This window comes from Scyliorhinus canicula, chromosome 17 (assembly GCF_902713615.1).
Source record: "Scyliorhinus canicula chromosome 17, sScyCan1.1, whole genome shotgun sequence".
Taxonomy (NCBI): Eukaryota; Metazoa; Chordata; class Chondrichthyes; order Carcharhiniformes; family Scyliorhinidae; genus Scyliorhinus; species Scyliorhinus canicula.
The window spans coordinates 131006458-131252778 of record NC_052162.1 but is presented as its reverse complement, the minus strand read 5'-3'; the positions used below and the strand labels follow the sequence as shown (position 1 = coordinate 131252778).

At 47.2% G+C, this 246321-nt stretch overlaps 8 protein-coding genes and 1 long non-coding RNA gene across 10 annotated transcripts; 5 read left to right on the top strand and 4 right to left on the bottom strand.

The window, feature by feature from the left end:
• Nucleotides 1-20320: 20320 nt before the first annotated feature.
• On the top strand, nt 20321-21966 carry LOC119951934 (zinc finger protein 132-like). Its single transcript, XM_038775329.1, has one exon. It carries the CDS (start codon nt 20873-20875, stop codon nt 21713-21715), a length of 843 nt encoding a protein of 280 aa, XP_038631257.1. The 5' UTR covers nt 20321-20872; the 3' UTR covers nt 21716-21966.
• Nucleotides 21967-31655: 9689 nt separating this feature from the next.
• On the bottom strand, nt 31656-33052 carry LOC119951636 (zinc finger protein 239-like; the record flags this gene model as incomplete). The annotated part of the gene is made up of 1 exon (XM_038774817.1): nt 31656-33052. A coding segment is annotated over one exon (1185 nt), but the record flags the coding sequence as incomplete, so codon positions are not given.
• A 3389-nt stretch (nt 33053-36441) lies between these two features.
• On the top strand, nt 36442-39527 carry LOC119951932 (zinc finger protein 239-like). Of its 2 annotated transcripts, none has more exons than XM_038775327.1 (2): nt 36442-36571; nt 37622-39527. In XM_038775327.1, exon 2 carries the CDS (start codon nt 37967-37969, stop codon nt 38891-38893), a length of 927 nt encoding a protein of 308 aa, XP_038631255.1. In that variant the 5' UTR covers nt 36442-36571; nt 37622-37966; the 3' UTR covers nt 38894-39527. The 2 variants fall into 2 exon arrangements, with proteins under 2 accessions (XP_038631255.1, XP_038631256.1); XM_038775328.1 differs by lacking the exon at nt 36442-36571 and adding an exon at nt 36995-37127.
• Nucleotides 39528-56784: 17257 nt separating this feature from the next.
• On the bottom strand, nt 56785-181130 carry LOC119951937 (zinc finger protein 721-like). The gene is made up of 4 exons (XM_038775333.1): nt 179371-181130; nt 146852-147517; nt 94751-96013; nt 56785-58576 (listed from the first exon to the last, which is right to left on the bottom strand). The coding sequence occupies exons 1-4, from the start codon at nt 180972-180974 to the stop codon at nt 57571-57573; spliced, it is 4539 nt and encodes a 1512-aa protein (XP_038631261.1). The 5' UTR covers nt 180975-181130; the 3' UTR covers nt 56785-57570.
• Nucleotides 61059-64019, top strand: LOC119951935 (zinc finger protein 239-like). The gene has a single exon (XM_038775330.1). The coding sequence runs from the start codon at nt 61692-61694 to the stop codon at nt 62364-62366; it is 675 nt and encodes a 224-aa protein (XP_038631258.1). The 5' UTR covers nt 61059-61691; the 3' UTR covers nt 62367-64019.
• Nucleotides 181131-184141: 3011 nt separating the features above from the next.
• Nucleotides 184142-193458, top strand: LOC119951635 (zinc finger protein 665-like). Its single transcript, XM_038774815.1, has 3 exons — nt 184142-184203; nt 191551-193108; nt 193435-193458. Exons 2-3 carry the CDS (start codon nt 191663-191665, stop codon nt 193456-193458), a joined length of 1470 nt encoding a protein of 489 aa, XP_038630743.1. The 5' UTR covers nt 184142-184203; nt 191551-191662.
• Nucleotides 193459-194696: 1238 nt separating this feature from the next.
• LOC119951939 lies at nt 194697-198694 on the top strand. The gene is made up of 2 exons (XR_005457719.1): nt 194697-194865; nt 197126-198694. It is a non-coding gene; the product is annotated as an uncharacterized LOC119951939 (long non-coding RNA).
• A 5371-nt stretch (nt 198695-204065) lies between these two features.
• LOC119952136 (zinc finger protein 235-like) lies at nt 204066-211382 on the bottom strand. Its single transcript, XM_038775716.1, has 2 exons — nt 211309-211382; nt 204066-206295 (listed from the first exon to the last, which is right to left on the bottom strand). The coding sequence occupies exon 2, from the start codon at nt 205952-205954 to the stop codon at nt 205196-205198; it is 759 nt and encodes a 252-aa protein (XP_038631644.1). The 5' UTR covers nt 205955-206295; nt 211309-211382; the 3' UTR covers nt 204066-205195.
• A 24514-nt stretch (nt 211383-235896) lies between these two features.
• LOC119952413 (gastrula zinc finger protein XlCGF49.1-like) lies at nt 235897-239630 on the bottom strand. The gene is made up of 2 exons (XM_038776148.1): nt 239565-239630; nt 235897-236685 (listed from the first exon to the last, which is right to left on the bottom strand). Exons 1-2 carry the CDS (start codon nt 239570-239572, stop codon nt 236043-236045), a joined length of 651 nt encoding a protein of 216 aa, XP_038632076.1. The 5' UTR covers nt 239573-239630; the 3' UTR covers nt 235897-236042.
• Between the last annotated feature and the right edge of the window lie 6691 nt (nt 239631-246321).

The following is a 246321-nucleotide window of genomic DNA, read 5'->3' as shown; positions in this document are numbered from 1 at the left end:
CTGTCACAGTAGTGAAATACAAGAGACAAACCGAATCTCACCCGGAGAGGAAGACAGACCATCCGGGAGCTTGGATCCAACACGGATATGTTCATAAGACTAGAAGCAAGGGTAGCAGCACAGTCATTATTGAGAGACAACAATACCTGCTGGAGACAGACAACTAAACAACATGAATCACAACACCAAGCTACCTAGACCCATATACCCGAGACAGGAAGGAGAATTGGAGACAGACTGGAAGAACTCAGATTTCAGACACGTTAACCAAAAACAGATGGAATATCTGAGGTACAACAGGTCGAACCAAGGAAATTCTGCCTGCTCCTTCAAATACCCAAACACATAAAGATTGTTATTATTGTCACAAGTAGGCTTACATAACCCGCTGCAATGACGTTACTGTGAAAAGTCCCTAGTCACTACACTCTGGCGTGTGTTCAGGTACACAGAGAGAATTCAGAATGTCCAAATCACCTAACAAGTACGTCTTTCGGGACTTGTGTGAGAAAGCCGGAGCACCTGGAGGAAACCAGCGCAGACACAGGAAGAATGTGCAAAATTCCCACACACGTGACCCAAGCTGGGAATTGAACTCGGAACCCTGGTGCTATGAAGCAACAGTGCTAACCACTGTGCTACCATCAGGGGAATACCACCAGACAGACCCATTGGATCAGACAGAGAGAAAATCAGACAGAATCATAGAATTTACAGTGCAGAAGGAAGCCATTCGGCCCATCGAGCCTGCACCGGCCCTTGGAAAGAGCACCTGACTTAAGCCCATGCCTCCACACTATCCCAGTAACTCCATCTAGCCTTTTTTTGGACACTAAGAGACTATTTAGCATGGCCAATCCACCTGACCTGCACATCTTTGGACGGTGGGAGAAAACTGGAACACCCGGAGGAAACCCACACGCACACGGGGAGAACGTGCAAACTCCACACAATCATCCAAGGCCGGAATACCTGAAACATCAACATGTAGGTGAAAATATTCACGAATAGACCTTTGAGTGAGTAAAAAAGCAATTTATTAATTTTCAGAGCTCTGCGAGAAAAGGCCTTTGACCCCCACAGTCTGTGCAGCACCTTTACTCGCCTGAGCTGAGGTTGCACTGGGTTAATATACAGAAGGAAAGGGGAATTAGTTTGCATTCACAAATACCCAATCAATTCTGTTCGCATCACAATTCATAACATGCATCTTCAATGCCATAAATCCCTGCAGGTTAGCTCCTATAGCCTCTAATTGGCAGTTTGCCGTACCCGATCAATTCATTACATAGATAAAGGTTACATAAAGCCATGGTGTCAATAGTCCAGCCACGTTGAAACATGTCCTTCCTCATTCCTTGCTAGTTCCTTAATTTGGGGCCCCTTTGTCAGTTACAAATAGCTAAGAATACAGACATTGGGCAAAGGTTGCCAACGGCCAATTGTCTCTCTGGATGCATCTGGTTGTGGATCACTTGATTAGCACAAAGCTTTACTACTTCAGCACAAGGAACTGATAATAACATCGGGTCAAGAACATTGACAGAGTCCATTTCGTATCAGGCGGCATCCATTTTGTATCTTCTGTAGTCCGTTCGGAATTCTACCTCTTCAACACACTGCTCTTAGTAATTGTATAATCAGTGGATTAAAAAGGTGTGTAATATAGAATAAAAACCGAAAATGCTAGATAACTCAACAGGTCAGGCAGTCACCCAAGGCCGGAATTGAACCCAGGTCGCTGATACTGTGGTGCAGCAGTGCTAACCACCGTGGCACATCTGTGGCAAGAGAAACAGAGTTAACGTTTGTTGTTTCTTGTTGTGACAGTTCTGCAGAAGGGTCAATAGACTCTTTTTTTTAAAAAGTCCATTGAAGTGGAAAGAAAGTGTTTTACTCAGAGGATTTCCTCGGGTGGATGTAGCTGTTACAAGGGGGCATAACTATAAGATTCCGGTTGGGAGATATAGGAGGGATGTCCGAGGTAGGTTCTTTACTCAGAGAGTGGTTCGCGTGTGGAATGGACTGCCTGCTGTGATAGTGGAGTCGGACACTTTAGGAACTTTCAAGCGGTTATTGGATAGGCACATGGAGCACACCAGAATGACGGAGTGGGATAGCTTGATCTTGGTTTTGGATAATGCTCGGCACAACATCTAGGGCCTGTTCTGTGCTGTACTGTTCTATGTTTGACACAGGAAGAATTTTCAGTCTATGTGATGCTCAATCTTCATCACACAGCGCCCGCAGTCTGATTGGCTGGAGGACCAAAGTCCATCTGGTCTCCAAATGCTCCCATTGGTTAGCACCTCAGGCAGGAAATGAGATTTTGGAACACACGCCCACTTGGCCAATGGGAAGAACTCAAAATGATGCAGAGTATCAGCCAATGAGAGAGATCTGGGATCAGCCCCGCCCCTCATTTACTTCAATTGGTTGGAGGACCAGCCACTCCTGCACGGTCGGCCAGGCCCACCCCCACTTCCCATTGGTCCGGAGCTGCCGTCAATCACTCCCCGGGCATTGTGATGTGGGACATGCGCAGTGTGGCTCATGTCCAGGGACAGACGCTTGTTTGTCTCATGTTCAGGCGGGAGGGAGGCGGATAAGCGGAGGCAGCGTTAGGGGCAGTGGGTGGGAGGGGAGGCTTCACAAACACCCAGTGGAGGCCTCAAAGCTAAAACAAGAAATTACCGGTCCCGAGTTTGCACCGAACGCGAAGGTTTTCCTGCAGAGCCTTTCCCAGTTAACCACCACCATCCTCCTAGGTAGCCATGATGTGGAGATGCCGGCGTTGGACTGGGGTGAGCACAGTAAGAAGCCTTACAACACCAGGTTAACGTCCAACAGGTTTGTTTCAATCACTAGCTTTCGGAGCACTGCTCCTTCCTCAGGTGAATGAAGAGGTGGGTTCCAGAAACATATATACAGACAAAGTCAAAGATGCAATACAATACGTTGAATGTGAGTCTTTGCAGGTAATTAAGTCTTTACAGGCCCAGGCGGAGCAACTGGAGAGAGGGATAATCACAGGTTAAAGAGGTGTGAATTGTCTCAAGGCAGGACAGTTGGTAGGATTTTGCAAGTCCAGGCCAGATGGTGGGGGGTGAATGTAATGCGACAAGATCCCTGTTGAGGCCGCACTCATGCGTGTGGAACTTGGCTATAAGTTTCCGCTCGGCGATTCTGCGTTGTCGTGCGTCCTGAAGGCCGCCTTGGAGAACGCTTACCCGGAGATCAGAGGCTGAATGCCCTTGACTGCTGAAGTGTTCCCCGACTAGAAGGGAACATTCCTGCCTGGTGATTGTCATGCGATGTCCATTCATCAGTTGTCGCAGCGTCTGCATGGTCTCGCCAATGTACCACGCTTCGGGACATCCTTTTCTGCAGCGTATCAGGTAGACAACATTGGTCGAGTCGCACGAGTATGTACCGCGTACCTGGTGGGTGGTGTTTCCACGTGTAATGGCGGTACCCATGTCAATGATCTAGCACGTCTTGCAGAGATTGCTGTGGTAGGGTTGTGTGGTGTCGTGGTCGCTGTTCTGAAGGCTGGGTAGTTTGCTGCAAACAATGGTCTGCTTGAGGTTGCGTGGTTGTTTGAAGGCAAGTAGTGGGGGTGACCTTGGCAAGATGTTCATCTTCATCGATGGCGTGTTGGAGGCGTCAAAATAAGATGTTGTAGTTTCTCCGCTCCGGGAAAGTCCTGGAGGACGAAGGTTACTCTGTCAGTTGTGTCCCGTGTTTGTCTTCTGAGGAGGTCGGTGCAGTTTTTTGCTGTGGCACGTTGGAACTGTCGATCGATGAGTCTAGTGCCATATCCTGTTTGTACGAGGGCATCTTTCAGAATCTGTAGGTGTCTGTTACACTCCTCCTCGTCTGAGCAGATCCTGTGTATACAGAGGGCTTGTCCATAGGGGATGGCTTCTTTAATGTGTTTAGGGTGGAAGTTGGAGAAGTGGAGCATCGTGAGGTTATCCGTGGGCTTGTGGTAAAGCGAAGTGCTGAGGTGACCGTCCTTGATGGAGATGAGTGTCCAAGAATGCAACCAATTCTGGAGAGTAGTCCATGGTGAGTCTGATGGTGGGATGGAACTTCTTGATGTTATCGCGTAGTTGTTTCAGTAATTCTTCGCTGTGGGTCCAAAGGAAAAAAATGTAATTGATATTATCGGATATTATTGGTCATTGAGTTCCAGGTCAGTACCACTCTCCATGGGGGTTCACTAAACCAGCACAGGTTAGTGTTCTGGGGACAGGTGTTCAAATCCCATCATAACAATTAGTGGAGTGTAAATTCATATAGTAATCTGAAATTCAAATTTCATCTCAGTATTGGTGACCGTGAGTTTGTGGGAAGGGGAGAGTGTGTGGGACTGAGATTTGCAGCTTTGGGAAACGAGAGCAATAATTATGCCCCAGGAACTAGAATGATCTGTTCTAAGTTTCTGTCCCGGACTAACCTGTGCAAATTGGTTTTATAGGATCACAAGGAGTGGATTGGCGGACAGGAAACTCAAGTCAAACATCACATCAAGATCTGACAGTCACTCAATTCATCAGGACCTGAATATCATTGGCTTTTGAATGTGGACGGAGAAACCTTTGTCTGTTCTGTCTGTGGGAAAGATTCCAGCATCAGCGTGTCCGGAACAGCACCGGGATGGACACACCTGAGTGAGATTGTTCCAGTGCAGGGACTGTGGCAAATAATTTAATTACACATTGTGTTGAAATTCACTGACGCACTCACACTCGCCTGCATCATGTGTGGGACGGGATTTTCTTGATTATTCATCCTGCAGCAGCACCAGCGTGTTCAGACTGATGTTCCAAATGTGGGAAGGGCTTTAAAGCAGCAATGATCTGTCGAATAAACAACACACTCATATTGGAGTGAAGCCATTCACCTGCTCCCGAGTGTTGGAAGGAATACACTCACTCATCTCATCTTCTGAGACACCAGGTAGATCACAAGTGTCTTCAGGTGTTTTACTGGGGATCGGAAGAGGATTTTCAGATGGAAAATTAACAGTCACTCAGTTCATCCGGACTTGAATTTGACTGCGGAAGGAGAGATGTTTGTCTGTTCTGTCTGTAGGAAAGGATTTCAAACATCAGTGTGACTGGGAAAGCACTGAGACACACACAACACACACCCCAGTGAGAGAGTTCCAGTGAACTGACTGTGGAAAGAGCTTTAACCAGTTACACAGCCTGAAAATTAATCACACCATTCACAGCGAGGAGAATTTGTAGACGTGCTCTGTGTGTGGACGAGGTTCGAGGTTTCAACTGTTTGTCCAACCTGGGGAGACACGAGGACACCGGCACCATGGACAAACCATGGAAATGTGGGGACTGTGAGAAGGGATTCATATCCCCGTCTGTGCTGGAAATTCATCGGCGCAGTCACACCGGGGAAAGGCCATTCACCTGCTCCGAGTTTGGGAAAAGGTTCACTCGACTAACCCACCTCACTACACACCAACTTGTTCACTCTAACACAAGACCTTTTAAATGTTCCGACTGTGAGAAGAGCTTTAAAAGGAAAGAAAATCTGCTGACACATCAGCGAGTTCACACCGGGGAGAGGCTGTACCCCTGCTCCGAGTGTGGGAAGGGATTCACTCAGTTATCCAGCTTTCTGTTACATCAGTGGATTCACACCGGGGAGAAACCATTTGCCTGCCCCAAGTGTGGGATAGCATTCATTCCTCTCCTTTCCTACTCCACTCCGAGGTCCCCACCTGCTTCAAGAAGACCACCATCATACCGGTGCCAAAGAAGAACCAGGCAACGTGCCTCAATGACTACGTCCCGTGGTCCTGACATCAGTCATAATGAAGTGCTTTGAGAGGAAGGTCATGAAGTGCAGGGCAGCACGGTAGCACAGTGGTTAGCACAATCGCTTCACAGCTCCAGCGTCCCAAGTTCGATTCCGGTTTGGGTCACTGTGCGGAGTCTGCACATCCTCCCCGTGTCTGCGTGGGTTTCCTCCGGGTGCTCCGGTTTCCTCCCACAGTCCAAAAGATGTGCAGGTTAGGTGGATTGGCTATGCTAAATTGCCCTTTTGTGGCCAAAAAAGGTTAGGTCGGGGGTTACGGTGAAACGGTGGAGGTAGGGTGCTCTTTCCAAGTGGATTGGCCATGATAAATTGACCTTCGTGTCCAAAATTGCCCTTAGTGTTGGGTGGGGTTACTGGGTTATGGGGATAGGGTGGAGGTGTTAACCTTGGGTAGGGTGCTCTTTCCAGGAGCCGGTGCAGACTCGATGGGCCAAATGGCCTCCTTCTTCACTGTGAATTCTATGAACTCTATAAGTGCATCAATTCCATACTCCACGAATGCCTAGACCCACTGCAATTCTCATGCCGCCGCAACAGGTCCACAGCAGATGCCATCTCCCTGGCTCTACACTCATCTCTCGAGCATCTCGACAACAAGGATTCCTACATTCGGCTCCTATTTATTGACTAAAAGCAAATTACTGCGGATGCTGGAATCTGAAACCAAAGAGAAAATGCTGGAAAATCTCAGCAGTTCTGGCAGCATCTGTAGGGAGAGGAAAGAGCTCATGTTTTGAGTCCAGATGACCCTTTGTCAAAGCTAAAAGTGCTGACACCCAACGAGTTTAAAAGTGCCTCCAGGACTCTGTTGTTATTGATGTTAATCGCAGGGCAGCACGGTGGCGCAGAGAGTAGCACTGCTGCCTCACGGCGCCGAGGTCCCAGGTTCGATCCCGGCTCTGGGTCACTGTCCGTGTGGAGTTTGCACATTCTCCCCGTGTTTGCGTGGGTTTCGCCCCCACAACCCAAAAAGGTGCAAGCTAGGTGGATTGGCCACTCTAAATTGCCCCTTAATTGGAAAAATGATTGGGTACACTAAAATTAAAAATAAAAAAAAAAATTGATGTTAATCGCATCCAGGACTGAACTGAAATCACATCCAGGACAGAACCATCTTCATTCTGACAGCTGGAGTTTGTTTGAGTTGATGTTAATAATCCCTGAAACTGAGATTAGAATAGATTGGCGCTTGATAGCCGGCACAGACACAATGGGACAAAGGGCCTTGTTTTGTGCTGTAAAACTCTATAACTCGAACCCATCTCACTTCACACCAACGTGTTCACTCTGACACAAGACATTTTATGTGTTCCGACTGTGAGAAGAGCTTTAGAGGCAAAATGGATCTGCTGACTCACCAATGCACTCACACTGGAGAGAGACCGTCCACTGCTCCGGGAGTGGAAAGGGATTCACTCATTCATCCACCCTGCAGAAACACCAGTGAATTCACACCAGGTAGAGGCCATTCACCTGCTCTCAGTGTGGGAAGGCATTCTCTCATTCATTCACCCTGCAGAAACACCAGCAAATTCACAAGTTAGGGGTTGGATTCTGCTGTTCTTGCTGCTGTGAATCACATCGAGGACTGAACCATGTTCATTCTGACAGTTGGAGTTTGTTTCAGTTGATTTTAATAATTCCTGTAACTGGAGTTTAATGTTCTGGATATAGATTAATTAAATCAGCTTTGTGTCAAACACAGTGTTGGAGCCCTTGATTTCTCTAAGATAAGAGGAGACTGATTGCTGTCCTGTTACTGACTGTTCCATTGTTGGTTCTTTTCTCCTTTGTTAATGGAAGACTTGTATTTATGTAGCGCCTCTCACAACTTCAGGATGTCCCAAAGTGCTTTACAGACAATGAGGTTCTTTTGAAGTGTAGTCACTGTTGTAATGTCGTAAATACAGTCACCAAATGTGCACAGAAAGATCCCGCAAACAGAAATATATCTGTGACCAGAGAATCTGTTCAGTGATGTTTGTTGAGGGATGAATATTAAGCAGTAAACCCGGGAGAACTCCCCTGCTCTTTGGAATAACATCATGGGAACCTTTACACCCAACTGAGGGCAGGCGGGGCCAGAGTTGAAGGTCTGATCTGGAAATCGGGACCTCTGACAGTGCAGTGCTCCCTCAGGACTGCATCAGAATGTCAACCTGGATTTGATGCTCATGTTTCTGGAGGTGGATTTGAACCCACAACCTCCTGTCTCAGAGGTAAGAATGTAACCAGTGTGAATTTGCTGGTGTGCAGTGAGGGTGGATGACTGCTTGAACCTCTTTTCACAGTGAGTGCAGCTGTACGGTCTCTCCTCAGTGTGAATTTGTTGGTGTGACACAAGGCTCACTGACTTCGTAAGTCCTTTCCCACACACACAGAACAGATGGTTTCTCCATGGTTCTGGTGTCCTTGTGACTCTCCAGGTTGTACATAGAATTTACAGTGCAGAAGGAGGCCATTCGGCCCATTGAGCCTGCACCGGCCCTTGGAAAGAGCACCCCACTTAAGCCCCACACCTCCACCCTATCCCCGTAACCCTACGCAACCTTATTGGACACTAAAGGCAATTTAGCATGGCCAATCCACCATACCTGCACATCTTTGGACTGTGGGAGGAAACCGGAGCACCCGGAGGAAACCCACGCAGACATGGGGAGAATGTGCAGATTCCGCACAGACAGTGACCCAAGCCGGGAATCGAACCTGGGACCCTGGAGCTGTGAAGCAACTGTGCTAACCACTGTGCTACCGTGCTGCCTTTACGATCTGTCGAAGCTGTACGATCTGTACAATCTGTTGAAGCTTCATTCACACACACAACATATATATCGTTTCCACCCGCTGTGACTTATGTGATGTTTTGTTCAGGCTGTGTAACTGGTTAAAGTTCTTTGCACAGTCAATTCACTGGAACACCCTCATTCGTGTGTCTGTGTGTGTGTGTGTGTGTCTCCGTGCTTTTCCAGTCTCACTAATGTTTGAAATCATTTCCCACAGACAGAACAGACAAACATTTCTTTCCGTTTTCAGAGGTCAATGATATTTAGCTCCTAAAATGAAAATGAAAATCGCTTATTGTCACAAATAGGCTTCAAATGAAGAAAAGCACCTAGTCGCCACATTCCGGCGCCTGTTCGGGAAGGCTGTTCCGGAATTGAACTGTGCTGCTGGCCTGCCTTGGTCTGCTTTAAAAGCCAGCGATTTAGCCCAGTGCTAAACAGCCCCTAGACAGCTCCTGGAGAATCTTTGTCAGATTTTGACGTGATGTTTGGTTTGATTTGGTTTTCTGTCTGTAAATTCTCCCTGTAAAATACCTTGAAGAGTGCTCATTGTGAGAAATTCAGAACAGACAATTCATGTTTCTCTGGAATAGTCGTTTCCTAAATCTGTCAATCCCAGTCTCTGTCTCTCATGGGAAAATCCTGAACCTTGTCCAAGATGGCGGCGGCTGGTTGCCTGGGTAACCCGGGCCTGTCACGGGGGAGGAAGCCCCGCCTCCCTGACTCCCACTCGCAAGATGGCGGCGGCCGGTTACCTGGGTAACCCGGGCCTGTCACCGGGGAGGAAGCCCCGCCTCCCTGACTCCCACTCGCAAGATGGCGACTAGTGAGACTGCTCTCCCCGGGCCTGTCACCGAGGGCAGCCTGGTGGGGTAACCACGGGGTCTGCGGCCTCTTATTCGGGGCTTCAGGCCTACCCCCGAAGTTGATAAAGTTTCCAGTGCAGTCACGGTTTCCATCCTGTGCCCACAACCTCCTCCCGGACCGTCCGCTCCTCCTCACTTACTCACCATGACTGACACTGAGCATGCTCAGAGCACACACCCACACTGCACCTGCGCACTGGCCTCCTACACTCATTGATAGGGACTTTCTACAGAGTGGGGGGAATCTGGGTAAACCAGCTGCCGTAGAGGGCAATTAGTAATCAGGAAGATTGTTTTTCCCAGTTAGCAAATCAGAAGAACCATGGATAAGGAAGATCCTGGGCACAAAGCCCAATGAGAATTTCAGACATTTCATTAAATACAGAAGCACACCGTTCTTTTTTAAAAAATATATTTTATTCCAAACATATTCAAAAGTTTAAAAACGTAAATAAATTTGTTACGAGAACATTCTCGGCATCTCACGGTTCACAGTTTGTACAGGTTTTCACCCCCCTCCCCTCCTTCCTGCGACGAACAATTCCTCCAACATGGTCATGAACAGTTCCCTACCATGTCACAAAGCCCTCCGCTGATTCCCTCAATTCGAACTTAATCTTCTCCAGCCGGGGAAAGTCATACTGGTCTCGCCAGGCCGCCATTCCCCGGCAGTGCCATCAATCGCCATTCCAGAAAAACCATTCACCAGACAACTAAAGAGGCAAAGGGCACTGTTATATTACCCTTTGTGGTAATATGTCATTATTCTTTGCCTTTTGATCCAGAATGGTCCGTTGAGTTGGTGATAACGGAACCACCAATCTTTAGATTGAATTAAAACTAATTTATTGAATACCGATCAATTAAATAAAGTTCGAACACACTACTGAGCTAGAACTAAAAATAAAGTAATGCTGAATCTGTCTAACAGTAATCTATAATCTAGTATTCACCAATGATGTCCTCATGTTAACTCTCTCTCTCTCTAATCTAAACTACTCCTCGTGCTGTGATCAGTCTTTCTCCTTTGCTAATTACCCAGCAGTCACTGATATTTATACTGGGAACTGGTAGTGCCCTCTAGTGTTTGAATTACACTGAGATGTAATAACCCTTCACTGGTGTACCTATATACATATCATTACAGGCACAATATCGGCCTTCCTTCCCTCCATGAACTCATTTTCGATACCCAAAAAATCTTCACCATACCCCCACGTTGTTTGATAGCATCCCAAACGCTCCCACAGCCCCAGAACATATGTGCGTGTTTGCTTGTCCTCGCCCCCACTTCTCACACTCGTCTGCCACCCCCTGGAAGAACCCGCTCATCCTTGCCCGAGTTATGTTCACCCTGTGTACCACCTTAAACTGAAACAAACTCATCCTCGCGCAAGAGGTTGAATTCAACCTGCGCATCGCTTCACCCCATAGTCCCCATCAGAAGTACATCATTCTGATAAGATGTCACTCAGCCATCAGCAGCCTGAGAGTCTACCTGTTTCTGTACAGTGTTCATAGGAGCTGGGACACAAAAATGAATCTGATGAAATCAAATGATATTTTTGTTTACTGTTCATAATTCTGACTGGGTCACACTTGCGGTTCATGCAAAAGGCGTCTCCCCAGGTTTATTAACGCACTCCCTCCAGAACTCTTTTACCACCAACCATCTTGACACCTGCTTTACTCTTTACCCAGACCTGTGTGTTCAGCTCACACTGCCCGATAATCAGCCTCTCCTGAACTGGGACACGGGGTTTCCACTGTATTGAAAGGGGGCAATCTGGTACACTACATTTTCCTTCGAATGTTTTTTCTTCATTAATGTTGACACAATGTGGGCTTCACTGGCAAGGCCAGCATTTCACAGTAACTTCATTGCAGTGTTAATGTAATCCTACTTGTGACACAAATAAAGATTATTTTTATTATTGGTTCCCTAATTGCCCTTGATAATGTCACATTGTCATAGAAAGTTTACAGAACAGCAGGAAGACATTCGACAAATTGTGCATCTGCTCACCTGCCCTGAACTATGCAGATATTTTCCTCCACAGATACAAACTTATGAACAAGGAGCTGGAGTAGGCCATTCAGCCCCTCGGGCCTGCGCCACCATTTAATAAGATTATAGCTCATCTGGCAGAAACAGATAATTGTCCAATTCTCTTTTCAAGGTATCAATTTAATCTGCCTCCATAACATTTTCGGGCAGTGTATTTAAGATTCCAAATGCGGCACAGAATTCTTTCCCTCATCCCTCATGTCACCATTGCTTCTTTTTATATTCATTCACCTTATATGAATGCATTCTGCTCTTGATCTTTCCCTAACTATGACTTGCTAGGACAAAGCGTTACATTTGAGAATTGTTTCATCAAGTTATTCAAATTATTTGTGGCTTCCCCACCTGGCTTCCCTCGGTCTGCACCCCACACTTCAGGGCTCAATATGTTCAACCCTTTTTGCTGTTTGAAAGCTTTTCTACAGCTCAGCGCAAACATTCCCATTGCATTCTTTCTCCTTGTAGCCTCTCTTAGAATTCTCTTCATCAACCCATCAAGGTAAGGGGAATTAGCATCATCCTGTAATACCAGGAGGAAAGTGCACGCTGCTGTCATCCAAAGGTGCTGTCCCATACTGTTTACAAACTCAACTCGGGGCTGATCACTCAGGCTGGTGATAAATCACCCAAAGTGTTGGCATGAACATCGCTGAATCCCCCACAATCAACATCCTGCTTCAGCCACGGGAGGATGGTTCACAACAGTGGATGGGGGGGAGGGGAGACAAGAAATAAGGGCTTACACTTTGCACTCTGATCTCTGGGAAGGAAGGAAACCCTGGGTAGTGGGCGGAGAGGATTCACAAACACCCACTGGAGCCCCCAACATCCATTGATCAGAAACTGAACTGGACTAGCCACATTATTACTGTGGCTATCGGGGCAGGTCAAAGACGAGGAATCCTACGGCAAGTAACCCCCCCCAAAGCCTGTCGACCATTTACAAGGCACAGGAGTGTAATGGAAGGGCAGCACGGTGGCCTAGTGGTTAGCACAACCGCCTCACGGCGCTGAGGTCCCAGGTTCGATCCCGGCTCTGGGTCACTGTCCGTGTGGAGTTTGCACATTCTCCCCGTGTCTGCGTGGGTTTCGCCCCCACAACCCAAAAATGTGCAGAGTAGGTAGATTGGCCATGCTAAAAAGCCCCTTAATTGGAAAAAATAATTGGGTAATCTAAATTTATAAAAAAAAAAGTGTAATGGAATACTCTCCACTTGCCTGGATGAGTGCAGCTCCAACAACACTCAAGAAGCTCAACACCATCCAGAACAAAGCAGCTTGCTTGATTGCTCCCCCTTCCACACACATTCAATTCCTCCATCACCGTCAAACAGTGGCAGCCGTTTGTACCATCTATAAGGTGCACTGCAGCAACTCACCAAGGTTCCTTAGACAACACCTTCCAATCCCACGACCATTACCATCTAGAAGGACAAGAGCAGCAGATTCCTGGAAACCCCACCACCTGAGGTTTCCCTCCAGGTCACTCACCACCCTGGAAAGGACGCTGCAGACCCCAACACACATACCCGGCCATCGCCTCATCCACAACTGTGATCCAAGAGACGTTATCCGCTTACCGGCCTTCACCCCATCCACGCCGGAGCGTGGTCTGGACATCCACCGACCTGTGAAGGCAAACCGCAGACCGACAGCACCCCGGAACGCTCGACCGCGCAGACCCACCTACTGACGCAGGAACCGCAAGCAAGGCAACAAATCCTCCATCCACACACTGACCAGAGTGAATAACCTCATTGGACACAACTATCCCCTTAACACTGCATACTCTCACCGTCTCCCAAGCTCGCAAAGGGGCAGTCACTCCAGGAAACACGGTAACATTGTGGATAGCAGAAATGCTTCACAGCTCCAGGGTCCCAGGTTCGATTCCCGGCTTGGATCACTGTCTGTGCGGAGTCTGCACATCCTCCCCGTGTCTGCGTGGGTTTCCTCCGGGTGCTCCGATTTCCTCCCACAGTCCAAAGATGTGCAGGTTAGGTGGATTGGCCATGATAAATTGCCCTTAGGGTCCAAATTGCCCTTAGTGTTAGGTGGGGTTACGGGGTTATGGGGATAGGGTGGAGGTATGGGCTTGGGTAGGGTGCTCTTTCCAAGAGCCGGTGCAGACTCGATGGGCCGAATGGCCTCCTTCTGCACTGTAAATTCTATCTATGAAACGTTGAAAACGTGCAGGCCTGCGGGTGAGAGTGAAACAACGCGGCCCCAAAGCCCCTCTGCCTAGCTTACTCCTAGCTAATGTCCAATCTCTAGAAAACAAGCTCGACTAACTTAAAGCCAAACTCACTTTTCAAAGAGAACGAAGGGACTGCTGTGTGCTGTGCTTCACGGAGACGTGGCTCACTCCTGCTTCACCGGACTGTGCCCTACCACCAGAGGGCTTCCCAATCCACCAAATGGACCGAACGGCGGCCTCAGGCAAGGCAAGGGGAGGTGGGGTCTGCCTCCTAATCAACACCTCCTGGTGCCTAGATGTAGCAACACTGGTGAGTTTCTGCTCCCTGGACCTGGAATACCTGACGCTAAAATGCCGCCCCTTCCATCTTCCGCGGGAGTTCAGCTCTGTTATCCTGACGGCAATTTACATCACACCCCATGCGAATGTCAAAATTTCACTGGAAGAAATATTCACCACCACAAATAGCCTTGAAACGAAACATCCCGAGGCCTTGTTCATTGTAGTTTGGGACTTCAATCAGGCCAAGCTCAAAGAAAGTTGTGCAATGTTGGTCTGAGGAATCGGATGATCTCCTACGGGACTGCTTAGAGTCAGTGGACTGGTCAGTATTTAAAAACTCTGTGACCAGCCTGAATGAGTACGCCACAACAGTAACTGACTTCATTAGTAAGTGTGTAGAAGACTGTGTGCCAAAGAAGCAAACCCGTGTGTTTCCCAACCGGAAACCCAGGATGAACAGGGATATCCACTGGTTGCTGAAGTCTAGGTCTGAGGCGTTCAAGTCAGGCGACCCTGACCTCTACAAGAAAGCCAGATATCATCTAAAGAAATCCATCAAAGATGCCACAAGACAGTACCGGACCAAGCTCGAGTCCCAGGCTAGCCACATGGATTCCCGCCCTCTATGGCAAGGTCTGCAAGACATAACAGGCTACAAGATGAAGGCATGTAAAATCGGCTCCAACGCACCCCTCCCTGATGAGCTCAACGCATTCTGTGCGCACTTTGAGCAAGAGGTCAGTGAGAGCGAGCACTCCACCCCAGAAGCCGCGGATGAACTTGTACCTGAGATCACCACTGCAGGCATCAGAGCAGCCTTCTCGAACGTCAACCCACGGAAACCACAGGCCCGGAAGGGGTACCCGGATGAACACTCAGGTTTTGCGCGGATCAGCTGGCGGGGGCACTTACAGACATCTTCAACCTCTTTACAACAATCTGAGGTCCCTATCTGCTTCAAGAAGATGACCATCATCCCTGTACCAAAAAAAAGTCAAGCAGCGTGCCTTAATAACTATCGTCCAGTGGCTCTGACATCCATCATCATGAAATGAAATGAAATGAAAATCGCTTATTGTCACGAGTAGGCTTCAATTAAGTTACTGTGAAAAGCCCCTAGTTGCCACATTCCGGCGCCTGTCCGGGGAAGCTGGTACGGGAATCGAACCGTGCTGCTGGCCTGCTTGGTCTGCTTTAAAAGCCAGCGATTTAGCCCAGTGAGCTAATCATGAAGTGCGTCAAAAGGTTAGTCATGGCACGAATCAACTCCAGCCTCTCAGATTGCCTTGATCCACTATAGGTCACCTACCGCTGCAACAGGTCCACAGCAGATGCCATCTCCATGGCCCTGCACTCTACCCTGGAACACCTTGATAACAAAGACACCTATGTCAGACTCCGATTTATCGACTACAGCTCAGCCTTCAACATCATCATTCCTACGAAACTCATCTCCAAATTCCGTGGCCTTGGCCTCGGCTCCTCCCTCTGTGACTGGATCCTGAACTTTCTAACCCACAGACCACAATCAGTAAAGATAGGCAACAACACCTGCTCCACAATCATCCTCAACACCGGTGCCCCACAAGGCTGTGTCCTCAGCCCCCTACTATACTCCTTATAGTAAGAAGTCTTACAACACCAGGTTAAAGTCCAACAGGTTTGTTTCAAACACGAGCTTTCGGAGCACAGCTGCTTCCTCAGGTGAATGAAGAGGTATGTTCCAGAAACATTTATATAGACAAAGTCAGAGATGGCAGACAATGCTTGGAATGCGAACATTTGCGGGTAATCAAATCATTACAGATCCAGAGAGAGGGGTAATCCCAAGTTAAAGAGGTGTGAATTGTCTCAAGCCAGGACAGTTGGTAGGATTTTGCAAGTCCAGGCCAGATGGTGGGGGGAGAATGTAATGCGCCACGAATCCAAGATCCCTGTTGAGGCTGCACTCATGCGTGCGGAACTTAGCTATAAGTTTTTGCTCGGCAATTTTGCGTTGTCGCGTGTCCTGAAGACCGCCTTGGAGAACGCTTACCCGGAGATCAGAGGCTGAATGCCCTTGACTGCTGAAGTGTTCCCCGACTAGAAGGGAACATTCCTGCCTGGTGATTGTCGCACAATGCCCGTTCATTCGTTGTCGCAGTGTCTGCATGGTCTTGCCAAATTACCATGCTTCAGGACATCCTTTCCTGCAGCGTATGAGGTAGACTGCATTGGTCGAGCCGCACGAGTATCAACCGAGGAAGGAGCAATGCTCTGAAAGCTCGTGTTTGAAACAAACCTGTTGGACTTTAACCTGGTGTTGTAAGACTTCTTACTGTGCTCATCCCAGTTCAACGCCGGCATCTCCACATCATACTCCTTATACACCTAGGACCGTGAGGCCAAATTCCCCTCCAACTCAATTTTCAAACTTGTTGATGACATCACCGTGGTGGGTCGGATCTCAAACAATAACGAGACAGAGTACAGGAATGAGATAGAGAATCTGGTGAACTGGTGCGACGACAATAATCTCTCCCTCAATGTCAACAAAACAAAGGAGATTATCATCGACCTCAGGAGGCATAGTGGAGAACATGCCCTTGTCTACATCAATGGGAACAAAGTAGAAAGGGTCGAGAGCTTCAAGCTTCTAGGTGTACAGATCACCAACAGCCTGTCTTGGTCCCCCCAATGCCGACACTATAGTTAAGAAAGCCCACCAACGACTCTACTTTCTCAGAAGACTGAGGAAATTTGGCATGTCAGCTACAACTCTCACCAACTTCTACAGATGCACCTTAGAAAGCATTCTTTCTGGTTGTATCACAGCTTGGTATGGAGCCTGCTCTCCCCAAGACCGCAGGAAACTACAAAAAGACGTGAATGTAGCCCAGTCCATCACGCAAACCATCCTCCTATCCATTGACTCTATCTATAATTCCTGCTGCCTCAGAAAGGCAGCCAACATAATTAAGGACCCCACGTACCCCAGGCATACTCTCTTCCACCTTCTTCCGTCAGGAAAAAGATACCAAAGTTTGAGGTCACGCACCAACCGACTCAAGAACAGCTTCTTCCCTACTGCCATCAGACTTTTTAATGGACAACCTCGTATTACGTTGATCTTTTCTCTACACCTTGCTATAACTGTAACATTATATTCTGCAGCCTCTCCTTCCTTCCCTATGTACGGTATGCATTGTTTGTACAGCATGCAAGAAACAATACTTTTCACTGTATACTAATACATGTGACAATAATAAATCAAATCAAATTCAAATCAAACTACCCTGACTTGCAAATATATTGCCGTTCCTTCATTGTTGCTGGGGCAACATCCTGGAACTCACTTCCTAACAGCACAGTGGGTGTACCTACACCTCAAGGACTGCAGCGGGTTCAAGAAGGCAACTCACCACGACCTTCTGAAGGGCAACTAGGGATGGGCAATAAATGCTGGCCTAACCAGTGACGCCCCACAAACCGTGAGTGAATTTTAAAAAGGTTAATGGTTTATTGTTTTCTTTTTTTGTTTAAAATTTTTTTTCGCTAAATTTAGATTACCCAATTATTTTTTCCAATTAAGGGGCAATTTAGCGTGGCCAATCCACCTATCCTGCACATCTTTTGGGTTGTGGGGGTGAAACCCACGCAAACACGGGGAGAATGTGCAAACTCCACAGACAGTGACCCAGGGCCGGGATTCGAACCTGGGTCCTCAGCGCCGTAGGCAGCAATGCTAACCACTGCGTCACCATGCTGCCCTATTGTTGTTTCTTTTTTTTAATAAATTTAGATTACCCAATTATTTTTTCCAATTAAGGGGCAATTTAGCGTGGCCAATCCACCTACACTGCACATTTTTGGGTTGTGGGGGCGAAACCCACGCAGACACGGGGAGAATGTGCAAACTCCACACGGACAGTGACCCAGAGCCGGGATCGAACCTGGGACCTCAGCGCCGTGAGGCGGTTGTGCTAACCACTAGGCCACCGTGCTGCCCTCTATTGTTGTTTCTTAACGTTCAGAAAAAGGGATGGAATTGGATGGCTCACAGTCTCGCCAAGGATATGTTTACTTGAATTTCTGGAAACATTGTGGACATTAACCATGGTATAAATCAGGCTGGTCGGTATGAGGAAAAATGTACATCCGTTCGGACTGGAAGTACCCCGTGTTTGTGAGAGTCTATATGTGTGTATGGGTGGCTATATGTATAAGTGTCATGGAAAACTACATAAATGACCCCACATCCTTTGTAACAACATGAATTGGCTGCTGCTTTGTAGATTCGTTCCTCTCCCCACACAAACATTCTCCAATTCTTTGTGCACATCATTCTCCAATCAATCTATGGTCTCCAATGACATGCTTCCAACAGTATAGCAAAACAATAGTAATGAGATTGCTGCTATTACAGGAACCAGTTCTGAAATACCTTTACCCTGATATTTAACAAATCCGGGAATAATTTGCTGATCCAGATCTCAGCACCTAACACCAATTCATATCTCAATCTTTATTCCAGATTTTCATATCATTGTGCAATGCACAAAATAGACATTATTTTTAGCATATATCATCCATACACAGAGCAAGAGATTTTATTTTAGATCTTTTGTTCCATTATGAATGGTCCCTAACCTGTCCTAGTTACCACGGTAGCACATGTGGATGGCACTGTGGATTCACAGCGCAGAGTGCAGCATGGTAGCACAAGTGGATAATACTGAGGCTTCACAGCGCCAGGTTCGATTCCCCGCTGAGTCACTGTCTGTGCGGAGTCTGCACATTCTCCCCATGTCTGCGTGGGTTTCCTCCGGGTGCTCCGGTTTCCTCCCACAGTCCAAAGACGTGCAGGTTAGGTGGATTGGCCATGATAAATTGCCCTTAGAACATAAGAACATAAGAACATAAGAACTAGGAGCAGGAGTAGGCCATCTGGCCCCTCGAGCCTGCTCCGCCATTCAATGAGATCATGGCTGATCTTTTGTGGACTCAGCTCCACTTTCCGGCCCGAACACCATAACCCTTAATCCCTTTATTCTTCAAAAAACTATCTATCTTTACCTTAAAAACATGTAATGAAGGAGCCTCAACTGCTTCACTGGGCAAGGAATTCCATAGATTCACAACCCTTTGGGTGAAGAAGTTCCTCCTAAACTCAGTTCTAAATCTACTTCCCCTTATTTTGAGGCTATGCCCCCTAGTTCTGCTGTCACCCGCCAGTGGAAACAACCTGCCCGCATCTATCCTATCTATTCCCTTCATAATTTTAAATGTTTCTATAAGATCCCAAAAGATGACCAAAAAGGTTAGGAGGGGTTATAGGGATAGGGTGGAAGTGGGTCGGTGCAGACTTGATGGGTCGAATGGCCTCCTTCTGCACTGTATGTTCTATGTTATTGGAATGAGGAACAATACTTGTTCTAATAGTAAGAAGTCTTACAACACCTGGTGTTGTAAGACTTCTTACTGTGCTCACCCCAGTCCAACACGGGCATCTCCACATCATGTTCTAATAGTGACATTCCCTGTCTGCCAGTTATTCCTTAAAGTCAGTCCTTGAATTATGTGTATACTGTTGCCTCATGTTGCCACATCTCAGTAACAAATGTTGAAATGTTTGCTCCACACCCACAGGGTTTCATTTGTTTAAAGCCACAAACAGAAAGGTCCAGTTTTCTCCTGGAGATTGAGACAAATCAGCTTCAAAATGATGCAGAGTCTCAGCCAATGAGGGAAATCCGGGCGCAGCCCCGCCCCTCATTCTCTCCGATTGGTTGGAGGACCAGCCGCTCCCGCTCGGTCCTCCAACGGTCTTCTTATTGGGCCAGAGCTGCCGTCAATCACTCCCTAGGTTTTGTCATCTGAGACTTCCGCAGTGCGGCGGTTTCGGTGCGCAGGCGCAGTATCAAAGATTCTGGAGCATGCGCATTGTGATTGGTGGCCTGGGCCCTTGTTTGTCCCGGAGAAGCAGAGTCAGCGTCAGGCGGTGGGTGGGAGGATTTGGAAACATTTTGTGGATCCGCAAACCCTTCACCATCATTGTCAGCTCCCTGGTTTGCAGCTGCGGAGCTTCTCCCTCCCTCCTGGGAATAGGCCCAGGTTAACGGGCACCATCCTGCTTCACACACTGGAGGGTGGTTCACATCACAGGATGGGGGAGGGGGGATAATAAATAAGAGCTGACACTTTGCACTGAAATCAATGAGGACTCTCATCTCTGGCAAGGAAGGAAACCCTGGCAGGTGGGCGGGGTGGATTCACAAACACCCGCTGGAGGCCCCAAACCTCCCAATAAGACCCATTGATTTTATTGTCAGTCTGCAGACAGGAGCTGGAGAACTGAACCCAGGCAGAGGAGAGGGAGGGAGAAAACTGGGAGTGGAGGAAAGAAATGGTGCAGATGGGTTTGCATTTCAGTCCAGAGAGAAGGGACAGTGTGTGGGACGGGGATTTACAGCTTTGGGGGAAATAGAGAGGAAATAATGTTCCAGATAAACTAGAATTGTCTAGATTTCTGTCCTGTGCTTTGTTATCAGTTTCCTAACCTTTTACAGAGGGTTCGAATGGAAGAATCTGCATCCGTAAAATCCAAACCAAATATCACATCAGATTTAACAGAATAACTCAATTGATCAGCACCTGAATATCATTGATCTTTGAATGTGGAAGGAGAGATGTTTGTCTGTTCTGAATGTGGTAAAGATTTCACACTTCCGAATGAGAGTGTTCCAGTGAACTAACTTAACACATTGAGGAGGAACTCTACACGTGTCCGTTGTATGAACGAGGCTTCAACTGATCATCCAACCTGGAGAGACACAAGGAGACCCGCACCATGGAGAAACTGTGGAAATGTGGGGACTGTGGGAAAGGTATTAGATCCCCATCCGAGCTGGAAATTCATCAACGCAGTCACACTGGGGAGAGACCGTTCACCTGCACAGAGTGTGGGAAGGGATTCTCTCAGTCATCCAGCCTGTTCCGACACCAGCGGGACCACACTGGGCTGAGGCCGTTCACCTGCTTCGAGTGCGGGAAGGGATTCACTCGTTCATCTCACCTCATTGAACATCAGCGAATTCACACTGGGGAAAAGCCGTTCACTTGTTCTGAATGTGGGAAGGGATTCACTTGTTTAGGTAACCTGACTTATCACCAATTTGTTCATACTGATAACAGACTTTTTAAATGTTCTGACTGCGATAAGAGTTTCAAAAACACAAGGGATCTACAGAGACACCAACACATACACTCTAGTCAGAGCCCATTCTCCTGTTCTGTGTGTGGGAAGGGATTTCCTCGGTCATCCAGCCTCCTGAGACACCAGCGAGTTCATAACGAGGAGAGACCGTTCCATTGCACTAAGTGCAGAAAGAAATTCACTCGGTCATGCGCCCTGCAGAGACATCAGAAAGTTCACACTGTGGAGACTCCATTTACCTGCTTGACCTGTGGGAAGGGATTCACTCAATCACCTGTTCTGCTGAGACATCAGCAGGTTCACACTGGAGAGAGGCCTTTCCTCTGCACCGAGTGTGGAAAGGGATTCACTCAGTCTTTCCAATTGCTGAGACACTGGCGAATTCACACTGCGGAGAGGCCATTCCCCTGTTCCGAGTGTGGGAAAGGATTTGCTCAGTCCCACCACCTGCTGAGACACCGGCAGGTGCATGAGTAACTGCATGAGGGCTAAATTCTGATATTCTTGCTCCTGTTAATTACATCCAGGACTGAACTATGTCCATTTTGGCAATGAGGGTTTGTTCTTCCTGTCGATAATATTTCCTGTGACTGGACTGGAGTTCAATATTTTGATATGTAAGGGCAGCATGGTGGCACAGTGGTTAGCATTGCTGCCTACGGCTCTGAGGACCCGGGTTCGAATCCCGGCCCTGGGTCACTGTGTCCGTGTGGAGTTTGCACATTCTCTCCGTGTCGGCGTGGGTTTCACCCCCACAACCCAAAAAGATGTGCAGGGTAGGTGGATTGGCCATGCTAAATTGCCCCTTAATTGGAAAACATGAATTGGGTACTCTAAAATTTTTTTTTTTTAAATATTTTGATATGTGTTAAGTACAATGGTGTTTAGGGCAGCACGGTGGCACAGTGGTTAGCACTGCTGCCTCACGGCGCCGAGGACCGGGGTTCAATCCCGGCCCCGGGTCACTGTCCGTGTGGAATTTGCACATTCTCCCCTTGACTGCGTGGGCCTCACCCCCACACCCAAAAAGATGTGCAGGGTAGGTGGATTGGCCATGCTAAATTGCCCCTTAATTGGAAAAAATGAATTGGGTACTCTAAATTTTTAAGAAAGTATAATGGTCTGTGTTGGGTATTTGATTTCCCTAAGAAGAGGGGAGACTGTATGATGTCCTCATTGTGATATCAATTTAAGGAGATATATGTATGAGCAAGTTACCAGGATGTAAAGCAGCATGTGACCAGCAGTGAGTAGTGTGTGTAGGAATTGCAGCTGTACTGTCCCTGTGAGTAATGGTCACTGATTTTCTGGTGTAGATTGGTTTGCTGAGCCATCCTGTCACCTATCTTCAAATAAACCAAACCTATGTTGAGTTCAGCAATCCTATGTGTGGCATTGGTTAATTGGTGCAAAGGAATGGTGGAGATGGTGAGATGGGTTTGAATTTCAGCCCAGGGAGGAGGGAGAGTGTGTGGGACGGGGATTTACAGCTTTGGGGGAACAAGAGAGGAAAATGGTCCATAGAAACACCTAACACAAATTCATATCATCACCTGAGTCCCAGATTTAAATGTGATTATCTAATCTAGAAAAGATATATAATCTAACCCCTGTAGGGTCGGGAAGGGGGGGGGGGGGGGGGGGGGGGGGGGGGGTGGAGGCAGGGAAATGTTAACAAACTTGGCATCCACAGGAACAGAGAAAAAGGAGAATACAGGCGGAAGACGGGTGGGGCCGGCTGAAGCGGAAGTGAGCACGAGACGACAACAGCAGCGAACACCGTCCGGGAGAAGCAAGGGACAACACCAGCACCAGGCCCATTCGAGTATTGTCCTCCGTAATTGTCTCTCTGGCACCTAAATGTATATCTACAACCCCCCCGCCCCCCCCCCCCCCCCCCACCCCCACACACACACACACACACACAAACAGATGCTTATGTGTGTAAATAATTTTGCCAAATGTATAGAGTTGCTACTGTTGAGCGGGTGCATAATACACGACTAGTTACTTTATTTGATTTTGTATTTCTCTCGTGTTGTTACATTCTTTTTTCTCCCTTTGTGTGTGTGTGCCCTTCTCTTATTTCTTTTATTTATATATATATATATCATATCCTGTGTACATAACGGCAAATATACTTTGTTCAAAACCCAATAAATAACATTTACTAAAAGAAAGGTAAGGGAAGGAGTGAACTGGTGGCCCTGTTATATGCACTGCAGAATTGGGAACATATCCGCATGCAACAGCCTGTGGGAAAAAAGCTAAAGATGGTGGGCGGAATTCTCCGCTCCCGGGAAAAATCGGGAGGGCCGTCATGAACTCGGCCGAGTTTCACGGCGGCCTCGGAGGCCGCTCCTCGCCCCCTATTCTCCCCTCCCGGCGGGGCTAGGAGTGGCGCTCCGTAACTCTCGGCCACGGGGGCGTCGTGCCAAGAATGACGCGGCTGGCGCGCCTAATAATGTCAGTCGCGCATGCGCAGGTTGGCCGGCTCCAACCTGCGCATGCGCGGTTGACATCATGACACTGACGGCATGCGCGATGGCCGTCTTTCCCCTCAGCCGCCCCGCAAGACGTGGCGGCTTGATCTTGCGGGGCGGCGGAGGGGAAATAGTGCGTCCAATTTGGACGTCGGCCCGACGATTGGTGGGCACCAATCGCGGGCCTGACCCCTCCCGAGCACAGTCGTGGTGCTCTTTCCTTGCTAGGCCACCTACAAGCCCCAAAAGGGCTTCTCACTCCCGTTTCACGACGACAGCGACCAGGTGTGTATGCCGCCGTCGTGCCGCTCGGCCCTTCCGGGTCGGAGAATCACCGTTCGCCATGAAAAACGGCGAGCGCCAATTCTTCTGAGCGGGGGGGGGGGGGTGAAATTTGTCGGGGTGCCCTCCCGCCCGGCGTGGGGAGCAGAGAATCGCGCCCGATGATTTTGGCAGCGACTTGAAAATCATGGCACCCTGGTCTTTCTGCAACCGTTAACCTGATAAATGCAGAATCCTCCTGTTTGGTCAGAAGAATTTAACCCCTGTAAATTTGATTCAACACCCCTCCACAAAAGCTACAACAGATTGTGTTTGGAACCAGTTGTTCCTTTATATTTTGTGTTGTTCTCAACGATGATAGTATCAACCTTCTCCCTCACCTGTCCCAACCCTTCTCACCAGGGAGACTCCCTGTTCTAATGGTGACAGCCCCTGTCTGCCCAGTTATTCCAACAAGCCAACCCTTGATTTGTTTGTGAATTAATTTTGGAATTGTTTTTTTTAATGTAAGGTTAAAGGAATTCACAATCACAAGGTGTGGCCCATATTGACTTAAGTCAAAGCTGGAAGTGTGGGAACTGCAAAACGGTAGCTGGGCTCTTTTACCTGGAGACATTGGGTCTGATAATTATTGTTCTGTCTTTGTTAGAGAGGTGAAACCTTCAGGCAGATCTCAGGGTTACATATTTGGTTTTGAAACTAAGTTAATTCATTTAAATATCAATTAGACATTCAAACTGGTCTCTGTTACAATCGAGATAAGTGATTCAGGCTGGAGCCTTGCTTGGAATTCTAGGTGTTTCTCACCAAACAGACAGTCCGCAGTTAGCTTGGAAGCAGCCAGCTGTGGGAGCAGGAGCTGTGAACCGGCTGTGGGAGCAGAAGCTGTGAACCAGCTGTGGGAGCAGGACCTGTGAACCAGCTGTGGGAGCAGGAGCTGTGAAACCAGCTGTGGGAGCAGGAGCTGTGAACCAGCTGTGGGAGCAGGAGCTGTGAACCAGCTGTGGGAGCAGGAGCTGTGAACCGGCTGTGGGAGCAGGAGCTGTGAACCGGCTGTGGGAGCAGGAGCTGTGAACCAGCTGTGGGAGCAGGAGCTGTGAACCAGCTGTGGGAGCAGGAACTGTGAACCAGCTGTGGGAGCAGGAGCAGTGAGCCAGCTGTGGGAGCAGGAGCAGTGAACCAGCTGTGGGAGCAGGAGCTGTGGGACCAGGAGCTGTGAACCAGCTATGGGACCAGGAGCTGTGGGACCAGGAACTGTGAACCAGCTGTGGGAGCAGGAGCAGTGAGCCAGCTGTGGGAGCAGGAGCTGTGAACCAGCTGTGAGAGCAGGAGCTGTGAACCAGCTGTGGGAGCAGGAGCTGTGAAACCAGCTGTGGGAGCAGGAGCAGTGAACCAGCTGTGGGAGCAGGAGCTGTGGGACCAGGATCTGTGAACCAGCTATGGGACCAGGAGCTGTGGGACCAGGAACTGTGAACCAGCTGTGGGACCAGAAACCCAGAGGGCTATTTGGAACCAGGAGTGTTCCTTATGTTTAAATTGCTCAATAAGAAGACAGTGAAGCCCACACTTGGACTGAGGAGTCTGCAATTTTGAGGTCTTGAAGATTGAGGTTTGTTTAGTGGAAAGATAATGGAAGGACCCACATAAAACATTGGAGCTTGGAGAATAGCTGGAATACTGAGGAGAATTAAAGTGAATTCTGGAGAGCTTTGGCATGCCTTTGGACCGATCCCAGGAACAGAAGTGAGTAAACCTTCAAAATAGTAAGTATAGGGGAACTCCTCGGGTGAGGTTAAAAAGTAGAACTCGGTTCAAAGCGTAAGTCTTAGTTGATAATAGTATTCAGTTTGTCATGCTGTTTTGCAATTTAAATGTGTTTTATCCACACAGTAAAGTTTTTTTTGTTTAAAAATGTGGAATCTTGTGGCATAATTCTTTCAGTTAATGACTGGATGTTCACATTTTCTCTTTAAATGTTAATAGTTCTGACCGGGATCACAATACACACAAACAATATTTCAAAACAAATTGAAGAAAGAAAAAAATGGGTTTCGTTATTCTGTCCAAAACATTACATTACAAGACACCCCTCTGTGAGGAACGTAAATAATTTCCCACCTCGAGCACTCATTTTTTGTGAAACAATCTGATAATTATTTTTTAGAAATGAAACTAATTCTAGTCACTTCTAAAGCAGGAGGGTTGTATCCCAGCTCAGAGGGTAATTTGGGATTTCTCCCACAGTCCAATAGACAGAGATTATACCCTCCAACCATCTGAAGTGAATTCTCTCCATGAATCGTCCCAGCCAGTGCAGTTGCCAACTTGCAGACTGGTACTATACTGAGAATAGTATTCCAGCTATTCTCCAAGCTCCAAGGTTTTATGTGGGTCCTTCCATTGTCTTTCCACTGTGCAAACCTCAAACTTGACTTCAAGACCTCAAAATTGCAGACTCCTCAGTCCAAGTGTGGACTTCACGGTCTTCTTACTGAGCGATTTGAACATTAGGAACACACCTGGTTCCAAATGGCCCTCTGGATTTCTGCTCCCACAGCTGGTTCACAGCTCCTGCTCCCACAGCTGGTTCACAGCTCCTGCTCCCACAGCTGGTTCCCAGCTCCTGCTCCCACAGCTGGTTCACAGCTCCTGCTCCCACAGCTGGTTCACAGCTCCTGCTCCCACAGCTGGTTCACAGCTCCTGCTCCCACAGCCGGTTCACAGCTCCTGTTCCCACAGCTGGTTCACAGCTCCGGGTCCCACAGCTGGTTCCCAGCTCCTGCTCCCACAGCTGGTTCACAGCTCCGGGTCCCACAGCCGGTTCACAGCTCCTGGTCCCACAGCTGGTTCACAGCTCCTGCTCCCACAGCTGATTCACAGCTCCGGGTCCCACAGCTCCTGCTCCCACAGCTGGTTCCCAGCTCCTGCTCCCACAGCTGGTTCACAGCTCCTGGGTCCCACAGCTGGTTCACAGCTCCGGGTCCCACAGCCGGTTCACAGCTCCGGGTCCCACAGCTCCTGCTCCTACAGCTGGTTCACAGCTCCCACAGCTGCTGCTCCCACAGCTGGCTCACAGCTCCTGCTCCCGCAGCTGGTTCCCAGCTCCTGCTCCCACAGCTGGTTCCCAGCTCCTGCTCCCACAGCTGGTTCACAGCTCCGGGGTCCCACCGCCGGTTCACAGCTCCTGCTCCCACAGCTGGTTCGCTGCTCCCACAGCCGGTTCACAGCTCCTGCTCCCACAGCTGGTTCACAGCTCCTGCTCCCACAGCTGGTTCCCAGCTCCTGCTCCCACAGCCGGTTCACAGCTCCTGCTCCCACAGCTGGTTCACAGCTCCTGCTCCCACCGCTGGTTCACAGCTCCTGCTCCCACAGCTGGCTCACTGCTCCCACAGCTGGTTCACAGCTCCTGGTCCCACAGCTCCTGCTCCCACTGCTAGTTTCACTGTGCAATTCCTTTCACAGAGTCCATTGCTGACAGGACTTTCAGCTGCGGTGTTCATGACAAGAATGTTCATGTTTTCACACACGTCTCAAACCTTGGCATCAGTATATTCCCCTCCATAATCAGTCAGAAACTTAGCTGGTGCCCCGGGTCCAGTCCCTGTCCATTTCTCCGTGACTTGCTCCAGAATCATCCTTTTGTCCTTGCCATGGATCATTGGAGAAAGACCAAACTGGCTTGCCATGTGACGGCATCCGCTGATACTTTTCACAAATTTCACACCTTGCATTCACCTCTTCTGTGAGCCTTGTGTACTCTTCATCAATCATGTCTTGAAGCAGGATTTTTGATCTTTGACAAGAAGGGTGAGCAAATCATATGTATGGCTTTGAGACAATTTCCTTTTTTCTGATTCTTTTTCTTTAATTTAGAGTAACCAATTCTTTTGTTCTAATAAAGGAGCAATTTAGCGTGTCCAATTCGCCTAATAATAATAATCGCTTATTGTCACAAGTAGGCTTCAGTGAAGTTACTGTGAAAAGCCCCTAGTCGACACATTCCGGCGCCTGTTCGGGGAGGCCGGTACGGGAATTGAACCCACGCTGCTGGCGTTGTTCTGCGATACAAGCCAGCTGTTTAGCCCACTGTGCTAAACAAACCCGGGTCATCGGTGCCATGAGGCAGCAGTGCTAACCATTGCGCCACCGCGCTGCCCCTGCTTTTTTCTGATTATTATCACCCCATGCCATTAATCCTTCTCAAACGCTCTGATCAGAAACATCAGGTATTGGTCAGGGGGAACGATAATGTCCTGATCTGCAGGTCCACTGACTTTCCAAAATCAGTTGTCGTTTCTTGCTCCACATCCAGCTGCATTTATGCCTTTTTTTTAAAAATAAATTTAGATTAGCCAATTATTTTATCCAATTAAGGGGCAATTTAGCGTGGCCAATCCACCTACTCTGCACATTTTTGGGTTGTGGGGGCGAAACCCACGCAGACACGGGGAGAATGTGCAAACTCCACACAGACAGTGACCCAGAGCCGGGATCGAACCTGGGACCTCAGCGCCGTGAGGCGGTTGTGCTAACCACTAGGCCACCGTGCTGCCCCTATTTATGCCTTTTTAATGGAAGGTTTACTCAACACTAAAGGTCTCCCACTAGAGACCACACCAGTTTTGATAAAGTTCCTTACTCCAGCTATTTTGCACGGAATCAACACTCTTTTTTGTGCTTTCAATGTATTGTTATCATCAAACTGAAACAGGAGAATTTTATACTCCTTGCCATTCTGTTTATCCCCACTATGAAGTGACTCTAACATTTCCTTCAACCAAACAGCATGCTGTTGATGTACAGTTGAATGGGTCCATGTCTAACACGCTGATCAGTGGATCAGGTCTGCTTCTGACAAGAACATTTCCTTCAGAGTGACCTTTGGAATGGTATGGTGGAACAGTAGTTGGCACTACTGCCTCACAGTGCCAGGGACCCGAGTTCGATTCAAACCTCAAGTGACTGTGCGGAGTCTGCACACCCTCCCCGTATGTGCGTGGGTTTCCTCCGGGTGCTCCGGTTTCCTCCCACAATCCAAAGATGTGCAGGTTAGGTGGATTGGCCGTGATAAATTACCCTTTGTGACCAAAACGGTTGGGTAGAGTTACAGGGATAGGGTAAGGGAGTGGGCCCAGGTCAGGTGCTTTTTCAGAGAGTGTCAGTGCAGACCGGATGGGCCGAAGGCCTCCTTCTGCACTGTAGTGATTCTATTTTTAAAAAAATAATTTTTATTCAAATTTTCAACAAGTTTTAACCAACAAAAACAGAGGAAAAATAAAAATAAGAGTAGCCCCCCCCCCCCCAATACAGAAACAATATATTAACAAAAATAATTAACATGGGAACAAATACACAAACCCAATACATGGAAACCCCCCCCCCCCCCCCCCCCCGGTTGCTGCTGTAACTGACCATCCTCTATAACGCTCTGCCAGAAAGTCTAGAAACGGTTGCCACCGCCAGAAGAACCCTTGCACCGACCCCCTTAAGGCAAATTTGACACTCTCCAATTTGATAAACCCGCCATATCGTTGACCCAGGATTCCACGCCCGGGGTCTCGCATCCTTCCACTGCAGAAGAATCCTGCGCCGGGCTACCAGGGACGCAAAGGCCAGAATACCGGCCTCTTTCACCTCCTGCACTCCCGGCTCCGCTGCTACCCCAAATATTGCGAGCCCCCAGCCCGGCTCAACCCTGGAGCCAACCACCCTTGACAGCGTCTCCATGACGCCCCTCCAAAAGCCCTCCAGCGTAGGGCACGCCCAGAATGTGTGGGTATAGTTTGCTGGGCTCCCTGAACACCTGCCCTCTCTCCCAAAGAACCGGTTCAGCCTAGCCCGTCATGTGCGCCCTATGCAGCACCTTAAATTGAATTAAACTGAGCCTCGCGTAGGAGGAGGAATTCACCCTCCCCAGGGCATCCGCCCACACCCCCTCGTTGATCTCCTCTCCTAGCTCCTCCTCCCACTTATCTTTCAGCTCCTCCACCGAGGCCTCCTCCCCCTCCTGCATCACTTGATAGATTGCCAAAATCCTCCCCTCACCAACCCATGTCCCCGAGAGCACCCTGTCCTGAACCCCCCTTGGCGGCAACAGTGGAAACTCCGCCACCTGACAAACGCCCTTACCTGCATATATCTGAAGGTGTTCCCTGGGGGAAGGCCAAACCTCCCCTCCAACTCCTCCAGGGTTGCAAACTTCCCATCGGGAAAAAGGTCCCCCATCCGCCTGATACCTGCCCTGTGCCAACTCAGAAACCCTCCGTCCATCCACCCTGGTACAAACCGGTGGTTCCCCCGTATCGGGGACCAGACTGAAGCCTTCACCTCCCCCCTATGCCACCTCCACTGCCCCCAAATTTTGAGGGTAGCCGCCACCACCGGACTCGTAGTATATCTTGTTGGGGGGAGCGGCAACGGCGCCGTCACCAGCGCCTCCAGGCTCGTGCCCACACAGGACGCCGCCTCCAGCCTCTTCCACGCTGCCCTCTCCCCCTCCATCACCCACCTACATATCATCGCCACATTGGCGGCCCAGTAGTACCCACATAGGTTGGGCAACGCCAAACCCCCCATATCCCTACCCCACTCCAGGAACACCCTCCTCACCCTTGGGGTCTTCTGCACCCACACAAACCCCATAATACCCCTATTGACCCATCTGAAGAAAGCCTTAAGAATCATGATAGGGAGGCACTGGAAGAGGAACAAAAACCTCGGGAGCACCATCATTTTGACAGACTGGACCCTGCCCGCTAGGGAGAGTGGCAACACATCCCACCTCCTAAACTCCCTCCTCCATCTGTTCCACCAGCTTCGTAAAGTTGAGCCTGTGTAGGGCCCAGCAGCTCCTGGCTACCTGGACCCCCAGGTACCTGAAACTCCTCTCCGCCCTTTTCAGCGGGAGTTCCCCAATCCCTCTCTCCTGGTCCCCTGGATGTACTACGAACAGCTCACTCTTCCCCGCGTACTGTAGTGATTCTATGATGATTCTATGATCATGTTTTTCACCTTCCGCCTCAGAATTCTCGTGTCATGTCTCACTTGTCATGTTTCACTTAGAAGTTCCTGATTTTCCGCTTTCGGAAGTTCACCACATGATGATATTTTGAGTCAGAACTGAAACACTTGTTAATTGTTCCCTCACCATTCATGGGATTCATTTGCCTATTAGTGATGTCCTGTCTCCAGGTCTCCTTTCACCCTCATTCAAAACCTGACAAAGTCCGACTCTGTTTCTTGGCATCCAATAGATCATTTTTCTTGTGAATTTCATCAATGAACCCGAATAAAAGATCCAAACCTTCACCAGTGTTCAACTGACGGACATCCAGCTCACAAAATACTTTGCTTCCAATTTTACTTTAGTTCGGAAATGACATTGCCAAGGCCAAACCTTGTTTCCTCCTTGATAGGAACGTCACCCGTGTATACATCTCCACTTCATTCTTCTACTAGTCGTATGGCTCAGACTGGGGGAACATTGGCGGGTAATCAGATCCTGACAATTCACACTTTCTTTCAGCCATTTCGCACAAAATCTACTCGCATTGTAAGCTTCATCCTGAAGTTTTATTTTCCAATCTCCATCATTAGACAAGCACGTTATTATCCTGACAGCCTTATAGTGAAGGAAGAAACTGGAGCCAATCTTTACTTTGTATATATTTATTCACAGAGTGAAACATTACAGGTATGTAACTCCTAACTCCATTCCATGCTCTGTCAATGTTTCTTTATATTCGCTCTTGTAAACATCCAATATTCACCACTTGTCTATATTTAACCCCAAATTATACAATTAACACCCACAGTTAGAACATCTATCTAAAATGTCTCTAATGGGTGTGACTGTCATGGTGTCTCAGCAGGTTGGATGATTCAGTGAATCAGTTCCCTCGCTCGGAGCAGATGAACTGCCTCTCCCCTCCGTGTGACCTCGCTGGTGCTTCCGCAGGCTGGAAGGATCAGCAAATCCCTTCCCACATTTAGAGCAGGTGAATGGCTTCTCTCCAGTGTGTACGCGTCGGTGTGTCCGCAGACTGGATGACTCAGTGAATCCTTTCCCACACACAGAGCAGGTGAACGGCCTCTCTCCGGTGTGAACTCTCCGGTGCTTCCACAGGCTGGATAAATCAGTGAATCCCTTCCCGCACGCAGAGCAGGTAAACGGCCTCTCTCCAGAGTGAATTCGCTGGTGTGTCAGCAGACTGGTGGACCTAGTAAATCCCTTCCCACACACAGAACAGGGAAATGGCCTCTCTCCAGTGTGAACTGCCTGGTGTCGGAGTAGGGTTGATAACTGAGTGAATCCCTTCCCACACACGGAGCAGGTAAATGACCTCTCCCCAGTGTGAACTGCTTGGTGGTTCTGCAGGGTGGATGATGCACTGAATCCCTTGCCACACACAGTGCAAGTGAACGGCCTCTCCCCGGTGTGAACCCGATGATGGATCAGTAGGTGGGATGACCGAGTGAATCCCTTCCCACAGTCAGAACAGGTGAATGGCCTCTGCCCGGTGTGAACTCTCTGGTGCTTTTGCAGGGCAGAGGAATCCCTGAATCCCTTCCCACATTCCGAGCAGCTGAACAGCTTCTCCCTGGCGTGTATTCGCTGATGTCTCCGCAGGTTGGATGAAAGAGTGAATCCCTTCCCACACACGGAGCAAGTGAATGACCTCTCCCCAGTGTGAATTCGCTTGTGTCTACGGAGGCTGGATGAATCCCCAAATCCCTTCCCACATTCAGAGCAGGTGAACGGCCTTTCCCCAGTGTGAATGCGACTGTGTGTCAGAAGACGGGATGAATCAGCAAATCCCTTCCCACATTCAGAGCATGTGAATGGCTTCTCTCCGGTGTGAACTCGCTGGTGTGTCAGCAGGTTGGATGACTGAGAGAATCCCTTCCCACAATCAGGGCAGGTGAACGGCTTCTCCCCAGTGTGACTGCGTCGATGAATCTCCAGCTCGCAAGGGGCTTTGAATCCCTTTCCACAGTCCACACATTTCCATGGTTTCTCTCTGGCCTTCTGTTCCTCCAGGTTTGACAATTAGTTAAAGCCTCGTCTTCACACAGAACATGTGTACAGTCCCTCCTGGTGTGATATTTTTTCAGGCTGTGTAAACTGTACACTCTTACTCGGGCGTATACTTCTTAATGCTTTTCCAGTCACGCGGATGTTTAATCCTTTATCCTCACAGACAGATTCTAGGTACAGAGGCCGATGATATTCACGCTTTGATTAATCAAGTGACTCTATTAGATCTGAATGTGATGTTTGTTTTGATCTGTAAAAGAAGTTTACAAAAGTCAACATCGTCCATATCGAAAAGAAATTGAGAACAGAAAATTCCAGCTTCAATGAAACATTTTTTTCTTCTCTTATTCCCAAAAGGTTGTAAATCTCCGTCCCACACACTCTCCCACTTTTCTCACTCTGCTGTACCTGATATCACCCTCCCAATTTTCCTGAATTTCTGATTCATGCTGATCAACAGATCCATGCTTACAGCTTACTATCCAGTACAGAAAATCTTCAGGCAGGTTCTTCACCTATATTCTATATATACATTATACATATGTATCCCATATATGTATATATAACTGGACTAAAAGTGTGGAAAATACAATATTACTTATTTTTTTTATAAATTTAGATTACCCAATTATTTTTTCCAATTAAGGGGCAATTTAGCGTGGCCAATCCTCTGCACATTTTTGGGTTGTGGGGGCGAAACCCACGCAGACACGGGGAGAATATGCAAACTCCACACAGACAGTGACCCAGAGCCGGGATCGAACCTGGGACCTCAGCGCCGTGAGGCGGATGTGCTAACCACTAGGCCACCAATATTACTTATTGAGAGATAACTGGAGAATGTGAGGACAAGCTTTATTTGGACAGCAAGTGGTCATAAACTCTCCGTATGTGGATGGTGGAAGCAGAGACAATTCATGATTTCAAAATTATACTGGATGGTCATTTCAATGAAATAAACTTGCAGGGCAGCGATACAGAAGGAGAATGGGACTGACTGGATTGCTCTACAGAGAGTTGGCTTGGATTTGAGTTGCAGAATACACTCCCTCTATGCTGCAATGTCCCTCTGACTGGAAATATATAACATAACTATCTGGACTCAAAACGTTAGCTATTTTCTCTCCTTACAGATGCTGCCAGACCTGCTGAAATTTTCCAGCATTTTCTCTTTTGGTTTCTGATTCCAGCACCCACAGTAATTTGCTTTTTCTTCTTTTTTTAAATTTAGAGTACCCAATTCATTTTTCCCAATTAAGGGGCAATTTAGCATGGCCAATCCACCTACCCTGCACATCTTTGGGTTTTGGGGGTGAAACCCACGCAGACACCGGGAGAATGTGCAAACTCCACACGGACAGTGACCCAGAGCCGGGATCGAACCTGGGACCCACTGCGCCACCGTGCTGCCCAATTTGCTTTTACTTAACATAACTACAGTATTGCAGGACAAGACTAGAAATAATACATGTTCTTTACAGCAGAACCAAAAATAATATACCTAATGTGTACCATTAAAACGCGAGAAATATCTCTGTTGTTACAATCCCCATAGAGACTGATAACCTTAAAATGAACAAATTCCCAGACAATCCCAATGGAAAAAAATCAACGACGAGGTTTCACTTTTAAAAACTTTTGCTGCAATAATCAAATTAAAAGCAACATAAGTGAATCATGCATTAACAAATGAACAGAATTTGAACAGACAGGATAAATTTGACTTTAAATAGCTCACACAATAAAGATTTCCCCCTTTAACATATTTGGCACTGATTCCAGTTATAGAATCCTCTGTATTTCCCAGGTACAGATTCAGTTATTTACCTCCTACAGGAGGTTGGACTGAAGTCCCTTCAGACAGATGTCTCCCCACAGCCTATTCCCACAGGCAGCCCCAGGAATCACAGCCTCTGGATCCCGCACTGCTGGATTACCCGCCCCTGGTCTCTCACTGCTACATTCCCTGCCTCTGTATCTCTCACTGCTGGATTTCCCACCTCTGGATCTCTCACTGCTGTATTCCCCGCCTCTGTATCTCTCACTGCTGGATTTCCCACCTCTGGATCTCTCACTGCTGGATTACCCGCCCCTGGTCTCTCACTGCTACATTCCCTGCCTCTGTATCTTTCACTGCTGGATTTCCCACCTCTGTATCTCTCACTGCTGGATTCCCCACCTCTGGATCTCTCACTGCTGGATTCCCCGCCTCTGGATCTCTAACTGCTGGATTCCCCGCCTCTGGATCTCTCACTGCTAGATTTCCCACCTCTGGATCTCTCACTGCTGGATTCCCCACCTCTGGATCTCTCACTGCTGGATTCCCCACCTCTGGATCTCTCACTGCTGGATTCCCCACCTCTGGATCTCTCACTGCTGGATTCCCCACCTCTGGATCTCTCACTGCTGGATTCCCCACCTCTGGATCTCTCACTGTTGGATTCCCCATCTCTGGATCTCTCACTGTTGGATTTCCCACCTCTGGATCTCTCACTGCTGGATTTCCCACCTCTGGATCTCTCACTGCTAGATTTCCCACCTCTGGATCTCTCTGCTGGATTTCCCACCTCTGAATCTCTCACTGCTGGATTTCCCACCTCTGGATCTCTCACTGCTGGATTCCCCACCTCTGGATCTCTCACTGCTGGATTGCCCTCATCAGCCTTTTTGTTCTTCTTTTCCCAGCTGCTCAGACTTCCTTCCTCTCCATCTCCCACTCACAGCCTCACTGTTCACTTACTAAACTCCCCTTTTCTATCTGAAAACCTCTCAAAACCTGTCTGTATCGCTTCTCCCACTTCTCAACGCAAACTGTTTCACTCACAGATATTGGACACAGGAGGTCTGTGCTGTGAAGCTCTGTGACCATGACTCTCAGACTCAGTCTGAGTAAAGCGCCATCTTCAACCCCACAAAGCTCACCCTCTGATTGGTTGGAGGACCAGAGTCCTCCCAGTCCTCCAGGGCGTCCGATTGGCTGGAGCTGTCAGCCGGTTGCCTGGAAACCTTGTGTCGAGGAGGTTCAGTGCAAGGGGGAAAACAATGAGTGGGGGGGCGGGGCCACCGTGTCCGCGCGCCGGGCCTGCGCACTGGAACCCCAGGACCTCACCGCGGAGCAGATTCAGGGTGGGTTCCGCTGTGACGTCACAATGCCACAGAGAGCCGTTCCCAGCACGCACTGTCCCATTGGGAGGAGATCACACGGGTTCCAAAAGGAAAATGATGCGGATTGGACAACAGCTCAGCCGCGCCTGGAGGTCAAAGTGTCTCCCACCCCCACGTGGGCTCAAGTTCCGATGGTGCAAGGAATTGACCAATGGGAGGAGGTAGTGGAACGGAAGCACTCTGATCACCCAGCCAATCAGAATACGGGCTTTGTGCCAATGGCTGCAGGGAGTTGCGTCCATTGTGTGAATGTGGAGCTTGTAAAGCTGCTCATTCCAGCCCAGCAAAGCTGCTGCTCCACCTCTGAATGTAGATTGAGATTCACACAGACTAACCCCCCCTCCCCCTCTCCCGTGTCCAATATCTGTGAGTAAAACACTTTGTTTTCTCATACTTTCCATTTATTTTCTCATTGGGGGCTTCGATTGCTGACTTGCAGGAACTGAAGGGAAAGGAAGTGAATCCAGGGAGGATGCAGACTCTGGCCCAGAACTCTCTCATACACAAAGGGATTGACATTCTTTTCTCCCTTACCTTGACACATTTAATTGTCTGGCTAAAAGGATGGTCCCTTTCCTCGTGTTCACAATTAAAGGTCTGGTTTCCCCACGAGATGGCTAACATTTATGAGGACAGTAAATTCTGAGATGAGAGATATGTCTCAAGGTGTTTTATGATGTTTTTCAGATACATTAATCAATTTTGTTTATTAGTTACAATCCTATGTTTTTCATGTATGGTACGATCTGACTGGACTGTACACAGAACAATACATTTCACTGTACCTCAGTACACGTGACAAATCTGAATCTTGTAATATAATACTCTAGTTACTTTACAGATTTTCAATTGTCGAATCATTGCAGCACAGAGAGTCAATTGAACAACTTGTGTCCATTTTGACAGTCTTTAGATCAGTTCAGTAAGTACCATTCCCCTTTTATATCTCTGTCCCCCTGCAAGATTATTTCTTCAAGTGCCTACTCAATTTCATTTTGAAATCATTGATCACATCCAGATTCACCATTCTCACAGACTGTAAGTTCCTGGCCATATGCATTCATTCATAAATAAAGTGCTTCCTTCCATTCTCTCTGATTCCTTAATCAAGTGATGCAGTGTATATTACATATTTTTAATTCAGTAATATGTACATATCCACGGCTAGCAGAGTACATGATGATTTTCAGGTCTCTGTGCCTTGGAAAGGAAGCAGTGAGCATGAATTGCCATTCAGGAAAATTATAAGGATATATATTCAGGACAGATGAGTAGAATGGAGGGAGAGTGTGTGGAACGGAGATTTACAGCTTTTGGGGAATGAGAGAGGAAGGGATATTCCATGGAAACTAGCATTGTAAGTTCTGAAATTCTATCATGTCCTTACAGCGGTATGTTTGTGAACCTCTTTTACAGGACATTAGAAGAGGATTTTAAATTGGGAAACTCAAACCAAATATTGCGTCAAGATCTAACAGAGTGACTGGATTCATCAGGACCTCAATATCATCAGCCTTTGAATGTGGAAGGATAAATGTTTGTCTGTGGGAAAACACTTCAAGCATAACTGTGACTGGAAAAGCACCGACACACACCCGAGTGAGAGTGTTCCAGTGAACTGACTGCAAAGAGCTTTAATTAGTTGCACAGCTTGAAACAAATCACACCATTTATAGTGAGGAGAGATTGTATAACTTTTCTGTGTGTGGACGAGACTTCAACTAACTGGCGAACCTGGAGAGACACAAGGGCACCAACACCATGGTGAAACCATGGAAATGTGGGGACTGTGGAAAGGGTTTCTGCACCCCATCTGCACTGGAAACCCATCAACGTGTTCACACTGGGGAAAGACCATTCACCTGCACTAAGTGTGGGAAGGGATTCACTCAGTCATCTACCTTGCTGAAGCACAGGCGAGTTCACACTGGGGAGAGGCCGTTCATCTGTTCAGAATGTGGGAAGGGATTCAGTAATTCATCTCAGCTGTTGACACACAAGCGAGTTCACACTGGGGAGAAGCCATTCATCTGTTCCCAATGTGGGAAAGGATTCACTCAGTCATGCAACCTGATGATGCATCAGCGCGTTCACACTGGGGAGAGACCGTTCACTTGCTCGGAGTGTGGAAAAGGATTCAGTGATTCATCTGCCCTCCTGACACACAAGCGAATTCACACAGGGGAGAGGCCATTCATCTGCTCTGTGTGTGGGAAGGGATTTCCACAGTCATCAAACCTACTGACGCACCGGCGGGTTCACACTGGGGAGAGGCCCTTCATCTGCTCGGAATGTGGGAAAGGATTCACTCAATTATCCCACTTGCAAACACACCAGCGAATTCACACTGGGAAAAGGCCATTCACCTGCCCGGAGTGTGGGAAAGGATTCATTCAGTCATGCAATCTGGTGATGCACCGGCGAGTCCACACTGGGGAGAGGCCATCCATCTGCTCTGAATGTGGTAAGGGATTCAGAGATTCATCCACCCTTCTGAGACACCAGCGAATTCACACTGGTGAGAGGCCATTCACGTGCTCAGTGTGTGGGAAGGGATTCTGTCAGTTGTGCAGTCTGCTGAGACACCGGCAGGTTCACACCGGGCAGAGGCTGTTCGCCTGCTCTGAGTGTGGGAAGAGATTCACTCAGTCATCCCGCCTGCTGGGACACCAGCGAGTTCACACGTGATGACAGGGGTTGGATTCTGTTGATATTGCTGCCGTTAATCACATCCAGGGCTGAACCATGTTCATTCTGACAGTTCCTGAAGTAAAGTCAGAGGGTTTCTTTCTGCTGGACTGGCCGGTCGTACAACATTGCTTCACTTTTCCTCGTGACCACACCTCAGAAAGGGATCTTTGGCCGTGAAACACTTTGAGATGCCCTGAGGTGGTGAAAGGTGCTATTTAAATGCAAGTTTCTTTGTAAATCGATACGCTCATATCCTTACAGGCAGATCATCGAGCAGGAGCATGAGCCAGCAAACGCCAGCTGACAGCGGGAGGGAAAGAACTCCCAGTGTGGACTGCAGTTGTTTCCCTTCACAGGCCACTGAATACATTGTGGAAACAGACCATTTGAAGAGGGTGCCTTGACTTTCTGGTCTGAACTGCATCCCTATTCCCGCTGTGTAATGCTGGCTGAGAATAGACATTGGGGCTGCTCAATGTCCTGAAAGTACCTCTGCCATTTGGCATGGGAGTATCCCTTTAAGAAATGTTTTTGTCTTATCACATGGCTTCAGTGATGTCATTTTGTGGGTGGAGCAGGGCTGTGGCTCTGAGTTTTACTTTTGCTTTGAGGTTTTGGACTGGTTTGAACTGCACAGGTTGAAAGAAGAGTCTCTCTATCTTCATTTTCAAAGCTGTTTCCAGACTGCTTGATAAAAGGGATAATTGCTTCCTGGAAGGAATTCAAACCTGCTGTTTGAAGAGGGGAACAGAGTATCACTAACACGTCTTATCCCAGTAAGAATGCCGTGTGCTGGGCCACACCTTTGAAAAGGGGTTTCTGGTTTACTTGGATTTTGTTATTGAATTGGAACAGTTAAGAGGGAGTTCACTAAGGCTTATACATAGATTACTGTAGCTGTGTGGGGTCTTTATGTTTGTAGTTGATAAAAATTCTTACTGTGTGTGTTTATACAAATATTAACTAAATTTGTAGGATCATAGAATTTACATGTGCAGAAGGAGGCTATTCAGTTCTTTGAAAAAGCACCCTACCCAAGCCCATACCCCCACCATATCCCCATAACCCAGTGACCCCACCCAACACGAAGGGCAGTTTTGGGTACTGAGGGCAATTTAGCATAGCCAACCCACCTAACCTGCACATCTTTGGACTGTGGGAGGAAACCGGAGCACCCGGAGGAAACCCAGACACGGGGAGAACGTGCAGACTCCGCACAGACAGTGACCCAGCCGGGAATCGAACCTGGGACCCTGGAGCTGTGAAGCAACTGTGCTAACCACCATGCTACCGTGCTGCCAAGAATAAAGCTTGTTTTTTGATTCAAAGCACCTAGGAACTAATGATACCTCAAAGGCAGGCTCTTGTGCGCATTGTAACCAAAATCAATAATTAATTGTAGGTCAGGTGAACTCCATAATACACTTTGGAGTTTTCTAAACCCTGGCCCATAACAAATTGGGGGCTCTTGGGATAAAAGTCTATCTTTCATGATTGGGTTGGCTTAGTGAACTTAAAGATAGTGAGGGGTGACCATATTTGTGTTTGCTTTTCAGGCGTTGTATTCAGGTTTTAGCAGAATGTGTCGTGGACAATGGCTTTCAGATGCTCAGAGTTTTTGGGATAGAGACGGTCACGCGTAGTACCTTAAAAAAGGCTTTTAGATTTGGAAAAACATTGCAGTTAACATTGCCTGACAAAATATGAAAAGAGGAGGCAATTGTGGCGGTAGCTGAGCGTTTAAAATGGCCTGAGACACAGTCAGAATCACTTGAAATGGGGGCAGCACGGTGGCGCAGTGGATAGCACTGCTGACTCATGGCGGCGAGGTCCCAGGTTCGATCCCGGCTCTGGGTCACTGTCCATGTGGAGTTTGCACATTCTCCCCGTGTTTGCATGGGTTTCTCCCCCACAACCCAAAGATGTGCAGGCTAGGTGGATTGAACACGCTAAATTGCCCCTTAATTGGAAAAATGAATTGGATACTCTAAATTTATATTAAAAAAGAATGCCCCTGCAGAAGGCTTTTAAGAGATATAATTAACTTAGAATTGAATTGGAGTTTTCACATTCTCCCAGTGTTTGTGTGGGTTCCGCCCCCACAACCCTCTGGTGAAATTTTTTTTTTCTTTAATGCCTCTTGCTATACAGTGGATTGCACACCCCCACAACCCAAAGATGTGCAGGGTAGGTGGATTGGCCACGCTAAATTGCCCCTAAATTGGAAAAAATGAATTGGGTACTCCAAATTTATTTTTAAAAAAGAATCACTTGAAATGGCAAGAATTCAATTACAGATCAAGCGGCTCAAACATGAAAAAGAATTAAAGCAGCTTTAATACGAAATGAGGGAAAAAGAAAGAATAGCCCTAGCAGAACAAAAAGGGAGGTTCAGATCAGGGAAAAAGAGAGAGGAAAAAGAAGAAGAGAGAGACTTTGAACTTCAGAAACTGGCCCTGAAACGTGAAAGTCAGTTAAAATTGGCAGAAGTAAAGAGACACATACAGTCTGAGGATAGTGATGAGGATAAAGAGCAAGAGTGTCACAGTCAAAGGTTTGGTGGGGATCTATTTAAATATGTCGAAGCATTGCCAAGGTTTGATGTGAAGGATGTAAAAGCCTTTTTCATTTCATTTGAGAAGGTACCTGAACAAATGAAATGGCCACAGGGCATGTTGGTATTACTGATTCAAACAACGTTGGTAGGTAGAGCTAGCGAAGTGTTTGCATCAGTATCAGAGGAGGTATTTGGGACGTATGAGTAAGTGAAAAAATCCATCTTAGGTGCATATGAACTAGTGCCTGAAGCCTACAGACAAAGGTTCAGAAATGTAAGGAAAGAACCTGGTCAAACAAACATGGAATTTGAAAGGATCAAACAGAGTAATTTTGATAAGGGCTTTGAAAATAGACCAATCGTTTGAAGCTCTTAGAGATAATGTTGGAAGAGTTTAAAAATTCAATTCCTGATGTAGTGAGAACTCATGTGGAAGAGCAGAGTGTTAAAACTGTGAGATTAGCAGCAGAAATGGCAGATGATTAGAATTAGTTCATAAATCAAAGTTTGGTTTCCAAAATCAGTTTCAGCCGGTGGGGGATAGAAACTGAGGAAAAGAGAAGTACTCAAGTGGTAAAGGGGATCTGATGGGAGACAATAAGGATAGTGTACCTCAGATTAAAAAGGAAATCCAGGAGGGTGGAAGAGAAATGAAAAGTTGTAGATATTTTTACTGTAATAAACTAGTCCATGTAAAGTCACAGTATTGGGGTTGAAGAAAAGCACAGGGAAGACTGATGTGGTAAAACAGGATACGCTAGTGGGGTTTGTTAAAGTGGTAAAAGAAAGCCCAATTGAAGCGAAGGAGGTGCAAAAGAATGTACAGCCTGATCAAGAGGTGATTGATAATGTACCAGATCACTTCAAAGAATTTACTTGTGTGGGTAATGTTTACTCATGTGTACCAGGAGGAGTAGGTAAAGAAGTCAGAATTTAAGGGCTAAGGAAGCTAGTCAATCTTTGATGGTAAGAGATGAAGAGTTATGTAGTTTGGGAGGAATATTGCCATAGAAGGTGGTAATATGTGGAATTCCGGGTGAGAAGACGGTATTCCATTATATCAGGTGAGGTTGGAAAGTCCAGTGAAGAGTGGTGAAGTGGAGGCACTGCAGCCTCACGGTGCCAAGATCCCAGGTTCGATCCTGGCTCTGGGTCACTGTCTGAGTGCAGTTTGCACATTCTCCCCGTGTTTGCGTGGGTTTCGCCCCCACAACCCAAAGATGTGCAGGGTAGGTGAATTGGCCACGCTAAATTGCCCCTTAATTGGAAAAATGAATTGGGTACTCTAAATGTATTTTAAAAAAGGTTACTCAAGGAGTTTATGGATAGCTTCAGAGTAAAACAATTTAAATCAACTGTGTACCATCCAGAATCGCAGGAAGCGTTGGAATGGTGGCATCAGATGTTAAAGACAATGTTGAGGGCTTATTGTCAAGATTATCCAGAGGATTGGGATAAAAGAATTCCATTCGTACTGTTTGCAATTAGGGATGCACCTAATGAGTTAACCAAATTCAGTCCTTTTGAACAAATTTTTGGTCATGAGGTAAGGGACCACTTAAATCGATTGAGGAAAAATTGGTGAATGAGCAGTCTGAAATTACATTATTGGATTATGTTTCAAATTTTAGGGAACAATTAAATAGAGGAGGTGAATTGGCTAGACAAAATGTAAAAGTTGCACAGCATGTGATGAAACAGGTAGTGGACAAGAAATCCAAAGTTCGTAGTTTTGCCAGTGGAGATAAAATTTTAGTATTGTTACCAGTGGTAGGTGGACCTTTAAAAGCTAGGTTTTGTGGACCTTATCAGATTGAAAGGAAATTGAATGAGGTGAATTATGGGGTTAGAAACACCAGATAGAAGGAAGACTCACTGAGTGTGTCATGTAAATATGTTTAAAAGGTACTTTGAAAGGGAAGGAGAGAAAAAGGAGGAGGTTTTCATGATTCTAACTCAAAATGAAGAACCAAATCCAGATGACTCTGAATTTGACATTCCTCAAATTAAATTGGATAATGAGGATGTTCTTAAAAATTGGGATAAATTATTGAGTTACCTTCCAGAGGAAACACAAACTGACCTGAAAGAGTTACTAGTATCACATGGGAAAGTTTGTGGAAATAAGTTGGTAAGTACTAAAATGGTTATATGTGATGTCAATGTGGGAAATTATGTTCCAATTAAAGATCCATACAGACTTAACCCGTTGAAATTGGCACAGGTTCAAAAAAAATTGCAAGTATGCATATGGATGGCATAATTGAAGTGGGTTGCAGCCAATGGATCTCACCCATAGTGATGGTACTGAAACCGGATGGTACCCAACAATTGTGTGTGGACTATAGAAAGGTTAATGCAGTTACAAGAACAGACTCTTATACTATCCCACGGTTGGAGGACTGCATTGAGAGGGTGGGACAATCAGCTTTTATCTCCAAACTGGATTTACTTAAAGGTTACTGGCAGGTGCCTTCATCCGAAAGGGCGAAGGAGATTTCAGCTTTTGTGACTCCAATTTGTACATACCAATTCAAAGTTCTGCCATTTGGCATTAAAAACACCCCAGCCACATTTCAATGGTTAACTAACAAAGTAATTTCAAGATTACCCAATTGGGCGGTATACATAGACGATCTGGTGATTTTTAGTCAGACATGGAAAGAACATTTAAAGCATTGGATGGAGTTATTCAATGGACTTCAGGAGGCAGGTTTGTTGGTAAACCTAGCCAAACATGAGTTTTGAAAAGCCCAAGTCATGTTCCTTGGCCATGCAATTGAACATGGACAAATGGTCCCACAGGATTTGAATCCAAAAGTTATTGGGGAGTGTCCAATGCCCTCGACACAAAGGGAAATAATGAGATTTCTTGGCATGAGATTTACCGTAAATTTGTGCCGGACTTTAGCAGCGTGGTTGCTCCACTGACGGACGTGCTGAAGAAGTGTAGCAAATTTCAGTGGACGGTGGAGTGTCAACAGGCATTTGATGGCCTGAAGGCTGTGTTAACCACGGCTCCTGTGTTGGCCACCCCAAATTACACAAAACCATTGAAGGTGGCTATTGATGCGAGTGATGTGGGCGTTGGTGCTATGCTCTTGCAAGAAGACGACGAAGGAATAGATCAGCATATTGGATATTTTTCCGAAAAATTAAATGATCACCAGAGGAAGTATTCAACAATTGCAAAGGAGACTTGAGCTTGCTGCTGGCTTTGCAACATTTTAACATTTATGTTATCAGCAATTTGGCTGAAACAATTATAAATACTGATCTTAATCCATTGACATTTTTAGAGCGATTCAGGAATACAAATGCCAGACTTTCGGTGGAGTTTATTATGACAGCCATTTATTTTTAAATTATACATGTGGCAGGATGAGAAAATGTGATAGCCGATGCTTTGTCACGAATGTGATGAAGAGAATGGTGGAAGAAGAACTAAAATGGACTATTATTATCAATTATTGCCTGTTTTGTTTTTCTTTAAAAAAAGTATGTTTATTGTCAATTGGTATTAATGGGCAAGTGAAAAGGTTTAAAATGAAACCATCTTTGAAGTTGATGGGTTTTTTTTCTTGGGGAGGTGTCATGGCAGTGTCCCTTTAAGAAATGTTTTTGTCTTATCACATGGTTTCAGTGATGTTATTGAGTGGGTGGAGCTCAACTGTGGCTCTGAGTTTTAATTTGTTTTGAGGTTTTGGACTGGCTTGAACTGCACAGATTGAAAGAAGTGTTTCTCTATCTTCATTTTAAAAGCTGTTTCCAGACTGCTTGATAAAAGAGATAATTGTTTTCTGGAAGGAATTCAAACCTGCTGTTTGAAAAGGGGAACAGAGTATCACTAACAAGTCTTTTCCCAGTAAGAATGCCATGTGCCAGGCCACACCTTTGAAAAGGGGTTTCTGGTTTTACTTGGATTTTGTTATTGAATTGGAAGTTAAGAGGGAGTTCATTAAGGATTATACATAGATTACTGTGTGCGGTCTTTATGTTTGTAGTTGATAAAAATTCTTACTGTGTGTGTTTATACAAGTGTTAACTAAATTTGTAGAATAAAGCTTGTTTTTTGATTAAAAGCGCCGAAGAACTCTGTTGAATAACATCTGAAAGACAGGCTCTTGAGCATTGTAACCAAAATCAATAAACAGTGGTAGGTCAGGTGAACTTCATTATATTCTTTGCAGTTTTCAAAACCCTGGCCCATAACACATTGAAGATGGCCAAATGTTATGTTTTCTCCCTGTTATTCTGTTCGTCACTAATTTATTTCACAAACTAATAGACATATTTCACTGGACCTTGCTGCACTGGTCAGATATGGCCCATGGAAGAACTGAATCACTTTGGCCAAGATTGAGATCCTGGAATTTGTTTGAAGGATCCATTCACATCGGGTGACCAGTTGAATTGACCTTTTTTTTTCGATAATTGTGGCTTGTTTTCTTTTGAATGTTGATTGTTTCGGAATGTTGTGGATTGTATCTGTTTATCACCCCCAGCTGCCGAAATGTGAGCAGTTTTCAGAGCAGGTTGTTGGCTGTGAATTGGCCTGACGTCTGCTCGGTGAGATGGATACTGTTAATAAACAGATTTACTTTATTAGCTTTGTGGTTACAGAGCATGTTTTCATCCCTATTTATTTGTCTGTAATACAATATCACAAAAATGTATTTATTTGAAGAAAATGTGATACACAAATAGCTTATGGCCTAAGGATGAAATGATTAGATTTAGTGAACATACGGATCTGATCCTGGATTTCTTTTATATTCATACACAGGACCTGGTCCTCTGCACACAAAAGAAATTTGTCCAGGCACTACATTTTTCAATTAAACAAAAGCTTGGAGGACAATTCTTCCCTAATGCATCCCCATGGAAATGACTTGAGCAATCAGAGTCCACTGCCATTTTTGTACTTAATCAAAGCTTTGGGGAACAGTTCCCTGGTTTTCCTATGGCGGTGCTTCAATGAATTGGGAGTCCACTTGTCAACCAATCTGCACCTTATTCCTCCGACAGTATGAATTATTGTTCCCTTTGAAATTTGGTATTCTCGCATCTATCCTGATCATTACAAAGTGAAAAGCTTCAACAATATGTCGATCTCTTTCAGCAATATTCAATTTTGTGAAAGAATTTGAGTGAAATGTGGTTCTCTCCTTCCCAACAAGTTATTGTGAACAATGATAACAAGTGTGTTTGAATCAGAAGATTAATATATATATTGTTAAAAATTCTGTGTTTAAATTTAAAAGATCAATCATTTCTGATCACTGTGCAATGATTAAGGAATGTGCAGTCATCAACTAATCCCACACTCCCAATATAGTCTGGTGTCAGATTATTAATGAATCACAAAAAGGCTGATGTCATCTTATGACATCATCACAACAGAATGTGATGACATCAGTGGATTACACAATCCCAATACATAAATGATCTGGACGAAGGTATAAGTGGTCTGATGAGCAAGTTTGCAGATGATACTAAGATTGGTGGAGTTGCAGAAAGCGAGGCGGACTGTCAGAGAATACAGCAAAATATAGATAGATTGGAGAGTTGGGCAGAGAAATGGCAGATGGAGTTCAATCCAGACAAATGCGAGGTGATGCACTTTGGGAGATCTAACACAAGAGCAGACTATATGGTCAATGGAAGAGTCCTGGGGAAAATTGATGTCCAGAGAGATCTGGGAGTTCAGGTCCATTGTACCCTGAAGGTGGCAACGCAGGTTGATAGAGTGGTCAAGAAGGCATACAGCATGCTTGCCTTCATCGGACGGGGTATTGAGTACAAGAGTCGGCAGGTCATGTTACAGTTGTATCGGACTTTGGTTAGGCCACATTTGTAATACTGCGTGCATTTGTAAATCTGGTCGCCACATTACCAGAAGGATGTGGATGCTTTAGAGAGGGTGCAGAGGAGGTTCACCAGATGTTACCTGGTATGGAGGGTGCTAGCTATGAAGAAAGGTTGAGTAGATTAGGATTGTTTTTGTTGGAAAGACGGAGGTTGAGGGGAGACCTGATTGAGGTCTACAAAGTTATGAGAGGTATGGACAGGGTGGATAGCAACAAGCTTTTTCCAAGAGTGGGGGTGTCAGTTACAAGGGGGTCACGATTTCAAGGTGAGAGGTGAAAAGTTTAAGGGAGATGTGCGTGGAAAGTTTTTTACGCAGAGGGTGGTGGGTGCCTGGAATGCTTTGCCAGCTGAGGTGGTAGAGGTGGGTACGATAGCATAATTTAAGATGCATCTGGACAGATAAATGAACAGGTGGGGAACAGAGAGAAGTAGACCTTGGTAAATAGGCAACAGGTTTAGATAAAGGATCTGGATCGGCGCAGGCTGGGAGGGCCAAAGGGCCTGTTCCTGTGCTGTAATTTTATTTGTTCTTTGTTCAGTGGAGTGCTGTGATGTCAGCTGGACTTCAGACATAAGCAGTGTGATGGGAAATGTACAGAATAGTCCCAGTTTTCTTCAATAGAGAAACTCTGCTGCCCCTGTCCCAACTCACGCTGAGTCCCGTTCACCTCTAACCCCCTGCACTCCCTGATCTACATTGACTGCCGTTCAATTAATGCCTCCATTTTAAACTTGTGCTTGAGCCTGATTTTACCTCTGGAAGAGTGACTAGGATGTTGAGTCAGTTAAAATCAGGTCCATTCTTTTCAAATCCTTTCACAGCCTCATCAAATCACCAGGTGGTCACAAATTCCAATCTCCCATCTCCAATCTTCTCCAGTTGAATAACCCTCTGAGATATCTGTGCTCCACTAATTCTGCCCTCTTCAATATCCCTGGTTTCAATTGTACAACCACTGGGATTTTGTCCTCAGCTGCTTACGCCCCAGGCTCTGGAATTCACTCCCTAAACCGCTCTGTCCCTCAATCTCTTTTGCTTCTTTAGGACATTCCTTGAAACCTACCTCTTTGACCAAGCGACTGGTCACCTGAACTAATATCTCTTTCTGTTGCTCAGTGTCAAATTCTGTTTGGTATTCACATCTGTGAAGCTCTCTGGGAAGTGTAACGGTGCTATACAAATGCAAGTTGTTTCTGTTGTGGTTAGATCATATTCAGTGGAACTTGCTATTGTTAAGCAGTCAAACACTTTCTTGCTGTGTCCAGAGAGAGCTACAGGAAGGTTGTTGACTATATTCGGCCATGCAAGACTTCAATGTTTAAAATACATAGGGGAATGAAGATATTGTTCTATCAGTCACTCAGAGCGAACGAGAAACCCTTCTCTTTAAATATATATATATATATAGGGAAGAGGCTACAATTAAATCTGTCCCTCTTAACCTGCACAAAAGCAGAAGAACCAGATTCACAGGCTGCAGAAGGAGTCCATTCGGCCCAACATTCCCCTGCTGTCTCTTTGAAAGGACTCTCTGATTCATCCAACTGCTCTTCCCCCACGGCCCTGCAAATTCTTCCATTTCAAGTATTTACCCTTTGGAAAGATACTATTGAATCTGCTTTCAGGCAGATCAGAACAACTCACTGTGAAAAATAAAATGAAATCTCATCTCCCCCTCTGGCTCCTTTGCCAATGATCTTAGAGGGACTGACTTTCTGCTGAAAGCCTGCCAATCCCTCTCATAAACCTTTTCTAAAGTGCATTAATCTGATGAAGAGTCCACCAAAACCAAATATATATTAATTTAATGTATTAATTTATTAATTATGAATCAATGGAGAAAGATTGTTCAGAGTGCGGCCAATCCTTGGAACGAGGTTGGATTAAAGACAGGACACCTGTAGTGGTGGAAAAATACTATTTACTGTGTTACAGATACCGGACCAGACCCCAATTTATGTTACGAAACCAGACCAGACCCCAACCATTTTTCAATTTGTAAAACTGTGAGGGAAGGATACTTCACCCCAGGAGTGATTCCACTGACTAATAGTGATCTTTTATATTAAAACAAACTTTATTATTAACACAGTACCAACTACACTAATATCACTGAAAATAGCTACAACTAACAGGTAATAATTCTTAACAATAATAGAAAACATTTAAACTACTAACTAACTACTAACTACTACTAACCTTCTCTATCTCCAGTTAAGCAAAGCCTATTACAGGTCAAAAGTCACTTGTAAAGCTGGGCAACATGGTAGCACAGGTGGATAGCACTGTGGCTTCACAGCGTCAGGGTCCCAGGTTTGATTCCCCACTGGGTCGCTGTCCGTGTGGAGTCTGCACGTTCTCCCCGTGTCTGCGTGGGTTTCTGCCGGGTGCTCCGGGTTCCTCCCACAGTCCAAAGACGTGCAGGTTAGGTGGATTGGCCATGATAAATTGCCCTTAGTGACCAAAAACGTATTGGGGTTACAGGGGTAGGGTGGAAGTGAGGGCTTAAGTGGGTCGGTGCAGACTCGATGGGCTGAATGGCCTGGCCTCCTTCTGCACTGTATGTTCCATGTAAATAAAGTTAGCAAACGCAGGGATACTTGCTGTCCTCTGTGTGGAGAGTTGCTTTCAGCACATGGTTGGAATCAATGATTAACTCACTTCTACAACATCTTAATTGCATCTTTTGCAGACACACCTGCCTGAATGCTGAACCAAGATTTAAAAAAGTAAAGTTACAAAAGATATATTACCTGAGCCACGGGCAAATTGGCATAGGGATGAGAAAAGTAGGGAAGGAAACACTTGGCTAAAAGAATGGTTTGGGAAAGAGGGTTTCCATTTCATGGGCTTTGGGATCAGTATTGGGACAAGAGGGAATTGTGCTGTTGGGATGGTCTCCACCTGAATTGATCTGCGACCAGTGTCCTAGCAGAAAGGATAAATAGGGTGATCATTTTTTAAAATAAATTGAGAGTACCCAATTCTTTTTTTCCCCAATTAAGGGGCAATTTAGCGTGGCCAATCCACCTACCCTGCACATCTTTTTGGGTCGTGGGGGTGAGACTCACGCAGACACTGGGAGAACAGTGACCCGGGCCGGGATCGAACCAGGGTCCTCGGCACCGTGAGGCCACAGTGCTAACTGTTGCGCCACTGTGCCACCCTAAATAGGGTGGTCATAAGGACTTTAAAGTAGTAAATTGGGGGTGTGGGGTGGTGAGTCAATACAGTTCCAAAAACAAGCAGCAGGGCAGAGGGTAAAGAAATAGTGAGGAAGGCAACTTCAGGAACTGCAGCTAATGGCAAAACTACAAGAAGTATCCTGGTTAAACAAGAAGAGAAGGGGCAGCATGGTGGCGCAGTGGGTTAGCCCTGCTGATTCACAGCGCCGAGATCCCAGGTTCGATCCCGGCTCTGGGTCACTGTCCATGTGGAGTTTGCACGTTCTCCCCGTGTTTGTGTGGGTCTCACCCCCACAATCCAAAACGATGTGCAGGGTAGGTGGATTGGCCACGCTAAATTGCTCCCCTTAATTGGAAAAATTAATTGGGTACTCTAAATTTATAAAATAAACAAGAGGAGAAAAATAATAAACAGGCGAATAAAGGGGCTGGTTTAGCACACTGGGCTAAATCGCTGGCTTTTAAAGCAGACCAAGGCAGGCCAGCAGTACGGTTCAATTCCCGTACCAGCCTCCCCGAACAGGCGCCAGAATGTGGCGACTAGGGGCTTTTCACAGTAACTTCATCGAAGTCTACTTGTGACAATAAGCGATTTTCATTTCATTTGTTTTTCATAAAGCATCAATGCTGAGGGACAGGTTGGGGGGTATAGCCCAAGTAAGAATTCTACAAAGTAATGCAGAGAGTGTAAGCAATAAACTAGATGAGCTGCAGGTGAAATTCAAATTGAAGGTTATGATGCATTAGGTATTACAAAGACATGGCTGTGGGACGGTCGGGACTGGAAATTAAATATTCTTAAAATAAATTTAGAGTACCCAATTATTTTCTTTTCCAATTAAGGGGCAATTTAGCCTGCACATCTTTGGGTTGTGGGGATGAGATCCACGCAGGCACGGGCTAGAATGTGCAAACTCCACTGGAACCAGGGCCGGGATTGAACCCGGGTCCTCGGCACCGTGAGGCAGCAGTGCTAACTACTGCGCCATCGTGCCATCCTCTGGGAACTAAATATACCTGGTTATAAAGTTTACAGGAGGGACAGGGAGGCTGGCCAAGGTATTGGCGTCGCATTACTGAGTAGACGTACTGTCACCTCCATGATGAGGGAGGATATAATGAGGGGAAAGCATCCAATGGAGACCATATGAGTGGAACTGAGGAACAGAAAAAGATCAAAATTGTAATGGGTGCTGTGGATCGACTCCCTGGTAGCAGTTCTGAGGTGTTAGATTGTATAAATGCAGAAATTAGGCATGTGTGTAACAAAGGCGGAGTAGTATTAATGGGGATTTTAACTTACACATAGATTGGGAGAGGCAGACAAGGAGCTGTCAGAAAGGGAGTGAATTTCTGGAATGTGTCCGGGATAGTTTCCTGCAGCAATATGTTCCGGATGTAAAAAGGGGTAGGCAATGTTAGATTTAGTTCTGAGTAATGAACCAAACTTAATTAGTAGCCTAACTGTGTGTGAGTATTTATCAAATAGTGATCACGGCATGATTGAATTCAATGTAGTGTTTGAAAGTGAAAAACAAGATTCAGATACTGGAGTTTTTGACTTGGGTAAGGCTGACGTTAATGGGATGAGACAGAGACTGTCCACGGTAAACTGGGAACACCTGTTAATGGGCCAAATGACTGAAGATCAGTAGAGAATATTTAAAGAAACACTTAATGAGTCACAGAACAAATATATACGTCTCAGAGGAAAAAGCTCCACTTCACTCGAAAAAACAGCCATGGACAACTCAAGAAGTTCGGGGCAGCATAAAACTAAAAGAGAGGGCTTACAAAAAATGCAAAACACAGCACCTATCTGGACCAATGGGATATCTGCAAAGACCAGCAAAGGATCACAAAGCAGCTTCTAAGAGCTAAAAGGGATTATGAAAGGAAACATGCAAGGCACATCAAAATCAATAAGAAATGTTAGTTATATAATGGGAAAGCGGGTGGACAAGAGTTGTGTTGGCCACTAAAAGCTGAAAATTGATTGTCAGTGGTAAGAAGGAAATGGCAGACATGTTGAACAATTACTTTGCCTCAATATGCACAGTTGAAAAGGAGGAAAACTTGCCGCAAGTCACGAAAAATGAAATGTCGATAGACAGAGACTTAATACACAATTAACGTAAATGTAGCATTGTAACTACAAAATTAATGGCACTGAGAGCAGCACGGTGGCACAGTGGTTAGCACTACTGCCTCATGGCGTTGAGGTCCCAGGTTCGATCCCGGCTCTGGGTCACTGTCCGTGTGGAGTTTGCACATTCTCCCCGTTTGCGTGGGTTTCGCCCCCACCATCCAAAGATGTGCAAGCTAGGCGGATTGGCCACGCTAAATTGCCCATTAATTGCAAAAAATGAATTGGGTATTCTAAATTTAAAATAAAAATTAAAGGTACTAAAGAGTGACAAATCCCGAGGACCAGACAGCTTCCACCCAAGGGTGTTGAAGGAAGTAGGGGAGCACATTGTAGATGCCCGAACTATAACCTTTCAGAGTTCCCTAGATTCAGGAGTAGTCTCCCTGGATTGGAAAATTGCACGTCACTCCACTTTTTAAGAAGGTTGAAAGGGGGAAAGCAGGGAATTACAGACCGGTTAGCCTAACATCTGTGGTGGGGAAATTGTCGGATTCTATACTCAGGGAGAGGGGTAACTAAACAGCTCGAAAGATTTTGATCGATCAGGGAGAGCCAGCATGGATTTGTGAAGGGAAGGTTATGCCTGACAAATCTCAGTGGATTTTTTGAAGAGGTGACTGTGGTAGTGGGCAGGAGAATGTCTGATAGATCTGTACTTTGGTCAATATATCTTATGTGTCGCCGCACGATATATTACCCGACAGAACTTAAAACTGAGCTTCATCCATGAAGTAAATTCAAGCTTTATTCGGTCAGTTTTCAGATGTCTCTTGATCAAGACAGTTTGCTTGCAAATACAGAGTTTTTAAAAGTTCGCTTTGTCCAAGCAAGTACAGATGACTGAGTCAAATTCAATACAAATTACAGCTCTTGATGATTTCTTCAAATTAATATACACGATACAGAGAAGTTGAAAATAGATAAAATGGCTGCTTCAGAGCAAAGTGCAGGAAATAGTTAAAGACAGGTAGCAAGATGATTCCGGAATAATTTGCTCAAAATCATCACCTATTTTTAAGGTAATTGCTATCGTTAATGTTCTGTCCCCTTTCTGTCTGTGATTGGGTCATAACAATTAAAGTTCATTTTATTCAATAGAAATGTCTGTCCATCCCATTTTTAGTATAGAACATAGAACATTACAGCGCAGTACAGGCCCTTCGGCCCTCGATGTTGCGCCAACCTGTGAAACCCCTCTGAAGCCCATCTACACTATTCCCTTATCGTCCATATGTCTATCCAATGACCATTTGAATGCCCTGAGTGTTGGCGAGTCCACTACTGTTGCAGGCAGGGCATTCCACACCCTTACTACTCTCTGAGTAAAGAACCTACCTCTGACATCTGTCCTGTATCTATCGCCCCTCATTTTAAAGCTATGTCCCCTCATGCCAGACATCACCATCCGAGGAAAAAGGCTCTCACTGTCCACCCTATCTAATCCTCTGATCATCTTGTATGCCTCAATTAAGTCACCTCTTAACCTTCTTCTAACGAAAACAGGCTCAAGTCCCTCAGCCTTCCCTCATAAGATCTTCCCTCCATACCAGGCAACATTCTGGTAAATCTCCTCTGCACCCTTTCCAATGCTTCCACATCCTTCCTATAATGCGGCGACCAGAATTGCACGCAATACTCCAAATGCGGCCGCACCAGAGTTTTGTACAGCTGCAACATGACCTCATGGCTCCGAAACTCAATCCCTCTACCAATAAAAGCTAACACACTGTACGCCTTCTTAACAATCCTCTCAACCTGGGTGGCTACTTTCAGGGATCTATGTACATGGACACCAAGATCTCTCTGCTCACCCACACAACCAAGAATCTTACCATTAGCCCAGTACTCTGTCTTCCTGTTATTCCTTCCAAAATGAATCACCTCACTCTTTTCTGCATTAAACTCCATTTGCACCTCTCAGCCCAGCTCTGCAGCTTATCAATGTCCCTCTGTAACTTGTAACATCCTTCCGCACTGTCCACAACTCCACCGACTTTAGTGTCATCTGCAAATTTACTCACCCATCCTTCTACGCCCTCCTCCAGGTCATTTATAAAAATGACAAACAGCAGTGGCCCCAAAACAGATCCTTGTGGTACACCACTAGTAACTGGACTCCAGTCTGAACATTTCCCATTAACCACCACCCTTTGTCTTCCAGCTAGCCAATTTCTGATCCAAACTGCTAAATCACCCTGAATCCCATGCCTCTGTATTTTCTGCAATAGCCTACCGTGGGGAACCTTATCAAACGCTTTACTGAAATCCATATACACCACATCAACTGCTTTACCCTCATCCACCTATTGGTCACCTTCTCAAAGAACTCAATAAGGTTTGTGAGGCACGACCTACCCTTCACAAAACCGTGTTGACTATCTCTATATCTCTTATAAACCTTTCCAAGACTTCGCCCACAACAGAAGTAAGGCTCACTGGTCTATAGTTACCGGGGTTGTCTCTACTCCCCTACTTGAACAAGGGGACAACATTTGCTATCCTCCAGTCTTCTGGCACTATTCCTGTCGACAAAGATGACTTAAAGATCAAGCCAAAGATCAAAGATCAAACTGTAACATCTCGTTCCCACCACACTTTATCAGTTCTCATGACCACTGAACTAGGAACCTTGCCCAGATTCACATACTAACGAATGTGTAACGAATGTGTGTCTGGAGTTTTAACCTGATCATTCTCATGGTATTCCGCTGTTTTCACTGTCTGTCTGTTTGAACTGTGTGACCTGAGTGAAGCCATTTTGATCCTGAACCACTTTAATAAGCCATTTTGATTCTGAACCATTTATTCCTTTTAAACCTATTATATATTAAAACTACATTCCTATCAGTGTCTATTGATGTCATTAACTTGATGACCAGAGGCATTTGACCAAGACCCACGTAAGTGTCTGTGAACTAAAGTGGAAGCCCACGGTGTTGAGGGAAAATTATTGACATGGTTAGGAATTGGTTGAGTAGCAGGTGACAGAGAGTGGGGCTAATGGCAGGATGTGACTAGTGGTGCATCACAGGGATTTATGTTGGGTCTTCAATTATTCACATCATTTTTTTAACGACTTGGATGATGGCATAAGAAGTCATATATCCAAATTTGCAGACGATACAAAGTTAGGTGGCATCGTAGGCAGCCTAGATGATAGCATAAAATTGCAAGGAGATATTGACAGACTAGGATGGGCAAAATTGTGGCAAATGGAATTCAAGGTTAGCAAGTGTGAGGTTGTCCATTTTGGACCAATAAAGGATAGAATCCCTACAGTGCAGAAGGAGGCCATTCAGTCCATCGAGTCTGCACCAACCCTTTGAAAAAGCACTACTTCCAAGCTCACGCCGTTGCCCTGTCCCAATAACTCCTTAACGTAACCTACACATCTTGGCCCATCGAGTCTGCACTGACCCTCCGAAAAGCAGCCCACTCCCCCCGCCCTATTTCTGTAACCCCAGCTAACATTTGGGCACTAAGGGACAATTAAAAAAAATAATTAGAGTACCCAATTATTTTTTCCAATTGAGGGGCAATTTAGCGTGGCCAATCTACCTACCCTGCACATCTTTGGGTTGTGGGGGTGAAACCCACGCAGACACGGGGAGAATGTGCAAACTCCACACGGACAGTGACCCAGGGCCGGGATTTGAACCCGGGTCCTCAGCGCCGTAGGCAGCAATGCTAACCACTGTGCCACCGTGCTGCCACTAAGGGGCAATTTAGTGTGGCAAATCCACTTAACCTGCACATCTTAGGCCTGCAGGAAACCAGACCGCCTGGAGGAAACTCGGGGAGAACGTACAAACTCCACACAATCAGCCACCCAAGGTTGGAATCGAACCTGGGTCCCTGGCGTTCTGAGGCAGCAGTGCTGACCACCTTGTCGCCCCGAGCAGGATACTTTCTAAATGGGAAGAGGTTAAGTACAGTGGATGTCCAAAGGCACTTTGAGGTTCAGGTGCACAGATGTCTAAAATACTATGGATAAGTGCAAAAAATAATCAAAAAGGCTAATGGAATGCTAGCATTTATATCTAGAGGATTATATCATAATGACACAGAGGTTATGCTGCAGCTATACAATACCCTGGTAAAAGCCCTGGTTAGACCCCACTTGGAGTCACTGGGAGCGGTTCTGGGCCTCACACTTTAGGAAGGATATATTGGCCTTGGAGGGATTTACAACAATGATACCTGGATTACAAGGGTTAAATACAAGGAGAGATTACACAATTTAGACCTGTTTTCACTAGAATCTAGAAGGTTAAGGAGTGACCTGATCAAAGTCTCGAAGATATTAATATGAAAAGACAAGGTTGATAAAGGTAAACTATTTTCATTGGTTGGAGACTCTTAAAATTAGGGGGCATAGTCTGAAAATTAGGGCCAGACCGTTCAGGAGAGATGTTCAGAAGCACTTCTTCATAAAAAGGGTGAGAGAGGTTTGGAACTCTCTCCCACACACTGCAGTTGAAGCGAGACCAGTTGTTCATTTTAAATCTGAGATAGATAGATGTTTTAAGCAAACATATTAAAGGACATGGGCTAAAGGCAGGTATATGGAGTTAGGCCACAGATCAGCAATGATCTCACTGAATGGTGGGAAAGGTTCGAGGGGCTGAATGGCCTACTCCAGTTCCTATGTTCCTACAATACAATATATTTAATATCATAAACATTCATCACAACTGTACAAGATAAAATTAATACATCTTCTTCTGTGAATCATTTCAGTGGAAATGTGCCCTCACTCAAGAACAGTCAGTCCATGGGAAGGAAAATTGAGACACCAGCCAGTGCAACAGAAACACTCTGACCCTCCCACTTCACCAACTGTCAGAATTAACATGGTTCAGTCATGAGTGTGATTAACAGCAGCACAATTAGCAGAATCCAACCCCGCCATCACTTGTGAACTCGCTGGTGTTTCTGCAGGTGGGCTGTACTTCTGAATCCTTTCCCACACACGGAGCAGATAAACGGCTTCTCATCAGTGTGAACTCGCTGGTGTGTTAGCAGGTTGGATGAATTAGTAAATCCCTTCCCGCACACGGAGCAGACGAATGGTCTCTCCCCAGTGTGAACTCGCTGATGTGTCTGCAGGTTGGATAACTGAGTGAATCCCTTCCCACACACTGAGCAGGTGAACGGCTTCTCCCCAGTGTGAACTCGATGGTGTCTCCGCAGGTGGATTGAGTCAATGAATCCATTACCACAAACAGAGCAAGTAAACGGCTTCTCCCCAGTGTGAATTCGCCGGTGTCTGCTCAAGCTGGATGGATCTGCAAATACCTTCCGACACACAGAACAGGTGAATGGTCTCTCCCCAGAGTGAATTCGCTGGTGTCTCTGCAGGCTGGATAACTGAGTGAATCCCTTCCCACAGTCAGAACAGGTGAATGGCCTCTCCCCAGTGTGAACACGCAAGTGTGTGAGCAGGTTGGATGAATCCCTGAATCCCTTCCCACACACGGAGCAGATAAACGGCATCTCATCAGTGTGAACCCGTTGGTGTGCAAGCAGGCTGGATGGGTCAACGAATCCCTTCCCACACACGGAGCAGATGAATGGTCTCTCCTCAGTGTGAACTCGCTGGTGCCTCTGCAGGTTGTATTGACATCCAAATCCCTTCAAACACACGGAGCAGGTAAACAGCTTCTCCCCAGTGTGAATGTGTTGGTGTTTGCGTAGGCTGGATGAAGTAGTAAATCCTTTCCCACAATCGGAGCAGATGAATGGTGTCACCCCGCTGTGAACTCGCTGGTGTGTCCGCAGGTTGGATGAAGTACTAAATCCTTTCTCGCACTGAGAGCAAGTGAATGGTCTCTCCCCGGTGTGAGTACGTCGATGAGTTTCCAGCTCAGATGGGGAAGTGAATCCCTTCCCACAATCCCCACATTTCCACGGTTTCCCCATGGTATGGATGTCCGTCTTTTGGTGTTTTTCCAGTCACACGGATGTTAAAATGGCCGTTGGTTTTCCCCGTCCTAACGAATCGAGTTACTCGGTCCGATCTTGGATGTGAAGTTTGGTTTGAGATTTCTTACTGCAATTCCTCCCCTTTGAATATCCTGTGAAAGTTCACAAATGTCATCACTGTCAGTACAGCTCAGAAATTCAGAACAGACAATTCTAGTTGCTGCGTCACCTTTCTCATTCCCCAAACGCTGTAAATGTCCAGCCTCTGCTCCCTACCTCCACACACACATACTCACTCCCCCACGCACACACACACTCTGCTGCAAGTAAAAGGCGCCCTACCTATTCTCCTGAAGGTGCTAATTCATGCTGATCAACAGACCTGCACAGCATTTCCCGTACTCGATCGAGAGATCATAAGATTCTCAGGGGGTAGGCCATTCGGCCCATCAATCCTGCTCTTCTATTTAATAAGATCGTGGCTGATCGGATTGTGACCCTGAACTTCATTTTTTTCCTGTCACCCCTTGACTCCCTTTTCCAGCCTTGAATATATTTAATGATGCAGCCTCCACTGCTGTCTGGGAATGTACTTCCTTGCCAGAGATCAGAGTCCTCATTGATTTGAGTGCAAAGTGCAAGTTCTTAATATTATCCCCCCTCCCCCATCCTGTGATGTGAACCACCCTCCAGTGTGTGAAGCAGGATGGTGCCCGTTAACCTGGGCCTGTTCCCGGGAGGGAGGGAGGGAGAAGCTCGGCAGCTGCAAACCAGGGAGGTGACAATGATGGTGACGGGTTTGCGGACCCACAAAGTGTTTCCAAATCCTCCCACCCACCGCCTGACGCTGACTCCGCTTCTCCGGGACAAAGGCCTCTCTGCCTCTCGCCAAAGGCCTCGACTCCGCGCATGCGCACCCATGTCAAGCACTACGCATGCTCCAGCTCGCAGGTTGCCCCCTAGGAATGATTGACGGCTGTTCCGGACCAATAGGTGGATGGGGCGGGACTGGAGGAGCAGCTGGTCCTCCAACCAATCGGAATGAATGAGGGGCGGGGCTGAGCGGTCACTGAGGCACGCGCAGTGAGGGTAATGGCGATGGAGAGATTTTTGTTTCGGGTCCACGATCGGTCGCAGTTAGATGGAGGTGCGCAGGCAATGGTAGATCTGACAGGTTGGTGGAGAGCCAGAAAAACGTGGTTCTCAAATCTGAACCACGAAACACAACTTCTCGGTACCCGGTTTTTGCACCAAAAACGTCTCGTGATCGGGCTTGGTTAACGCGCGCCATCTTTGTAGTGGACAATGTGCCGCAATGCGCATGTCCGCCCGCCATCTTTGTAGTGGGCAATGTGCCTCAATGAGCATGCCCGCCCGCCATCTTTGTAAAGGGCAGGATTTTGAATGACTGGGAGGTGGCTGTTACCCATACCTCAGAATGGAGACAACTTGTCCATTAAACTGCATTAATGATTTGGGTAATTTGAGCCACCCATTACCCTGGTTTGCAAGCAAAAAAGCAAATTCTGCTCTCTGGATCTCCCTCCTGGGACATCCTGCCCCACGCCTTCAAAGATCTGTGGGTGTGTTCTTTGCTCTGGGTCTCAATCCATTTCATCCCTGATCACCTCTCCGCCATTGTCCTCTGCTTCTGTCTCAACATGAATGCGTTTTAACCATATTTTAAACATATTTAGCATGTTACTGTTACTTCTACCGACCATGTCTAAATGAGGTTTCCATCACTACTCAACCCCAACCATCTCACTACCTCATTCAGAGTCAGGAATTGTTTTTCCTGTGGCCACTTCTGAGCTATATTCGCCATCGAATTGACCACATTTTCATTCCCTGGAGTTCATTCTGCACAAAGTGAAAATGTGAAATCTGTTTCCCTCTCCAAGTATTTCTAGCATTTCCTCTTTTATTTCCAGATTTCTGGCAGCTGCAGACAAACAACGGAAAGAGCCAATTTGTAACAAGGTGGATCTGGAGGCAGAATTTAGTCCGTGACCTCCAGTATAGGTCTTTTTTTATTGAATCATTGAGTGATTATAATACAGACAGAGGCCATTCAGCCTGTCTTGCCTGTGCGGGCTCTCTGCAAGAGCAAATTAGCTCCTTCCACACCCCTGCCCATTCACTAACACGAGAAAGACAACAGCAGGGAGGATTGGATTGGATTGCAGCTCAACAGATCATTCAGTACATGGGAAGAAAAGGGAATTAAACAAAATACAAGAAAATACATAATAGGGCAACACAAGATATACAATGTAACTACATAAGCATTGGCATCGGATGAAGCATACAGGGGTGTAGTGTTAATGAGGTCAGTCAATAAGAGGGTCATTTAGGAGTCTGGTGACAGTGGGGAAGAAGCTGTTTTTGAGTCTGTTCGTGCGTGTTCTCAGACTTCTGTATCTCCTGCCCGATGGAGGAAGTTGGAAAAGTGAGTAAGCCGGGTGGGAGGGATCCTTGATTATGCTGCCCGCTTTCCCCAGGCAGCTTCCCCAGGGAGATTACAGAGAGAGAGAGAGAAAATCACTGAGGTGGAATAAACGGTCTTGATTATGATGCAGATATGTGGTTGAAAACCCATATTTAGGTGAAAGGTGACACTGAAGTGAACCGTCTGATTCACACAGTTCCCAGGGAGAGAGATGGAGCCACTGGTGAGGGACTGGAGTTTATAGCTGGGACTGAAGACAAGGCTTCAGTCTTGTCAATATTTAAATTGCGAGAGGAAATTTCTGCTCATCCAGTACTGGATGTTAGACAAATTAGGACGATGTGTTCCTTGGAGGGGAACAGAAGATGAAGATGTTCACATATACCTACTATCCTAGTCCTTTTGGATGGTACAGGTTGAGGGTTGGCAGACTTCTGTCAAGTTGTAGATATATAAACTCCATCTCCTTCACCCCTGCTGCTCCACATCGCTCTCTCTGTTTTTGCGGTTTCTCTCTCCCCTTTTCAGTTTGAAATCAATTTCACAGGACATTGGAAAAGGAAGCTGTTCAGTCGGGAAACTGAAACCAAGCGTCTTATCAGGATCTGACAGAGTCGCCAATATATCATCAGTGGAATATCATCAGATTTTGAACATGGAAGAAAACAGCACCCTTTACAGTGAGGAGAAACCATTCACGTGTTCTCTGTGTGGACGAGGATTCAGACAATCATCTGACCTGTTAAAACATCGGCGCAGTCACACTGGGGAGAGACCGTTCACCTGTTCTCAGTGTGGGAAAGGATTCATTCAGTCATCCAACCTGCTGAGACACCAGCGGATTCACACTGATGAGAGACCTTTTAAATGTCCAGACTGTGGGAAGTGCTATAAAAGTTCTGGGGATCTGAAGTCCGATCAACGTGTTCACACCGACGAGAGACCGTTCAGATGCTCTCACTATGGGACTGGGTTCAGGCGATCATTTAACCTCACTCAAGACCAGCGAGTTCACACCGGGGAGAGACCATTCACCTGCTCTAACTGTATGAAAAGATTTATTACCCCATCCCAACTGCGGACACACCAACGCATTCACACTGGGGAGAGGCCATTCACTTGCTCCAAGTGTGGGAAGGGGTTCACTTGTGCATCAGCTATGCTGGTTCACCAGAGAATTCACACTGGAGAGAAGCCATTCATCTGCCCTCATTGTGGGAAAGGATTCACTCAGTCATCCAACCTGCTGAGACACCAGCGGATTCACATTGATGAGAGACCGTTAAATGCCTGGGCTGTGAGAAGTACTGTCGAAGCTCCTGGGAACTGAAGTCCCGTCAACATATTCACACTGATGAATTACCATTCAGCTGCTCTCCCATTGGCACTGGGTTCAAACGATCATCTGACCTCACTGTACATCAGGGCACTCACACTGAGAGAGGCCGTTCACCTGCTCCGAGTGCGGGAAGGGATTCACTTGTTGTTCACGCTTGCTGACACACCAATGTGTTCACACTGCTGAGAGATCTTTTAAATGTCCAGTTTGTGGGAATTGCTATAAAGGTTCTGGAGCCCCGATGTCCCACCAGCTTGTTCACACTGTTGAGAGACCATTTGAATGCTCTCACTGTGGCAGTAGGTTTAGATGGTCATCTGACCTCACTGTACGTCAGCGCAGTCACACGCCGGAGAGTCCATTCACCTGCTCTGAATGTGAGAAAGGATTCAGTATCTCATCCCACCTTCAGGCACACCAGAGAATTCAGGCTGCGGAGAGACCGTTCACCTGCTCTGAGAGTGGGAAGGGATTTATTCAGTCATCCCAACTGTGGATACACCAGTGAGTTCACACACTGGGAAGAAACCATTCAATTATTCTGTATGTGGGAAAGGATTCACTTGTTCGTCCTACCTGCAGGTGCACCAGCGAGTTCACACTGGGGAGAGGCCATTCACCTCTTCCAAGTGTGGGAAGGGATTTGCTAACTTGTCCAACCTGGTGACACACCAGCGAGTTCACACTGATGAGTGACCTATTCAGTGCCGAGGCTGCGGGAAGTGCTGTAAACTTTCCGAGGAACTTATCTCCCATTGATGTGTTCATCGATTTGAACAAGTTCAGGTGCTCTCACTGAGGGACTGGATTCAGGCAAACATCTCGCCTCACAGTTCACCATTGCACTCACTCTGGGAAGAGGCCATCTCATGCTCCGAATGTGGGAGGAGAGTCAATTAGACAGACACCCTTCTGAGACACCAGTGGGGGAGGCCAATCATCTGCTGTGTGTGTGTGTGCGTGCATGTGTAGGGATTCAGTCATTCACTTCCTGTGTGTGGAAATGTTTCAACTGACCTGATGAATCACCAACTTGTTCACACTGGGGAAAGGCTGGGCAGAGATATGACGTGAGATTGATTCATTAATCATCCAATCTGTGGACACACCAGCGAGTTCACACTGGGCACAAATTGTCACAGTGTTGCTCCCTAAAAGCTAAATGTACTTTGCGTTTTACAGAATTATCTGTGTCACTTACTACAAGTGAAACGAAGAAGCAATGAGAGATCAGTTTAATGTTTTTTATTTATTTTACTTAACCTATTACAGACATAGACAATGAGATTACTGCATACCAATGGGAGGACTCATCGGAAAGATGCATGAGCACGTTATTCTAATCTGATCAATCTGTTTGAAGTCAGACCTGGTCGGGAATCCCAAGCTTCTGTATTGATCCCTTTTGACTTTAGTAGTGTGTTCTTAACTTGTAAACACATTCTGGTTATTTGTTTATCAAAGTGGAACACATGAACCCATTAATTCATCTAGTAAATGATGTAATGCTCTTTAGTCAGTCTGTGTGATATTAGACCATAAGACATGGGAGCAGAATTAGGCCACTTGGTCCATCGAGTCTGCTCTGCCATTCAATCATGGCTGATATTTTCTCATCCCCATTCTCCTGCCTTCTCCCCATAATCCCTGATCCCCTTATTAATCATGAACCTATCTATCTCTGTCTTTTTTTTTTAATTGTAGAGTACCCAATTCATTTTTTCCAATTAAGGGGCAATTTAGCGTGGCCAATTCACCTAACCTGCACATCTTTCGGTTGTGGGAGCGAAACCCACGCGAACACGGGAAGAATGTGCAAACTCCACACGGACAGTGACCCAGAGCCAGTATCGAACCTGGGACCTCAGCGCCGTGTGGCAACAGGGCTAACCCACTGCGCCACCGTGCTGCCATTTCTATCTCTGTCTTAAAGATACTCAGTGAATTGGCCTCCACAGCCTTCTCCGGCAAAGAGTTCCACAGATTCACCACCCTCTGACTGAAGAAATTCCTCCTCATCTCTGTTTTAAAGTAAGAAGTCTTACAACACCAGGTTAAATTCCAACAGGATTGTTTCAAATACTAGCTTTCGGAGCGCTGCTCCTTCCTCGGGTGAAAGAGCAGTGCTCCGAAAGCTAGTGTTTGAAACAATCCTGTTGGACTTTAACCTGGTGTTGTAAGACTTACTGTGCTCACCCCAGTTCAACGCCGGCATCTCCACATCTGTTTTAAAGGATCATCCCTTTAGTCTGAGATGGTGTCCTCTGGTTCTAGTTTTTCCTACAAATGGAAACATCCTCTCCACGTCCACTCTACCCAGGCCTCGCAGTATCTTGTAAGTTTCAATAAGATCCCCTCTCATCCTTGTAAACTCCAACGAGTACAGACCCAGAGTCCTCAAATGTTCCGGATACGACAAGTTCTTCATTCCAGGGATCATTCTTGTGAACCTCTTCTGGACCCTTTCCAAGGCCAACACATCCTTCCTCAGATACAGTGCCCAAATCTGCTCACTATACTCCAAATGGGGTCTGACCAGAGTCTTATACAGCCTCCGAAGTACATCCCTGGTCTTGTATTCAAGCCCTCTTGACATGAATGCGAACATTGCATTTGCCTTCTTAACTGCCGACTGAACCTGCACATTCACCTTAAGAGAATCGTGATCAAGAAGTCCCAAGTCCCTTTGTGCTTCTGATTTCCTAAGCATTTCCCCATTTAGAAAACAGTCTATGCCTAAATTCCTCCTTCCAAAGTGCATAACCTCACACTTTTCCACATTGTATTTCATTTGCCACTTCATTACCCACTCTCCTAGCTTGTCCAAATCCTTCTGCAGCCCCCTTGCTTCCTCAATACTACCTGTCTCTCTACAGATCTTTGTATCATCTGCAAACCTAGCAACAGTGCCTTCAGTTCCTTCTTCCAGGTCATCATGTACATTGTGAAAAGTTGTGGTCCCAGCACAGACCCCTGAGGCACACCACTCGTCACCGGCTGCCATCCTGAAAAATATTATCACTACTTTTCCTATGGTTTCTAACGGAATATCTCATCTCTTTCATAAAGACTTAATAATGTCTTTGCATTCAGTCCATCTCCTGACCCTCTGGCTCAGTGTCGAGAACATACATTGTCTGTCCTTTCAGATTATTTATCTCTTCCTGTCTAATCTTATCCTCAGTCTGACCTCTGAGAACCTGCTTCTATTGCGGGTTCTTAATTTTAATGTGTGTAAGTCTCATTACTGTTGAATAATGTTTATTAAAGTTATTCAGATCTTCTCCGCATTGCCTCCCTCTGTCTACATTCCCCACCATGACAGTCAATAAGGTTCTTATTTTTGTAGCTTCAAAACTTTTCTCTTGCTCAGTGCAAACATTTCCATGATATTCTTTCTCCTTGTAACCTGTTTACCTCAATTTCTGTAACATTGTGGCCTTTACACACATTGGTGTTTGAACCCAGTATTAGTCAGGTTGATGATATTTACCTTATGGAAGTATTCCTATGTTAGTGTGTACGAGTGTGATTTCCTGTGTGTGAGAATGTGGGTGTGTGTTCATGGGTGTGTCTGTACAGGACTGTGTGTGTGAGTATCTGAGAGTGTGGTTCTCTGTGTATGAGTATGGTTGTGTGTACAGGTCTGTGTGTGTGAGTATCTGCGAGTGTGTGTGAATGTGGTTCCCTGTGTATGAGAATGTGGGTGTGTTCATGGGTGTGTGTGTACAGATGTGTGTGTGTGTGAGTATCTGTAAGTGAGTGGCTGCTTCTCATCAGCTGTAACACAAACCTTCCTCGCTCTGAGCAAATGATGTTGGTTCACTGAGAATTCATCCAGTGATTTGAAAAGTGCCACTCGGATTCTTCATCTGAGACTCTTCCTGAGATATTCCCTTCAATCTGTGTTGAATGAATCCAACTCAGTAAAAAGGGACAGAGTAACAGAGGGCAGCACGGTAGCATTGTGGATAGCACAATTGCTTCACAGCCCCAGGGTCCCAGGTTCGATTCCAGCTTGGGTCACTGTCTGTGCGGAGTCTGCACATCCTCCCCGTGTGTGCGTGGGTTTCCTCCAGGTGCTCCGGTTTCCTTCCACAGTCCAAAGATGTGCAGGTTGGGTGGATTGGCCGTGATAAATTGCCCTTAGTGTCCAAAATTGCCCTTAGTGTTGGGTGGGGTTACTGGGTTATGGGGATAGGGTGGAGGTGTTGACCTTGGGTAGGGTGCTCTTTCCAAGAGCTGGTGCAGACTCGATGGGCCGAATGGCCTCCTTCTGCACTGTAAATTCTATGATAATTGGAGGCTGTCCAAAGGGGATTCACCAGACTAATTCCTGGGATGAGAGGGTTGTCCTATCAAGAGAAACTACGTAGTCTGGGTCTGTATATTACTTGGAGTTTAGAGGAGTGAGGGGTGACCTTATTCAAATATATAAGATCCTGAGGGGACTGACAGGGTGATGTTTCCATTGGTGGGAGAGTCTCGGAGAAGGGACATAGCTACAAGATAAAGCGCCGGTCTTTAAAACTGAGGTGCACAGAAATTTCTTCTTGCAGATGGTGTGAATCTCTGGAATTCTCTGTCCTGGATCATTAGAAATTTTTAACGTGGTGGTGGATAAATATTTGATAGATCGAGGAATAGAGGGCTAAAGGGAAATGGCACAGAAAAGGAGTTGGGGACAGCAGAGATCAGCCATGATGGGATTGAATAGCGGGGCAGGCTTGAAGGGCCTGGCAGCCGACTCCTGCTTCTATTTCTTGTGTTCTTGTTAAACTTCATAATTTATTTATATGAGGAAGTTCCTTCTATTAAAAATGCATTTGACGGCTGGTTTAGCTCACTGGGCTAAATCGCTGGTTTTTCAAGCAGGCCAGCAGCACGGTTCGATTCCCGTACCAGCCTCCCCGGACAGGCGCCGGAATATGGCGACTAGGGGCTTTTCACAGTAACTTCATTGAAGCCTACTCGTGACGATAAGCCATTTTCATTTCAAAAATGCATTTGACTACCTTTTTATGGTCGCTAAGTTACCACAATATGGATTTCAGCAATGCGTTTGACTAGGTCCCACATGGGAGATTGATAAAGAGGGAAAAACAATATAGGTGAGAATGTGATGCCCAAGGTTTGGGGGGGGGGGGGGGGGTGGGGGGATTGTTAATTAGGTTTGTGGATGACAGTATGGTTGGCAGGGTGGTTAATGGTGAGGAGGAAGATTTTAGCTTGTGGGAAACTATATACAGGATGGTCAGATGGAATTTAACCCTGAAAAGAGAGAGGTGATGCACTTTGGAAAGAGTAACAAGACAAGGGAATACCCAGTGAATGGCAGGACACAAGGAAGCTCAAGAGGAACAGAAGGATGTTGGGGTGCTGGTCCACAGAACCCTGAAGGCGGCAGGACAGGTTAATAGGGTAGTTAAGGTATACGGGACACTTGCTTTGATAGGGAGGTTATTTTGGAGCTGTACAAATATTTAGTTAGCTAGAATACAGTGTGCAGCTCTGGTCACCAAACTATTTGAGGATGCATCCTTCCATCCAGAGGGTGGTGGGAATCTGGAATTCACTGCCTGGGAGGGTCGTAGAGGTGGGAAACCTCGCAACCTTTAAATACTTGGATGAGAACTTGGAATATGATATCGTTCAAAGCTATCGGCCAAGTGCTGGGAAGCGGGATTAGTATCGATTTAGTGTAGTTTTGTCACTGCAGACTCGATGGGCTGAAGGGCCCCTTCTCTACTGTATGACTATGGATGTGGGAGAAGCAGTTTGCTAATTTAGTTCCAGTGGAGGAATGGAGAGGGATAGGGGGTGAGGTAGAGCTGGGTGTTGTCAGTGTACATGTGAAAACTAACACGGTACTTTGGGATGATGTCACCAGGTGGCAGCGTGTAGATGGGAAATAGGAGGGGCTGGGGATCGATCCTTGGGAAACACCGAGTACACGGACTTTGGTGAGGAAAGGATGATGGGAGATGGAGCAGTAATTTGTGAATGCGGTGGGGGGTCAAAGGTTTTGTTGAAGGTGATTTAAAGGTGAGAGAGACGGTGCCAGGAGAAAGAGAGACCAAGAGAACTGTTGACAATATCAGCTAAAATGGGGACGTTAGATGGTCAGCAGTTCAGTGAGAAGAGAGTCAAAGGAGGAGAAGGTGGGTCTCGTGAGCACGATGAGCTTTGGCAGGAGAGAAACTGGAGCAAGATGCGAGTTCAGAAATTGGCCAAACGCAGACAGTTTGGCCCAGAAGGCTCGTGGGAGGGAGGGAAGCAGCAGAGGCAGCTGATCAGATTGTCTCAATCTTAGTGGCAAATAAGCTCCTCACACTTGTTGCAGGTGAGGATGGAGGGGAGAAGGAGAGCTCATCAAAATTAATTAACTTGTGTCTCAGATATTTTAAAAAACTAGACACTGTTTGATTAACATGAATGTTATTTATTTATTATCCAGAATATTATCTCTCATAACTGAGTTGGAGTTTATTTACATCAGCAGCAACAAACCCCAATGAACATGGTTCAGTCCTGGACATGAGTAACAGCAAAATCCAATGTCTGGAGTTAATCGTGAACGTGTTGGTGCGACAGTAGGTTGGGAAGCTTAGTGAATCTCCTCTCCACACTTAGAGCAGTTGAACACCCCCCCCACAAGATGAAGTTGCAGTGTGGATGACTGACTGAGTCTTTTCCCACACTCTGAGCAGGTGAAAGGTCTCTCCCCTTGCTGAACTCTCTGATGCCTCTGCAGGGTGGATGAGAAAATGAATCCCTGGGCAGCACGGTGGCACAGTGGTTAGCATTGCTGCCTACGGCGCTGAGGATCCGGGTTCGAATCCTGGCCCTGGGTCACTGTCTGTGTGGAGTTTGCACGTTCTCCCCGTGCCTGCGTGGGTTTCACCCCCACAACCCAAAGATGTGCAGGCTAGGTGGATTGGCCACGCTAAATTGCCCCTTAATTGGAAAAAAAATAATTGGATACGCTAAATTTATTTAAAAAACAGAAAATGAATCCCTTCCCATCATACACTGAGCAGGTTTCTCTCTGGTGTGAGTGCGCCGGTGTGTTGGCAGGGTGGATGATTTAGTAAATCCCTTTCCACAGTCAGTGCAGGTGGATGTCTTCTCCCCGGTGTGACTGCGATGATGAATTTCCAGCTGGGATGGGAAAACCGAATCCCTTCCCACACTCAAAGCAAAGCTTTGACAAAGAGTCATCGGACTCGAAACGTTAGCTCTTTTCTTTCTCTACAGATGCTTGCCAGACCTGCTGAGATTTTCCAGCGTTTTCTCTTTCCCTTCCCACACTCTCCATATTTCCATGCTTTCTCCTTGTTGTGACTGTATTTGTACCCCAACAGGTTAGATCAGGCTTTTTCAAAGAGGGGGGTCATGGCGCACCCAGAAATTAACATAGATATCCCAACTACTGGGTCAGATCAGGATGGCAAACAGAAAAGGTTCCACGGAAATGGATTTTGTGAGGGGAGATATGGGAGAATGCATGGCCCAGGAGTGAGAAGCAGAGTGGACTGGCCGGCTGACAGACATACCCAACAGCATGGCAGACGGTTAGCTGTAATTTGGAACCATCACACGGACAAGACTGAAGCCGAGTAACGGGCGATCGGGTCATCATCAATCAATCCGACTCTTCACTGAACTGAAATCTTGCATTCAACTAAATTCAGTCACCCACCAAGAGACTCCGTTCCCATTTCTGTGGGGAAGCAGATACAGACCCCCACCCTGCAAGTCCTGCGCTTACACACTCTCTCTCTCAGTCCTCTCGTTGGAAGGAGCTTTTGGGGAGCCAAACACCAGGTTGGAGATTTTCCGCATCCATTCAAAATCTGCGAGGGGCAATAGGGGTTGGAGAAAACTGCCTTCTTTCTTTCTGGGTCTGGGTGTCGATTCTCACCCACAGGAAAACTCACTGAAATTTGAATTCTGTATTGAAAGGTTTAAACTGAAACCTGTCACAGAACAATCACACTCGGACTCTTTCACAACAGCTACAAAGGAAAATCCTCAGAATTTTATGGAAACTCGCTGCCATTGTCTGCACCTCCCCCCCCCCCCCCCCCCCCCCCTCCCCAAACATCATCATGCACTGTAAATGAAAAAAATAGTGATTATCAATCCGAAATGTAGCTTTTCCAAGTTTAAACCGGCATGATTTTGTCTTATTCTCGCAGTTTAATTTACAGCAATATTCTGGATTCACCTTCCCCAACCATTTATTAGCAAACTGCATCTTCTGCAAAATTGTCTTTCAGATTAAGAGCTGTTAACCCTAAATATCTGTAGTCTTTCCTCTGTGTTAGTCGTGCCTCAGTGAATGACGCTCTTGTCTCTACATCAGACGGTTGTGGGTTGACTTCCACATCTAGGCTGAGTGAAGTACTGCAGAGATGGTGTCCTAGAAATGCCATTTTCCACTTACCATGCCACATGGAGGTTCTGTCTCTCATGTGGATGTAAACGATTCAATTGGACTACATTAAATAGAGCAGGGAATTATCCCTGATGTCCAAACTCTCTATTTTTCAAACTTTTTTTCCCTGCGACCCATTTTTATAAAATGGCCGCCTCACGCGAGGGAATTTTCCCTGATGTCCTAACTCTGTTTTTCAAACTTTTTCTCCTGCGTCCCATTTTTACAAAATGGCCGCCTCACACGACCCACGTCACTTTCACAATAGATTCTCTATAGTTACTTCTTCAAACATCACATTCATTATTCTGTATTATCACTTCTGTATTATTAAATGTAAAATAATGTAAATAAAAACATTTTTTCTATTACTTTTTGTTGCCATTTGGAGATTTAAATAACTTGTAATAAATATCTCTGCACAGATCAGTGTGCACGTCTTTTCATCACAGAGTCCTGAGGTGTTTGATGGGGAAATGAGGAATTTCTTTGAAACATGCCTGGATTTTGGGCTGATGGGGAAGAAAGGAGACTCACCATTGATCGCAAAGTCTGTCTCACTGAGAGAGCGACTGATCTTAGAAAGTGAGCTGAAAGCAGCTCCCCATTTAAAATGAAATGAAATGAAAATCGATTTTTGTCACAAGTCGGCTTCAAATGAAGTTACTGTGAAAAGCCCCTAGTCGCCACATTCCGGCGCCTGTTCGGGGAAGATGGTACAGGAATTGAACCGGTGCTGCTTGGCCTGCTTTAGATGCCAACTATTTAGCCCTGTGCTAAACCAGCCCCTACTATACATCAAATCCCTTATGCACACACACCACAACTTTAAACATGAAATGAAATGAAAATCGCTTATTGTCACGAGTAGGCTTCAATGAAGTTACTGTGAAAAGCCCCTAGTCGCCACATTCCGGCGCCTGTCCGGGGAGGCTGGTACGGGAATCGAACCGTGCTGCTGGCCTGCTTTAAAAGCCAGCAATTTAGCCCAATGAGCTAAACCAGCCCCTACATAGATCTGATTTTTTTTTTTTAAATTTAGATTAGCCAATTATTTTTTCCAATTAAGGGGCAATTTAGCGTGGCCAATCCACCTACTCTGCACATTTTTGGGTTGTGGGGGCGAAACCCACGCAGACACGGGGAGAACGTGCAAACTCCACACGGACAGTGACCCAGAGCCGGGATCGAACCTGGGACCTCGCCGCCATGAGGCGGTTGTGCTAACCACTAGGCCACCGTGCTGCCCTTACATAGATCTGATTAACAAGATTAAGAGTAACTGAAACCTAAAGGCAGCATGTGGTGCACTGGGATAGCACTGGGACTGTGGCGCTGAGATCCCCAGCCCTGGGTCACTGTCTGTGGAGTTTGCATATTCTCCCCATGTCTGCGTGGGTTTCAGCCCCACAACCCAAAGATATGCCGGTTAGGTGGATTGGCCACTCTAAATTGCCCCTTAATTGGAAAAAAAATAATTGGGTACTCTAAATTTATAAAGAAAAGAGTAACTGAAACTCAACAGACATCAACGAGATTAACCGTCGCAGAAATTGAACCAGCACTGACGACGTTAATGTAACAGATATTCAAGATTAATTGACAGTGGTAACAATGGCAGACATTCAACATGCATCCGATTCAGAACGTTAACCCTGAAGACGGTCTCTTTGTGTGAGCTGTACTTGAATATTTCCCCCCTAACTGGGATGGATGGAGTCCCCAAACCCACATCCGTCGCCCAGAGCCGAGTTCAGAATGGGACAAACATAAGTCAGCTTTGTGACAACAGACCAATTGAAAGGTGGGGAGATCCCCACAGGCTACACAAAAATTATCTGTGAAATCCTGAATATGGCAGTGCTCCAGCTACGAGCTACTGACTGGGGTACTTGTGGAAATATATTCCAGTCAGCAGTCGCTCGGTTTTGAGTGGGAGATGCAGGCCTGGGGAAAAAAAAGCGTGAAGCGCTGCTGGAAACTAACATTGTGCAGGCAGGAGGAGTATCTGCAGGGAATAAATCAAAAGATAATTGATTTTTTTTCTTTTAAACTCTTTGGTTGGAGGTGCTGACTAACCTGGCTGATCATCCAGGTGAAGCATAAATGCTTCACAGTTCCAGGGTCCCAGGTTCGATTCCCGGCTGGGTCACTGTCTGTGTGGAGTCTGCACGTCCTCCCCCTGTGTGCGTGGGTTTCCTCCGGGTGCTCCGGTTTCCTCCCACAGTCCAAAGATGTGCGGGTTAGGTGGATTGGCCATGATAAATTGCCCGTAGTGTCCTAATAAAAGTAAGGTTAAGGGGGGGTTGTTGGGTTACGGGTATAGGGTGGATACGTGGGTTTGAGTAGGGTGATCATGGCTCGGCACAGCATTGAGGGCCGAAGGGCCTGTTCTGTGCTGTACTGTTCTATGTTCTATCTGCTTCAGAAACGGGAGTGGCTGCTGGAGGCTCTGTCCGTGGCGGTGAATGTAAGAGTGACCCAGGGTGGCAGAAAGTCCACGGCACTGGCCTCTACATCAGCATCATGTGGCCACACACTGCTGCAGCCAAAATGGAAAACAAGGTCAGGCGATCCTCGGGGATCATTTTTGCAGACGTTTTGGCGACCCATTTTACATCATCCTGCGACCCGCGACCCCCACTTTGCAAAGCACTGTCCGAACTAACATTTATCCCTCAATCAACATCACAAAATCAGATTATCTGGGCTTTTTCACATTGCTGTTTGAGGGATCTTGCTATGCATAATTTTTTTTTAAAAATTTAGAGTACCCAATAAATTTTTTCCAATTAAGGGGGCAATTTAGCGTGGCCAATCCACCTGGCATGCACATCTTTGGGTTGTGGGGGCGAAACCCGCGCAAACACAGGGAGAATGTACAAACTTCACACGGACAGTGACCCAGAGCCGGGATCGAACCTGGGACCTCGTCGCTGTGAGGCAACAGGGCTAACCCACTGTGCCACCGTGCTGCCTGGTTCTGTGCCTAAATTGGCATTACAGCAGTGACTACTTCATTGGTTGCAAACTACTCTGTACTCATGTAGCTGTGAAGATTTAGCGCACTGGGCTAAATCACTGCTTTTAAAGCAGACCAAGGCAGGCCAGCAGCACGGTTCGATTCCCGTACCAGCCTCCCTGAACAGGCACCGGAAAGTGGCGATGAGGGGCTTTTCACAGTAACTTCATTGGAGCCTACTCATGACAATAAGCAATTTTCATTTCATTTCAGATGGTAGAAAATACAAATCTTGATTTTTTTTTTCCATAATTCAAACATTGACATCAACCTCGTGGCTCTCGTCTGCAATTTGAAAGTATTTCTACTTTCGCTGGCAGGGGTGAAAGAGTTTTACAATACAGAACACAGGAAGAGGCTCTTCGGCCCATCAGATCTATGCCAGAGGGCAGCACGGTGGCTCAGTGGTTAGCATTGCTGCCTCACGGCTCCGAGGTTCGATCCCGGCTCTGGGTCACTGTCCATGTGGAGTTTGCACATTCTCCCCGTGTGTGCGTGGGTTTCCTCCGGGTGTTCCGGTTTCCTCCCACAGTCCAAAGATGTGCGGGTTAGGTGGATTGGCCATGCTAAATTGCCCGTAGTGTCCTAAAAAATAAGGTTAAGGGGGGGGGGGGGTTGTTGGGTTACGGGTATAGGGTGGATACGTGAGTTTGAGTAGGGTGATCATTGCTCGGCATAACATCGAGGGCCGAAGGGCCTGTTCTGTACTGTTCTATGTTCTAAACCCAAAAGATGTGCAGGCTAGGTGGATTGGCCACGCTAAATTGCCCTTTAATTGGAAAAAAATGAATCGGGTACTCTAAATTTATGTTAAAACAAAGATCTAGGCCGGCCATCAAGTGGATCAGGAAGATCAGCCAGCTGGCAAAAGTGGGTTCCAACAAAAAAAGTTTGAAAAACACTGGGTTAGATAACTGAGTAAATCCCTGTCCACACACACAACACAGTTTCTCTCCACTGGGAATGGGGCTTTTTCCTTCCATCTTCAAAATATGGTGATAGGTTACGAGAAAATAATTGACTCAGATTTTGATGTGGTGTTTGGCTTCCTGCTTCATGATTGCAAATCCTCCCTTTCTAATACCCTGTGAAACGGGTTTAAAACAGAAAAATGGAAGGGCACAACGGTGGCCCAGTGGTTAGCCCTGCTGCCTCACGGCGCCGAGGTCCCAGGTTCGATCCCGGGTCACTGTTTAGCGTGGCCAATCCACCTACCCTGCACATCTTTGGGTTGTGGGGGTGAAACCCACGCAAACACAGGGAGAACATACAAACTCGAACCTGAGACCTCAGCGCCGTGAGGCAGCAATGTGAACCACGTGTCACAAGTCAGCCTACATTAACACTATACAGTAGTCCCCCGTTATACCGCGCTCCGCAATACCGCGGTTCGCGATATATGGCGGGGGGGCTTATGGACCCCAACTGTCAGCTTCCCTCTCCTGATCAAAGTGAGCCGGCCACTGAAGTTGACACTGCCGGCTGATTGGAGGGAGATTCAGTGAGAGAGGAGCAGCTCACACAGCGTCCGAAAGTGGATAGTGCAGAGCTACAGCTGCCTCAACCCTGCACAGCAGACATGTTCTTTAAACCGGTGGCAGTCAGAACATATTTTTGAAAGGCAATCCTTTCCTCCAGTTTGGTGAAACCCACCAGAGTTCCTGGTAAGTTTCTGTGGGTTTCCCTCTGGAATAACTCCCAGCCTCATTCTGTGGCAATCAGAGAGCTTGTTTTAATTAGATCCACGATGGGGGTTTTAAATTTATTTAAAAATCTATGTATGCGCTTCCCATTGTGAGTCTACGGGGGTCTGACCTCTCCCCCCGCCCCCCGTAGACTCACAATGGGAAGCGCATGCATAGATTTTAAAATAAATTAAAAACCCCCATTGTGGATATCCGCGGCTCAGATGCAACGCGGGTGGCTGTCTTGGACCCCAACACCCGCGTTATAACGGGGGACTACTGTAATGAAGTTACTGTGAAAATCCCCTCGTCGCCACCTTCCGATGCCTGTTCGGGTACACAGAGAAAATTCAGAATGTTCAGTTCACCTAATAAGCACATCTTTCAGGTCTTGTGGGAGGAAACCGGAGCACCCAGAGGAAACTCACGCAGACATGGGGAGAATGTGCAGACTCCGCACAGTCACCCAAGCCGGCAATTGAACCTGGGTCCCTGGTGCTGTGAAGCAACAGTGCTAACCACTGTGCTACCGTGCCGTCCATTCTTCCTACCAAAGTGCATAATTTAAGGAGGAGTTAGATGTTTAATTGGTAATGGGTTGAAGGGTTATGGAGAGCAGGCAGGAGGGTGGAGTTGAGGCTAGGATGGGATCAGCCATGAACACATTGAGGGCGTTTAGGCTCGGGAGGCTACCCCTAGGTCATGTGTTCTCGGGAGGAGATGTTCTGGCTGATTTCACAATCCAGCTCTTGGTCGGTAGCATTGTATGCAGCAGATGAGGAATATATCAGCTGTGATAAAATAGCAGAGCACAATCGATGGGCCGAATGGCCTAATTCTGCTCCTGTGTCTTATGAACTTATAAGAACTAGGAGTAGGAGGAGGCAATCCAGCCCCTCAAGCCTACCGTGCCATTCAATACCATCATGGCCGATCTCATGGCCTCAACTCCACTTTCCTGCCTTTCTCCTTCACCATTCAACCCATTACTCATTAAAAATCTCCTCCTTAAAGCTACTCAATGTCCCAGCATTGAGGTAGTGAATTCCACAGATTTACATCCCTTAGGATAAGAGTTAGCAAATTTAAAACAGAGAGTTGAGGAGAAACTACTTCTCCCAAAGGGTTGTGAATCTGTGGAATTCACTACCCCAGACTGCGGTGGATACACAGGGACAGTGAGTGAATTTAAGGAGGAGTTAGACAGATGTTTAATTGATAATGGGTTGAAGGCTTATGGAGAGCAGGCAGGAGGGTGGAATTAAGGCCAAGAGGAGATCAGCCGTGATCGAATGGCAGAGCATACTCGATGGGTCAAATGGCCTGATTCTGCTCCTATATCTTAGAAACTTTGAGAAGAAATTTCCCCTTGTCTCTGTTTAAATTTGCTCCCTGTTATTCTAAAATTACGACCCGTTCTAGATTTCCCCACAATTCCCGAAAGACGTGCTGTTGGGTGAATTGGACATTCTGGATTCTCCCTCTGTGACCCGGACAGGCGCCGGAATGTGGCGACTGGGGGATTCTCACAGTAACTTCATTGCAGTGTTAATGTCAGCCTACTTGTGACAATAAAGATTATTTAAAAAATGAGGCATTTCCCCTACATCTACTTTGTCGACCACCTTCAGTATCTTATATACGTCAATTAGATCTCTCGTTCTTCTAAACTCCATCGAGTAGAGGCCTAAACTGCTCAATCGCTCTACAGAAGACACCTCTGGAATTAACCTGTTGAATAAATAGGTGTTTGAGGGCCGGCACAGACACAATGGGCCGAAGGGTCTTTATTTGCTGTGAAACTCTTTGACTCTCTGACGAGTTTCTCTCCTCCAGGGGCTGGTTTAGTTCACTGTGCTAAATCGCTGGCTTTTCAAGCAGGCCAAGGCAGGCCAGCAGCACGGTTCAATTCCCGTACCAGCCTCCCCGAACACGCGCCGGAATGTGGCGACTAGGGGCTTTTCACAGTAACTTCATTGAAGCCTACTTGTGACAATAAGCGATTTTCATTTTTTTTCATTTCATTTCCTGCTGACAGGGATGGCTGCGCATGCGCGACGCTGCTCGTTGCCGCTTTAAGATGGCGGCCCTGAACCCGGGCTTGTCACCGCAGAAAGCAGAGGCGACTTGGGACGAACGCGGAACCGGCTTAGAGTTTCTCTTCCGGGGTTTCAGGCTTTCACTGGGTAGGAAGCCTTTCCGCCCACCCACTGCGCCCATCTCTCTGTCGAACACGCCGCAAACTTACCCTCTGCAGATATTATAAAAAATTCAAGCTGGCACTCCTGATGGTGGGGATGTTTGAAGAGGCGATAGGGAAGGGGGTGTTGCCACAAACCTTGGGGCAGGCATCGATTTCCCTGTTGGTAAAAAACGAAAAGGATCCGACGGAGTGTGGGTCGTATCGGCCCATTTCACTTCTGAATATGGACGCAAAAGTATTGGCGAAGGTACTGGTGGGTAGGCTGGAGGAGTGCCTCCCGAAGGTGATGATCAGACAGTGTCTGTGAGAGGGAGGCAGCTCTTTTCAAACATTTCAAACATTAGTTATGGCACCCCCGGCGGAGGGGAAGGAAACAGAGGTGGTTGTGGCATTGGACACTGAGAAGGCGTTTGACTGGGTAGAATGGGGGCACCTGATGGCAGTTCTGGTTTGGGATTGGACCAAGGTTTGTGGACTGGGTAAAGCTACTATATAAAGAGCCGAGGGCAAGTGTCCACACAAACAACATCAGCTTGAGATACTTTTCTCTCCATCGTAGGACGAGGCAGGGATGTCCTATGTCCCCCCTGCTGTTTGCACTCGCGATTGAGCCATTGGCCATCGCGTTAAGATGTTCGGGGGTATGGAAAGGGATAGTGTGGGGGGGGGGGGGGGGGGGGGGAATAGAGCACAGGGTGCCCTTATATGCCGATGACTTGTTATTATACGTGTCGGAACCGAGTGTGACGATAGGGGGAATATTGGAGCTGCTTCGAGTGTTTGGGTCTTTCTCGGGGTACAAATAAAATCTTGATAAGAGTGAGTATTTTGTGGTGTCTCAGCTGGGGGTGGGGGCAGGGGTGGGGGGGATTCCATTCCGTAGGGCAGGGGTTCACTTTAGGTATCTGGGGGTGCAGGTTTCCCAGAAGGGGGGCTCCGCAGGTACAACATTTCTAGTTTGGTGGGGAGAGTGAAAGCTGATCTGGCAAGGTGGGATGGTCTCCCTCTGTCACTGGCGGGTCGGGTACAGGCGGTTAAAATGAATGTGTTGCCGCGATTTCTGTTTATTTTTCAATGCCTACCAATTTTCCTGCCAAAGGCTTTTTTCAGAGAGATTGAATGAATGATTACTTCATTCATATGGGGAGGGAAGGGGGCTAGAGTGAGAAAGGTGCTGCTGCAGAGGGGAAGGCAGGCAGGGGGTTTGGGTCTCCCGAACCTGATGTATTATTACTGGGCGGCGAATGTGGAGAAGGTGCGGAGCTGGGTCAGAGCGGTTGATTCCCAGTGGGTCAGAATGGAGGAGAGTTTGTGCAGGGGGTCGAGGCTGAAGGCACTAGCAACAGCGCCGCTCCCGATAGCTCCGGGGAAATACTCAAGGAGTCTGATCGTAATAGCTTCATTGAGAATTTGGAGGCAGTTTCGCCAACACTTTGGGTTGGGGGCAGGGTCAAGGGAAATGCCGATTCAGGGGAACTATATTTGAGCCAGGTAGGTGGGATGGAAATTTTCGGAAATGGGAGGAGAAGGGGATTAAGACACTAAAAGATTTGTTTCTTAGGGGTCAGTTTTCAGGACTGAAGGAGGAAGTGAAGTATGGGCTGGAGCAGGGGGAAATGTTTAGATACAGGCAGGTTTGAGATTTTGCCAGAAAGGAGATACAGAGCTTCCCGGTGGAGTCGGACTCCACATCGCTGGAGGAGGTGCTGACGACAGGGGGACTGGAGAAGGGGGTAGTGTCAGCGGTTTACGAGGCTATTTTGGAAGAGGAGAAGGCACCACTGGAAGGGATCAAAGCAAAGTGGGAGGAAGAGTTGGGAGAGGATATGGAGGAGTGGTTCTGGTGTGAGATGCTCCGGAGAGTAAATGCCTCCACTTTGTGCGCGAGGTTGGGGCTGATACAGCTGAAGGTGGTGTATAGAGTACACCTCACGAGGGCGAGGATGAGCTGATTCTTTGAAGGAGTAGAAGATGTGTGTTAACGTTGCGGGGGAGGCCCCGTGAATCACGTTCATATATTTTGGTCCTGTCCAAAGCTATAGGATGACTGGAAGGAGGTTTTGGGGGTAATTTCTGAAGTGGTGCATGTGATACTGGACCCGGATCCCCGGGAGGCCATATTCGGGGTGTCGGACCAGCCAGGGTTGGAAACGGGTGCGGAGACAGATGTTGTAGCATTCGCCTTGTTGATCGCCCGAAGGCGGATCCTGATGGGTTGGAGAGCAACCTCTCCACCCTGTGCCCTGGCATGGCGGGGGGACCTGTTGGAATTCTAGACTCTTGAGAAGGTTAAGTTTGAACTGAGGGGAAGGATGGAGGGGTTCTCCAATTAATGGGTGTTATTCATTATCCACTTTCAAGAACTGGATAACATCGAACATTAGTTGGGGGGGGGGGGGTGGATGGGAGGGTTGGGGGAAGGGGGGCTGTGTGTGTTAATAGTGGCTGTGGGTGATTCCTGATTCCTTTTTGTCATTCGTTTATGTTAACATGCGGGCTGATGTTTGGGGTTTGTGGGAGGATGGGATTGTTGTTATTGATATGGGGATTGACATATTTGGTACTGATTATTGTTTATTGTTGGTGGGTGTACATTTGGGACAAAATGTGAAAAAGGAGGAGAATAAATAAATAGTCTTTTAAAAAACGTACCCGCTGCAGATACGGGAAACAAACAGCTCGGGCGCGATTCTCCACTGCCCACGACGGGTCGGAGAATAGCGGGAGGGCGTCCCCGACATTTTTCACGCCCTCCCGCTATTCTCCCCCCCCCCCCCCCCCCCCCCCACGCCCGCCCCACGACACGAATCGCTGCTCGCCGTTTTTTTATGGCGAACAGCGATTCTCCCCAGGCCGATGGGCCGAGTGCCCAGGCCTTTATGACCGTTTTTACAGCAGCAAACACACCTGCTTGCTGACGTCGTAAAAACGGCCGCAACATGCCCGTTCTGGGCATCCAGGGCCCCGATTGGCACGGCCGCACCACGGCCCACCGATCGCGGGCACGGACGCACTCTTTCTCCCTCCGCCGCCCCGTAGGATCAGTCCGCGGGGCGGCCGAGGGATATGACGGCCCCGTGCATTCGTGGGTTGGAGCCGTCCAACCCGCGCAGGTGCGGCTGACGTCATCGTGCACGTCAGCCGCCGTGACGCTTGGCGCGCGGACTTAGCGACGGTCGCTAAGTCCGCGATGCCGTGCTTCACGGGGCCCGCTGCTAGCCCCGCCCGGGGGGGGGGGGAGAATCGGGTCCCGGGAGGGGGCGCGGAGGCTGCCGTGAAACACGGCCAGTTTCACGGCAGCCTTTACGATTCGCCGCATTTGCGGAGAGTCGCGCCCCACATTTTTGCATTGCTGCCCCTGCGCATGCTCCAAACATGTGCTGTACTGCGCCTGCGCAATAATCTCGTGTGGTTTCGACAGGACATTCCCCGGCGTGCGGGATGCTGGGTAAACGCCTTCCCATTGAAGAGAACAAATGGTTTATTGTTATTTCTTTGCTGCTATCGGGTGAAAACTGACACTGAAGGACCACTAATAAAATTAGGCAAAAGATTATACAAAAAACCAATGCACTGACCGTTATCCAAGTCCAGAGAAGGTGAATTGGAATTTCTTACGAATTGAGAGTCACCGAAACAGTGGGAATAATCGTAGAAAAACACCCCGATAGTCACAGATGAACTCACTGGTATCTCAGCAGGTGCGATGAACAAGCCTGTCTTTTCTGACACACAAGACATTGAAATAGCCTCTTTCCAGTAAGAATGTGTTGATCATGTATGAATCCCTTTGAACCTTGAAACTGTACAGTGAACAGTTGGAAAAGTAACAAAATGAGCTCACTGATGTGAAATCTCAGAATGGTCTCTCCAGTGTGACTGCTGCTCTGTCAGTAAATGCTATGACCGAGTGCATCTCATTCCTCATTCAGCTGCTGGGCAGTCAATCTGCAGTGTGACTGTGTCGTGTGTTCTCAGCCCAAACAGGGAATTCAGTCCATATGACCATAAGACATAGGAGCAGAATTAGGCCACTTGGCCCATCGAGTCTGCTCCACCATTCAATCATGGCTGATATTTTCTCATCCCCATTCTCCTGCCTTCTCCCCATAACCCCTTATTAATCAAGAACCTATCTATCTCTGCCTTAAAGACACTCAGTACTTTGATGTCCACAGCCTTCTGTGGCAAAGACTTCCACAGATTCACCACCCTCTGGCTGAATAAATTCCTCCTCATCTCTGTTTTAAAGGATCGTCCCTTTAATCTGAGATGATGTCCTCTGGTTCTAGTTTTTCCAGCAAGTGGAAACATCTTCTCCATGAGTATGAGAGAAGGCGGGACGCATGCTGGCAGGTCAACTTCGGAGGGAGGCAGCAGCGAGGGAAATTGTTCAGGCGTGGGATAGGGCAGGGAAGTTGGTGGTGGCTTCAGATCAGATTAATAGGGTGTTTGAGGAGTTTTATGAGAGATTATATAGGTCAGAGACACCTGGGGAGGGTCGGGGGATGCAGGAATTCCTGGATGGTTTGGAATACCCGATGTTGAGGTAGGGGGACAGGGCCATATTGGAGGGTGTGATAGTGGAGCAGGAGATAAAAGATGCGATTGGGAGGATGCAGTTGGGGAAGGTAGCAGGGCGAGATAGGTTTCCGGTGGATTATTAGAAGTTTAAAGATAGGTTGGCGCCGCTGATGGTGGGGATGTTTGAGGCGACGATAGGGTAGGGGGTGTTGCCTTTGGAGCAGGCATCGATCTCCCTGTTGCTCCAGAAGGACAAGGATCCGACAGAATGTGGGTCTCGGCCCATATCACTTTTGAATATGGACCCAAAGGTGTTGCCGAAGATATTGGCAGGTAGGTGAGAGGAATGCCTCCCGAAGGTGATAGGGAAAGATCAGAAGGGGTTTGTGAATGGAAGGTAGCTCTTTTCAAACATGAGAAGGATATTGAACATGGTTATGGCGCCGGCGGAGAGGAGGGAGACAGAGGTGGCTGTGGCATTGGACGCCGAGGTGACTGGAACTTGAGAAGGCATTTGACCGAGTAGAGTGGGGGTATTTGATGGCAGCTCTGGAGCAGTTTGGCATTGGGCCACGATTTGTAGATTGGGTAAGGCTGCTGCACAGGGAGGCGAGAGCAATTGTCCGCACGGATAACATGAATTTGGGATATTTTGCTCTGCACCATGGGACCAGGCAGGGGTGTCCTATGTCCCCCCTGTTGTTCACGCTTGTCATTGAGATGTTGGCCAACGCGTTGAGGAGTTGGATAGTTCCGGGGGGGTGGGAGAGCATAGGGTATCTTTATATGCAGACGACTTGCTGTTGTAAGTATCGGAACCGAGTTAGTCGATATGGGGCATATTGGAGTTGCTTCAAGTTTTGTTTTTAGGATATAAACTAAATTTAGATAAAAGTGAATATTTTGTGGTGTCTCGGCCAGGGGTTGGGGCAGGAGTGGGGGGGGGGGGGGGGGGAGTGGAGGCTACCATTCCGTAGGGCGGGGACTCACTTTAGATATCTGGGGGTGCCGGTGGCACGGGATTGGGGGGGGGGTGGGGGGGGGCTTCGTAGGTATAACATTACTAGTCTGGCTGGGAGGGAGAAAGCCGATCTGACAAGGTGGGATGGTCTCCCTCTGTCGCTGGCAGGTCGGGTGCAGGCAATTAAAATGTACGTGTTGCCGCAATTCTAGTTTATTTTTCAGTGCCTGCCGACCTTCCTGCAAAAGGCATTTTTCAAGGAGGTTGAAAAGATGATTACCCCGTTTATATGGGCGGGGGGCGGGAAAGGTGGCTAGGGTTAGGAAGGTGTTGTTGCAGAGAGGTTGCAGTCAAGGGGGGTGGGTCTTCCGAATTTACTATTTTATTGGATGGCGAACGTGGAGACGGTGAGGAGCTGGGTTAGCGGGGAGGAAGGGGGGGTGGACTCCCAGTGGGTGAGACTGGAGGTGAGCCTGTGCAGGAAGTCAGTCAGGGCTGAGAGGATTGGCAACAGTACCACTCTCGATGGCCCCGGGGAAATACTCAGGGAGTCCGATAGTAGTAGCGACGTTGAAACTCTGCGCGGCATTTTAGGCTGGGGGGGAGGGTCAAGGGAAATGCCGATTCGGGGGAACAATAGAGTTGAGCCAGGGAAGTGGGATGGGAGTTTTCCGAGATGGGAAGAGAAGGGATTCAGAGCATTAAAGGATTTGTTTCTAGGGGGCCGGTTTGCAGGATTGAAGGAGCTGGGAGTGAAATATGGGTTGGGGCAGGGGAAATATTTTGGTATATGCAGGTACGAGATTTCGCTAAGAAGGAGATACAGAGATTTCTGGTGTTGTCGGCCTCCTCCACAGTGTTGGAGGAGGTGTTGACGACAGGGGGGGATGGAGAAGGGGGTGGTTTTGGCTATTTATGGGGCGATTCTGGGAGAAGAGGAGGCACCACTGGAGGGGATTAAGGGAAAGTGGGAGGAAGAGTTGGGAGAGGGCATGGAGGACGGGCTGTGGTGTGAGGTGCTCCGGAGGGTGAATGACTCAACGTTGGGGCTGATGCAGCTGAAGGTGGTGTATAGGGCGCACCTCACAAAGGCGCGGATGATCTGACTCTTTGACGGGTTAGAGGATGTTTGTGAACATTGCGGGCGGAGGGGGCGCAAAGCTGGAGGGGCATTGGAGGGAGGTGTTCAGGGTAATTTCGAAGGTGGTACATGTGAGGTTTGAGCCAGGTCCTCTGGAGGCCATATTCGGGGTATCGGATCGGCCGGGGTTGGAAGCGGGTGCAGAGGCAGATGTTTTACCCTTCGCTTCGCTGATCACCCAAGGGTGGATCCTGTTGGGATGGAGGTCAGTTTCTCCACCCTGTGCCCTGACGTGGCGGGGGGATCTTTTGGGAGTTTTCAAACACTCGAGAAGGTGAAGTTTGAATTGAGGGGAAGAATGGAAGAGTTCTACAACTCTTGACTAGCCTGACTACTACTGGCTGGGGACTAATGGCAATACCACAATCCTTAGTGAGTATGAGCTTCTACAATGAGGGGGCAGGGGGTCAGAGAAATCATGAGCAGAATCGCCTGCACAAATAGAGCTGGCCATTGTGAAACCAGCTAGAGAGGAGAGCAGTGGTGGAGTACTGCTGTATGTATGAAATTGTAAATAAAGTTATTTATTTTGATTCTCCAAACTCATGCCGGATTCTTTGTGGCCCTCACAAAACTGAGCTTTGTTTATTATGCATTGCCACGAATTGGATGATATTGAACATGGGGGGGGGTTGCTGGAGGGTGGGATTGTGTCTGTTGGTGACTATATATGGATGGATGGTGGATTCCTGAATCCCTTTCTTTGATGTTTGTATTTAAAATGTTGAGGGTTGTTTGGGGTTGGTTGGCCAGGGGATTGACATTGTATTTGTTACCGTTGATTGTTGCTGGGTGTAAATTTGGATGTAAATGTGAAAAAGGAGAATAAAAATATGAAAAAAAACCCAAACAACACCAGGTTAATGTCCAACAGGCTTGTTTGGAATCACGAGCTTTTGGCTCCTTCCTCAGGTGAGTCACTCAGTCAACAAACCTGTTGGACTTTAACCTGGTGTTGTAAGACCTCTTTACTGTGTCCACCCCAATCCAATGCCGGTATCTCCACATCATAGCCAATTGTTGACATTGCTATGCTCGTTTTTCCAATTTAGTCCCAAAACACTGCTGTAATTTCCACACAATCAACACAGGAATGTCGGCCCATGCCAGAATCACGACATCCGGTCAGAACCCACCCAAGAGAGCCCCCAGCCCTTCCCCAAGGAAGCGACACTGATAAGCCCTTGGGCCCAGTCAGATTCCCCCCCCCCCCCTGAAAAACAACTCCCTCCTCCCTCCCCACCGCCCCTCCCCCCCAAACAAATAAGCTCGGCTCCCTGAACCTTGCCTAAGCAGCTCCAACAAGCCGCAGCCCCTCTCCCCACCTCATTCCCATGCACTAGCTGAAACTCTACAGCTAGCAAAGGTAACCCCCCCCACCCACGGTGTATGCTCAAAGAACAAAAACTAACTACGTCTCCCAGCCCATACCGGCTACAGATGAGCAACCAAAACCCAACATCCTTACAACACTTGAACTCCCCTTGGGGACCATCTATTCCCCATTCGGTTGCCCTGACCACGAGCACCCCCCCCCCCCCCCCCCAGGCAATCATAGTCCCCTCAATCCCAAACATATAACAGATACAAACTGCAGCCCCTCTCAAACCAACCCCACCCAACCATCCCCATTAAAGTCCCAATTTAATCAAGTCCAAGTCCATGCCCCTTGTTAAGTCTCCGTCTCCTCTGACATATTGAAAAAATTATCTTTTGACTGTAAAGTCACTCATGTGGACAGGAGCTGATCACAGGAATGGGCAGCACAGGATCCTGAGGATAGGAACTGATCACAGGAATGGGCAGCACAGGACCTTGAGGACAGGAGCTAATCACGGGTCCCTGTGGACAGGAGCTGATCACCGGAATGGGCAGCTCAGGATCCTGAGGACAGGAGCTGATCACAGGAATGGACAGCACAGGAGCTGATCACAGGACCCTGTGGACAGGAGCGTACACCACTCCAAACCTGACTCCACTCCTGAATAGCACTGACGTCGCCTTATGAAAAGCCGCACGGCTCTTTGCCAATTCCACTCCTACATCTTGGTATGTCCTGATGATGCTTCCTTCCCACCTCGAGTCCCGATTCACTTTGGCCCATTGAGAACTCGCTCCTTCTCCTGGAAGCTGTGGAATCCAATAATCATCTCCTGTGGCAGCTCATTCACGGAGGCTTACAGTGGAGTACTCAGTGGGCCCAATCCAACTCTGGGAGTCCTAAGTCTTCGACCAGTTCTTCAAGTCATCCACCTTTGCCCTCAGAGTCTTGTTCCTCTCCTCCACTAGCAACATTTCAGCTTCCAACGAGGTGATTCGATCCTCAACTCATTCACCACTGAAGGGTTTCCATCATCACCCTCCCTGCCCTGCACCTCAAAATGCTTCAGTTTCCAAACTCCTGCACCATCACCTCAGTCAGCATTTCCGCCATGATATGAGCATTTTATTATTGGATTTAGGCATTGGGTGGGGGTTTTAAAGGGTGACTTTCCGTTTCTAACTTTGTATTGTCTATAGTGTCAGCCGTGGCTCAGTGGGTAGCTCCCACACTCTGAATCTGAAGGTTGTGGGATTAAATCCCAGCCCAGGGACCTGAGGACAAAAATCACATCCAATATTCCTCGTGCCAGCACTGAGGGAGTGCTGCACTGTCAGAGTTTCCTTCTTTCAAATAAGATGTGGAGATGCCGACGTTGGACTGAGGTGAGCACAGTAAGAAGTCTTACAACACCAGGTTAAAGTCCAACAGGTATGTTTCAAACACGAGCTTTTGAAGCACTGCTCCTTCCTCAGGTGAATCTGTGTTCAAATAAGATGTTCAACTGAAGCCCCATCTGTCCCTCCCAGGTCCTGTAAAAGTTCCCACAGCCACTATTGTGAAGAAGAGTTGGGGAGTTATCCCCGGTGTCCTGCCAAATATTTATCCCTCAATCAACATCACCAAAATCAGATCATCTGCTCATTGCTGTTTGTGGGATCTTGCTTTGTGGAAATTGGCTGCTGCATTTCCCACAACAGTGAGAACACTTCAGAAAAACTTTGGCACATGCTGTGATTGCAAAAGGTGCTACAGAAGTGCACGTTTTAAATTGAAGGTTTATGCTATTTGATCCTGAACTGATTTCAGACCACTCCAACTTACCATTAATAAATTTGCTTTGGTTCGGACAAGACCAGGGGTGGGCAAACTTTTCCGTGCAAGGGCCACATTCAGAAATTCACAATTCACAAAGGGCCGCATAGTATATTAAGTAAAATAATTACTTCACCCGGTTATGATTCTGGGCGCCTCATATAGAACATAGAACAGTACAGCACAGAACAGGCCCTTCGGCCCTCGACATTGTGCCGAGCAATGATCACCCTACTCAAGTCAACGTATCCACCCTATACCAGTAAGTAACCCAACAGCCCCCCCCCCCATTAACCTTAAAAAAAATTTAAAAAAAAAAAAAAAAAAAAATTTTTTTTTTTTTTTTAATGACTTGGTGGGCCGCAGAAATACCTTTGGCGGGCCGCATGCGGCCCGTGGGCCGTAGTTTGCCCACCCCTGGACAAGACTTTAACCGATTAAATCAAAGGCAGAATTCTGGACAGTAAATTTGAAAAGGAATTTATTAAAAAAGGTTTACTGAACAACTTGAACACATTGACGTTTACAACTTCAAGGTGGTGATCAGTCTGTGGAAGCGTAACCCTCCCTGGCTCCTTCTTTATGACAGTAATTTCCTTGGAACTCGGCCTCGAGAGTCTTCAGAACTCGGCCAGCAAGGAAGACCTTCGGAACCTCGACCTTTATCCCCAAAGTGACGATTACCTCATATCAGAGTTGGGCCCGTTGTAACATGACCATTGGTCAATAGTTTAATTTAATTGTAAATTTAATTAGCAGTGCTCCGAAAGCTAGTGATTCAAAACAAACCTGTTGGACTTTAACCTGGTGTTGCAAGACTTCTTACAGTGCTCACCCCAGTCCAACGCCGGCATCTCCACATCATAATTTAATTGCATCTCCAATTACTGACAAGACCTTCTCTCATTATCTTAGACAGGAATACAATTGAACTGTTTCATACAGTTCCTTTACCTGATTCTGTACAATTCCTTATTTATACAGTTTGAAATGATGAGGCTAATCAGGGCTGGAAGGTCTCTCGTGCCGGTGCATTTACCTCATTGCACATTCTTTATGTACACACCAATTAAGCTTTTACATTTTTACAACAAATAAAACTCAGACTTTTACTATAACTACTGATTCATTATTGTTTAATTAATTGTAACTCAATTAAGGATCACTGCTGATGTAATCATCTGTTACAGACTGGTAGCTAATTAATACAGTAATTTTTAATGAATACATTTGACTGACACAAGATACACTGGTTCTCTACTGAGTAGTACTACACTCCGTATACTTCACCCGTTGTCTGTGTCTATGTATTTACATTGTGTATTTATCGTATGTTCAAGGTTTTTTCATGTATGGAACGATCTGTCTGGACTGGACACAGAACAATACTTTTCACTGTACCTCGGTACAAGTGACAATAAATCAAATCCAATCAAAGAGACAGTTTCTTACTAATCTTCAGATTGAACAATGAGCCTTCTTAAGATTATTCATTCATGGGAGGTGGGGGTCACTGGCTGGACCAGCATTTATTGCTCATTCCAATTGCCCTTGAACTGTGACTTGTGAGGCTATTTCACAGGGAACTCACAAGTGAACCACAACACTGCTGTGGATCTGGAGTCGCGTGTAGGCCAGGCCACGTAAGGAGAGCAGATTTCTAAAAGGACATTAATGAACCAGATGGGAGGGCAGCACGGTGACACAATGGTTAGCATTGCTGCCTACGGCGCTGAGGACCCGGTTTCGAATCCCGGCCCTGGGTCACTGTCCGTGAGGAGTTTGCACATTCTCCCCGTGTCTGCGTGGGTTTCACCGCCACAACCCAAAAGATGTACAGGATAGGTGGACCGGCCACGCTAAATTGCCCCTTAATTGGAAAAAATAATTGGGTACTCTAAAAAAAAATTTAATGAACCAAATGGGTTTTTACAACCATCCACAATGTCAACATCAGACTTTTAATTTGAGACTTATATTCAATTTCAATATCTGTCACAGGCAGATTCAATCCCGGATTCCCAGAGCATTAACCTGGGTCTCTGGATTACTCACCCAGTAACAATACCATTACACCACTGCCTCTCCCACATAGTCTTGGCAGAATATGGTGTCCTGTAACTTCTCAGAATTAGAAAGTAATTTATTTTTTCAAACAAATTCTGATAGCTCTGCAGTTTCTGGAAACATTTTGCTTGATGGTGTTATTTTTCAAAATAAAGATCTAGTCTTTACAATATAATTACCGACTACACTAATTCGCTAATGATAATCAACGTTCACTACTGAATAATCATCAATTTAATTATTGTTTTTTGTTCTGAAATCAATAGTTAATATGGAAAAGGTACAGAAGGTGAAATGTACCACATGTTAGAGGTATAAAAGGGCTTCCTCGACCTTGTTACTAATGACAGTGAATACACTATGAAAATAAAAATTTTGAAACTAAATGTGAATACACATGCATACTTACAGCTTCCTACATGACAAGAGTGAATGTTTTTCAAAAGTACTCCATTGGCTTTAAAACACTTTAGGAGGTCCAGTGATCGCGAGAGGTTTTATAGAAATGTACATTTGTTTTAATTGTCTGCAAACTCGGATGTATTACACTCAGGCTCCTCACCAGAATCATTGATACAGATTGAATCTTAATTTTGTGTAATAACCATGACGTTGACACCATTTTGAATACTCTGTGAAACCCGACACACCATATGCACGATTATTTGTTGTAAAACACAGCGAGTTGTGATTTGGAATGCACTGCCTATAAATAGTGCTGGTTTAGCTCAGTGGGCTAGATAGCTGGTTTGTGATACAGATCAAGGCCAGCAGTGCGAGTTCAATTCCCGTACCAGCTGAGAATTTGGAAATCTCCCTCTGTGTACCCGAACAGGCGCCGGAATGTGGCGACTAGGGGCTTTTCACAGTAACTTAATTGCAGTATTAATGTAAGCCTACTTGTGACAAAGAGATTATTTATGAATTATTTATTTTAACTTCCAAAAAGGAATCTGATGCATTCTGAAAAAGAAAACAAAAGTCGAACTATGGGATTAAATGGGTCGCTGTGCAAAGAGTTGGCATGGGGAAAATGGGCCAAATAAACTCCTCTGTGCTGTCGGAGTCTTGTGTACATGTAAAGCGAGTGGTAACGACTTGGAACCTCCTGCCTATGAGGGTAGGAGATGCAGAGATGACGGAAGGGGCAGCATGGTGGCACAGTGGTTAGCATTGCTGCCTACGGCGCTGAGGACCCGGGTTCGAATCCCGGCTCTGGGCCACTGTCTGTGAGGAGTTTGCACATTCTCCCCGTATCTGCGTGGGTTTCACCAACACAACCCAAAAGATGTGCAGGATAGGTGGATTGGCCATGCTAAATTGCCCCTTAATTGGAAAAAAATAATTGGGTACTCTAAATTTATATAAAAAAAGAGATGACGGAAGGATTTCAATACAAAATTCGACAGGCACTGAGAGAAATAAACCTAAAAGGATTCGGGGCTAGAATGAGGCAAAGGACAGACTGGCTTGCTCCACAGAGAGCCAACATGGTCTCAAAGGGCTGAATGGCCCCATATCCCACCCTCAGATGCTGTGATCTCAGGAGAGAAATTCAGCTGCTCCAGTCCCTCATCTCTGGTGCCATTCTTGTAAATGTCCTCTACACCAAGAAATTCACATCTTTCCTAAAGTGTGAAGCCCATATATAGGGTTCCATTCTAAAGGGATAGAATTGAAAAGCACGGAGGAAATGTCCAACTTGTTTCGACCCAGGGTTAGACTACACTGGGAGTTCTGTCAACATTGGTGATCTCCATTTAGAAAAAGAAAATAGAAACACTGGAGAAGGTGCAAAAAAGATTCATAATATACAGAACTGAGAGCATTTAACACTCGGGAAAGGCTGGGGCTGCTTTTCTCTGGAAAAAGGAAGACTGATGGATGATCTGATGTAAGTCTTTAAGATTATGAAGGGATTCAGTAATCCAATAGGAATTTCAACAGAAACCTCTTTGCCCAGCGAGTGGTGAGAATGTGGAACTCACTACCACAGCGAGTGGTTGAGGTGAACAGCATGAATACACTGAACATAAAGCTAGATACATAAATGAGGGAGAAAGGAATAGAAGGAGATGCTGATGTGGGAGATGTAGAGGGGTGGGTGGAGGATCATGTAGAGGAGTGCTTCTCAAAGTGTGGTACGCGTACCGATGCCGGTACGCGAGCCATCGTCTGCCGGTACTTGGAGTGTTTCCGCTCACCGGTCCCTGGCACATTGAAAAAAAAAACTGCCGGTCCGCCACATCAGATAGTTTGAGATGCACTGATGTGGAGCATAAATACTGTGACCATGGCTAACCTCAGCCGGTATGGGAATTTAACCTGTGCTGTTGGTGTCACTCAGCACAAACCAGCCATCCAGCCAACTGAGCTGACTGATCCCCGTGTAAATCTGTAATAATTCCTTAAATATTAGTGATTGCCTGTCTCCCACCATACTATTTAATGCAGTTTCCCAGTGCACCTCAGACAATGTGCCCTCATATCCTGATAGTTTTCTTCTGTGAGAAACACCAAGATAAATTAAACAAAAGAACAATGTAACCACCATAGCCCATCTTCGTGGCAATGTGGCATTATTTTGGGGGTTTCCAAACAGAAATGGTCATGAAACATCTTCTCACCTCCAAACCCCCTTTCACTCTTTGATCCTTGTGAAATGTGAAACCAGATATTCGCAAGAAGGCTCAGAGAGAATCAGCCCACTGGAGACGAAGCCGTGAGACCGGCCAGTCCAGCAGAAAGAAACCCTCTGACCATCCCCATTGACCAACAGAATGAACAAAATGCAGTCCTGGGTGCAATTGAGAACAGAAACAATAACTGCAGAATCCAATCCCTGTAATCAGTTGTGAACGTCTTGTTGTCTCAGAAAGTGCGATGAATTACAAAATCCCTTCGCACATTGAGAGCAGGTGAATGGCCTCTCCCCAGTATGAACTCCCTGGTGTTTTTTTTTTTTTTTTTTTATAAATTTAGAATATCCAATTCATTTTTTCCAATTAAGGGGCAATTTAACGGGGCCAATCCACCTAACCTGCACATCTTTGGGTTGTGGGGGTGAAACCCACGCAGACACGGGGAGAATGTGCAAACTCCTCACAGACAGTGACCCAGGGCCGGGATTCGAACCCGGGTCCTCAGCGCCGTAGGCAGTAATGCTAACCACTGTGCCACCGTGCCGCCCTTGAACTCCCTGGTGTGACTGCAGACGGCATAACCGAGTGAATCACGCAAAGACGTAAACGGGTGTGAGATAATCGGGATTATGGAGACATGGCTGCAGGATGACCAGGGAAAAGGCAGTGGAGAGGCAGTGCTGATTAAAGAAGAAAATAATGCAATAGTGAGGAAGGATATTAGCTCCAACAATGTGGAATCAGTATGGGTAGAACTGAGAAACACCAAGGGGCAAAAAAAATAAATAAGTGGGCATCGTGTATAGACCCCCAAACCGCAGTGCTGATGTTGGTAATGGCATAAAACAGGACATTAGGCTGATTATAAAAGTTTCTATAGGTATGTGAAGATAAAAAGATTGGTGAAGACAAATGTAGGTCCCTTACAGTCAGAAACAGGGGAATGTATAATAGGGGACAAAGAAATGGCTGAGCAAATAAATACATACTTTGGTTCTATCTTCACAAATTAGGGCATCTTCCAGGATTCTATAGACTCTGGGAAAGTTCCTGCAGATTGGAGGGTGGCTTATATAACTCCACTATTTAAAAAGGGAGTTAGAGAGAAAACAGGGAATTATTGACTTGTAAGTCTGACATTGGCAGTGGGGTAAATTCTCTAATCCATTGTCAAAGATTTTATAGTAAAGCACGTGGAAACCAGTGGCAGGATCGGACAGAGTCAGCATGGATTTATGAAGGGGAAATTATGCTTTGACAAATCTATGACAAAAATGAGGCAACAGTGCTAACCACTGCACCACTTTATATATATATATATATATATTTTTAAAATTTAGAGTACCCAATTTTTTTTTCCCGAAAAAAGGGGCAATTTAGCGTGGCCAATCTACCTACCCTGCACATCTTTGGGTTGTGGGGGTGAAACCCATGCAGACATGGGGAGAATGTGCAAACTCCACATGGACAATGACCCAGGGCTGGGATTCAAACCCAGGTCCTGAGCGCCAAAGTCCCAGTGCTAACCACATGCCGCTCCATCACCTTATATATTAACAATTTAGATGAAGGAACAAAATGCTATATCTCCAAATTTGCAGATGACACAAGTTTCATGGGAGGGTGAGCTGTGAGGAGGATGCAGAGATCCTTCAGTGTGATTTGGACAAGTTGAGCGAGTGGGCAAATGAATGGCCGTACAGTATCATTTGGAGAAATGCGAGGTTATCCACTTTGGTAGTAAAAACGAGAAGGCAGACTATTATCTGAATGGCCATAAATTAGGAGAGGGCAATGTCCAACAAGACCTGGGTATCCTCGTGCACCAGTCACTGAAGGTCAGCATGCAGCTGCAGCAGGCAGTAAAGAAGGCAAATGGTATGCTAGCCTTCATTGCGAGCGGATTTGAGTGCAGGAACAGGAATATCTTGCCGTTATTACACAGGGCCTTGGCGAAGGCATACCTGGAATATTGTGAGCAGTTTTGGTTTCCTTATCTGAGGAACGATCTTCTTGCTCGAGAGGGAGTGCAACGAATGTTTACCAGACTGATTCCTGGGATGGTGGGACTGATGTATGAGATATTGAATCAGTTAGGATTGTATTCGGTTGAGTTCAGAAGAATGAGGGATCTTATAGAAACCTATAATATTCTAACAAGACTTGACAGGGTAGATGCAGGAAAGATTTTCCCGATGGTGGGAGTGTACAGAACCAGAGGTCGCAGTCTGAGGATACGGGGTAGACCATTTATGACAGAGATGAGGAGAAATTTCTTCAACCAGAGAGTGGTGAGCCTGTGGAATTTGTTACCACAGGAAATAGTTGAGGCCAATATATTGTATGTTTTCAAGAAGCAGTTAGATATAGCGCTGAGGGCGAAGGAGATCAAAGGATACGGAGGGGAAGCGGGATTAAGCTACTGAGTTGGATGATAAGCCATGATCATAATGAATGGCAGAGCAGGCACAAAGGGCCAAATGGTCTCATCCTGCTCCTATTTTCTATGTTTCTATGTAATCCTTTCCCACACTAAGGGCAGGTGAATGGTCTCTCCCCAGTGTGAACTCGCTGATGTCTCTGCAGGATGGATGAATCAATAAATCCCTTCCCACACTGAGGGCAGGTGAATGGCTTCTCCCCAGTGTGAATTCGCTGGTGTGTCTGCAGGTTGGATAAATCACTGAATCTCTCCCCACACTGAGAGCAGGTGAATGGTCTCTCCCCAGTGTGAACTTGCTGGTGTGTCTGCAAACTGGATAACTGTGTGAATCCATTCCCACAGAGGGAGCAGGTGAATGGCTTCTCCCCAGTGTGAACTCGCTGATGTCTCTGCAGGATGGATGAATCAATAAATCCCTTCCCACACTGAGGGCAGGTGAATGGCTTCTCCCCAGTGTGAATTCGCTGGTGTGTCTGCAGGTTGGATAAATCACTGAATTTCTCCCCACACTGAGAGCAGGTGAATGATGTGTCCCCAATGTGAACTCGCTGATGGTTCCGCAGGTTGGATAAAGCACGGAACCTCTGCCCACATTGAGAGCAGGTGAATGGCTTCTCCCCCGTATGAACTCGTTGGTGCGTCTGCAGACTAGATAACTGTGTGAATCCCTTCCCACACACGGAGCAGATGAATGGCCTCTCCCCAGTGTGAACTCGCTGGTGTGTCTGCAGGTTGGATAACTGAGTGAATCCCTTCCCACACTGAGAGCAGGTGAATGGCCTCTCCCCAGTGTGAACTCGCTGGTGTTTCCGCAGGGTGGACAAAGCAGAAAATTCCATTGCACACTGAGAGCAGGTGAACGGCCTCTCCCCAGTGTGAACTCGCTGGTGTGTCTGCAGGCTGGATAACTGTATGAATCCCTTCCCACAGAGGGAGCAGGTGAATGGCCTCTCCCCTGTGTGAATTTGCTGATGTTTCCGCAGAGTGGATGAATCAATGAATCCCTTCCCACACTGAGAGCAGGTGAACGGCTTCTCACCAGTGTGAACTCGCTGGTGTCTCTGCAGGCTGGATGATTCAATGAATCCTTTCCCACACTTAGAGCAGGTGAACGGCCTCTCTCCAGTGTGAATTCGCTGATGTCTCTGCAGGTTGGATAAATCAGTTAATCCCTTCCCACACTGAGAGCAGGTGAATGGCTTCTCCCCAGTGTGGACTCGCTGGTGTGACTGCAGGTGAGATAACCGAGTGAATCCCTGCCCACACTGAGAGCAGGTGAATGGCCTCTCCCCAGTGTGGCTGCGTCGATGAATCTCCAGCTGAGATGGGGCTCTATATCCCTTACCACATTCCCCACATTTCCACGGTTTTTCCATGTTTTGGGTCTCCTCGTGTTTCTCCAGATCAGACAATCAGTGGAATCTTGTCTACACACAGAATTTGTGCACTGTCTCTCCTCACTGTGAATTGTGTGGTGTTTTTTTTAGGTTGTGTAACCTGCTAAAGCTCTGAGTCAGTTCACTGGAACACTCTCACTCGGGTGTGTGTTGTGTGGGTCTCGGTGTTTATCCAGTCACACTCACATTGAAAATCTTTTGAAGCAGACAGATCGGACAAACATTTCTCCTTCTCGCCGATGATATTCAGATCAGAAGGCATCAAGTGAGTTTGTTACATCGAGACGTGACGTTTGAGATTTCTGTCTATAATTCCGCCTCTTCCAATATCCTTTAAAAACAATTTACAAAAGTCATCGTTAGTACAGGACAGAAATTCAGAACAGACAATTCTAGTTTCTATGGAACATTATTTTCTCTCTTGTTCTCCAAAAGCTGTAAATCTCCATCCCACACAATCTCCCTCCATTCTCACTCTGCTGTATCTAATATTCACCCTCCCAATTCTCCTGAAGGTGCTGATTCATGTTGATTGACAGATCCAAGCTCAGCTCACTGCTTCCTGACCAGGGCACAGAGATTAGAATGGGAGCAAGAGTAGACCAAACGGCCCACCGAGTTTGCTCAATCGTTCAATGAGATCCTTGGCCGATCGACCTCAGCACCATTTTCCCACATGATCCCCATATCCCTCGATATCTTAATTGTCTACAAACCTATCAATATTTGTCTTGAACATACTTGATGACTGAGGCTCCACATTCCTCTGGGGTAGAGAATTCCAAAGCTTCACCACATCCTGGAGTGAAGAGATCCCATCTCATCTCAGCTTTCACTCTTCCCCATAACCCTCAACTCCTTTGTCAATAAAATATTTGTCAAACTTGTGCTTCAATATATTCAATGACCCCCGGATACAACTGGTCCCTGTGGAAGAGAAATCCAAAGACTAACAATCCTCTGAGGGAAGAGATGACTGGAAATCTATAACGGAGCTACAGTCTGATATTACAAGATGAGAAATAATAATAAATTTACTTTATTACAGAACCGTAAATAATATATTGAATCTGTACCATGTAACACGAGAGATATCTCTGTCCATTATTAATTTAATGTCCCCTGAAATATCAGCCATCTCCTGGGGAACTCACCCCTTTAATTGTGAACATTAGGAAAGAGACCATCCTTTTTAAAAATAAATTTCCAGCACCCAGTTATTTTTTTCCAATTAAGACGCAATTTAGCATGGCCAATCCACCTACCCTGCACATCTTTGGGTTGTGGAGGTGAGATCAATGCAGACATGGGGAGAATGTCGGGTCAGTGAACCAGAGACGGGATCGACCCTGGGTCCTAAGCACTGTGAGGCAGCAGTGCCTAAGCAGTACTAACCATGGTGCCACCAGAGACCATTCTTTTAGTCAGACAAATAAATGTGTCAACCTGTTAGGGAGATAGGTGGGAGGAGTTGAAAACACTTTGTGCAGCCGCTAACCTTCATGAATCCCCCCCCCCCCCCCAATTAAGGGGCAATTTAATGTGGTTCCAGGTGGGTTCAAATCATCAGAGGACTCTAATCTCTGGGAAGAAGGAAATCCTGGCAGGTGGGCGGGGAGGATTCACAAACACCCGCTGGAGGCCCCAAACCCCCAATAAGACCCATTGATTTTATTGTCAGTCTGCAGACAGGAGCTGGAGAACTGAACCCAGGCAGAGGAGAGGGAGGGAGAAAACTGGGAGTGGAGGAAAGAAATGGTGCAGATGGTGAGATGGGTTTGGATTTCAGCCCAGGGAGGAGGGAGAGTGTGTGGGACGGGGATTTACAGCTTTGGGGGAACAAGAGAGGGAAAAATGTTCCAGAGAAACTAGAATTGTCTGTTCGGAATTTCTGTCCTAGGCTGACAGTGATGGCTTTTGTTTTTTTAAAACTTTTTTTTAATTAAAATTTTTTTTAGAGTACCCAATTCATTTTTTCCCCCAATTAAAGCTCAATTTTTGCATGGTCAATTCACCTACCCTGCAGATCTTTTTGGACTGTGGGGGTGAGACCCACGCAGACACAGGGAGAATGTACAAACTCCACACAGACAGTGACCCGGGGCCGGGATCAAATCCGGGTCCTCGGCTAACCGCTGAGTGTTCCTGCCCCTAGAGATGACTTTTGTAAACTCCTTTTACAGGATATTACAAGGGGAGGATTTACAAATGGAAACTCAAATCAAACTTCAGATCAAGATTTAACAGAGTCACTCCATTCATCAGGATCTGAATATCATTGGCCTGTGAATGAGGAAGAAGAAATGTTTGTCTGTTCTGTCTGTAGGAAAAGATTTATAAAGATCAGTGTGACTGAAAACCCCCCTGATACACACAGATTGAGCGTGTTCCAGTGAACTGACTATGGAAAGAGCTATAACCAGTTACACAGCCTGAAAAAACAAAAGAGTTTCTACAGAAATGTGAAGAGAGATTGGTAAAGACAAATGTGGGCCCCCTCCAGACAGAAACAAGGGAATGCATAATAAGGGACAAAGAGATGGCTGAGCATTTGAATACATACTTTGGTTTGTCTTCACAGAAGAGGACACAAATCAGATACAGAAATGTTGGGAGAATGAAAGGTTTAGTGAGGGAAGAACTGAGGGAGTTCAATATTAGTAGAGAAATGGTGCTGGGAAAATTGATGGGATTGAAGGCGGATCAATCTCCAAGGCCTGATAATCTGCATTCCAGAGTGCTTAAGGAGAAATAGTGGATGCACTGGTGGTCATCTTCCGGGATTCTATATTCTCTGGAACAGTCCCTGCAGATTGGAGGGTACTTAATGTCACTCCAATATTGAAAAAGGGAGGTAGAGGGAGAACAGGGAATTATAGGCCAGTAAGCCTAACATCAATAGAAAATTCTTGAATCCATTATCAAGGACTTTATAGTGGAACATTTAGAAAACAGCGGCAGGATCAGTCAGAGTCAGCATGGATATATGAAGGGAAAATCATGCTTGACAAATCTGTTGGAATTCTTTGAATATGTAACCAGTACAGTTGATAAGAAGAAGCCAATCAATGTGGTATATTTGGACTTTCAGAAGGCATTTGACAACGCCCGAATAAGAGATTATTCTGCAAAATTAAAGCGCATGGGATTCTGGGAAGTTTATTGAGGTGGATAGAAAACTAGTTGGCAGCGAGGAAACAAAAGAGTAGGAATTAATGGGTCCTTTTCTAATTGGCAGGCAGTAACTAGTGGGTTGCGACAGGGATTGGTGCTGGGACCCCAGCTATTCAGAATATATATGAATGATTTGGATGAGGGAATAAAATGTAACATCTCGAAGTTTGCAGATGATACCACGTTGGGTGGGAGGGTGAACTGTGACGAGGATGCAGGGATCCTACAGCATGATCTGGACAGGTTGGGTGAGTGGGCAAACCAATGGCAGATGCAGTATAATTTGGATGTTACAAATGTGAGTTAATGCATTTTGGAAGGTCTAATACAGGTAGGGAATATACAGTGAATGGTAGAACCCTCAAGAGTATTGACAGTCAGGGAGATCTTGGTGTACAGGTCCACAGGTCATTGAAAGGGGCAGCACAGGTGGAGAAGGTAGTCAAGAAGGCATGCGGCATGCTCACCTTCATTGGGCGGGGCATTGAGAATAAAATTTAGCAAGTCATGTTGCAGCTGTATAGAACCTTAGTTAGGCCATACTTGGAGTATAGTGTTCAATTCTGGTTGGAGGCTTTAGAGAGGGTGCAGAAGGGATTTACCAGGATGTTGCCTGGTATGGAGGGCATTAGCTATGAGGAGAGATTGAATAAACTTGGTTTGTTCTCACTGGAACAAAGGAGGTTGAGGGGTAACCTGATAGAGGTCTACAAAATTATGAGGGGCATAGACAGAGTGGATAGTCAGAGGTTTTTTCCCAGGGTAGAGGGATCAATTACTAGGGGCATAGGTTTAGGTTGCGAGGGGCAAGGTTTAGAGCAGGCATTGTCAAACTCGGGGGCACAACCCGTGGGTGGGTGTGGTCGTTTTTTTTTAACAGTCACAGCTTTTTGTTTTACCAGTTCGGGGGGGGGTTATTCATTTAGTTTTTATTTCTTTCATTTATTTTATTCATTTTATTTTTTTTTACAAGTTAGGGGAGGTTTTATTTGATAAAATTTTACAGGAACAAAATGCAGAACTTTGGACAGATGGAGACTCCATACTTTTTGACACCGGAAGGCTTCACCTTCATCCAACAGGTTCCATTGGAGGAGCGTGTACGAGGGCCAAAGGGACCCAAAACCATTTCCTCCATTTTTGTCAGCAGCAAACAAGGTAAGAGAAAATGATGGGTCGCGCAGGTTGGCTGGCGTGGGTCGCGCAGGTTGGCTGGCGTTGGTCACGAAGGTCGGCAGGGTTGGCTCCTGAAGGTTGGCCGGTTGGTAAAAATGGGTCCCCGGAAAAAAAGTTTGAAGAACACTGGTTTAGAGATGTACGAGGTTGTTTTTTTTTACACAGAGGGTAGTGGGTGCCTGGAACTCGCTGCCGGAGGAGGTGATGGAAGCAGAGACGATAGTGACGTTTAAGGGGCATCTTGACAAATACATGAATAGGATGGGAACAGAGGGACCCCAGAAGTGTAGAAGATTTTAGTTAAGAAAGGCAGCATGGTCGGCGCAGGCTTGGAGGGCTGAAGGGCCTGTTCATGCGCTGTACTTTTCTTTGTTCTTTGTTTGTTCTTTGATAAGTGTGAAGTTATTCATTTTGGAAGCAAAAACAAGAAGGCAGATGAATACCTGAATGGTTGTAAATTGGGAGAGGGGTATGTGCACCAGTCGCTGAAGGTAAGCATGCAGGTGCAGCAGGTGGTAAAGAAGGTGAATGGTATGTTGGCCTTCATTGCGAGAGGTTTCGAATACAGAAGCAGGGATGTATTGCTGCAATTATACAGGGTCTTGGTGAGACCACACGTGGAATATTGTGTTCAGTTTTGGTCTCCTTTTCAGAGGAAGGATGTTCTTGCTCTCAAGAATGTGCAGCGAAGATTCACCAGACTGATTCCAGGGATGGCGGGACTGTCATATGAAGAGAGATTGACTAGGTTGGGATTGTTCTCGCAATTCTTCTTGTTCAGAAGAATGAGAGGGGATCTCTTAGAGACTTATAAAATACTAACAGGACTGGACAGGGTAGATGCAGGGAAGATGTTCCTGATGGTGAGTGTGTCCAGAACCAGGGGTCACAGTCTGAGGATTCAGGGTGAACCATTTCGGACAGAGATAAGGAGACATTTCTTCAGCCAAAGAGTGGTGAGCCTGTGGAATTCATTACCACAGCAAGTAGTTGATGCTAAAACATTGAAAGAGGTGGCTAGATATAGCACTTGGGGAGAAAGTATTTGCACTTAGCACGGCTCTGGGTCACTGTCCGTGTAGAGTTTGCATATTCTCCCCGTGTCTGCGTGGGTTTCACCCCCACAACCCAAAGATGTGCAGGGAGGATGGATTGACCACGCTAAATTGCCCCTTAATTGGAAAAAAAAATTAATTGGGTGCCCTAAATTTTTTTTTTATAAAGTTGTCACCATTCTGAACAATGGGGAATAAGCTCCTCCCAGTCATTGAAACATAGCCCCCGACAATCGCCAGGCAGGAATGTTCCCTCCCAGTCGGGGAAAACCTCAACAGTCAAGGGCATTCAGCCTCTGATCTCCGGGTAAGCGTTCTCCAAGGCGGCCTTCAGGACGCGCGACAACGCAGAATCGCCGAGCAGAAACTTATAGCCAAGTTTGGACCTGTAAAGACTTAATTACCTGAAAGACTCGCGTTCAAAGTATCGTCTTGCATATTTGACTTTGTCCATATAAATGTTTCTGGAACCTAGCTCTTCATTCATCTGAGGAAGGAGCAGTGCTCCGAAAGCTAGTGATTTGAAACAAACCTATTGGACTTTAACCTGGTGTTGTGAGACTTCTTACTGTGCTCACAACAGTCCAATGCCAGCATTTCCACATCAATGTCCTTTAGGGAAGGGAACCTGCCACCAGCCTGAGCCCACACAAGACTTGGGCCACAAGAAGTAGGAGCAGAAGTAGACCATTCAGCCCGTTGTACCTGCTCTGCCATTGAACACGATTGTGGTTGATCTCAGTCTTCAATTCCACTTCCCCGTTAGCTCTCTGTGTCCTTTGACTTCCAAAAATCTCACCACCTCAGCCTTAAATATGTTAATTGATGAATCATGCACAACCCTCTGGGGGAGAGAATTCTATGTGAGAAAGAGAGTGAGTAGTGGGAGAGAGAGAGAATCAAAAAGAATGATGGCGGGCAGCACGGTGGCGCAGTGGGTTAGCACTGCTGCCTCATGGCACCGAGGTCCCAGGTTCGATCCCGCCTCTGGGTTATTGTCCGTGTGGAGTTTGCACATTCTCCCCGTGTTTGCGTGGGTTTCACCCCCACAACCCAAAGATGTGCAGGGTAGGTGGATTGGCCATGCTAAATTGCCCCTTAATTGGAAAAAATTAATTGGGTACTCCAAATTTATATTAATTTTTTTTTAAAGAATGAGGGTAAGGGAGAGAGTGAGAACAGAGTGGGGGGAAACAGGAAGCAATGGACCAACAACTGAATCACAATTTGACAGAATCTCCTAAACCCTTTACCACCTGGATGGACCAGAACAGGAGATGTATGCTAACATCATTACCTGCAAGTTCCTTTCCAAGACACACTGTCTAAACTTGCCTGACATCCACTGCTGGATGAGCAGAACCATCCTCCATTTAAATATTGTGAAGACTGAACCCATTACCTTTCATCCCCTCTCCAAACTCCACTCCCTTGTCACCAATTCCATCCCTGTCAAATGACTGAGGCTGAAGCAGACTGTTCACAACCCTGGTGAAATATTTCACCCCTAGCTGAGCTCTTGACCACATATCCACATTGTCACCAAGATTGCCAATTTCCATCTCAGTAACATAGCTCGACTCCGCCTTAGTATCTGTTCATCTGCTGCAGAAACCATCATCCATTCTTCTGTTACCGCTCAACCAAATTATTCCAATGGAGTCGCAGCCAGAGTCACAACGTTAAACAATCGCTCCATCGATTCCAAAACTCTGCTATACATGTGCTTAATCACACCAAGTTTATTTACCCTGCCCCTGTGCCCACTGATCTACAAATGCTTCCTTTTAAAAGGCACCAAAAGTTTAAATTTCTCATTCTTCTTTTCCTCCATGGCAGTGATCATCCTGATCTCTGTAATCTCCTCCACACACACACACCCCATTGAAATCTCTGCACTCATTTAATTCCAGCCACTAGAACATTCCTGAATTTAATCTCTCCACCATTACAGAGTTGCCAAAGCCTCAATCTCTGGAATTCCCCCCTTAAAACTCTCCAACTCTGTAACTCACTTTCCTTCTCCCCAAAAGCTAACATCCTCTCACCTGGCTCAGTGTCAATTGTTATTTTCTCTGACAGTCTTAAGTTTTACTCTCTTCAAGGCACAATATAAATACAAATTATTGTCACTGCCCTGGACATATATCATCGTTCTGTCTCATAAATAAGAATTCGTAACTCAAGAGTAAAACAGTCGGATGGACATTGTCATGAAGAAACATTTCAAAAAAGTTTCCCCAATAAACACGCCTATGCCAAATAAAGATGACATGGTGTTGGACAGGGGTGGGCACAGTCATAAGTCTGACACCACAACAGGTTGAAGTCTCACACCAGGTTGAAGTCCATTTGAGGCCAGCACAGTGGTTAGCATTGCTGCCTACGGCGCGGAGGACCCGGGTTTGAATCCCGCCCTGGGTCACCGTTCATGTAGAGTTTGCACATTCTCCCCGTGTTTGCATGGGTTTTGCCCCCACAACCAAAAGATGTGCAGGATAGGTGGATTGGCCACACTAAATTGCCCCTTAATTGGAAACAATAATTGGGTACTATAAATTTATTTTAAAATGTCCATTTGGAATCACTCCAAATAAACCTGTTGGACTTTAACCTGCTGATGTCAGACTTCTTACAAAGAAAGATGGCGGCCGCTTTGTCCCCTCTGTGAGGAAGCTCCAGCCCCCGCTCAGGTATTTGGCTACCGGTAGGTTATTGTTCTGGATTTTCGGTTTATACAACATGTTTCCAAAGTGTGTCTGACGACCCAATGATCCGTCTCTCCCTCCGACCCGCCATTCCCACCTTTGCAGATTGTACATCCGACAAAGAACCTTTTCGGCGTCGCCATTAGTCACACTGCGCATGCTCCGCTCCGCCTGGCCCCGCCTCCTCATTCTCTGGTCGGAGGACCAGCCGCTCCCGACCAGTCCTCCGGCCCCACCCCCTCTTCCCCTATTGGTCCGGTATTGCCGTCAATCATTGCCCGGGCATTGTGAAGTGTCAGGTGAGAGGTCAGTGTCAGCGGGGGCGGGGTTTACAAAGCCCGAGTGGAGCCCCAGAGCCGAATGTGTAACAATGAACATTCGCCACTCTCACTATCCGTCACTTCCGGCTTCTCTCCACAAACAACCTCACAGAGACCAGGTGGGGAGACATTGACTCAGTGACAATGTCACTGCATTAGTGGGAAAGTCTAATGTAACCCCTCCTGTACAAAGAGGCAGAAAGTAGGAAACTACTTAGTTTAATGCCTGTTGCTGGGAAACTGTTGGAATCCATTATTGAGTAGTCACTGGACATTTGGAAAGTCAAACCGCAATCCATCAGAGTCAGTGTGGTTTTGTGAAGGATATATTGTGTTTAACTCAATTGTTGGAGTTCTTGGAAGATGTAACACGCCAAGTGGATAATGAGTGTTCTGTCGATGTATTTGGACTTCCAGAATACATTTCATAAGGTGCTGCACAAAAGATAATAAACAAGGTAAGATCCCATGGGGCTGGGAGGTAATATATTAGCTTGGATAGAGGATTGGCTAATCAACAGACAGCAGAGAGTGGCGATTAGATTATATTAGATTTATTGACACATGTACTGAAGTATAGTGAAAAAATTGTTCTGTGTACAGTTCCATACATGAAAGACATGGGACATACAATAAATACACAATGTAAATACATAGACATCGGATGAAACATATGGAGTGTAGTACTGCATCTTCAGTGGAGAATGCATGGAGAGATCAGTTCAGTCCATAAACAGGGTGGTTCAGGAGTCTGGTAACAGCATGGAAGAAGCTGTTTTTGAATCTGTGCGTGTTCTCAGACTTTTGTACCCTCTGCCCAAAGGTCGAGGTTGGAAGAGAGAAACTGAAATGAGATGAAAGGAAAATGAAATGAAAATCGCTTATTGTCACAAGTAGGCTTCAAATGAAGTTACTGTGAAAAGCCCCTAGTCGCCACATTCCGGCGCCTGTTCAGGGAGGCTGTTACGGGAATCGAACCGTGCTGCTGGCCTGCTTGGTCTGCTTTCAAAGCCAGCAATTTAGCCCAGTGTGCTAAACAGCCCCTTAATAACTCAGGTGTGAGGGGTCTTGGATTATGCTGATCTGTCTTTCTGCACTGTAAATTCTATGATTCTGGTTGGCAAGCTGTAGCTAGTGGTATGCCAAGGGTTCGGTCCCCGGGCCCCAACTATTTACAATCCAAATTAATGACTATGGGATTGATAGAATGTATGATCACCAAATTTGCAGCCAACACTGAAAGCAAGTTGCAATGAGGAAATCAGAAATAAACTAATGGATATGGATAGGTTAGGTGAGTGGGCTAAAATGTGGCATGTGCATAAATGTGTGATTATCCATTTTGTTCAGAGGAATAAAAAGGCAGCTTGTATAGATGGAGAGAAACTTCAAAATGCTTTTGTGGAAAGGGATCTGGGTGCCCTTGTGCACGAATTGCAGACAGTCTGCAGATGCAGCAGGTAATAAGGGTGGCAAACAGAATTTTAGCTTTCATTGCAAATGTAATAGAGTATAAAATAGGGCAGTGCTGTTGTAACTGTATAGGGGTTTGGTGAGACCACATCTGGAGTGCTGTGGTTTTGGTCCCTTACTTGGACAACGACATAAATGCATTAGAGGCGGTTCAGAGAAATTTCACTAGATTGATTGTCTTGTGAAGAGAGAGATTTGAGCAGTTTAGGCCCACACTCTCTGGAGTTTAGAAGAATGAGAGGAGATCTATAATTGAGGTACATAAAATACAAAAGGGGGTAGACATGGAGCGGATGTTTGGATTTTAAAAAATTAAATGTTTTTATTGGGTTTTTGAACAAGGTATAATTACTATTATGTACACAGAATAAGATATATATATATATAAAAGAAGGGCACTCCCCAACATAAAACAAATATATATTTTAATAAAATATGAAATAGAGTAACTGGTGGGGTATTGTGCACCAGCTCGACAGCGGCAGCTCTGTACATCTGGCAGAGTTACCCGCACCACGTAAGTAGGCGACTGCCCGGGGGGGGGGGGCACACACACATTCGGGAGCCGGGGAGAAAATCACAGCGTGCGGTATTTGGCTGGGGACGGGTCTCGCTGTCGTCCGTGCTCGCCCCCGCTTCTGCCGCTCCTCCCGTCCTCCATCTCCGTTTTCCTCGTTCCCCGCTCCTGGAGGTGTCATGCACGTTTTGGCAACCCGTGCCCTCCTTCCGGCTCCCGCTTCCCTGCCCCCGCCCCACCCCACCCCGCCGGCCCTCCTCCCGTCTCTCTCTTCCCCCCCACCCCCTCCACAGTTCGCCTCCTTCTCCCCAGGTTTAGCTGTCTTCCCCCCCCCCCCCCCATGGTTCGCCCCTCCCTCCTCGGGTTTAGCCACCCCCCCCCCCAGTCCATCTCTCCCCTCCATGCCCCGGCTACCTTCCCCCGATTCCCGACCATTTCTCCCTGATTCTTGGCCACCCGACTATTCTTCCTCTTGTTCATTGGCCACAAGCAGGTCCCGGAACAGTTGCGTGAATGGCTCCCACGTTCTGTGGAAGCTGTCTTCTGACTCTCGGATGGCAAATTTGATTTTCTCCATTTGGAGAGATTCCGAGAGGTCGGACAGCCAGTCTGCAGCTCTGGGTGGTGCTGCTGATCGCCAGCCAAACAGGATTCTACGTCGGGCGATCAGGGAGGCAAAGGCAAGGGCGTCCGCCCTCCTCCCCAGGAATAGATCTGGCTGGTCTGAAACCCCGAAGACTGCCACTTTCGGGCATGGCTCCACCCTCACCCCCATCACTTTGGACATGGCCTCGAAGAAGGCTGTCCAGTACTCCACGAGTCTGGGGCAAGACCAGAACATGTGGGCGTGGTTGGCCGGGCCGCTTTGGCACTGTTGCGGATGTTTGGATTTGATTATTGTCACGTGTACCGAGGTATGGTGAAAAGTATTTTTCTGCTAGCAGCTCAACAGATCATTAAGTGCATGAAAAGAAAAGTAAATAAAAGAAAATACATAATAGGGCAACACAAGGTACACAATGTAACTACATAACTCCGGCATCGGGTGAAGCATACAGGGGTGTAGTGTTAATGAGGTCAGTCCATAAGAGGGTCGTTTAGGAGTCTGGTAACAGCGGGGAAGAAGCTGTCTCACTGAGTCTGTTCGTGTGTGTTCTCAGACTTTTGTATCTCCTGCCCGATGGAAGAAGTTGGAAGAGCGACTAAGCTGGGTGGGAGGGGTCTTTAATTATGCTGCCCGCTTTTTCCAGGCAGCGGGAGGTGTAGATGGAGTCAGTGGATGGGAGGCAGGTTTGTGTGATGGACTGTGTTTTCCCCTTGTTGGATATTCTAGAAGGAGAGACCATAGTTTGAGCCTACTTCTGCATGTTTCATTTCAAGGGGGTTGAATATAGAAGTAAACAGGTGTTGCTGCAACTGTACAAGCTACCAGTGAGGCCACATTTAGAACACTGTGCACAGTTTTGGTCCCTATATTTAAGGAAAGGTATATTATCATTGGAGGCAGTACAGAGGAGGTTTACTCTGATGCTTCTGGGAATGGAGGGACTGCCAAATGAGGAAAGAATTTCTTTAACCCCAGGAAATATGGAGGCCGAGTCCTTGATCAGTTGCGAGGCTGACACCGATATATTTTTAATCAGTAGGGGAATTAAGGGTTACTGAGGGAAGGTAGGAAAGTGGACTTAGTGAGTGTTAGATCAGCCGTGATCTTATTAAATAGCGGAGCAGCTCAAAGGGCTGAATGGCTGACTCCTGATCCTATTTATTCAGGTCTGTTCTGTTTGTCGGTAAAGGTTTCCGGAATCTGTGTGACTGGAGAAGCCCAGAGATATATAAAATCTGGTTAGACACCACCTGGACGGCTGTGATTTAAAACAAAAAAAACAACAAATACTGTAAATCTTCAGCATGTCGGGCAGTGTCTGTGGCGAGAAACAGATTTAATGTTTCAGGTCAGCATGATCTTTCATCAGATCAAAAATCGTGTGTTCCCGTTAGGGACAAAGGGGGAAATCTGTGGGTGGAGCCAGAAGACATTGGTCGGATGTTGAACGAATACTTCACATCTGTCTTCCCCCAAGAGAATGAGGAGGGAGATATGGAACTCAGGCAGAGAGACTGAAGTTCCTGAGCAAATTGACATAGAGAGTGGAATGGCATTGGAGGTGTTGACAGGCATAAAGGTGGACCGGATGAGTTGTGCCCTAGACTGCTGTGGGCGGCAAGGGAGGATATTGCAGGTCCTCTGACCCAAATTTTTAATTCCTCTCTGGCCACGGGGGCATTGCCAGAGGACTGGAGATCAGCTAATGTGGTCCTACTATTTAAGAAAGGTTGCAGAGATAAGCCAGGGAACTGCAGACTAGTGACTCTTACGTCAGTGATCGGGAAACTATTGAACAAAATTCTGAAGGGGGGAATCTATCTCCACTTGGAGAGGCAAGATTTGATCAGGGATAGTCGGTATGGCTTTGTCAGAGGGAGGTCATGCGTAACAAATTTTATTGACTTTTTTTCAGCATGTGACAAACTGTCGAGATGAAGGTAGTGCAGTTGATTTAGTTTACATGAACTTCAGCAAGCCTTTGATAAAATGCTCATGGGAGACTTATAAGACCATAAGACATGGGAGCAGAATTAGGCCATTCGAGACTGCTCCACCATTCAATCATGGCTGAAATGTTTCTCATATGTTCTCCCCATACACCGGATTCCCTTATTAATCAAGAACCTATCTATTTCTGTCTTAAAGACACTCAGTGATTTGGCCTCCACAGCCTTTCTGTGGCAAAGAGTTCCACAGATTCACCACCCTCTGGCTGAAGAAATTCTTCCTCATCTCAGTTTTAAAGGATCGTCCCTTCAGTCGGAGGCTGTGCCCTCGGGTTCTAGTTTTTCCCACTAGTGGAAACATCCTCTCCTCGTCCACTCTATCCAAGCCTCTCGGTATTCTGTAACGCAAACCAAACGTCACATCGCAATCTGAGTCACTCAATTCATTAGAAACTGAATTTCAGCAGCATCTGGGTGTGGAAGGTAAAAGGTTTGTCTGTTCTGTCTGTGAGGGAAGATTTCAGGTCTCAGTGCGACTGGAAAAGCCCCGAGATTCACAAACCCTGGTTAGACCAAACCTGGAGAACTGTGTTCAGTTCTGGGCAACAAACCTGAGGAAGGATAGAATGGCTTCGGAGGGAGTGTAGCACAGATTTACCTGAGTGATATCTGAATCCTCCCGGGGTTAAATTACAAAAATAGATTACACAAAAGAGTCCGAGACACGCTGGTACAGAGAATGGTGTACCTCTCTGGAGCTAGCTCTCTGGAGCAATCCAGTCAGTCCCATTCTCCTGCTCCCTGTATCCTCGTAGGTTTATTTCCCTCAGATCCATTTTCCTTTTGAAATCAAATGATTCATTGTGTCTATTTTCAAACTCCCTCATAGGCAGCAATTTTCAGGTCATTGCCACTCGCTGTGTAAAAACATATTTCATATCTCCTCATATCTACTGTACCTTTTACATACAAACTAGGAACAGGCCACTTGGCCCCTCGAGCCTGCTCAGCATTCAATAAGATTGCGGCTGATCTCATTCTAACCTCAACTCCACATTCCTGCCTACCCCTGATAACCTTTCACCCCCTTGCTCATCAAGAATCTATCCAGCTCTGCCTTAAAAATATTCAAGGACTCTGCTCCCACTGCCTTTTAAGTATTCGATTTCCAAAGTCTTACAAACCTCAAGAGAATACAAAACCCTCATCTCCATCTGAAATGGGTGACTCCTTATTTTGCAACAGTGATCCCCTTGTTCCAGATTCTCCCACAAGAGGAAACATCCTCTCCACATCCACCCTTTCAAGACCCCTCAGGATCTTATATTGTTCAATCCAGGTTTTACCCTAAACTTTAAATCTGTGTCCCGACTACTTGTACGATCAGTGAATGGAAACAGAGTTTCTTTGTCCACCCGATGGAAATCTGGCATAATCTTGTGTCCCTGAATCAAATCTCCCCTCAACCTCCTTTGCTGGAACCATTCTGGTAAATCTCCTCTGCACCTTCTCCCAAGTACCTTCACATTCTTCCTGAAGCGTGGTGACCAGAGCTTTCTAAAGATTTATAGAATTCCTGCATTACAGAATCATAGAATTTACAGTGCTGAAGGAGGCCATTCGGCCCATCGAGTCAGCACTGGCCCTTGGAAAGAGCAGTTTACTCAAGCTTAAGCCCACACTTCTGCCCTGTCCCAGTAACCCCAACTAACCTTTGAACACTTAAGGGACAATTTAGCATGGCCAATCCACCTAACCTGCATATCTTTGGTCTGTGGGAGGAAGCCGGAGCACCCGGAGGAAAGCCGGGGAGAAAATGCAAACTCCACACAGACAGCCACCTGAGACTGTGTTTAAAGCCGGGACCCTGGCACTGTGAGGCAGCAGTGCTAATCACTGTGCCACCAGAAGCATGGATTCCTTGTTTCGGTATCGATATTTCCATTTATGAAGCTCAAGATCGAATTTGCTTTGCCAACTATTCTCTTAATATGTCTTGTAGATACACAAAATCCCTCTTCACCTCTTTCTCTCTCCTCCCAAAGAGGCCAGTTGGGTTTTTATGACAATCCAGCAGTTTTCATGGTCACTTTTTTTCCCAGAGCCGGCCCCACAAGTGACCAGATTCATTCAGCTCAATTTCACAACCTGCCTTTGTGTTTTTGTGGGTTCTCTCTCACTCCCTATTTTCTGTTTTAAATCAGTTTCAGAGGGTGTTAGAAGGGGAGGCTTCAAGGTCTGGAAACTCAAACCAAACATCACATCAGGATCTGACCGAGCCCTCAATTTATCAGGTCCTGAATATCAGCGGATTATCATTGAACATGGAAGGAAAAAACATCGTTCACAGTGAGGAGAAACCGTACACGTGTTGTGTGTGTGGACGAAGATTCGCTCAATCATCAGGCCTCACAAGCCACAAATGCAGTCACACTGAGGAGAAATTGTGGAAATGTGCGGACTGTGGGAAAGGATTCACTTCCCCATCAAGCCTGGAAACTCCTCGACGCAGTCACACTGGGGAGAGACCATTCACCTGCTCCATGGGAAGGGATTCACTCAGTCATCACACTCTGTCCACACACCAGGGAGTTAACACTGGGGAGAGACCATTCACCTGCTCCACGTATGGGAAGGGATTCACTCAGTCATCACACTCTGTACACACCAGCGGGTTCACACTGGGGAGAGACCATTCACCTGCTCAAAGTGTGGGAAGGGATTTACTATTTCAGCCCACTTGCTGCGTCACCAGTGAGTTCACACTGATGAGAGACCGTTTCAATGTCCAGACTTCGGGAAGTGCAATAAACGTTCTGGGGATCTGATGAGCCATCAACGTGTTCACACTGATGAGAGACCGTTCAGATGCTCTTACTGCGGGATTGGGTTCAGGCGATCATCTGACCTCACTGTACATCAGCGAATTCACTTTGGGAGAGGCCATTCACCTGCTCCAAGTGTGGGAAGGGATTCACTGAGTCATCAAACCTGCAGAAGCACCAACGAGGCCACAAGTAACCACAGTGATTGGATTTTGCTGTTACTCGCATTCAGGACTGAACCATGTTCATTTGGGTCTCTTTCTGCTGATAACAAATTTCAGCCCATTTACAGGGGCTAATATTCTGGCTAAAAGTCAAATAAATTAGATTTGTGTTAAATACGCAGCATCTTGCAACTTTTTAATATCTCTGACACAAGTTATTTCCTTTTGAAGTTCTCTCGCTCTCCCCTGTCTCTTCCATCCTCACCTCCAACAAGAAGTGTGAGGAGCTTGTGGAGCTTCTTTGTGACTGAGATTGAGTCAATCCGATCAGCTGCCTCTGCTGCTTCCCTCCCTTCCACGATCCCACCGGACCAAACTGTCTCTAAATTTCATCCTTTCCCGAGCCCTGAACCCACATCTTTCTCTAGTTTCTTTCCCATCTCTCCTTATATCCTCTTAGAGTCCATCTTGACCATGAGACCGAGCTCCTGCTCCATCGACCCTATTCCCACTGAGCTGCTGATCAGCCAACTACCCTGTGACCATGGATATTGTCAATATTTCTCTCTCTTCAGGTACCGTCCCTCTGTCCTTCAAATCTGCCATCATCACCCCCTCCTCAATAAAACAAAACCTTGACTCTGCCATCCTTACAAGTTACTGCCCCATCTTCAACCTCCTTCTCTCCAAACTCTTTGAACATGTTGTCACCTCCCAAATCCTTGCCCATCTTTCCCAGAACTCTCATGTTTGAATCCCTTCAATCAGGTCTCTGCCCTGACGCAGTGAAATACAAGAGACAAACAGGATCTCACCCGGAGAGGAAGACAGACAAACCGGGAACTTAGATCCAACAAGGATATGTTCATAAGACCAGAAGACAAGGGTAGCAGCACAGTCATTATCGAGAGATAACAATACCTGCTGGAGACAGACAGACAACTGAACAACATGAATCACAACACCAAGCTATCTAGACCCATATACCCGAGACAGGAAGGAGAATTGGAGATGGACTGGAAGAACTCAAAGACTCCAGACACATTAACCAAAAACAGATGGAATATCTGAGGGGACAACAGGTCGAACCAAGGAAGTTCCTGCTCCTTAAAATATCCAAACACATAATAATAATCTTTATTATTGTCACAAATAGGCTTACATTAACACTGCAGTAAAGTTACTGTGAAAATTCCCGAGTTGCCACACTCGTGGGCCTGTTTGGGTACACAGAGGGAGAATTCAGAATAACAAGCATGTCTTTCGGGACTTGTGGGAGAAACTGTAGCACCCGGAGGAAACCCACGGAGACACGGGTTGAATGTGCAGACTGCACATGTAGTGTCCCAAGCGGGAATTGAATTTAGGACCCTGGCGCTGTGAAGCAACAGTGCTAACCACTGTGCGACTGTCAGGGAAATACCATCAGACAGACCCATCGGATCAGAATGTGAGAGAAATTGGTGGAGTGTAAATTCAATTAATAATCTGGAATTCAATGTTCATCTTGTTGCACGTTTTGCTATGGGTGTAAAACGCGTTTATTGGAGTGTATTAACTTGCCTCCGTTAAAGGCCGTGTGCTTAACATTACTAGGCTCTGTGTATGTATTTTTCAGCTCAGGAGTCGCCAGATGCCGTATAGACACCTCACAAATATTCCAAGGTCAGGTTCAAAGTAATAAAACGATACACCGATTAGTAAGTTCCAAACGATCAATATTTATTATACAATTTTAATAAATACGCATGCACACACTAAGGGACTAAGCTATGATTAAACTAAGCAATCAGAATACTTAACTAAACAGGAACAGGCAAGGTCAGGGAGCGAGGCCTTCGTCCCGGTCTTGGTCTGCAACCTTCAGAAAGCGTGCTGGTCACTGGGGGTCTAGCGGGCTTGGTTCGCGTAGCGAGCGTCGTATTGGCACTTACGGTTCGGCGGCTGGTGCTCAACGGCTGGAGTCAGGATACGAGTTGGAGTTCTTGGTCAAAGCCGGAGCACGAAACAACAGACAGGACCATGTGTGGGGGTCTACTTTTATAGGGGTCCCCAATGTCCTTGCCTTTTCCTGGGCGGGCTTTACCTTCAGGTATCGATTGGATCGCTTCCAATCGATATCTTTTGAATTCCTCCAATGTGAGGGTCTTTCTTGATGGTGGGGGCGGTTTCTATAGTGGATACTTCTGGCGCCGCTCTGTCTGGACATCCACTCAAGTATCTTATTCAAACCCAAATGTTGCCATTGTGTGTGCCTAGATCTGGACTGCCTCATTAGTATGTAAAACGTTCTGCCATTATCACCTTTGGTTTGAGATCTTCCACCTGGCCAGAAACTGGTTTTGCTGCTTGCAAAATGCTAATGAGTGTTTGCAGGCTGCAGCCTTGGCTAAACTGTTTTTCCCTGCAGTCTTAGCGATTCTCCATTTTGTTTAGTTCAGTGTCCATTTTAGGTGGCTACAGTGGCTACAATCTCGATATTGGGGACTACAAATTCATTGTGGTGAGTTTGTGGGAAGGGGTGTGCGACTGGGATTTACAGCTTTGGGAAACAAGAGGGCAATAATTATGCCCCGGGAACTAGATAATAACAAAAATCTTTATTATTGTCACAAGTAGGCTTACATTAACACTGCAATGAAATTACTGTGAAAAGCCCCCAGTCGCCACATTCTGGAGCCTGTTCGGGTACACAGAGGGAGAATTCAGAATGTCCAATTCACCTAACACCACGTCTTTCGGGACTTGTGGGAGGAAACCGGAGCACCCGGAGGAAACTCATGCAGATAGGGGGAGAACATGCAGACTGCACGTGCAGTGACCGAAGCGGGAATTGATCTCAGGACTCTGATGCTGTGAAGCAACAGTGCTACCCACTGTCTACCGTCAGTATTAGTGACTGTGAATTCATTGTGGTGAGTTTGTGGGAAGGGAAGAGTGTGTGGGACTGAGATTTGCAGCTTTGGGAAATAAGAGCAATAATTATGCCTCAGGAACTAGAATTATCTGTTCTAAGTTTCTGTCCCAGACTAACCTGTGCAAATTGGTTTTACAGGGTCACACGGAGTGGATTGGCAGACAGGAAACTCAAATCAAACATCACATCAAGATCTGACAGTCACTCAATTCATCAAGACCTGAATATCATTGGCATTTGAATGTGGACGGAGAAACCTTTGTCTGTTCTGTCTGTGGGAAAGATTCCAGCATCAGCGTGTCCGGAACAGCACCGGGATGGACACACCTGAGTGAGAGTGTTCCAGTGCAGGGACTGTGGCAAATAATTTAATTACACATTGTGTTGAAATTCACTGACGTACTCACACTCGCCTGCATCATGTGTGGGACGGGATTTTCTTGATTATTCATCCTGCAGCAACACCAGAGTGTTCAGACTGATGTTCCAAATGTGGGAAGGGCTTTAAAGCAGCAATGATCTGTCGAATAAACAACACGCTCATATTGGAGTGAAGCCATTCACCTGCCCCCGAGTGTAGGAAGGAATACACTCGCTCATCTCATCTTCTGAGACACCAGGTAGATCACAAGTGACTGCAGGCGTTTTACAGGGGATCGGAAGTGGATTTTCAGACAGAAAACTAACAGTGACTCAGTTCATCCGGACTTGAATTTGACTGCGGAAGGAGAAATGTTTGTCTGTTCTGTCTGTGAGAAAACATGCCAAATATTGGTGTGCCTGGGAAAGCACTGAGACCCACACAACACACACCCCAGTGAGAGAGTTCCAGTGAACTGACTGTGGAAAGAGCTTTAACCAGTTACACAGCCTGAAAAACAATCACACCATTCACAGCGAGGAGAATCTGTACACGTGCTCTGTGTGTGGACGAGGTTCGAGGTTTCAACTGCTTGACCAACCTGGAGAGACACAGGGACACCAGCGCCATGGAGAAACCGTGGAAATGTAGGGACTGTGGGAAGGGATTCGTATCCCCGTCTGTGCTGGAAATTCATCGGCGCAGTCACACCGGGGAAAGACCATTCACCTGCTCCGAGTGTGGGAAAAGGTTCACTCGACTAACCCACCTCACTACACACCAACTTGTTCACTCTGACACAAGACCGTTTAAATGTTCCGATTGTGAGAAGAGCTTTAAAAGGAAAGAAAATCTGCTGACACACCAGCGAGTTCACACCGGGGAGAGGCCGTATCCCTGCTCCGAGTGTGGGAAGAGATTCACTCAGTTATCCAGCTTTCTGTTACACCAGCGAGTTCACACTGGGGAGAAACCATTTGCCTGCCCCAAGTGTGGGATGGCATTCACTCAGTTATGCAAACTGTTGGATCACCAGCGGGTTCACACTGGGGAGAGACCGTTCACTTGTTCTGTGTGTGGGAAGGGATTCACTCAGTTATCAACTCTGATGAGACACCAGCGCATTCACACTGGGGAGAGACCATTCACCTGCCTTGAGTGTGGGAAGGGATTCACTCAGTCTGCGCACCTCGCTTCACACCAACGTGTTCACTCTGATACGAGACCTTTTAAATGTTCTGCCTGTGAGAAGAGCTTCAAAGGCAAAATGGATCTGCTGATTCACCAGCGCAGTCACACTGGAGAGAGGCCGTTCACCTGCTCCGTGTGTGGGAAGGGATTCATTCAGCAGTGTCTCCGGATGAAACACCAGCGCATTCACACCAGGGAGGGACCGTTCATCTGTTCCCTATGTGGGAAGGGATTCATTCGGTCATCCACCCTGCAGAAACACCAGCGAGTTCACAAGTTGCAGGACTAGAATTCTGCTGTTATCCAGGATTGAATCATGTCCATTCAGACAGCTTATGTTTTTGTTGATGTTAATAATTCTGGATTTTAATATTCTGGAATATAGGATGAATATACCTGTGTCAAACAGTGTTCAAGTCCTTGATTTCTCGAAGATGAGACTGATTGATGTCCTGTTACCGACTGTTCCATTGTTGGGTCTTTTCTCCTTTGTTAATGGAAGACTTGTATTTATGTAGGGCCTCTCACAACTTCAGGATGTCGAAATGTGCTTTACAGCCAATGAAGTTCTTTTGAAATGTAGTCACTGTTGTAACTGTTGTCAGATTGATAGAAAGATGATTGTGACCAGCGAATCTGTTCAGTGATGTTTGTTAAGGGACAAATATCAGCAGTAAACCAGGGAGAACTCCTTGTTCTTTGGAATAACATCATGGGAACGTTTACACCCAACTGAAGGCAGGCGGGGCCAGAGTTGAAGGTCTGATCTGGAAGACGGGACCTCTGACAGTGCAGTGCTCCCTCAGGACTGCATCAGAATATCAACCTGGATTTGATGCTCATGTTTCTGGAGGTGTATTTTAACCCACAATATCCTGACTCAGAGATTTTTTTTTATATAGAGTACCCAATTCATTTTTTCCAATTAAGGGACAATTTAGTGTGGCCAATCCACCTAGCCTGCACATCTTTTAGGTTGTGGGGGCGAAACCCACACAGACACGGGGAGAATGTGTAAACTCCACACGGACAGTGACCCAGGGCCGGGATCAAACTGTGTCCTCGCGGTGTGAGGCAGTTAATCTATGCCACAACATCCTCGGAGCTTCCTAATGGAAGGCACAATTTAGTGTGGCTAATCCACCTACCCTGCACATCTTTTGTGTTGTGGGGGTGAAACCCACACAGACACGGGGAGAATGTGCAAACTCCACACGGACAGTGACCCAGGGCCGGAATCGAACCTGGGACCTCGGCGCCATGAGGCAGCAGGGCTAACCCACTGCGCCACCGTGCTGCCCTCTGACTCTGAGATAAGAACGTAACCACTGAGCCACAACTAACACCTCATCATTACTCTGGATTATTTCAGTTCTCAGACCTTCCGTTACTCTCAAGGACAAGTGTCCAGGAGTCACAGATTATCCAAAAAGGGGGTCAAAATCATAGGTGATTTTAAAACATTAAAAAGCATTATTTAGATATGATGCATAAGTTAAATAGGCAGCAAATACTTAAACCTGTAACAAGTGTGAGGATGGATGTTTGATTTTATATTTTAACACATAGAATGTGTTATTCTATAAATAAGGGTGTATGGCTGTGTGTAAATTATTAAAATAAGCTGGGGAAAGGTTAATGGAGACAATTTGTCTTGGAGAGTTGAGAAATCAGAGATAGAGGTGCTAAATATATCCATTTGTCTGATGCTATGGTGAAGTGGATTTATATGAAAATAAGTAAAGTTTAGAACTTTGCAGTAGGAGATAGATAGGGATTGACTTTTCAGTTCAATTTCCAAGAGTGAAGTGCTTTTACAGCTTGCAAGGGTTTTGAAAGTTAAAAAGGGAAGGTTATTTACATTTTATTGAAGCCGAAAGGGAAGACAATAGGAATAGGAAAATTATGAAGGATGTTTAGATTTTGGAAAAGTTAAGTTGAAAGCGGTGCTGAGGACAATCAAATTGAAGATGAAAGGGAGAAAGGATATTTGATGAAAGATGTTAAACTGAGTTGTGTTCACTGTGTGGGGAAGTGGGAACCGCTCTGTGCTATGAGAAGATACGACATTTGAATCAGACATCCAATCAACAAGGAAAAGTCTTTGGTGTATGAAGCAGTCATACACTAAGTCTGCATATTCTTAGATTTCCACAGCAGCGTAGAGTGAGTGAGAAGTAGTCTGGTATACATACCTGTACTAAAATGACAGCAGTATTGCCTTGGATATTACTGGAATTTTTTGGAGGTAAAAAACAGGAGGCAGTGTTGCTAAGAAGGTGTTTACTTCTGTGTGGTAAGCAAGTGTTTTTTGTGAGTGTTGGTTTGTTTGACTATTTTTACTGTGTAACTGTAATCTTGTATGCTGAAGTTTTCTTTTATCCTTGTCATTAAATCTTCTAACTTTTAAACTCCCAAAAGTGTCACTGGAATTCTATGCCACTGGGCTCAGTAGGTTTCTCCTTATTTCTAGAATACAATAAAAAGGGTTATGACCAGTCAGTCAGGTTTCCCTCTGGGATTTGGCTTGCTCAGGGAATAACATCTGCTGCAGTCATAGCACAGGAGAAAATGGTTTACTGGTCCCAGATTGGACAAATGGATGGGCAGAAGCAAGAGGATGCTGAACTCGGTGGCTGGAGGTGACAGTCTCCTCAGAATAATAATAATCTTTGCCACAAGTAGGCTTACATTAACACTGCAATGAAGTTACTGTGAAAAGCCCCTAGTCGCCACATTCTGGCGCCTGTTCGGGTCACAGAGGGAGAATTCAGAATGTCCAAATTACCTCATAGTTTACCGGGTCAGGGGGGTGCTGATCTCCGTAGCTGGAGATAACAGTCTCCTCGGAATGGATTAATGGTCCAAGATTGGAGCCCTGTGGATGAAGCTGATCTCCACAGCTGGACTTGGCAATTGCTTTTCCTCAATTGTGTTCAGCTGAAGCCAACATGACTCTCTTTGAGAAGCTCTTTCCCATCATGGCTCGGCACAACATTGAGGGCCGAGGGGCCTGTTCTGTGCTGTACTGTTCTATGTTCTAAAGTGATTTTCCATCTCAAAAGCCTATTTATGTATCTTATTTCGTGGGGGGGGGGGGTTTCAATCACTTATTCCGTTGCCCGATCGCAAGGGGCAGATAAGGTATTCCCCCTATTTCTTTCAGAAGTCCATGAAGTCAGAGAAGCTCAAGGCTTGCCCAGAAACACGGTCAAATTGATGTATTCCATGAACTATACCCAGGGTGAGTTATCCCAATTCCCATTTGGTGGTATGATTTCCTCCATCTTTCAGTCCAAGTGGGTCATTCCATCAATCACCGTTCTAACTCATTCAGGAGCCCGGAGAGACCTTGCTGTCCAATTCAACATTCACACAATGGGGAGGTTTTACATCCGAGGCACAGGTATTTGTAATCAGTTTGGAGATAACTTTCATATCTCCCCTTCTCCAACAATTTGTCTTGTCAGTGGAAAGGGTTAACTGCTCTGCTTGTTTTCATCTTCGCCCAATTTGGGGTGGGGGGGGCAGGGTGGCACAATGGTTAGCACTGCAGCGTCACCGCGCCAGGATTTCGGGTTCAATTCCGGCCTTGAGTGACTGTGGAGTTTTCACTTTCTCCCTGTGTCTGCGTGGGTTTCCTCCAGGAATTCTGGTTTCCTCCAACAGTCCAAAGATGTGGGGCGCGATTCTCCGCAAATGCAGCGAGTCGTAAAGGCTGCCGTGAAACTGGCCGTGTTTCACGGCAGCCTCTGCGCCCCCTCCCGGGACCCGATTCTCCCCCCCCCCCCCCAGACGGGGCTAGCAGCGGGGCCCCGTGAAGCCCCGTGAAGGGCTTAGAGACCGTCGCTAAGTCCGCGCGCCAAGTGTAAGTGTCACGCCGGCTGACACGCACGATGACATCAGCCGCGCATGGGCGGGTTGGACGGCTCCAACCTGCGCATGCGCGGATGACATCATCACGCAGATGCGTCAAACCCGCGCATGCGCGGGCCGTCATGCCCCTCAGTCGCCCCGCGGACTGATCCTGTGGGGCGGCGGAATAACAAATAGTGCGCGGGTATCGGACACGCTGCCCGCGATCGGTGCCCACCGATTGCAGGCCCATGCCACCCTTGGCACGGCCGTGGTGCGGCCGTGCCAATCGGTGCCATGGTTGTCCGGGACGGGCACTTTGCGGCCGTTTTCACGAACGCTGAAAGCAGGTGTGATCATGGTTGTGAAAACGGCCGTAAACTCCGCGGTATTCGGCCCATCGGCCGAAACGGCCCATCGGTAAAAAACGGCGAGCAGCGATTCGTGTCGGGGGGAGAATAGTGGGAGGCCATGAAAATTGTCGGGAAGGCCCTCCCGCTATTCTCCGACCCGTCGTGGGCAGCGGAGAATTGTGCCCGTGGTCGGTGGATTGGCCATGCTAAATTGCCCCATAGGGTCCAAAGGATGTGCAGGTTTGGTGGGGTTATAAGAACTATGAGCAGGAGTAGGCCATCTGGCCCTTCGAGCCTGCTCCGCCATTCAATGAGATCATGGCTGATCTTTTGTGGACTCAGCTTCACTTTCCCACCTGAGCACCATAATCCTTTATTCCTCAAATAAACTATCTTTATCTTGAAAACATTTAATGAAGGAGCTTCAACTGCTTCACTGGGCAAGGAATTCCATAGATTCACAACCCTTTGGGTGAAGAAATTCCTCCTGAGCCCTGTCCTAAATCCACTTCCCCTTATTTTGGGGCTATGTCCCCTAGTTCTGCTTTCACCCGCCAGTGGAAACAACCTGTCCGCATCTATCCAATCTATTCCCTTCATAATTTTATATGTTTCTATAAAATCCCCCGCATCCTTCTAAATTCCAATGAGTACAGTCCCAGTCTATTCAACCTCTCCTCGTAATCAAACCCCCTCAATTAGTGAATCTCCTCTGCACACCCTCCAGCGCCAGTACGTACTTTCTCAGGAAAGGAGACCAAAACTGAACACACTACTCCAGGTGTGGCCTCACTAACAATTTATACAATTGCAGCATAACCTCCCTAGTCTTAAACTCCATCCCTCTAGCAATGAAGGACAAAATTCCATTTGCCGCCTTAATCACCTGTTGCACCTGTAAACCAACTTTTTGCGACTCATGCACTCGGACACCCAGGTCCCTCTGCACAGCAGAATGATTTAATATTTTATCATTTAAATAATAATCCATTTTGCTGTTATTCCTACCAAAATGGGTAACCTCACATTTGTGAACATTGTATTCCATCTGCCAGACCCTAGTCCATTCACTTAACCTATCCAAATCCCTCTGCAGACTTCTGGTATTCTCTGCACTTTTCGCTTTATCGCTCATCTTAGTGTCGTCTGCAAACTTGGACACATTGCACTTGGTCCCCGACTCCAAATCATCTGTGTAAATTGTGAACAATTGTGGGCCCAACACTGATCCCTGAGGGACACCACTAGCTACTGATTGCCAACCAGAGAAACACCCATTAATCCCCACTCTTTGCTTTCTATTAATTAACCAATCCTCCATCCATGCTACTACTTTACCCTCAATGCCATGCATCTTTATCTTATGCAGCAACCTTTTGTGTGGCACCTTGTCAAAAGCTTTCTGGAAATCCAGATATACCACATCCATTGGCTCCCCGTTATCTACCACACTGGTAATGTCTTCAAATAATTCCACTAAATTAGTTAGGCACAACCTGTCCTTTATGAACCCATGCTCCGTCTGTCCAATGGGGCAATTTCCATCCAGATGCCTCGCTATTTCTTCCTTGATGATAGATTACAGCATCTTCCCTACTACCGAAGTTAAGCTAACTGGCCTATAATTACCCGCTTTCGGCCAACCTCGTTTTTTTTTAACAGTGGTCTCGTTATGGGGCTATAGGGTGGGGAAGTGGGCCTAGGGTGGGTGCTCCTTCAGAGGATCAGTCCAGACTCGATGGGCCGAATGGCCTCCTTCTGCACTGTAGGAATTCTTTTGTTTCAATATTTTTATGCTCCTTTTTCACATTTTCTTCAAAATTTACACTCAACAACAAACTATCAAAGGTCACAAATCCAATGTCAGTCCCCTTATCAACAACAATCCCATCCCCCACCAACCCCCAAACAACAACCCACATGAAAACGCAAACATCAAATAGAAAAGGAATCAGGAATTACCCATAGTCACCATCAACATACACGTTGTGTCCCCCCCCCCCCCCCCCCGCCAATGTTCGATGCCATCAAATTCTTGAATATGCATAATGATAACACCCATGAATTGTAGAACCCCTCCATCCTTCCCCTCAGTTCAAACTTCACCTTCTCAAGAGTTAAGAATTCCAACAGGTCCCCCCACCACGCCAGGGCATAGGGTGGAGAGGTTCATCTCCACCCCAACAGGGTCCGCCTTCGGGCGATCAACGAGGCAAAGGCTACAACATCTCCCTCCGCACCCGTTTCCAACCCCGGCTGGTCCCACACCCTGAATATGGCCACCCGGGGGCCCGGGTCCAGTTTCACATGCACCACTTTAATTACCCTAAAAACCTTCTTCCAGTAATCCTCCAGCTTTGGACAGGACCAAAACCTTGCACACGAGGTGGAGGCATTCACTCTACGGAGCACCTCACGCCAGAACCCCTCCTCCATGCCCTCTCCCGATTCTTCCTCCCACTTTGCTTTGATCCCTTCCAGCAGTGCCTTCTCCTCTTCCAAAATAACCCCGTAAACCGCCGACACTATCCCCTTCTTCAGTCCCCCTGTTGTCTGCACCTCCTCCATCAATGTGGAAGCTGGCTCCACCAGGAAGCTCTGCATCTCCTTCTTAGCAAAATCTCAAACCTGCCTGTATCTAAACATTTCCCCCTGCTCCAGCCCATACTTCGCTCCCAGCTCCTTCAATCCTGCAAACCGACCCCCAAGAAACAAATCCTTTAGTGCCCTAACTCCCTTCTCCTCCCATCTCTGAAAAATCCCATCCTACTTCCCTGGCTCAAATCTATGATTCCCCCAAATCGACATTTCCCTTGACCCTGCCCCCAACTTGAAGAGCTGCCGAAAATGCCTCCAAATTCTCAACAAAGCTATTACTACCGGACTCCCCGAGTATCCATCCAGGGCCGCCAGGCGCGGTGTAGTTGCTCGCGCCTTAAATACCAACCCTCGAGAGCAGCACGGTGGCGCAGTGGTTAGCCCTGCAGCCTCATGGCGCCGACGTCCCAGGTTCGATCCCGGCTCTGGGTCACTGTCCGTGTGGAGTTTGCACATTCTCCCCGTGTCTGCGTGGGTTTCGCCCCCACAACCCAAAGGTGTGCAGGGTCGGTGGATTGGCCACGCTAAATTGCCCCTTAATTGGAAATGTTTAATTGGGTGCTCTAAATGCATAGAAAAAAAAATACCGACCCTCTACACAAACTTTCCTCCGTTCTGACTCACTGGGAATCCACCCCTCTGACCCAGCTCCGCACATTCTCCACATTCGCCGCCCAGTAGTAATACATCAACTTCGGAAGATCCAAACCCCCTGCCTGCCTTCCTTCCCCTCTGTAGTAGCACCTTTCTCACTCTGGCCACCTTCCCTCCCCATATGAACGAGGTAATCATCCCTTCAATCTCTCTTTTAAAAAAAAGCCTTTTTCGGTAGGCATTGAAAAACAAACAGGAATCGCGGCAACACATTCATTTTAACCGCCTGTACCCGACCCGCCTGTGACCGAGGAAGACCATCCCACCTTGCCAGATCGGCTTTCACTCTCCCCACCAAACTAGAAATATTGTACCCACGGAGCCCCCCCCCCCCCCCCCCCCTCCCAATCCCGAGCAACCTGCACCCCCAGGTATCTAAAGTGAGTCCCTGCCCTATGGAATGGCAGCCCCCCCACCTCTGCCCCCACCCCCGGCCGAGACACCACAAAATACTCACTCTTGTCTAGATTTAATTTGTACCCCGAGAAAGACCCGAACACTCGAAGCAGCTCCAATATTCCCCCTATTGACACACTCTGTTCCGACACATATAATAGCAAATCATCTGCATGTAAGGACACCCTATGCTCTACCACACCCCCCCCCCCCCCCACACTATTCCTTTCCATGCTCCCGAACTTCTTAACGCGAAGGCCAGTGGCTCAATCACAAGCGCAAACAGGGGGCACATGGGACATCACTGCCTCGTCCCACGGTGGAGAGAAAAGTATTCCTAACTGATGTTATTTGTGCGGACCCTCGCCCTCGGCTCCTTATACAGTAGCTTTGCCCAGTCCACCAATCGTAAACTGCTCCAGAACTGCAATCAAGTGCCCCCATTCTACTCGGTCAAACACTTTCTCGGCGTCCAATGCCACAACCACCTCTGTTTTCCTCCCCTCTACTGTTGCCTGAACCACGTTCAATACCCTCCTAATGTTTGAAAAGAGCTCTCATAAACCCCGTCTGATCCTCACCTATCACCTTCGGGAGGCACTCCTCCAGCCTACCTGCTAGTACCTTCGCCAACACCTTTGCGTCCAGATTTAAAAGTGATGGGCCAATACATAGAATCATAGAATTTACAGTGCAAAAGGGGGCCATTCGGCCCATCGAGTCTGCACCGGCCCTTGGAAAGAGCACCCCATTTCAGCCCACACTTCCAACCTATCCCCATAACCCAGTAACCCCACCGAACCTTTTTGAGCAATTTATCATGGCCAATCCATCTAACCTGCACGTCTTTGGACTGTGGGAGGAAACCGAAGCACCCGGAGGAAACCCACGCAGACACTGGGAGAACGTGCAGACTCTGCGCAGACAGTGACCCAAGCCGGGAATCGAACCTGGGACCCTGGAGCTGTGAAGAAACTGTGCTAACCACTGTGCTACCCATTACGACCTATACAACCCAAACTCAGTCGGATCACTATCCTTCTAAAGAAACAAGGAAATCGATGCCTGGCCCAAAGTTTGTGGTAACACCCCCTTCCCTATCGCCTCCTCAAACATCACCTTCAGGGGTACCAGCTTATCCTTAATTTTTTCTAATATTCCACCAGAAACCCATCCGGCCCTGCCACCTTCCCCGACTGCATCCTCCCAATCGCATCTTTTATCTCCTGCTCCACTATCGCTCCTTCTAATGTAGCCCTGTCCCACTCTCCTAACCTCGGGTACTCCAGCCCATCTAGAAATTCCTGCATCTCCCGGTCTTCCCAGGTGGCTCCGAGCTCTACAACCTCTCATAAAATTCCTCAAACACCTTATTTTTTAAATTTATTATTTTTTAAAATGAATTTAGATTACCCAATTATTTTTTTTCCAATTAAGGGGCAATTTAGCACGGCCAATCCACCTACTCTGCACGTTTTGGGGTTGTGGGGGTGAAACCCACCCAGACACGGGGAGAATGTGCAAACTCCACACGGACAGTGACCCAGAGCCGGGATCGAACCCGGGACCTCGGCCCCGGGAGGCAGCTGTGCTAACCACTAGGCCACCGTGCTGCCCTCTCAAACACCTTATAAATCTGATCAAGAGCTTCCCTGCCCTGTCTCGCACCTGAATAATTTATTTTGCCGCTGCCTCCCTCTGAAGCTGGCCCGCTAACATATGCCCCACTTTCTGTCCATACTAGTAAATTGCACCCCTTGCTCTCCTCAACTGGCGCACTGCCTTCCTGGTAGATAGTCGGGCAAAGCTCGTCTGTAGTTCCTTCCTCTTTTCCAACTTCGCTGGGTCCCCATCTTTTTTTAATATAAATTTAGATTACCCATTTATTTTTTTTCCAATTAAGGGACAGTTTAGCGTGGCCAATCCACCTAACCTGCACATCTTTGGGTTGTGGGGGCGAAACCCACGCAAACACGGAGAGAATGTGCTAACTCCACACGGACAATGACCCAGGGCCAGGATTCGAACCTGGGTCCTCAGTGTCGTAGGCAGTAATGCTAACCACTGCGCCACCGTGCTGCCCCGGGTCCCCAGCTTCTACATACCTCCTATCTACCTCCAACATCGCATCCATTACACTTTGACGTTCCAGCCTCTCCTCGCTGTCCACCCTGGCCTTAAATGAGATCACCTCACCCCTCACCGTCGCCTTTCCAGCCTCCCAAACAACCGCCTTCGACACCTCCCCCATGTAGTTAAAACCGACATATTCCTCAATTACCTTCTCAGTTTTATCACAGAACTTCGGTCGCCCAACAGTCCCACATCTAATTTCCTGTGGTCGTCACCACTGATGTATATATTGTATATAGAGGATGTTGTTCTAGGTGCTTTACGGTAAGGCCCCTGTACTACAGATATGGGGGTAGATCCCTGCCTGCTGGCTCCGCCCAGTAGGCTGAGTATAAATATGTGTGCACCCCGTACAGCAGCCATTTCGTCAGCTGTTGTAGGAGGCCACACATCTCGGTGTAATAAAGCCACGATTACTCTCTACTCTCGTCTTTGCGTAATTGATAGTGCATCGATTTATTACACTGAGTTTATAGAGATGGACCTCTGCATCAAGCCAGATCGCCTGCAGCTGCATCCTCAAGCAGACAACGCCAAAAAGGACTTTGAACATTGGCTAGCCTGTTTCGAAGCGTACATCGGGTCTGCGCCAGACGCAATTCCAGAAGCACAGAAGCTCCAGATCCTTTACACGCGGCTGAGCTCCAACGTCTTTCCACTCGTCTAGGATGCGCCAACGTACGCAGAGGCCATGGCGCAACTGAAGGAAAACTAAGCTCAGCAGACTAACAAAATCTATGCCAGACACCTCCTCTCCATGTGGCGCCAGCTTCCCGATGAGTCAGTGGAAGATTTCTGCCGCGTCCTTCTCCCCCTAGTTTGTGACTGTGAGGCCGTTTCGGCCACGGAACACTCAAATTTGCTGATGAGAGACGCATTTGTTACGGGCATAGGGTCTGACTACATCCGCCAGCACCTCCTAGAAGGGGCCACGCTCGACCTCACGGTGATCAAAAAACTAGCGCTCTCACTGTCGCATCACGCAACATTCAGGCCTATGCACTCGACCTCGCGGCCCACCCCTTCTGTGCATCGTGGACTCCGCAGACGGTCGCCCCATCGTGGACCACATCAGCAACCACCTTTAGCCAGTCCCACACCTGTGCCACACGGCAGCCAACCAATCCCGGGAGGCCCAAATCCTACTTCTGTTGGCAGTCAAAACACCCCCGACAGCGCTGCCTGGCACGGAGCGCGCTCTGCAAGGCCTCTGGCAAGAAGGGACATTTCGCTGCAGTGTGCCACGCCTGCTCAATCGCCGCTACTGTCCCGGCACCCCCCACGTGCGGCCAGTGGGCGCCGCCATCTTCCCCTCCTCAGACCACATGCGGCCAGTGGACGCCATTATCTTCCTCGACTCGCAACACGTGCGGTCTGTGGGCGCCGCCATCTTGTTCCTCCCAAAACCAACGGGCGCCGCCATCTTGCCTTCCTCACGACACGTGGAGCCCCAGGGCACCGCCATCTTGCCTCCCCCACGACACGTGCAGTCGTGGGCGCCACCATCTTGCCCGACTCGGGACCCCTGCCCGTCGGGCACCTCATCAGGCCGCTCATCACCTGCAACCATCGACGACCAGCCGCGTCTCGCCTCGGTCACGATTGACCAGTCTCGACCACACAACCTTCAACTAAAGTGAAGGTCAACCGACATGAGATCTCCTGCCTACTGGACTCCGGGAGTACTGAAAGCTTCATTCACCCCAATACGGTAAGGCGCTGTACCCTCGCGGTACATCCCGCTAACCAGAGAATCTCCCTGGCCTCCGGATCCCACTCGGTGGCGATCCGGGGGTACTGCATCGCCACTCTCACCGTCCAAGGCATGGAGTTCAGCAGCTTCTGCCTCTACGTCCTCCCCAACCTCTGCGCTGCCTTGCTACCCTGCCTGGACTTCCAGTGCAACCTCCAGAGCCTAACCCTGAAATTAAGCGGGCACCTACCACCCCTTACTGTGTGCAGCCTTGTAACCCTCAAGGTCGACCCCGCTTCCCTTTTTGAAAACCTAACCCCGGATTGCAAACCCGTCACCACCAGGAGCAGACGGTACAGCGCCCAGGATAGGACCTTCATCAGGTCTGAAGTCCAGCGGCTGCTTCGGGAAGGCATCATCAAGGCCAGCAACAGCCCCTGGAGAGCCCAAGTGGTAGTAGTCAGAACTGGGGAGAAAAATAGGATGGTTGTTGACTACAGTCAGACCATCAATCGGTACACGCAGCTCGACGCGTACCCCCTCGCACGCATATCTGATATGGTCAATCAGATTGCACAGTACTGGGTCTTCTCGATAGTGGACCTGAAATCTGCCTACCACCAGCTTCCCATCCGTAAGGCGGACCACCCATACACTGCGTTCGAAGCAGACGGCCGCCTTTACCACTTTCTTAGGGTCCCCTTCGGCGTTACCAACGGGGTCTCGGTCTTCCAATGGGAGATGGACCGAATGGTTGACCGGTACGGACTGCGGGCCATCTTCCCTTACCTGGACAATGTTACCATCTGCGGCCATGATCAGCAGGACCATGACGCCAACTGTGCCAAATTTCTCCACACCGCTACTCTCCTCAACTTCACGTATAACAAGGAGAAGTGCGTGTTCAGCAAGAACCGCTTAGCCGTCCTCGGCTATGTGGTCCAGTTCGGGGCGCCGACTCCGATTGTATGCGCCCCCTCATGGAACTCCCCCTCCCCCAAGGCCGTCAAACGGTGCCTGGGGTTCTTTTTATATTACGCCCAGTGGGTCCCAAACTATGCGAACAAGGCCCGCCCACTCATCCAATCCACTGTTTTTCCACTAACGGCCAAGGCTCAACAGGCCTTCAACTGTATCAAGGCCGACATTGGGGCAGCACGGTAGCATGGTGGTTAGCATAAATGCTTCACAGCTCCAGAGTCCCAGGTTCAGTTCCTGGCTGGGTCACTGTCTGTGCGGAGTCTGCACGTCCTCCCCGTGTGTGCGTGGGTTTCCTCCGGGTGCTCCGGTTTCCTCCCACAGTCCAAAGATGTGTGGGTTAGGTGGATTGGCCATGCTAAATTGCCCGTAGTGTCCTAAAAAGTATGGGGGGGTTGTTAGGTTACGGGTATAGGGTGGATACGTGGGTTTGAGTAGGGTGATCATTGCTCGGCACAACATTGAGGGCCGAAGGGCCTGTTCTGTGCTGTACTGTTCTATTGCCAAGGCCGCGATGCACGCGGTCGACGAGACGTTACCATTCCGAGTGGAGAGCGATGCATCAGACGTCGCTCTGGCCGCCACCCTCAACCAGGCAGGCAGGCCCGTGGCATTCTTTTCCCGCACCCTCCATGCCTCCAAAATTCGACACTCCTCCGTTCAAAAGGAGGCCCAAGCCATCGTTGAAGCTGTGCGGCATTGGAGGCATTACCTGGCCGGCAGGAGATTCACTCTCCTCACTGACCAACGGTCGGATGCCTTCATGTTTAACACACAGCGGGGCAAGATCAAAAACGATAAAATCTTGCGGTGGAGAATCGAGCTATCCACCTACAATGAGATTTTGTATTGCCCCGGCAAACTCAACGAGCCCCCTGACGCCCTATCCCGAGGTACAATTTTTAAAATAAATTTAGATTAGCCAATTATTTTTTCTAATTAAGGGGCAATTTTAGCGTGGCCAATCCACCTACTCTGCACATTTTTGGGTTGTGGGGGCGAAACCCATGCAGACACGAGGAGAATGTGCAAACTCCACACGGACAGTGACCCAGAGCCGGTACCCCGAGGTACGTGTGCCAACACACAAGTGGACAGACTCTGCACCCTGCACGACAACCTGTCACCCAGGAGTCACCCGTTTATACCATTTCATCAAGGCCCGCAACCTGCCCTACTCCATCGAGGAAGTCAGGGCAATCACCAGAGACTGGCAGGTCTGTGCGGAGTGCAAGCCGCACTTCTACCGACCAGACCGTGCGCGCCTGGTGAAGGCCTCCCGCCCCTTTGAACACCTCAGCGTGGACTTCAAAGGGCCCATCCCCTCCACCGACCGAAACACGTACTTTCTCAATGTGGTCGATGAATACTCCCTATTCCCCTTTGCCGTCCCATGCCCCGACATGACGTCTGCCACCGTCATCAAAGCCCTCAACACCATCTTCGCTCTGCTCAGTTTCCCCGCCTCCCTCCACAGCGACCGGGGATCCTCATTCATGAGCGATGAGCTGCGCCAGTACCTGCTCAACAGGGGCATTGCCTCGAGCAGGACGACCAGCTACAACCCCTGGGAAACGGGCAGGTAGAGAGGGAGAATGGGACGGTCTGGAGGGCCGTCCAGCTGGCCCTACGGTCCAGAAATCTCCTGGCCTCCCGCTGGCAGGAGGTCCTCCCCGGTGCACTCCACTCCATTTGGTTGCTCCTGTGCACTGCGACTAATGAAACCGCCCCCATGAACGTCTCTGCCTTCCCCAGGAAGTCCACCTCGGGGTATCGCTCCCAACGTGGCTGGCAGCTCCAGGACCCGTTGTCCTCCGTAGACACGTTCGACTCCACAAGGCGGACCCATTGGTTGAAAGGGTACAGCTACTTCACGCCAACCCGCAGTACGCTTACGTAGTGTACTCCGACGGCCGCAAGGACACAGTCTCCCTCAGGTACCTGGCACCAGCTGGTTTCTCTTTCCCCGCCCCCCCCCCTCCAACCCAGCGCCACCCCCCCCTTCCCCCGGCACCCCACCGCAGCCCCCACTCCGGGACACTCTGCCCTCCCCTTGTCCACACCCGGGGATGAAGAGGATTTTGACACGCTCCCGGAGTCTCCAAAGACCAAACCAAACCAAGCCGGAGTCGCCACCAGCACTACGGCGTTCTCTGCGACAGATTAAAGCACCGGACTGCCTGAATTTATAATTTTCACTGTACGTTTAAAACACTATTTTCTGTATATAGTTCTCCACCACCCCCGCCGGACTCATTTTTAACAGGGGGTAAATATGGTAGTCAACACTGATGTATATATTGTATATAGAGGATGTTGTTATAGGTGCTTTACGGTAAGACCCCTGTACTACAGGTACAGCGGTAGATCCCTGCCTGCTGGCTCCGCCCAGTAGGCGGAGTATAAATATGTGTGCTCCCCGTACAGCAGCCATTTTATCAGCTGCTGTAGGAGGCCACACATTTCAGTGTAATAAAGTCTCGATTACATCCTACTCTCGTCTTTGTGTCATTGATAGTGCATCACCCCCACTATCAGTTTGTGTGAATCCAAGTCGGGGATGGCCCCCTCACACAATGAATGCCAATCAAACAAAACAAAAACTTAAACTCTATAACAATGTGAAGTCAAGTAAGTTACAATACAGGTCAATGAACAGAAAGGTGTAATATTTATACATTCTCCAGCTCCCGATTCACAGTCCATGACCTCTCTCCAGTTCCACTCCTCACTTTTGTCCCAAGCCTTCTGCTTTCACGAACGCCTCAGCTGCCTCCACCGTCTCAAAATAAAAACCTTTGGTGTTGTACGTCACCCTCAGCTTCGCCAGATACAGCACACCAAATCGCACTCTGTACAGTGCCGTCTTTACTCGGCCGAACGCCACTCACCTCTTTGCCAACTCCACCGTCAGGTCCTGGTATATCCGAACTCTGGCACCAGCCCACTGCACCTTCCGCTTCTGATTCACTCAATTTAACACCCTCTCCTTCATGTGGTATTTATGGAAGCAGATAAATACTGCTCTTGGCGGCTCATTTAACTTTGGCCTTAACGACCAATGGGCTCGGTCTCACCCTCCCCCATCAACTCCGCCAACATCGGGGCAGCACGGTGGCGCAGTGGGTTAGCCCTGCTGCCTCACGGCGCCGAGGTCCCAGGTTCGATCCTGCCTCTGGGTCACTGTCTGCGTGGAGTTTGCACATTCTCCCCGTGTTTGCGTGGGTTTCGCCCCCACAACCCAAAGATTTTTTTTTTTAATTTTAAAGTAATTTTTATTAAAATTTTCACAAAATATCAACAACAAAATGAAAAAAAAACCCCATAGAATTAAATACAAAACACCTCAGTACCCCGCTCCCCCCTGTACCTAAACCCCCAACCCAAAAATGTGCAGGGTGGGTGGATTGGTCACACTAAATTGCCCCTTAATTGGAAAAAAAATGAATTGGGTAGTCTAAATTTATATTTTTTTAAAAACTCAGCTAACATCTTGGCAAAGTACTCTATTGGCCTCGGGCCCTCCACCCCTTGGGCAGGCCCACAATCCTCACATTGTGCCGCCTCAAGCGGATCTCCAAATCTTCAAGCTTTGCTCGAAGTTCTTTGTTAGCCTCCACCTCCCTCCGCAGCTCGTTCCCCCATCAAGGTGAGCTGGTCGCTGTGCTGCGATATGGCCTCCTCCACTTCCTTCACCTTCTTGCCCTGCTCTCCCACCTCGGCCAGTGTCTTTGCCACAGCTACCCTCACCGGGGCAATTGCCTCCTCCACCAACAATTTCAGTGCGACGGCCGTCTCCTTCCTCAATTCCTCCATGTGCCTCGCAAACTGCTTCTCCAGCTCCACAGCCATCGCCTCAGTCATCGCCACAACCGTAAGCAGTGCGGCGCCACCTTGCGGTCCAGCCTCCACCATCTTGCCAGCACCTTTGCTGGCACTCGATGGTGAACCCTCGCTCCCTCCCTTCTTCACAACTGGTTTTTGCAGTCCTTTTGGCATCTTTTAGCTCCCTTTCTTCAATCCTCTAAAAATTCCCCTGGGACCGGACTTTAAACCTCCTAAAAATATACCTCAAGCGGGAGCCACCCAACGTGTGACTTCCCCTCTACATACCCCCACTGGACGCCGCACTGTAGGAATTCTATGGTTAATTTTTTTAAATTCTCCTTCAACCACCTTTCCAAATGACGAATAAATCTGAAGAAAAAAACCCAAGAAAGTTAGCTTTCACAGGTAAACTTCGACCTTCTTCGAACAAGAAGAGTTAAAGAGGGTGGAACATCCACAGCCTGTGAGCTACGAAACACAACTTCAAGGCTGAAGTTTACCTTCAGGGAATCCAACATTTTGGTGCCTTTTATATTTGTTCAGGGGATGTGGGCGTCGCTGGCTGGGCCAGCTTTTATTGCCAATCCCCCTTGTACTGAGTGGTTTGGTCGGTTCGCATTTAAGAGTCAACAATATTAATGTGAGTCTGGAGTCACATGTACGCCAGATCAGATAAGGGTGGCAGATTTCCTTCCCTAAAGGCAAGAGAAGGGTATTCAGTCCAATGTGACTGTGTCAATGAATTTCCAGCAGGGATAGGTAATTAAATCCTTTAACATAATCCTACATTTCCATGGTTTTTCTGCGATGTCTGTGTCCCTGTGGAATATCTGTTTAAGCCTCGTCCCCACGCTGAAAACATGTACAATTTCTCGCTGCTGTAATGTATTGTCAGGCTGTGTAACTGGTTAGTTCTTTCCACAGTCAGTTCACTGGAACACTCTCACTCGGGTGTGTGTGTGTGTCTCAGGGCTTTTCCAGTCACACTGATGTTTGAAATCTTTTCCCACAGACAGAACAGACAAACATTTCTCCTTCCACATTCAAAGGTCGATGATATTCAGGTCCTGATGAATCTCTGTCAGATTTTGGCGTGATGTTTCATTTGACTTTCTGTCTGTAAATTCTCTTCCAATCTCCTGGAAAATGATTTGAAAAGAGTGCTCACTGTGAGTACAGGATAGAAATCGAGAACAGACTTTTCTAGTTTCTCTGGAATACCCTTTCCCCAAGCCTGTCAATCGCAGTCTCTCATGGTAAAGACCTGAACCTTGTCCAAGATGGCGGCGGCCGGTTGCCTGGGTAACCCGGGCCTGTCACCGGGGAGGAAGCCCTGCCTCCCTGACGCCCACTCGCAAGATTGCGGCCAGTGAGCCCGCTTCTCCCGGGCCTCTCACCGCGGGCAGCCGGGTTAACCAGACAGGCTATTATTCGGGGCCTCAGGCCTACCCCAGAAGTTGAAAGTTTCCAGTGCAGCCCCGGTTTCCATTCCTACCCTGTGCTCACAATCTCCTCCCGTACCGTCCGCTCCTCCTCACTCTCTTACCATGACTGACACTGAGCATGCTCAGTGCACACACCCACACTGCACCTGCGCACTGGCCTCCTACATTCGCTGATAGGGAACTTTCTGCAAAGTGGGGGGAGTCTGGGTAACAGATCCGCCATAGAGAGCAATTACTGATCAGCAATATTGTTTTTCATAGTTAGCAAATCAGAAGATCTACAGATAAGGAAGACACTGGGTATGAGGCCTTGGCTGATCTGTGACCTAACTCCATTTACCCGGATATTATTCTAATCCTGACTTCCCCAGTCTGTTACAATGTGGTTTAAAAATAACTTTCATAGGCAGCATGGTGGCGCAGTGGGTTAGCCCTGCTGCCTCACGGCGCCGAGGTCCCAGGTTCGACCCAGGCTCTGGGTCACTGTCCGTGTGGAGTTTGCACATTCTCCCCGTGTTTGCGTGGGTTTCACCCCCACAACCCAAAGATGTGCAGGGTAGGTGGATTGGCCACGCTAAATTGCCCCTTAATTGGAAAAAAAAATGAATTGGGTACTCTAAATTTATAAAAGAAAGAAAAAAAAGAAATTTCATATACATCAGACCTCGAACTGTGAGATATATGTGCTTGTTTGAGGTGATAAAGATCTCCGTACCAGTCTGGGGATTGATACCAGTGTCAGAGGTAACAAAGTGGATTCAGTCTGGCTCGATTCCTTCTGGCACCACCTTGTAAGAGGCCCAGGACATAAGAACAAGGGAGAAGGCAAGGATGCCACTGAAAATGAAAATCTTGGAACTGTTGCACGGTAGCATGGTGGTTAGCATAAATACTTCACAGCTCCAGGGTCCCAGGTTCGATTCCCGGCTGGGTCACTGTCTGTGCGGAGTCTGCACGTCCTCCCCCTGTGTGCGTGGGTTTCCTCCGGGTGCTCCGGTTTCCTCCCACAGTCCAAAGATGTGCGGGTTAGGTGGATTGGCAATGCTAAATTGCCCGTAGTGTCCTTAAAAGTAAGGTTAAGGGGGGGGGGGGGGGGGGGGGGGGGTTGTTGGGTTACGGGTATAGGGTGGATACGTGGGTTTGAGTAGGGTGATCATTGCTCGGCACAACATCGAGGGCCGAAGGGCCTGTTCTGTGCTGTACTGTTCTATGTTGCAGTCCCTATGGTGCCACCCACAGTGCGGTTAGGGAGGAAGTACCAGGATTCTGACCCAGGGACAGTGACGGAACGACGATATATTTCCACAGCAAGATGGTGAGTGTTACAATCCCAGTTGATGTAATAACTGGATGGGGAGATCCCAGAATGAAACCCTGGCTTTACAAAATGTGGAGGAACAGAGTCACAGGATTACCAATTAGCTTTCAACAACAAAAACAAACATTTATTGAACACCAAAAGTCTGACTCTTAATACAATACTCCTTCACTCCTACTACTTCACAAAGGTGCACAGATTTCAAGGACAACACAGGGTGCAATATATTTCATGCTGTAATGTTCTCAGTGGACACAGTCCCTTTAAACCCACAGGTTGACTGTGAGCAGACCCCCCCCCCCACCCACACTCTGAAACCAAGTGCCAGGTGCAATTCAATCAATCTTCTGTGGTTTTCCCCTCAAATTCCCCCCAGATGATTGTCACACGAGTGTTTCCAAACTCCACTCTCAATAAGGCAGGCTTTAAAATCCTCTTCCAAATCAATGCTTCCACGAATGATCCACCTCCAGCTGTTCCAATTATCCTTTCCAACGAGGCTTCCTCTCTGCTATTTTAGCAAGGAACCCCTCTCCATATTTTCCAACTCTCCATTCAGAATTCATTTGTCTTGATTTGCAACATGCACCCGAAAGTCTACACAAACTCAGGTACTCAAGTCACCAACAGAATATTATTGCTTCAAAAACGGGAAGACACCAAACCTTACGATTGCTTCAGGTATGAAGCTTGTCTGTAGCCAACCTCATCAGCTCTTCACTTCCCAGGTCTGACTTTAACTTCTATGAATGATAGCCTGTTCCAAAGGCAGTTCCTCTTTGTTCCTTCTCACTTCAATACTCCTGGAGCTTTTTCATTCCCTGTTTTCTAGATCTAACTGTCCTTTAGTTCCCCTACAGCTTGCTTTCGTGCACGTTACTCCATTCTATTGCTTTTGTGCTTCTAGCAAAGCTGAGAGCTGTTCACTCTCACTTTTTCGTCCCAAATGCAATGAATTCAGCTAAAACTGTCCCTGGTTGTTGAGCAACAATTCATTATTTCTCCAACCTGATGTTTACTTTTCATGCTGTAAACTCTCCCAGCACAATAGGAACAGTCTGAACTGAAACCTTCCCCCATCGACACGTGCAAATACCTTTGTCCAACATGAATCCAGCGTTCTACTCTTCCTACAAAGAAACACTAAATCAAACCCACTTAAATCTATTCCGAGATTTCTCGTATTTAACAACAAAAATACAGATCACTTAAAACTACCTCTGTTTTCCTGACGTGAGTGACTTGGAGGCGAAATTCCGGGTGGAGTTCTCGTGTATCTGCTGCCCTCGTCCTTCGAATTGAGTGGACAGGGTAGCACAGTGGTTCGCACTGTTGCTTCACAGCACCAGGGACCCGGGTTCGATTCCTGGCTTGAGTCACTGTCTGTGCGGAGTCTGCACGTTCTCCCTGTGACTGTGGGTTTCCTCCGGGTGCTCCGGTTTCCTCTCAAAGTCCCGAAACATGTGCTTGTTAGGTGAATTAGACATTCTGAATTCTCCCTTAGTGTACCGGAGTGTGGCAACTAAGGGATTTTCACAGTAACTTCATTGCAGTGTTAATGTAAGCCCACTTGTGACACTGATAAAGATTATTATTATTAAGTGGTGGAAGTTGTGGGTTTGGAAAGTGCTGCTGAAGGAGCCTTGATGAGTTCCTGCAGTGCATCTTACAGATGGTACACTCAGCTACTATTGTGCATCACTGGTGGGGGGGTGTGTGTGTGTGTGTGAATGTGGAAAATGTGCCAATCAAGCGAGTTGATTTGACCTGGATTGTGTCAAGCTTCTTGAGTATTGTTGGGAGTAGTTTCTCCTCCAGGCAAGTGGAGAGTATTCCATCATATCCCTGACTTCTTCCTTGAAGATGTGGGACAGGCTTTGGGGAGTCAGGAGTTGAGATAGTCACCACAGGATTGCTAGCCTGTGACCTGCTCTTACAGCCATTGTATTTATGTGGCTAGTCCAATTCAGCTTCTGATCAATGGTAACCTCCAAAGTGTAGTGGGGGATTCAGCCATTGAATGTCAAGGGGTAATGGTCCGATACTCTTTTGTTGGGAGATTGGATTGGATTCATTGTCACGTGTACCGAGGTACAGGGAAAGTACTGTGCTGCGTACAGTCCAGACAGATTGTTCCATAGTTGGAAAAAACATAGCACATACATAAATACACAATGCAAATACATAGACACAGGCATCGGGTGAAGCATATGGAGTGTAGTACTACCCAGTGAAGAAGATATGTGAAGACATCGATTCAGTCCATAAGAGGGTCGTTCAGGAGTCTGGTAACAGCGGGGAAGAAGCTGTTTTTGACCCGTTAGTGTGTGTCCTCAAACCTTTATATCTCCTGCCCAATGGAAGAGGTTGTAAGAGAGAATAACCCAGGTGGGAGAGGGATTGTTATGCGTCCCGCTTTCCCAAAACAGCGTGAGTGAATGGATGGGAGGTGATTTTACGTGATGGACTGGGCTGCGTTCATGTCTCTCTGTCATTTCTTATGGTCTTGGGCCTTGCCTGGTCATTGCCAGACAATTGTATGGCCCACATGTTCCTTCCCACTCATCAGCCCAAGCCTGGATATTGTCCAGGTCTTGCTGCATTTGGACATGGACTGCATCATTGTCTGAGGAGCTGTGAATGGTGCTGAACATTGTGCAGTGATCAGCAAACATCCCCACGCCTGACCTTTTGATGGAAGGAAGGTAATTGATCAAGTAGCGGAATATAGGGCGGCATGTGGCGCAGTGGTTAGCACTGGGACTGCGGCGCTGAGGACTCGGGTTTGAATCCCAGCCCTGGGTTACTGTCTGTGTGGAGTTTGCACATTCTCCCCATGTCTTGTGTGGGTTTCAGGAGTGACTGGAGCAGCTGAAATTCCTCTCTTTAAATCACACAGTCAGAGAAGGAGGCCACTCAGCCCATCCTGGCACAAAAGAAGATGGTTGTGGTTTTTGGAGGTCAATCATCTCACCTCCCAAACATCACTGAAGGAGTTCCTCAGGGTAGTGTCCTCAGTCCAACAATCTTCAGCTACTTTTAAAATTTTTTTTAGAGTACCCAATTATTTTATTTTTTTTCCAAGGGGCATTTTTAGCATGGCCAATCCACCTACCCTGCACATCTTTGGGTTGTGGGGGCGAAACCCACGCAAACACTGCGAGAATGTGCAAACTCCGCACGGACAGTGAGCCAGAGCCGGGGTCGAACCTGGGACCTCGGCGCAAGGCTGCAATGCTAACCACTGCGCCCCGTGCTGCCCTCGCATTGATGAATCTTGACGGAAGATGGGGAGCAGTCTCCTTCCCCACACTTGGAGCAGGCGAATGCTCTCTCCTCAGTGTGAACACGTTGAGTTTCCAGTGCAGCGAATTCCTTCCCACAGTCCTCACCTTCCCGTGATTTATACAAGGTGTTCTTTGTCTTTCCAAGTTTGACAATCAGTTAAACTCTCGTCCACACACACACATCATGTGTACGGTCTTTTCCCCGCTGTAAATGATGTGATATTTCTGCAGTCTGTATAACTGGTTCAAGCCCTTTTCACAGTCAGTGCACTGGATACTCTCACTCAGATCTGTGTTTCTTGATGCCTTTCCAGTCATACTGATGTGACGGCCAAAACAGACAATTCCTCTAGATTCAAAGACTGACGACATTCAGGTTCTGCTCATTCAAGTGGCTCTGTTAAGTCTTGATGGATGTTCAGATGTCTGGCTGCAAATTCACCCCTTCTGACATCCTGTAAAAGTTTACAAAAGTCTTCACTGTAAGTACAGGACAGAAATTCAGAACAGACAATGCAAATTTCTGTGTAACATTCCTCTCCCATTCCCTTGAATTGGGCTATCTCCATCCCACACATTCTTCCTGCATTCTCACTCTGCTCTATCTGAAATACACCCTCCCAATTCTGCTGAATCGTGTGGATGGACAGATCCATGCTGACCATTTCTTCTCCAGCACTGAGATACCTGAAAGTCTTCATGCAGGCTGCTAGTCTAAATACCTCAGTATATACTTGAATATCTAGTCGACGAAAAATGCAGGTAACATGGGAGGACCAGTTTACATGATTACAGGTACAGTTGGGATATGAGGAAGAAGTCTACTTCAGCAATGTTTGTTGATAAATATGAATTTGCTCACTACAGTACAAGGGTGGTAGACTTGGGAGATATTAAATGATTTCAACATGAAATTGGATGGGCAGTTGAAGGAAATAAACTTGCTGGGTAAAATGCTATAGAGAGGGAATGGGACTGACTGGATTTCTCTAGAGTCGGCATGGACTCGAGTTGCTGAATGGGTTCCTTCTGTGCTGTAATGAATATGACTGGAAATTTATAACTTAGTTACAGCATTATATCTCAAGACTATAAATAATAAGCAATTAACTTTATTACTTAACCAGAAGTACTATATCTAATATGTACCATATTACAAAACTGGACATATCTATGTCCTACCTTAATTTACTATCCCCCTAGGGGTAGCACGGTGGCGCGGTGGGTTAGCCCTGCTGCCTCACGGCACCGAGGTCCCAGGTTCGATTCCGGCTCTGGGTCACAGTCCGTGTGGAGTTTGCACATTCTCCCCGTGTCTGCTTGAGTCTCACCCCCACAACCCAAAGATGTGCAGGGTAGGTGAATTTGCCACGCTAAATTACTCCTTAATTGGAAAAAAAGAATTGGGTACTCCTAAATTTAAAAAAAAATACTGTCTCCTTAAATGTCAGCCATCTCTGTGGACATGGGGAAAGACACCATCCTTTTAGCCTGACAGAAGAGGGAGAAGAATATGTCAATCTCTTGAAGAGAGAGACCTGGGCCAACCTTTCCGGCACCTTTCCTGGATCCACTTCCTTTCCCTTCAGTTCCTGCAAGTCGCAATTTAACCCCAGAATGGGTAAATAGAAAGGGGGAGAAAAGAAAGTGCTTCATTCACAGATGTTGGAGACAGGAGGTTTACTCTTGTGTGAAGCTCAATGTGAATTCACTCTGATTGGCTGGAGGAAAATAGTTCTTCCGGCCGACAATTGCCATTGGTCAGTGCCGCGCATGAAGACAATGGGACAGCGGAAGTAAGGTCCCCTGGGATATACTTTGACCACAAACCACAGTCAACTGTTGACCAATAAGCAGTGGTTAGCACTGGGACTGCGGCGCTGAGGACCCGGGTTCGAATCCCGGCCCTGGGTCACTGTCCACGTGGAGTTTGCACATTCTCCCCGTGTCTGCGTGGGTTTCGCCCCCACAATCCAAAGATGTGCAGGTTGGGTGGATGGGCCACGCTAAATTCATAGATTATCATAGAATTTACAGTGCAGAAGGAGGCCATTCAGACCATCGAGTGTGCACCGGCTCTTGGAAAGAGCACCCTACCCAAGGTCAACACCTCCACCCTATCCCCATAACCCAGTAACTCCACCCAACACTAAGGGCAATTTTGGACACTAAGGGCAATTTATCATGGCCAATCCACCTAACCTGCACATCTTTGGACTGTGGGAGGAAACCGGAGCACCCGGAGGAAACCCACGCACACACACTGGGAGGATGTGCAGACTCCGCACAGACAGTGACCCAAGCCGGAATCGAACCTGGGACCCTGGAGCTGTGAAGCAATTGTGCTATCCACAATGCTACCGTGCTGCCCCTTAATTGGAAAAATAAATAATTGGGTACTCTAAATTTAGAAAAAAAACTGTTCACCAATGCAAAGCCCAATCCTCCGCACATGCGCAGCCCTTCTCTCCATTGAACATGCGCATTCCTGGCCACCCGCCCGCGCAACGAATAGTGCGGTTTCACAGGCGTGGGGAATTATGGGAGCTGCGGCTGCCATTACTCATCCGGAGCCCAAGTCCATGTGGGTAGTCACTGGAATTAACTGTCATGCCCGTTTAGCAAAAGTGTTTGTTAAATTCAGGTGTTAAGATTTCGGCATCAGAGTGACACATTCGGGAGGTGAATAGCTGAGTGTGAAACAGAATCCGACAGTCACCAGCATTGGGAGGAGAACTGAGCAAAAGTTAGGAGGATGGCTGAAAGTAAGGCTACTTGTGACAATAAAGATGATTTTTAAAAAATTATTGGGGTTACAATTGATAGGCAGGAGGAAGTCTGTGGATAGTTTGAGATGGAAAAGAATACTGTGTGATAACTATAATAATAATCTTTACTAGTGTCACAAGTTGGCTTACATTTTTCAAATAAATTTAAGAGTACCCAATTCATTTTTTCCAATTAAAGGGCAATTTAGCGTGGCCAATCCACCTACCCTGCACATCCCCGGGTCGTGGGGCAAAACCCACGCAAACACGGGGAGAACATGCAAACTCCACGTGGAGAGTGACCCAGATCCGGGATTGAACCCGGGACCCCAGCGCCGTGAGGCAGCAATGCCAACCATAGCGCCACCATGCTGCTCAAGTAGGCTGACATTAACGCTGCAATGAAGTTACTGTGAAAAGCCCATAGTCGCCACATTCCGGAGCCTGTCCGGGTCACAGAGGGAGAATTCAGAATGTCCAATTCACTAAACAAGCACGTCTTTCGGGACTTGTGGGAAGCAACTGGAGCACCCGGAGGAAACTCACGCCAGCACGACTCTGCACAGACAGCGAACCCGGGACCCTGGAGTTGTGCAGCAACAGTACTAACCACTGTGCTACCCTGCCACCCACTGTGTTACCCTGGCGCCCAGAGTATCAGTTTCAAATTCCTGTCCTGTACCGGCAGTGATGGCTTTGATTGACCTGTTTACAAGGGATTGGAATGGAAGGATTTGCAGTCGGAAATACCTTGATTCATTAGGACACGAGCATCAGTGATGCTTCCTGTTCCAAAAGGTTTCAAACATCAGTGCCACTGGAAAGCACTGAGAGACGCACTCCCAAGTGAGAGATTTCCAGGAAAAGAGTCATACAAAAATATGCATAAACAAACTAGGAGCAGGAGTCGGCCACTCGGCCCCTTGAACCTGCTCCGCCATTCAGTAAGATCATGGCTGATCAGATTGTAACTTCAACCCCACATTCCTGCCTCCCCCCGATAACCTTTCACCGCCCGCCCCCCCTCACCCCGCGCGCCGCCCCCCCCCCCCCCCCCCCCCCACCTTGTTAATCAACAATTGAAAAACCTGATATTAGTGATGGAGCGGATATGTCATCAGAAACTCATCTCAGATTAAATCTGACACCAATATTGTTCAGAGTGTGGTTCAGACTCAGGCAGTTCGCTGGGAGAGGGGTGAACTCAGTACTTAGGGAACGGAATTTGTTGTGGTTACTGAAGTCAATATCTCTAGTCTTCCCAATTTTTTATTGGAGTAAATTTCTGCTCATCCAGTACCGGATGTGGGATAAGCAGTTTGATAATTTAGTAACAGTGGGGGAATGGAGAGGGATGGGGGTGAGGGAGAGCTGGGTGTTGTCAGTGTTCCCTGCTGGGTCACTGTCTGTGCGGAGTCTGCACGTTCTCCCCGTGTCTGGGTGGGTTTCCTCCGGGTGCTCCGGTTTCCTCCCACAGTCCAAAGACATGCAGGTTAGGTGGATTGGCCATGATTAATTGCCCTTAGTGACCAAAAAGATGAGGAGGGGTTATTGGGTTACGGGGATAGGGTGGAAGTGAGGGCTTAAGTGGGTCAGTGCAGACTCGATGGGCCAAATGGCCTCCTTCTGCGCTGTATGTTCTACATGTGGAAACTAACACGGTGCTTTTGGATGATGGCTTTTCACAGTAACTTCATTGCAGTGTTAATGTAAGCCAACTTATAACAATAATAAAAATTATTATTATGCCACCTCGTGGCAGCGTGTAGATGAGAAATAGGAGGGGCCGATCCTCGAGGGGGCACTGAGTACACAGACTTTGGAGACGAAAGTGAGGTTGGAGATGGGGTGGTAATTTGTAAACACAGTGGTGTCAAGGGTTTTTATTTAGGATGGACAATGAGGGTGGATTACAAGTGAGAGGTACATTGGATTGGATTTTTTCATTGTCCTGTACACCGAGGTACATAAAAAGCAAGAGGGTAGCCAGGGAAAGGGTTGGCCCACTGAAGGATAGGCAAGGGAATCTATGTTGGAGCCAGAGGAAATGGGCGAGGTACTAAATTAATACTTTGCATCGGTATTCACCAAAGAGAAGGAATTGGTGGATGTCTGGAGAAGGGTGTGTAGATAGCCTGGGTCACATTGAGATCCAAAAAGACGAGGTGTTGGGCGTCTTGAAAAATATTAAGGTAGGTAAGTCCCCTGGGGCCGGATGGGATCTACCCCAGAATACTGAAGGAGGCTAGAGAGGAAATTGCTGAGGCCTTGACAGAAATTTTTGGATCCTCACTGTCTTCAGGTGATGTCCCGGAGGACTGGAGGATAGCCAATGTTGTTCCTTTGTTTAAGAAGGGTAGCAAGGGTAATCCAGGGAACTACAGGCTGGTGAGCCTTACGTCAGTGGTAGGGAAATTACTGGAGAGAATTATTCGAGACAGGATCTACTCCCATTTGGAAGAAAATGGATGTATCAGCGAGAGGCAGCACGGTTTAGTGAAGGGGAGGTCGTGTCTCACTAACTTTTTAAAAAACTTTTTTTTAAATTTAGAGTACCCAATTCATTTTTTTCAATTCAGGGGCAATTTAGCGTGGCCAATCCACCTACCCTGCACATTTTTGGGTTGTGGGGGCGAAACCCACGCAAACACGGGGAGAATGTGCAAACTCCACACGGACAGTGACCCAGAGCCGGGATCGAACCTGGGACCTCGGCGCCGTGAGGCTGCAGGGCTAACCCACTGCGCCACCGGGCTGCCCAGTGTTTCACTAACTTGATAGAGTATTTCGATGAGGTCACAAAGATGATTGATGCAGGTAGGGCATTGGATGTTGTCTATATGGACTTCAGTAAGGCCTTTGACAAGGTCCCTCATGGCAGACTGGTACATAAGGTGAAGTCACACGGGATCAGGGGTGAGCTGGCAAGGTGGATACAGAACTGGCTCGGTCATAGAAGGCAGAGAGTAGCAATGGAAGGGTGCTTTTCTGATTGGAGGGCTGTGACTAGTGGTGTTCTGCAGGGATCAGTGCTGGGACCTTTGCTGTTCGTAGTATATATAAATGATTTGGAGGAAAATGTAACTGGTTTGATTAGTAAGTTTGCAGATGACACAATGGTTCGTGGAATTGCGGATAACGATGAGGACTGTCAAGAGGATACAGCAGGATTGAGATTGTTTGGAGACTTGGGCGGAGAGACGGCAGATGGAGTTCAATCCGGACAAATGTGAGGTAATGCATTTTGGAAGGTCTAATGCAGGTAGGGAATATACAGTGAATGGTAGAACCCTCAAGAGTATTGACAGTCAGGGAGATCTAGGTGTACAGGTCCACAGGTCACTGAAAGTGGCTACACAGGTGGAGAAGGTAGTCAAGAAGGCATACGGCATGCTTGCCTTCATTGGCCGGGGCATTGAGTATAAAAATTGGCAAGTCATGTTGCAGCTGTATAGAACCTTAGTTAGGCCACATTTGGAGTATAGTGTTCAATTCTGTTCACCACACTACCGGAAGAATGTGGAGGCTTTAGAGAGGGTGCAGAAGAGATTTACCAGGATGTTGGGCATTAGCTATGAGGAGAGGTTGAATAAACTTTGTTTGTTCTCACTGGAACGACGGAGGTTGAGGGGCAACCTGATAGAGATCTACAAAATTATGAGGGGCATAGACAGAGTGGATAGTCAGAGGCTTTTTCCCAGGTTAGAGGGGTCAATTACTAGGGGGCATAGGTTTAAGGTGCGAGGGGCAAGGTTTAGAGGAGATGTACGAGGCAAGTTTTTTTACACAGAGGGTTAGTGGGTGCCTGGAACTCACTGCCGGAGGAGGTGGTGGAAGCAGGGATAGTGACGTTGAAGAGGCATCTAGACAAATACATGAATAGGATGGAATAGAGGGATACGGACCCCGGAAGTGCATAAGATTTTAGTTTAGACGGGCAGCATGGTCGGCACAGGCTTGGAGGGCCGAAGGGCCTGTACCTGTGCTGTACTTTTCTTTGTTCTTTGAGGTATAGTGAAAAGTATTGTTCTGCGTGCAGCTCAAACAGATCATTCCGTACATGAAAAGAAAATACATAATAGGGCAAACTTTAAGGATACATTTTAAATACATAGACACAGGCATCGGGTGAAGACATCAGATCAGTCCATAAGAGGACCGTTTAGGAGTCTGGTAACAGCGGGGAAGAAGCTGTTTTTGAATCTGTTAGTGCATGTTCTCAGAATTTTTTGTAATAAATTTAGAATACCCAATTCATTTTTTTCCCAATTAAGGGGCAATTTAGCGTGGCCAATCCACCTACCCTGTACATCTTTGGGTTGTGGGGGTGAAACGCACACAAACATGGGGAGAACGTGAAAACTCAACACGGACAGTGACCCAGAGCAGGGATCGAACCTGGAACCTCGGCACCATGACATTCTCAGACTTTTATATCTCCTGCCTGATGGAAGAAGTTGGAAGAGTGTGTAAGCCGGGTGGGAGGGGTCTTTGATCAGTGGGGAAGTTGGGTGATCAATAATTTAGTGGGAAAACGGCAAAGGGAAAATGCAGCAGGTCTCATGGACAAGCTGAGCAATGAGAGGGTTTGATGGGAGATAGGAGAGAAACTGGAGAAAGATGTGGGTTCAGAGCTTGGACAAGGTGGAGCTTTAGAAAGAGTTTGGTCCGGTGGATTAGTGGCAGGCTGGGAAGCAGCAAAGGCAGCTGATCGGATTGTCTCAATCTCAGGAACAAAGAAGCTCCACAAGCTCCTCACAATTGTTGTTTGAGGTGGGGATGAAATAGACGGGGAGCGGGAGAACCCTTCAAAAGGAGAACCCGTCACAGATATTAAAAATACACAATACAGAATGTTTAACACAAAGGTGACATTTTTGAGTTGTGTCTAGTATATCAGCCTCTATGACTGGTCTGAAGTGTATTAACATCAGCAGAAACAGATCTCAATGAACAGGGCTCAGTTAGCAAAATCCAATCAGTGTAGTTACCAGTGAACTCGCTGGTGTCTCAGCAGGTTGGATGACTGAGTAAATCTCTTCCCACAATCAGAGCAGATGAACAGCCTCTCCCCAGTGTGAACCCGCTGGTGTCTTAGCAGAGCGGATGACTGAGTGAATTTCTTTCCACAATCAGAGCAAATGAACAGCCTTTCCCGAGTGTGAATCCGCTGATGCCTTAGCAGAGCGGATGACTGAGTGAATTTCTTCCCACAATTGGAGCAGGTGAACGGTCTCTCTCCCGTGTGAGTGCGCTGGTGCACAGTGAGATGAGATGATCGTCTGAACCCAGTCCCACAGTGAGAACACATGAACGGTCTCTCGTCAGTGTGAACCTGTTGATGGGAGATCAGTTCCTGCGAGGTTTTAAAACACTTCCCGCAGTCCAGACATTTAAAAGGTCTCTCATCAGTGTGAACTCTTTGGTGTACCATTAGGTTGGATAAAGTAATGAAACCCTTCCCACACTCGGAGCAGGTGAACGGTCTGTGCCTTGTGTGGACATGTTGGTGTTTCAGTAGGGTGGCTAACTGAGTGAATCCCTTCCCACACTCAGTGCAGATGAATGGCCTCTCCCCGGTGTGTATTCGCTGGTGTGTCCGTAGGCTGTATGACTGAGTGAATCCCACCCCACAGTCAGGGCAGGTGAATGGCTTCTCCCCACTGTGTGTGCGCTGATGTGTCAGCAGGGTGGATGATTTAGTGAATCCCTTCCCACAGTCTGAGCAGGTGAATGGCCTCTCCCCGGTGTGACTACGCTGATGAATTTCCAGCTCTGAAGGGTAATTGAATCCCTTCCCACAGTCCCCACATTTCCACCGGTTCGCTCCATCCTGACTGTATTTATGTTTTGACAGGATAGATGATCGGTTGAAGCTTCGTCCAGACACAGAACCCGTATACAGTTTCTCCTCACTTTGAACGATGCTTTTTTCTTCCATGTTCAAAATCCGATGATATTCAGGCTAGAATAAATTGGGTAACTCCGTGAGATCCTGATGCGATGTTTAGTTTCAGATTCCCGACTGCAAATCTTCCCCTTCTAATATCCTGTGATATAGATTTCAAACAGAAAAAAGGGAGTGAGAGAGAGCCCACAAAACACAAAGACAAGCTGTAAATCTCAGCTGAATTAATCTGATCATTTATGGGGCCAGCACTAGGAAAAGGTGACCATGAAAACTGCTGGATTGTCATATAATCCGACTGGTTCACTGTCATTCACAGAAGGGAACCTACCACCCAGTCTGGGATTACACATGATCCAGCATCTATGGAAGGGGTGAGAGAGAAAAAGAGAGAGAGTGGGATGGAAGAAACAGAGGGAAGAAACAGCTTGACCAGAACTCTCACAGAATCTCCGAATCCATCAACCTCCACCGCCTGGATGGACCAGGGTAGTAGGTCCATGTGAAGGTCATCACCTCTTAGTTCCCCAACACCACATACAGTCCTGGCTTGTCTCACATCCAGTACTGCAGGAATAGATGATCGGTTGAAGCTTCGTCCAGTCATTGCCACTGCAAACTTCACTCTCTAACCACCAACTCCATCCCTCTGATTGTTAACTGACTGAGGCTGAATTAGACTGTTCACAATCATGGTGTCATAATTGACCCCAAGAAGATCTTATGGCCACACATCCGCATCAGCACCAAGACCACCTATTTCCACCTCAGTCACTTAGCCTGGCTCCACTTTAGTCGCAGTTTATCTGCTGGAGAAACCATCATTATTTCCTTTTAGTTTTATTCTGTTAAAGACACAGTATGAATACAAATTATTGTCATTGCCCTGATATCATTCTTTTGCCTCACCAATAAGAGATTGGAGGTGAAAGAGAGGTGCAGTTTGATGGGCAATTTTTTCTCATTCTGTCAGGAGTATTTCAAAATTATTGCCCCCTACTGAAAAAAACGCAAAAACAAAAAAAAAATGTTTTGCACATTTTCTTGTGCAAAAAAATGCGTTGTGCGTGTGGCCTGTTAGTATCTTCAGCAAAGCTGGCGACACCTGGTCGTACCCCCAATAAAGATGGCGGCGACACCTGGTCGTACCCCCAATAAAGATGGCGGCGACACCTGGTCGTACCCCCAATAAAGATGGCGGCGACACCTTGTTGATTGTCCCCCCAATAAAGATGGCGACTGCGCACGCGCTCCACTACCAGTGCCCGGATGGAGGTGGCGGCGGTTAATCGGGGTCTGCAACTGGAAGAAAATTGTGGCCCTGCTCTGTGCAAAGGGCGGGAAACCATCCCGGATATCGGTGGATTCTTCTTCATGGGTTTGCGGTTTATATAACATATTTACAAAGCTTCTCCAACACCCCGCCTAATGCATCGTTCCCTCCAGTTCCGCCATTCCCACCTTTACATATTGTGGATCCGAAAAACAACCGTCTCTGCATCGCCATTAATCATTCTGCGCATGCCTCACAGACTAGCTCATTGACTCCGATTGGTTGGTGGATCAATCGCTTCCGCTCGGTCCTCCAAGCCCGCCTATTGGTCCGGACCTGTCGTCAATCATTCCCCAGGCATTGTGAGGTGTCAGGGGGCGGAGTTTACACATCCCGAGCGCGGCCCCAGAGCCGAATGTGTAACAATGAACATGTCCCACTTTCACTATCCGTCACTTCCGGCTTCTCGCCACAACCTCATAGAGACCAGGGGGGTAGACACTGACCCAGTGACAATGTCACTGCATTAGTTACCCAGAGAGACAGGAAAATGTTCTGGGGACATCGGCTCCAATCCATTAAATTATTACAATCTGGGATTTAAAGTTAGTCTCAGTGATGATGACTGAGGGTCACTGAGAACATCTCCTCAGTCAGTTCTGGACACAAGGTTAACGTCTGTTATTGTGTCTGCTCAGTCAGGGTGATTCAGATTCATGTCTGTGACAAATCATGAGTGGATTTATCCCCAGTTGTGGACTTTGTTAAAATTATCCCAAACAATCCCAAGGAAGAGGGAGAGTGTGCGGGATGGGGATTTACAGCTTTGGGGGAACAAGAGAGTAACAAATGTTCTAGAAAAACTAGAATTGTTCAAAATTTCTATCCTGGACTGACACTGGGTACTCTTGTAATCTCCTTTTACAGGTGTGGTGAATGGATACTAGTAATTCATCAATGTATTAGTACCATGTTCTGCCATTGTGTTACAGCTATGTTATGTTGTTGACCTTGTGGGCTCCACCTATGGGCCATTACGTGGCTTCACCCACGGGGATATGTTGGGGCATGTATGGGCTCTGCCCATGGCTCCTCCCCTTGAAAGGAAGTATAAAGAGCAGTTGACCTGTAGGAGGTTCACAGTATTGTACTAGTTGTAGGCAGGCACTGTTCTAAGCTGATTAAAACTCGGTTTGCTTCTACTCATGTCTTTGAGTGAATTGATGGTCGCATCAACAGGATATTTATTGGGAAGGATTTGCAGACAGGAAACTCAAACCAAACATCACCTCAAGATCTGACGCAGGCACTCAATTGATCATGATCTGAATATCACGGACCTTTGAATCTAGAAAAATGCATTCATTGCTGTTCTGTCTGTGGGAAAAGCTTTCAAATTCCAATATGACTGGAAAAACACAGACACACACACCAGAGTGAGAATGCTTCAGTAAACTGACTGTTGAAAGTTTTCACAGGCAGCATGGTGACGCAGTGGGTTAGCCCTGCTGCCTCATGGCGCCGAGGGTCCCAGGTTCGATCCCGGCTCTGGGTCACTGTCCATGTGGAGTTTGCACATTCCCCCTGTGTTAGCGTGGGTTTTGCCCCCCACAACCCAAAGATGTGCAGGCTAGGGGAGATTGGCCTTGCTAAATTGCCCCTTAATTGGAAAAAAATTAATTGAGTACTCTTAACTTTAAAAAAAAAAGTTTTCACCACTTACACAGCCAGAAAATAACATTGCACTAGTGACAGTGCAGATAAATATTAAATGTGTTTGTGTTCTGTGTATGGACATTGCTTTCACTAGGCTCTGGATGTATGGAGAAACTGTGGAAATGTGATGATTGTGGTAAAGGATTCAATTATCCATCCCATCTGGAAATCCATTGACACAGCCACACTGGGCCCAGCACTATAGATAAACTTTAGAAATGTGAGGATTGAGGGAAAGATTGTGCTGAGAAACCATTGATGCATTCACACTGGGAAGAAGCCATTCACTTGTGGGAAGGAAGGGGTTTACTCAATTAGCAGGTCTCACATTACACCAGCGAGTTCACACGAGGGAGAGGCCATTCATCTCTGTGGTCGCGAGCGAGACTCCCGAAAGGTATGTTGCCTCCCGGGTGCCAGGCCCAGGGATGTCTCGGATCGTGTCTTCAGGATCCTGAAGGGGGAGGGTGAGCAGCCAGAAGTCGTGGTGCACATTGGTACCAACGACGTAGATAGGAAAAAGGGTGTGGAGGTAATAAACAAGTTTAGGGAGTTAGGCTGGAAGTTAAAGGCCAGGACAGACAGAGTTGTCATCTCTGGTTTGTTGCCGGTGCCACATGATAGCGAGGCTAGGAATAGGGAGAGAGTGCAGTTGAACACGTGGCTGCAGGAATGGTGTAGGAGGGAGGGCTTCAGGTATTTGGATAATTGGAGCGCATTCTGGGGAAGGTGGAACCTGTACAAGCAGGACGGGTTGCATCTGAACCAGAGAGGCACCAATATGAAAATCGCTTATTGTCACGAGTAGGCTTCAATGAAGTTACTGTGAAAAGCCCCTAGTCGCAATATTCCGGCGCCTGTCCGGGGAGGCTGGTACGGGAATCAAACCGTGCTGCTGGCCTGCTTGGTCTGCTTTATAAACCAGCGATTTAGCCTTGTGAGCTAAACCAGCCCCTATCTGGCCAATATCCTGGGGGGGAGGTTTTCTAGTACTCTTCGGAAGGATTTAAACTAATTTGGCTGGGGAATGGGAACCGGATTTGTATTCCAGCAACTAAGGAAGCCGATATTCAGGTCGCCAAAGCACGTAATGATGCAGTGGGGAAGGTAACACTGACAAAGGAGAGCACTTGCAGGCAAGGAGATGGGTTGAAGTGTGTATACTTTAATGCAAGAAGCATCAGGAATAAGGTGGGTGAACTTAAGGCATGGATCTGTACTTGGGACTACGATGTGGTGGCCATCACAGAAACTTGGATAGAAGAGGGGCAGAAATGGTTGTTGGAGGTCCCTGGTTATAGATGTTTCAACAAGATTAGGGAGGATGGTAAAAGAGGTGGGGGGGTGGCATTGTTAATTAGAGATAGTATAACAGCTGCAGAAAGGCAGTTCGAGGGGGATCTGCCTACTGAGGTAATATGGGTTGAAGTCAGAAATAAGAAAGGAGCAGTCACCTTGTTGGGAGTTTTCTATAGGCTCCCCAATAGCAGCAGAGATGTGGAGGGATAGATTGGGAAACAGATTTTGGAAAGGTGCAGAAGTCACAGGGTAGTAGTCATGGGTGACTTCAACTTCCCAAACATTGAGTGGAAACTCTTTAGATCAAATAGTTTGGATGGGGTAGTGTTTGTGCAGTGTGTCGAGGAAGCTTTTCTAACACAGTATGTAGATTGTCCGACCAGAGGGGAGGCCATATTGGATTTAGTACTTGGTAATGAACCAGGGCAGGTGATAGAATTGTTAGTGGGGGAGCATTTTGGAGGTAGTGACCACAATTCTGTGACTTTCACTTTAGTTATGGAGAGGGATAGGTGCGTGCAACAGGGCAAGGTTTATAATTGGGGGAAGGGTAAATACAATGCTGTCAGACAAGAATTGAAGTGTAGAAGTTGGGAACATAGGCTGTCAGGGAAAGACACAAGTGAAATGTGGAACTTGTTCAAGGAACAGGTACTGCGTGTCTTTGATATGTATGTCCCTGTCAGGCAGGGAAGAGATGGTCGAGTGAGGGAACCATGGTTGACAAGAGAGGTTGAATGTCTTGTTAAGAGGAAGAAGGAGACTTATGAAAGGCTGAAGAAACAAGGCTCAGACATGGCGCTGGAGGGATACAAGATAGCCAGGAGGGAACTGAAGAAAGGGATTAGGAGAGCTAAGAGAGGGCATGAAAAATCTTTGGCAGGTAGGATCAAGGAAAACCCCAAGGCCTTTTACACATATGTGAGAAATATGAGAATGACTAGAGCGAGGGTAGGTCCGATCAAGGACAGTAGCGGGAGATTGTGTATTGAGTCTGAAGAGATAGGAGAGGTCTTGAACAAGTATTTTTCTTCAGTATTTACAAACAAGAGGGGCCATATTTGTTGCACGTTTTACTGTGGTTGTAAAACGCGTTTATTGGAGTGTATTAACACGCCTCCGTATTCGACGTGTGCTTAACACTACTAGGCTCTGTTCTATGTATTTATTCAGCTCTGGAGTCGCCAGGTGCCGTATAGACACCGTCACAAGTATTCCAAGGTCAAGTTCAAAGTAATAAAGACGATACACCGATTAGTAAGGTTCAAACGATCAATATTTATTATACAGTTATAATAAATACTCATGCACACACTAAGAGACTAAGCTATAACTAAACTTAAGTGATCAGAATACTTATCTAACAGGAACAGGCAAGGTCAGAGAACGAGGCCTTCGTCCTGGTCTTGTACTGCAGCCTTCAGCAAGCGTTCTGGTACTGGGGGTCTAGTGGGCTTGGATCGCGTAGCGAGCGTTGAACTTACGGTTTTGGCGGCTGGTGCTCAACGGCTGGAGTCAGGATGCAAGATGTCAGTCAGAGCCGGAGCACGGGTTTAACAGACCGGGCTATGTGGGGAATTTGCCTTTATACCCCTCTCTAATGTCCTTGCCCCCTTCTGGGCGGGCTCTACCTTTCGGTACCGATTGGAGCGTTTCCAAACGGTTACCTTCGAAATCCTCCAATGCGAGGGCCTTCCTCGGTGTTGAGGGGTGGTTTCGATATTCGTTACTTTGGTGCCATCCTGTCTGCGCAACCAATTAAGTGTTACATTGAGATGGAAATGTTGCAATTGTTCGTGCCTGGATCTGGGCTGCCTCATCAGAATGCTAAGCGCTTTGCCATTAACACCTTTGGCTTGGAGATCTTGCACCTGGCCAGAAACTGGTTTGCTGCTTGCAAAATGCTAATTAGTTGAGAGCAGACTGTCTGCTCTCACTACACAGGCTTTTCCTTCTGTCTTCCATTTTACTTTGGCTCAGTGTCCATTTTGCGTGGCCAGCATGGCTACATTCCCTCCTTGTGATCCTCACAATCATAATATTGTGAAGGATCACCTATGTACGTTGCCTTCCTTGTGTTCTGACCTCTTGCCAGTTCCTGTTCTACTCTATCTTAAACTATGGGAAGAAGAAAATTTTTTTTAACTAACATCTCTACTTGGCCCTATGTCAAAGGGACATGCATTACTACAACTGGGAACCTCTACCTATCACTATTAACCTTAACCTTAACTTAACATTTCATCACTCTAAAACCTTAACCATTCACACCACAACATCACACTTCCCAACTCGGCAGTCGAGTATGGAACAATATAATACATGGCTGAACCTTTTATTTACAGAGTGTTGTAATCAGTGAGGGGTTGAGGGGTTTGGTGGAATCCGAAGATGGGGGATTGAACTCTATAGATGGGTGAGGTGCTGGAACGAGAGGCTCTCCTCTTCCATTTCCTCAACCTGAGGGTCTGTACTAGTATGATGAGGATCGCGATCACCAACAGTGATTCGATTATATAGGACATGGAGTACCACGTCATGAATTTAGTGCACCAGGTCTGAACCTCGCTGATCAGGGCTGAGCACTGGGGGTTTGCTGTAATTGAAACATTTACGGTGGGGGTTGTGGGGGAAACGTGTCTTGTTTCCACACATATACACATAACATTTAGAAACAATAGGTGGGCTTCCATCATTTTGCTGTTCTTCTTCTTTCTCTTCCTTCTTCCTTCTGTACGGACAATCCTGGCTTCGATCTCTGTCTCGTCTTTCGAAACTATGGGATCAAGCACAGTATCTGTCAATACACAGTTTAAGACCTTTACTTGTTAGTGCATCTGTCTTTCAAAACCCAATTGACCCTTTAAAATGACTGGCTAAGTCACACCCTGTGACTCCCCTCATTTTTTTTTTTCAAAAAGCGAATTTAAAGACCAGTATGCACCTAACAATCCTTCCCTCTGCGAGCCGTCTCGCAGGCTTTGCTGATTTACCATCCAAATGTTCCCGGATGTAAATAGCATGTGGGATGGCGGCCGAAGGGCTACCTAACTTAAAATGAAAACAAACTTTGAAACAAACTTCCGAATGAGTTGCGTATGGGCCGCGACGGGTATGAGTTGGATGGGATCCCCGGGTAGGGCGTGCTGTGCCATACCCGAGCTTGGCTGACCAAGGGTTGGTTCTCAGACAGGGCGGGTCCTCAGTGCCGTTTGTCCACTGCCTGAGTAACCTGGAAAAAACGGGTACGAATGTGTTCATCATGACTTGCAGCCTCTATTCGCCGAATAGAGGGGCACCTAAAAAACCAAGGGAGCCAAGATGCTCCAACTGAGGACATCACTGAAGTTCTCAGAGATATCTGCAGATAAACTATTTGGCGTGTGGCCTTACAACTTTGGAAAAGATCTCCAATCAAACCAAAGTTCTCAAAAGTTTCGGCAGACAAGCTAACGTGTATGTGAGGTGGTCACAATCTTTTCAGCTGAAAAGAAGATGTCCATCCTCCAGCTGAACAATGTACAATCCTGAAAACAAACAAACATAAAACGAAGACAAACATACGTGCAGGTTCCATCAGAAAGGACATCGTTTCCCTCAAACGATTCCTATTTTACATCATCTGGACACCTCACTTTGATTCTGCCTCTGTGAACAGGGTCACAAAGGGGTTGCCGTGTCGGGATTCAGACATTGCGTCGTCCTGCTCTCCCGGATCCCACACCCTTGTGTGGATCAGGCATGAAACTTTGGAATTGTGTGACCGGGGGTCGCTCTCATCATTACGGACAAGTCTGAACGAATTGTCCCTGTGCCATAATGTAGTGTCGAGTGTGTTGTCGGGGTAGTCGGGGTCGGGTGGTGGTTCTGGATATTTGAGGTAGGTGACTTCCATGGGGTCACTGGAGTCGGGGTCGTAGTTGGTGCAGTGTGGGCTGTATGGCTGTGTGCTGTCGCTGTCTTCAGAGTCAGTGTCAGTCCTGCTGTCTCTGCTGTGGCAGCTTGTGGGCGTGTCGGGGAGTGGTCTGTAGTGGTCTGTGGGCGGAGTCGTGGGCGAGTCCGTGGATGAACTGGTCTGTGAGGGGGATGGTGGAAAAGTGTCTCTGGTGGGCGGGGTGAAGTGTTCTGCTGCATCCAGCAGTACATGATGAGCATGGTTAGACTGTGTTCCATACGCCTTAAGCTGGTTAATATGAAACCACGCGGTCTTCCCATTAGGATACTTTATCCTGTAAACGGAGGGGCTAATTTTGTCCGAAATTGAGTATGGGCCAGAATATTTTGGAGCCAAAAAACTGCTGGGGTTGTAAACAGATAACATTACCTGTTGCCCAACCTGGAATTCTGTGGTGTGTACGGTCTTATTGAAACAGGCAGTGCGTTGCTGTCGGCGTTTCCCTAGCTGGACTGCGGCTGCGATCTGTGCAGACCTCACAGTCTCAACTAGATCTTTAACTGCCTTTTCATGTGTGAGGGCCGTCACTTCGGGGCTTGTCATGTCCAGTCCTAAAAGGAATTCTGTACCTTTCATAGGGCGTCCGGTCATGAGTGTACGTGGTGTGTATCCTGTAGATGTGGAGACAGTGTTCCTTATGAACATAAGTGCAAATGGGAGCACTGAATCCCATGTGGAATTGTTCTCTTGAACCATTTTCCTGAGGGTCGTTTTTAGGGTCCGATTCATGCGCTCCACAATCCCGCTGGACTGTGGATGATACGCAATATGGAAGTCTTGTTTTATACCGAATATTGTCAGGACGTTCCTCATGACCCGTCCTGTAAAGTGAGATCCCTGGTCCGAATCGATACTTCGGGGTAAACCCCATCTCGTGAAGATGTGGTGGGTCAGGATCTTTGCAGCTGTCTTAGCTGTGTTTGTACGTGATGGAAATGCCTCTACCCATTTTGTAAAGGTATCTATCACCACCAGAACATACTTATAGCCATTCCGACAAGGGGGCAATGGACCTATAAAATCGATCTGGAGGTTTGTCCAAGGGCCGTTAACTGGGCGAGTATGCCGAAGTTGTGCTTTCTTAGAATACCGCTCCGGGTTATTCTGAGCACAAATCAGGCAATTCTCTATATAGTGTGTTACATCTGTCCTGAGATTAGGCCACCAACAGAGTTGCCTGAGGTGCCTCGTGGTTGAATCAATTCCTTGGTGTCCGTGGTTATCGTGAAATAAAGCGATCATTGCATTTCTATCCTGCTGCGGGACCACATAAAGTTGATCCTTAATGATCACACCCTCATGTGTGGTCAGTGCGTGTTTAAAGTGTTCGTACGCAGGCACAAAGTTTCCCTTGAAAACCTCCCTGAGGTCTCCATCCTGTTTCTGTGCTGCTACGAGATCTTTAACCTCTGTTTGTGAGACTTGTACTGCGCTCACAGGGGCGCTAGCTGGTGCGCTAGCTGGGGGGGTCCATAAGTGTCCTCTCCTGGAACCTGCCTTAGCCAATGCGTCGGCTTTTACATTCCCAGGGGGTGATGACCTATGGTGGCTGCGAACTTTTATTATTCCGAAGGTCCTGTCCTTCGCTTTGTCTAGAATATGCTGGAGTAGAGGGGCTGATGGAAGGGGTTTCCGTCTGCGGAGACAAAACCTCTTGTCCTCCACAGGGGCAAAAAATCCGTTAAACTGTTGCAGACATATAAACTGTCCGAATATATGTCTGCTGGGCTGGGGAAAGAATCGGGGTGGTCCACTATATACGCTATGGCTGCTAGCTCTGCTGCCTGCGCGCCTAAGTGACTAGGTAACTTCAGTGCTATTTCCTCGAGAGCGCGCCCCTGCGCGTCCTCGACGTAGATGCCGCATCCAGTGATACGTTCACCATTTAAAACTGTGGATGAACCGTCCACGTATATCTTGAGGGGTCCACACGTGTCTGTGTGTGGGGTGCCTTGTGTTGGGTTTCCTAGCTTCCTGGGGGGTGTTTTTGCTATGAAGGGGCCTGTGTTATGCAGGGGAGCTACAATTTCACAGTTATGGGGCTGTCCGGGGTATTGGAGGTTGTCTGCTAAATATGTGTGTGTGCGTGTCCGTTTTACAGTAATGTCCCGTCCTTGTAAAAGTAGGGTCCACCTAGCTGCCCTAATCTGGCTAACTGAACCGTCCTTCAGTCGACCGTCTAGTAGTAGCTGTGTGGGTGTGTGTTCGGTTAGAATGGTGATGGGGTTTAGTCCGGTTATGTATGAAAAGTACTGTACTGCCCAGAAGACAGCAAGGAGGTGCCTCTCACAGGCTGAAAATCCTTGTTCAATCGGGTCTAACAGTCGGGAGGCATAAGCCACTGGTCTTAGCTGCTCGTGCCGTTCCTGAAGCAACACGGCCGAGAGGGTCAGATCTGTGCTAGCTACCTCGATTGCGTACGGGGAAAGTTGGTCTGGGACTAGCAGCGCGGGTGCTGCACTAAGGGCTCGTTTTAACTCCTCCACAGTGCCTGTATGCTGCGGAAGCCATTCCCAGGGGGCTCCTTTCTTAAGGAGGTCTGAGAGTGGGGCTGCTTTTGTCGCGAATCCGTCGATGTGGTTCCGACAATAGCCAACCAGTCCTAAAAACGACCGGAGGGATGATACATTCTGGGGAAGGGGCAATTTGACAATCGAATCAATTCTTTTGAATTCGATCTCGCGTTTGCCGTGCGTGATGACTGTTCCCAAATACATCACTTTACTTTCCAATATCTGGGCCTTTCTGGGGTTAACTTTACATCCAATTGAAGTCAACAATTCCAGGAGTTCGGCCAGAAGCGAAATGTGCTCTGCCTTTGTGTCTGTCTGCAGTAGTAGGTCGTCTACATACTGTACCAGACATTCGGGGCGGGAAAATTTTTCTAATCCACTTGCCAGCTGTCGGTGGAAAATGGAGGGTGAATTGTGGAATCCTTGTGGGAGGCATGTCCACGTATACTGCTGAGTTTTAAAAGTGAATGCAAATTTGTATTGGCACGCTTTTGCCAATGGTATGGACCAGAATCCGTTACTGATATCCAATACCGTGAAGTACTTGGCGTTGAGACCCTGCTTGAGCATGGTCTCGGGACTAGTAGCTACCGTTGGGGCTACTGCGGGGGTTACTTTATTGAGTTCCCGATAATCGATGGTCAGACGCCATGATCCATCGGGCTTCCTCACTGGCCAAATAGGGGCATTGTTGGTGGAGGCTACCGTTCTAAGTACACCTTGGTCCAACAAGCTGCCTATAACTTTTTCTATTTCCACCTCTGCCTCGAGGGGAAATCTATATTGCTTTTGCGGTCGGGGGTCCTGTCCGGTAACATGAACTTGTCCAGTCATTCTGCCACAGTCATGACGGTGACTTGCAAATGCTGTCCTGTGTGTGTTCAGTAATGCTTTAATTTGTCTGTCTGTGTGGAGTGTAGTCAGGTCGAATGAGTACTCTCCCACTGCGCTAATCCGATTAGCGTAGTCTCCTACTGTGAGGGTGGCTGGGGCTCTGTCTGCTCTTGCCATTCGCCAGACACACTGGTTTACTGGGTCGAACGATAAGCTGTGTGTGTTCATAAAATCAATCCCTAGGATGTGTTCTGCTGTCCTGGGAAGGTTTACTAGAACTACGGGGTGCCTTGTGCTAATGTTCCCTAGCTGAATTGCTATGGGTGCTGTAATGTGTCCCTGCTGCGAGTGTCCGGTGAACCCGCTAAGTGTAATGGTGGATGTGGTCGGCCACGTGTCTGAGTGTGCCGTGGTTGTGGAGTTAATGGTGGTGCGGGATCCTCCTGTGTCCCAGAGTAATTCTATGGACTTCCCTTTGACTTTCGCTGTGACTACGGGCCTCCCTGATGGCTCCCATAGTGTGTCACAGACCCAAGTGGGGGAGCCCGGACACCGTCAGTCCGTCTCGTCCACATTGGTGGGTCCTGACTGTACTGTAACATTATGGATCGGTTTTGCCTTACTGCGGTTCAGAGTGCCTGTTTGCTGGCCTCTCTGAGATCGCTGGGGGGCATTGCATTCCTTAGCCCAATGCCCTAACTGTCCACAGTTATAGCATTCCTGTCCTTTCTGCTGAGGGCTGCTCTTGCCTTCATTTACCCATGCGGGCTTCTGGTGCTCTCTGACTGCTTGAATATCTGCAGCAGCCTGAGCCTCTTCTGGGGATCTAACTTTGTCTTTTCCCTGAAGCGATTGCTCCCAAGCGCGGGACAATCTTTTCAGGACCCATTTCTCGTTATGGGCCTCTTCTGAGGGGTCATAGCTGTTGCAAGCGCTCTGTCCTGCTTCTGTTGCGTGGGAGATTATTGTGCGCGTCCATTTAACCATGTTTTCGCGGGTTAAATGCGCTCTATCTAATTGTCCAAAAACTGCGCTGAAATGAATCCACAGCCTTCCTGCGAATGCTGTGGGGTGTTCGGATCTTTTCTGCCTGCATTTGTTTAATCCTTCTACTGGGTCACCTCTATTGTACCCTATAGCATCTAAAATGGCGGTGTGCATCTCCTCTAGGCTGCCTCCTGCCACGTTTTTTTTATAGAACAGTACAGCAGAGAACAGGCCCTCCGGCCCTCGATGTTGTGCCGAGCAATGATCACCCTACTCAAACCCACGTATCCACCCGATATCCGTAACCAAACAACCCCCCCTTAACCTTACTTTTTAGGACACTATGGGCAATTTAGCATGGCCAATCCACCTAACCCGCACATCTTTGGACTGTGGGAGGAAACCGGAGCACCCGGAGGAAACCCACGCACACACGGGGAGGACGTGCAGACTCCACACAGACAGTGACCCAGCCGGGAATCGAACCTGGGACCCTGGAGCTGTGAAGCATTTATGCTAACCACCATGCTACCGTGCTGCCCACGTTCTGTGGGTCGGGGAGGGCTGCTACTACACTTTGGTCTAAACTCAGAACTGTGAGCTTAACCTGCTCTCTCTCATCCAGGCCGTACATGGTAGCCTGCTGTTTTACTTTTGCGAAAAATTGGTGGGGGTCTGCGGTGGGGAGGAACGGAGTGATCTTTTCACACGCGTCCCTTAGCTGGGTTACTGTTAAAGGGGTGATGTAGGTTATGTCTGGGGCGCCTTCTGATTCGGCTTTTCTCTGCGTGGTTACGGGATTCATGGGTGCGGTTATGGTCTGAGCTGTGGGGGGTTGGGGTGCCTGTCGTTTCTGCTGAGCTGCTGGCGCACATGTTCCCTGAACATAACGCTGCGCTGTCTCACTTAATTCCTGCCAATCTGGGGCATTTTCCCCATCTAACTGTGCTCCAAAGGTGCTTTGGAAGCCATTCTGCACCGAAAGCAGAGATTGCAATTCCGCAATCTGTTTCCTGCATTTCGCGTGGTCAACTGTGCTTTGTCTTTGTTCGGGTCGTTGCAGCATGGAGTGCTCTCAAAGCTGCTTTGAGATCAGAACATTGCCTCTGCAATGCCTCCACCTGCTTTTCTGATTCCTGTCTTATCAGAACGGCACGTTGCACGTCCTGATAGGCTTTCTCATACTGGGTCTGGGAACTGCTCAGATGAGCTAGACAAGACTGATGAGCCCTTTTGGCATCATCCACCTCTCTATCCTTCTCTGCCAACTTCCCTTTGAGATCCAGATTCTCCTTCTCGATGTCCCTGACATCGACCTTACTCATCCTATTCCTCTCTTCTAAATCTGTCCGGAGCGTCCTGATGACCTCCTCTGCGCCTCGCAACTGTGCCAAACAGGACACAATCGCCATCGGCTTGTGTGCTTTACCTAGGTTCTTTTTGTGTATTTGAGAGAGGTTCTCCCACCAAGTATGACCTATACTCCCGGGACCTGTCTCCTCATTTGCACAAAACTCTTTCCAAAGGGGCCATCCCTTTCCCTGCAGATACTTGCGGAGTTCCAGCTCCCACGTGGGACACTGACCTACTCTGCTACTGCTGCTGGTCGCTGCGACCACAAACCTTTCTGGATCCATCAGACGTTCCATTGCCTGCATGGCCATTTCCTCTGACTCTCTTTGTATAATTTGGAACAGGGGGTTGTTGGGGTTGTGTTTCAAGAAACGGGTACGGTTTACGCTATGTTCCGTTAACAAAACTACCGAAAGTTTGTCGCAACAAAAAGCTTTCAGTTTTACCTTACAGCCCTGTTAGTACGCATGCACTAAACACACTTCCGAATTACGCTTATTATTTTGAACACCTTGAATACTTGTGATCTCTTTCTTTCTCTGCAATTTGGAGTTCTAATTCAAATTTCAGGGTCCTGGACGGTGTGGGGTTTCCACTTACAACCGTGTCCCGCCAGGGAGTCGCCACTAAATGTTGCACGTTTTACTGTGGTTGTAAAACGCGTTTATTGGAGTGTATTAACACGCCTCCGTATTCGACGTGTGCTTAACACTACTAGGCTCTGTTCTATGTATTTATTCAGCTCTGGAGTCGCCAGGTGCCGTATAGACACCGTCACAAGTATTCCAAGGTCAAGTTCAAAGTAATAAAGACGATACACCGATTAGTAAGGTTCAAACGATCAATATTTATTATACAGTTATAATAAATACTCATGCACACACTAAGAGACTAAGCTATAACTAAACTTAAGTGATCAGAATACTTATCTAACAGGAACAGGCAAGGTCAGAGAACGAGGCCTTCGTCCTGGTCTTGTACTGCAGCCTTCAGCAAGCGTTCTGGTAACTGGGGGTCTAGTGGGCTTGGATCGCGTAGCGAGCGTTGAACTTACAGTTTCGGCGGCTGGTGCTCAACGGCTGGAGTCAGGATGCAAGATGTCAGTCAGAGCCGGAGCACGGGTTTAACAGACCGGGCTATGTGGGGAATTTGCCTTTATACCCCTCTCTAATGTCCTTGCCCCCTTCTGGGCGGGCTCTACCTTTCGGTACCGATTGGAGCGTTTCCAAACGGTTACCTTCGAAATCCTCCAATGCGAGGGCCTTCCTCGGTGTTGGGGGGTGGTTTCGATATTCGTTACTCTGGTGCCATCCTGTCTGCGCAACCAATTAAGTGTTACATTGAGATGGAAATGTTGCCATTGTTCGTGCCTGGATCTGGGCTGCCTCATCAGAATGCTAAGCGCTTTGCCATTAACACCTTTGGCTTGGAGATCTTGCACCTGGCCAGAAACTGGTTTGCTGCTTGCAAAATGCTAATTAGTTGAGAGCAGACTGTCTGCTCTCACTACACAGGCTTTTCCTTCTGTCTTCCATTTTACTTTAGCTCAGTGTCCATTTTGCGTGGCCAGCATGGCTACATATTGTTGGAGAGGACAGTGTGAAACAGACTGATAAGCTCGAGGAGATACTTGTCAGGAAGGAAGATGTGTTGCGCGTTTTGAAAAACTTGAGGATAGACAAGTCCCCCGGGCCTGACGGGATATATCCAAGGATTCTATGGGAAGCAAGAAATGAAATTGCAGAGCCGTTGGCAATGATCTTTTCGTCCTCGCTGTCAACAGGGGTGGTACCAGAGGATTGGAGAGTGGCGAATGTCGTGCCCCTGTTTAAAAAAGGGAATAGGGATAACCCTGGGAATTACAGGCCAGTTAGTCTTACTTCGGTGGTAGGCAAAGTAATGGAAAGGGTACTGAGGGATAGGATTTCTGAGCATCTGGAAAGGAACTGCTTGATTAGGGATAGTCAGCACGGATTTGTGAGGGGTAGGTCTTGCCTTATAAGTCTTATTGACTTATTTGAGGAGGTGACCAAGCATGTGGATGAAGGTAAAGCAATGGATGTAGTGTACATGGATTTTAGTAAGGCATTTGATAAGGTTCCCCATTGTAGGCTTGTGCAGAAAGTAAGGAGGCATGGGATAGTGGGAAATTTGGCCAGTTGGATAACAAACTGGCTAACCGATAGAAGACAGAGAGTGGTGGTGGATGGCAAATATTCAGCCTGGAGCCCAGTTATCAGTGGCGTACCGCAGGGATCAGTTCTGGGTCCTCTGCTGTTTGTGATTTTCATTAAAGACTTGGATGAGGGAGTTGGAGGGTGGGTCAGTAAATTTGCAGATGATACGAAGATTGGTGGAGTTGTGGATAGTGAGGAGGGCTGTTGTCGGCTTCAAAGAGACATAGATAGAATGCAGAGCTGGGCTGAGAAGTGGCAGATGGAGTTTAACCCTGACAAGTGTGAGGTTGTCCATTTTGGAAGGACAAATATGAATGCAGAATACAGGGTTAACGGTAGGGTTCTTGGCAATGTGGAGGAGCAAAGAGATCTTGGGGTCTATGTTCATAGATCTTTGAAAGTTGCCACTCAAGTGGATAGAGCTGTGAAGAAGGCCTATGGTGTGCTAGCGTTCATTAGCAGAGGGATTGAATTTAAGAGCCGTGAGGCGATAATGCAGCTGTACAAAACCTTGGTCAGGCCACATTTGGAGTACTGTGTGCAGTTCTGGTCGCCTCATTTTAGGAAGGATCTGGAAGCTTTGGAAAAGGTGCAAAGGAGATTTACCAGGATGTTGCCTGGAATGGAGAGTAGGTCATACGAGGAAAGGTTGAGGGTGCGAGGCCTTTTCTCATTAGAACGGAGAAGGATGAGGGGAGACTTGATAAAGGTTTATAAGATGATTAGGGGAATAGATAGAGTAGACAGTCAGAGACTTTTTCCCCGGGTGGAACACACCATTACAAGAGGACATAAATTTAAGATAAATGGTGGAAGATATAGAGGGGATGTCAGAGGTAGGTTCTTTACCCAGAGAGTAGTGGGGGCATTGAATGCACTGCCTGTGGAAGTAGTTGAGTCGGAAACGTTAGGGACCTTCAAGCGGCTATTGGATAGGTACATGGATTAGGGTAGAATAATGGAGTGTAGGTTAACTTCTTAAGGGCAGCACGGTAGCATTGTGGATAGCACAATTGCTTCACAGCTCCAGGGTCCCAAGTTCAATTTCGACTTGGGTCACTGTCTGTGTGGAGTCTGCACATCCTCCCCGTGACTGCGTGGGTTTCCTCCGGGTACTCCGGTTTCCTCCCACAGTCCAAAGATGTGCAGGTTGGGTGGATTGGCCATGAAAAATTGTCCAAAATTCTTTGATTAACCTAGGACAAAAGTTCGGCGCAACATCGTGGGCCGAAGGGCCTGTTCTGTGCTGTATTTCTCTATCTCTATCTGTTTAGAGTGCAGGAAGGGATTCACAAATTCATCCCAATTGCTAACACACTAGCTTATTCACACTGAGGAGAAGCCTGAACTCCCTGTGGAAAGACGTTTAGGTCTTCAGCCAACCTCACCGCACACCAGCGAGTTCACACTGGGGAGAAGCCGTACACCTGCTCCGTGTGCGGGGAGGAATTTGCTTGGTTATCCAGTCTCCTGTACCACCAGGGAGTTCACACTCAGGAGAGGCCGTTCATCTGCACTTCCTGTGGAAAGAATTTCAGGTCTTCGTCCAACCTCATTGAACACCAGCGAGGTCACACCGGAGACGCCTTTCACCTGCTCTGTGTGTGGGAAGGGATTCACAAAGTCCTCCAACTTGGTGATACACCAGCAAATTCACAGCGGGGAGAGGCAGTTCACCAGCTCTGTGTGGGGAAGGGATTCACTGAGGCAGCTAAAGAGTGGCGACATCAGCTCACAAGTGATGACAGAGATTGGATTCTGTTACTTTTGTTGCTGTTAATCAAACCCAGGATTGATCATCTGACAATATCCGGTTTGATTCTGCTGATGTTACATAGAACATACAATGCAGAAAGAGGCCATTCGGCCCATCAAGTCTGCACCGACCCACTTAAGCCCTCACTTCACCCTTATCCCAATAACCCCTCCTAACGTTTGTTTTTTGGACACTAAGGGCAATTTATCATGGCCACTCCACCTAACCTGCACATCTTTGGACTGTGGGAGGAAACTGGAGCACCCGGAGGAAACCCATGCAGACACAGGGAGAACGTGCAGACTCCACACAGACAGTGACCCAGCAGGGAATCGAACCTGGGACCCTGGCACTGTGAAAACACAGTGCTAACCACTATGCTACCGTGCTGTCCAGGGATGTTAACAATCCCTGGAGTTTAAAAAAAAATAAATTTAGAGTACCCAATTATTTTTTCCAAGGGGCAATTTAGCGTGGCCAATCCGCCTACCCTGCACATCTTTGGGTTGGGGGGGTGAAACCCACGCAGACACGGGGAGAATGTGCAATCTCCACACGGACAGTGACCCAGGGCCGGGATTCAAACCCAGGTCCTCAGCGCCGTAGGCAGCAATGCTAACCACTGTGCCACCATGCTGCCCTCCCTGGAGTTTAATATTCTGAAGATGATACTGATTTTCGGGGCTGCTGTGTCCCTTTTTAAATGCACCAGCTGTGGTCTTTCTCCCTAATTCAAGTACTCTTAACAGGAATTTGTTTACAATAAAATTATGAACTTTGACTTAAATCAGGGCAGCACGGTGGCGCAGTGGGTTAGCACTGCTGCCTCACGGCGCTGAGGTCCCAGGTTCGATCCCGGCCCTGGGTCACTGTCCTTGTGGAGTTTGCACATTCCCCCCGTGTTTGCGTGGGTTTCGCCCCCACAACCCAAAGATGTGCAGGGTAGGTGGATTGGCCACGCTAAATTGCTCCTTAAATGGAAAAAAATGAATTGGGTACTCTAAATTTAAATAAAAAGGTTAAGTGGGATTACGGGGACAGGGTGGAAGTGTGGGCTTGGATAGGGTGCTCTTTCCAAGGGCCGATGCAGACCCGATGGGCCGTATGGCCTCCTTCTGCACTGTAAATTCTATGGTTCTATGAAATCCTGGGGTCACCATTGGGTTTTTTAACGCACCACATCGTGCTTACCCAATCTGTACTTCTGTGATTTTAGAAATAATCCCAAGGTGTTGCCTTGGATTTTGTATTGAAAAGGAAGAGTAACCATACCTTCAAATACATGAGGACAATTTGCTAGTATACTCTCAATGTCTTCTTGCACAGGTGGTTGATTTTATTGGATGCAATATCTGTGGGGAGGAATTGCATTTTACAGTTGTCTGGTACTTTCAACTATACCAACAAAGAAAAAATCGTCAAGACAGTAGGCATCTGTAATAATATCAGAATTATCCATTTTTGATGTATCTGCACTTGATTGAATGCTTTGCATATTCATATTTTTTTGAATTAAAAAGGAATTTTTAAAGTGTGTCCCTTTTGATGCAGATCTGTACTGCACAGCGAAATGATTCATCTTGGCACATTTGGAGCATATTTTTCCAAGTGCTGGGCATTTTTTCTGTTGGTGGGCGTGTCCACAACATCCACACTTCATGACGTTGCTGTCGTCATGCGTAAAATGGCGATGCGCATGCGCAGACCGGCCTTCTCCCAGTTTGGGCAGGTTTTTGAAGTGCGCATGTGCAGAACGGTTATGTGCATGAGCAAGGTGGCTACTATTGGAAACATTTCAATCGCGTCTTCCAAAGTTACATTTTTTTGTCTACATAAACGTTCTCTTAACTTTTCATTTTTGATACCAAAAACTATTTGATCCCTTAACATTGAGTGTGAAAGGATTGAAAAATTGCAGGTATGCGCCTTTAGTCTCAGATCAGTAATAAAACAGTCTATGGATTCTTCATCTTTTTGAACCCTCTTTTTGAAGACATATCTCTCTCATAGGTCTCATTAATTTGAGCTTTGCAGTGAAGGTCAAATTTCTCAATTACCACACTAAATTTGTTTTCTCGTCATCAGTGGAGAAATGGGAGGTATTATGTAGCTCAATTGCCTGTGGTCCAGCCATTGTTAAAAATAAAGCGATTTTACGCTGATCACTGGCGGAGTCTAGGTCTGAGGCAGATAGGTAAAGTTGAAAGTGCTGCTTGAAAGATTTCCAATTAACATAGAACAGTACAGCACAGAACAGGCCCTTCGGCCCTCGATGTTGTGCCGAGCAATGATCACCCTACTCAAACCTATGTATCCACCCTATACCCGTAACCCAACAACCCCCCCCCCCCCTTAACCTTACTTTTTAGGACACTACGGGCAATTTAGCATGGCCAATCCACCTAACCCGCACATCTTTGGACTGACGTAACATCTGATGTAACATCTAGATTACCAGAAGTCCGGAACTGTTTCAGAGTCTGCAGTTTCTCCATGAGGTCTCGACCTATCTGGATGAGCAACAGGTTTGGAAGCCGTCGAAGTCTGAGCACGTGTTTTTTTTAGATTATGACTAATTCTAGCTAAATTACTTTAGTTAACACCTGTTACCATGTGATGTACCTTGTGTAGTCCTCCCAAGATGGTTAAAAGTCGTCGTGTTGACAAAGAACATCAAGCTAAGTATTTGAAACAAAGCTAATTTATTTTACACTCCTTCAAATGGTCTGCACATTTTACTGAATAGCTAATAAAATAATAGTATTAAATCCAAGCTACAGAAATCTATAATATCTTTCTAGTACAACTAACTCTCTATCTCAACCTTTCACTAACCTTCTTCACAACCATCTTGCAGAATGACTAGAGAAACCGGCTTTTATATGACAACTCTGGTGCCGTCTAGTGTTGAGATACATGAACATCTTGTTAACCCTTTATACTCCTTACATTATAAATATCATTACAACACTTACTCAGGATTTTAACCCTTACTACACCAAATACCTATAATATAATATATCTGAAATACACTCATCACAGGGCTCATTGTCTCAAATGTCTGATTGATGTATAGAAACACTGTAGAGTTCTCATTGGGACAGGCACCTAAATGTAAATAATCTTTATTGTCACAAGTAGGCTTACATTAACAATGCAATGAAGTTACTGTGAAAAACCCCTATCAATATGTTTTGAAAAATAAACTACTTTTTTATGTTTTCGTAGTGGCTTAAAAAGCTAGGAACTCAGTTAATGAAAAGGGTACAAACTGACACAGCCTTAAAGTAATACAGAAATTACAAAGTCATTTCAGATATAAAATTTATCACTAGTGTGCATAAAATCAGTGCTTAAAGGTGATCAGTGTGTAAATGTTGAGAGAACAAAATACAAGATAAAATACAGCATGACATTCATTGAATACATGTTTGTAAGTAATATGAGTTAAAATAACTAAAGAACTATGAAAACTGATTGGAGAACTTAAATTCTTTAAGTTCACAAACCAAAGGTGGTTAGATACTGTGATGGAAAGTGACTGCTTCTTTCCAGAAACTACAAGTTGAAAGTTAAACTAATTTCAGACACAAGGTTGAAGGTTTGAAACTTCACAGTTGTTTTCTTCACACAACAGGGCCGCGAACCGAAGTATAACTGTTAATTATCAATGGCTGGGGAGTTAATGGTTCCTGATCTTAGCTCATCCAACCTTTATAGGATTTACCGTAGTTATATCATAGAATTTACAGTGCAGAAGGAGGCCATTCGGCCCATCGAGTCTGCACTGGCTCTTGGAAAGAGCACCCTACCCAAGGTCAACACCTCCACCTGATCCCCATAACCCAGTAACCCCACCCAACACTAAGGGCAATTTTGGACACTAAGGGCAATTTATCATGGCCAATCCACCTAACCTGCACATCTTTGGACTGTGGGAGGAAACCGGAGCACCCGGAGGAAACCCACGCAGACACGGGGAGGATGTGCAGACTCCACACAGACAGTGACCCAAGCCGGAATCGAACCTCGGACCCTGGAGCTGTGAAGCAATTGTGCTAACCACAAGGCTACCGTGCTGCCCACAGTTGCTCTGTAATTAAACCATTAAAGTGTAACTTTGTCCTGGTCTCAGGCCATTTCCACTTTGGCAGGAAGAATAGAAAAAACAATATTCTTGTGATCTTAAGAGACAAAGTCCCATCTTCACACTGAGGATACTCTCCACTGTCCTGTGTGACACTATCAATTTGCTAAATGGGGTAGGATCAGAATACATCTCGCTAAAAACAGGGTATCCATGAGGTGCTGTGGGCCATCAGCAGCCTAATATTCAATTAAAATGTGAACCTCATAGGACGGCACATCCCTTACTCTACCGCTGGGAACACACAAAGCAAGTGTGGAACACAAGGAAAGTTGAAAGAAAGAAACTTAAGCAAGGTGTCTGGAATTTTAAAAGGAGTCATGAAAAGTCATTGGCCAGCGGGATTAAGGAAAATCATGGCTTTTTATACATATATAAAGAGTAAGGGGATACCCAGGGAGAGGGTTGACCCACGCAAGTACAGGGGAGGGAATCTATGCATGGAACCAAAGGAAATGGACAAGGTATTAAATGAGTACTTTACTTCAGTATTCACCAAAGAGAAGGACTTGGTGGATGATGAGTCTGGGGAAGGGTGTGTGGATAGTTCGGGTCATGTTGAGATCAAAAAGGATTACTGGGGGTCTTGAAAAACATGAAGGTAGACAGGTTCCCAGTGCCTGATGGGATATACCCCAGAATACTGTAAGAGGCAAGGGAGGAAATTGCTGAGCCTTGGTATCTTTACTGGCTACAGGGGAGGTCCCAGAGGATTGGAGAATAGTCAAAGTTGTTCTTTTGTTTAAGAAGGGTAGCAAGGATGATCCACGTAATTATAGGCCAGTGAGTCTTACATCAGTGGTAGGGAAATTATTGGAGAGGATGCTTCGAGACATGATTTGCTCCCACTTGAAAATAGGTGGATGTATTAGCGAGAGGCAACATGGTTCTGTGAAGGGGACGTCGTGTCTCACGAACTTGATCGTATTTTTCGAGGAAGTGACAAAAATTATTAATGAGGGTAGGGCAGGGGATGTTGTCTACGTGGACTTAAGTAAGGCCTTTGGCATGGAACCTCATGGCAGACTGGTACAGAAGGTGATGTTGCACGGGATCAGAGGTGAGCTGACAAGATGGAGACAGAAATGGCTACATCATAGAAGACAGAGGATAGTGGAAGGGTGCGTTTCTGAATGGAGGGCTGTGACTAGTGGCGTTCCTCAGGGATCAGTGCTGGGACTTTTGCTGTTTATAATATGTGTAAATGATTTGGAGGAAAATGTAACTGCTTTGATTCGTAAGTTTGCGGGCGACACAAAGGTTGGTGGAATTAAGGATAATGATGAGGACTGTCAGAGGATACAGCAGAACAGTTGGATACTTGAGCGGCAAGATGGCAGATGGAGTTTATTCCGGACAAATGTGAGGTAATGCATTTTGGAAGGTCTAATACAGAGGGGAAATACACAGTTAATGGCAGAACCCTTAAGAGTATTGATAGGCAGAGGGATCTGGGTGTACAGGTCCACAGGTCACTGAAAGTTGCAATGCAGGAGAAGAAGTTGGTCAAGAAGGCATACAGCATGCTTGCCTTCATTGGCCAGTACCAGGATGTTGCCTGGTGTGGAGGACATCAACTATGAGGATAGGATCCCGGCTCTGGGTCACTGTCTGTGTGGAGTTTGCACATTCTCCCCGTGTCTGCGTGGGTTTCGTCCCCACAACCCAAAAATGTGCAGAGTAGGTGGATTGGCCATGCTAAATTGCCCCTTAATTAGAAAAAATAATTGGGCAATCTAAATTTATTTTTTAAAAAACTATGAGGGTAGGTTGGAGAAATTTAGTTATTTCTCACTGGAACGACCGAGGTTGGGGGGGCGACCTGATAGAAGTCTACATGATTATAAGGGGCATAGACAGAGTGGATAGTCAGAAGCTTTTTCCTAGGGTGCAAGAGTCAATTACGAAGGGGCATAGGTTCAAGGTGCAAGGGGCAAGGTTTAAAGGAGGTATGAGGCAAACTTTTTAAACAGAGGGTGGTGGGAGCTTGGAACTCATTGCTGGGGGAGGTAGTGGAAGCAGATAAGATGGGGGACGTAGTCGAAGCAGATACGATAGTGACGCCTTGAAAAATACATGAAGAGGAGGGGAATAGAGGGATTTGGTCCCCCAAAGGGAAGGTGGTTTTAGATCAGGTGTACAGCATGGTCAGTTCAGACGTGGAGGGCTGAAGGGCCTGTTCCTGTGCTGTAATTTTCTTTGTTCTTGTAAGACTGGAGGAGCCAGGGATGTTCCTCGTGTTTAAATCCCTCAGCAAAAGGCAGTGAAGCCCACACATGAACTGAGGAGTCCACAGTTTTGAGGTCTTAAAGGAAGAAAGGTTTTTTCCAAAAATATTTTTATTAAAGTTTTCATTTTATAAAACACAAAAACAAATCCATACAAACGAAATACCACTTACGAACCCCTTCCCGTGAAGAGGAAAAAAAAACACAACCCGAGCTCTCCCCACTCACTGACTGTGACCAATTCCTAAAAGTTGGTCGCGGCCAGGAACCTCCAAAGGCAGCCCCCAGAACTTCTCCAAGGACGCAACATTGACAAGCCCTTAGTCCCAGTCAGACCCCTCCCCCCAGTCCCCTCCCCATAACTCTGAAAAAAGCTTTCCAGTAAAACCCTCTCCTCTCTCTTTTCCCCCACCAAACAAATAAGCTCGGCTCCCTGAACCTTGCTCAAGCAGGTCCAACAAGCCGCAGCCCCTTGCCCCACCTCACTCCCATTCACTAGCTGAACCTTTACAGCTAGCAACGGTAACCCCCCCCCCCCCCCCCCCCCCACCCCCCTCCCTCCTCATCCACGGTGTATGCTCAAACAAAATAAAACTACGCCTCTCAGACCATACCAGCTACGGATGAGCAACCAAAACCCAGCACCCTGACAACACTTGAACTCCCCCAGGGGACCATATATTCCCCATTCCGTTCCCTGGCTACGAACTCCACCCCCCCCCCCCCCCCTCCGACAACCATAGCCCCCTCAATCCCAAACATGCAACAGATACAAACTGCAACCTTTCTCAAACCATTCCTTCCCAACCATCCCCATTAAAGTCCCAATTTAATCAAGTCCAAGTCCATGCCCCTTGTTAAAAGTTTGTGTCTCCTCCGACAAATTGAAAAAATGATCTTTCGAGTCACTCTCAGCCTCGCCGGGTACACCACTCCAAATCTTTTTTTTTTTATTTAGATTACCCAATTATTTTTTCCAATTAAGGGGCAATTTAGTGTGGCCAATCCACCTACTCTGCACATTTTTGGGTTGTGGGGGCGAAACCCACGCAGACACGGGGAGAATGTGCAAACTCCACACGGACAGTGACCCAGAGCCGGGATTGAACCTGGGACCTCAGCGCCGTGAGGCGGTTGTGCTAACCACTAGGCCACCATGCTGCCCTCACCACTCCAAATCTGACTCCACTCCTGAATAGCACTGACTTCACCGTATTAAAAGCCGCACACCACTTCACCAATTCTGCTCCGACATCTTGGTATATCCCGATGATCCTTCCTTCCCACCTTGAGTCCCGATTCACTTTGGCCCATTGAAGAACTCGCTCCTTCTCCTGGAAGCTGTGGAGTCATCATAATAATGGAATAATCATAAATGGAATAATCATTGCCCGCGGCAACTCATTCATGGAGGCTTCCGCTGGAGTGCTCAGTGGGCCCGATCCAACTCTGGAAGGGACAATTGCCCGTTCACAAACATCCGAGAAGAGTCCTCAGTCGGCATCGGGCCCTCCATCTGCCGGCAACCTCATGATTCTGAGGTTCTGGGCAGCACGGTGGCACAGTGGTTAGCATCACTGACTACGGCGCTGAGGACCCGGGTTCAAATCCCGGCCCTGGGTCACTGTCCGTGTGGAGTTTGCACGTTCTCTCCATGCCTGAGTGGGTTTCACCCCAACAACCCAAATATGTGCAGGTTAGGTGGATTGGCCACGCTGAATTGCCCCTTAATTGGAAAAAAATAATTGGATACGCTAAATTTACTTTTTTTCAATGATTCTGAGGTTCCGTCTCTTCGACCAGTTCTCCAAGTCATCCACCTTTGCCCTCAGAGTCTTGTTGTCTCCTCCACTTGCGACATCTCAGCTTCCAACGAGGTGATTCGATCCCCATGCCGCAACAAGGCTGACTTCACACCCCTCCATGCTCCTTCACCAACTCGGAGGTTTTTTCCAGCTTCTCCCGGATCGGGTCAGGTGACTCCTCAATTCACCCCTGAAGGTTTCCATTATCACCCTGCCCTACATCTCAAAATGCTTCACAGTTTTCAAACTCCTGCACCATCACCTCGGTCAGCATTTCCACTATGATATGAGCAGCCACACCCAAGGCTGCGTCTGCCGCCTTCCCTCCTGCTCTGCTTTGCGGGCTTTCAGGCATTATCGAAGGATTACCCTGGAATCTTCTTGCCGACCCTCTTCATAAATTTCAATATTTTTTTGCTGACAAATTCCTTATCCCGTATGATCAGCCAGTTTTGATAAACAAAATCCCCGGGAACCTGGTTAAAATGTCCAAAAAACAAAGACCATGGTGGGAGCTACCCTATGTGCGACCTTCTCCCACCAGTCGCCACTGGAATTATACTGGGGTTTTTATTATTTGATTCAGGCACTAGGGTCAAGGGGTGAGGTTTTAATGGGTAACTTTCCCTTTCTAACTTTGTATAGTCTATAGTGTCAGCCGTGGCTCAGTGGGTAGCTCTCACCCTGAATCAGAAGGTTGTGGGATAAAGACCCAATCCAGGGACCCGAGGACAAAAATCACATCCAATATTCCTCCTCCCAGCACTGAGGGAGTGCTGCACTGTCAGAGTTTCCTTCTTTCAAAATTGATGTTGAACTGAAGCCCCATCTGTCCCTCTCAGGTCCTGTAAAAGCTCCCACAGCCACTATTGTGAAGAGTTGGGGAGTTATCCCTGGTGTCCTGCCAAATATTTATCCCTCAATCAACGTTACCAAAATCGAGCATCTGCTCATTGTCCCATTGCTGTTTGTGAAAATTGGGTGATGCATTTCCCACAACAGTGACACTTCAGAAACACTTTGGCACATGCTGGGGTTGTGAAAGATGCTACAGAAGTGCAAGATTTATTGAAGATTGATGCTATTTGCTCCTTAACTGATTTCAGCCAAGACTTTAACCAATTAAAGCAAAGGCAGAATTCTCTGGACAGTAAATTTAAAATGTTTATTAAAAGAAAAAGGTTTACTGAACAACTTGATGACATTGACGTTTACAACTTCATGCAGGTGATCAGTGGAAGCGTAACCCTCCCTGGCTCCTTCTTTGACAGTAATTTCCTTGGAACTCAGCCTCGGGAGTCTTCAGTACTTGGCCAACAAGGAAGACCTTTGGACCTCGACTTTTATCCTCAAAATGACCATTATCTCATGTCAGAGTTGGGCCTGTTGCAACAGGACCATTTATCAATTGGGCACTAGTTTAATTTACTTGAATCTCCAATTCCTGACACCACCTTTTCTCATTACCTTCGAGAGGATACAATTGAACTGTTTCAGACTATCTCTTTACCTGATTCTGTACAATTCTTTATTGAGAGTTAGAATATCTCTCTTGCCGGTCCATTTACCTCATTGCATTCTTTGTATACATTCTTTATATACACACCAATAAAGCTTTTATATTTTTACAACAAATAAAACTCAGACTTTTACTATAACTACTGATTCATTATTGTTTAATTAATTGTAACTCCATTAAGGATCACTGCTTATTTAATCACCTGTTACAGACTAGTAGCTAATTAATACAGTAATTTTTAATTAATACATTTGATTGATACAAGATACACTGGTTCTCTACTGAGTAGTACTACACTCCGTATACTTCACCCGTTGTCTGTGTCTATGTATTTACATTGTGTATTTATCGTATGTCCTAGGTTTTTGCATGTATTGAATGATTTGTCTGGACTGTACACAGAGCAATACTTTTCGCTGTACCTCGGAACACGTGACAATAAATCAAATCCAACAAAGAGACAGTTACTTACTTGTCTTCAGATTGAACAACGAACCGCCTTAAAAATTATTCATTCATGGGAGGTGGGCGTTTACTGCTCATTCCAACTGCCCTTGAACTGCGTGTCTTGTGAGGCTATTTCAGAGGGAACTCACAAGTGAACCACAACATTGCTGTGGATCTGGAGTCACGTGTAGGCCAGGCCACGTAAGGAGAGCAGATTTCTAAAAGGACATTAATTAACCAGATGGATTTTTACAACCATCCACAATGTCATCATTAGACTTTTAATTTGAGACTTTTATTCAATTTCGATAGCTGTCGTAGCCAGATTATATCCCAATCCCCAGAGCATTAACCTGGGTCTCTGGATTACTAGCCCAGTAACAATACCATTGCAACACTGCCTAGCCCACATAGTCTTGGCAGAATATGATGTCCTGTAACTTCTCAACATTATAAAGTAATTTATTTTTTCAAATAAATTCTGACAGCTCTGCAGTTTCTGGAAACATTTTGGTTGGTGTTATTTTTAAAAATAAAGATCTAGTTTTTACAATATAATTACAAAATACACCAATTCGCTAATGATAATCAACGTTCGCTACTGAATAATCATTAATTTAATTATTGTTTTTTTGCTATGAAATCAATACATAGTTAATATGGAAAAGTTGCAGACGGTGAAATGGCTGAAGGAAGCCACATGTTAGAGGTATAAATGGGGTTCCTTGACCTTGTTACTAATGACAGTGAATGCACTATGAAAATAACAATTTAAAAAAATTTTTTAGAGTGCCCAATTCATTTTTTCCAATTAAGGGGCAATTTAGCATGGCCAATCCACCTACCCTGCACATCTTTGGGTTGTGGGGATGAAAACCACGCAAACACGGGGAGAGTGTGTAAACTCCACACGGACAGTGACCCAGAGTCGGGATCGAACCTGGGACCTCGGCGTTGTGAGGCAGTAGGGCTAACCCACTGCGCCTCCCTAAAAATAACAATTTTAAAACTAAATGTGATTATACATGCGTACTTACAGCTTTCAACATTACAACAGTGAACACCTCGCCCCATTTTCATCCCTTTTAATTTTAACTGTCTTTTACCATTTCTTTCTTTATATACATTCCCCCCCCCATCTTATCCCCATTTCTTTACCTTTTCTCCCCTTTGCTTCCCCCTTTCCCTTCCCCCGACATCTACTATGTCACAGTTTACTCTGATGTTAGTTTCTCTGCTGTTTGGCCTTTCACACCTTTTGTTCTCTTTGGGGACTGCCATTAGCACTCTTTCCCCCTGGTATCTGTGGCTATGACTCATCTTTCATTCTCACTCCACAATATAAATATTTCCCACTTTTTCTGTCTTTTAGCTTTGACAAAAGGTCATCTGGACTTGAAACGTTAGCTCTTTTCTCTCCCTACAGATGCTGAAGACCTGCTGAGATTTTCCAGCGTTTTCTCTTTGATTTCAAAAGTAGTCCATTGGCTTTAGAACACTTTAGGAGGTCCAGTGGTTGTGAGAGGTTTTATAGAAATGTACATTTATTCTAATTGTCCCCAAACTAGGATATATTACACTCGGTGTCCTCACCAGAATCATTGATAAAGATTGAGTCTTAATTTTGTGTAATAACCATGTCGTTGACACCATTTTAAATACTCTGTGAAATTCCAGACACAGCATATGCACAATTATTGGACTGTAACTTCCAAAAGGGAAATTGATGCATTCTGAAAAAGTAAACAAAATAGTTGAACTATGGGATTAAATAGGTCGTTGTACAAAAAGCTGGCATGGGAAAAATGGGCCAAATAGACTTCTCTGTGCTCTAGGAGCCTTGTGTACATGTAAAACTGCTGCCTATCAGGGTCGAAGATGCAGAGATGACAGAAGAATTTCATGAGGAAATTGCTCAGGCACTGAGAGAAATAAACCTACAGGGATTCGGGAATAGAATGGGGCAATGGACAGACTGGTTTGCTCCATAGAGAGCCGACATTGTCTCAAAGGGCTGAATGACCCCATTCCCACCCTCCAGATGCTGTGATCTCATGAGAGAAATTCAGCTGCTCCAGCCACTCCAACTAATTGGAGTCCCTCATCTCTGGTGCCATTCTCGTCAATGTCCTCTACACCCTCTCTCAGAACTTCAGTGGATGTGGTATATTTGGACTTTCAGATGGCTTTTGACAAAATCCCGCACAAGAGATTAGTGTGTAAAATTAAAGCACATGGGATAAGGGGTATTGTATTGAGATGGATAAAAAACTGTTTGGCTGGCAGGAAAGAAAGTAGGAGTTAATGGGTCCTTTTCAAATTGGCAGGCAGTGACTAGTGGTGTACCGCAGGGATCGGTGCTGGGACCCCAGATAGTTACAAGCTATATTAATGATTCTTCTTTTCAAATTTAAAGTACCCAATTCTTTTTCTCCAATTAAGGGGCAATTCAGAATGGCCAATTCACCTACCCTGCACATCTTTGGATTATGGAGGTGAGACCCACACAGACACGGGGAGAACTTGTCATCGCAAGGACAGTGATCCGGGGCCAGGATTGAACATTGGTCCTCAGCTCTGTGAGGCAGCAGTGCCAACCACTGCGTCACCTTATATATAAACAATTTAGATGAGGGAACAAAATGCAATATATCCAAATTTGCAGATGACACAAATTGCATGGGAGGGTGAGCTGTGAGGAGGATGCAGAGATCCTTCAGTGTGATTTGGACAAGTTGAGTGTGGGCAATTGAATGACAGATACAGTATCATTTGGAGAAATGCGAGGTTATCCACTTTGGAAGCAAAAACGAGACGGCAGACAATTAGCTGAATGGTCGTAAATTAGGAGAGGGGAATGTGCAACGAGACCTGCATATCCTCGTACACCAGTCACTGAAGGTGAGCATACAGCTACAGCAGGCGGTAAAGAAGGTAAATGGTCTGCTAGCCTTCATTGCGAGCGGATTAGAGTACAGGAGCAGGAATATCTTGCTGCAGTTATACAGGGCCTTGGCAAGGCCATGCCTAGAATATTGTGAGCAGTTTTGGTCTCCTTATCTGAAGGAGGATGTTCTTGCTCTAGAGGGCGTGCAGCGAAGGTTTACCAGACTGATTCCTGGGATGGTGGGACTGACGTTTGAGAGATTGAATCAGTTTGGTTTGTATTCGGTTGAGTTCAGAAGAATGAGGGGGGGATCTATAGAAACCGATAATATTCTAGGACTTGACAGCTTAGATGCAGGAAAGATTTTCTCGATTGGGGAGTGTACAGAACCAGAGGTCGCAGTCTGAGGAAACAGGGTACATCATTTAGACAGAGAGGAGGAGAAATTTCTTCAACCAGAGAGAGTTGAGCCTGTGGAATTTGTTACCACAGGAAATAGTTGAGGTCAATACATTTTCAATAAGCAGTTAGATATTGCACTGAGAACAAAGGGCATATGGAGGGGAAAGCAGGATTAAGCTATTCAGTTGGATGATAAGCCATGATCATAACAAATGGCAGAGCAGGTGCCAAGGGCCAAATGGCCTCTTCCTGCTCCTATTTTCGACCTAATCCCTTCCCACACTAAGAGCAGGTGAATGGTCTCTCCCCAGTGTGAACTCGCTGGTGTGTCTGCAGACTGGATAACTGTGTGAATCCATTCCCACAGAGGGAGCAGGTGAATGGCTTCTCCCCAGTGTGAACTCGCTGATGTCTCTGCAGGATGGATGAATCAATAAATCCCTTCCCACACTGAGGGCAGGTGAATGGCTTCTCCCCAGTGTGAATTCGCTGGTGTGTCTGCAGGCTAGATAAATCACTGAATCTCTCCCCACACTGAGAGCATGTAAACAGTTTCTCCCCAATATGAACTCGCAGATGGTTCCGCAGGTTGGATGAAGCCCGGAATCCCTTCCCACACTGAGAGCAGGTGAATGGCTTCTCCCCAGTGTGAATTCGCTGGTGTGTCTGCAGGCTCGATAACTGAGTGAATCCTTTCCCACACTGAGAGCAGGTGAACGGCCTCTCCCCAGTGTGAACTCGCTGATGGCTCTGCAGGTTGGACGAAGCATGGAATGTCTTCCCACACTGAGAGCAGATGAATGGCTTCTCCCCAGTGTGAACTCGCTGGTGTGTCTGCAGGCTCGATAACTGAGTGAATCCCTTCCCACACTGAGAGCAGGTGAACGGCCTCTCCCCAGTGTGAACTCGCTGGTGTGTCTGCAGAGTGGATAAATCACTGAATCCTTTCCCACACTGACAGCAGGTGAATGGCCTCTCCCCAGTGTGAATCTGCTGATGTCTCCGCAGGGTGAATGAATCAATGAATCCCTTCCCACACTGAGAGCAGGTGAATGGCCTCTCCCCAGTGTGAACTCGCTGATGCTTCCGCAAGGTAGATGAATCAAGGAATCCCTTCCCACACTGAGAGCAGGTGAATGGCCTCTCCCCAGTGTGAATTCGCTGATGCTTCCGCAGGGTAGATGAATCAATGAATTCCTTCCCACACTGAGAACAGGTGAATGGTCTCTCCCCAGTGTGAATTCGCTGGTGTGTCTGCAGGGTAGATAAAGCACGGAATCTCTGCCCACACTGAGAGCAGGTGAATGGCTTCTCCCCGGTGTGAACTCGCTGATGTTTCCGTAAGTTGCATAAAGCACAGAATCTCTGCCCACACTGAGAGCAGATGAATGGCTTCTCCCCAGTGTGAACTCGCTGGTGTTTCTGTAAGGTGGATGCATCAATGAATCTCTTCCCACACTGAGAGCAAGTGAATGGCCTCTCCCCAGTGTGAAGTCGCTGATGTCTCTGCAGAGCCGATGAATTAATGAATCCCTTCCCACACTGAGAGCAGGTGAATGGCCTCTCCCCGGTGTGAATTCGTTGATGTCTCCGCAGGGTGAATAAAGCACGGAATCTCTGCCCACACTGAGAGCAGGTGAATGGCTTCTCCCCAGTGTGGACTCGCTGGTGTGACTGCAGGTTAGATAACTGAGTGAATCCCTTCCCACACTGAGAGCAGGTGAATGGCCTCTCCCCAGTGTGAACCCGCTGGTGTTTCCGCAGGGTGAATAAAGCACGGAATCCCTTCCCACACTGAGAGCAGGTGAATGGCCTTTCACCAGTGTGAACTCGCTGGTGTGCCTGCAGAGTTGATAACTGAGTGAATCCCTTCCCACACTGAGAGCAGGTGAACGGCCTCTCCCCAGTGTGACTGCGTCGGTGAATCTCCAGCTCAGATGGGGATCTGTAACCTTTCCCACAGTCCCCACATTTCCAAGGTTTCTCCATGTTCTGGGTCTCCTCCTGTCTCTCCAGTTTGGACAATCAGTGGAAGCCTTGTCTACACACAGAACATGTACACTGTCTCTCCTTGCTGTGAATGGTGTGATGTTTTTTCAGGCTGTGTAACTGGTTGAAGCTCTTTCCACAGTCAGTTCACTGGAACACTCTCACTCGGGTGTGTGTTGTGTGGGTCTCGGTGCTTTTCCAGTCACACTCGCGTTTAAAATCTTTTGAAGCAGACAGATCGGACAAACATTTCTCCTTCTCCCCGATGATATTCAGATCAGAAGGAATCAAATGAGTTTGTCATATCAATACGTGACGCTTGAGGTTTCAGTCTATAATTCCTCCTCTTCCAATATCCTATAAAAACAATTTACAAGTCATCACTGGATAAAAGCAAATTACTGCAGATGCTGGAATCTGAAACCAAAAGAGAAAATGCGAGAACATCTCAGCAGGTCTGGTAGCATCTGTAGGGAGATAAAAGAGCTAACAATTTGAGTCCAGATGACCCTTTGTCAAAGCTTTGTCAAAGGTGAGCTTTGACAAAGGGTCAGCTAGACCTGAATCGTCCGCTCTTTTCTCTCCCTGCAGATGTTGCCAGACCTGCTGAGATTTTCCAGCATTTTCACTTTTGGTTACAAAAGTCATCATTGTTAGTACAGAATAGAAATTCAGAACAGACAATTCTAGTTTCTACAGAACATTATTTCCTCGCTTGTCCTCCAAAAGCTTTAAATCTCCATCCCGCACAATCAAAGCTTTGTCAAAGGGTCATCTGGACTCGAAACATTAGCTCTTTTCTCTCCCTACAGGTGTTGCCAGACCTGCTGAGATTTTCCAGCATTTTCTCTCTCCCCACTGTGAACCTGTTGGTGTGTCCGCAGGTTCAATGACCTACTGGACCCACTGCCACACACACGGAGCAGGTGAACGGCATCTGCCCAGTGTGAGTGCGCTATTGTTCACTGAGTTGAGATGATTGCTTGAACCCAGTCCCACAGGGAGAACGCCTGAACAGTCACTCATTGGCGTGAGCACCTTGATGGAGTATCGGGTCCCTGGAACATTTATAGCACTTCCCATAGTCTGGACGTTTAAAATGTCTCGTGTCCGTGTGAACTCACTGGTGCATCATCAAGTCAGATGACCGAGTGAATCCTTTCACATTCGGAGCAGGTGAATGGCTCTTCCCAGTGTGAACCCGCTGGTGTCTCAGCAGGTTGCACGACCGAGCAAATGCCTTCCCACACAGGGAGCAGTTGAATGGTTTCTCCCCGGTGTGCACTCACTGGTGTTGCAGCAGGCTGGATGGAGAGAATCCCTTCCCACAATCAGAGCAAGTGAATGCCTCTCCCCAGAGTGTCTGGGATGATGAATTTCCAGTTGAAATGTGGATCTCAATCCTTCCTCACATTCCCATGCTTTCTCCCCAGTGTGAACAGAGCTTTTTCCTTCCATGTTCAAAATTCACCAATATTCAGGTTACGATCAATTGTGTGACTTTGAAGGCAGCACGTGATGTAGTGGTTAGCCCTGGGACTGCGGCACTGAGGACCTGGGTTTGAATCTTAGCCCTGGGTCACTGTCTGTGTGGAGTTTGCACATTTTTCCCGTGTCTGCGTGGGTTTCACCCCCACAACCCAAAGATGTGCAGGTTAGCTGGATTGGCCACACTAAATTGCCCCTCAATTGGAAAAAAAAACAATTGGGTACTCTAAATTTTAAAAATAAAAAAATTGGGTGACTTTGTCTGATCCTGGTGTGTTGATTTGGGTTTCCTGACTGCAAATCCTCCTCTTCTAACTCTGAAATTGATTTGAAACAGAAAAATGGGAGTGAGGGTGAACACACAAAAACACAAAGGCAGGTTGTGAAATTGATCTGAATGAATCTGGTTGTGGGGCCGACACTGGGAAAAAGTGACTATGAAACTGTTGAATCTTTTGTATAAAATGAACTAGTTTGTTAATGTCCTTCTGGGAAGGGAACCTGCCACCCGGCCTGAGCCCACACAAGATTTGAGCCTCTTCAATAACACAAAAATAGGATCAGAAGTAAACCATTCAGCCACTCATACCTGCTCTGCCATTGAACACGATTGTGGCTGATCTCAGTCTTCAATTCCACATTCCCGTTAGCTCTCTATGTCCTTTGACTTCCTGAGAGACCAAAAACCTCACCATTTCAGCCTTAAATGTATTCAATGATGGATCATTCACAACCCTCTGGGCTAGAAAATTCTGGTTGAGAAACAGAGTGAGAGAGAAAGAGTGAGTAGTGGGAGAGAGAAGCAAAACAAATGAGGGTAAGGGAGAGAGAGTGAGAATGAAGTGGGGGGGGGGGGGGGGGGACAGGAACCAATGGACCAACAACTGAATCACAATTTGACCAAATCTCCTAAACCCTTAACCTCCACCACCTGGATGGACCAGGACAGCAGAACTTTGGGAACATCACCACCTGCAAGTTCCCTTCCAAGCCCCACACTGTCTGAACTTGTCTGACATCCATTGCTATATGAGAAGAACTTTCCCTCATTTAAATTGAGAAGACTGAATCCATTCCCTTCCTGTCCCCTCTACAAACTCCACTCCCTTGTCATCAATTCCATCCCCGTCAAACGTCTCAAGCAGACTGTTCACAACCATGATGAAATATTTCACCCCGTGATAAGCTCTTGACCACGGATCCACACTGTCACCAAGATTGCCGATTTCCACCTCAGGAACATAGCTCGACTCCGCCTTCGTCTCTGTTCATCTGCTGCAGAAACCATCATCCATTCTTCTGTTACCGCTCAACCAAATTATTCCAACGCACTTAAACAACCCCCTCCATCCCATCCAAAACGCTGCTACCCATGTGCTTACTCACACCAAGTCTCATTTACCCAGTCCCCGATCTACAAATGCTTCCTTTTAAAAAGGCACCAAAAGTTTAAATTTCTCATTCTTCTTTTCCTCCATGGCAGTGATCATCCTGATCTCTGTAATCTCCTCCACACACACACCTTTGAGATCTCTGCACTCATTTAATTCCAGCCACGTCAGCATTTCTGATTTTAATCTCTCTTGAAATCTGACACCAGGTTGAAGTCCATTTGGAATCACTCCAAATAAACCTGTTGGACTTTAACCTGCTGATGTCAGACTTCTTACAAAGAAAGATGGCGGCCGCTTTGTCCCCTCTGTGAGGAAGCTCCAGCCCCCGCTCAGGTATTTGGCTACCGGTAGGTTATTGTTCTGGATTTTCGGTTTATACAACATGTTTCCAAAGTGTGTCTAACGACCCAATGATCCGTCTCTCCCTCCGACCCGCCATTCCCACCTTTGCAGATTGTACATCCGACAAAGCACCGTTTCTACGTCGCCATTAGTCACACTGAGCATGCTCCGCCCCGCCCGGTCCCGCCCCCTCATTCTCGTTGATTGGTTGGAGGACCAGCCGCCCTCTGACCGGACCTCCGGACCCGCTCCCTCTTCCCCTCTTGACAGGGAACCGCCGTCAACCATTCCCCGGGCATTGTGAGGTGTCAGGGGGCGGGGTTTACGAATCCTGGGTGCGGCCCCAGAGCCGAATGTGAAACAATGAACATTCGCCACTCTCACTATCCGTCACTTCCGGCTTCTCTCCACAAAAGACCTCTAAGACACTGCAGCTAACACTGAAAGCAAGTTGCAATGAGGAAATAAGAAATAAACTTATGGATAGGTTAGGTGACTGTGCCAAAATGTGGCAGATGGTATTTAACGTGCATAAATGTGTGGTTATCCATTTTGGTCAGAGGAATCAAAAGGCAATCTATTATCTAAATCAGTATTTTTCAAACTTTTTTTCCAGAGACCCATTTTTACCAACTGGCCGACCTTCACGGCCCACGCTGGCTCACCTGCGTGACCCACCATTTTCTTACCTTGTTTGTTGCTGACAAAAATGGAGGAAATGGTTTTGGGTCCCTTTGCACCCCCCCCCCCCCCCCCCCCCCACTTGTAAAAAAAAGGCTGCAACCATATTTTTAAAAATAAAACCGCACTGTGCATGCGTTTTTGCGTTTTGCGCATATGCCATGAAGATCGGGCACGCATGCGCAGTGCAGCCAAAATTTTTATTATCTTCCTGCCATTTTGAAGGCTGCTCGCAGCCGCCATATTTAAAAGCCGTCTGTTGCACATGGATTTGCGCGATTGGAAGCGCCACGACGGAAGGCTCCGTGACCCTCCCGACACCCGCCCGCGACCCACGCTCAGGTGTTTGACAATGCCTGATGTAAATGGAGAGAAACTACAAAATGCTTTTGTAGAAAGGGATCTGGGTTCCCTTGTGCACAGATTGCAAATAGTTTGCAGGTGCAGCAGGTAATAAGGATGGCAAATGGATTTTTGGCTTTCTTTGCTAATGGAATAGAGTATAAAGTAGGTCAGTGCTGTTGTAACTGTATAGGGTGTTGGGGAGACCACATCTGGAGTGCTGCAGTTTTGGTCCTTCACTTGGACAATGATATAAATGCATTAGAGGCGGTTCAGAGAGGTTCACTAGATTAGAACAGTACAGCACAGAACAGGCCCTTCGGCCCTCGATGTTGTGCCGAGCAATGATCACCCTACTTAACCACGTAACCCGTATACCCGTAACCCAACAATCCCCCCCATTAACCTTACACTACGGGCAATTTAGCATAGCCAATCCACCTAACCCGCACATCTTTGGACTGTGGGAGGAAACCGGAGCACCCGGAGGAAACCCACACACACACAGGGAGGACGTGCAGACTCCACACAGACAGTGACCCAGCCTGGAATCGAACCTGGGACCCTGGAGCTGTGAAGCATTGATGCTAACCACCATGCTACCGTGAGGCCCCATATTGATTGTCTTGTGAAGAGAGATTGGAGCAGTTTAGGCCTATACTTGCTAGAGTTTAGAAGAATGAGAGAAACCGAGTTAATGTTTCAGGTTAGCATGATCTTTCATCAGATCAAGAATAGCGTGTTCCCATTGTGGGTGGAGCCAGAAGACATTGGTCGAATTTTGAACAAACACTTTACACCTGTCTTCCGCCAAGAGAATGAGGAGGGAGATATGGAACTCAGGCAGAGAGACTGAAGTTCCTGAGCAAATTGACATAGAGAGTGGAATGGCATTGGAGGTGCTGGCAGGCTTAAAAGTGGACCAGATAAGTTGTGCCCTAGACTGCTGTGGGAGGCGAGGGAGGATATTGCAGGGCCTCTGACCCAAATTTTCTATTCCTATCTGGCTACGGGGGCATTGCCAGAGGATTAGAGATCAGCTAATGTAGTCCTACTATTTAAGAAAGGTTGTAGAGAAAAGCCAGGGAACTGCAGACCAGTGAGTCTTAACGTCAGTGGTAGGGAAACTATTGGAGAAAATTCTGAAGGATAGAATCTATCTCCACTTGGAGAGGCAAGATTTGATCAGGGATAGTCGGTATGGCTTTGTCAGAGGGAGGTCATGCGTAACAAATTTGATTCACTTTTTGAGCATATGACGAGCTGTGGAGATGAAGATAGTGCAGTTGATTTAGTTTACATGGACTTCAGCAAGCCTTTGACAAGATCCCAATGGGAGACTTGCAAGAGCATAAGACATAGGAGCAGAATTAGGCCATTCAACTCAATGAATCTGCTCCGCCATTCAACCATGGCTGAAATGTTTCTTATTCTGATTCTCCTGCCTTCTCCCCAAACACCGGATTCCCTTATTAATCAAGAACCTATCTATCTCTGTCCTGAAGACACTCAGTGATTTGACCTCCACAGCCTTCTGTGGCAAAGAGTTCCACAGATTAACCAGTCTCTGGCTGAAGAAATTCTTCCTCAATTCAGTTTTAAAGGATCGTCACTTCAGTCTGAGGCTGTGCCCTTGGGTTCTAGTTTTTCCCACTAGTAGAAACATCCTCTCCACGTCCCCTCTATTCAGGCCTCTCGGTATCCTGTAGGTTGCAATAAGATTCCCCCCTCATCCTGTGAAACTCCAACGAGTACAGACCCAGAAAAAGGCAAATACACATGGGATACAGGGTAACTTCTTACGGTGAATTGAAAATTGGCTTAGCTGTAGGAGACAGAGGGTGATGACAAGACGGCTGCTTCAGTGACTGGAAGCCAGTGACCAGTGGCATACCACAGGGATCTGTGCTGGGTCCCCTATTATTCATCATTTATATAAACAACATAGATGACTATCTCCAAAGAGACTTAGGGTTCACAGATAGAACCTACAGCAAGGATACAGGCCCTTCAGCCCAAACTGGTCCATGGTAACCAAAAAGCCTATCTAAGCCAACCCCATTTGGCCCATCTCCCTCAAACTTTCCTCTCCATGTATCTGTCCAAATGCCTTTTCAATGTTGTCAATGTCTCTGCCTCAACCACTTCCTCAGGCAGCTCATTCCACATACGCACCACCCTCTGTGTAAAAACGTTGCTCCTTGAGTTCCAATTAATTCTTTCCCCATTTAACTTAAACCTATGCCCTCTAGTCCTCGATTCCCCAACCCTGGGAAAAAGACTGAGTGCATTCACCTTATCCATGCCTCTCATGATATTATACACCTCTATAAGATCACCCCCAGTCTCCTACACTCCAAAGAAAAAGGTCCTAGCCTGTCCAATCTCTCCCTATAACTCAGTCCATTGAGTCCTGGCAACATCCTTGTAAATCTCTTCTGCACTCTCTCCAGTTTAATAACATCTTTCCGATAGCAAGGTGACCAAAACTGAACACAATACTCCAGGTGAGGCCTCACCAACGTCATGTACAACTGCAACATAACTTCCCAACTTCTATGCCCTGACTGATGAATGCCAGCATGCCAAGCCTTCTTCGCTGCCCTATCTACTTGTGACTCCACCTTTAGAGAACCGTGTACCTGAACTCCAAGGCCCCTCTGTTCCACGATACTCCCTGAGGCCCTACCATTCACTGTGAAAGTCCTACTTTGATTTGACTTTCCGAAATGCAACTCCTCACACTTATCTGTATTGAACTCCATTTGCCATTTCTCGGCCCACTTCCCCAGCTGATCAAGATCCTGCTGCAATTTTTGATAACCTTCCTCACTGTCTACAATACCACCAATTTTAATGTCATCTGCAAACTTCCGATCATGCCTTGTACATTCTCATACAAATTGTTTATATGGATACAAACAGCAATCTCCCAGTTACTAATCTCCCAGTTACTAATCTCCCAGTTACTAATCTCCTAGTTACTAATCTCCTTGATACTCCCCGCCTTAGTTAATTACTCCAGTTTTTCAAATTTAGAACAGATTCCCAACCAGCCAATCAGCTTTACTCTGATGTCACTTTTCAGTTGTTTTTACCCAGTCCCCGAACTCAACAGGTAAGTTATTTATATTTACTGTTCCGAAGCTCCTCCTCCCTGGTTTCGCACCAACTCCGCTCCCTGCCGATGAGTAAAAATGCTTTTTTTGAACATTTCTCTTCAGCGGATATAAAAATATTGAAAATGGAATAAAGGTTGTTTGGCTGACAGTCAATCACTGTCCTGTAAGGTAATGAGTCCTTTTGCTTCCCAATTGGCCGAGGAAGGCAGTGTGTCACAAGGACGGATGTGTTGGCCGATTAATGGCTGAAGGTTGGGGGCAGGTCATGTGGTCAAACCTCCAGGAATACATTTAATCAAAGTTGGCGAGGAGAGAATGTTGTGAATTTCTATCCTAAACTGACAGTGAGGTTTCTGTAAATTTACAGGATACTGGAAGTGGAGGTTTAACAGACCTACCCTCACTCAATTCATTAGAAAAGGAATTTCAGCAGCATCTGGGTGTGGAAGGTAAAAGGTTTGTCTGTTCTGTCTGTGAGGGAAGATTTCAGGTCTCGGTGTGACTGGAAAAGCCCCGAGATTCACAAACCCTGGTTAGACTAAACCTGGAGAACTGTGTTCAGTTTTATCATAGAATTTACAATGCAGAAGGAGGCCACTCGAGTCTGCACTGGCTCTTGGAAAGAGCACCCTACCCAAGGTCAACACCTCCACCCTATCCCCATAACCCAGTAACCCCACCCAACACTAAGGGCAATTTTGGACACTAAGGGCAATTTATCATGGCCAATCCACCTAACCTGCACATCTTTGGACTGTGGGAGGAAACCGGAGCACCCGGAGGAAACCCACGCACACACGGGGAGGATGTGCAGACTCTGCACAGACAGTGACCCAAGCCGGGGATCGAACCTGGGACCTGTAGCTGTGAAGCAATTGTGCTATCCACGATGCTACCGTGCTACAGTTCTGGGCAACAAACCTGAGGAAGGATAGAATGGCCTCGGAGAGGGTGTAGCACAGATTTACCTGAGTGATATCTGAACCCTCCGGGGTTAAGTTACAAAACTAGATTACACAAAAGAGTCAGAGACATGATGGCACAGAGAATGGCATTCGGCCCATTGAATCCATGCTAGCTCTCTGGAGCAATCCAGTCAGTGCCATTCTCCTGCTCTATCCCTGTATCCTCGCAGATTTATTTCCCTCAGATGTCTTTCCAATTTCCTTTTGAAATCAAATGATTCATTGTGTCTATTTTCAAACTCCCTCATAGGCAGCAATTTTCAGGTCATTGCCGCTCGCTGTGTAAAAACATATCTCATATCTCCTCATATCTCCTGTACCTTTTACATACAAACTAGGAACAGGCCACTCGGCCCCTCGAGCCTGCTCAGCATTCAATAAGGTTGCAGCTGATCTCATTCTAACCTCAACTCCACATTCTTGCCTACCCCTGATAACCTTTCACCCCCTTGCTCATCAGGAATCTATCCAGCTCTGCCTTAAAAATATTCAAGGACTCTGTTTCCGCTGCCTTTTAAGGATTCGATTTCTAAAGTCTTACAACCCGCAGAGAATAAAAAAATCCTCATCTCCATCTGGAATGGTGACCCCTTATTTTGTAACAGTGATCCCCTTGTTCTAGATTCTCCCACAAGAGGAAACATCCTCTCCACATCCACCCTGTCAAGACCCCTCAGGATCTTATATCGTTCAATCCAGGTTTTACCCTAAACTTTAAATCTGTGTCCCGACTGCTTGTACGATCAGTGAATGGAAACAGAGTTTCTTTGTCCACCCGATGGAAATCTGGCATAATCTTGTGTCCCTGAATCAAATCTCCCCTCAGCTTCCTTTGCTGGAACCATTCTGGTAAATCTCCTCCACACCTTCTCCAAGAACCTTCACATTCTTCCTGAAGCGTGGTGACCAGAGCTTTATAAAGATTCATAGAATTCCTACATTACAGAATCATAGAATTTACAGTGCTGAAGGAGGCCATTCAGCCCATCGGGTCAGCACTGGCTCTTGGAAAGAGCACCCTACTTAAGCTTAAGCCCCACGCCTCTACTCTGTACCTGTAACCCAATAACCCCAACTAACCTTTGAACAATAAGGGGCAATTTAGCATGTCCAATCCACCTAAGCTACATATCTTTGGATTCACCTGAGGAAGGAGCTCCGAAAGCCAGTGATTCAAAACAAACCTGTTGGACTTTAACCTGGTGTTAGAACATAGAACAGTACAGCACAGAACAGGCCCTTCGGCCCTCGATGTTGTGCCGAGCAATGATCACCCTACTCAAACCCACGTATCCACCCTATACCCGTAACCCAACAACCCCCCCCCCCCCCCCCTTAACCTTACTTTTTAGGACACTACGGGCAATTTAGCATGGCCAATCCACCTAACCCGCACATCTTTGGACTGTGGGAGGAAACCGGTGCACCCGGAGGAAACCCACGCACACACGGGGAGGACGTGCAGACTCCGCACAGACAGTGACCCAGCCAGGAATTGAACCTGGGACCCTGGAGCTGTGAAGCATTTATGCTAACCACCATGCTACCGTGCTGTCAGACTTCTTACTGTGCTCACCCCAGTCCAACGCTGGCATCTCCATGTCATATCTTTGGTCTGTCGGAGGAAGCTGGAGCACCCGGAGGAAAGCTACGCAGACACGGGGAGAAAATACAAACTCTACACATGCAGTCACCCGAGACTGGATTTAAACTCAGGACCCTGAAGCTATGAGGAAGCAGTGCTAACCACTGTGCCACCATGCCACCCCATAACCCCATCTAACCTGCACATCCCTGGATACTACGGGGCAATTTATCAAGGCCAATCCACCGGGTGGAAACCCACACAGACACAGGGAGAGAGTGCAAATTCCACACAGTCACCAGGTCCGGAATTGAACCCGGGTCCCTGCTGCTGTGAGGCAGCAGTGCTAATCCCTCTGCCACCAGAAGCATAGTTTCCTTGTTTCGGTATCAATATTTCCATTTATGAAGCTCAAGATCGAATTTGCTTTGCCAACTACTCTCTTAATATGTCTTGTAGATACAAAATCCCTCTTCACCTCTTTCTCTCTCCTCCCAAAGAGGCCAGTTGGATTTTTATGACAATCCAGCAGTTTTCATGGTCACTTTTTCCCAGAGCCGGCCCCACAAATGACCAGATTCATTCAGCTCAATTTCACAACCTGCCTTTGTGTTTTTGTGGGTTCTCTCTCATTCCCTATTTTCTGTTTTAAATCAGTTTCACAGGGTGTTACAAGGGAAGGCTTCAAGGTCTGGAAACTCAAACCAAGCATCACATCAGGATCTGAGCCCTCAATTTATCAGGTCCTGAATATCAACGGGTTTTGAACATGGAAGAAAAAAGCTTCGTTCACAGTGAGGAGAAACCGTACACGTGTTGTGTGTGCGGAAAAGGAATCAATCAATCATCAGGCCTCACAAGCCACAAATGCAGTCACACTGAGGAGAAACCGTGGAAATGTGCGGACTGTGGGAAAGGATTCACTTCCCCATCCAAGCTGGAAACTCATCGACGCAGTCACACTCCGGAGAGACTATTCATCTGCTCAGAGTGTGGGAAGGGATTCACTCTGTCATCCACTCTGTCTACATACCAGGGAGTTCACACTGGGGAGAGACCATTTACCTGCTCAGAGTGTGGTAAGGGATTTACTATTTCAGCCCACGTGCTGAGTCACCAGCGAGTTCACACGGATGAGAGACCGTTTCAATGTCCAGACTGCGGGAAGTGCTATAAACGTTCTGGGGATCTGATCAGCCATCAACGTGTTCACAGTGACGAGAGACCGTTCAGATGCTCTTACTGCGGGACTGGGTTCAGGCGATCATCTGACCTTACTGTACATCAGCGAATTCACACTGGGGAGAGGCCATTCACCTGCGACAAATGTGGGAAGGGATTCACTCAGTCATCTGACCTGCAGAAGCACCAGCGTACTCACACTGGGGAGAGGCCGTTCACCTGCGACAAATGTGGGAAGGGATTCACTCAGTCATCTGCCCTGAAGAACCACCATCAAATTCACACTGGGGAGAGGCCATTCGCCTGTGACAAGTGTGGGAAGGGATTCGCTCAGTCATTCAACCTGCTGAGACACCAGGGAGTTCACAATGGAGAGAGACCGTTCATCTGCTCCGAGTGTGGGAAGGGATTCACTACTTCAACACACCTGCTGAGACACCAACGAATTCACAGTGGGGAGAGGCCATTCACCTGTACCGAGTGTGGGAAGGGATTCAATGAGTCATCCGAACTGCTGAGTCACCAGCGAGTTCACACTGATGAGAGACCGTTTCAGTGCCCAGACTGCGGGAAGTGCTTTAAACGTTCTGGAGAACTGATGCGCCATCAATGTGTTCACACTGACGAGAGACCATTCAGGTGCTCTCACTGCGGGATCGGGTTCAGACAATCATCATACCTCACTGTACATCAGCGAATTCACACTGGGGAGAGGCCATTCACCTGCACCAAGTGTGGGAAGGGATTCACTCAGTCATCTGACCTGCAGAAGCACCAGCGAGTTCACACTGGGGAGAGGCCATTCACCTGCTCCAAGTGTGGGAAGGGATTTACTCAGTCATCCAACCTGCGGAAGCACCAGCGAATTCACACTGGGGACAGACCATTCACCTGCTCTGAGTGTGGGAAGGGATTCACTGAGTCATCCACCCTGCAAAAGCACCAGCAAGTTCACACCGGAGAGAGATCGTTCACTTGCTCTGAGTGTGGGAAGGGATTCACCACTTCATCCAACCTGCTGAGACACCAGCGAGTTCACAAGTAACCACAGTGATTGGATTTTGCTGTTCCTCACATTCAGGACTGAACCATGTTCATTTGGGTCTCTTTCTGCTGATAACAAACTCCAGCCCATTTACAGGGGCTAATATTCTGGCTAAAAGTCAAATAAATTAGATTTGTGTTGCAACTTTTTAATATCACTGACACAAGTTATTTCCTTTTGAAGTTCTCTCGCTCTCCCCTGTCTCTTCCATCCTCACCTCCAACAAGAAGTGTGAGGAGCTTGTGGAGCTTCTTTGTGACTGAGATTGAGTCAATCCGATCAGCTGCCTCTGCTGCTTCCCTCTCTTCCACCAGCCCACCGGACCAAACTATCTCTAAATTTCATCCTTCCCCGAGCTAGGAACCCACATCTTTCTCTAGTTTCTTTCCCATCTCCCCTCCTGCTCTCTCAGAGCTCATCTTGTCCATGAGACCCAGCTCCTGCTCCATCGACCCTATTCCCACTGAGCTACTGATCAGCCAACTACCCTGTGACCATGGATATTGTCAATATTTCTCTCTCTTCAGGTACCGTCCCTCTGTCCTTCAAATCTGCCATCATCACCCCCTCCTCAATAAAACAAAACCTTGACTCTGCCATCCTTACAAATTACTGCCCCATCTTCAACCTCCCTCTCCTCTCCAAACTCTTTGAACATGTTGTCACCTCCCAAATCCTTGACCATCTTTCCCAGAACTCCCATGTTTGAATCCCTTCAATCAGGTCTCTGCCCTGACGCAGTGAAATACAAGAGACAAACAGAATCTCACCCGGAGAGAAAGACAGACAATCCGGGAGCTTGGATCCAACACGGATATGTCCATAAGACCAGAAGACAAGGGTAGCAGCACAGTCATTATCGAGAGACAACAATACCTGCTGGAGACAGACAGACAACTAAACAACATGAATCACAACACCAAGCTATCTAGACCCATAGACCCGAGACAGGAAGGAGAATTGGAGACGGACTGGAAAAACTCAAAGACTCCAGACACATTAACCAAAAACAGATGGAATATCTGAGGGGACAACAGGTCGAACCAAGGAAGTTCCTGCTCCTTAAAATATCCAAACACATAATAATAATCTTTAGTATTGTCACAAATAGGCTTACATTAACACTGCAATAAAGTTACTGTGAAAATTCCCGAGTTGCCACACTCGTGGGCCTGTTTGGGTACACAGAGGGAGAATTCAGAATGTCCAATTCACCTAACAAGCATGTTTTTCGGGACTTGTAGAGGAAACCGTAGCACCCGGAGGAAACCCACGCAGACACTGGTTGAATGTGCAGACTCCACATGCAGTGTCTCAAGTGGGAATTGAACTCGGGACCCTGGCGCTGTGAAGCAATAGTGCTAACCACTGTGCTACTCTCAGGGAAATACCATCAGACAGACCCATCGGATCAGACTGTGAGAGAAAATCCTGCAGATCATAGAATTTACAGTGCAGAAGGAGGCCATTCGGCCCATCGAGCTGCACCGGCCCTCGGAAAGAGTACCCTACTTCAGCCCATGCCTGCACTCTATCCCCGTACCCCAGTAACTCCACCTAACCTTTGGACAGTAAGGGGCAATTTAGCATGGTCAATCCACCTTACCTGCACATCTTTGGACGGTGGGGGAAAAGTGGAGCACCGGGAGGGATCCCACACAGACACGGCGAGAACGTGCAAACTCCACACAGTCACTCAAGGCCGGAAAAGCTGAAACATCAAGACACTGCCACTGGTAGTTGAGGTACAGTGGTTCAATAAATATAATTAGTGGATTAAAAAGGTGTGTCAGAGGCGGCATGTGAAGCAGTGGTTAGCAGTGGGACTACGGCGCTGAGGAACCGGGTTCGAATCTTGGCCCTGGGTTACTGTCCGTCTGGAGTTTGCCATTCTCCCCATGTCTGCGTGGGTTTCACCCCCACAACCCAAAGATGTGCAGGTTAGTTGGACTGGCCATGCTACATTGGCTCTTAATTGGAAAAAAAAATAAAGGTGTATCATATGGAGTAAAAACAGAAAATGCGAGATTATCTCAACAGGTCTGGCAGCATCATAGAATCCCTACAATGCAGAAGGAGGCCATTCTATCTTCTATGTTCTTTGTTCTTTTGAGCCCATTGAGTTTGCACCAACCCTGCAAAAGAGCACCCCACCCAGACGCACTTCCCCCGCCCTCTCCCCGTAACCCCACTTGGACACTCAGGTGCAATTTTGTATTGCTAAGACACCAAAGCTGCACAACTTTAGACGGTGGGAGGAAACTGGAGCACCCGGAGGGAACCCACACAGTCATGGGGAGAATGTGCAAACTCCACACAGTCACCCAAGGCTGGAATTGAACCCAGTTCACTGGCGCTGTGATGCAGCAGTGCTAACCACTGTGCCACCTTGCCACATCTGTGGTGAGAGAAACAGAGTTCACGTTTGTTGTTCCTTGTTGTAACAGTTTTGTAGAAGTGTCAATGGACTCTAAAAAAGTCCATTGAAGTGAAAAGAAGTGGAAAGAAAATGTTTCACTCAGAGGTTTGACACATAAGAAGTTTCAGTCTGCGTGAAGCTCAATATTGATTCACACAAAGCCCGCCGTTTGATTGGCTGGAGGACCAGAGTCAGTCTGGTCCCCCAAATCGTCCCATTGGTCAACTCCTCACAGGCAGCCAATGAGGTTTTGAAACCCACGCCCACGTGGCCAATGGGAAGAACTCAAAATGATGTAGAGCCTCAGCCAATGAGGGAGATCCGGGATCAGCCCCACCCCTCATTTTCTCTGATTGGTTGGAGGTTCAGCCGCTCCGCTCGGTCCTCCAGTCCCATCCCCTCTTCCTATTGGTCCTCACCTGCCGTCAATCACTGCCCGGGCATTGTGATGTGGAGCATGCGTAGTGCGGCTCATGTCCAGGGACAGACGCTTGTTTGTCTCATCTTCAGGTGGGAAGGAGGCGGATAAGCGGAGGCAGCGTTAGGGGCAGTGGGTGAGAGGGGAGGCCTCAAAGCTAAAACAATAAATTACCGGTTCCGAGTTTGCACCGAGCGGGAAGGTTTTCCTGCAGAGCCTTTCCCCAGTTAACCACCACCATCCTCATAGGGGGCAGTGTGCAGCAGGGCGAATGCGCGGTGAGCCCTGTCCACTCAGCAGGACTGACAGTGATGGATTCTGGAAACTCCTTTTACAGGGGGTTACAAGGGGAGGATTTACACACAGCAAAGTTAAATCAAACAAGACATTAAGAGCTGGGAGAGCCACTTGATTAATCAGAACCTGGATATTATTGCTAAGCTTTGAGTTCCAGGTCAGTACCACTCTCCATGGGGGTTCACTACACCAGCAATCCACAGACACAGGCTAGTGTTCTGGGGACAAGGGTTCAAATCCCATCATGGCAATTGGTGGAGTGCAAATTCAATTAAGAATCTGGAATTCAATGTTCATCTCAGTATTGGTGACCACAAATTCATTGTGGTGAGTTTGTGGGAAGGGTTGTGCTACTGGGATTTACAGCTTTGGGAAACAAGAGGGCAATAATTATGCCCTGGGAACTAGATAATAATCTTTATTAGTGTCACAAGCAGGCTTACATTAACACTGCAATGAAATTACTGTGAAAAGCCCCTAGTCGACACATTCTGATGCCTGTTCGGGTACACAGAGGGAGAATTCAGAATGTCCAAATCACCTAACATCATGTCTTTTGGGACTTGTGGGAGGAAACTGGAGCATCCGGAGGAAACTCACGCAGACACAGCGAGAACGTGCAGACTGCACGTAGTGACCGAAGCGGCAAATGAACTCAGGACCCTGGTTCTGTGAAACAACAGTGCTACCCACTGTCTACCATCAGTATTAGTGACCGTGAAATCATTGTGGTGAGTTTGTGGGAAGGGGAGAGTGTGTGGGACTGAGATTTGCAGCTTTGGGAAACGAGAGCAATAATTATGCCACAGGAACTAGAATGATCTGTTCTAAGTTTCTGTCCCGGACTAACCTGTGCAAATTGGTTTTACAGGGTCACAAGAAGTGGATTGATAGAAAGGAAATGCAAATCAAACATCACATCAAGATCTGACAGTCACTCAATTCATCAGGACCTGAATATCATTGGCTTTTGAATGTGGATGGAGAAATGTTTGTCTGTGGGAAAGATTTCCAGCATCCGCGTGTCAGGAACAGCACCGGGACAGACACACCTGAGTGAGATTGTTCCAGTGCAGGGACTGTGGCAAAGAATTTAATTACACATTGTGTTGAAATTCACTGTTAATGGAAGACTTGTATTTATTAAGCGCCTTTCACAACTTCAGGATGTCGAAATGTACTTTATAGACAATGAAGTTATTTTGAAGTGTAGTCACTGTTGTAATGTAGGAAATGCAGTCGTCAGATTAATAGAAATATGATTGTGACCAGAGAATCTGTTCAGTGATGTTTGTTGAAGGATGAATATTAAGCAGTATACCAGGGAAAAATTCCCTGCTCTTTGGAATAACATCATGGGAACCTTTACACCCAACTGAGGGTAGATGGGGCTCAGAGTTGAAGGTCTGATCTGGAAGACGGGACCTCTGACAGTGCAGTGCTCCCTCAGGACTGCATCAGAATGTCAACCTGGATTTGAAACATTTCTCAGGTTTCTGGAGGTGGATTTGAACCCACAACCTCCTGACTTAAGAGATAAGAATGTAACCACTGAGCCACAACTAACCTCGTTGCTCTGGTTTATTTCAATTCTCAGACCATCCGTCATTCTCATGGACAAATGGAAGATTTTAGTCCAGGAGTCACAAATTACCCAAAAAGGGGGTCAGAGTCTTTGGTGATTTAAAAACATTTCATTAAGAAGCATCATTTAGATATGATACATAAGTTAAATAGGCAGCAAATACTTAAACCTGTAACAGGCATGAGGATGGATGTTTTATTTTAGGACAACATGTTATTCTACAAATAAGGGTGTATGGCTGTGTGTAAATTATTAAAATAAGCTGGGGAAAGGTTAATGGAGACAATTTGTCTTGGAGAGTTGAGAAATCAGAGATAGAGGTGCTAAATATATCCATTTGTCTGAAGCTATGGTGAAGTGGATTTATATGAAAATAAGAAAAATTTAGAACTTTGCAGTAGGCGATAGATAGGGATTGACTTTTAAGTTCCATTTCAAAGTGGAGTAAAGGGCTTATACAGCTTGCAAGGGTTTTGAAAAGGACAATAGAATTGAACCGCTCTGTGCTGTGAGAAGGTGCGACGTTTGAAAGCCATCCAAGCAAAAAGGAAAAGTCTTTGGTTTCTGAAGCAGTCTTGTTTCTGCGTATTCTTAGATTTCCACAGCAGCATTGAATGAGTGAGAAGTAGTCTGGTATACATACCTGTACTAAAATGACAGCAGTTTTGCCTTGGATATTATTACTGGAATTTTTTGGAGATAAAAACAGGAGGAAGTGTTGCTAAGAAGGTGTTTACTTCTGGGTGTTTTTTGTGAGGGATTTTTGTTTGACTATTTTTACTGTGTAACTGTAATCTTATATTCTTAAATTTTCTTTTATCCTTGTTAATAAATCTAACTTTTAAACTCCCAAAAGTGTCACTGGAATTCTATGCCGCTGGGCTCAGTAGGTTTCTCCTTATTTCCAGAATACAATAAAAAGGGTTATGACCAGTCAGTCAGGTTTCCCTCTGGGATTTGGCTTGCTCAGGGAATAACATCTGCTGCAGTCATAGCACAGGAGAAAATGGTTTACTGGTCCCAGATTGGACAAATGGATGGGTAAAAGCAAGAGGATGCTGATCTCAGTGGCTGGTGGTGACATTCTCCTCAGAATGATAATAATCTTTATTGTCACAAGTAGGCTTACATTAACACTGCAATGAAGTTACTGTGAAAAGCCCCCAGTCGCCACATTCTGGCGCCTGTTCGGGTACACAGAGGGAGAATTCAGAATGTCCAAATTACCTAATAGTTTACTGGTCCCGGGTCAGGGGGGTGCTGATCTCCGTAGCTGGAGATAACAGTCTCCTCGGAATGAATTAATGGTCCAAGATTGGAGCCTTGTGGATGAAGCTGATCTCCACAGCTGGACTTGGCAGTTGTTTTTCCTCAATTGTGTTCAGCTGAAGCCAACATGACTCTCTTTGAGAAGCTCTTTCCATCTGAAGTGATTTTCCATCTCAAAAGCCTATTTATGTACCTTATTTCTGGGGGAGGGGGGTTTCAATCACTTATTCCGTTGCCCATTTGCAAGGGGCAGATAATCAAGGTATTCCCTCCTATTTCTTTCAGAAGTCCATGAAGTCAAGTTTGTTTCTCATGGCTTGCTCAGAAACACTGGTTGACCTTTCCTCTACACGTGGGTTAGGAGTTCCCTCCAACCCATCAAATTTGTCTTGTTTCAGGTTCTGTGCCAGAGACATGTTCTTGGCAGAAATAACAGGCCTACACTGTCCTGTGTTCATCAATCCAGGAATATTTATTCAACAAGGTGAGAGGAAGAGATTAATGGTTATCCCTATGATATTAAAACAACTTTCTTAACATTTTAAAGATTTTGGGAGAATCATTTCTTACGGATCTCCCAATCTTGAAAAGGGAATATCCTTTGATTTTTCACAACCGATTTTTGGCTAATCAAGCTATTTCTGAGCTATGAGCTTGTTTTCCTAATTTCTTGATCACATATCACAGAATACATACTAAAGCTACTGGAATGATCAGCAACACATAAATCAGAAGAATCAGCAACAAGACCTGCCACCAAGAATAAATACAAAAACGAGGTGGCACTTTCCTTTCTCGGTTGCCTTGAGCCAAGTTGTTCTGCCGAAGCCAGCATGGATCGACTTGAGAAGCTGTTCCTTGTCTGATGTGATTTTCCCTCTTGTAATCCCATTTATGTACCTTATTTCGGCGGGGGATGTCATCACTTATTGAACTGTCTATTAACAAGGCTCAGATGTTCAAGGAATTCCCTTATTTTTCTATCAAAAATCTTTAAAGACATTTTGTGGCTCATCACTTGCTCAGACATCCTGTATTTTGTTAGACTGCCCAATTGATTTTTTTTCCAATCAAGGGGCAATTTAGCATGGCCAATGCACCTATCCTGCACATCTTTGGGTTGTGGGGGGGGGGGGGGGGGGGGGGGTGAAACACACACAAACACGGGGAGAATGTGCAAACTCCACAATGACAGTGACCCGGGGCCGGTATCGAACCTGGGACCTCGGTGCCGTTAGGCATTGGTGTGCAGCATCGTGGGCAGCATGGTAGCATTGTGGATAGCACAATTGCTTCACAGCTCCAGGGTTCCAGGTTCGATTCCCCGCTTGGGTCACTGTGTGTGCGGAGTCTGCACGTTCTCTCCCTGTGTCCGTGGGTTTACTCCGGGTGCTCCGGTTTCCTCCCACAGTCCAAAGAAGTGCAGGTTTGGTGGATTGGCCATGCTAAATTGCCCTTAGTGTCCAAAATCGCCCTTAGTGTTGGGTGGGGTTACTGGGTTATGGGGATAGGGTGGAGGTGTGGGCTTGGGTAGGGTGCTCTTTCCAAGAGCCGGTGCAGACTCGATGGGCCGAATGGCATCCTTCTGCACTGTAAATTCTATGAAAACCATGCTGCCCTTCAGACATCCTGTTTAACCTTTACTCAGAGAGTTGGGATACCTATGGGTCAGAAGATCTCATTTCTTGATTACATACCAGAACTGACAGACTAATGCTATTGACTTTGATTCATTCTCCCACCTGCAGACCATCTCACACAATTCTGTATTATTGGCATGTCGTAAATACATATGATTCGAAAACACATTCATGCACAAGCTTCAAAGATTCTCAAACCTTCTGTTCCCCTGCATCTACTTTGTAAATATTTTCTCAATCCAGATTCTACATCCCTCTTTTAGGCCCTTGGAGAGATACCAGCGTGCTTAATTTCATAGAATTTACAGTGCAGAAGTTCGGCCCATCGAGTCACATCTGCACACACTCAGTGGCATCCCAATATCATGCCCATGTGCCATAATCATACCAAAAGATCAGGAGGGTCTGTCTGAAGATATTTTACTTTTTTTATATATAGTACCCAATTCTTTTTTTTTTCCAATTAAGGGGCAATTTAGCGTGGGCAGTCCACCTACCCTGCACATCTTTGGGTTGTGGAGGGTGAGACCCACGCAGACAGGGGGAAAATGTGCAAACTCCGCACAGACAGTGACCCAGGGCTGGGATTGAAATCGGGTCCTTGGTGCTGTGTGCCACAGTGCCAACCACTGCGCCACCCTGCTGTCCATAGTGTCTGAAGATCTTTGCTTTTATCCCCCCACATGGTTTCAGCACCTCCGGCAGTGGCCAGGCGATCAAATTCAGTGTTTTTTTAATTCAATGGTAAGGATACAAACATCTCCAAGAATCATAGAATCCTTACAGCGCAGCAGGAGGCCATTCGGACCATTGAGTCTGCACCAACCCTCCCAAAAGAGCACCCTACCTAGGCCCACTCCCCTGCAAGCCCTGTAACCCCACCTAATCTTTGGGCATTAAGGACCAATTGACCCTGGCCAATCCACTTAACCTGCACATCTGAGGAAACCAGAGTACACGGAGAAAACTCACGCAGATACGGGGAGAATGTGCAAACTGCAGGCAGTCACCGAGGTCGGAATCGAACCCGGGTTCCTGGTGCTGCGAGGCAGCAGTGCTAACCACTGTGCACACTAGAGAAAGCTATTAGTTTATTTGTCTCATCTAACTTTCCTGACTTTCACTAGAATGGATATAGATATCAAATTGATGTATTCCATGAACTATACCCAGGGTGAGTTATCCCAATTCCCATTTGGTGGTATGATTTCCTCCATCTTTCAGTCTAAGTGGGTCATTCCATCAATCACCGTTCTAACTCATTCAGGAGCCCGGAGAGACCTTGCTGTCCAATTCAACATTCACACAATGGGGAGGTTTTACATCAGAGGCACAGGTATTTGTAATCAGTTTGGAGATGACTCTCATATCTCCCCCTCTCCAACAATTTGTCTTGTCAGTGGAAAGGGTTAACTGCTCTGCTGGTTTACAAAGGAGTTGGAGCAAAGATTCCCAATTGTGCTGACTTTATGTAACTTTTCTTTTCAAATCAAAGGTGAACCAAACACCATTTTAAACTTTGGTTCTCCAGTTCTTCTGCTATTCTTTTCATCTTTGTCCAATTTTGGGGGGGGGGGGGGGGGGGGGGTGTCATGGTGGCACAATGGTTAGCACTGCAGCCTCGCAAAGCCAGGATTCTGGGTTCAATTCCGGCCTTGAGTGACTGTCTGTGTGGAGTTTTCACTTTCTACCCATGTCTGTGGGTTTCCTCCAGGAGTTCTGGTTTCTTCCAACAGTCCAAAGATGTGGTTCGGTGGATTGGTCATGCTAAATTGCCCCATAGGGTCCAAAGGACGTGCAGGTTTGATGGGGCTATGGGAATATATAGCGGAGGAGTGGGCTGAGGGAGGGTGCTCTTTCAGAGGGTCACTGCAGACTCGATGGGCCGAATGGCCTCCTGCACTGCAGGAATTCAATGGCTAGTTTTTTTTCATTCTCCTTCAACCACCTTTCCAAATGACGAATGAATCTAAAGAAAAATAAACCAAGAATGTTGCCTTTCACAGGTAAACTTCGACCTTCTTCGAGGCTGAAGTTTATCTTCAGGGAATCCAACATTTTGGTGCCTTTTTGATTTGTTATGGGGATGAGAGTGTCGCTGGCTGGGCCAGCTTTTATTGCTTATCACTAATCCCCATTGAACTGAGTTGTTTGCTACGTTCGCATTTAAGATTCAAGAACATTATTGCGCATCACATGTACGCCAGATCAGATAAAGGTGGCAGATTCCTTCCCGGAAAGAGAAGAGAATTTACAACAATCAACAATGGTTACATCGTTATTGTTTGATGTTTAATTCCAGATTTTTAGCAAATTTTTATATAATTCAAATGTCACCATCTGGCCTGTTGGGATTCGAACCCGGGTCCACATAGCATTACTCTGGGTCTCTGGATTATTAGTCCAGTGAAAATACCACTACACCACTGCCTCCCCTAATTGTTCAGGTAAATTATGATTCACACTGAAAGGTGTATTTTCACTCCGCAATTAATAAATTTCACTTTTCTCAGTCCAGACGCTTTAGGTAAAATACCAATTGTTCTCTTCTTTTGTAGCTGGTGTGTGGAGAAGATCATGTTCACTGTAGATCTGTCAGCACAGAAACCGCACTGTGCTTCTGGATATGCAAGTCGATGGACATTTTTGAAACATGACCCTAGTGAAGATCATCCCAGTGATGCTAAGGAGTGAAATGTCCCTGTAGTCGCTGCAATCTCCTGTCACCGCTGTTTTTTACATGTTGTGATGATGTTTGCATCACACATGTAGAATGGCTCCTTCCTCCCGACAGAGATGTAGGTGGGAACAACAGATAGGACTTTCTGTGTGTGAGCAGTTCAGCTGGAATTCCATCCTTGCCGGGTGCCTTTCTGCTTGCTCAGCAATCAATGGCCTTTTCCAGCTCAAATGATGAGGGTTCCTTGTCCAACTCACTATGACAGGAAGCTGCAGGAGAGTCAATCAGAGACTGGGAGATGTACATCTCATGGAAGTACAGCTCACACTCGGGTTCAACCCAGCGAGACATGTTTACTACTGTCGGTGAGAACTTCACCATCTGCCGATTTCAGGGGAGATCTTTCATGACTGAAGCACAAAGAGCCATCTTGATTCCAGCATACACAGCACAGGAATTTAATAATAATAATCTTTATTATTGTCACAAGTAGGCTTACATTAACATTACAATGAAGTTACTGTGAAAATCCCCGAGTCATCACACTCCGGCGCCTGTTCGGGAACACTGAGGGAGAATTCAGAATGTCTAATTCACCTAACAAGCACGTGTTTCGGGACTTGTGGGAGGAAACCGGAGCACCCGGAGGAAACCCACGCAGAGACGGGGAGAATGTCCAGACGCCGCACAGATGGGAATCGAACCATGAACCCTGGCATTGTAAAGCAACAGTGTTAACCACTGTGCTACCGTGCCGCCTATTGTCACAGGTAGTTTGGAATTGCTGACGTTGGCTGATCCAGTGTTTATTTGCACAGTATCTCCCTGTCTTTTACACAACTGTCTTGGGTACTTTCAGATTGCGCAGTGTTCTAGCTGTTGGGTTGATGTTGTACATCAGGTCGGCTTTGCTTTTTGCTTCAATGACAGATGTCAACTCTGCTGAGTGGCTCTCAAACCAGTCTTTGTTGTGGGTTCCACCTTTACCAAATGTTGCTACTGTGTCTGAAATGATTCAACTCAGCAATTTCCAAGTTTCATCAATATCAATGTTGATTGTTGAAGCTTTTATTTATGTGCCTGAAACTATTTTACTATTTTGTTTCATATTCCTTGATAATTTAATTTCATAATGGAGGTGTCACTGTGAAGAATGTGTAAATCAGTGAGAATTGTCAGCAAGGATTAATCAATACTTTCTCATTGGAGATGTTAATCAGTGGAATCTTCAGATTCTGAATTGTAGATTTTGCATCAATTGAAATTTAAAATTCATTATTTGACTGTGTAGGGGCTCATCGAGCACATAGAATACCTACAGTGCAGAAGGAGGCCATTTGGCCCATCAAGTCTACACCGACCCTCTGAAAGAGCACCCTACCTATGCCCAATCCCCCGCCCTAACCTGCACATGTTTGGACTGTGGGAGGAAACCGGAGGACCTGGAGGAAGCCCACGCAGGCATGGGGAGAACATGTAAATTCCACAGAAACAGTTGCCCAAGGTGGGAATTGAACCCGGCTCCCTGGCCCCGTGAGGCAGCAGTGCTGTGCCTCTCCTGCTGCGAGTGCTTGAATTAAGGAGAAAGATCAGAGTTGGTGCTTTTAAAAAGGGACACTCCAGTCCCAAAAAGCAGTGACATCTCCAGAATATGAAGCTGCAGCCAGTCCTGGGAACGTTAACATCAGCAGAATCCAGCCAGCTATTGTCAGACTGTCAATCTTGGGTGTGATTAACAGAAGCGATAACGGTAGAATCCAATCCCTGTCACTTGTGAAGTTGCTGGTGTCTCAGCAGGCTGGAGGATCTTGTGAATGTCTTTCCGCACAAGGAGCAGGTGAATGGTCTCTCCCCAGTGTGAGTGCGTTGGTGAGTCAGAAGGTTGGATGACTGCCTGAAACTCTTTCCACAGGTAGTACAGCTGAATGGATTCTCCTCAGTGTGAATCCGGTGGTGTAACTGGAGGGTAAATAACCGAGCGAATCCCTTCCCACACACAGAGCATGTGAATGGTCTCTCCCCAGTGTGAAGTCGCTGATGTCTCACCAGATCGAATGACTGAGAGAATTTCTTCCCACACACAGAGCAGGTGAACGGCCTCTCCCCGGTGTGAGTGCGTTGGTGAGCGGTGAGAGTGGATGACTGCCCAAAACTCTTTCCACAGGAAGTGCAGCTGAACGGTTTCTCCTCAGTGTGAATTCTCTGATGTGTCCAAAGGCCAGATGACCGAGTGAATCTCTCACCACACACAGAGCAGGTGAACGGCTTCTCCCCAGTGTGAATTCGCTGGTGTGTTGCGAGGGTGGATGTACTGTTGAACCTCTTCCCACAGTAAGTGCAGCTGAACGGCTTCTCCTCGGTGTGAATTCTCTGGTGTAACATCAGGTAGGTTGTCTTGGTAAATCCTTTCCCACACACAGAACAGATGAACGGCTTTTCCCCAGTGTGAATGCGTCGATGGATTTCCAGCCGGAATGAAGACTTAAATCCTTTACCACAGTCCTTACATTTCCACGGTTTCTCCATGGTCCCGGTCTCCTCATGTTTCTCCAGGTTGGATGATCAGTTGAAGTCTTATTCCCAAACAGAATTCGTGTATGTTTCTCCCCGTTGTGAACGGTGTGATGTTTTTTCAGGCCATGTAAATGGTGAAAGCTCTTTCCACAGTCAGTTCACTTGAACACTCTCACTCGGCTGTGTGTTGTGTGTGTCTCGGTGTTTTTCCGATCGCACTGATGTTTGAAATCATTTCCCACAGACAGAACAAACATTTCTCCTTCCACATTCAAAGGTTGATGAATAATCAAGTGACTCAAAACAAGATACTTGTTTTGAATCTTGCATCTCCAAATCTTCTCTTGTAATACCTGTAAAAGGATTTAAAAATAATCTCTGTAAGTGCAGGACAGAAATTTTGAAGAGACAATTCTAGCTTCCCCAAAACTGTAAATCCCCATCCCGCACACTCTCCCCCCATCTTGGGCTGAAATCCAAACCCATCTCACCATCTCCACCATTTATTTCTTCACTCCTAGTTTTCTCCCTCCATCGCCTATACCTGGGTTCAGTTCTCCAGCCCCTCTGTGCATTGGGAAAATAAAATCAAAAATATAATTTTCTAGGGCAGCACGGTGGCCTAGTGGTTAGCATAACCGCCTCACGGCGCTGAGGTCCCAGGTTCGATCCCGGCTCTGGGTCACTGTCCGTGTGGAGTTTGCACATTCTCCCCGTGTCTGCGTGGGTTTCGCCCCCACAACCCAAAAATGTGCAGAGTAGGTGGATTGGCCACGCTAAATTGCCCCTTCATTGGAAAAAATAATTGGGTACTCTAAATTTATAAAAAAAAAAAAAAAAAAATATAATTTTCTTTCCTGGTCACTGGGACCCTTCAGACCCGCCCACTCTTTGTTGATTCAAGCAGGATGTCCGCAGGTGAATAAAAAACCCAGAGCTGCAAACAGGTGACCTGCAGACGCTTTTTTTTTAATGGTTTCATGAGATGTGGACATTGCTGGCTTGGTCAGCATTTATTGACCATTCCTAATTGCCCTTAGAGATGGGGCAGAGCGGGCGGGGGATTGCGGGCAGGGCTTGTGGAACTTCATATGGTTCACTTTTACTGATGGCTGAAGAGACCAATCTGTGAAAGCCAGGTTCTGCCATATGAAGGGGTTCTCAGGTGTAGTTGTGGGCTGTTGGTTTTGGTGTTGGCTGCTGTGCTGAGCAGCTGTCGTGACCATCTTCCATCTTGTGAACGTACCTGAGCCAGAGAAATCACCTCTGCTTGATCAGATCTCACCTTCTTGGGATATTTATCTTTCAGAGAACTGTCACATTCACGACTCTGTGCTTCCATGAGATGTCCAGAATGTGCTGCAAACGGTGAGGATGAAAGTTGCTGACCTTCGTGTCTTGATCGTTGTAACTTGTTCATGTTTCACAGACAGACAACAAGGTGCTGAAACCTGTGTCTTGGTGCTGAGAGTCAGCCTGATGTTATTTCATGTACGATTCGGTAGTCGGCCAAAGGGGGTTCCCTACATGTGTATTGAGGTGAGAACAGGTTTTACAGGAATGGGAGAGACAATCCATCAGTCTTTGCAAAAGAGAGGAAAGTTTTGGCCATGAAGGTGTGGCAGTAGATAGATCATTCGGTGCTTGAGCAGCTCCTTTGAGATTTGATTCCTTACCAGGCGCCTTTCTGCTTATTGAATAATCAATGGACTTTGAGCTTCCTTGATTGAACCATGATAGAAAGCTGCAGGAGAGTAAAACAGAGACTCTAATATGTCCATCTCCCAGGAGTACAGCTCATAGTTGTGTTCAACCCTGTGGGACATCTGTTTACTTCTGTCAGTGATTTCAAGGGGTCAACTTTACTGAAGGGAGGACCAAGCACCCTCTTGATCCCTTCATACACAGCAGAGATTTCCACTGTCACAGGCAATTTGGATTCGAAGTTGGTCCAGTATTTATTTGCAGTATCTCCCTGTCCTTTCATGAGTGTGTTACTGTCATGTGATGCTGTGTTCTAGCTGTTGGGTTTATGCTGTACATCAGGACGGCTTTGCTTTTTGCTTCAATGACAAATGTAATCTCTGCTGAGTGGGTCTCAAAACCAGTCTTTATTGTGGGTTCCACCTTTACCAAATGTTGTTGCTGCTGTGTCAGAAATAATTCAACTCAGCGACTTCCAAACTTCATCAATAACAGTGTTGATTTTTTAAAATTTAGAGTACCCAATTATTTTTTACAATTAAGGGGCAATTTAGTGACCCAGAGCCGGGATCGAACCTGGGACCTCAGCACCGTGCTAACCACTAGGCCACCGTGCTGCCCCATAACAATGTTGATTGATAAAGCTTTTGATGTGTCTGTATTTCACTATTTTGTTTCCTGTTCCTTAATAATTAATTTTCATAATGCTGGTATTACTGTGAAGAAAATGCAAGTCAGTGAGAATTGTTAGTAACAATTCATAAGCACCTACTAATAGGAGATGTTAATCAGTGGATTTCAGAAACTGAATTGTAGATTTTGTACCAAAGATCAATTGAGGATTGAATGAACAGTTCAAAGTTGTCTACTAAAATTGTGCCTGGTTTGAGTTCTTGAATTAACGGCAAAAAGAAAATCACAGGCAGTTTTGAAAAAGAGACACGAGAGCCTGAAAATCCGCAACACATCCAGAGTATAACATTTCTGTCAATAATAGTGATTGTTCCCATCGGCAAACACAAACTAAATATTGTCAGACTGTCAATCCTGGACATGATTAACATCAGAATTGAACCCCTGCAGACATTTACCAACCCGCTGGTGTGACAGCCGGTTAGATGAGTGAATGAATCCCTTTCCACACACAGAGCAGGTGAATGGCTTCTCCCCTATGTGAGTGTGCTGTTGTGCTAGCAGGATGGTGGACTGAGTGAATCCCTTCCCACACACAGAGCATGTGAATGGCCTCTCTCCAGTGTGAACCCGCTGATGTGTCAGTAAGGTGGATGACCAAGTGAATCCCTTCCCACAAGTGGAGCAGACAAAATGCTCCTCCTCCCCGGTGTGAACACGCTGGTGTTCAATGACGCTGGATAAACTCCTGAATCTCTGTCCACAGTAGGTGCAGCTGAATGGCTTCTCCTCAGTGCGAATTCGCTGGTGTAACCAAAGGCGAGATGCATGAGTGAATCCCTTCGCACATTTGGAGCAGGCGAATGGTTTCTCCCCAGTGTGAAGTCGCTGGTGTGCCAGGAGACCGAATGAACGTCTGAACTGCTTGCCACAGGAAGTGCAGTTAAATGGCCTCTCCTCAGTGTCAATTCACTGGTGTGACATGAGGCAGGTTGGCCGAATAAATCCCTTCCCACACACAGAGCAGATGAAAGGCCTCTCCCCACAGGGATGGGTAATTAAATCGTTTACCATAGTCCACACATTTCCATGTTTCTCTGCGATGTCTGTGTCCCTGTGTTTCTTCTCCATTTTGAAGCCTCGTCCACACACTGAACATTTATACAATTTATCGTCACTGTGATGTTTTTTCAGGCCGTGTAACTCTTGATGAAAGCTCTTTCCAGTCAGTTCACTGGAACACTCTCACTCAGGTGTGTGTGTGTCTCTCAAGGCTTTTCCAGTCACACTGATGTTTGAAATCTTTTCCCATATACAGAACAAACATTTCTCCTTCCACATTCAACAAAGATATTCAGGTACTGATGAATCTATCAGATTTTGACGTGGTGTTCAATTTGATTTTCAGTCTGTAAATCCTCCCCTAATCCCCTGGAAAATGATTTGAAAAGAGTGCGCACTGTGAGTACAGGATAGAAATTCTAGGTTCTCTGGAATATTCTTTCCCCAAATGTGTCAATCTCAGTCTATCATGGGCGGCATGGTAGCACAGTGGTTAGTACTGTTGCTTCACAGTGCTGGGGTCCCAGATTCGATCCCGGCTTGGGTCACTGTGTGGAATCTGCACGTTCTCCCTGTGCCTGCGTTTTCTCCGGGTGCTCCGGTTTCCTTCCACAAGTCCTGAAAGATGTGCTGTCAGGTGAATTGGACATTCTGAATTCTCCCTCTGTGTAGCTGAACAGGTGCCGGAATGTGGCGACTAGGGGATTATCACAGTAACTTCATTTTTTGTAAATTTAAGAGTGGGCAATTTATTTTTTCCAATTAAGGGGCAATTTAGCGTGGCCAATCCATCTACCCTGCACATCTTTGGGTTGTGGGGGCGAAACCCACACAAGGCAGCACGGTAGCATGGTGGTTAGCATAAATGCTTCACAGCTCCAGGGTCCCAAGTTCGATTCCCGGCTGGGTCACTGTCTGTGTGGAGTCTGCACGTCCTCCCCGTGTGTGCGTGGGTTTCCTCCGGGTGCTCCGGTTTCCTCCCACAGTCCAAAGATGTGCGGGTTAGGTGGATTGGCCATGCTAAATTGCCCGTAGTGTAAGGTTAATGGGGGGATTGTTGGGTTACGGGTATAGGATGGATACGTGGGTTTGAGTAGGGTGATCATTGCTCGGCACAACATCGAGGGCCGAAGGGCCTGTTCTGTGCTGTTCTATGTTAACAGGGGGAGAATGTGCAAACTCCACACGGACAGTGACCCTGAGCCGGGATCAAACCTGGGACCTCGGCGCCGTGAGGCAGCAGTGCTAACCCACTGCGCCACCGTGCTGCCCTTCACAGTAACTTCATTGCAGTGTTAATATAAGCCTACTTGTGACAATTATAAAGATTTTTAATTCTTTGTAAAAACTTTTTTTTAATTTTAGAGTGCCCAATTCATTTTTTCCAATTAATGGGCAATTTAGCGTGGCCAATCCAGCCTACCTACACATCCCAGTGACCCAGGGCCGGGATCGAACCCGGGACCTCAACGCCGAATATTGTTACATCAAAGATCTGATCCCTTCCCAAGATGGCGGCGGCCGGTTGCCTGGGTAACCCGGGCCTGTCACCGTCTCCCTGATCCGGCCGGGCTCCCACTCGCAAGATGGCGGCGGCCGGTTGCCTGGGTAACCCGGGCCTGTCACCGTCTCCCTGATCCGCTCTGGCTCCCACTCGCAAGATGGGGGCGGCCGGTTGCCTGGGTAACCCGGGCCTGTCACCGTCTCCCTGATCCGGCCGGGCTCCCACTCGCAAGATGGCGGCGGCCGGTTGCCTGGGTAACCCGGGCCTGTCAATGTCTCCCTGATCCGGCCGGGCTCCCACTCGCAAGATGGCGGCCAGTCAGCCAGGTCCCGCCCCCATCCCCATCCCCGGACCTGTCACCGCGGGCGGGGTGAACACGGGGCCTGGGGCCTCTTATTCGGGGCCTCAGGCCTACCCCAGAAGTTAATAAAGTTTGCAGTGCAGCCGCGGTTTCCATTCCTACCCTGTGCCCACAACCTCCTCCCGGACCGTCCGCTCCTCCTCACTCTCTCGCCATGACTGACACTGAGCATGCTCAGAGCACACACCCACATTGCACTGCGCACTGGACTCCCAGACTCACTGATAGGGGACTGTCTGCAGCGCGGGGGATTCTGGGTAGATCAGCCGCCACAGAAAGCAATTCGAAATCAGGAACATTGTTTTTCCCAGGTAGCAAATCAGAAGAACCACCGATAAGGAAGACACTGGCTGCGAAGCGCAATGAGAGTTTCAGACACTTTATTAAATACAGGAGCACATTGCTCTGATGAGATATCAATTAGACATGGACAGCCAGCAGTATAAGTACATACACGTGCATGTACAGTATTTACAACACGTGGGTTATGGTAAATCCTCTCATGAAAAAACAGTGATATATTTGTTTACTGTTCATAATATGAGGTCGCACTCACGGTTCATGCAAAACACAGCTTCCCAGGGTTATTAACCCGCTCCCTGCAAACGTCTTTTATCTCCAAGAATCTTGGCATCATTTTTTTCGCGCACACTTTCCCCCTTACAAACGGTCCGTCTCTCTCTCCCCCCCTCACACACACACTTTCTCTCTCTCACACACACACACTCCCTCTCTCAGTAAGAAGTCTTACAACACCAGGTTAAAGTCCAACATGTTTGTTTCAAACACTAGCTTTCGGAGCACTGCCCCTTCCTCAGGAGTAGTGCTCAGGAAGGAGCAGTGCTCCAAAAGCTAGTGTTTGAAACAAACATGTTGGACTTTAACCTGGTGTTGTAAGACTTCTTACTGTGCTCACCCTAGTCCTTCGCCGGCATCTCCACATCATGACTCTCTCTCTCACACTCTCTCTCTCTCTTACACACACTCTCTCTCTCTCTCCCACTCACACACACTCTCGCTCTCTCCCCCACACACACGCTTTCCCCCCTCACACACACACTCTCTCTCTCTCTCCCCTTCACACACACTCTCTTTCTCTCTGTCTCTCCCCCTCACACACACTCTCTCTCCCCCCCCCACACACACTCTCTCTCCCCCCCCACACACACACTCTCTCTCCCCCCTCACACACACTCTCTCTCTCCCCCTCACACACACACACTCTCTCTCTCTCCCCTCACACACACTCTCTCTCTCTCTCTTTCTCTCCCCCTCACACACACACTCTCTCTCTCTCCCCCTCACACACACACACTCTCTCTCTCTCTCTCTCTCCCCCTCACACACACTCTCTCTCTCTCTCCCCCTCACACACACACTCTCTCTCTCTCCCCCCTCACACACACTCTCTCTCTCTCCCCTCACACACACACACTCTCTCTCTCTCTCTCCCCTCACACACACACACTCTCTCTCTCTCTCTCTCTCTCCCCCCCTCTGATACCAATCAATCCAGTCGAAACAGTAGTTAACAAGAACTGTGGTTTTAATTAGCTAGAATATGCCCACCAATAGCTCCTCCCGCACTGAGAGGCTGTCCCGGATCGATGGGTTATATACCTTCTCAGAGGGGCGGAGCCAACAACAACGTCAATACAACAACAGTAACAGTGAGTAAATACAATAATATATACAACAGCCGTGAGTAAATACAATAATATATATAACAGCCATACGTGGCTCACCAACACCCTCACACACACACTCTCTCTCTCTCTGCCCCTCACACAAACTCTCTCTCTCTCCCCTCACACAAATTCTCTCTCTCTCTCCCGCACACACATTCTCTCTCTCTGCCCCTCACACAAACTCTCTCTCTCTCTCTCTCGCCCCTCACACACACTCACTCTCTGCCCCTCACATACCCTCTCTCTCACACACCACACACTCTCTCTCTCTCTCCCCTCACACACACACTCTCTCTCTCCCCCACACACACTCTCTCCCCCTCACACACCCACCCTCCCCCTCACACACACTCTCTCTCCCCCTCACACTGCTCCTCTCTCTCCCCCTCACACACACTCTCTCTCCCTCACAAACACACTCTATCTCTCTGCCCCTCACACACACTCTCTCTCCACCGCACACACACACTCTCTCTCCCAATCACACACACTCTCTCACTCTCTCCCCCTCACACACACACACTCTCTCTCTCTCCCCTCACACACACTCTCTCTCTCCCCCTCACACACTCTCTCTCTCCCCTCACACACACTCTCTCTCCCCCTCACACACTCTCTCTCTCCCCCTCACACACACTCTCTCTCCCCCCTCACACACTCTCTCTCCCCTCACACACACTCTCTCTCCCCCTCACACACACTCTCTCTCTCTCCCCTCACACACACTCTCTCTCACTCCCCCTCACATACTCGCTCTCTCCCCCCTCACACACCCTCTCTCTCTCTCTCTCTCCCCTCAAACACACTCTCTCTCTCCGCCTCACACACACTCTCACTCTCCCCCTCACACACACTCTCTCTCTCCTCCCCCTCACACACCCTCTCTCTCTCTCCCCCTCTCACACCCTACCTCTCTCTCTCCCCCTCAATCACACTCTCTCTCTCCTCCTCACACACATTCTCACTCTCCCCCTCACACACACACACACTATCTCTCCCCCTCACACACCCTCTCTCTCTCTCCCCCCCTCACACACACACTCTCTCTCTCCCCCTCACACACACTTTCTCTCTCTCTTTCCCCCTCACCATCACTCTCTCCCTCCCTCTCTATCTCCTCTCTCCTCCCCCCACCTTCTCTCTATCTCACTTCCCCCCACCCTCTCTCTCTCCCCCCACCCTCTCTCTCTCCCCCCACCCTCTCTCTCTCCTCCCCCCACCCTCTCTCTCTCCCCCCACCCTCTCTCTCTCCCCACCCTCTCTCTCTCCCCCACCCTCTCTCTCTCCTCCCCCCCACCCTCTCTCTCTCTCCCCCCCCACCCTCTCTCTCTCCCCCCACCCTCTCTCTCTCCCCCCCACCCTCTCTCTCTCCCCCCACCCTCTCTCTCTCCCCCCACCCTCTCTCTCTCCCCCCCTCTCTCTCGCCCCCCCCCCCTCTCTCTCTCCCCCCCCACCCTCTCTCTCCTCCCCCCCCACCCTCTCTCTCTCTCCCCCCCACCCTCTCTCTCTCCTCCCCCCACCCTCTCTCTCTCTCTCTCCCCCACCCTCTCTCTCTCTCTCCCCCACCCTCTCTCTCTCCCCCCCACCCTCTCTCTCTCTCCCCCCCACCCTCTCTCTCTCTCTCCCCCCACCCTCTCTCTCTCCCCCCACCCTCTCTCTCTCTCCCCCCCCAACCCTCTCTCTCTCTCTCTCCCCCCACCCCTCTCTCTCTCATCCCCCCCACCCTCTCTCATCTCTCCCCCCCACCCTCTCTCTCTCTCCCCCCCACCCTCTCTCTCTCTCCCCCCCACCCTCTCTCTCCTCCCCCCCCACCCTCTCTCTCTCTCCCCCCCACCCTCTCTCTCTCTCGCCCCCCCACCCTCTCTCTCTCTCCCCCCCACCCTCTCTCTCTCTCCCCCCTACCCTCTCTCTCTCTCCCCCCACCCTCTCTCTCTCTCCCCCCACCGCTCTCTCTCTCTCGCCCCCCCCACCCTCTCTCGCTCTCCACCCACCCTCTCTCCTCTCCCCCCACCCTCTCTCTCTCTGTCTCCCCCACCCTCTCTCTCTCTGTCTCCCCCACCCTCTCTCTCTCTCCCCCTCACACACCCTCTCTCTCCTCCCCCCCTCACACACACTCTCTCTCTCTCCACCTCACACACCCTCTCTCTCTCCCCCACACACACTCTCTCTCCCCCACACACACTCTCTCTCTCCCCCTCACACACACACTCTCCTCCTCTCCCCCCTCACACACTCTCTCTCTTCCCCCTCACACATGCACACTCTTTCCCGCTCTCTATCTCTCTCCCCCCTCTCTATCTCTCTCCCCCCTATCTCTCTCCTCCCCCCTCTCTATCTCTCTCCCCCCTCTCTATCTCTCGCCCCCCTCTCTATCTCTCTCCCCCTCTACCCCTCTCCCCCTCTACCCCTCTCCCCCCCACCCACACTCCCTCTCTCACCCTCACACACACACACACACTCGCTCTCTTGCCCTTGCTCTATCTCTCCCCCCCTACCCCACCCACACACTCTCTCTCTCCCCCTCAAACACACACTCTCTCCACCCTCTCTCTCTATCTCTCTCCCCATGCCCTGCACATACACACACGCTCTCTCTCCCCCCTCTCTCACACACACTCTCTCCTTTCACACACTCATTTCTCTCCTCTCTCACATACATACACTCCCTCTCTCTCTCCCCACTTACACTCACTCATGCTCGCTTGCTCTCTCTTTCTCTCCCCTTCACACACACAAACACATTTACTCTCTCTCTCTCTCACACACACACACACACACACACACACACACACACTCTTTCAGAACGATCTGGATTCAGTGATGGCAACCTTTCCAAATTGATTCCAATGGGAGATTATGATGCTGATATTGGTGCAGAGTTGTCTGGAAGGTTACCATTGGGAAAAAATAAGTGGGGAAAGTTAACGCTCCTCTTCACCAAATACACTGAATATGGACTCACCATCACAAAGACACTCTTACATCAGGAAGATCTGTGTACAAATGTACAGCATGTGAAGAGTTAATGTTATGTTAAGCCTCGCCACTAGAGGGAGCGAAGGGACAGTACTATAAATTGCACTGGCTCTTAAGATAAGGGGAGGAGATTAGACTGGAGCTGACAAAGATAAGATTCATAGTGTACTGCAGAGTTAGTTATGATATAATAGTTATAATTAGTAGATAGCCACGGCACTGAGGTCCCAGGTTCGATCCCGGCTCTGGGTCACTGTCCGTGTGGAGTTTGCACATTCTCCCCGTGTCTGCGTGGGTTTCGCCCCCACAACCCAAAAATGTGCAGAGTAGGTGGATTGGCCACGCTAAATTGCCCCTTAATTGGAAAAAATAATTGGGTAATCTAAATTTATAAAAAAAATAATAATAATTAGTAGATAGAGATAGTGTTACTGAGTGTAGTTTAATTCTTACATATATGTTTTCTATTCAGAGGCAAAGTGTCAAACTCAAATTTAGTAGGGTTAATAAAGTTCTTCAAAAGAGCTTTGTGTATCTCTGTGATCACTACGCCGTCCATCCTGGAAATCCCTCACAAAGATCAATAAAGTACAAGTTAGAAACATCACTGACCCAAGCATTGACATCACTGTCTGAACTGGGACAGGGAGGATGTGAAAATCACATGAGCTATGCAAGGGGCAAACGGCTGCTGGGTTGAGCTACACCATGGACATATTCCTGGCAACCAAACCCTGAATATCTTCAAAGAAACCCAGGAGAAGTTTTCACATTCACATTCTCCAGGATATAAACCAAGAGAACAATTGCAGGTGTAACACATTTCCCATCTTCCTTTCACAGACCCCAATGAAGCCAGTGTGGAAGGTCTTTGGAACATGATCAAATCAGTGATGCTGCAGACAGCCACCCAGCTCATTGGGTTTGAATCTTTCAGGCACTAACAATGGTTCGACAAGAATGATAAGGGGCTGGTTTAGCTCACTGGGCTAAATCGCTGGCTTTGAAAGCAGACCAAGCAGGCCAGCAGCACGGTTCAATTCCTGTACCAGCCTCCCCGAACAGGCGCCGGAATGTGGCGACTAGGGGCTTTTCACAGTAACTTCATTGAAGCCTACTCGTGACAATAAGCGATTTTCTTTTTTTTTTTCATTTTCATATAGAAACCTGCAAAATTCTTGATCAGAAACGATCCTCTGGATCCAATATGTCACTTTTCTATTCAAAGACCAAAGAGCAAAGAACAGTACAGCACAGGAACAGGCCCTTCGGCCCTCCAAGCCTGTACCGGTCATGATGTCAACCTTGGCCAAAACTCTCAGCACTTCCTCGTACCGTATCCCTCTGTACCCATCCTATCCATGTATTTGTCAAGATGCCTTTTGAACGCTGTTAATGTATCTGCTTCCACAAACTCCCCTGGCAATGCATTCCACCATCTCACCACCCTCTGTGTAAAGAAACCTGCCTCGCACATCTCCTCTAAACTTTGCCCCATGGACCTTAAACCTATGCCCCTTGGTGAATGACCCCTCCATCCTGGGAAAGAGTGCCTGCCCATCCACTCTATCCATGCCCCTCATAATCTTGGAGATCTCCATCAGGCCACCCCTCAACTTCCGCCATTCCAATTAAAACAGTCTCAGTCTATTCAGCATTTCCACATAGCTAATACTCTCCAGACCAGACAACATCCTGGTAAACCACCTTCTGCACCCTCTCCAAAGTCTCCACATCCTTCTGATAATGTGGCAACCAGAATTGTGCGCAATATTCCAAATGCGGCCTTACCAAGGTTCTATACAACTGCAGCATGACTTGCTAGTTTTTATACTCAATGTCCCGTCCAATGATAGTAAGTATTCTGTAAGCTTTCTTTTTTTAATTTAGTGTACCCAATTCATGTTTTCCAATTGAGGGGCAATTTAGGTTGGTCAATCCACCTCCCTGCACATCTTTGCGTTGTGGGGGTGAAACCCACGCAAACACGGGGAGAATGTGCAAACTCCACACGGGCAATGACCGAGAGCCGGGATCGAACCTGGGACCTTGGCGCTGTGAGGCAACAGCGTTAACCCACTGCGCCACCATGCTGCCCCCTGTATGCTTTCTTGATTAGCTTGTTCACGTGTGTTGCCACTTTCAAAGACCCCTGGATGCCCAGATTCCTCTGACTTTCTATATTCCTAAGAATTTTGCCATTTACAGTATATTTCCCTACCAAAATGCATTACCTCACATTTGTCTGGATTAAACTCCATTTGCCATTTCTCTGCCCAAGTCTTTAACCTATCTATGTCCTGCTGTATCCTCTGACAATCCTCAATACTATCCATCACTCCACCAACCTTGGTGTCATCTGCGAACTTACTAATCAGACGACCTACATTTTCCTCCAAATTGTTCATGTACACTAGAAACAACAGAGGCCTCAGCACAGATCTCTGTGGAACACCACTAGTCACAACCTTCCATTCAGAAAAACACCCTTCTACTGCTACCTTTTGTCTTCTGTGACCGAGCCAGTTCTGTATCCATCTTACCACCACACTTCTGATCCCATGTGACTTCACCCTTTCACCTCAAAAAAACTTAATCAAAACCATGCTAACTATTGCTAATGAGTCCATTTGGAGAGTCTATGAGAAGGTCACAAAGATGATTGATGGAGGAGGGCAGTGGATATTGTCTATATGAACTTCAGTAAGCCCTTTAACAAGGTCCCTCATGGCAAACTGGTACAAAAGGTGAAGTCACACGGGATCAGAGGTGAGCTGGCAAGGTGGATACAGAACTGGCTCGGTCATAAAAGGTAGAGAGTAGCAATGGAAGGGTGCTTTTCTGATTGGAGGGCTGTGACTAGTGGTGTTCTGCAGGAATCAGTGCTGGGACCTTTGCTGTTCGTAGTATATATAAATGATTTGGAGGAAAATGTAACTGGTCTGATTAGTAAGTTTGCAGATGACACAAAGGTTGGTGGAATTGCGGATAGCGATGAGAACTGTCAGGATACAGCAGGATTTAGATCGTTTGGAGACTTTGGCGGCGAGATGGCAGATAGAGTTTAATTCGGACAAATGTGAGGTGATCAATTTTGGAAGGTCTAATACAGGTAGCGAATATACAGTGAATGGTAGAACCCACAAGAGTATTGACAGTCAGAGAGATCTTGCCAATCCACCTAACCTGCACATCTTTGGGTTGTGGGGGTGAAACCCACGTAAACACGGGGAGAATGTGCAAACTCCACACAGACAGTGACCCAGAGCCCGGATCGAACCTGGGACCTTGGCGCCATGAGGCAGCAGCGCTAACCCACTGTGCCACCGTGCAGCCCATACCGTTGCAATCTTAATCCTAACACTGTGTTCAGGAGTCATATATTACTCGGAAGCGAGTCAAGTTCAGAACTGATTTGAAATTAGTTTATTGAAAACCAACAGTTTAAATATGATTGATCAGCTAAACGGACAGATGATGCAGAATGAGTCTCGACGTCATAGCTTGTGGCGGTCGTCTCCTCTGAACTGGTGCGAGCCAGAATGGGGACGTGTGCTAAGGTGAGTAGGAATCACTTTGACATCCTTTCACTCTCAAGAGCCTGTCGGAACTTTCTTTTCTTTTAGAAAATATTTTATTGAGGCATTTATAATTTTAACAATTTTCAACATCAAATGCCAACAAAAACACAACAATATAACCACAAATCCCCCGAGCACAAACCCCAGCCAACATGGCTTACACAAACAGTGCCACCTTCCACAGCCACCGCTCTGTTCGTTCTCCTGTCCTTATTCGTCTCTCCCATGCCCCCCTTCCCCACAGCTTATTTTTTCTCAAAGAAGTCAATGAACGGCTGCCACCTCCGTGCAAACCCCTGCAATGAACCCTCAAGGTGAATATAATTTTCTCAAGTCTGAGAAACCCCACCATGTCGCTAACCCATACCCCGACTTCGGGGGTTCCGAATTCCTGCATCCTAGTAAGATCCAGGGAGGCAAAGGCCAGGAAATCGGCCTCTCTCATCCCCTGGCTCCCGGATCGCCATCTCTGGACTCACTTCTAAGACCTCTGACATGACGTCAGCAAACTCCTGCCAGAAACCCCTCAGCCTCAGACACGCCCAAAACATAGTTTGCATGTCCCCTCCCGCCCCCAAACACAGCGCCCACATCTATCCTCCACCTCCTCAAAGAATCTGCTCATCCGGGCCACAGTCATGTGTGCCCTGTGGACCACCTTAAACAGTATCAGGCTGAGCCTGGCGCACAACGAGGACGCATCAACTCTCCTCAGGGCCTCCTCCTATAACCTGGCCTCCAACTCCCCACCCAGCTCTTCTTCCCACTTTCTCTTCACCTCCCCTATCTCCTCATAGATCTCCGAGACCTTACCCTCCCCCACTCTTGTTCTCGACACCACCTTATCCTGTAGCCCCTGGAGAGGCAGGTGTGGGAAGGTCGAAACCTGCCTCCGCACAAAGTCCCTCACCTGCAGATAGCGCAACCCATCCCCCCCCCCCCCCCGGCAACTCAAACTCCTCCTCCAGCTCCTCCAAGCTCGGAAAACCCTCATCAATAAAGAGATCCCCAAATCTCTCGATCCCTGCCCGCTGCCACCTCCGAAACCCCCCCGAGACCCTGTGTTCCACCCCCCCTCCCCCGTACTATCCCCTGCCAGACCCTCGACATGGTAGCACAAGTGGTTAGCACTGTGGCTTCACAGCGCCAGGGTCCCAGGTTCGATTCCCCGCTGGGTCACTGTCTGTGCGGAGTCTGCACGTTCTCCCCGTGTGTGCGGGGGTTTCCTCCGGGTGCTCCGGTTCCCTCCCACAGTCCAAAGATGTGCAGGTTAGGTGGATTGGCCGTGATAAATTGCCCTTAGTGTCCAAAAAGGTTAGGAGGGGTTATTGCGTTACGGGGATAGGGTGGAAGTGAGGGCTTAAGTGGGTCGGTGCAGACTCGATGGGCCGAATGGCCTCCTTCTGCACTGGATGTTCTATATGACACTCTCCATGCCAATGCCAATGGCTCTATAGCCAAGGCAAACAACAGTGGGGAAAGTGGACACCCCTGCCTCGTCCCCCGGTGCAACCTGAAGTAGTCTGATCTCACCCGATTCGTCCGCATGGTCGCCACCGGTGCCTGGTGTCGCCACCGGACCCAGTCCACAAATCCCTGCCCAAACCCAAACCACCCCAGGACCTCCCATATTCCCACTCCGCCCGATCAAAGGCCTTCTCTGTGTCCATGGCCACCACCACCTCAACACCGCGCCCCTCTGGAGGCATCATAATTACATTAAGCAACCTCATAATGTTGGCAACCAAATGCCTTAACGAACCCCGTCTGGTCTTCTCCTATTGCCCCTAGGACGCAGTCTTCGATCCTTGTGTCCAGGATCTTTGCCAATAGTTTGGCATCCACATTTAACAGGGAGTACGACCCGCTTTAAAATGAAGGAGATCGACGCCTATGACAACATCGGGGGCGGCACTCCCAATTCCTTTGCTTGATTGGAGGCCCTTACCAACAGCGGTCTCAAAACCCCCGAGAACCTCTTATAAAATTACACCGGGTACTCGTCAGGTCCCAGGGTCTTACCCGATTGCATTGCCTCCCACCCCACTACTCTTCTTCAAGACCAATTGGGGCCCCCAGGTCCTCCACCGGCTCCTCATCGACCTTTGGGAACTCCAACCTTCCCAGAAACCGCCTCTTCCCCTTGGCGGTTCCAACTTGTACAGTTTGCTATAAAACTCCCTAAACACCCCATTCACCCCCCCCCCCACCCCCCCCCCCCCACCCCCCCCCCCCCCCACCCCACCCCACCCCGGGTCCAAGACCGTATTCCCACCTATGTCGCTCATTTTCCCAATCTCTCTCACCACCTCCTCCTTTCTCAACTGGTGCGCTAACATCCTGCTTGCTTTCTCCCCATACTCATGTACCGCCTGTAGAAGCCAGCTATTTTCTAACACACCTGATGGGTAAAATAGGTAAAAATAATTGGTAAAAGATAGCTATTTAGCATTAAGCCCCTCGTCTATTAAATACCCATTTTAAAACTCACTCATAATCTCAGATCATTTCAAAACACATATTCAGCATAATTTATTTCAAAACATAGCTTCAACAGAACACAGAAACAACATAATTCTTGATAGATTAAAACAGAATTCTTATTCAGCTAACAAATGCATTTGCAAGATAATGTGACACTAAGCAGTCCAAGGACAGAGCAACTCCATGACAACAGCATAGCAACGGTACAGTAACCTAAAGGAGCCATTGTCCTAACAGTCAAGTCAGCGAGAATCCAGTTGAAGCAGCTTGCGATAACAGCACCAAATCGCATACCTGAACACATATTTATGAAACATTTCAAGTTAATGTTGCACATTAAAGACAGACACCTAACCGTCAAATCAAATTTATTTGATTCTAACACAAACCAATTAGGGTTACATAGGGGTATAGCTAGATGGCTAAAGACAGATATGATTTAGTATAACCACGATAGATCATAAGGCCATTTTTATCCGGATCATTCTGTATTCTTTGATCGAAGCTATTCGCTGTCTCTACCTTTCATACTTTCACTTTCTAACTCTAACTCTCGAAGTAAATGCAAGCTGTTTTGCCGCAAGCAAGAAAATCATTTCTGTATCATTTAAAAGTTATATTGTCTACAAATTGCTTCTCTTTGAGTCCTTTTACTAGCTAGACTTATCAGAGAATAAGATTGAAATGATTCTCAATTGTAATCAACTGGAGTCAATAAAACGATTCTTATTTGCACCCAAGAAGTGTTAACTCAAATTTCTACTGAGTTTTAGTGTTTGCAAGTGCCACTAGATCAGCATGGTAGATCTCTACACTGCCCCTCTCACCCTTTGCAACTGCCCCCTTACCCGTGGATAACAGACCGAATTCCATTTGCAATCTCTGCGTTCCTTTAACAGCCTTTCCTCCAGGGCCTCTGCATTTCTCCTGTCCACCTGCAGGATTTCCTCCACTATTCTTTCTATCTTCACCTGCTCCTCCTTCTCCGTGTGCCCGAATCAAAATAAACTTCCCCCTGACCACTGCTTTCAGTGTCTCCCAAACCGTACCTGCCGAAACCTGCCCCATGTCATTAATCTCAAAATACCCCCTGGGTGGCCTTCCTCACCCGTTCACGCACCTCTTCCTCCGCTAACAGTCCCACATCCAGCCTCCATTGCGGACGCTCATTTGCTCACTCGTAAATCCACCCAATGCGGGGCATGGTCCGACACCACTATTGCCGAATGCACAATATCTACCACCCCTGCCAACAACGTCTTATCCAATATGAATAAATCTATTTGGGAGTACACACGTTGTGCACATATGGGAGTAAAACAAAAATTATTTCGCCCTCGGCCTCCGAAATCTCCACGGATCGATCCTTCCCATGTGCTCCATGAATCCCGAATCTCCTTAGCTGTAGACAAAACCGTCCCGACCTCCAGCTCAACCCATACAGTCTCGGATCCAGGACCGTATTACCGTTACATTACAGGACCTATAATCAGCCGATGAGAGTCCAGATCCGGAATCTTCCCCAGCACCCGCCTCTTAAACTCCACATCGTCCCAGTTCGGGGCATAAATGTTTACCAACACCACCGGCATCCCCTCTAATTTCCCGCTTACCATAACATATCTTCCCCCAGAGTCCACCACTATATTCCCCACCTCGAACGCCACCCACATTATTTTTTTCAAAATAAATTTCGAGTAGCCAATTATTTTTTACCCCATTTCTGGGGCAATTTAGCGTGGCCAATTTACCTACCCTACACATCTTTGGGTTGTGGGCGCGAAACCCACGCAGACACGGGGAGAATGTGCAAACTCCGCACGGACAGTGACCCGGGGCCGGGATGTGAATCCGGGTCCTCAGTGCCGCAGTCCCAGTGCTAATCACTGCGCCACGTGCCACCCGCTTATTAACCAAATTCGCCACCTTTGTTTGCAAGTCCAATCCCGAATTAAATACTTGCCCAACCCATCCTCAGCCTAATCTGGTCCCCTACCTTCTCTTGTAGCATGGCCAGTTCTGCCTTCAATCGCTTTAAGTGTGCAAACACACGGGTCCTCTTGACTGGCCCATTCAGTCCTCGCACCTTTCACGTGACCAGCCTGGTTGGGGGTGGGGGGGGGGGGGGGGGACCCTGCACCACCCCTCCTGCTAATCAAACATAGTCCCTCCAAGGCCAGTCTTCGGCCCGTGTCCCGCACCTCCCCAGGCCCGTCCTAGGGCACCCACCCTCCCCTTACACTTTAAAAGCTCTTCCCCTGTCAGCAGTACCCCTGCCACCCCCAAATCCCCCAGCAAGAACCCTTGCCCCCATCCTACTGACCTTCCATTCACCCCCCCCCATTGTGCTTCCGTGAACTAGTCCGCCCAGCTAGACTGGCAACTCCCTCCCATGGGGCCTAGCATCCTACTGATCCCCCCCCCCCACTCAAATATTAGTGCAAACAAGCAAAAACAACCCTCCCCAAGCCCAAACAAAGAGACCAACACCCCACCCCCTAGCACAGAACAAAGAACAAACCTGAAGCCAAAAAAGAAAGAAATAGCCCCAAACATAAGTTAACAGCAGCATCATCACAGCATCTGCACCAAAGTTCAAAGTCCACCTTCTCCTGCCAGTCCATTGGCTTCAACAAAATCTACCGCCTCCTCCGCCGATCCAAAGTACAATTCCCGGCCATCGTAGGTCACCCACAGACGTGCCGAATACAGTAGCCCAAATTTCACCCCCTTCTTGTAGACGGCTGCCATGATGTTGTTAAAGCTCACTCTCCTCTTAGCCAACTCTGCACCCAGGTCCTGGTACACTTGGATTTCACTGCCTTCCCAGGTGAAGTGCCTCATCTGCTTGGCCCACCTCATTTTGCTCCTTGTCCAGGAACCGGTGCAGCCGCACATCATTGCCCATCGGCGGCTCTCTCCCCTGGGGATTCCTCATTAGTGCCCTGTGCGCTCAACCCATTTCAAACGGCCGTGCAAACGCACCCTCTCCGAGCAGCTTCTCCAGCATCCTCCCTACATACGCGCCAGCAACGGCTCCTTCGCTCCCCTCCGCCAGGCCCACGATCCTTATGTTCTGCCTGTGTGACCGGTTCTCCAGGTCCTCAACCTTCTCCAGGAGCTGCCTCTGCTGATTGCCCCACGTCCGCTGGCATCGAGGCGAACTGCTCCTCGTGCTCCTCCATCTTCTGGATCACCTGACACTGGGCCACCAGCGTCATTTCCACGCGGACGATCACCACCCTGATCAAATCCACCGCCCCGGGTCAGGTCCTCCAGACTCTCCTTCCTTTGCTGGGTGAACTTTTCACTCCAAGAAGCTCACCAGCTGGTCTGTTGACCATTGAGCCGGCAGGGCCTCTCATTGCCCCTCCGCAATCTCCACGTGCGTCGCAGGCGCCGCACCAGCTCTAACTGATTGAAAATCACCACGAGCGGGAGCCACCAAATGTGCGACCATTCACTCCATGGCCGCCACCAGAAGTCCTGTTTTAACTTTCACATAGTGTTACTGTCTGGTTCCGGACAGTTATTTAGAAATAAATCAAATATATTGTTTTAATCAGAATTGTGTCTTTAGATTTCACTTTCTTTGAAACAAAATCAACTTTATTGTATGTAAAAGACTGAAAAAAAGAAGAACCGTTAATTTTTTAAAAAGTAAATCTAGAGTACCCAATAATTTTTTCCAATTAAGGGCCAATTTAGCGTGGCCAATCCGCCTATCCTGCACATCTTTGGGTTGTGGGGGCGAAACCCACGCAAAGACGGGGAGAATGTGCAAACTCCACACGGACAGTGACCTGGAGCCGGGATTGAACCGGGGACCTCGGCGGCGTGAGGCAGCAGTGCTAACCCACTGCCTCACCATGCTGCCTGAAGAACCATTAACTTAACAATATTGTTAGTAACCATGTTCATTTTGACCCAGGTTTACTTCTTATTCCCCCAAGAATTCTGTATAAGACACATCAATCTTCAAGTTATTTGCTTCTGCAGGGATCACCCATAAATATGCCACATTCCTCAGGAGAATTAATTCTCTTCAACTCCAGCTATTCTCAGAGTTAAAACTTTCATTGACCCTCTCTTGACTATTGATGCCTCAGTCCCTTACCAACGTCTATCTGGCTGCATCACAGCCTGGTATGGCAACTACTCGGCCCAGGACCGCAAGAGACTTCAGAGAGTCGTGAACACTGCCCAGTCCATCACACGAACCTGCCTCCCATCCATTGACTCCATCTACACCTCCCGCTGCCTGGGGAAAGCGGGCAGCATAATCAAAGACCCCTCCCACCCGGCTTACTAACTCTTCCAACTTCTACCATCGGACAGGAGATACAGAAGTCTGAGAACATGCATGAACAGACTCAAAAACAGCTTCTTCCCTGCTGTTACCAGACTCCTAAATGACCCTCTTATTGACTGACCTCATTAACACTACACCCCTGTATGCTTCACCCGATGACGGTGCTTATGTGGTTACATTGTATATCTTGTGTTATCCTATTATGTATTTGCTTTTATTCCCTTTTCTTTCCATGTACTTAATGATCTGTTGAGCTGCTCGCAGGAAAATACTTTTAACTGTACCTCCGTACACGTGACAATAAACAAATCCAATCCAATCCAAGGTTACTTTTCAATACGACCAAGCTAAACTGCTTGTTGCTTTCTTTACCAGAAGGCTCTGTGACAATCACTGTAGATTCCCCCACTAGCTTCAAACTAGGATATCTTCCAGCAGCAGTTCACTCACAAAATTGAAACTAAGATTAAGACTCACCTGCCTTCCACACCGTGAATGATAAATTTAGTTTATTTCAAACTCTGTTTGCAGTGTCGGTCTGTTCGATTGTAATTTCCTTTGGCTACCTTTTCTCGGCGTGCTGCAAACCACAAGTGGTCTAAACTGCAACTAACTTTGCAAACACCCAAATAGATTGAAACCAGAGAATCACCCTAAGTTCCCCAAAACTTCAGGGCAACATAGTCTTTTCCTGGATGTCCTCAAACCGACCTTAATATTAATTAACCCTCATTTACAATTTCTTCTGTGATCTGATGCAATAAATTGGTTTTGCAACCTTCCAGGGTTTATTGAATGCTTTTGAACTAATTTAGCTCTAACTCAAAAAACAAAAACATCCATTGTTCTTGCAAAGATTAATGACGCCACATCCCCAGTTATTTAGCTAAGTAAACCCATCAACAGTTTTATGATCTTACATTTCTAGCTGTAAACCTCTTCAGTCAACCTGTTAAAAGCTTATTTGAGTTCAATTCATCCCCTTTTCTACAGTTAAGATTATAATTCACAAAACCAAAAGCTATACTCAAAAATACACATGAACCAAGAACTCATTATTCTCTACAACACAGCTTATGCATGGGTCATGAGATCCAATCGTATTACAGTTAACAATGTCTTGTTTAGGGCCTGTCCTAAAGACATATAGAACATAGAACTGTACAGCACAGTACAGGCCCTTCGGCCCACGATCTTATGCCGAACATGTCTGAAACTAAGATCAAATCAACCTACTCCCAATCATTCTAGTGCACTCCATATGCCTATCCAATAACCGCTTGAAAGTTCCTAAAGTGTCCGACTCCACTACCATGCTGAACGTCCACTCTATCTATCCCTCTCATCATCTTATACACCTCAATTAAGACCTACCGTGTCCTTGGTAGAGATAATAGGCCTTCCGTGTTTGTCACCCAGCCAGCAGCTCTGGAAGATTTCTTCATAAGAGAGTAAGTGAGAGAGCGAGAGCTATTTCTATAATATTCCATAAATTCCTGAAGACTTGCTAAACTTAAGAAACATAATTTCTTCTGGCCTTTACTTGGTTTGAATTCTCTCCAATCTTCTGCTGAGGGGGTTTCTGTAGAGGCGGGTGGGGTAATATTTCAAGACTTTTGATTCTCCATCAATTTTCATTTCCCTTCTTTCTGGTGGATATTGGAGATGCCAATGTGTGTTATGTACAAATCAGTAACAATTATCAGCAAGCGATCAGCACTTCCTAATAGGCGATGTTAATCAGCGGAACATCTCAGACATTATAGAGTTTGTCCCACACATCAATTTGGGATTGAAGTAAAAGTTCAGAATCTTGTTGTCGTCTAGTTTCTAATGAGAGTTCCTGAATTATGGGGAAAGATCACCGAAAGCAGCTCTAGGGCAGCACGGTAGCGCAGTGGGTAGCACTACTGCCTCACGCCGCCGAGGTCCCAGGTTCGATCCCGGCTCAGGGTCACAGCTTGTGTGAAGGGGGAGTTTGCACATTCTCCCCCTGTCTGCGTGGGTTGCGCCCCCACAACCTAAAGATATGCAGGGTGGGTGGATTGGCCACACTAAATTGCCCCTTAATTGGAAAAAAAATTAATTGGGTACTCTAAATTTATTTTTAAAAAAGAAAGCAGTTCTAAAGGTTCATCACAGCCCCCAGAACAGAATCAGCTACTGATCCAAAGTATTGAACTCCAGGCCAGTTAGATATTATTAATATCAGCAGAAACAAGGCCGAACTGTCAGAATGAACATGACTCGGGCCCGGGTGCATTTAACAGGAGCAACAACAGCAGAATCCAATCCTTGCAGTTACTTGTGACCTCGCTGGTTCAATAATCCAATCGGGACTTGATGAGAAACCTCTTTACCCAGCGTAAGAATGTGGAACTCTGAGCCTGGTCAAATTGGCCATTAACAGATTTAGGGAGCAGCTTCCATGGCTACGTTCACAGCCGGGTGTCCCTGGAGAGGGAGCATGTGGTGTCCGTCGGCACGACTGAGAATTTCCGTGATCGGTGGGCACCGCGGGGGCTCGAGCACTTCAGAATGTCCAATTCACCGAGCAGCACATCTTTGGGGACTTGAGGGAGGAAACCCGAGCACCCGGAGGAAACCCACGCAGTCATGGGGAGAACGTGCAGACTCCACAGACAGTCACCTAAGCCAGGAATTGAACCTTGATCCCTGGCAATGTGAAGCAGCAGTGCTAACCACTGTGACACACACTATTTATGCCAGATTTAAGGGTCATGGTCTTGTGATCTCACTTTTTAAAAAATAAATTTAGTATACCCAATTAATTTTTTCCAATTAAGGGGCAATTTAGCGTGGCCAATCCACCAAGCCTGCACATCTTTGGGTTGTGGGGGCGAAACCCATGCCAACACGGGGAGAATGTGCAAACACCACACGGATAGTGACCCAGAGCCGGGATCGAACCTGGGACCTCGGCGCCGTGAGGCAGCAGGGCTAACCCACTGCGCCACCGTGCTGCCTGTGATCTCACTTAAAGAGTGTGGAGCAGTCATAGCATCTGGGTTACAATGAACATTCATCTTCTGAAAGCCCTTGTGTGGCCGGTGACAATGTGCGGCTGTGAAAGCTGCAGCATCAAGAAGAGCGACGAGGCTCCAATAAAAGTGTTTGAAATGAAAGGACTCAGACGGATATTCCGTGTGTCACGGGCGGCAAAGTGGACGAATGAGTGGCTGCTGGAGAAAGCTGATGTTCAGAGTAACCCGTTTGACGCAGTGATATCGAGGAAGCTCACGTATTTTGGACATGTGTGACGAATAGGAAGGGAGCGTTTGGAAAAAGAGGTAATTCCAGGCAAAACACCTGGAAACCGTGTACAAGGAAGACCCCAAGATGGCCTGGGTGGATAATATCAGAATGTGGACTGGCCTCTCGATGGGACAGGTAGTGAGAGCAGCGGAGAAATCAGTGAGAAAGATTGTCCAGAGTGCAGCCAACACTCGGAATGAGGACGGATAAAACACAAGACAAAATACCTGTAGTGGGAGGAAAAAGAATATTTACTAAACAGGATAAAATCAATGTATTACATCTGCTCTTGTGGATCATCTGGTGGAAATGTGCCCTCGCTCAAAGAGAATGAGCCCGCTGGATTGAAAATTGGAAAACTGACCAGTCCAGAGAAACCCTCCGACCCCCCACTTCATCCACTGTTAGAATGACCATGGTTCAGTCCTGCATGTGATTAATCCAACGCCTGTAATTACTTGTGAACTCGCTGGTGTCTCAGCAGGTGGGATGAATCTCTGAATCCTTTCCCACACGAGGAGCAGATAAACGGCTTCTTATCAGTGTGAACTCGCTGGTGTGTTAGCAGGTTGGATGAATTAATAAATCCCTTCCCACACACGGAGCAGGTGAATGGTCTCTCCCCAGTGTGAACCCGCTGGTGTGTCTGCAGGTTGGAGAAAACATTAAATCCCTTCCCACAAATGGAGCAGGTGAATGGTTTCTCCCCAGTGTGAACTCGCTGGTGTGTCAACAGGTTGGATGAATTAGTAAATCCCTTCCCACACATGGAGCAGACGAATGGTCTCTCCCCAGAGTGGATTCGCTGGTGTGTCAGCAGATTGGATAACTGAGTGCATTCTTTCCCACACATGGAGCAGGTGAATGGTCTCTCCCCAGAGTGAACTCTCTGGTGTCTCTGCAGTCTGGATAAGTGAGTGAAACTCTTCCCACACACGGTGCAGGTGAATGGCCTCTCGCCAGAGTGTATTCGTTGATGTGTCAGCAGATTGGAGGAATCTCTGAATCCTTTCCCACACTCGGAGCACGTGAACGGTCTCTCCTCATTGTGAACTCGTTGGTGTCTCAGCAGGGTGGATAACTTAGAAAATCCCTTCTCACACTGAGAGCAGGTGAACGGTCTCTCCCCAGTGTGAGTGCGTCGATGAGTCTCCAGCTCAGACGGGGATCTGAATCCCTTCCCACAGTCTCCACATTTCCATGGTTTCCCCATGGTGCGGATGTCTTGTGTGCTTCTCCAGTCACACTGATGGTTAACTGGCTGATCGTTTACCCCCGTCCTAACGAATCGAGTGACTGTCAGATCCTTATGTGAAGTTTGGTTTGAGATTTCTGACTGAAAATCCTCCCCTTTTAATATCCTTGATGTGGAGATGCCGGCATTGGACTGGGGTGAGCACAGTAAGAAGTCTTACAACACCAGGTTAAAGTCCAACAGGTTTGTTTCAAACACGAGCTTTCGGAGCACTGCTCCTTCCTCAGGTGAATATCCTGTTAAATCCTGTTTAATATCCTGTTAAAGGAGTTTACAAATGTCATCACTGTCAGTACTACTTAGAAATTCAGAACAAACAATTCTAGTTTCTGTGGAACATGCTTTCCTTTCTTTCCCCAAAATCTGTAAATTTCCACCCCCTGTCACACACTGTTCTCCCCCACCCTCCAGTCTCACTCACTGATTCTATATCAACACTCAGCATTTCCTGTTTGCGACCAAGATATCATAAGATCCTCAGGAGTAGTAGGCCATTCGGCCTACCAAGCCTGCTCTTCTATTTAATCAGCTCATGGCTAATCGGATTGTGACCCTTCACTTAATTTTCTTCCTGCCACCCATAACCCTTTAAAAAAAATAAATTTAGAGTACCCAATTCATTTTCTCCAATGGGCAATTTAGCATGTTCAATCCACCTACCTTGCACATCTTTGGGTTGTGGGGGCGAAATCCACACAAATGCGGGGAGAATGTGCAAACTCGACACGGACAGTGACCCAGAGCCGTGATCGAACCTGGGACCTCGACGTCGTGAGCCTGCAGTGCTACCACTGCTCCACCGTGCTGCCCGTCACCCATAACCCTTGACTCCCTTTTCGAGCCTTGAATATATTTAATGATGCAGCCTCGGGGGGGGGGGGGGGGGGGCATGTGGTGCAGTGGTTAGCACTGCGACTGTGGCGCTGAGGATCCGGGTTCAAATCCGAGCTCTAGGTCACTGTACGTATGGAGTTTGCACGTTCTCCACATGCATGAGTTTCACCCTTACAACCCGAAGATGTGCAGGTTAGGTGGATTGGCCACGCTAAATTGCTCCTTAATTGGGAAAAAAAATTATTGGGTACTCTAAATTTATTTTTAAAAAATGATGCAGCCTCAACTGCTGTCTGGGAATGTACTTCCTTGCCAGAGATCAGAGTCCTCATTGATTTGGGTGCAAAGTGCAAGTTCTTAATATTATCCCCCCTCCCCCATCCTGTGATGTGAACCATCTCCCAGTGTGTGAAGCAGGATTGTGCCCGTTAACCTCGGCCTGTTCCCGGGAGGGAGGGAGGGAGAAGCTCCGCAGCTGCAAACCAGGGAGGTGACAATGATGGTGAGGGGTTTGCAGAGCCACAAAATGTTTCCAAATCCTCCCACCCACCGCCTGACGCTGACTCCGCTTCTCCGGGAAAAAGGCCTCTCTGCCTCCAAAGGCCTGGACTCCGCACGTGCGCACTCATGTTAAGCACTAGCAGCCTCATTGCGCATGCTCCAGCTCACAATGCACTGGGAATGATTGACGGCGGCTCTGGACCAATAGCACGATTGGGCGGGTCTGGAAGACCAGGTGGGAGCGGCTGGTCCTCCAGCCAATCAGAGTGAATGAGGGAGCGGAATTGAGCTGTCACTGAAGCATGCGCAGTGAGGGTAATGGCGACGGAGAGACTGTTATCCCTCGGGTCCGCGCGTTCTGCTGGAGTAGATGGCGACGTGCAGGGAACGATAGATCTCCCAGCTTGGATGAGAAACATTAAAACATGCTTCTCAAGCCCAAACCCCGAAAAATAACTTATCGGTCCCGATATTTGCACCGAGCAGAGACACAAACTTCTCGTGATAGGCCTTGGTTAACGACCGCCATTTTTGTGGTCGGCACGCGCATGCGCGGTCGCCATCTTTATTTGGGCGTGTTTATGAATGACTGAGGGGAGCTGCTCACCCATTGGACAGAATGGAGACAACTCGTCCAGGAAGCTGCATTACCCTTTGATCTGGGGAATTTGACCCCCCCTCCCCCCCATTACCCTGGTTTGGAGGGAGCCAGATGATGAGCTTCAGGAGTGGAAGAGAAGTAAAGAAAAAGAAACAAATTCTGCTCTCTGGATTTCTCTCTCCTGGGTCACCCTGTCCCACTTCTTCAAAGATTTGCAGGTCTGTTCTTTACGCTGGGCCTGAATCCATCTCCATCCATTTCATCCCTGCTCTCCCTGATCACCTCTCCACCACCTCCAATAGTGGATGCGTTTTAAACATATTTAGCATGTAATTGTTATTTCCACCAACCATGTCTGAATGAGATTTCCACCACCACCCCCACATCTCACCCCACCCCCATCTCACTCCCCCCCCCCCACCCCCATCTCACTCCCCCCCCACCCCCATCTCACTCCCCCCCACCCCCATCTCACTCACCCCCCACCCCCATCTCACTCCCCCCCCCACCCCCATCTCACTCCCCCCCACCCCCATCTCCCTCTCCCCCGCCCCATCTCACTCTCCCCCGCCCCATCTCACTCTCCCCCACCCCCATCTCACTCTCCCCCCGACCATCTCATTCCCCCCCCACCATCTCATTCCCCCCCCCACCATCTCATTCCCCCCCCACCATCTCACTCCCCCCCCCACCATCTCACTCCCCCCCCACCATCTCACTCCCCCCACCATCTCACTCCCCCCCACCATCTCACTCCCCCCACCATCTCACTCCCCCCCCACCATCTCACTCCCCCCCACCATCTCACTCCCCCCCACCATCTCACTCCCCCCCCACCATCTCACTCCCCCCCCCACATCTCACTCCCCCCCCACCATCTCACACCCCCCCACCATCTCACTCCACCCACCATCTTACTCCCCCACCCCCATCTCACTCATCTCCCCATCCTACTACCCCCCACATCTCGCTCCCACCCCCAATCATCTCACTCCCCCACCATCTCACTCCCCCCTACCATCTCATTCACCTCCATCTGACTCCCCCCGCTCCCCATCTCATCCCCCCGCTCCCCATCTCACTCCTCCCTCCCATCTCACTCCCCCCTCCCATCTCACTCCCCCCTCCCATCTCACTCCCCCCCCCCAACCATGTCACTCCCCCCACCATCTCACTCCCCCCACCATCTCACTCCCCCAATCATCTCACTCCCCGTATCTCACTCCTCCCCATCTCCCTCCCCACCATCATCTCTCTCCCCCCACCATCTGACTCCCCCCGCTCCCCATCTCATCCCACCGCTCCCCATCTCACGCCTCCCCCCCATCTCACTCCCCTCCCCCCCACCATCTTACTCCCCACCCCCATCTTACTCCCCCCCAACCCTCACTCCATCTTTCTGAGTCAGGAATTTTTCCTGTGGCATAGTGCATTTCTCTTCTCTCCCCCCCCCCCCCCTTTCGGGGCAGCACGGTAGCACAGTGGTTAGCACAATTGTTTCACAGCTCCATGGTCCCAGGTTCGATTCCCGGTCACTGTCTGTGCGGAATCTGCACGTTCTCACCGTGCCTGCGTGGGTTTCCTCCCACAGTCCAAAGATGTGCAGGTTAGGTGGATTGGCCACGCTAAATTACCCTTAGTGTTCAAAAAGGTTGGGTGGGGTTATTGGGTTACAGGGAGGGTGGAGGTGTGGGCTTGGGTAGGGTGCTCTTTCGAAGAGCCGGTGCAGACTCGATGGGCCGAATGGCCTCCTTCTGCATTGTAAATTCTATGATTCTTCCACTTCTGAGCTTATATTGACTACCATTTATATTCTCTGGAGTTCATGCTGCACAAAGTGAAAATATGAAATTAGCTTCTCTCTCCCCACATGTTGCTGAATATTTCCAGCATTTTCTCTTTTTATTTCAAATTTTCAGCAGCTGCAGTATTTTGATTTTTTTTTATTGCAAGCGTCGCTCATGGAAACACAGACCAATTAACAGCCAGTTTGAACCGGGTGGGTCTGGAGGCAGAATTTAGTCCATGGCCTCCAATATAGGTCTTTTTTTTGAACCATTGAGTAATTACAATACAGGCGGAGGCCTTTCAGCCTGTCTTGCCTGTGCTCGCTCTCTGTAAAAGCAAATGAGCTTCTTCCATTCCTCTGCCCTTTCACTAACAAGAGCAGCAGCAAATATTACCCATTGCCAGTTATGTGTTGTATTTCTTTGTTGCCACAAAGAGAAAAGGTATGGAGGTGCCCACATTCTGTATTCTTGTGAAACTCAATGAGAGGTTTGTTAAGGGTGTTGTTCAATCAGGATGGTGATCTGCTCATAGCCTGCACAAACACTCTGCTGACGGCACTGCACATCACATGACCTGGCATAAGTAAGAATATTTTCCCAGATACATTTAAAAAAAATAAATTTAGAGTAGCCACTTATTTTCCTTTTCCAATTAAGGGGCAATTTAGCGTGGCCAATCCACCTAACCAGCACATCTTTGGGTTGTGGGGGTGAAACCCACGCAGACAAGGGGAGAATGTGCAAACTCCACATGGACAGTGAGCCCGGGCCGGGATTCGAACCAGTGTCCTCAGCACCGCAGTCCCAGTTTTCCCAGATACAAAACACGTGCATGGAGGAGATTACAGAGAGAGAGAGACAGAGCATGGAGATTACAGAGAGAAACAAGAGCATGGAGGAGATTACAGAGAGAGAGAGACAGAGCATGGAGAATACAGAGAGAGAGAAACAAGAGCATGGAGGAGATTACAGAGACAGGCCGACGAACGGCCCCCAAGTATCCAGGAAGCCTTCCTCTGACCCTCGGATGACGTACTTAATCTTCTCCAGGTGGAGAAATTCCGAGAGGTCAACTTTTTGGGCCCCGCAGGGCTATCGCCAGGGGTTCGATCGCTAGCGCAAACAAGAGTGGGGACAAGGGGCAGCCCTGTCTTGTTCCTCTCTGTAGCTGGAAGTATTCAGAGCTGGTTAGTTCAGACACTTGATTTGGGAGCGTTGTACAGGAGCCTCACCCAGGTGGTGAATCCTGCTCCTAGCCCAAATCGTTCCAGTACCTCGGGGAGGTGGTTGAGCTCCTCACACTTGTTGTTGGAGAAGTGGATGGAGGGGAGAAGGAGATCACATCAAAATTAATTAACTTGTGTTCGAGATATTTTTAAAAACTAGACACTGTTTGATTAACATGAATGTTATTTATTTATTATCCAGAATATTATCTTTCATAACGGAGTTGGAGTTTATTTACATCAGCAGCAACAAACCCCAATGAACATGGTTCAGTCCTGGACATGAGTAACTGCAAAATCCAATGTCTGGAGTTAATCGTGAACTTGTTGGTGCGTCAGTAGGTTGGGAAACTTAGTGAAACCCTCTCCACACGTAGAGCAGATGAACACCCCCTCCACAGTGTGAAGTCGCTGGTGTCTAAGCAGAGTGGATGACTGAGTGAATCTTTTCCCACACTCTGGGCAGGCGAATGGCCTCTCCCCAGTGTGAACTCTCTGGTGTCTCTGCAGGGTGGATGACTGAGTGAATCCCTTCCCACACTCAGAGCAGGTGAATGGTCTATCCCCAGTATGAATGCGCCGGTGTATCAGCAGGATGGATGATCTAGTAAATCGCTTCCCACAGTCAGTGCAGGTAAATGGCTTCTCCCCAGTGTGACTGCGATGATGAATTTCCAGCTGGGATGGGAAATCGAATCCCTTCCCACACTCTCCACATTGCCATGCTTTCTCCCTGTTGTGACTGCATTTATGTTCCAACAGATCAGATGACTGACTAAAGCCTTGTTCACACACACAAGACAGTTTCTCTCCACTGTGAACAGGGCTTTTTCCTTCCATCTTCAAAATATGATGACAGTCAGGTTCAGAGAAAATAATTGACTCAGATTTTGATGTGATATTTGGCTTCCTTCTTCTATCAAATCCTTCCCTCCTAACACCCTGTGAAACTGATCTAAAACAGAAAATAGGGAGTTAGAGAGAAGCCACAAAAACACAAAGGCAGGTTGTGAAATTGAGCTGAATGAATCTGGTCATTTGTGGGGCCGACACTGGGAAAAAGTGACCATGAAAACTGCTGGATTGTCGTAAAAACACAACTAATTCAGTTTTATCTATAAGACAATAAAACACAGGAGCAGAATTAGGCCATTCAGCCCATCAAGTCTGCTCCACCATTCAATCATGGCTGATAACTAGGCCTCGCAGTATCCTAAAAGTTTTAATAAGATCCCCCCCTCATCCTTCTAAACTCCGAGTACAGTCCCAGGGTCCTCAACCACTCCTCATATGACAAGCTCCTCATTCCAGGGATCATTCTTGTAAACCTCGTCTGAACCCGCCCCAAGGTCAGCACATCCTTCCTTTGATATGGGGCCCAGAATTGCGCTCAAAACTCCAAATGGGGTCTGACCAGAGTCTCATACAGCCTCCGAAGTACATCCCTGCACTTGTATTCTAGCTCTCTCAACACGAATCTGAACATTACATTTGCCTTCCTAACTGCCGGCTGAACCTGCACGTTAACCTTTTTAAAAAATTCTTAATTTAGAGAACCCAATTCACTTTTTCCAATTAAGGGGCAATTTAGCATGGCCAATCCACCTCCCTGCACATCTTTTGGGTTGTGGGGGCAAAACCTACACAAACACGGGAAGAATGTGCAAACTCCACACAGACAGTGACCCAGAGCCGAGATCGAACTTGGGACTTCGGCGCCATGAGGCAGCAGTGCTAAGCACTGCGCCACCGTGCTGCCCTTACACGTAGAGAATCTTGAACTAGGACTCCTAATTCCCTTTGTGCTTCTGATTTCATAAGCCTTTTCCCATTTAGAAGTAGTCTGTGCCTCCATTCTTCCTACCAAAGTGCATAACCTCACTCTTTGCCACATTGTATTCCAACTGCCATCGTCTGTCCAAGTCCTCGTGCAGCCCCCCTGCTTCCTCTATACTACCTGTCCCTCTGCATATCTTTGTATCATCTGCATCTCCCCTGTGCTCACTGACCTACAGATACTCTGGGTTGAGAAACACCTATATAGCAAGTTTCTCACCCTTCTTTTCAAATTCCTCCATGGTCTCACCCCTACCTACCTCCATAACCTTCTCCAGCTTCCCAGTCTTTCTAGCTATCTGCACTAATGTGTTTCTTCCTGCACTTCACCATTCCTGATTTTAATCTCTGCACCATTTGTTAGCCCTGTTGCTTCAGTGCCATGGACCTGGGTTTGATTCCCGACTTGGGTCACTGTCTGTGCAAAGTCTGCATGTTCTCCCTGTGTCTGCCCGGGTTTCTTCCGGGCGCACCGGTTTGCTCCCACAAGTCCCGAAAGACGTGCTTGTTGGGTGAAATGGACATTCTAAATTCTCCCTCAGTTTACCCGAAGACGGCGGAGTGTGGCGACTAGGGGATTTTCACAGTAACTTCATTGCAGTGTTAATGTAAGCCTACTTGTGACACTAATAATTATTATTACTGGTGCAGTTTTCAATTGCCTGGGCCTCACGCTCTGAAATCTCATCCCACTACCTCTATGGCTCTCCACCTCACTTTCCTCCTTTAAGATGCTCCTTCACATCTACCTCTTTGACCAAGCTTTTTGTTACCAGCTTAATAGCTCGATTTGGATTTGTTTATTGGCACGTGTACTGAGGTACAGTGAAAAGTATTGTTCTGCGTACAGTCCAGACAGATCAATCCACAGATGAAAAAAGAACAGGGCATACATAAATACACATATACACAGGCATCGGGTGAAGCATACAGGAGTATCTGTGTGAAGAGATCAGTTCAGTCCATAAGGTCATTCAGGAGTCAGTGGCTCAGTGTCACTGTCAAATGCTCCTTTGTAACATTTCTGTGAAATGTCCTGAAAAGTTTTATTAAAAGATATAAAAATTAATGTTATTGATTTGGACACATATCACCACTGGGTGAATAACCTGTAACTCCTTACCTAACAACATTGTAGGGCACCATCACCACACCCAATGCAGTGGTTCAAAAAGCTCAAACATCATCTTCTCCTGGGGATGATATTTGCTTCTAGTCTTGTTCGTGACACCTAAATCAAAGAATACATATATAAAATGTATTCTTGGGATTTAGGTGTCACCATCAAGACCAGAAGCAAATTATATATATAAAATTGATTTTTTAAAAAAAATTACAGTACCCAATTCATTTTTCCAATCAAGGGGCAATTTAGCTTGGCCAATCCAGCTACCCTGGGTTGTGGGGGCGAAACCCACGCAAACATGGGGAGACTGTACAAACTCCACACGGACACTGACCCAGGGCCGGGATCGAACCTGGGACCTTGGCACCGTGAAACAACAGCGCTACCCACTGCACTGCCCTAAAATTAATAACAATAATCTTTATTATTGTCCCAAGTAGGCAATAAAGTTACTGTGAAAATCCCCTAGTCGCCACACTCCAGCATCTGTTCGGGGACACGGAGGGAGAATTCACAATGTCCAATTCACCTAACAGCACGTCTTTCTGGACTTACACAATGGGCCGAAGGGTCTTTATTTGCTGTGAAACCCTTTGACTCTCTGACGAGTTTCTCTCCTGCTGACAGGGATGGCCGCGCATGCGCGACGCTGCTCGTTGCCGCTTTAAGATGGCGGCCCTGAACCCGGGCCTGTCACCACAGGAAGCAGAGGCGACTCGGGACGAACGCGGAACCGGCCGAGAGCTTCTCCTTCGGGGTTTAAGGCTTTCGCTTGGTGTTCATGAAGCCTTTCCGCCCGCCCACTGCTCCCATCTCTCGCTCAGACACGCCGCTAACTTACCCGCTGCAGAGACGAGCAACAAAGACCTCACCTTCGCATCGCTGCCGCTGCGCTTGCTCGAAATACGTGCCGAAGTGCGCCTGCGCGATAGTCTCGTGTGGTTTCGACAGGACATTCCCCGGCGCGCGGGATGCTGGGTAAACGCCCCGCCCACATTGAAGAGAACAAATGGTTTATTGTCATTTCTTTGTTGGAATGGGGTGAAGAGTGACACTCAAGGACCACTAATGAAATTAGGGAACAGATTATGCAGAAACCTAATTGCACCGACCATTATCCAAGTCCAGAGAAGGGGAATTGGAATTGCTCAGGAATTGAGAGTCACAAAACAGTGGGAATAGTAGTAGAAAACACCTGATAGTCACAGATGAACTCACTGGTATCTCAGCAGGTGCGACGGACAAGCCAATCTCTTCCTATACACAAAACATTTAAACAGCCTCTTTCCAGTAAGAATATGTTGATCATGCATGAAACCCTTTGAACCTTTAAATTGAACAGTAAACAGTTGGAAAAATAACAAAACGATCTCACCCTATCAACACTTTAAACTCCCCCAGTAGACTATATATTCCCCATTCCGTTGCCCTGACCACTATCCCCTCATCCCCACTCCCGATAACCATTGCCCTCTCAATCCCAAACATACAACAGATACAAACAGCAACCTCTCTCAAACCACTCGCTCTTCATCATCCCCATTAAAGTCCCAATCAAATAATTTTAATCAAGTCCAAGTCCATGCCACTTGTCAAAAGTCTCCATCTCCTCTGACGTATTGAAAAATTATCTTTTGACTGTAAAGTCACTCTCAGCCTCGCCGGGTACACCACTCCAAACCTGACTCCACTCCTGAATAGCACGGACTTTGCCTTATTAAAAGCCGCACGCCACTTCGCCAATTCCACTCTTACATCTTGGTATATCCTGATGATGCTTCCTTCCAAAATCACTTTGGCCCATTGAAGAACTCGTTCCTTCTCGTGGAAGCTGTCGAAGCAGCTCATTCATGGAGGCTTCCACTGGAGTACTCGATGCCTCCCAAAAGCTTGGCAAACATCTGAAAAACGTCCTTAGTTGGCTTCGGGGCCCTCCATCTCACAGCAACCCCACGATTATGAGGTTCTGTCTCCTCAATATGTTCTCCAAGTCATCCACCTTTGCCATCAGTCTTGTTCCTCTCCCCACTTGAAACAGCTCAGCTTCCAACGAGGTGATTTGATCCCCTTGCCGCAACAAGGCTGCCTCCACACCCTTCCGCACCTCTCCATGCTCCTTCACTGCCTCTGAGGTTTTTTTCCAGCTTCTCCTGGATCAGGCCAGGTGACTCCTCAATTCACCACTGAAGGGTTTCCATCATCACCCTGATATCTGATACTTAATTGATTTTAGCCATCTCCAACTTACCATTTAATAAATTTGCTTTGGTTCGGACAAGACTTCAACCAATTAAAGCAGACATAATTCTGGACAGTAAATTTTAAAAGTTTATTAACATAAAAAGGTTTACTGAACAACTTGAAGACATTGACGTTTACAACTTCATGCAGATGATCAGTCTGTAGAAGCATAACCCTCCCTGGCTCCTTCTTTGACAGTAATTTCCTTGGAACACGGCCTCGAAAGTTTTCGGTACTTGGCCAGCAAGGAAGACCTTCGGAACCTCTACTTCTATCCCCAATGTGACCATTACTTCATGTCAGAGTTGGGCCTGTTGCAACAGGACCATTTGTCAATTGGACACTAGTTTAATTTAATTGGATCTCCAATTCCTGACACCACCTTCTCTTAGACAGGAATACAATTGAACTGTTTCATACTATCCCTTTATCTGATTCTAGACAATTCTTTATTCATAGTTTGATATCTTGAGGCTAATCGGGGATAGAAGGTCTCTCTTGCCAATACATTTATCCTCATTGCACATTCTTTACATAGACTGCAATTAAGTTTTTACATTTTTACAACAAATAAAACTCAGAATTTTTCTATAACTTCTGATTCATTATTGTTTCATTAATTGTAACTCAATTAAAGATCACTACTTATTTAATCATCTGTTCCAGACTGATTGCTAATAATAGTCATTTTTATTTAATACAAGATTCACTGGTTCTCTACTGAGTAGTACTACACTCAGCTTCACTAGGTGTATGTGTCTATGTATTTACATTGTGTATTTATTGTATGTCCTATATTTTCATGTAAGGAACGAACTGTTTAGATTGTACGCAGAACAACACCTTTTGCTGTACCTCGGTACACATGACAATAAATCTAATCCAATCAAAGAGACAGTTTCTTGCCAGTCTTTAGATTGAACAATGAGCTTTCTTAAAAATTATTCATTCATGGGAGGTTGGCTGGGCCAGCATTTACTGCTCATTCCAATTGCCCTTGAACTGTGTGTCTTGCAAGGCTATTTCAGAAATTGCGTTCGGCCGGAGAATCAAAGTTCCCGATCGACTCAGGGGCGGCGTCGCTTTTGCAATGCTCCGCCCCCTCCAAAGCACTGTACTCGGAGAGTACGCCGTGCGATGTATTGATGGCCTCAGGACATTGCATGAGGCCCGCCTCCGATCGGCCGAGTTCCCGATGGCGTCGGTCACGTGCGGTTTCATCCATCAGGAACATGGCGTGGTGGCTGTGGACTCAGCCCAGCGCCGTCACAGTTGGGGAAGGGGCGATCCGCAGGCGGGGGGAGAGGGGGGAACTTAACTGGGACTGGGGGCACTGTGGGGGGTGGTCCTTGGCAAGTGAGCCGGCCAAAGGGGGAGGGGCACTAATTTGCAGGCCGGGTCCGCGAACAGCCTCTGCCATTTAGCACGGCGCGGCTGCCACATGTCCACGGACACGGCAATTCTCCGGGCCTTTTCGCCAGCTGGAGCCAGGTGCTTTATGCTGCCAGCATGCTAGCCCCCAGCTGAATGGAAGATGGCCGTTATATGTAATTTCTTCTGGCGTAAAAAGCCACCGTTCCCATGCCGGTGTGGGAACGTAGCTTCAGAATCGGAGAATCCAGCCCCTAATCTTTACTGTTATGGGTCAGGGCTTGGAAACTCCAAAGTATATTATGAAGTCCACTTGGCCTACAACCTTTATGTTGAATTTGGTCGGATGAGCATAAGAGCCTTCCTTTCAGGTGTGATTCATCAATCTGCCTAGACGTTTTAATCAAAACAAGCTTTATTCTGAGAACTTAATTAACACACACATATATATTATATATAACACACCAGTAAGAATTTTTTATCAATTACAAATCTGAAGGCACTCCACAGCTACAGTAATCTATGCATAACACTGAATGAATTCCCCCTTAACTGTTCCAATTCAAAAACAAAATCCAATAAACCAAAAAACTCTTTTCAAAGGCGTGGCCCAGCTCTCTCCTTTCTCACTTGAATGAGACTGATCTTGTTACTGAAATTCTGACCCAATTTGCAAACAGCAGACTTAACTCCTCCCGGAAAGTAATTATATATCCAAAGCCACTACCAAGGTGATTTTTACTGGAACATATATTAAAAATGAAAATAGAGAGACAAGCCAAAACACTTCTTTTCTCTGTCTGCGGTCCACAGCAGAAAGAAACTGCAACTAAAACAAACCTCACTGCCACAGCTCAGTGGAAACTGAATATATTCAGTAATTAGGAAAGACAGACAAAAAGGAAAAAGCAGTGGAGTGGCAGAGGACATTAATGCAATGGTGAGGAAGGATATTAGCTCTGACAATGTGGAGTCTATTTGGGTAGAGCTGAGAAACACCAAGACGCTAAAACATTGGTGGGCATCTTTTATAAACCCCCAAAACTGAATGGCGATGTTGGGAATGGCATAAAACAGGAAAATAGGCTGATTGCAAAAGTTTGTGCAGGTATGTGAAGAGAAAAAGATTGGTGAAGACAAATGTAGGTTCCTTACAGTCAGAAACAGGGGAATGTATAAAAGGGAACAAAGAAATGGCTGAGCAAATAAATACATACTTTGGTTGTGTCTTCACAAATAAGGGCACAGCTCAGATACCAGAAATGTTGGGGGACGCAGGATTTAGTGAGAGGGAAGAACTGAAGGAGATAAATATTAGTAGAGAAATGGTGTTGGGAAAATTGATGGGATTGAAGGCTGATAAATCCCCAGGGCCTGATAATCTGTATCTTAAGTACTTAAGGAAGCGGCTCTAGAAATATTGGATGTGTTGGTGGTCAACTTCCAGCATTCTATAGACTCTGAAACAGTTCCTGCAGATAGGAGGGTGGCTTCTGTAACTCCACTATTTAAAAAGGGAGCTAGAGAGAAAACAGGGAATTATAGACGAGTAAGCCTGACATGGGCAGTGGGGAAAATTCTAGAATCCATTATCAAAGATTTTATAGCAAAGCACTGGGAAACCAGAGTCAGCATGGATTTATGAAGGGGAAATCATGCTTGACAGATCTACTGGAATTCTTTGAGGGTGTAACTGGTAGAGCTGACGAGGGGGGAGCCAGTGGATGTGGTATATTTGGACTTTCAGATGGCTTTTGACAAAGTCCCGCGTAAGAGATTAGTGTGTAAAATTAAAGAACATGGGATTAGGAATAGTGTATTGAGGTGGATAGAAAACCAGGTGGCAGGCAGGAAACAAAGAGTAGGAATTAATGGGTCTTTTTCAAATTGGCAGGCAGTGACTAGTGGGGTACCGCAGGGATCAGTGCTAGGACACCAGATATTCAGAAGATATATTCATGATTTTTAAAAAAAATTTAAGGACCCAATTCTTTTTTTTCCAAATAAGGGTTTATTTAGCATGGCCAATTCACCTACCCTGCACGACTTTGGCTTATGGGGGTGAGACGCACGCAGACACGGGGAGAACTTGTCTCCACATAGACAGTGATCCGGGGCCAGGATTGAATCCTGGTCCTCAGCGCTGTGAGGCAGCAGTGCTAACCACTGTGCCACCCTATATATTCATGATTGAGATGAGGGAACAAAATGCAACATCTCCAAATTTTCAGATGACACGTTGCGTGGAAGGGTGAGCTGTGAGGAGGATGCAGAGATCCTTCAGTGTGATTTGGACAAGTTGAGTGAATGGGCAAATGAATGGCAATTCATCCAACTCAAGATGAATCAACGCAAGATTATCCACTTTGGTAGCAAAAACGAGAAGGCAGACTATTAGCTGAATGGCCATAAATTAGGAGAGGGGAATGTGCAATGAGACCAGGGTGTCCTCGTGCACCAGTCACTGAAGGTAAGCAATGCAGCTACAGCAGGCGGTATAGAAGGCAAATGGTATGCTAGCCTTCACTGCGAGCGGATTAGATTAAAGGAGCAGGAATATCTTGCTGCAATCATACACGGCTTGGCGAGGCCATACCTGGAATAGTGTGTGTTTTGGTCTCCTTATCTGATGAAGGATGTTCTTGCTCGAGAGGGACTGCAGTGAAGGTTTACCAGACTAATTCCTGGGATGGTGGAACAGACGTATGAGATAAGAGAATCAGTCAGGATTGGAGTTCAGAAGAATGAGGGGGGAAACACATAAAAACCTATAATATTCAAACAGGATTTGACAGGGCAGATGCAGGAAAGATTTTCCCGATGGTGGCAGTGTACAGAACCAGAGGTCGCAGTCTGAGGATACGGGGTATATAATTTAGGACAGATATGAGGAGAAATCTGTTCAACCAGAGAGTGGTGAGCCTGTGGAATTTGTTACCACAGGAAATAGTTTGAGGCCAATACATTGTATGTTTTCGAGAAGCAGTTAGATACAGCACTTAGGGCAAAGGGGTTCAAAGGATATGGAGGGGAAAGCGGGATTAAGCAATTGAGTTGGATGATAAACCATGATGATAATGTGAAAGGCCAAATGGTCTCTTCCTGCTCCTATTTTCTATGTTTCTATGTAATCCCTTCCCACACTAAGAGGTGAATGGCCTCTCCCCAGTGTGAACTTGCTGGTGTGTCTGCAGACTGGATAACTGTGTGAAGCCATTCCCACAGAGGGAGCAGGTGAATGGCTTCTCCCCAGTGTGAACTCGCTGATGTCTCTGCAGGATGGATGAATCAATAAATCCCTTCCCACACTGAGAGCAGGTGAACGGCCGCTCCCCAGTGTGAATTCGCTGGTGTGTCTGCAAGCTGGATAGATCACTGAATTTCTCCCTACACTGAGAGCAGGTGAATGATGTGTCCCCAATGTGAACTCGCTGATGGTTCCGCAGACTGGATAAAGCACGGAATCGCTGCCCACACTGAGAGCAGGTGAATGGCTTCTCCCCCGTATGAACTCGTTGGTGCGTCTGCAGACTGGATAACTGTGTGAATCCCTGCCCACACTGAGAACAGGTGAACGGCCGCTCCCCAGTGTGAACTCGCTGATGGTTCTGCAGGTTGGACAAACTATGGAATCCCTTCCCACACTGAGAGCAGGTGAATGGCCTCTCCCCAGTGTGAATTCGCTGGTGTGCCTCCAGGGTTGATAACTGAGTAAATCCTTTCCCACACTGAGAGCAGGTGAACGGCCTCTCCCCAGTGTGACTGCGTCGATGAATCTGCAGCTTAGATGGGACTCTGTATCGCTTCCCACAGTCCTCACATTTCCACGGTTTCTCCATGTTTTGTGTCTCCTCCTGTCTCTCCAGATTGGACAATCAGTGGAAGTCTTGTCTACAAACAGAACTGCACTGTCTCTCCTCACTGTGAATGCTGTGGTGTTTTTTTCAGGCTGTGTAACTGGTTGAAGCTCTTTCCACAGTCAATTGACTGGAACACTCTCACTCGGGTGTGTGTTGT

Excerpts from the sequence above, each read along its gene's own strand:
- LOC119951935 (XM_038775330.1), top strand. The coding sequence starts at position 61,692 with ATGGAAGAAAACAGCACCCTTTACAGTGAGGAGAAACCATTCACGTGT.
- LOC119951635 (XM_038774815.1), top strand. The coding sequence starts at position 191,663 with ATGGAAGAAAAAAGCTTCGTTCACAGTGAGGAGAAACCGTACACGTGT. Across the intron at positions 193,109-193,434 it reads ACCTGCTGAGACACCAGCGA|CCCACCGGACCAAACTATCT; the intron begins GTTCACAAGTAA and ends CTCTTCCACCAG.
- LOC119951937 (XM_038775333.1), bottom strand. The coding sequence starts at position 180,974 with ATGGAGAAACCTTGGAAATGTGGGGACTGTGGGAAAGGTTACAGATCC. Across the intron at positions 96,014-146,851 it reads CACCAGCGGGTTCACACTGG|GGAAAAACCGTGGAAATGTG; the intron begins GGAGAGGCTGTT and ends GACCCAAAACAT. Across the intron at positions 58,577-94,750 it reads CAGCGAGTTCACACTGGGGA|GAAACCGTGGAAATGTGGGG; the intron begins GAGACCATTCAC and ends CCATACCATGGG.
- LOC119951932 (XM_038775327.1), top strand. The coding sequence starts at position 37,967 with ATGGTGAAACCATGGAAATGTGGGGACTGTGGAAAGGGTTTCTGCACC.
- LOC119952136 (XM_038775716.1), bottom strand. The coding sequence starts at position 205,954 with ATGGAGAAACCGTGGAAATGTAAGGACTGTGGTAAAGGATTTAAGTCT.
- LOC119951934 (XM_038775329.1), top strand. The coding sequence starts at position 20,873 with ATGGAGAAACTGTGGAAATGTGGGGACTGTGGGAAAGGTATTAGATCC.